Source organism: Miniopterus schreibersii (genome assembly GCF_964146895.1).
Source record: "Miniopterus schreibersii genome assembly, chromosome: 3".
NCBI classification, from domain to species: domain Eukaryota; kingdom Metazoa; phylum Chordata; class Mammalia; order Chiroptera; family Miniopteridae; genus Miniopterus; species Miniopterus schreibersii.
The window spans coordinates 69,419,515-69,707,872 of record NC_138103.1 but is presented as its reverse complement, the minus strand read 5'-3'; the positions used below and the strand labels follow the sequence as shown (position 1 = coordinate 69,707,872).

General features: G+C 42.9%; 3 protein-coding genes across 6 annotated transcripts; 2 read left to right on the top strand and 1 right to left on the bottom strand.

Moving 5' to 3' along the window:
* Positions 1-71,742: 71,742 nt before the first annotated feature.
* MAP1B (microtubule associated protein 1B) lies at positions 71,743-162,562 on the top strand. 2 transcript variants are annotated; one of them, XR_013998364.1, is made up of 8 exons: positions 71,743-72,048; positions 79,847-79,948; positions 138,138-138,220; positions 139,780-139,920; positions 147,026-153,479; positions 156,775-157,013; positions 158,164-160,274; positions 161,935-162,562. XR_013998364.1 is itself a non-coding variant. In XM_081131120.1 (7 exons), the coding sequence occupies exons 1-7, from the start codon at positions 71,865-71,867 to the stop codon at positions 158,317-158,319; spliced, it is 7,359 nt and encodes a 2,452-aa protein (XP_080987246.1). In that variant the 5' UTR covers positions 71,743-71,864; the 3' UTR covers positions 158,320-162,562. The 2 variants fall into 2 exon arrangements, 1 of the variants encoding a protein (XP_080987246.1); XM_081131120.1 differs by having other exon boundaries at positions 158,164-162,562.
* Positions 162,563-168,514: 5,952 nt separating this feature from the next.
* Positions 168,515-245,894, bottom strand: MRPS27 (mitochondrial ribosomal protein S27). Of its 2 annotated transcripts, XM_081131123.1 has the most exons (12): positions 245,733-245,818; positions 244,906-244,998; positions 240,924-241,001; positions 227,756-227,826; positions 225,417-225,475; positions 187,809-187,923; positions 184,064-184,142; positions 180,682-180,797; positions 176,785-176,887; positions 174,188-174,330; positions 172,129-172,296; positions 168,515-169,732 (listed from the first exon to the last, which is right to left on the bottom strand). In XM_081131123.1, exons 4-12 carry the CDS (start codon positions 227,807-227,809, stop codon positions 169,493-169,495), a joined length of 1,077 nt encoding a protein of 358 aa, XP_080987249.1. In that variant the 5' UTR covers positions 227,810-227,826; positions 240,924-241,001; positions 244,906-244,998; positions 245,733-245,818; the 3' UTR covers positions 168,515-169,492. The 2 variants fall into 2 exon arrangements, with proteins under 2 accessions (XP_080987249.1, XP_080987250.1); XM_081131124.1 differs by lacking the exon at positions 244,906-244,998 and having other exon boundaries at positions 245,733-245,894.
* On the top strand, positions 245,895-271,462 carry PTCD2 (pentatricopeptide repeat domain 2). 2 transcript variants are annotated; one of them, XM_081131121.1, is made up of 10 exons: positions 245,895-246,030; positions 247,338-247,430; positions 250,286-250,415; positions 254,599-254,716; positions 257,492-257,570; positions 257,985-258,076; positions 259,872-259,985; positions 261,384-261,458; positions 267,079-267,192; positions 270,642-271,462. In XM_081131121.1, the coding sequence occupies exons 1-10, from the start codon at positions 245,919-245,921 to the stop codon at positions 270,861-270,863; spliced, it is 1,149 nt and encodes a 382-aa protein (XP_080987247.1). In that variant the 5' UTR covers positions 245,895-245,918; the 3' UTR covers positions 270,864-271,462. The 2 variants fall into 2 exon arrangements, with proteins under 2 accessions (XP_080987247.1, XP_080987248.1); XM_081131122.1 differs by lacking the exon at positions 259,872-259,985.
* The last annotated feature ends 16,896 nt before the right edge of the window (positions 271,463-288,358 follow it).

Here is a 288,358-nt window from a genome sequence, read left to right as displayed (position 1 = left end):
AGTTCTAACCCTAGGCTACAGTTTATAATAATCAGGTCTTGCTCATGCAGCCTCATGTGGCCTTAGGGCCAGAAATGATTGGAGTTCAGATCTGGTCCATGTTAGACAAACTCATACCAGCCTGATGTGCCCACCATAATGGCAGGTTAGTCACCAACATTGCTGGCTCTCAAGCCCCGTGGGTAAGCATGTGACTACCAGTGCATTTTCTCCTTGGAAGCAAATATGCAAGGGAAGCTGGAGAGAGATCAGAAAGCTAACGGTAGACCTCAGTTAGATCAGGGCACCAACTGTCACAGGATGTCTTCAAGCCCCACTATTCTCTCCTCTGGCTGCAGCATCATAATCAGGACTTACCACTGGCTTCTCTCTCTCCTCTTCTTAGACTTCCTGGCCCTTTGCCAGACACATTCTTGTTCTAACTGTGGTGATTTCTTCAATCAGATTAAAGCCAGAATTGGTAGGCCTGGGAGCCATTCTGATTCTTTAAAATTGATGTAATGCCATTCTCTCTGTTCTTGTCCAACGTGTGTGGATTTTGTAGTTTAACTAGCAGGAAACAATTTAATTTCTTTGTTCTCAGGGATCGCTACAATTATTTTTATTTTTAAAATATATCTTTATTGACTTCAGAGAGAGGAAGGGAGAGGGAGAAAGAGAGAAACATCAATGATGAGAGAGTCAATGATCGGCTGCCTCCTGCACACCCCCTGCTGAGGATCAAGCCTGGAACCCAGGCATATGCCCTGACTGGGAATTGAACTTTGATCTCCTGGATCATAGGTCAATGCTCAACCACCGAGCCGCACCAGCCAGGCAAGATCACTACAATTTGAGTTTCCAATTCCCACCCCCAACCATGTTCCAACTATACCTTCAGCTATAGACAGCATCTCTATTTTATGTGCATGTATGCAAGGGAGAATAGAATCAGTCTATCTTATTCCATAAAATCCTCAAAATTCAACAATATTTGCTGTCTCAAATCTTTTTTCAGAAGTAGCAAGAATATAAATTTTTTTTAAAAATACAGGAGAAAATATAAAGAGTCACTTATTAACTTTCATCCTTAATGAAAACTCTCTTTCCCTTAGAGCAAATGATCTCAGCTAGATGTTAAAAAGAAAAGTGGACAGACTAATTTATACTAATGTGTGAATGAGTAGCTAACACCTTTAATAATATTCTGGGAGTTTTTGTTTCTGTTTTATTACTTTAAAAAATTTTTAAGTCACAGTTGACATACAATATTATATTAGTTTCAGTCAACAACATAGTGATTAGACATTTACATAACTTACAAAGTGATCACCCTGATAAGTTTAGTGCCAGTTTGACACCATACATGGTTATGACAATATTATTAACCATATTCCCTATGCTATAGCTTATACTTTACATCCCTGTGCGTTTTTTTGTCTTTTAAAAAGAGGGTATGCAGTGACATCCTTCTTTAACCAATAGAATTTCCAGCAGTATGAGTGGCTATTTTGCAGAGTGGAAAAGTTCAGGGAGTGTTGTGGGCAAGATTTCAGGTTCAGTCTGGTCTTTTGCTCTGGAGTTCAGCTTCCCTTAGCTGCTTATAACATCTTCTTTTCTTTCTGAGCACTAATCTCAGAGATTCACAAGGCTCCAAGGTTTATCACAAAAATTCCCATGGCAGTAGTGTCAGGACCTCTAGTCATGGGGTAAGAAGGGACCAGGCCGCTCAGGGGAGCACGAGGGCAGCTGTTGGCACGTTTGTACAATGGGAGACCCCCTCTCCTAGCTTAACCTGACTTTTCATCCATTTCTGTTGTTCAAGTTTTTCATCTCTTTCCGAATGCCCTATTTCGTGTCAGTTTTTTGGTATTGCTTTTAAAAATGAGCTTGGCACCTTGACAATTCAAGCATTTCCTTTGCAATTTCCTGAAATCATTCATGTTTTAGTTCCTGCCCCCTTTTCCCTGTTTCACCCAGCCTTGACTCCCAGGATCCCGCTGGATCAAGGTCTTGTTTCCTAGCAACTCAGTCTGATGCTGACTTTGCTGGGTTAATCTCCTCCTTCAGTAGCTTCTGACTCTCTCCCCAGGCGTGGGAAGAACTCCTCTACAGCTATGTGTCCCTCAGACATGCCTTACCCCCAGGCACCAGTCCCCATACTCTGACCCTCATTGCTGGATACTCAGAGAGGCCCCTGGTGGCTGCTCCTGGCCAAAAGAGAGAACTTGAACAGTGTCTCTTGGAGGATGGGTGATATCATCGCTGCAGTTGCATCTAGACTAATCCCCCGCTCTGCATGTGGACTAGGAAGAATGGCCCTTAGCCAGGGTAGGACACGTTTTTGTTGTTTTAAATCTTCAGGTTGACTACCTCACAATGCAAGCATACTGCTGTGAGAGCTGGCTAGAATGACCTCTGAGGGCTTCTGCTGTCCTTTTGCTCTGCAGAGCTTGGCCACAAACAAAGCAAACAGATGGGGACACCAATGCTAGGGACCATGGGTATAACCAGGGATGTGTCTCATAAGGAGCTTGCCATCTTCTTTCAGGCGGCCTCAGCTATTTCCTCATAACCACTCTACTGCTTTCAAGAGATTCTGTCATCAGCTTTCAAGAATCCCAATGACCTAGTTAAACATTTAATGAATTGCCCCCATGAATGTGTAAAATATCATTTTATTTGTATCTGAAAGCTTAAGAAACTGGTATGTTCAGTACCAAAAAGTTAATAATGTTTCCACATGTGTGGTTACTCTCATCACATCAGTTTGTAGAACCATTTAACAAATACAGGGCGGGGCAAAGTAGGTTTACAGCTGTTCATATCGAAAATAATACAATAATAAATAATAATACAAGAATATACTCCATGTTTCACATACTCACAACTGTAAACCTACTTTGCCCCACCCTGTATTGATTGAATACCTACTATGTGCTGGGCACTGTGCTTGACCTCAGGCAATAAGAAAGGTCCATGCCTGCTCTCGTGGATCTTACGATGATCTTCAAGGGGGGAAAAATCACGGTACTCATTTCTGAGGTGCAGAAGACTGAGCTCTCGCATTGTCCTGTGCATGCTCCATTTTTCCTATCATAGGCATGCATTTGGATTCTCATTTTATTTCCATACTAGATTTCCCTTCCTCAGAGCCCTCTGCTGCCCCTTTTTACTCGGCCCCGAGCTTCCTTACTGTCCTCCCGAGGCTGCAGTGGCTGATGCCCACTGAGTCCTCACTGAACGTCACATCCCCACCATTGATGATCTCGTTTACCCAACAGCAACCCTAAAAGGAAGCTGCTATCATCCACTCCGTTTAACACTGTTCTTGCCTCGGTCTGCGTGGCGAAGCCTGACCTGACCCCAGACTCGGCTCCTCCTGTCCCCCCCTTCGCTCGCGGCCCTGGCCGCCTGGCCCCTGCTGCTGGTTGGCCTCACCCGGGGAGCTCCCAGCGCGGGCCCTGCCGTCCCTCTGCCTGAACGCTCCTCTCCCAGCTGGTACAGGAGCCCTCTGCCCACCCCCGGCTCTCGGCCCGGTGCTTCCTCTTCAGAGAGGAAAGGATTCCCTGACCTATCTACCATAGTGGTCTCTTCCACTCACTATCGCCTCACCCTGCTCTACTTTTCTTCGTAGCACTTACTATTGTCTGACATATTCCATATCTGTTGTTTCATTCTAAATGTTTGTTAATATCTGAATGCCAGCTTCACTTGGGAGGGATTTTGTCTGCCTGGTTTACAGTTACATCCCTAGGAAATGCAACTGGAAATGCCAGAGATGTGATTTGAACCCGTGTCCTCTGACGCCAAAGCTTAACCACTTTGGTGTGTGTGTGTCTTTCTTCCCCACCAAGCTCTCAGAATCTCTGTGATAAAGACTGTTTGTTTTATATATTATAGCCTAAATGCTTAAAGAGCCCAACACATGGAGGGGATTTTTATATATGTCAGATGAAAATTTTATGGTTGGCTACAGGATGACGGTTTGAACAGGCAGAGAGAGGCACAGTTCCGATGAGGACACCGTTTAGACTGAGGCTCGAAGGCCTACGGAGCGTACTGGGAATAGCAAAGTACTATTCAGCAGAGTTAAAACGCCTGGCTAGCTGACCACCAGGGGCAGCTTAGGCAACGCGAAAAGCAGAGTCTGTTAGGTATGTATAATCGCTGCCCATTGCCTTTCAGCAGCTGGGTCGCTGGCCCATACCTTGCCTCACAGCGCGCATGCAAGTTTAAATGCCTGAAATGCTTTGCTCACCTTCCAAAGACGTCATTATGATGAGATGGAGCCAGGGTAAAAATGTGCTTGTCTTGAAAACAAGGACAGATGGCAAATTGATAGCACTAGACAATGGCACAGGACTGAGCACTGCTCCTGAATGTCTACAGGACGCCAGATGCAGCGCCATAGTTGACCGACAGGGTTTGACGTAAAAGATCCCTGTGAACTTGGAGGTGCCTGAGCAACCAAAAGGATTTTGCTTTGTTACTGAAATGCAGAACTCTGGGCTTGAGGGTAAACGCTGGTTTGACAGAAAGCCACGGTGGGACTGGAGAAGGGAGATAGTGACCAAGTGCAGAGACGGGACCATGTCTTGCACAACTAACCTCTTGTCAGCTTCTCCTCCAGAAGAAATGCCCACAGGAACTGGGGGGGGGGAGGGGGGCGCTTGCTGAACACATGTAGGGAAATGGCTCCGTGTGGCAGCCAGGCAGGTGCCCCCCCCGTCTCCCTGCAGGAGAAGCTGCGGTGAGAATAGGTCATGGGCAGCCTCCCACTGTGCACCTTGGGATCTTACACATTCATGCTGACGTCTTGCTCTCCATGGGCTGCTCCTACCCTGTGGCCAAGCACAGTAAAGAGACTCAAGTCCCATGCCTGCCCAGGGTGGCACTCCTCTAATGGGCCCTCTTTGTACTGGCTCCCTACTGGCCTGGCTGAGACTTCGCCAGAATTTTCCCGCAGTGTGTTCCTTCCCCTCTGCTGACACGGCTATCAGCCCCGCACAGGGATCTGCAGGTTCTCCCTGTCCGCTCCCGCCCCCCTCCCCTGGACCCCTCACAAACCTTTCCCTTCCGCATGGTTCATTGTGGTTGCCCCAAAATAGCACAGAAGGAGTCAGAAAATAGTAGATAAAATTCTTCCACTAAAAAAAAAAGGTAAAAATATAAACCTATCCACTGCTGAGTGAAGAAGTGATTGATCAGGGCTTTCAAATATCCACTTTCTGGACATTTTCAGAAATGCAAGGAAACAAAAATAACTGTCATGGAGAAAATCCTTAGTCCAAAGCTGTTTTTAAGTGTCTCCATAATTCCAAGTTCTGTTCACCTGTGCGAAAGTGCTGAGACCTGTCAGATCAAATTCTTGTCTTCTGTCACGATGGGAAGTTTCCCTGCTGAGTGGCCAAGGACAGTAATTGAACTCGTGGTCCTGAATCTTGATTGAATGAGGATTGACCCAAATCTCTCTCTCTCCAGTTTCTCTGGGATCACAAGGACTCGTCGATGTGAGAAAGCATCATCATAACGCACTCTGCAGCTTGTCTTGGACGACAGAGCACTCCTCACCCATCTTCTCATTTCCAGTCTCGCACCTACCAGGTGAAGGGGAGTCTCTGCCGGCACAATTTTTTTTTTTTTAGCAGGTCCATCTCATTGTGTGCTTAAAAGTAAATATAATTGTAAACTGAATTGTTGCAACTAGAGAGGCCAAACCAAAAAAGTGGCACCCCCTTGTCTTCGATGGAAGAAATATAAACTAGGCCATAGGGAAAATGATGAGAGACAAAGCTGAGGCTCAAAATAGATCAGAAAGAGAGCTCTAGCTCTGCAACTGTAAAAGGAGCAGCAAGTGCTCTGTCTACGAGGCCATCTTCTTGTGTCCATCTCTTTTGAATAACTGTCTTAAAGGCTACTGAAAAAAAATTTAACCATGGTCATTTTTCTTCTTTCAAATCAATAAATGAAAAAAGAAAATATCTTTGACTCAGTTGAATCAACTCCTCTGTCAAAATCTGAGCCATTCGATGAATGGAGGGAACCAGAAGAGTGGATTAAAATAGCCTTTGTTACACATGACTGGCAAGCCAGCGGCCCCCACTCAGGCAGGGCCTTGTGTTCTACATACCCATGGGGGTTATCAGCCGTGTTCCCAGGGTGGGAGTGAGGAGATAGAGGCCTGGGTTTGCTGGGATGCTGTCCCTTGGCTCCCAGGACAAGGACAGGCTGGTTCGTGTCTAAGCTCAGCATGCTGAAGCCTGTGACATCTCACCAGGATCTGCTTCTCTGGAATTCTTTGGCATAAGCATCTCTTCTACCCTAATCACTGTAAATAAAAACACTTGACTTTTAATTAATGGAAGCTGATGCATCTCTTTAATACACACAGAAGTAAAAAACTGATTTATGTCTTTTGTACACACCTAGGGACACCTTAATTTAATAGCACTGAAGGGGGTCTGGGAAGGGTCTTAGCAGGACCCATCTGGCCCAGCTCCCATTTAGCATGGATCACTTCCCACTCGTGACAGAGATGCTAATTGTGAGCGCTACTTCCCAACACCATAGGATGTGGTGTAATTACTGTTCCTAAAAGAATTCCAAATAGGGCTCTGTTTTGAATTTGATGCAACATAATGAGAAATCTCTGTGGCAGATGACAACATTCTTCGTTCAGCTAATGGGATGCTTGCTCAGAGTTATCCCAAAAACCATTAGGCACCGATTAGAGAGATTTATGGCCTCTGAAAGGACCAAACGCAAAAACTTTTCAATTAGAAAGTGAGGTAAAACTATCTCTTTGGAGGACATCTAGGAGGACATTTATTTAGATGAAATATGAGAAGACATTGCAAACAACAGCTCTGACAAGGGGTTAATATCCAAAATATATAAAGAACTCATACAACTCAACCAACAAAAAAACACAACACAATTCAATTAAAAAATGAGCAGAGGACCTAAACAGACACCTCTCCCAGGAAGGCATACGAATGGCCAACAGATATATGAAAAGATGCTCAACTTCACTGGCTATTAGACAAATGCAAATCACAACTACAATGAGATACCACTTCATACCTGTTAGAGTGGCTGTTATCAACAAGACGAGCAGTAACAAGTGTTGGAGAGGCTGTGGAGAAAGGGGAGCCCTCACTGCTGGTGGGGATGTAGACTGATACAGCCACTAGTATGGAGGTTCCTCAAAAAATTAAGAATAGAGCTACCATATGGCCCAGCAATCCCTCTTCCCGGTACCTACCCAAAAAACTCTAAAGCATTTATTCACAAAGATGTATGCACCCCTATATGAACACTGCAGCATTATTCACAGTGGCCAAGACATGGAGACAACCAAAGTGTCCTTCGATAGAGGACTGGATACAGAAGACATGGTACATATATTCTATGGAATACTACTCAGCCCTAAGAAAAGATGAAATACTGCCATTTGTGACAACATGGATGGACCTTGAGAACACTATGCTAAGTGAAATAAGTCAGAAAAAGCTAAGAACCATCTGATTTCACTCATATGTGGGATATAACACTTAAGCTCATAGACACACCCAAGAGTATGGTGGTTACCAGAGGGAAGGGGGTTGGAGGGTAGTGAAGGCTAAAGGGGACCAAATATATGGGGACAGATGATTCAACTTTGGGTGGTGGGCACACAATGCAATATGTAGATCATATGTCATAGAAATGTACACTTTAAACCTACATCATCCTATTAACCGATGTCACCCCAATAACGGCAGGATAGAAGAGGTATTGAAAGAGATAGAAAGCATGAAGAATAGTTTTAAAGACCCTTTTCAAATGAGATATAGATAGTCCTGAATCCTATGAGGGGAGGTCAGAAAGGACATTGAAAAGAATAGCTCTTCATCTTTAAAAGGAGGCTGCTCATGGGTGAGGCTAATTCATGAAACGGCCCATTATCTCTCCCTTTAACTTCCAGGGCATTTCATAAATTAGCCTATTGGTCATGAAGTTTTACTACCAGTGCTTTTTGTACTTCAGTCCTCATACACTTCCCATTTATTTTTTTGATCATTTGGATGTCCCCGTGGTGAGGTGGGTACATACTTTTTCCATCAGAAGAGTGTGAAATGAGCTTCACAGACCCAGCAATTGGCAGAAGGTAGAACTTTGGATCACTAAATGCTGGGGTTCATTTATTGAGCCATTTAATAAATGGGAGAACGGGGGTGTTAATTTTGGAAGAGCCTTTAGTTTCCCACAACTGAATTTCATTTAAATAACCAAGCACCCCACATATGTATTGCTGTTTCAATACGGAGCTGACAGTCTCTTGCTCTGAGATTCCCAGGTTGTGTCAAACTAAACCTAGTCAACCGCGTGACCAGGTCGTCTTCTTCTGTTGGCGGGTCCTTAAAGACAACCTGGCCACGGTCGGGTTTCTGTCCTGCAGCATGTGGGAAACACATTCTTGCAGTCTGTAAGGACTCGAAGCTCAAGGGCATGTTGGATTTAAAAAGCTACATTCAGACGTTTGTAGTATAAAATATAATTTCCCATTAGGAAAGCTATCATAATGACATCTCACTTCTTAATCATTTTATAGCTTTTAGATATTATGCAGTTGTTCATTATAAATGGATATGTGATTTCATTTGATTCTCACAACTTTGGGTAAAAAGTATTATTAGTCCAAATTACAGATTGGGGGGGGGAGAAAGACCCAGAGAAACTAAGTCAAGTTTTCCAAGTTCATGGAGCTGAGAGAAGCAGAGCCAGACCTCTAACCCACCTCCTCAGACTCTAAGCCCAGTCTCTTTCCACATCAACACTCTTGGCCAGGTGCCTGGTTCAACACACAAAAGGCTGTTTTACCCACAATTATTACTACTGCAATTTAGGAAAAATATTTGCCTCCCAATTTCAGGATCTGAGGTCGAGTCAAATGGGGTGTGAAATGATCTGTAATCTAACATTGTGGAATGAACTATGCTAAGCTTGTCTTCTGAGCACCTCTGATCCCCTTTGCACTGGCCCAGCTCCAAATATACTAAATCAGATTTCCAGTTGTGGTCCAAGAATTTGTATTGAAAAAAACCAAACAAACAAAAACTAACACCAAAGAAAACAAAGTGAAAAGGTAAAACAAGATTTAGCAACATAAAGATGTCATTTCCCCCTAAGTTAACCTTTATGTTAACTTTAAAGTACACGGCCCACTTGTACTTTAGTGTTTAAACCTTTATGTTAATGCCCCAAAACAATACTTCAAGAAAAAATATTTGGAAGCAATTAGCTGATACTAAAGTTTGCTTTGAAAAACTAACAAGCATGAACAGACCAGAATTTCTGAATAAGGAGAGCAGCAGGGGGTTTGCCTGCTGGGGTTTCATATGCCCAGCGCTGCGCTTCCCCACACAGGCCTAAGGTGACCCACGGTCACCTTGCTTGTTGTCACTGTCAGCACCGAATTTTTGAGGAGACAGAAGTCTGACTGTGAACAGAGGAGGAGAGGCCAGACCCGAGAACAATTTAGTTCTCAAGAACGCTGCAGAGGCGATGCTTGAAAGATTTGAGGAGATGCAAGCAGGCGAGGGTGTGTGGAAACAGGCACTATCGCATATTGCTGGAAGGTACTTATCCTCTCATATATGTGTATGAACTATTGTGCGGTGGGGAGGAGTAGGCTTAATACAGTAATTAATAAATAATAACACGAGAATAAACTGTGTTTCCCGTACTCACAACTATAAGCCTACTAGTGCCCCACCCTGTATGCACAAGGGTCTTCTTGAAAATCTGTCTTCTCACCCTTTAAACTGTCATCCCTTTCCTCCCTTCTGAACGTACGTGGTCTTCAAAAGCTTCTAAAATTCCAAATGTCTCCATTTTTAGGAGCAGTGGGGCCTTTGGGGGAACAGGGTGCAGGAAGCCACTTTGTTGCTTGTATAGTTTGTAAAACACACATTTTCAAGTACTAAGTGGAGTGGCCCAAGTCCTAGCTTTCCCAGACACTCCTGGTGTATGGCTATTGCCCCAGCATAATTATTAAGAGCTCCCCTCGTAGATGTCCTGATTTGGGTGAAAAACTGTACGATCCCCTATTTATAAGGCAAGGCCCACTTGTACTTTAGCGCAGGAGGATAGTAACTGCCTAGATGACCTTGTGCTCCTCTCTAAGACAAGGAAGAGAGTCCCCCACAACCCGGACTCTCTCAACGTGAACTTACCTTAGGTCGGCCCAAGGGCTTTTTGGGAAGTGGACCTGACTTAGCCTTGAGTCCTCCAACAAGATGGGATCCCTGAGTGTCCCATCAAATGCACCCCTTGCCACTTATCTAACTTGAACAGTGTGTGCGTGTGTGTGTGCATGTGTGAAATACAGAGAGAAATGTTCTTTATTACTGGAATTGCCTACTCCATCTGTTTGCAATAAAAAAATGAGGAAAAGGGAGAGAGAGGAGAGAGAAAGAGAGACTGGGAGGGAGGGAGGGAGGGAGGGAGGGAGGGAGGGAGGGAGGGAGGGAGGGAGGGAGGGAGAGAGAGATTAATCTAAAGCCACCAATGACTCCAGGGCCCTCTCCCCCAGTCCCCAGAGTGCACTTAGTGAGAAAGGTTCTGATAGGAAGCCTGTTCTGGAAGACGAGCCTGTCTCGGAGCTGCTGTAGGAGCCCTCGTGACGTGGCAGTTTCTATAGAGACGAGTCTCTTTCCCAGGAAAGCTAGGTAAGCAGGCTACACAAAACCCCAGCAACCGGTTGAAGGCTTTTTAAAATGAGGAGTTTCTGTGCTTGAATTTAAAAGGCCTCTCCCTGGGAGAGCAGCTCTGTGGCCGGCAGGGAAAGGTGGGCCTGTGGGCCTGGGGCTGGGAATTTGGAAATAAGATTTGAAAGCTGTTGGTGGCCTAGCATAGGAAGAGAGAGGAAGAGAGGTTGCTGCTGGCTGTGCCGGAGGGCTGGTTACAGCCAGAACTCACCCTCCAGCCCCTCGTATGGGGGCCTGTCGCCACCGCCAATTAACTCATGAAATGACACTGCTAGGGACAAGAGAAAACTGTGATCGCCATGGTCTTCTTTCTCACCTGACAAATTCCAGGCACTTTGGGCAAGGAGGGGTCAAGAGCTCAGGGGTGCGAATCTGAGAGCCTGCTTACTTGGCGCAAAGTAAAAGCTCCATTTAACTGACGTTTAGTTCCTGCTTCTTTTGGTCAGATCAGCACAAACATTACTTCTTCAGGAAAGTCTTCTTTCTTAGTAAGACATTGAATTTGGCTGCCTGTAAAGAGACCTAACTGAGGAGTTTAAATAAATAGGGATGATTTTTCCCCTAAGAGGAAACTCAGAAGTGGGTAGTTCAGGGAGCTGCCAGTTCCATGGTGTCACCCAGGTCCTAGCTTCCTCGGTCTATCTGCCTGGCCATTCCTGGGCTGTTTCATCCTAACAGTCCCTCCATGGTATTATTGTAAGACGGCTGTTCCACCTCCAGTGTCATTCCAGGCAGAGCAAAGAAGCAGCAGAAATTAAGGAGGAAGGGATGGTGCTCACATCAAGAACCAAGACCTTTCGCAGCAGATTTCTGGTTCTGTCTCATTGGCCAGAACTAGGTCATGCGACTCTAACCCCTTAGGAGGCTGGGATATGGGGGTTTTAATCTGAGCAAACTGCCACTGTGAGCAAAACAGTGACTGTGTTTTAAGGGCAAAGCTAAAAATAAGCATGAACAAACAGCTAGTGGCATCTGCTACCCCTTCCCTGGCGATCTCTCCACATCTACCACTTCCAGGTGAGCCTCCTCCTCATGTAGTGCTGTGCTGGAAAAATATTTCACAACCAGCTCTCTGGGGCAGAAAATGGGACTCATTGGTAGCCTTTACTGACCTGTGTGGTATAAATACGTCCATCATGGCCAGTTTCAAGCTGCCAACATGATGTCGTTGAATAGATAACTGGGAAGAAATACACAGCAATACGTCGTTCTGGCTTTGTGAAACCAAGAGCAAGACAGAACCCGTAGCCTCATTTTCAGGCTGCGAGGGAATGTCGTTTCTTAAAATGACATCAGGCAGAGTCCATGACTTGATTTATTAAAAACACTTACTCGTGGGCTCCTTTACCGCTTTCAGGGACTAGAAGTCTCTAAAAAGAAGCACAGACTTAGTTCCAGGTCCTGGTGTAGAGCAGATAAAGTTCACATCTGTTGTGAAGGGGCCGTTATCCAAGCAGGGGTCCCAGCGCGCATGGCCTCCTCTAGGTGAATGCTTTTGCACTTGAGCTAAAAGTGCCGGAGGGAAGCGCACAGTGCTTGGTTTCCGCGGGTTAGAGGACAACACTGTCCCTCTAGTGGCAGGAACCTGAATTGCAGGCCCAGTGCCTGAGGGGACCGATCTAAGGAAGGAGTTACGTCTCGCAAATTCAAGCATTACGGTAACTTACATTTTTACAGGACTTGCAATTTTAAAAGTCCTTTCACATATGCTCTTTAGTTTGAGTCTCACAGCCATCCTCGGAAAAACAGCTGGCATTTCATTTTGCAGATGAGGGTATAAAAGACAAGCTAGTCAAGGTCATACAGCTATTAGTAGACTTAGGTCTGATGACTTCTTTTTTTTTTTTTTAATATATCTTTATTGATTTCAGAGAAAGGAAAGGAGAGGGAGAGAGATAGAAACATCAATGATGAGAGAGTCATTGATCACGCCCGCAACCTGGGCATGTGCCCTGACCAGGAATCGAACCCCGATCGCCTGGATCCCAGGTCGACACTCAACCGCCAAGCCACGCCTGGCCGGGCCTGATGACTTCTTTAGATTTAAGTCTCTTTCTACCACCTTATGCTTCTTTCCTCTTCTTGACCTAAAAGTGAACTTGTTCTGTGTCCCACCCAGGTCTGAGAGGTACCTACCATGTGAAAATAAATATGATTGTTTCTTGTCCAGTCACTGTAATTCCCCTCTCCTATGTAACAGTTCAGGAAATAAGTGGCTTTGCAGGGAAATACTTTAAGAGATAAATAGTGACATTTTCAGGTAGTATGGAAGGAAAGCAGAGGAAAGGCTTCCAGCTTGAGAGATCAGACCTTGGAAGCTGCCTTCTATTTGTCTCCTGAGCAGGACTGGAGTTGGAAGGGAACTGAAGTTCAAGTCCAGAAAATACTCCTGCCCCTGAAATTTCTCTCCTCTCTGTGAGCTGATGTGCATTAGTCCTCTAAAGGGGCAATGGCTTTTATTTTGCATTTGGGGCTAAAGCTTACAATGCAAATGATCCTGGGAGAGAGAATTTGTACTCGGTTGGAAAGTATTGATTTCCTGACAGCCCTTTGCTAGACTCTGGCAGGGTGGGGAGGGGAGATTCAGAATGTCCTGTAGAAGCTGAGAGTGGACAAAGCCCTGCCTGCAGGACTTCCTTCTAAGAAGCAGGCCAGCCACCACTGTCCCTATCCCAGGCACCCTCTCACCTTGACCCTCTCACCTCAGCCCTCGGCTGTTGACTCAGCCTCTCCTTCCAGGCAGACTTGCAGCCATTCAGCTTGCCTGGCCCTTCCCCAGGACGAGCTCTGCATCCAGCTCTCAGCCCCCCTGACAGCCAGTCTCATCTTTTTTCTCTTTTATGGCTCCTTGGAGGCCACTGGAGAGGGCGGGCACGGGAGAGGAGGCAGCTGCTGCAAGTTCTCTGCATCCTCTTAGGCTCCCGGGGGTGTATCTGAGCCTTTTCTCTGGGATCTTAAGGAAAATAAGATACTGAATTAGAGGTACCGGAAGGCCCTGCTGGATTGACACAGAGCCGAAAGAACCATCTCCTTTGCAAGGAATGAATAAATAGGAAAGTGAGCGTTCATGGGGCTGTGAGTGTAAGAACAGGAGCGGAGATAATTTTTTGCTACCTTCCATTGCCCTAAAATAACCGGCCAAAATGGAGTTGGACGGTCATTCTGAAGGAAAAGAAAGATGTTGAAGTGCGATGACCAGAAAGAGACCAAGGGAAATAAGTTCCTCTTCCAGTGACGGGGTACAGCATGGACGGGCTGTCCGGGTAGAGGCACCCAAGCCAGGCTGCAGCCGGACTGGAGGGCTGGGCTTGGCCCTTTTGCTGGATAAGCAGGAGGGAGACCTTGAGAACGTGCTGGATTCCATCAAGGGCTCTGGCTGATTAAAGGCTTAGAAGCTGCCAGAGTTGTTTAACTCCGGCCTCTACCCGAACACTTATCTGAATTAGAGGGAGCGTGGGAGATTCCGCCCAACCCCAGCCGGCAGGCGTCGGCGAGGGGCTTGGGGCTCTCCTGGAGACTGGGGCCCTGGATCTGACAGAGGACGGGCTGCAAACGTGAGTCCCCGGGCAGAAGGTGAGAGACTGGGGAACCTCTGGCTGCTGTTAAAAATAACATTCAGCTCGGGGCAGAGGATGGAATCTCTGTCCGCTGGGAGCTGCAAAAGAAGATAAACACATCTCAGGCTCCTGCTGACCCTGGGATGGCTCCTGGGGAGGCCCAGGGGGACGGGGAAAGAGGAGCTACCACAGGCAGAAGGCCTTCAGGCCCGAGTGTCCACACCCCTCCCCAGCTCAGGCCACGGCTAAAGCTCCTTCCAGGAAGACAGTGGCCCTTCTGCGTGAGAGGCCAGCTTGTGGGAGGTGCAGAAGAGCCTGTCCCCCAATCAGCAGCCCCAACACCTACTCTGAGTGGGGCCCGTAAGGACAAGCCTTGGATGGATCACGGCAATACGTCTGGACCCGGCCAACCAAACCGGAGGGAGCCCTGGGAGTCCCCCCTGAGAAAACAGGGTCCTTTTTTTGCTCCCAGTTTTTCCTTTATGCCAGGCACAGTGCTTCTTTCAAGAAGGCAACCTGGGAAAAGGTGTTTAATAAGGATGGTAAATTCCGAATGTGGCTGGGGGCCCCCAAGCCCGTCCTCCCCCTTTTACAGTGGAGGAAACAGAGGCCCGGGCCCCACAGGTAGTGGCAGAGCTAGGGACAGAGCCCAGGTTTTCTGAATCTGGTCTAAGCCTCATGCGCCTTACCTGCTACGTCTGCTTGGTGCCCCTGCAGGAAGTCCAGCCGATCCCCCAGGCACAGTGAACGGAGAATTAACTTTTAATAGACTTTATTTTTTAGAGAAGTTTAGGTTCACAGAAAAATTGGACAGAAGGTACAGAGATTTCCCATGTGCTCCCTGCCCCCACTCGTGCATGCTCCCCATTATCAGCACCCCCACCAGAGCGGCACATCCCTGATAACTGATGAGCCTGCACTGGCACATCATAATCACCCAGAGTCCACAGTTTACACTGAGGTTCACTCCCAGCCGTGTACATTCAGTGGGTTTGGACAAATGTTTAAAGACGTGCACCCACCATTATAGCATCACCCAGAGTAGTTTCACCCCCCTAAAAATCCTCACACGGAGAATCTTCCCAACGATTCCTATAACAAAGAACCAATTGCAAGGCTCGCTTGCCCTTCGTTTGGGCTTCATCTGCTGCACAGGTGGCTGGGTGCTCACTGGCTTGAAGACACATTCCTCACTGCTGGCCCCTGGGAAGGACGTGTTCAGACACGCTGGCCCAGGATTAGGATGCAGGCACCTCAGACTGACAGGGCCAGGGCAGGACCAAGCTGTGACCGAGAGTTGTCATTGTAGACAAAGTCTGTCCTTGGAAGCTCTTATTCCCACCCCCACAACGTCTGTGCGTGCGAGGGAGCCTCCCCCCCCCATGCACACACACCTTTTACTCTTTTCTTCTAGTGCAGTGAGCTTCTCTCTGTCCTGAGGAGTCTAGTGTGCACCATCTTCCATTCTATCCAAAAATGCTTCCAGGAGGGGTCCAAGGTCAATTATTTTCTATTCAGGGTCAACGGAAGCCATCACATTTTCCCTCCCAAGGGCACTTGTATCATAAAAAGTTTTCATCTTTTAGAAACTTTAGGTACCTAAAAACAGGTGGGGAAAAGGCCTTTCCCTGGATCCTTAAACCACCCCAACTTCTACCTCCTCTTCTGCTCTGCAGAGTATAGATTCTGGCTCCCTTCAGGCAGAGACAATGATGAAGGGCCAACACAGGATGCAAATGGACAAGTGGGTTTGAACTAGAAATAATCATTTTGAGCAAAAACTAAAGTTCTATTTTTCAGGACATAGAGCAGGTAAGAACAGACCGCTGGCTCTCGATGCTGAGGTGCAGATGTGCTGGCGTTAAAGGAAAGCACTGGAGAGACCTGGGTTCTGGGCCTGGGTCCCTGTAGAAGGAGCTGAGTGACTGACAAAGTCACTCTTGGTCTCTGAGCCTTCTCTGAAATGTGTGGGTTGGATCAAATGTTTTCTGCGGTTCCTTCCTGCCCCACTGCTCCACAGTTCTGTAGCTCAGAGGAGGAACCAAAAGCAAACCAGATGAATCCAGACCCTCAGGTTCCCCACATCCTTTGCTTTTGACAAAGGTGACTGAAGTGGTTCAAAGAATCTTTTCACCAAACCTTGGCCTGTCCCAGCCCAGGAAGATGTGCTAAGTAATGCCCAGCAGATTGCAAGTGCCACTGTGTGATGAAGAATCCAGCTTCATTTTAAAAGGAAAGCATATTGATTTGGGGAATAGTCATCTTCTAGTGTATGTAACTTTGAGCCAAACCAAGGAAATGTATAAGAGTTCAGCTTAATCTTATAAAAATTTTAAATCAATAAGTGCTGCCTGGAAGAATCCGGCCATTATGGTGGCTCAAAAAGGCAGATACAAGGACAGTTATGGTATCAGATGCAACAGACAAAGCAGGTCTTTTAACAGAGAGGAAGTCTGAGCTGCTGTATCTGGTGGGAAGATCACCAGCCTTGGTACTGGAGTTAAGACTCAGAAAAAACTGTGGATCTGATACCAGTCACAGGTAAACTTCATCACTAAGGCAGGGACTATATCTGTCTTGTTGACTATAGCAAACAGTGCCTGGTGTATAATAGATGCTCAATAAATATTTCTGGAATCAATGTTTTGCAGAGTCATATAGTCACCAACCCTCAGCTTTTCTTTACATGGTCTTTCTTTTTTTCTTTTTTTAAATTTATCTTTATTGTTGAAAGTATTACAGATGTCCCGTTCCCCCCCCCAATTGACCCCCTCTAATGTGCTCCCACTCCCTCCCCAGGCCTTCACCCCATTATTGACTGTGTCCTTGGGTTATGCATATATGCATATAACTTCTTTGGTTAATCTCTTCCCACCCTCCACCCCTCTTCCCTCTTTCCTCTGAAATATGATCGTCTGTTACATGTGTCAATGTCTCTGGATAGATTTAGTTCGTCAGATTCTTTTGTTCATTAGCTTCTTCTTAAAGAAGACCCTTTAACATTTCCTGTAGTGCTGCTCTGGTGGTGATGAACTCCTTTCGCTTTTTCTTATCTGTGAAGCTCTTTATTTGACCTTCAGTTCTAAATGATAGCTTTGCTGGATAGAGCAATCTTGGTTGAAGTTCCATGTTTTTCATCACTTTGAATATTTCTTGCCACTCCCTTCTGGCCTGCAAGGTTTCTGTTGAGAAATCAGCTGACAGTCGTATGGGTGCTCCATTGTAGGTAACTAACTGCTTTTCTCTTGCTGCTTTTAAGATTCTCTCTTTGTCTTTAACCTTTGGCATTTTAATGATGATGTGTCTTGCTGTGGGCCTCTTTGGGTTCCTCTTGTTTGGGACCCTCTGTGCTTCCTGGACTTGTAAGTCTATTTGTTTCCCCAGGTAGGGAAGTTTTCTGTAATTATTTTTTCAAATAGGTTTTCAATTTCTTGCTCTCTTTTCTCTCCTCTGGCACCCCAATAATATGAACGTTGGGCCTCTTGAAGTTGTCCCAGAGGCTCCTTATACTATCTTCATATTTCTGGATTCTTTTTGCTCTTCTGGTTGGGTGTTTTTTGTTTCCTCGTTTTCCAAATTGCTGATTTGATTCTCAGCATCCTCTACTCTACTGTTGATTCCCTGTAAATTATTCTTCATTTCAGTTCGTGTAGCATCGATTTTCTCAATTATTTTTGTCATACTCTTACTAATATCCTTGAGCATCCTTATAACTATTATTCTGAACTCTATATCTGTTAGCTTGCTTGGATCTATTTCATTTAGTGCCTTTTCTAGAGATTTCTTCTGTTCTTTCCTTTGAGACATGTTTCTTTGCCTCCACATTTTGGCTGCTTCCAGGTGTTTATTTCTATGTATTAAGTAGAGCTGCTATGTCTCCTGGAACTTGTAGAGTGACTTTGTGTAGTAGGTGTCCTGTAGGGTCCAGTGGCTCAGCCTCCCCAGTCACCTGAGCTGGGCCTTCTAGGTGCTCCCCTGTGTGGGCTGTATGCACTGTCCTGTGGTAGTTGAACCTTGGTTGCTGTTGGCATCACTGGGAGGAACTGACCCCCAGGCCATTCAGCTGTGAGGACCAGCTGCAACTACAGCCAAAGAGCTGCTGTGCTGGAGACACCCCTATGGAGCAGGATTTACTTCAGTGGGGCTTTGGTGTTCACTAAGTGCGCCCCTTGAGTGTGTCACTCATGGCTGTGGTAGGGTTGTAATCCAGCGTGGTCAAGTGCGACCACCAGGTGCACTGTCTATGGGGCCTCCCAGGAGGTGCAAAGTCAGCCTGTGCCAGTGCCTTGCCCAGGGCCACCCAGCATGAGCTACACAGCAAACCGTAGTTGGCTGCTACTTGTGCTGGGCTTGGAGGTGTCAGGAGAGGCCAAGCTATGAGCCAATGCAGCTGCCGCTAGTGCCAGGCCTGGGGCCACTTATCAAGCCGTATGGGGCCCGCTGCTGCCTGTTTGAGAGATTTTAGGAAAGTCCTAAGCATGAGGCTCCAGAGGCCACTTGCACAGAAAAGCCCCTGGAAATGGCCTGGATGAGCTGCAGGTGGGGAGGGGCGGGGTCTCCGGGAATCACGGGGCGGGGCCAAAGGCGTGAGTCAGGTGCTGGGGATTCAAACATGGCGCCTGCCTGCCGGCTGTGCGGGGAGGACTCGCCACAGGAGCCATGGCCTCTGCCAGCCCTTCTGCCTGGGAGGAAGCCGCCCTCCGCCTCTCGCCCGGATCTCAGGCAGGTTAGTTCCTCCCCGAGTGTCCCGGGTCCTTTCAGGCCGCTGCCCGGCGCTGGGCTCAGAGGGAGCGTCCGAGTGAGTCCGTGCCGGGCCCTTTAGAGGAGCTGCTGGGGCTCCCGCAGCCTCCGCCACCCTCAGCCACAGTCCCCGCTGGTTTCACAGCCCGGAGTTGTGGGGGCGTCTCTTCCCGGCCTGGAGCCCTGGGCTGGGGGCCTGCTGTGGGGCTGGGAGCCCTCGCTCCTCCGGGAAACCCCCACCGCCGAGATTCCCTCCCAGGTTTCTATCGCGGCACCGGGTGTGGGCCCGGGGCCGCGTCTCCGTGATTCAGCCCCGATCCGCCCGCGTCTCCACCCCTCCTACCAGTCTCTATGCCCCTGGCTGTGGGGCTTCTGTGCAGCCAGATCTCAGGAGGCTCTGAGTGACGGTGGTTCTGTGTTTTAGTTGTGATTTCGATGTGGTTGCGGGAGGCGGCGGGCGCAGCTGTTCCCTACGCCGCCGTCTTGTTTCCTCTCCTTCCTTGCTCTTTCATGTGATCCCTTCTTCAGTCTCCCTTCCAGCACTTCCTAATCTAGGTCACCATTACCTTTGCCTAGGTTGTCGCAGTAGGTTCCTAACATCCTCGATGCCTCTGGTCTTGCCCACATCTAATCCTCACACTTCAGCCAGAGTAATCTAACACGAAAGCCCGACCATGTTACTCCATTTTTAAAAACCAGTCTTCTAAATTGTCAAATTTATTGGCATAAAATTGTTAATAATATACTCTTATTTTCTTTTAATGTCAGTAGAATCTATAATGTCTTTACTTTTTAGCCCAACATGTGGTAATTAGTAAATGTTGCATATGTACTTAAAGAAAATATGTTCTGAAGTTGTTTGTTGCAGTGAATGTTCAATTAGGTCAAGTTGTCTAATCATATTGTTCAAGGTTCTGTTTTCTTAATGAGTTTCTTGGTCTACTTGTTCTATCAGTTACTGAGTTATATTAAGATCTTCATGCCCAGCTGGGCATGGCTCAGCAGTCGAGCATCTACCTAGGATCCAGGAGATCAAGGTTTGATTCCCAGTCAGGGCCCATGTCGGGGTTGGGGGCTCGATCCCCAGTAGGGGGCATGCAGGAGGCAGCCAATCAATGGCTCTCTCATCATTGATGTTTCTCTCTCTCTCTTTCTCTCCCTGAAATCAGTACAGATATATTTTTTTTTAATCTTCGTTTATTATTATGCATTTGTCTATTTCTCCTTTTAGCCTGTCAACTTTTCTTTTATGTGTTTTGAAGCTGTTATTTAAGTTCTTATAGTTAAGAACCTTCCTGATGAATTCACCCTTTTGTCATGATGAAAATTTGTTTTTTCTCTCTTTTTACTGTATTAGTCTAGCTAGAGGGGTATTAATTTTATTAATCTTTTCAGCAGGCTATATCTAGTAATACCTCTTTACTAAAGTCTTTTTTGTGTGAAATTGGTGTACACACACCAGTATTTCGTTTGCATAGTGTACCTTTGCATCATTTCAAGAAAGAAAAATTATAGAGCAATCTTGCATATGAGCATAGATCTTAAACAAAACTTTAATAAATTAAATCCATCAATATATCAGAAAGATAATACATAACGGCTATATTCCAGGAATGTAAGATTGAGTTAACATTCAAAAATCAATCAACGTAATTCACCATAATGATAGAATAGAGGGGGAAAAATCAGATAATCATCTCAATAGATATAGGAAAAACCATTTGATATAATTCAGCATCTATTCTTGATAAAAATTAAAATTCTCAGCAAACTAGGAATAAAAGGAAATGTTCTACAGCATACGTTATATGTGATGGCAAAATACTACATGCTTCCCCCTAGGTTTAGCAACAAGACAGAGATGTCCGCTTTCACCATCATTATTCAACATTATACTTGAGGTCCAAGCCAGTACAATAAGTTTAGCAAAAAGGAGGCATACAGATTGGAAAGGAAGAAATAAAATTAGCATTATTTATGGACTACATGATTATATACATAAGTAATTCAAAAGAATCAATTGAAAGAACTATTAAAATTAATAAATAATTTAACACTATCATTCTACACAAAGTCAATATATAGAAATCACTGGTATACGTTAGCAACAAACAAGTAGAATTTTTTTTAAAAAAATTAAGGCTATTTTACATTTAAAAAACATCTGGGAATAAGTCTAACATAAGATGTGCAAGATTTCTATGCAAAAATCTATAAAACATTATTGAGAGAAAAGTCTTCAATAAATGGATGACCATACTACCACGTTCGTGGGTTGAAAAACTCAATATTGTTAAGGTGTCAATTTTCCTCAAATTGATGTACAAATGAAACACAATTTCAATCAAAACCCCAGAAGCCTTTTTAAAAATAGAAATTATCAAAATTCTAAAATTTATGTAGCCATGCACAAAATAGAAAATAGTCCAAACAACTTTTAAAAAGAAAGGAACAAATCTGGGGCGCTTATGTCACCTGATTCTGAGACTTACTGCAAAATCACAGCAATCAATTCGGTGTGGTATTGGCATAAGGAGCGACAACTAGCTCAGTGGAACATATTAGACTCCATAAGCAGACCCACACGTATATGCTCAACTGATTTCTGACAACAGCTTCAAGAAAATGCAGTGGGGAATTCCAGCACATTGTATGGAAACAACATGACATGCAGAAGGGGAAAAGCATGCCATAACAAAACTTGTTTCAGATAGGTCATCGATCTAAATGCAAAAGAAAAAGCATCAAACTTCTAGAAGAAAAACCGAGTATCTTCGTATTGATGGGTTAAGCAATAATTTCTTAAGGCACAAAAAAGACACCACAGGGAAAAAAAATTGAAAAACTGTATCTCAAAATTGAAACTCTGCCCTTTGCTCTTCAAAAGCCTGTATAAAGAAAGTGAAATAGCAAGTCACAGACTGGTAAAAAATGTTTGCAATACATATATCTCACAAAGGACTTGTGTCCAGAATATATAAGTAACTCCACAATAACAATAAAAAGTAAGCAATTTAATTTTTTAAATGGGCAAAAGTACAGACACTTAGCAAAAGACACATGAATGGCCAACAAAAGGATTCTCAACACCATTAATCACTAGGGAAATGCAAATTAAAACCACACGATATGACTTTACACCCCCTGGAATGGCTAAAATTAAAAAGACAATACCAGGTGTTGATGAAAATGTGGAGAAGCAGGAATTTTGCGAGTGTTGCTGGAAGTGTAAAATGGCACAACTACTTTGGGAAACAGCTTGGCAGTTGCCACTAAAGTCAAACTTATATATGCCCTATAACCTGAAAGAATTCTACTCCTGGGCATTTGCCCAACAGAAATGAATGCACGTGCCCGCAGAGGAATATTCATAACAGCTTCATTCATAATTGTGTCAAAGTCGGGACCGGGTTTAACTGCCCATTGACAGGCGAATGGATAAACAACTTGACATATGGTCTTTCAATGGAATATTGGATAGCAATAAAAAGGAACAAACTATAGCCATAACAAGGATGAATCTCATAGAGTTAATTAAAAAAACTAGACTCAAAAGAGGGCATACCATATAAACCCATTTATATAAAGTTCAAGATCAGGCAAAACTAATCTATGGTGAGAGATTTTGGAATAGTGCTTACTCTAGGAGAGGAGTATTGACTGATACGAGGCCTAAGGGAGCCTTCTGGGGCTTGATTTTTGAGGTGGCACGTGGCCTATGCATACCTAAAACTGAGCAGGACACTCTAGATAGGATGGCCGACTTGTCCCGATTACCTGGATCTCTGTGGTTTCAAAATTAAAGTCTTGTCTGGGGAAAACCGGGATGGTTGGTCACCCTAACTTTAGATTTTGTGCACATTACCATATGTCTGCTATTCCTCATTTTTATAAATCAGGAAAAGAAAAAAAATCAATAGGAAAAAAAAAATGTTGTCAGTGGCTCTCTATGACCCTCAGGACAAAGTCCCAGCTGCTTCTCATGGAACATAAAGCTTTCCCAGTCGGCTCCTGTGTGCCTCTTCATTTTCCGGGCTGCCTCATTCCTGACCCTCTCTGCCAGCCACGCTGATGGTTGGGTATGCCATGCTCTCCCTTGCAGGTTAGTCCCTCTGCCCAGAAACCCTGTCCTCTGTCTCTTTCAGCGATCTCCAATTCATCCTTCAAAGCTCAACTTGGATACCATCAACTCTAGGAAGCTTTTCTTGACACATATCCAGAGTTTGGGATATCCCATAGCACATGTATAAGTGGTCAGTTACTTATTTATTTTAAAAAAATCATTATGTTAAGGCTCCTAAAAAGGTGCCAGGAAGTACTCAGTCCTACAGGGCCTCACAGTTTGATAGAGATCTTGGCAGGAAAATGTAGGTGTATGGGATACACTCTAAAGTACTATCTCACCCACCCCGGGTCTGCAGGGAGCAAAAGCGCTTTTAATAGATATTTCAAGAAGGAAAAATAATATCTACAAAATGACTTCTTGTAACCTCTTTCAACTACTTTTTAGCCATACTGCTCAGAAGAAGGGGTCATTTTCTTTGGGTAATTTTAAAAATAATTGTGTTTTCTTGCTTTCTTACTTTTTAATATGATCCAGAAAAGACAGTGATATTCAGTAACAGTGAATTGTCCAACAGTTATAACAGGGCTGTGTGCAATTTACAAGGCTGTCTGAGTACTGAGGAAGGGCAGTGCAGTTAGGAACAGATTCTTAGGTCAAACTACCTGGGTTTGTACCCTGATCGGTCTACAGCTCTGAGATCTGGCCAAGTACTTAAGACTCTCAGAGCCTCAGTTTCTTCATTTGTAAAACTGGCATAACGATAGCTGCTACCTCCTAGGGTTGCTGTAAGGATTAAAGGAATCAGTATATATAAAGGACTTAGCATGGTGGCAGACGGACATATAGTCAGCACTCAATAAGTGTAGCCATTCTTAGGTGGGATATGTGAGAAGAGTGGACAACATTACAGACATTTCTCCAGTCATTGTTACCCTACATCTCCTCATCTCTCTTCTGAGTTCTGGGCTCACATTTCTTACAGCCTAATGGATATTACCACATGATTGGCATGCACGTAGCTCAAATTCAACAGTCATCAATTCCAGACCCCCTTCTTAATTTGGGGGGAGGCCTAATTATCTGTTATCTAGACTAAAAACATCCCCATCCTATTTCTTTTCACCCTCTTCTATATCCAGTTAGTCTACAAATTGAAAATTCTCACAGCTATTCCTTTTTTTTTTTTCCTGGTTCCACTGGCACTTCCTGAAATGAAATGCCAGGTCATTACACATTTGGAATTCTCCCTTAGCCTCTTACCTCACTCCCCTCTAATTCCCCTCTGTTCTTCCTAGGACATTCTGTATTCCCACGTTCTCTTGCTCAAAACTCTTCCATGGCACCTCGTTGTCCTTGGGAATCCGTCAAAACTCCACAGTCTGGCCTTCCATGCCCATCACAATCGGACCCCAAACCCACCTTTCCCCGTCCATTTCTTTTATTTTCTACACAAAATTTCTATGTCTACCCAGTGTATATAGCCCTGGCTGGTAAACTGGCCTGGAACTGGAGCTCAGGTCTAAGGCCTACACCAGGACTCTTTCTCCTCGAAGCTCAAGCTTAAAGCTTAGCGCCATTACTGACCTAAAGAGAATGAGGCAGGGCGCTCAGCAAGCCAGATGGCTCCTCTCCAGCCAAAGCAACCCCTGGCCTTCCCTTCCGGCCACGTGGAGTACCAAGGTAGAAGGGAGGGTCACATCTAGCTTTTTGCATCAACTTTAAAAAAATCCCAATGTTCCTGCCCACCATGAAAGCATGGTCCTGTCATTGCCCTGATCCTGACCAACTGGATTTGCAATCCTCCTGGGGCGAACAGAGGATACTGGAGTCCTAGTGTCTCCCTTTACCTGGAGCCTAGACTTTGTAGTGCCTCCCACCTCTCTACTTTAGGACACATCCAAATTGGCTCAGGCCTGCTCGCTCCTAACAAATCTCTGTGGAGGAGACGGGGCCCTATGAACTATTTTGAACCTTCAGCAGCAGGGGGCTGGATGGATGCTGGGAAGAGGTAGAAGAGAGTGCCACACCTAACCATGCCCACCACAGATACGATCGAATTAATTCTCACAATGCTCTCATGAGGTAAATGCTGTTATATAATCTATGTTGCACAGATGGGAAAATGAGGCAAGGAGAGGTTAAATGGTTTACAAAGGTTATGTGGCTGGTAAGCAGCATGCCTTCCACAACTATACTGCACTGCCTCCTAATACCTACAGTGTATGTTTAATCATAGCTCATTAGTCAACCACGTGGCCCGCCTGCCACTAAAGCCCTGAGCTGATGGTCAGTAGGTGGCCACCTCCAGGCTTCTGTGGTTCCCTTCCTGCAGGTCCTGACTCCCTTTTCCCTTTCACTGCACTGATGCCATCTTTTCTGCAAGCTCAGCTGTGAGTGATGGATGGACTTATCACCTCCTCGATCCCCTGTCGTCTTTGCGAAGTCCGTTCTTGTGGTGTTTTTACTGCTCTTAATCTTTTAAAAAACAAATGATGGGAGTAAATAGAGACTAAGAACAGTAACAACAAGCGGGAAATTTACAGAGGCTCCAGAACCTAAGGATTCTCTTAGTCACTGAGCTGGATCTCTTCCCAGCAAGTAGGCCTGAGGACCTGCGCCAGAGGGAAGGCAGCAGCTTCCTGAGCGTGTGTCTCCCAGTCTCGGGGGTACATCTCGGGGCTCCTCCCCAGGTCATCTCCTCAAGAGGATGTTCTCAAAGCATTCACCTGATGGCTTTGTCATCTTTCAAGGTGTCCTCTTTGCAAGCATTGTGGAAGTCCAGTTTTCCTGGACAGGGTCACTGGTTCCCAGAGATGCGGGCATCAACATTCTGGGGTCCCAAGTCAGGCACACAGGTCAGAGTTGGCCAGTGGTCCTCATAAGCCCCACAGGAAGCGAGATGTGCAGACTAATGTGCAGACAAACAGCTGCTCAATGGATCTCGTTAAAATGCAGACACTGATTTAGCAGGTCTGGGCGGGGATTCCAGATTCTTCATTTCTAATCAGCTCTGGGGGATGCTGATGTTTGTGGTGCATGGTCCACACTGGAAAGGCGGGGGCGTAGATGACGCTAACATTGGCTGTAGGCCATTGTAAACAATGTGTTGGGGGCTTTGGGCTAAGGAATCAGTATGTCCTCCTGGGAGCTCGATAGGTAAAAAGGTCACCCATGCTGGCCTGATTTGATGTTTATCCATCACAGGCTGCTAGAAATGTTATGATCCAGACCTCCACAAAGCACTGAGAGACCAACCCCAAAAGGAGGGAGCTGCAGGACAATAGATTTCCTCTCAATGTGAAGGCTAAATTTAGAGCTTCTGAGGCCTGGGCATGGCCAAGCAGGGCTGGGAAGATGCTGCTGTGGTGGAAGGGAGGGTGAAGACTGGGGCAGAGGAAAGGCACTGGGAGTTCTTCAGCTTCCCCTTCAGCTGTGAATTCTATAAACCACAGTTCAAGCACAGACAGAAAGCAGTGGTGATGAGTCACAGGTTTCTTGCCTTCTCACCGACCTCCCATTCAGCCAGATTTCTCAGTGATTTATCTGTGTGAGACCCAGCCTGTCACTCTAGCCCTGTGTGTTTTGCATCTGTATTACTCTCTGCAAATAAAGCCCAGCCTCCACCTCTCAAGGGTCTCATGGGTTAATGTCATCCATATAGTCTCAGAAGAGAGAGTGCGGTTTTAATGTGAGAAGGAAAATATTGACAGGCTTGTACAAGAGACATAATTATCTCCATGCTCTGGTGATCTGCCAACACATCTCTCTTTCCTTCCAACCTTCTAGCTCTTAAAGTCTTAAAAATCCTGCTTTAGCCTTTAAAGGCAAAATATGGTTTGGCTCTAAGGAGTATTCTAATCTTATGCAATTTAAATTTATTATCGTCTTTGAAACGTAACCCAATGCAGATGCTGCAAGTGAGAGAGCGCTCTGCTGACACCCACCCTGTGACATCCGTCCTTGCCTCTGACAGTCCAGCTTCTCCAGTGCTTTCCGTCTCAGCAAAGGTCAGATATTACAGTCAGGGAGCTCAAAATACAGATAAACAGCACCGAAGCTACAACAACCAAGGCCGGAAGGGGACTCTGTAGAAAAAGCAATGTGAACACCCAACAGTGCAAGGAAAAGTGTAAAAGAAATGACACGGTCTGTAGTCAGAAGCAAGCTCTGAAGCCTGTCTGCCCCTTTCGGATGCTTCGCAGTATTTTTAATCCACCAGTGACAGGAGAGCTTGTTGAGGAGGGACATCTTTCATCTCTGATCCTCTCCCTGACAACGAAAATTGGGTGAGCACATTTGCATAACAGAAGAAAGGGACAGATTGCCACTCCAGAAGGACCCACAGGACACCTGTCAGAAATATTAAGAAGCAGGGCAATCTCACAACATGTGAAATGTTTCATGTACTGATCTTGAGATATTGGTGGAAAGCCTATGATGGAAATAAAATGTGAGCCATGTCTCATCTACAAGCCCTCATCTGTGAATGACTTCAGGATCCCAGAAAAATCCCTTTCCCTTGTCCTTCGTCTCCCATTGAGAATACCTCCAGGGAGGGAGCTCCTCTTAGGCAGGACAGGGAATTATGGAGTTGCTGGAGCTCTGGAACAGTTTTCTTGGCTCTCCTCCCCCCAGAACCATTGGCCCCACACACCCCCTTCCCACCCACTCCTGACCCTCACCAACCTGCCCACTCCCACCACGTGGGAACATCCTTCCCTCTCCTGGGCTCAGGGAGATGTGCTCCTGTTCTCAAGCCACTGAGACATGTGAAACCATCAGCATGTTCAGTAAAGAGAACTGAAGCCATGCAGTTAGGACAGTACTGCAATTGGGGCCTCCTGGGAGTTAAAAAAACCTGCACGGCTTCCTGCTTATTACATCATTTCTTGAAAAATGCAACCCAGGTAAACAAACCAATTTTGGAAAGGAGGCTCCATGGGTCTACTTCACCACAGAAAGGTAAAGTCATGTCTCCCTAGAGACTATGATCTGGAGGAGATGGAGCAGAGAGCCTTGGGGCCACCGGAGAGCTGTTTGGACGTGGCCCAGAGGAAACGCGTGCCACAAGGCTTTGTGTGTTGCACTGGCCGTGGCCCGTGTCCCTGGCTGCTGAGCAGCACGATGGGTTTGGGATTAAATTTCCTGTCCCCACACTCAGAGAAGGCGCACACAGTTTGTTATCTCCCAAAGATGTTTCAGCTGCAGAGACGAAGAATTGGAAAGAAATTGGCAGGACTGGGGGGAGGGTAGGAATGTAGAAGGAGACAAGGGCTTCAATCAGGAGGCCTGAAGTGAGGGGCCAATCAGAGCTCCCCACCCCACCCCACCCCCACCCCCACCCTGTAGCTCTAGGAGGAGAAGCCTGAGGAGCCTGAGCTTGGGAGGTGGGAGCCACTTGTAACTGCCCCCCTGTGACTCAAGGAGGAATTTTCCTCCCAGACAAAAATAGGTTGAGGTTTTTGTTGTTATGCTCACTCATATTGATCTTCTATTGTTAGATTCTCTTTCTCTCTCTCTACACACACACACACAGACACACACACACATTCATTTAAGACATGCTAGACCAAGCCCAAAAGAAATAAAGCTGCCAAGCACAGACTAGACTCCTGATCGGAAGAAGGGAACACTAACCACAACCCTGTCCCCATGTCTGTGGCGTGGGGGAGCACAGACATCACCTGTGAAGCTTGATAAAAACGTGAAGCCCCAGTCCCCCTCCTCAGGGGTTCTCACTCAATGGGTTTAAGACCTTTTTACTAATCACAGTATTCAGCCACAATATTCAGCAGTTTTCTCTCTCTAAATAGAGAAGAATATATGCAAGGTCTCTTGAAGCAATAAGACCAGTGGGAAAAAGAATTTGGAACTGCAGAGCTCCAGCATGCACCCATGTTCAACAGAGATGCTGCGATGCCATCCAGCCACCAGGGGGTTGGACAGTCGCCTGAAGCCATTAAGTCAATGTGAAGTGGTATTTCAAGTTGGAGGCCACGATGTTGGACCTAAGACATCACCACCAAAGGGCTCAATGGTATTGCTGCAGGTGATGGAGGGGATCTGTCTCTGGCTGGCTGGAGCTGGGACTTCTCGAGGACACCTACAAGCCAGGCCCCGTCATTGGTTGCTGAGGTTTGGGTGGGCCAACCTCAGGGTTTCTGCACATGAGCAAAAAGTTCATTTTAAAAATAAAGCAGCATATGAAGTTTTACAGAACAAATATTTTGGACATTTATGGCCCTTTATCACTCTTAGGCAGGAGTTTCAAATCAGCTTCTCCATCCTCAAAACGATGAGCCCAGAGGGACTCTCTATTCAAATGTAACCATTTGACTCTGGGATGTCTTCTAGACAAGTTTGTCAGCTCCAACTGAAATATAAAATATAATGTGAGCTACGTATGTAATTAAAATTTTTCTATTAGCTGTATTAAGAAAGTAAAACAAGATATGAAATTGATTTTAATAATATGTTTTATTTAACCCAACATATCCAAAATATCATTTCAACATTTAATCAATATTTTTAAAATTACAAATGAAATACTTTACTTTGTCTGTACTAAATCTTCAAAACCCAGCTTGTATTTCACATCTCAGTTCAGACTAGCCACACTGAAGTGCTCAGTAGCCGTATGTGTCTGGTGGCTACTGTACTGGACCAAACAGATGTAGACCATGGTTGCACCAACCTGGGACAGAGAGTGGGCTGAGGTGGCATCTACTGAGCCCGAGTGATGAGAAGGCATGGAAGAGGAGAACCTGGGAAGTGTTCATACATGCCCACACCCAACATCTGTATACAATCCTGTCTCTTCTCACCACTTCACTGCTGCATCCTGGTCCAAGCCACCCTTGTCTCACCTGCATCACTTCTTCCTGATCTCCCTGATTCTACCCTTGCTCCCCATAGTCTATTGTTAACACAGCAGCCAGATCGATCCTATTAAAGTGTAAATCAGATGATGATACCTTCTCTCCTCTAAACCCTTCAATGAATGTCCATTTCACTCAGAGTAAAGGCCAAAGTTCTTTTAATGGAGCACCAGGCCCTACATGTTCTGCCTCCTCCTCCCCCCCGTTACCTCTTCTACTTCCTCTCCCACTTTTTTCCTCTGCTCCAGCCCCACTGGCCTCTTTGCTGTTCATTAAACATCCCCTCACCCTCCCATCTTAGAAATACACTGCTCGTTCCCTCTGATGAAATGTTTTACCCTTAGACACAAGACATCCTTCATCTCCTTCAAGTTTTTGATTGAATAGCACCTTCTCTTTGACATCTGCCCTGTGTAATAGTACAAATTGCCCGCCTTCCATCATCCTGCTGCTCCCCTCCACACGGCGATTCCCCCTTACCTGGCTCCGCTCTTTAATATACTTGTGTTTATTATTTATTATCTGCCACCTCCCCAAACGTATATTTCATAAAGACAGGAATATCTATTTTGCTCATTGTTACATCTGCAATGCCTGGAATAGTGCCTGGCACATAGTAGGTCCTCAACAACTATTCGTTGAACAAATGAATGAATGAATAAGGGTGGAGGCACCCGGCACCTCAGCCCTCCATCAGTGAAGAGAGCTCTGTCCCACCCTCCTGAGCCATCACCATTCTCGTCTTCCTACCACAGTGCGAAAGTTCTTGAAGGAACAGCCAGGATCAGAGTTAAATAACCTTCCTCAATGAACAAACATTTCTTTTGGAGTGAAGATTATTTACTGCTTTTCTTTTTGTTTTTTAATCCTGGACTCTCTCTCTCTTTTTTTTTTAATGTTTATAGCAGCTTTATTTATACTTGCCAAAAGTTTGAAGCAACCAAAGATATCCTTTAATAGGTGAATGGATAAATTGTGGTTCATCCATAAAATGAAATGCTATTTAGGGATAAAAGGAAATGAGCTCTGAAGCCATGAAGGAACAGGGAGGAAATTTAAACTCATATTGATAAGTGAAAGAAGCCAGTCTGTTAGCTTATTTTATTAATTAGAATATAGTTTATCTTGAATATTTCAATATATCAATATTATCTAAAATATATCATGTGTAATTGCAAGGAATATAAATTCTGCTGTTGGGTATAGTATTTTACAAATGTCAGTTATGACAAGTTGATTCTAGTGTTGTTTAGATCTATTATTAACTTTCTACCTAATTGTTCTATTAAATCTTTTTATTTTTATTATTATTTTTTTTGTTTAAAATATTACAGATGTCCCTTTTTCTCCCCATTGACCCATTCCACCCCATCCCACGCCCTTCCCCAGCCCCTCTCCACACCATTGTCTGTGAATTCTGGACTCTCTTGAGAAGTTGATGGCAACTATGAATGTTCTCCCCTCAAAATCCACAGAGACACAATTTCACATATTGACAGTTTCAGGGAGCTCATAGGCTTCTGACGCCCATTGTTAGAGACCAGGTACCTCGCTTCAAGGATTCTGGCCCCAGAGGCTCACCTGCACGCAATTTTCCTACCTGTATTTGAAATCAAATCTTTCTGCTGCTCCAAAAATAGAAACCACATCAAGAAATAAATCGTAGAGCTCGATAGCCAGAAGCAAACTTGAATGGTGATATAGTTCATCTTCCCACCTCCAGACAGCATTGAACTGTCTACTCTCCTAGGAAATCTCCACTTAGTCGGGGAGGAAGTTCAATACCTTGCATCTGAAAGTTCTTCCTAACGCTTCATCTAAATCATTGCTGTTTTAAGATTAACCTGCCCTCTCTAGTCATATCTCCTGGGAAAACAGAGACCCAAATGCTTATTTTAAAAATGGATTAGGATGCTCCTGTTCCCTCCTCAATCCCATCACACAAGGTATATAGGCTTTTGGCCTATTATCCAAGCCAATATTCACTAAAAATGACTTTGCTCAGGAGGGCAGGAACCCTGGCTCGAGCCAGCCTAGGGTCTCATCCAAAAGACCCAGAGGAGGAGGGCTGACAGAAAAAGGGAGGCCTGTCAGGGAGAAGGTCATATTTTCCAGGCAACTCTTTTCCTTTGCCTAAAATGAGGCAGAAGATGACTGAGAAAGACACAAAGCAGGGGTTCTTCACACTCTTCCCAGAAGCTGCAGCCCTGTCCCCAATGCACCCCCCCTTCAATCTCAGTTTGTGGACAATTAATGTGTTTTTATCTCAATCAATCAGATGGTAATCTTCAAAAAGGCCTTTGGTCAATGGCATGAGATAAAAGTTAAGTTTGCATTTTTTTAATCACAGCTATTCACTGACTATAACCTGAAAGCTTTAAAAATCCTTTACAAAATAGACCCTCAAAGCTCTTTTTTGAAGCATGATTAAATCAGAGAACAGTAGAACTCCCGGGCCCAGAACTGAAACTGCCCCAGAATCTTGCAGTCAAATAGAAGCTTGACCATCTGCTTCTTTCCAACTCAAATTCTGTTCAATGGGCAACAAAAAAGCAGGCTGGATAAAGCACGGAGCTTAAGCCAGAGCCTGGTCAGAGGGCTGGACAGGAATTGTTCCATCAGTATTTTTCATTACGATTACAGTGTATTTACAAGAAATTGCCAACAAGGTCTGAGAAATTGTGAGATTTCCTAAAGGAACCAGAATTGCACAATCGATGAAACTGGGGAAAAGACAGTAAATTCCCGAAGAACTCAGAGAGTGAATGGAAAGTGGAATCAGCACAATGATTGTTCAAACCTGTCTTCCCTTTGCCGCCTGAGGCTAACTGGAAGTTATGGAAGCATGAAGTTTCAGAAAACCTTGGACATCAGCAAGCCCTGCAATTCCCTGTGCTGTGCCCACAGAGTCTGCTTGAGGTTCATTCATTCCCTCAACTAACAACACACCACTGATGGGAAATTCACTAGCTCCCAAAGACCCAGTTTTACTAAAAGGGCACCACTGATTGGTATATGATTCGACTTTGTTCCCTCCCTTGGCAGTACTCACAAAAACATCTACTCCCAGGAATGTTGGGAAGGAGACACTGACTGTTAAGAACCAACCTCATCCCTCAAATGAGCTAATTAAAGAAATAAGGGCTTTGGGGACACCACACTTTTTTTATGGGCGGGACTGGGCCCTGGAGAGCTGCTGGAAAGCTCACCTTCTGGAACATACCTGCTGACTACTGGAAATGGAAATCGGAAGTGGACAAGAATGGCCTGGGAGAAAACGTCCTGGCTTGGAGCTTATGCACAGGCTTTTCCTCAGCATCTGAAGATATGTCTATGCATGTGTCCAGCTCTTCCTCTCACACACAGGGGGACCCTGGACAATTATTCTTGAGACTATAGGCTGAACTGGTTGTTTGGTTTAGGGAATGTTAAAGGATCCTTCCTTGAGAAAAAAAAGGTCAATAATTTAATACTTCTTGAATATGTATATGTATATATGCCAAGGGATGAAATAAAAAAATCAGTCTTTCCTTTAACTATTAAAGTCCAGTTTCCTGACGTGTCAAGGCCATGAAGTTTACCAGTATATGAATTGGATCTTCATTAGAATAAATGGAAATATTACTTTCTTTGTAGGAAATACAAGGTATGAATATGTACTATATTTTGAGATCTGAATAAAGGGAAATTTTTTACACCATTTTTAATAGTAGTATTGTTCAATTTTAAACTTACTTTATGTTTAAATGAGTAAATTTTTCCCCTAAAGTAGAGTTGAATCTTTAGCTTTCAACCATGAGTGCTGGGATAATCCAAGTTACTGAGTTAGCTAAAAAGCAAACTGTTAGAGGTGTGCCTGGTTTTACCTAATGGCTGTCCCCATCTGGAATCTGATGTTTGCACCTGAAAGTCATTAGGAACCAGGCCCTTATTTTGTGTGATTGTGTCCTGGAAATAGACCTTTATTATATGCTTCACAAGGCCAGGGCCTCGGGGTTGGATGAAGATCTTAGGACAGCATGAAAAGAAGTTGATTAGAATATTCGGATGGTTGGAACGCAGTCTGAAATAGGACATTTTAAGTAGGTGTGTTGGAGGAGTCTGTTCCATATAACCTCTGGAGCAAGAGCAAGCTGTTCGGTTCTGGATGCTGAATGGGCGAGGGCAGACGTGAAGGACGGCATGGAGAAGGAAAGGGCTCAAGCAGCGGAACTCGGGTGGAAGAATCTGCACCTTTATAACAATTTTTTTAGTCCATTGGAAAGAAGAGATAGGATGCTATTTTAGGTAAACCCTTACATTTTAAACTTTTTATATATGAATGTTCATAGCACCATTATCCACAGCAGGCAAAAAGTGGAAACAGTCCAGATGTTCATCAGCTGATGGATGGGTAAGCAAATGTGGTGTATCCATACAATGAAATATTATTTGGCAATAAAAAGGAAAGAAGTACTGATACATGCTACATCATGGATGAACCTCAAAAATTTTGCTCAGGGAAAGAAGTCATACACATATTTATATAAAATATCCAGAACAGACAAAACCATAGAAACAGAAAGTATATTTGAGGGTAGAAATGAGGAGGGATTGTAAGTGGACATGAGATTTCTTTGGAGGGCAATGGAAATGATATAAAATTAGATTGTAGTGATGGTTGTGTAACTATAACCTTACTGAAAATAATTATAAATTATAGATTTAAAGTGGGTGATTTTATGGTTTGAAGATTATACCTCAATAAAGCTGCTAATGAAAAAATTCTATCTGACTGTAGTCTCCGTTGTTATTATTATTATTATTACTACCTTTTCAAGGATTCTATGCATGAGTTTATGTTCATTATGACTTTAGATAAATTCCTCGACTCTTCCTTAGAAGAGAAGTTTTGCCTTGTTCTTCTTTGTAGGCAGCCAGGGTTGCGCTCAGATATTGCTCACAGAAGTGAACAAATGGCCACCTGGTTCTCTCAAGACAACCGAGATCAGGAAGAGGGGTCACCCCCCACCACCACCCCATCCTCATGAGAGTGTTCCCTCTTCCTCTCTCCCTGTGAGCCCTTTACTCTTCCTCTAAGCCCAGAGGGACATGGGTGGCATGATGGGTGTTGGAGATTTGGGGGTGTCAAGGATGAAGAACACCTAGCAGTGAAGCAGCGGAAAGAGTGCCTTCTCCTGGGAGAGAAAGCAGGCGGGAGTGTTGGGAAATGGCCTCAATAATCATACAGGCTCGATATTAAAGGCAAGAAGTGGCAATAACTCAGGCTGGAGGAAGGCGTTCACTTCCCCTCTCCTGATGTTACTCCTTCAAGGCAGGTGGTTTTGAATTGCTATGAACAGCCTCACATTTACATAATGGCTTGCGGAGTTTATTTATTTTTTCTATTACTCCCAACATATTGCTTTAGAATAACATTTTTATTTCCAGCAGGCCCCTCTCCCTAGGAACCGGTCCAAGCATAAGTACTATTTGGGTTTCTACTTCTTCAAAGTATAATACTGAGCCTTGTGCTAGTGTTACAATTCTTCCACTGTCAAGGGCTGTGAGAGGGTCCCAGACAAGCCAGGATTAGAGACATCCCCCGTCCCTGCTTTTACAGGTCACAGTTAGGAAGGGGTATAAATTGCAGTCAGGGCTCAATTTAGTAGCTTATGAGATCTTGGTGAAATCTTCATGAGCTGATTTGGGCTAGAACAAAAGCATGTCTCCTAAATTTGTCTCAAGTTAGCCCAGGATTCCTGAGAACCACACTACTAAAGCAAGTAGACATAAAACATAATTTCTGTCGTGCTTTACACTCATTGATCCTATGTCTGTCCTCTGCGGCCTGGACAGAATCAAAGCCTTTTTTTTTTTAACATGACAGACCTTTATACAGCTGAAGACATCAATCAAACAAGTTTCTCCTAAAACTTCTTTAGTCCAGGCTAAGCATGCCCAGCACATCAGATGTTCCTCAGAAGGTGTGACTTTTTGGTCTTGGCTGGAAGAATTTTGTTAGTGTCTCTCTCACAGTGTGCTGCCCACTTTAAGGTCTGACCTGCCTAGAGATGAGCGGGGTGTGACTATCACCCTCCTCATTCATGGCAGTTCACAGGAAATAGAAGCAGTGCTGAGGAAGACGTCTGTCTGGGCAGAGAGAGTTGTTATCTGAGGTGTTTACTATGAGCAGGCTCTGTGAGGTGCTTTGTAAACACGAGTTTATGTGGCAGCATGGGGAAAGAAAGGGGTGTTTCTGCTCACTATTGGGGCTCACTCTAGGGATGAGAATTTTTACTAAAACCACCAATTAGGGCCACCCATCCCAGATGTCACCCTCAAGCCTCTTTCACTTGAAAGCTTACAAAGGCGAAAAGATGATTAATTGAAAATTACTTACCTCATACCACGAAAAAGGAAGTGAATGCAGTTTTGCTCAAAAGTTTGCTAAGCATAATTACGTCTAATAGCAAGTAACAAGCCATTCAGCTCAGATGTTAACTTCCAACCCTTCTTCACTGGGGAGTCACTGCAGGCCTTCCCCAGGGTGAGCCCGAGGCCGCCTGTGCCCCCGCCTTTCATCATCCCGGCCTGCCCCACCCACGCTCCGGGCCACGCAGCTCCAGGTCTGCAGCACCAGCCCGGCCTCCAGGGCAGCTTTAATTAAACAAGTGCGAGGAACGCACAAGCATTGTGTCTGTGATTGCTTCGCGTTTAGTCTTTAAGTACGACCTTCAGGAGTTGTGTTTCTGACCATGGTTGGGCCCCGTTAATGAGCACTCCAGCACAGCTAGCTCACCCTGAGCAGCAGGCCCTCCCAGCCGCGGAGCTGTAGCCATGGGGATGGCTTCCAGTGGGAAGAGAGGAGGAGCTTGCTGGGCCAGCCTCTCCCCACTCAGGAGCCTTCAGGTGTTCACGGGGGCATACATATATTTCATATTGGATACATATGAAAAATACGAGGTGTATTTAGATAGCTGCCCCTATTATAATGTGATAACCAGCCTTTTGGAAGCTGAAGAAATGTGAAGAATGTAAAAAAATTGCCAGGGCAGGAGCCTGTGACTCTAAATCTCAATAGCACTGAGCAAGTAAACATTGTTCTGACATGAGTCATTGGTGTACTTTGTCTTATAAATTTAACATACATCTTCGATGTGTAATAGATAGGAAGGCTTTTTTTTTTTTTTTTTTTTTTTTTAAATATATCTTAATTGACCTCAGAGAGAGGAAGGGAGAAGGAGAGAGAGAGAAAAACATCAATGATGAGAGAGTCATCATTGATCAGCTGCCTCCAGCACGCCCCCCACTGGGGATCAAACTCGCAACCCCGGGCATGTGCCCTGACTGGGAATCAAACCTCGATCTCCTGGATCCTAGGTCGATGCTCAACCGCTGAGCCACGCCCAGCCAGGTGATAGGAAGGCTTTTAATACCATGAAGTAGAAAACTTGATTAAAACACACTTTTTTTTAAAAAAAAGTTGATGTTCGTGTCATTATTTATATGAAAATTTTTACCTGTAAAAGGCAGTATTGTTTAGTGACGTGACAGCAAGCTCTGGAGCCAGGCAGCCCTGGGTTCACATTCTGACTTAGCACTTGCTAGCCTTAGGCAACACACAGTGTCTTCCTTGCAAGGTGTGGATGACGACACTGGCCTTACAGACTCCTGGGAGTCTTAAAGGAGCCCGTGCTTATTAAACAATTGGTACGTAGTAAGCCCTCAGTATTACCCAGCTCAATATTTTTCTTGTTTTTGTTGGATCTAGTTTTAAGTGCTAATTATAACAAATAATTTAGTTGTAAGATCTTGACCATTGTTGTTTACTTTAATCCAGGCATGCATGATATCCTATGATCTCTCCCTCTTGACGTTCGGCCAAGAAAGTGCAATTTAAAAAATAGTCAGTGGTGTGTTTTGATAACAAGTCTATGGTAGTGGATCAGACCACACCTAATGGAGTTGCTGGTATTTCCTAGGTGGCACTCGGATCTCCCTGGGCCACAGTGTCCCCGGCTGCAGCGACTTGGGTTTGCCGTTAACCCTTCATACTTTGTATTGTAGGCTCTGGATGCAGTAACTTTGGGCCGTTACAGAGAAGTGCTGAGTTATGCTGGCTTTTCTTTCCAGGCTCTCCAAGTTTCTTCCAAGAAATCTTGTCTTGGCCCACATGTCCTCACCTCTGTTCTTGAACTATTCATTTTTTTTTTTGGACCCATTTATAAAATAGGACTATACTATTATCCGGCCCACATTATGCCATTTTGTCTTCAAGAACATCGTAAGACAAATCCGTGCGTGGCACATCTGCCTAAACTGGAGGTCTGGAAAAGGCACTGAGGTTAGCTCCGAATGTTTGCTTGTGCTAGTGCCTCTCCCCCCTGTTAGACAGCAAGAGTCAATAGGATGGAAATCTTGTCTGTTTCTATCACAATACTAGAGACTAAATAAATTTTTAGTAATTTACAGACTGATAAACTGACCCCATTTGACTCTGAGTGATGACTAATTGTTTTTTCTATGTGCTCCCATGTTTGTCCTTCAATAAATATTTTCTAGAAAAATGTCCATGATCAATGCAAAAGTCACCACCATGGTCTGGAGCACATCTCTGACTTCTGCAACCTGATTCTTCCTTGTTAACATCACACTTGGAAGAAGATCCAGACATTTGTAGCATGTCTGACCACAACCAGGGCTAATGCAGGACAGCATTCTTGCTGTAAGGTAATCTAAGCAAAGCTAAAACCGGAGACAAATAAAGTTACCTTGGAACTAAGAGGCTGAGCAATCCATTCATATAAGCTCTTCTAAAAACAATGAGTTGTTCTAGCTTTTTAAATTCTAGGCGCCAGCATCTCTGATACAGTTGAGGTGGTATCAAATAAAAGCTGTATTTGTTCCTCTGGGGAGAGTGTTTTTAAAATAAGTTCTTTACTAAACATGAGGCAAGGGGAGGGCAGATGCTGGGAACCCATGCCACTTGGCTGCACATTTTTCTTTGGTTTGTGAGGTCATCCAGATATCTTCCTCACCCAAAGGACTTTGTCACAGCACTGACTTTAAGTTAGTGATTGGAAAACACCAGGGTAGCCATTCATTGCAGTTGGCATTTCCACCCACTCAGAATATCAGAAAATGTGGTTAGAACAAAGAATAAAAATGTTCTGGCTGGGAAGAGCGATGTAGAGCTGAATGCTCCCTGTTACAGGAGCAAAATTCCTTCCCCATGAGTGTCTCCTTCCTTTGGGGCTGTGCTGAATCAACGCCACGGCCACCATTGCACTCAGCCCCAGGAGAATGCTGCGTGCCCCTCCCTCCTCGGCCTGCAGCAGTGTGCTGAGCTGCCACGTTCGAGGTGATGAGAGCTGTTCGCCTTTCCCAACTTTGCCTTCGGTCACTTCACATTGCTAGCTTGCAGTTGGCTATGGTGGGAGTGTTTACATCATAGAAATCAGCAAGTGCTACACGTCAGGACCCTGCCCACAAATGGGTTGTAAAATATTTACCAGCGTTTACCAATCACTGCCTAAGAGTGCAATAAGGACAGGGAGTCTGTGGGGCCTTACCTAGAATGGTCGGGGAAGACCTGGACGTTAAGGTGGCATTTGGGCAAAGGCTAGAAAGAGATGAGAAAATGAGCCAGGAAAGTGTCCAAGGGAAGAGCATTCTTGTCACTGGAAACAGCAAATGCAAAGCACCTGATGCAGGACTGTGGTTGGTGTTCAAGAGACAGCAGAAAAGGTCAGTGTGGCTGGAGCAGAGTGAGTGCAGGACAGTGGTAGGCGATGAGGTCAGACATGGTGATGATGAAAGACCTTCAAGGTGATTATAAGGAATTTGAGAAAAATGGTGAGCCATTAGCGGGTATAAAACATTAAAGTGACATGAACATGACTTGGATTTTTAAATGATTACCTCTTTTAAAAGGGATCCTTTATGAAAAATAGTCTGCAAGGGGCCAATGCAGCTGCAGAAACACCAATCAAAAGGCTATTGCAGCCCTGGCCAGTGTGCTCAGTGGTTAGAGCGTCGGCCCTCGAGCTGAAGGGTCATGGGTTCGATTCCGGTCAAGGGCAGGTACTTCGGTCGCAGGCTTGATCCCAGGCCCGGGGCCACATGCAGGAGGCAACCAATTAATGTCTCTCTCTCTGTTTCTCCCCCTCCCTTCCACTCTCTCTAAAAAAATCAATGGAAAAAAAATATCCTCGGGGGAGGATTAACAACAACAAAAAGAGGCTAAGGCAACAACCAAGGTGAAACAGGGTAGTGACTAGGACCAGAGGGCTAGTGATGGAGGCGTAAGCAGTGGTCACATTCTGGATAGAAATGAAATAGGATTGTTATTAGCAAGCAACTTTCAGCTCAGTAACAGAAATACCTTTTTAATAGAGTTTTTATAATCCCCAATAAAGTACCACACTTTCTGTGCCTGGAAACAATTAGGAGGAAGCCTGATAGCCACCCATCAGAGATACTATAGAAAAGTTTCCTCTGTTGGGAGGAGCTTGGCTACACAAGAAAATGTTTATGTGATAACTGAGTTAAGGCTCAAGGGAGCAAATAGTTGGATATAATTATTAAAATGGCTTCATTTCTGTTAATGGTTTTTCTTGGATACATAACATAATGCAATATAATATATTTCCAAGGAAAATTGTTAACTATTATACAGGGTGGGGCAAAAGTAGGTTTACAGTTGTTTGTATGGAAAATAATACAATAATTAATAAGTAATAACACAAGAATAAACTCCATGTTTTGCATACTCACACAACTATAAACCTACTTTTGCCCAACCCTATATTATATTATATATACATTATATATATAGTACTTATAGACATAATGCATATAATATGCAATACTATATATAACGCATAATTATATATAACAAAGTACATATTAATACTTGAGGGGGCTTAATATAATTGCGCATATATAACATATATGAATGTTATTTTTGACGTAGGCATATCTCAGAAGATTTGACAGCAAAGTGGGGCGCGGGCAGTTTAGCGCTGTGTCGCTCTCCGTGGTGCTGAAGCGCCTTTTGTTCAGGGGTCATGTTCTCTCAACTGGGTGACCCACCCATCATGAAGGTGAGGCTAATGGCCTTGTGAATCACACGAGATACAGATGGGGTGATTTGGGGAGTTCAGATAAAAAAATTAAGACAGGGTATCTTCGAATTCAGGGTATTACAGCTGGAAAGGATTTCAGGGAGTATCTAATTCAACCCCTCAATTTTGCAACGGAGGAAACAGAAATAGGGAGCAAACCCACTTGTCTTAAGTAGCAAAGATCCAAGACCCGCTGTAATCTGGGGTGGGATAAAATGAGAGAGGGCTAGTCCTGTGGGATTGTTCTTAACATTTTGGATAAAGCCTTCCATCAGTTGAATTCTCTCTCATCATGTGACCTCACTTACCATCCTGGTGAAAAAGCTTCCTCAGAAACATGCTTCGGCTTGTGCATGAATTCTCCTGTACAGGGAGTTTATACCTGGCACCCCAATCTGGACTTTATATCTGTAAATGTCATGGAGCCGTTGGTGTTACCCCAACTTCCCAGGTCTCTGCGAATGACCACTACTTTTTATTAATTTTGCCAAGCTTCTAATTGGCTTGTCATAATTTCTGAAAGATTAGGACTTGAAAGAACTTGGTATGCTTTTACACGTAATTTTTGTCCATGTGTGGACATTATGCTCAATGAGGCTGTAGATCTGCCATTTGGTAGAAAACAGACAATGAGGCTGCAGGATAGAGGAAGGGACAGAGGGGTAAAGCACCCAGTGATCAGTCAGCAAAGTAAGAGTTGGAGCTGTATTCTGGTTAATTTTTACAAAAGAAAAGACAGAACAATAGTGCTGAGATAGATAATCTGGCACTGATTAAGCTGGCTGGTGTTTTCCTTGCCTGGATTATCTAGGTAAATATAGACATGCCTAAGAGATAAGAATTATATATGTGAGGAAACTACATTAAATATTCAATTTAAAACTTTGTTAAATTCTAATTAAGTGTGTGTTTCTTAGCTGGGCTGACAGACATTAATGACTACTGAACTAGTGAATTGCAAAATGCCACTGACTCCTGATCTGTAAATAGAACAAAGCCATCTGTGCGGTAGAGAGCATGAGAGTTCCTGCCTCGCTCTCCCAGAGCCTTACTGTAACACTGGGTCTCAGATGAAGGCGGCTCAGCTGCCCTGATCACCAACGTCTGACCTCAGGGCCCCAGAGCCAAGAGCAGGTGTGGGCCACACGCCAAGTCTCCCCAGGGGCTAGGAAGAGCAGCCTTGAGGCCCGTGCTGCAAACAAAAGCAGGGAAAGAGGACTTTCCTAGGTTTTTCTGCATGAGTCAGATACAGAGATTTAAGGGGAGGGGAAAACTGGCTTCCTTTACTCAAATGCCCATACCTGCTGGTGTCTGAGAGCACTTCAGATCCAGAAGGTTCTTTTATCAAAGTCGGCCTCCTAGCCCGAGCCTTGAGGTTCTCATCAATAAGCTAGGGAGGGTGTGTCTGGAGAACTGTCTGATGACTCACCTTCCCCTACATTTCCCACCCCCAAAACTGCCTCAGATTCTGTGGAGAGGGTCTTCCTCTGAAGAAATACACTTGCCATTGCTACTCTGCCTTGCTCTCATACTAGATCTTCAGTTTTTCTTTTCTCAATTTTCTTTCCCACTTGAGTGAATGCATTAGTTTGTTCCTGATTGTAAGAAAATTCCCTTTTACAGACGTATTTTAGCAAATGAAGAAAATACACTGGCAAAGACAGGGGCCTCCATCTGTACAATCCAAAGAGAATCTTGAGAGCTGCGGTTTGCCCTTGAGAGCTGCTATCTGGAGGCGGAGGCTTAGAATGAAGCTGAGGGAGGACCCCTGCCCAGGCCTTCAGATTTCCCTGGCTCGGGGTGTTTTTGATGGCAGGGAGGTTTGGGTGGGGGAGGGGGAGGACAGGGGCTAAATAAATGGTTAGGGGTGGAAGAGGCTCCAGAAGGGCTGTGCCTTGTTCCTGTAAGGGCCCCAGGAGACCACTGTGCAGGGCCTGATCCTCTATTGCAGGCTGCAGCCGGCTTAATTGCTGGTAATTAAGGCAGGATCTATAGTTTCTGGGCATGCCTGGTGGGGGAGGGGCTGGGTTTCTAGCCTTGGATGAGCTGCAGGAAAGCCAGTGGCTGCTCCACTGAGCTTGCAGCTTCCCCACTCCCAGCAGGGCCTGTTGCTGGGCAGTTTTCAGCACTAGGAGTCTTTGCAAACCTGCTCTTCAAGGATGGAAAATTGTCTTTTCAAAGGAAATCAAGGTAGAATAGAAATGGTCTTTATTGAGAGTTTACTCAATAGGTTAGGCATTGTGCTAAGCACATTTAATTCTCAAAACATCTCAATGGGTGAATTTTTAATTGATGACAGTGAAAAAGGACTAGATAATTAGTCAAGGTCTCCTGTTAATACACAATGCAAATTTAGTTCATTGGATCCTGAGTATGTGCTTTCAAGGCCCATGCTCTTCTACAGAGGCTTCAAGCTGGTAGCCTATGAAGCTGGTATGCCCTTCAATGTGCCTAGTCCAACGTTGCTTTTAGAATACAGAAATGTCCAATGAAACTCAGGATTTCTGCCCGGCCGGGTGTGGCTCAGCAGTTGAGTGTCGACCTGGGATCCAGGCGATCAGGGTTCGATTCCCGGTCAGGGCACATGCCCGGGTTGCGGGCTCAATCCCCAATGACTCTTTCATCATTGATGTTTCTGACTGTCTGTCTCTCTCCTTTCCTCTCTCTGAAATCAATAAAGATATATTTTAAAAAAAAACAAACTCAGGATTTCTGATTCTCCTAAAAACAAACAAACAAACAAAAAAGACCTGCCAACATTGGCCCAGTTTTTGCATGGAGACAATGAATTGGGGCTGAGTAGCTGCTGCCCCTTCTAGAGAGGGAATTAGTTGCCAGTTTTCCTGGAGGTTTTTGTTTGTTTGTTTTTGTTTTTTGCCAGTTTATACAGCTCCCTCTTGCCTAACTCTTAGCCCATCCAGTCACTTACGGGACTTGCCTGGTCCTTGTTGGAGTTTTGAGATTGTTCCAATGAAAGATAGAATATAGCATAAAATAAGAGTGAGAGCTAGAATAAAGGAACGAGGTAGTGAGGCCCAGTTACAGGAGCAGCAAGTGTCCTTGCACTTAGCCACAGACGCAGAGAGCAAAAGCTCATCCCTGAGGCCAGTTTATCCCTAGTATCATTTTGAAGCTCACAGATAAGCGGAGGAAGGCCGGGAGAGGTGCACAGAAACCTCAAGAAGCATTGTAGTCCGAGACAAGCAACCTTCCTGTCTGCTTTTAACAGATTGCTTTTCATAAAGCTTTGCTGGAGCTCTGCTTTATCATCCCCGCCTGAGCTTCCAGCTGGACAGAATCCGAAAGCTAAAAGCCTGCAACTTGCAGAGAAGGCAGGTATTTGGCTGTCCTGAGGGCTGGCTGTACTGCCACACCAGCCTGCTTGCTTCTGGGTAATCAGGTGGGAAATTTCATCTGAGTATAGAGTTTCCTGCTGTATCTGTCTTCTCCCGGCTCCTGCAGAGTTCAGACTCATTGTATCTGCATGGGGAATCCTGCCCTTTAAAAGGCTGAGGTGCCTTTTGGGGAGGGGAGTACAATGAAACAATGTTTTTTTTTGTTTTTTTTTTAACCAGAAGAATCAGCCACTCTGGTTAAGGCAAGAACCACCTTGAGGTGTTTCAGTGTTGCAGTTCAAATTTTGAATTCCTTGCAGGAAGCAGAGAATGATCTCACATCACCACCTCCAGAGAAACATTGTGACAGCCAAGCTAAAACCATGGGACTGGGAGTTTTGCCTTAGAATGTGTCTTGTATGCACAAGAGTGACAGTTAAGCTTGGGGTACTGACAATTAGGCTTTTCCCTAATGACCTGTAGGGCAGCTGCCACTTTCACACTTCATGGCCAAGTGACTCTGGCCCTATTTGTTTGTACTCTGGTCTCTCTCTCGGACTAGTTGATCAGGATTCTTTACTAAAATATCTCAATGAAGGTAGCTCTTCCTAAACCTAAACCTCGGCGGTTTCAGACTCCAGTTCTGAGCAGAGGCAATATAGCAGACCCATAAGAGCAGGGTATAGACTTACATAGCCCTGGGTTTGTGTTCAGACTCTGCCACTTGCTAGCTGGGTAGGCCTACTAGTCACCTAAACTCTCTGAGCTATTGTTTCCTCAATCAAGAAATGCACAATGACCTTATCTCTCATGGTTGGAATGAAAATTCTTTGGAAAAAAAAATGCAGCATTTTCTAAATACAGCACTTGGCTGACAGGCTGTATTTAATAAACAGTCTTGCTTGTTCTGTCCCCTGCCTACATCTCTAATTTTGTCTTTTCCCACCCCCCTCTCTCACTCTCAGTGCTGTTTCTTTTGATAACAGTCTTTCCAACCTTCACCCTACACTTGCCTATCTCCCTTTCCTTCCTCTTCAGATCACTGCCTTCCTCCCTTCCAGACTGTACCAGGTCCCCAGGCTGAATGAACCCTTTTAACCACCTTGTGCTTTCTTTTCTGAGTACTTATTGCTGCTTGTGAGATAATGCTGCTGTCTCCCCCACCACATTCAGAACAGAGGAAGAGCAAGATTCAACTGCCTCAGTTACCTGGCACATAGTAGGCCTTGATTGAATAATTAATAGATGACAAAATTCAGCTTGAACTTTCTTTTGATTGTATAATAAATGGACAGTTAACAGTGGTGTGTTAAGAGATCATTATAACCATACACAAAAATTAACTAAAAATGGATCAAAGATCTAAATGTAAGAGCTAAAACTATAAAACTCTTAGGAGAAAATACAAAGGTGAATTTCATGACCTTGAATTTGGCAGTGGAGTTTTATAATATGACATCAAAAGCACATGCAACAAAAAGGAAAAAATAGACAAATTGAATGTCATCAAAATTTAAAACTTTTGTGCTTCAAAGGACACTATCAAGAAAGTAAAAAGACAACTCACACAATAGGAGAAAATATTTACAAATCATATCTCTGATAAGGAACTTATATAGAGAACATAAAGAACTCTTACAACTTAATAATGAAAAGATAAATAAGGCAACAGATTTGAACAGACATTTCTCCAAGGAAGATATACAAATAGCCTTTAAACACATAAAAAGATGCCCAACTTCACTGGCCATCAGGGAACTGTAAATCAAAACCACCATGAGACACTACTTCACACTCACTAGGATGGCTAGAATCAAAAAGTCAGACAATGACAATTGTTGGCAAGGATGTGGAGAAATCAGAACTCTCATACATAGTTGATGGGAGCACAAAATGTTGCAGCCACTTTGAAAAATAGGCTAACAGTGCCTCAGAACTTTACACAGAGAGCTCCTATTTGCCCAGCAATTCTGCTCCTAGCTAAGTGACATAGGAGGAGGGGCTCAAGATCAAGACCATTCTTACCAAAGGCTATTCTTGCTAAATGTTAAAATGTAGCACAGTATTTTGCAAACCAGCTGTAAACAGGATGAGCATGACAGGAACTCAACCCAATAAATGTATCCAACTGAAATCAACTAATGGACCAAATAGTGTATATAAGCAAAGCTAAGCCTTCCTTTGGGGAGACAGAGCTTTGGATATGAATCCTAGCTCCTTAACTTTCTGAAGATAAATAAAACTACCTTGCAATAACCTTATTTCACTTTTGGCTAGAGCTCCTCAAGCGGTGAATCCCTTGAGTTGGATAACAGCTATATACCCAAGAGAAATGACAATATGTATCTACACAAAGACTTGAATGCAAATGTTTATAGCAGCATTATCCATAATAGCCAAGAAGTAAAACAATCCAAATGTTTATCACCTGATGACTGGAAAAAAAAAATGTTATATATCCATGCAATGAAATATTATTCAGCCATAAAAAGGAATAAAGTTCAATATATGCTACAACATGAATGAACCTTGAAAACATTATGCTAATGAAAGAAGCCAGACACAAAGAACCACATATTGTGTGGTTCCATATATATGAAATGCCCAGAATAGGCAAATCCATAGAGACAGAAAGTAGATTAGTGGTTGCCAAGGGCTGGGAAGATTGGGGGTTAAACGCTTCTGGGAGTGATGAAAATGTTTCTAAAATTGATTGTGGTGATGGTTTCATAACTCTGTGAATATACTAAAAATCATTGAACTGTATCCTTTAAATGGATGAATTGATGGCATATACATTATATTTCAAAGCAGAGAGAAAGAGAAAGATCATTAGTGTCCATGAATTGTTAGATATTAGGGTGCATGTGACTCTCCCACTAGTTGGGAAGACAAGCACATATGAGACAATAGCAGTACAAGTGGACTGGAATCAAATGCTACCTTGGGAAACAAGCTTTGTGGTCCTGAGAAGGCACAGGGCCTGGCGAGGTGGGAAATCTTGCATAGGAGATATTTTAATGCTGAGTGCAGAAGTTACATTCTGTGAGACTTGATGGTGACACTAGTTATTCCCTTGTACTGCTGTCTGATTTTTCACATAGTTTAGTCAGGTCTGCCCAACTAGATAGACTGTTTCAGCTTCATTTTTCCCCCAACTGCAAGCACAGAGCCTGAAACCCAGCTTGGGGTGATTGGGTTCTGTGACTGGGGATAGAGCCAAAGTCAAGATTTAGAGCTTCCTGTCTGAGCTGACCTGTGTCTTTCAATCATGCCTGCATCACCAAGAACTTCGTTTTTGCAAAGGGCTTTCCCATGTTTTCATTTGTTAGCCTGTCCCACAGCAGCAGCCCTGGAGGGCAGAGGAGCAGCTAACGTCACTGTCTCAAAGTAACCGGAGAATAGGAAGAGCAGGGAGGCTGGCCTTACTGGAAGGTCACCCGGGGGGCAAGCACCTGGCTGATCAGGGATTAGCATAGACGTTACTGTCTTGCTAAACCCACAGAGCCAGGCTGTTCATCTAAATCTGAGATGGGGCTATAGCCATTTAAGGACAAAAGAACCTCAGTCTGAACCAATCTTTATTTTAGGACTAAAATAAGTGTGTGTGTTGGGGGAAGAGGGCAGATCACGTCCTTAAGAGGGGAAAAAATCATGCAAATAATAAAGTTACCTAAAAGTGTTCATGATCCCCAATATCTCTGAGCCCCTTTAACTCTACATCCTGAGATGTGGAAGATTACCTTAAGCCAGCCTCGATGTTCCTTTGGCGAGTTTGTTCTATTTAATATATCGTTTAATGTATTTGTTCATTTAGGCCATGACTCATTGCTTCCCTGAATTCTATTTTTAGCCATTGCTCTCAGTTGGATTTTTCCACACATCAGATGCTCAACTATGTGTCTAAGGGGACAATGTCTGCCTTGGGGATGAAAATCTGACCATATAGTTTTATTTGTAAATTGTAAAAGGTTGTGGTAAAAAAAAGTCTTTCATCTCCCCTGAAACTGGTTAAGATTGAGGTACCACACTACAGGGAGTATATGATGAAACACAAATGCTGAGACACGCAGAGGGGGCTACCTGCCTGTATGTCATTGTCTAATGCTAGAACCTCTGACTCCTGATCCCATCCTTAGAGAGGAGTCTGGGAGTGACACGAGCAGGAGAAGACCAATCGAATGTGCTAGTATAGAGAGGCAGTGGCTGGGATGGAGGGTGGCCGGGAGAACAGATCCAGAGAAGGACAATCAGACCCTAAGAAGACAGAACAGGAACTTGAACAGAGAAAGAACCTCAGGATAGACAGATGATAATGGAGACTAAGCAAAATAGTGAACCACGGGATTGTCAAGAAATGACCGTTTCTTACTTTCATTTCTTTTCCTGAGTTTATAACTGACGTATGCATATATTTATAGGTAAATGCACAGAAAAGTTATGGAATGATACACAGCAACTGATAAATTTTGGAGAGGACACATTGAATGCAGGTTAGGGGGAAGTGGGATGATTGTCTTTTACTCTAACTACATCTGTGCTGTTTTTTTAAATAACAAAAATGTGTTCATATATACCTTGTATAATTAAAGAAAAATAAATAAGAGACAAAGGGGAGAGGGCACAACACTATGTATGCCCATTGTTAAAATAAAATTAGAATTGTGTAACTAGGAGGGAACAAGAACCATCTGTAACCCTTCCACTCAGAGATAACTGTACTAGAGGAGCTTTTACCATCCAAACTCAGAATGGTTGATTTGGAGTCTAGGCAGAAAAAGTCTCCGCTGGTAGAGAAAAGGGTACCACACCAAGGATTGGGGACTAGAGGCCAGAAGTGAGAGACATGCTAAGGTCTGGGCAGATGTAACCATCAGCTAAGTCAGAAAGAAGCAAGCAGCTGCTCAGGAAGTAGGCTGGGGCCAGAGGTCAGAGGTCAGAAATCAGGGGTTAGCAGGAACAGCACCAGCAAGAGAGGCTTAGGGACTCAGATACTAGAGGCAGATGTCCATCCTCAGTCTTGTTTTCATTCTGTGCCCATAAGTGAAAATGCCCTCAGCAAGAGGTCCAGAGTTATAGTTGGATCTTGCCCAAATTGGATGCTGAAATTACACACAGAGTTAACACAGCTACACAGGGAGCTCACCTTAGGCCTCTGATGGAAATGGGGCTGGAAAGAGGTTCTAAAAAGAGGGTTTTCCTGGCCTGCGTGACACTAGGGGTGAGCATCAACCTGTGATCCAGGAGATCGTAGTTTGATTCCGGGTCAAGGCAGGTGCTTGGGTTTCAGGCTCCATCCCCAGCAGGGGGCGTGCAGGAGGCAGCCGGTCAATGACTCTCTCATCATTGATGTTTCTCTCTCTCTCTCCCTCTTCCTTCCTCTCTCTGAAATCAATATATATATATATATATATATATATATAGAGAGAGAGAGAGAGAGAGAGAGAGAGAGAGAGAGGGAGGGAGGGAGGGAGGGGGGGAGGGAGGGAGGGGCCTATGACGGAAAGAAGAGTCACTTAGAGTCTAGAAGAGTTTAGAAGCAATGGGGATGCTATTGGCATTGGGACAGCCCTTCATTGTGTGGACTGCCCATGCATTGCAGGAGGCTGGCCATCCCCTGGCCTCTTTCACTAAAGGCCCCCTAGCCAGAAGATGACCCAGAACAACTCCCACATCCAAACATCTCTATGGGCTCAGTATGCATCCTTGTTGGGAAAGCCCTGCCGACTAAAGGCGCGTCAGGAGGGTATAACACCCCTCCACCAATTCTCTCCTGCTGCAGGGAAGCTGAGCTGTGGCTTCAAGGTGTGTGGGCTTCAGAGATGGGGTAGAAGAAAGGAGTAAGTAAGAAAGAAGTGGGGGGAAGGAAGCACAGTTGGTGGGAGAAACAGCCCCACTCTAACCTCTGAGGGAGGAGCTAAAGTCCCCTACCCTAAGCAGAGGCAGGAACCGCCAGTTACGAAACGAGGTATCCTGTGAACTTTCGCTTTGGAGTTCACACATTTTTAAGGAAGAGGAAGACAGCCAGTTGTTGGATCTGCTGTGAACACTTAAAGAAATATGCTCTTAATCTATCACAGAATTAAACACCTCTAGAGATAGAGCCTGTCACATCAATAAGACACGAAACTCCTCAGTCTCAGCATCTCTCCAGATTCAACCACTTGGAGGGAAAGAAAGCGTTCATATTTACAAGGCTATAGACAGTAATCATCCAGTAAACCCTGGTTCTAGTTTTAGATGCACATCTCTAGGCTTCCCAGTAACTGGACAATAACGCAGGGTTTGCCATGTTAAATCAAGAACCAGTCTCATTTTAAGTAGAAAATGCATTGAATTTCTGGGTTTACTCATATCCATTTTCACAAGCCAGTTAATTGCTTGGAAATATGTATGTATTCACTTCTCCCCTTAATGCTGTCCTATATAAAACGAAGAACGAACACCCAGCTTGAAGCATTAAAAAAATATTTTTGAGGTACAAAACAGTAAAGCCTAACACAGTAGATTGCAAGTGCAGGGCCTTGAAAAAAACCCCACCAACAGATACCCAGCCCTTGGAGGCTTCAAGTCTAATTGGAAAGGAACCCCCACATTCTCTCACCCCTTTACAGAGAAACTGAGGCAAATCAGCAAGGCTGTCTGAGAAGCTCTTATTTCCTCCATTCCTTTGGCTCCCGCGGGCTCTGGACGTAGCCCTGCCTCAGCCGCTCAGAGACTAGGGTCAAAGCCCAGCAGCAGAGAGCATTTGTGAATGACAACCCTATGCCCGGCATTAGACCAGACACCTACAGGCGCTATTTCATTTAACCACCCCAACAACTGGGCGAGCTGAGTACTGTCCCTTTACAGGTGGGGACGCTGAGACACCAGGGTGGTGGAACAGCAACACAGAGGTGTCCAGAATGCCCACCTTCCAAACGTTTCTGACTGAGGGAGCAAAGGTAAAAAAAAAACTTCCCCTGGAAAGTTCTGCAGTAAGAGGGGCCAGAGGTAAATGCAGGGCCTGGGTTCAGGTGCTGATACTGTGGCCCAGGTGTGCCCCCCAAGGTGCTAACCAGCATTCATTTTTCCACTACTCTCCGCAGGCAGGTTGGCTGGGCAATTTTTGTTGTTGAGGGTCACCTAAGCCATCCCGAGTGAGCAGGAAAAGACCGGTCCCTTCCCCTGTTTCTTCTCTGCTTAATCAGCATCTTCTCCTGGATGCTGGGAGCAGCTGGGGTTAGTGGGCTGGAACCCAAGTAGATCAATGCCATGTGCGCTTGAGGACATCGTTAGCTGAGTGCTAATGCTCATTGCTGATCTATCCGGTACATCAATCGTGGTGTCGAGGTTAAGTAGACTTTGTCTAATGTCAGGAGGTTCATCCTACTGGAACATGGGCAGTTTTCTGCATCGCTCACAATACAACCTTAGGGATGGTAAACTACGTTATTTAAAATTTGGAATAATGCTTCGTATGCAGTGTTTGCATAAATAATAAAAATGCCACCTATCAATAGATACATAAAACAAATATATAACATACATATATAGTTAGTACTTTAGACAGAATGTCATCCAATCACATTGTGTGTGAAACATATTCTAAGAATTGAATGCTGTTTTCATTGTACTAGGAAAATATACCGTAAGATACCCAGATGCCAAATTATTTTGTAAAAGGAAAAATACAGTGGTAATGTAATATGCGCTTACGTTTTTTTGTAACAACAGTTTGTGTGAATAGGTTTTTTAGTTTTGGTTATCTTTTTCTTAAATGAGGACACAGCACTATTGCAAATAATAACTTAGGCAATAAAAGAAAATAAAAAATAACCCCCACCCCCAAAAAAGGAAAAAATAACTTAGGCAAACTTGAAGTCCCCTCCCTGATGCTGCTCCCACCTCCCCACGCAGGAGGGCCCTCCCGTGGGGGTGAGCAGAGGAGGGGGTCTATGCCAGGGGTGCCATCGTCCCTCGAGACAGTGCCTCCCTGTTCTAAATTGTGTTGGGAGGCATGGTTCTTTGCTTCAGGTTAAAATTTTTTTGTGGTCCTTTAAGAGCCATGAATAAAACAGGGACACATGCTCACTAAAAATGGAAAACTAATTCATTTTCTCCTGCTAGAATATTTCCAGGGATACCTCTCCTCAAAATTAGAGATATTTTGCAAAATTTTGCTAGCTGAGGTTATTTATGCAAAAATAATAGCTACATTAAATGCCATGGATTCTGTCCCCCCTTAAGGACATTGCAGTTTTAAGAAAACTCCTGCATAAATGCAAATGCACAAAGAGAGGCATTTTGTCAGATGTCTAGTCACATAGATAAAACTGTCCTGCTTGTCATTTTTCTCACCTACATCCCTAATAGGGAAACAGGAATCTTACGTTGCTGTTGCCAAAGGCAACCCTGGGTCCTGGAGCACAATGCCACAAAGGATCAAAACCTTTTCAAAGCCAACAAGTAATGATGAATCCCCAACTATTTGGAAAGATAGCACTATCTGGCTACCCCAGGACTGGAGACCTTATCCAAAGTCCCCCCTTAGCCAGAAGGCTGGAGTCAGGTGATTGTAGAAGATACTGGTCCTTAAAAAGAGCCACAGTGTGAGCTCGTTGCTGAGCTATTCAGCAGGGAGTGCTGTGGAAGCCGAAATGCTGAAGCGGCCCTGTGCAGGGCCCAAGTCGGTGGATAGAACTAACGCCAGAGCGAGAGAGTTATTTATGCAGCTGTTATCTCTCTGGGGCATGGCTGATCAGAGGGACAGCGGTCTGTTTATCTGGTTATATTGGCCTACTGCGGTGTTAATGTAAAACAGCTTTCGAATAAACTACAAGACCCTTTAGACACCCTTAAACTGTGGCTGTGCACATAAATATTAGGGGCAATAACAACACAGACAATGCTATGCTTCTAAAGTCTTTCACAAATGCATATGAAAGTGCTTAGTATGCAATGAAAGACAAATAAGATATAATTATACTGTTATATATAATATATAATAGAGATATGTTTAAATATCTCTAGAGACATATAATGCATATTACACCTTATAATAAGATCTAAGATGTAATAAGAAAGAATAGTAAGATATTAGTCTCTGTGTTGCTGCTATGTACAAATGAAAGAGGCTGTTCCATATAGATCATTAGGATTGTTAGAGATTGGGTGGGAAGGAATTCTGGAACAGGGAGACTTTTCCTAGGCCGCAGAAGGGCGAAGACATATTGTACGTGGATGATCCCAACCTAATTGGGATTGTTCTAGGTGATTCAGACCATCTAGGTTCCTCCCACACCAGTTTACCCCGTCTGAGCTGGGTGGCCTGTCTTCACAGTCCGGACAGGCCGGGGCTCCGCGTCTGTGGACCCCCCTTGGCGCTGTCTGCAGGGCGGCGGTCCCATCGGCTCCGGGAGAGCTGGAGTGCTCAAAATACACAGTAGCTGTGGAAGAGTTGTTGATCCTAAAACTACTGCCAGTTGTCTTAGGGGGCCTTTACGAAGTCCAAACAGAACCTCTCCCTTTCTGGCCGATGCCTGGTAGCCCGAGGATGGGACAAGAGACCCACCCTCTAGTCGGTCACTGTGTTCAGTCTTCACTTTTCTCAGGAAAAGAAGCTTGCAGCCGCAAACCTCATAGCAGCGGTCTCCTGCCTCGACATGCCTTTAAGAACTGCTTTCACTGTAACCCATCGAGTTCTCATTACCCGTATGGTATGGTTCCAACCGTTTTCCAGGGAGAGCGCTCTCCACCGCGGTTATGAAGCCAAAAGAGGACTCTGGCCTCAGGCAAGCGAAGGCCAGCAGCCTCCGGGAGGGAAGGAAGTCGGCAAATCCGGGGAAAAGGGGAGGCGTGGCTTGTGTTTATGTGTTTTCCTATAACCTGTTTTATCAAGATGATTTATTCATATTATTTTCATTGAACGTAATAGATTCTTTAGCCCATCTTCACCTTCACGTGACCTTGGGTTTTACGGTGTGATAACTGTGTCGATTACAGTCGTGCTGGATACAAATCAACTCTGGAATAACCTAGATGACAGCCTGTCGGGGAGCCGCAGACAAACAGCGGAGGCTCCGTTATTAAACGGGGAGGAGGGGCTCGCACAGGAGTTAGGGCCTGCACGGCGGGGACAAGCCCTCAGAGAGCCAATGGGATGATCAGAGCAGCACAGTCACCCTCTTGCAGGCTTTGCCATTGGGTTTCCAGGTGTGCACTTGGAAAAATAAAATGTGCTCCCATCCCTGACCAACTTCCCGTATTAATCACTGCTCCCAATTTTTGAGCATTTTCTCTGTGCCATAAATGACTATGCATTTTATAGGCATTGGGTATCTCATTTAATCTTCGCAAGTGCCCTGGGAAGTGAATTATTCTTACCTCCCTTTAACCAGTGAGGAGTCTGAAGTGTGGAAATGGAATGATTTGCTCAAGAAGTGGCTGGGATACAAGTACAGTGGTACCTGGGTTTTCTAATGTAATCCGTTCCAGAAGACCGATCCACAGCCAACAGCTAGGCCTCAGGGTCTTGCCCTCAGTGGAAGCCGTGGGGCATGTTCGATTTCCGAGGCGTGTTCAAAAACCAAAGCATTTCCGTCCAGGTGTACGGCTTTGGTAAACCGAAATGTTCCTCAACGGAGACGTTCGAAAACCGAGGCGCCACTGTAGAAGCTGGATGCTCATGTTATGCAGAATATTGGAGCTTTTCTTTTTACTTCTTTCTTCTTCAACGTTCATTTCTTTCCCCAAGGTCTTGCCTTAATCGTCAACCCTCTTAACATCACCTTTGTAGGGCTGGTGCTTAAATTCTCACTGAAAGAAATGACAAGCAACTAATCACCACGAACATCAGTTTCTGTGTTTGTGTCAACATCTGGTGATCAGACGTCTCAGTCAGCAGCTGATGCTGGGGTGTTGGGAAGAGGGAGCAGGAATTTTTTATTTTTTATTTTTGGTATATTGCCCAACAAAGGCCTCATGTTTGAGCTCCTGAGCAATCCTGAGGTGCATTGAAATAAGGGGACATTTAGAAGAGCCTCAGGTCTGAGGGCGGCTCTTAAGAGAATCACTGCTTCCAAGGAGTTTGCAGATATCAGCCAAGGAATCCATTTCCTCCCACAAACACAGAACTTTGAGCACATATTTTAGCTGTGGTTTCTTAGAGCCTATTTTTATCACGGTCCACTTATTGATGAACTGAAATGTCTTTTATTTTCCATTGACACTGTCATCTTTTGCTATTTATTTTAGGCAGTTAAGATGTCATGAGAACAAAACTGCACCACATCCAAAAAACAGAATAGGAGCAATTACAAAGCTCTTCGATTTATCTTCAAGGAGACCCTCCTCTTAACTAACACAGATGGCTGCAGTCCTGTTTTAATATTTTTGGTGGGGCTTTTCAATATCAAAGATCTCAGATTTAAAAACAAGAGTTTGTTGTTCGCATCTGCTGGGTGGAGATTACATTTTGAAACTATTTTGCTCAACATCGGGGCTGTGTGAGCTGCTGCAACTAAGTGTCCTCCTGCCCTGTCTGCTCCAGAGGACAATGATTTCTGCCCAGGAGGGCTGACGAGCGCATTCACAGCTGCAGAGGGCATCACTCCTCAGGCCCCGCTGGAGGAGGTCACAGAGCAGCGCCCTGAGCAATGCCCTGCCCTGCCACCCCCCAGCAGTGTGTGTGTGTGTGTGTGTGTGTGTGTGTGTGTGTGTGTGTGTGTGTTTGGGGGTGGTGTGTGTCTGCCAATCATTATAGCTGTTCAGAAGGATGATTGGGGATCTGGCTGGACTTCTCTTGCTGGTACCTTATAGTAACCTCCTGAGAAACCTGCAGTCATCATCTTCCCTTCTCCAGAGAAAATGGAATAAATGATGCAGAAAACAGGTTCCCTTTTCAAGGATCAAGACACTATGCACCCTAAATTCCCTTCCTGTGTGCTACCAGAGTGAAAATCCTCAAAGACCATTTTTGTAAAGGGAAGTCAAGAGGGAATGCTGTACCGCTGGTCGGTTCTTTGAAGGGAAGGCACAGAGAGCATGTGGAAGCACCAGACTTGGAAGTCCAGAAACCAGATTTGAATTATAGCATAAGAAATGTAGGTTTTCCTTAGGTAATGATTAGTTACACTTTTATTTTTTATTTAACTTTTGACCAAGTAATAAAGTCACATGGGCCAAAATTCAAAAATGTCTATAGTGAAAAGTCTCCCACCCTCCCCTGTGCCTTGGCCACTGGGATTTCTCTTCCGTGTATCCTTCCAAAGATACTTTATGCATATACAAATACATATCTATTCCCACTTTCCTCCACAAGTAGTAACACATTATGTTCAGTACCTTGCTTTTTTCATTTTACAATATATTTTAGAGATCTTTTGATATCAGTATATAATACACCTTCTCTTTTTTATGGCTGCACAGTATTCCACCTCGTGAATGCACGATTATTTCTTTTAAGATTGCTCTTAATGTTGGCCAATAACTTCCTATGGTTTGGCTATTGAAATCTGGACTAGTCACTGAGAGCATCTAGAATCTATCTATTTGGAGGTATTGAAAAATGAGATAAGTTCTCATCATGTGGCAGTTCGAATAGTATCTGTGAGACAGGTTCCCTGAGAGTCCTTTTGAATAGTGGCAGCTGAAGATGGCTGAGAACTTCGACCCCAGAACCCTCCATAGCAGGCCACAAGGCACTGGGTGGTTGCTTAGGAGGTTTCATCTATGTTTACAGCATTCTAAAAAGTTAAATACTAATAAATGCTATTTGATAATAACTTAGATATACATCCATGTGTGCTTAATTGAGGGTTATTCTAACATTTGCCTTTAAAGTACTACAGTTAGTGTATTAAAACAGAAACACATCTGACATCTGCTCGGTTTGCCACTGCACTTGACTGGGTACTGCTCCGTTTGCCTCGTGGTGGGCATTTCAGACACAATAGAAAAGGGCTAATTACCTTCCAATGCAGAGCTTAAAAGATTCAAATGGAAACCACAGTGATTCACTTTAAACAATATTTGAGCTGTATTTAATTATAGTCTTCAAATCCATTTGCCCCCTTTGGGGGGCTATGTTATTTATGTCACTGACATAACAACATCTATTTTTGATAGACCTCAGGACCATGGTCCATCAGCCATATTGTGAGAACAAAGGCTCCTGGAACTTGTGCTACAGGGAAAAAGTCAACATGAGTTTGGGAAGTGGCAGCAGGCGGGACAATGTCTCTCCCTGAAGTGCAGTGTGGAGTTCAACTTGAAACACACGACCAGGACGAGCCATTAGGTTGGGTTCTAAGTGAGAACATGCTGCGGGGTGCTCCTCACGGGACTCACTTTTAGGAGCTTGAGAAGTCACTGGATTGTGCACAGGCCACTGAGAGACAGCAACTGAGAGGCCACGATGCCCGCCTGCCACGATTCCTGTATGGATAAGAGCTGAGGCCGGGCCCCAGCTCCCCTGCGTGGTTGTCTCGGTGCCAGGCACACACGAGGTGTTCAGTGTGTCTCCTGAGCTGAGCTGTTCTTGGTGGCCTCGTGCGGACGTGAGAAAGTAGTTATGGATGTTTACCATGTATTGTCAAGTGAAGGGAAGAAAACCAAGCCAGGGTGTATAGAAGGGAATTTATCGAAATGATGATGATAAACTTTGGGACCCCTCACTTGTACGGCCCCTTCCAAGGCCCTGTACATATGTTTGTGTGCATAACCTGTGAAACATTTTATTAAAGAAGACCTCCAAATGTTATAAGCTTCGGATCCACAGAATCTATATCCACTATGGCACAAAGTAGTATATACACATGATTCTATTTTCAAAATGGAAGATTCTGTCCGAAAGTAGAATAACAAATATATTTTCAACCCTCTCTAACATGCACACACAAGTTAGGGAGAATATATCCCCAAAATATTAAAACCGTTTTTTTCTGAAAGTGACTCTTTTCTATTTTGCTAACATGGTCAAGTGAACTAGTGCTGTGTTAAAACTTAGATTTTTCCCATGTAGGACGTATCCCTTTGAACTCACTCGCCTTTTCCCACTTCTACTTCCAATCAATCATTACCCTGTCTCTCCCCATCCAGCACGGTGAACACAACTGCCGCTTCGGGTTCCTTGTAATCATAACTCTTACTTGGGTAAGTAAAATAAAAATATATGAGCAACGCTGGCTCCTCCTGAGTTAAAATTCTCATACTCGCGGAAGGATGCGTGCCTGCCGAGTGGAGGTGTCTGCAGGGAGTTGGAAAAGGAGCTGAGAACTCCTCTTTCCCACACGCCTTGGCCCCTGCTCTAAGCCCCCCTGATCCCCTCACCCACGAGGTCACACTCTGTCTTCAACCCCAAGTGTCTTTAGCCATGCTGACTCACATCTCTCACTGTCACCTGGTAAAACACTTGAAATCTGAAACTCTGGGCTTATAAAGAAGACAGCTGGCCTATGGGCCTCTGTACACAAAACCCAGGACCGCAGGGGCTGTGCGCCCTGAGTTCAAATCTCCATTAGGGTGTGTTAGAATTAGAATTTTAGAATTGCCTTCACCAGCTGGAGCTGGCCACACGTCACATCACACACTGCTCTTTCTCTTTCTCCCACAGCCTTCCTCGCAGGGCCTGTCCCTTGAAGCATTTCACCTGTCCCACCACATCCTGGGCGAAGGAGGGCCAGGCACGCAAAGGAGGCAGAGACACTGATGTCCTGAGGTCGTTACTCTCATCCTGCCGTATTCTCTGTGGGCCTTGGAGAAGACCACAGGAGAGAAGACCACACTGTGAGTGGGGAGCTGTGATCTTGATGGGTTTAACTAGGGAACAAAAACAGGCCGAGCTAAGGGCTAGGAGCTGACTTGGGAACCACGACATATCTCTATGGAAATGTCATTAATTTATTAATTCGCTCACTCATTCAGCTTTTCAAGCATTCAACAGATATATCAGGCTCTCACTGTGTGCCAGGAAGTGGTTTATATGCTGTGGATACAGACAAAGGTGAAGAAAACAGATGATAACATGGCATTGAGGTGTCACGATGAGCTGAGATCATTTCCTGGTCGTTTCTAGTATTGTTGTAATTTTTCTAAAAATAGGCAGACACGGAAACATACACCCAAAAACACAGAATAGCAGTCTTTTAACTTTCTAATAAGATTCAATTACAATTAGGTTTTACCTCAAAAACATTAGGACAGCTGGAAACCCCATACGTGCAATCTCAATGTTGGCACCAGCCCCCAGTGGAAGGTAAGAAACAGCATAGCACCATCCAAAACATGAGAGTTTCTCTGGAAAAGAAACCGCTGAGAACAGCCACAGGCACGTAGTAAGCACAGTAGAAGTGCCAGCTCTCATTATCACCGTCATCTTCATCATTATTTTCGGGAAACAGGACAGAAAATTCCAATTTGGAGGTGAGAGTGAGCATGACATGTTCAAAGAGCTTAAAGAAACTTCTGAGAGGCACAAGGATGGTGTGATATTGGGCTGGAGAGACAGGGAGCGGACAAACCACGGTGAGCCTGGGCCCTGGGGAGCCACTGATGGGTTATGAGTGCCCTCTACTTAGGGTCTCATTACCATTCCCCTCGACTTCTATTCAAATAGAATATTACTTGGCATATTACATCTTCCCCTTTATCTATTCTGACGTATCCCCATCATAGCCGTCTTAGCTTCCCATCTTTCCTACAACAGGCTCCCGTTAAATCACTCTCCTCAAACGCCTGCAGTGGCTACCCATTACCCACGGACTTCAGCCAACGGTCTCCATCTGGCACGTGCGCCTTGCTGCGCCAGGGCTGCGGCTCACCTGTCCGCGGTCCTCTCTCACTGTCCCCTGCATGACCTCTGCATCCAGCCACAAGTGCCTACTTGCTTCCAAATGTCCCTGTGCCTTCAACACCCTCCGTAAATGCCCATCTCAATCTTTTGAAAATGTGCACCTTTCAAAGCTCTTCTCCACATGGCCTCTTCTGTGAAGCCTCTTCTTAGACCCAATAGTTTACAACTTCTCCCATCTCTGAACCCCCACTTTGTATTTCCTCCCAGGTTCTTTTATTACCCTGTGCACTGGGCTGTTTCTCAGCACAGGATCCTAAGCTCTCTGACGTATTCCGTTCATGGAGAACCTTTTGGGATGTGCGCTCTGTAGAATACACTTTAGGAAACGCAAGGGGAAGGAATGGAACCAGGCCCCAGGGTGGGTTCTCCCACCTCCCCACCACTCTGGTCTGTTTTGCTTCCTGGGGTCCTCTGTAGAGAGTGAAACAGAAGATGAGCGGCCAGAGCAAGCCAGCGGCCACAGCCACACTGCAGCCTACCTGGTCCACCCTGAGCCCAAGGAAATGGCCAGTCCAGGATGTCTTTCAATGTAATTAAAACTAAGCCAGTCATTAAGGCTGCAGGTTGGAGACAAGATGGGTGAAAAGAGATAGCTCCATGGCTGGAAAAAAATCAAATTATTCCTCTTCATTCCATTTCATTTCCTTCCTTCCCTCCCTCCACTGAAAAACTTCTCTTCGGGGTGGTCAAAATCACTTAGCCCGATGCCTCCCAGCTTACCCAGACACTCTGGTTCATCACGTTTCCCTGCTTAATTACTGTTACCAGCTTTCCAGCTTTTTGTAAACTCAACATGCTGAATAATGAGGTTAATAAAACTGATGAACTCCTTTGCTATGTACACAGACTATTTCTATAAAAATGTCAAATGTATTATTAGCTCAGACTTAATCATCTTTTCTTGTATCTTATAAATTTTTCCTAATGAACGTATTAGCTTTCCGGTGGAGGCTTCCCTGACTTGGTGTTAGATTTTCAATTCCTCTGGACTTGATTAGAGTTTGTATATTTATAGCTTCACATTTCTGCACCGAATAATTTCCCCAGCTAATATACATGTGAAATTCAACTAATCGGACAAGCACAAAGCTCCAGGCAGAAGTATTAACTATGTCTGGACGCCCCTGGACCTTGGGACAGCCACTTCATTGAGAAAAGCTTCCCGTTCACTCTTAGTTCACAGGGTTGTCAGAGGACCAAGCAACGCAAAATATTCAAGTATAGGATTTTATAAAAATAGAAGGACCCACTCAACAAGCATGTATGGAGAGCCTCCTCTGAGCCCGACTAGACACCGTACCCGGGATACACACTGAATTAGCTAGACATGGTTCTCAGACCCTCTTCTCCTTCTGCCCCAGCCTCCTGAAGCTTATACACTAACAGGGGCAGACAGGCTTTTCAATAGCTTTTCATGTTGTTTTCAGGAGCCCAGAAAAATCAGCAATAGGTAAGGTTATTTTAGACGGAATGCATAGGTTCAGTCAGAAGCACTTCCTAAAAATGGAGTTCTATTTAGAGTGTAAATAAACCCTACAGGCAAAAGATACTTTTTGCTTTCCTCTGGGCTGCACACTGTCCCTGAAAACTAGCCAATCCTTGGGACTGGATTCCTGCACCATTTAACAGCACGGCAGGAAAGTAGAAACAAGCAACGCTGAAGATCAAAAACGGGGCTGCAGAAACATGGAACACGGATACGTCATGGTTGTTTCAGGGAGAAAACCAGCGATGACCACAGTGTGCTGAGTTTAATGAAAGATCCAAATACAGAACCCAGGAAAAAATCTAAGGTGGCTTGAAATGCATTAAGTAGGTCAGGCTCTACTGAACCGTGACCAACACAGAAGCTTGGAAAAGTGTACTTTGCTTACTCTTCCTGCAGCGGGCTGGGATATGCAACCTGGAAATAACTTCCAAGTATGGGCTGGCGACAGGGAAACTCTAAGCTACACTCACACTTCCATGAACCCCATCATCAAGGCATAGTCACAGGGGGTACTGGATCCAGTCCAGTGAAAAATGAGGTTAAGAGAAATCAGCCCTCCGCCCAAGGCTTGCAGAAGGTGCCAAGTTAACCGAAGAGATCACCATCTCCTGTAACTATAGTTGACGTCTATTGAGCACCTAGTATGTGTCCGGCACTGTGCTAAGTACTTTAGTTGTTTTTCAGTGTCATTCAATGCACATTTGAAATAAGTACTATTATCACCCCACTTTACAGGTAAGAAAAATAAGGCACAGAAAGGTTCAGCAACCTGCCCCAGGGCCATTTCAGCTGCTGAGTCCAAGAACCAGAATGCACTCAGAGCCCCTGTTTGTAACCAGTCGGCTGCAGGGGGTGGTTACTTCCTTCCGAAGACTACATTTTCCACCCTGGGATGAGAGAGACACTTCTTGCAACATTTACCTTGCTGCTCACTCTGCTAATGTGAACTTTTCTGTGATTAGATTGTAAGTGTGAAATAAAATTAATCAATTCTCCCTCCCACAGTGGAGGGAGAGCTGGGTAAGGGCGAGGTCAGGGGAAGTTTCACCAGGAGCCAAGTAAAATAAAGATGAGAACACAGACAGAGGCACAGGCCCTCGGAAAGGCGGTGACAGTCCGAGCATCAGCATGGCCAGTTGGCTTAACTCCCAGTGCACTGGGGCCACAGGGGAGTTCGGAGGGCAGGGGCCACAGGCTAAATTCAGACTCATGGGGGAATGTGGAGAAAAGAGATCGTTTCAGAAAATGTGCTCAGGGCTCAAGGTTGGGAAGAAAGAGATTGCAAAGGACATCAGGGAGTCCCCTGGATACAAGAGGCTGCAGACGTTCTCTGCAGAGTCCTGGGACGGACCCCTGGCTCCAACCCGGAGCACCTCCACGGTGGAGCAACGGCTTCCCTTCCCGTGAGCTGCTTGGACTCCACAGTGGCTTCTTGTTCGGAGAACTTTGTCCCCGGGGCCTGTCGGTGGCCCGGAAAGGCAGCCTGCAGCGTCCCGCCGTGCACAGGCAGGGCTTGCTGTGGCTTGGCCATCGGCTGGGCAGGGGCTGCCTGTCGGCAGTGCCAGCTGAGAAGCTCCGTCTCCAAGAGGGCTTGGCCATTCCTGCTGTCATTCTCTTCCCCTCAGGATGCCATCCTCTACACTGTCAGTATGACTCACCTGGCACTTGGACTTAGTAAGAGCCTGAGCTAATAAAAAGGCTCGGCTGAAAACGTCCCGGGCTCATTTTCAGCAGCTTCCTGGGCAGGCCTCTCCTCAGCCCAGGCGGGCTCTTACCTCCCCAGCTGTCAAGAAGTGCAGAAGGAGGACCTGTCTCATTGCCTGACACTAGATGCAGCTTAGGGCTGGAGTTGAGGTGGATTTGAGGGCACAGTGGGTGAGGGAATGAAAGCATGAAACCTAAGTTTCTGCTCTGACACATTTCAACATCTACTGGGGAGAAAGGTAAGTTAGCAAGTCATTAAAAAACTCTGCAAAATATTCTATCAGCAAAGCGCCGTAGAACTGGAAAAAATAAGTGGATCCATATCTCACAGTCTTCATTTGGATAAATCTGGAATATTAAACATGAAGTCTTAAAAGTGCTAGATAAACTGGGAGAATTTTTCTTACATAATCTCAGAATGACAAAGACCTTTCTAAATATAACACAGGATCCACAAACCACAAATGCAACAATAGCTAAATTTAACTACACGAAAAACATCTCCCAAAGCAAAATCTACAATCCATAAAGTAAAAAACAAATGCCAAACTGAGAAAAAAATATTTGTAGGTCATATTATAGGAGAAGGCTAAGTTCCCTAATGTATAAAGAATACATTCAAATCAATGAAAGAAAAACACTAGCCATCCAATGGGAAAATGGGCAAAAAATATAAAAAGTGCCCAGAAAAGGAAATGCAGATAAAGTTGGACAGCCTCACTTATAAAAAGAGAAATGTAACTAAAATTAAATTTGTAAAAATCAAAATGTTTGAAAACATTTATATTGTTAGGAATCAGAAGCCTCATCATATATTACAGGTACAAGTCCCTACTGGCACAGCACCTACACGGGTAAAATTTCAACATCTACCAAAATTACAAACATGCCTATCCTTTGACTTAGTAATTTTGCTAGAAATTTACCCTACGGTTAGTTTCTAACCTATGGGAAATGACACATATAGAACCTTATTTACTGTAGCATTGTTTATATTATCAAAAGATTGGAAGTAATCACCCATAGAGGAGTGATAAAAATAGAAGACTGACAAATTACGATACTTGCATACAATGAGATTCGGTGCATAGGTCAAAAGGAATGGGGATGCTCTTTATGACAATTATGGAAATATTTCAAAGATAAATGACAAAAGCAAAGTGCAGAACACTGTGTTCAGTGAGCTGCATTTGTGCATTAAAGAAGGGAACAGCAAGGTACTGGCTGTTTTCAAGAATAAGCTCAATATAGTTCTTTCGGTTGTTTTGCTTATGCTGTTCTCTTCATGTCGATCGCCCTTTCTCCATCTCTGCTTATTGAAAAAAAATTCTTCCAGGAAAATTTCAAATATTTCTTCCTCTTTGAATGAATCTTTATTGATCTTCTGAATTAAATACTCTATCACTTGAACAAAACTGTAAAATTATTAGAGTAGTTTTAAGGTTTTGGGTAAGAGATCCTTCCTAAGCAAGACAACCCCCAACAATTTATAAATGAAGAAGGTTGGCTTAGCCTTATAAGATACTTATTTAATATTTTATATGGTCAAAGACATCATAAATGGACACAAACTTAACAGACAGAGCACCATACATTGATAATAAAGGCTATATAAATAGATCCTAAAGCATTTTTTTCAAAAATGTAAAACATATTTACTATATGATCCATCAATTCCACTCCTAGGTATGTAACCCAAAGAGATGGAAACATATGTTCACCATAAACTTGTACACCCATTTTCTAAGAGAGAGAAAAAGAGGGGGAGGGAGAGGGAGAGAGAGAAAGGGAGAGAGAGGGAAGCTCCTACAAACCAACAGACAAAAAAATCAACAGACCAATTAAAAAAGGGCATAGTTTAAGAAAAATGCAGCCAGTTAAATAAATAAATAAAAGCAAATAGAAATTCCAAATTTTAAATACATTTTTTTCCCCATTTGATGATAAAAATTTGCAAAGAATTATACTATGGTGTGGGGAAATAGGCAATGATTTGGTGGGAGTACAAACTGTTAAATTTTCTTTGTAGGATCATTTGGCAGGAGTCAATACATGTTAAAATTTTGTGTTACCTTCAATCTATCTACTCAACTTCTAGGCATCTGTGCTCAGAGATACATACATGAACATAGAAGCACTTAGCACTTACAAGCATGCTCATTGCAGCATTATTTATAATAGGAAAAAAATAAGACCTCTTAAAGGGCCATCAATGGGAAAAAGGTACATGAACTATGGTAAATTCATTCTATGGTATACTGTGCAGTAGTTTAAAAAATAAGGTAGATTTCTACATATTTGCATAAAAGATAAAGAGAAAATGTCACTGAAGTACAGTATGTAAAATATTTTGTGTATGGGAGAAAGTTATATTTATGACTGCAGGGTATGGGTGTGTATATACACACACTATATATATCACCTAATAACAGTAATTACCTCTATAAAGGGGAGAGAACTAGGGATGGGGAAGGAGAAACTTTGATTTTCTGCTCTACACATTTACAAAGTTTTGTTTGGTTTTGTTTGTTTCCTTGTTGAAAGGTGGGATGGGAAGGACCCAGTTCACACTAGGAGAAGGAATCTGATCTCAGTCTGTTGGCCTCCTAGTGTGATATTTCCCCACCGTTCCACCAAAAGAAAAGAAGAGGCACTTTCTGAGTCAAGAATGATTAAACAGAAATAAGAATGAGACATTTGCCTCTGGCTATGAAGGATCCCACTGAATTCTCAGAAAACTCCTCTGTAACTAACCTAAATAGACACTACTGAGAGTGAGACCCTCTTATTTATGGGCATACAGAATAGCTGCACCCACCATGACACAGAGCATCGATTATACTCTGAAAATCTCCTCTACTCTATACCTGGTAAGCCTTTCCCCTAATTTTTCCTTTTTTCTTTCCTCAGTCTCTGTTAATTTTTCTATAGCTAACTTAAAATTTGGAAAGAAAGGACTAATCAGTGCTGAGTTAAAAAAAGAAAAAAGAAAAAAGAGAGACTATTTTTAACCCTTAAATGACATATTGCCCTAAATTATATTGTAGAACCACTTTAATTTAATTTTTAAAAAATCCTCACCTGAGGATATGCTTTCACCAATTTCAAAGAGAGGAAGGGAGAGGGGGAGGGAGAAACATCCATGTGTGAGAGAAACACCCATCAGTTGCCTACATGCCCCAACTGGTGATGGAATCCGAGGCCCTTTGGTGCACAAGACGACGCTCCAACCAACTGAGCCACTCCGGCCAGAGCTAGGATCACTTTGATTTTAAACAATAGCACAGCAGTAGAGGCTCATTAGATGTGAAATTTACTTTGACTTTTAGATCTTTCTCTTGATCCCTCTTCCCAACCAACACGTTTGCTGTGCTTGTTTCCTTCGATCTGCGTTAGTGCCTGTGGCATGGGGGGAGAGTGTAATAGAGGGCACGTCATGGACTTTGAAGTCTGACTTACCTGACTTTTCACAGGTTTTCTGTGATTTGGAACAAACCGTCTAACTTTTCTGCACATTGGTTTTCATCTGTCAAGTAGTGATATAAACAACTTACGAAAGAAGAAGAAATCACAATGAAGTGAATGATAATGAAAATAGGACATGTCAAAAAGTGCAGGGTGCAGCTAAGACAGTACTTAGAGGGAAATGTATAGCCCTAAAATGCATATATTAGAAAGGAAGGGAAACTAAAAATCAATGACCTGACCTCTCGAGGAGCTAAAATAGGAAATAAAATAAAACCCAAAGAAATCAGAGGAAATAGTGTAGATTAGAAGGGAACCAGTGAAAAAATACATACACATATGTACAATTGAAAACTTTCAGTAATGCCAGATACAGTTTTTGGTAAAGATTATTAAAATTGATAAAACCCTAGCAAGACTGAGAAGCAACAACAACAAAAAAGACAGAAAATGCAAATTACCAAGATCAAAAAAATGTAAAATAGACCTTAAAGCCATCAAAATGACAACAAAATCCACTTCTTAGGAAGTTTTTGGGAATTCACTGAAGCAATATACATAAAGTACTTGGCATAGTAACATGGCTTATAGAAACCATTCATGTAGTCACTGGTAGCTTCTATTGAGCACATACCGAGTCTGCCAGTGAGCTGGAGGGGATGCGTGAGTGTGGGTGGACAGACACGGTTCTGGCCTCTCTCGAGCAGAGAGTCCAGCAGTGAAGGCAGACAAATTTTAATAATTACATATAAAAATATAAAATTGTAATGATGCCAGGTGCTACAAATAATTAGTGGGGTATGGGGCTAAAATTGCATATAAAAAGCTTAACTGGCCTCGTGAGGAAGGACAGAGAGAGAGGGCTTCCCTAAGGAAGGAGGGCTGAGATGCTATCTGCAGGACAAGCAGACACTAATAGGTGAAATTAACCAGTAAGTACTCTTGGCAGGGGAAAGAGTATGGGAAAAGGTCTTGCATTGGAAGGAAGCATGGCCTGATATAAGTTCAGTGTGGCTGTAGCTGAAAAGCAAAAATGAATGGAGGGCTAGATAAAGCTGAGGAGATAAAAAGGGGCCAGACTTTGAGGGACCTTGCAGGTTACACTAAGAGTTTAATCTTTATCCTAAAAACAATGGGAAGCCTCTGAAGGGGTCAATTAGGGGTGGGGTGACATAACCAGGTCAGAAAAGATTACCCTCCACGTGGTGTGAAGCATGGATGGGATGTGGACATGCTGATTCCCGTCAGGTGACCATTGCTGCTGCAACGAGAAAACAATAGTTATAACTACTTCTAATCTATAATAGAAACTGAACTGGAAATAACTCACTAATGCCAATCAATAATAGACTGATTAAGTAAATTATAGTAAATAAAGACAATGGGTTAATATACAGCTATAAAAAGGGGTGGAGAATATTAATATCAACTTCATGTAATTATGAAGTTATCTCCAGGATATTTGTTAAGTCAAAAAAACAAAGTGGAAACACTGTGTACATATGTTGCTGTTTATCTAAAAGATAAACATTTTAAAAATGGAAGGTAAGTAAGGCAAGGAAAAATGAGTTATTTATAGGAACAGGGTAGAAGAGATAGGGACAGAGACTGAAGGTGCCTAACCTACAATTGTTTTGTAGGTTTGACTTGGAAGCCATATACTTTACATAGTTATGAAGCAAAATTAAGTACAAAAATATCAATTCATAAAAAATAAAAATGAAACAAAACAAATAAACCTCATTATACACTGAGTTAGTGGCATAATCATATAAAAAAGAATTAATTCAAGTGACCTTAAAACTGCATTCCTTGGGATACCTCAAATAACAAAAGAAAATTGCAAAAAGAAAATTCCTAGACTGCTTTCAGTGACCCTATTGAGATCAGCAGCATTTGTGTTGTTATTCTGAGAGTTTTTGGTATGAATTGTGGGATAAAACAAAAAAATAATCATTTTGGTATCTTTGGTTCTCTAGTGTGATACATTCTAAGAACAAAAGTATAAGCTACTTTTAGTAATTATATGGTTGGCAAAAGTGTTCTATTTTTACCTGAGACTACTGTGAGTATAATTTGTATATATAGTTGGATAAAGAAAATGAGAAATTATTTGCTCTTCTAATTCTGTCACCCTTGGTGTCTTTGAGAATTGGAATTCTTGGAGTAAGACAAAGGAAATACTGATGTAAGATTGAAGGTTAAGTAAAATCCCTGTAGTCCTCACCCTGAATTGGCAGTATTGAACTCATAATGTATTTCATCTTGAGAAAAATTTATCTTCTATTCCTGTCCACTGAAAATATCTAGAAATGACCATGGTAGTAGCATCAAGTGACTTCTAGTATTCAGATTATGGTCTCTAAACACCATTTCCCACTTAAGAAACCAGGGTTAGAGAAATGGCTAATTCCAGGTTCTGAGGCTAGATATATATGTACAATGTGAGCCAGGAACATCCTATCATACCACTGGACAAAGACAGGAAAATTAAATTATCAACATAAATAATGACTTCAAGTGTGTATATATATATGTGTGTGTGTGTGTGTGTGTGTATACATATATATTTTTAACTTTTTTGTTGTTGTTAATACTTACCCAAGGATATTTTTTCCATTAAGTTTTAGAGAGGGGTTGGGGGGGGAGGGGGGAGAGGGAGAGAGAGAGAGAGAGAGAAAGAGAGTGGGAGGAACATCAATGTGAGAGAGACACATCGATTGGTTGCCTCCCTGACCAGGGCTGGAGATGGAACCTACAACCCCGGTACATAACCTTGATGGGGAATTGAACCTGATACCCTTTGGTGCTTGGGCTGATGCTCTAACCACTGATCCACACTGGCTGGGGCAAGTTATATATTTAATAATACAAAAATTATTAATCACCTTTGGAGAACAACTCAGTTAGGTGCTAGTATGTCATGAACACCTCTCAGTTGTTAATCTGTTTCTAATCTAGAGAATACACCTCAGAGTCTTGAGCAAATAGCAGCAGTATATAGCAGGAATTTAATCACATTATTTTCATTATGCTTATTCTTAGGGATACTTTATATTTACAAGTGATATTAGTGTTTCTATTTATACAGCAACAAAGAATTTCATTTAAAAATAAAATTAAGTAAAAGAAATAGAGCGAAAGGACACTATTACATGAATAAAAGTGATGGTGGTTCAGAGAAATGGGAGAAAATCACTAGGTGACATTGGGCTCCAATGGCTGACTTTGGGAAAACAGTGTTCTCCACCATGACTCCTCCCCCAGTTACCGGCTCTGGCGCTGGCTTCGCCTCTCTAACAGCAACCGAATGCCTTCTCTGGACCAAGACAGAATCTGTTACCATCTCACTCGGAAACTCTTCATCACTCTTCACTGGTGAATGCACCTAACCAGTGAGCCTGTCACAGGCCCAAGTGCGGCGGGCCAGGCGGTTATCTTTATTCCCCGCTGATCAGGCTGGCCTGTGCGCAGCCTGGGGACACAGCCTTTGGCTGCCCGTATCTCCTATGCCAGGGTTTCAGCAAAGGGCTAAGAGCAAAAAGTTTATCACCAATAAGTCATGATTGTTAATACTTAAGACAACAAACAATTTTGGAATCTTAGCATATCCAGGTGATTTTTTTTTTTTTTTTTTACTAATATGCATTCTAGTATTAAAACGATATTGACTGCTCTAATTTCCACCCACCCTTCTTTCCTAAGCCTCTAACCCCCCAGCGTGTTATTTATGATGGTTCATGTTTGCACATTGCGTTCCTTCCTTACCACCACCGTCCCCTCCCTGGACCAAAGCTATATTCAGTATGTTTGTGAGAAATGGTTGTAGATGGGCTGCCTTTAAACATTTTTATGAGTTCTTCTAAGCATAGACAAAGGCAATAAAAACTCCCAATGCTTCATATATTTTAAAAGACATCGTTGTCACATGAAATAATTTTGCTTGCGTGGTCCCTAAGGACCTGAAAAATACATTATAGTTACTGTAATCCTGCCGGATAGAGACAGTGTCTTCCCTTTACTCTTTGTTACGCCTCATGCTATCTGCTCAGGACATTATTCAGGCAAAGGAATCTGTATGTAGGCCGATGGACGTGTTCCTCTCATTCCCTATGAGTGCACCAAGCTAGCGTTTTTTCATCACCGGACCTTGCAGAGTAGGGTCCAAAGCCTGAACAGTAGGTTTAGTTCTTGCATTTTCTGGTCTGTTCTTTAAGGGAAGCTGAATTCCGATAAGGACTGTGCGCCTTCCTAACTTCACAAGGCCAGAGAAAAGACAGGTCGTGCCTCCCCGGGCGGGGCGCCCTGACCACCACGCCGTCCACGATACCGTAGGCGGCTCCTGAGAACCTGGTGTCATCCCCGGGCACCAGGCAGAGGCCCGACTTGTGCCCCTCGGACGAGGCCAATGTTCCCATTCTGCAAATGGAAACCCATCCCGTTCTCCGGCACCACGGGCGCGCGGGGCTTGGCGCAGTCCGTGGGCGCGTGGGGGATGCAGGCTGGGGTGTTTTCACCACGGCAGCCAGGGCCCTTAGGGCTCCCCAAGCCTCTGACAGCCGGCCCTGCCCTGACCATTGTCCGCACACCTCGTCCCTCCAGCTTCCGGGCCGCGAGTGAGATGATTTGCTGCAGATGACATCAGCCCGGGGCCAACGGCTGGAAGAGAGGAGGCAGCCGCCGCGCGGGGACGTGCCGGGTGGTCCTTCCCTCCTCCTCTTCCTCCCCCGCGCCTCGCCGCGGCTCCGTATAAAAGCGGCGCCGCCCCGCCCGCCCTCACTCCCGGCTCCTCTGCACCGCGCGCGGAGAGGGCGGAGGCGAGGCGGCGCGCGGCGCGGGAGGCAGGGCGCAGGGGGCGGGGCGGCGCCGGCACCTTCCCAGAGAGTCCTTTCTCCTGCGGCAGACGGGAGGAGCGGCCGGAGCGCGACACCTCTCCGAGGCGCGGCGGGCCGGCGGGATGGCGACCGTGGTGGTGGAAGCCGCGGAGCCGGAGCTGTCCGGCAGCATCGCCAACCCGGCGGCGTCCACTTCGCCCAGCCTGTCGCACCGCTTCCTCGACAGCAAGTTCTACCTGCTGGTGGTCGTCGGCGAGATAGTGACCGAGGAACACCTGCGACGCGCCATAGGCAACATCGAGCTCGGTAAGAGGCCCTGCGCCCCCACGGGATGCGCTCGGGGAGACGCGCAAATGCGACCCCACCCAAGGCGCGACAGCCGCCCTCGGGCGCGCCCCGCACCCACCTACCCCCGTCACCTCCCGCACACGGTCCGGACTGTTTCCCGAGCTCATTTCAGAGAATAATGCGAATTTAACTTGAGACCCAGGGGGAGAGTCTCTCCTAACCTTGAGGTATCTGTCACCAAGGCTGGGTCTGCAAATCTGAGCTAGCCACCGCCTCTCCCACTAAATGAAATGCAGGTGTCAGGAGCAGAGGCCACAATAAAGCCGCAGCCGCAGGAAGCAAAAAAGGGGGGGCTTATGCAGCCACTCCTTTCAGCTCCTCTCTCCCCCCCACAAAATAATGGACACCCCCCTCCCTGCCAGGCCCGAAGCTGAAGCACCATGTGGCAGGGCCCGCGTGGGAATCTTCACCACAGCCACCCCGGCCCTGAGAAATGCTTATTCTGGTTTAAATCCCTCCGATCTTTTCTTTCCTCGGAATGACTAGGCTAGTCCTGGAGCCACGCCCGTACCCCCCCCGCCCCTGCCGCCTCCCCCGGGACGCAGAAAGGGAGCCGCTTGCACTTCGTTCCCGGACTGCGGCCGCCTCGCTACCGCCCCTGGGACCTTGGTTACAGCTTTGAGAAAGGACAATGGGACCCCAAGTTGCGGGGTGGGGCTTCTTCTTTTAAAAGTCTCCACCTCGGGAGTGATGGCTTGGGTGGGGCGGGGGTTGTCGGCGGGCAGGGCCAGCGCCTCCCCCGTGCGCGCACCGGGAGCGCGCTCTGCAGAGGCCGAATAGCGGTTCGCCGGGGACCCCAGGCGGGGCCGTGAGGGTCCCAGGGGCGCAGCCTCGGGCACGCGGACCGACCCGCCCCTCAGCCCCGCCAGGGCTGCTGCAGTGCTTCCACCTGCCTCCGCACTGCGGCGCCCCCATCGGGGCCTCGGGCTCGGGGGTGCTACCTGCCCCCACCTCTCCCTCAGCCCAGCTTTGTTGCGCTCCCAGTCCCCGGTCGCTAGCCCAGGTCTCCGCTTTTCCCTTTGCCCCCGGCGTCCCAGACCTCCCCCCGCCCCTGACAGGGGTCGCCGGGTCCCCCCGCAGCCCCAGCCCGCGCGCGTTCCCCGGGTGGTGCGGGAGCGTTGCCGCCGGGAGACACCGCGGGGTGGGCGTGGTGCAGTCCGCAGTGCGGTCTCTACGGCAGCCCGAGGCGGACAAAGGGCGTTCACGCACCCCCCCCCCCCCCCGAAAAACCTTATTTTAGCTGAGAAAATAAACGCTTGTCAGTCATTTGCTTCTGCGTTTGGAAACGGCCGCTTGTCCCCAGAACAAAAGGCTGCAGGGTGGGGACTGGAGTTGCAGACCTGGTTCTTTTGTTTAACTTTAAAGCACAGATTTTCCCTTTCGGCTAAAAAAAAAAAGGCAGAATGAAGACTATTTTATTTTATTCGGGGGGAGAAAATCACGAATAAAAGATTTCAATAGTGATATGCCTTATTAGAGCATCTCAATAACCCTTATTTTCAAACTACAGTCTTTTAATCTGATCTGTTCTAATTTAGCGTATTCGCACGTTTTCTCCTTGGAAAATTTCACAGGTACTGCCTTTGGGTGTGGCCTTTCATGAATCAGTGACTTTGGCTTTTAAAAAAATGTTTTGTTTTTTTGTGTGTATGTGCCAGCACCATTGCCAGGGAATCATGATACATTAGGAGGTGCTTTTCTGTCTATAAAATTTTCATCACCACCCGATGTGGTGCCAGGAGAGGGTCCATCAGCCCCATTTTAGAGATGGGGGCCCAGAGAGTCAGGAAAGATAAGGGGACCCGCTCAAGGTCACACTACTGCTGAGGGACAGAGGTGGTACCCTTGCAGCAGCACTGGTTTTCTGGCCCTGTCCTGATGTCCGGGCAGGGCAGGCTAATATCAGAGGGGATCAAACAGGGCAGTTTTCAGAGCTGGCCTTTGTATAGCCATCGGCTTGTGGGCTGTGCCCAGCCGGGAGGTGGCTCGGAAATCACCTTCCCAGGGTAATGATCTTCCTGCTTTGTTACTCCGCGGACACCCTGTCAGTACCCTTCCTCAGGGGGCTCATCCAAGCGGCTTCTGTTTGAAGATAAAATAGACACATTCAGGGACTCCTGCGAGGTGCTCTCTGTCTGCTTTTTTACACGATTAGCACTTAGTGATAAAGTTCAGATTCGTCTTCCTGACATTTTCTTTTTTAATTTTTTAAAAAATTTTAATGAAGTGGTATGTATATACAGAGCAAAAGGCGAGGAACTCAGTGAATTTTCACAAAAATTTTCACAGGAAACACCTGTGTTTCCCAGATCAAGAACCCAACGTTACTGGAATCCCAGAAGACCCCTCATGTTCCTTTTCCAATCACCGTGCCTTTCTGAGTCTTCATTCCCTAATTTGGTCAGGGTTTTGCATGAAACTCTGAAATGGCTGTATTGATCCCATTAAGAATCCACCAAGTGAGTGAGCAGAGCCATTTCCTTGCACACGGTAACAGATGCCGCTGTCCTCTGGAGATTGCTCTCCTGAGCCCTGGGGTCTGGGATGCAGCCCAAGCTGCAGGGCCTTCCCGTGCTAAGTGGTCCAGAGCTTTTCAGTGTGGGATGACTTAGCAACAGGGCAGACCAGCTCTGTTTCCCGTGCCTGACCCGCGGCTGCCTCAGCCTTCGGGTCCCAGCGGGGCCTCCTCAAGAGGTCACTCTGGTACCACCGCCGAGTGTGGCTGCCGGTGCCTGTGGGCCCTGCTGTGTGAAGCAAGAGGGAGATGCTCCGGGGCCTCGGCTCTGACTGTGTGCTGCAGGCTGGGAGGGCGGTTCAGCATCTCTTACTCTTGCTTCCTGTTGGCCCTCCTACCTTAACTGATGCTCTGGGTTTGGGAACCCTGGTGACTTGGATTTTTGCCATCTGATTATTGAGGAAGCCTAGAAAACCAATCTGTAGGAAGATGGTGGTAATGCAGTTAATCAGCAGGCCTGAAGTATCCCAATGTGAGTGCTTAGTAAATGCTTCTTGAAACCAAGGAAGAGAGATGGTCACTCATTTTCTCAACTGCATTTAAGAACCAAAATGTAGGGTTTGGTCATTCTTCTCAAGGTTGAAACAATAGTCTTTCCTCAGACTGGTCTAGATTTATTTAGTTATGCAGGACTTTATGCCAAACCATTGTCATTACCACCAACTACTGCTTCTTGGAACCTCTTTTGTCCCATTCCCAAATAGTCCCCAGTGTGGACCTAAGAGCCATCCCATTTTTAGCAGAGCCCCCCCCCGCCCCCCAGTTTATTTTAGGATGTAAACTATATGCATCCATGCCTTGCAAACTCAGTTCTAGAGCCTTGTGAAAGGAGTTCTCATTGCTTCATTTTATTGTTTTAAAGAATATTAGGTGTCAGTTTAATGCTTTCAATTGCTATTAAAGAGTGTAACCTTTCTCTGGGTAACACTGGGAATCAGCAAGATTTGTTCATAAAAAGATAGATGTGTGTGACATCAGCTACCCTGGATTTTTAGATGTAAATTTAGCTGAATACATTGTAACTTGATATCACTTTATTGAATATTTTCAGTCTAAGATGGCTATGAGAATTAAGAACCCAGGAAAGTTTGGGGTTTAATTTTCATTTTGTTTCAACAGGGGAAAAAATCAACACATGGTGGTGGTTAAAAGAAATGTTAGAGAGTGTTAACTTTATTATATTTGTCTTTATACTTTTCAAAGTCAAAAGGCAGGTGGATTTCTGCTTGCACTGTTTAATTGGTATTATCTAAGGGTTCTATGATCCACAGGGAAATGTAAGCCCATCTCCAAATTTAAGGTCATTAAATTGATGATTCATTGTTAATCTTTTCTAAAAGCTTATTTTTTAAATAAGTTCTTTTAGACCAACGAATAAATTATTATAAATCACTTCCTTTGTTTGTTTCTAATGTGAGATGCTATCCAAGACCTAACTTGTTTATCATCAATGTTTTGAAATGATGAGCTCTGTATGTAAGATATTGCCAGCATTATACATAAAATATATATTAGGAACATCAAGTTGTTGGCTTAAAAAGAGGAAGAAAGTAAACCAAAGGTTAAGTCAAGGGAAAAAATAAGAAAACTTTTCTCTGAGAAATAAAACCTTGAATTTAGCATTTCCTTTGTTTTAATTCTTTCTTTAGTTTATGATACTAATCTGACTTGATCACTTTTTGGCATAATTTTACAAACAGAATCTTAGGGTTATAGATTAATCATTTAGACTTGGAAAAAATATTGAAAAGCCAGTTTCTCAGAGGGAGCAACCGAAGCTCATAGAGGAATATAAGCTTGTCAAAGGCCCAAATAACTGTCACATAGAGCCCACGGGCCATTTCAACGTGGAATGCATGGTCCTGATGGGCTGCTTTCTCCAACCTACTGTCTCCTCTAGAATTATAGATTTTAGCCTTTAAATGGAAGGTGCTTTTTAAAAATTGTTGGTTTTGTGAAATAATTCTGCAAAATGCTTGCATGATTGGTCAAACTTGGCCAGATCTAACCTGTGTAAAGTTAGGGAATCTGGCTCCTCATTTTCACCTCGACTTCTCCTGTGGTGGCCCCCCCCCCCCCCACACATACTCATACATACAACCCTTTCTCCTTTTTCCATCTATAACTTCTTGTGCACTTTAGCCTGCTCTTTGTGCACTACTACCCCTTGGGGTCAGAGAACTGAGATGGAGAATCCTTTGTTACCCCGTGATCTCTGTGACAGAGGAATGGCACTCCTTGCATATGAGGTGGGAGAGTTCTCAGGATGCCTGGCCTTAGGCCAATTTCTCAGGTGGGAGTGATTCCCTCTGGGCCTTGCTTTAAAGAGTGGAGGCTTATCTCCTGCAGCTGGTGCCCCCATCCGGGTAAGCCAAGGGGCACAGTGTTCATAGAGTGCTGGAGAAGCACAGCCTCAGGGACGAGCTCCACCTGTTTCCTGGGGGGGGGGGACCTGGGGGGGTGTTCCTCAGAAAAAGCAGGAATTTATCCTGGCTTCTCTACAGCCCATCAGAGACCAGGATGACCTGCTTCTGGAAGCCAGCACCCTACTACCCCCTCCCCGCCATGAATTCAGAGAGGGGAGAACGTGGAAAGGGCCAAAGAAGATATATATATTTTTTGCCCTATGAGCTTTAGAGGGCCCACTAATGGCTTTCTCTTGGACACAAAGGGGAGATACATAACCTACAAAATGCAGTATGAACCTTCATTGAGAAATACTATTTCTCTTTACTAATATTATCCAGTAGAAGGTACAAAATAATTACAAAGTATTTTATTTCTAAAATTGTTAGAGAAAGTGGCCTGGTTCCAAAAATTTCCTTTCCAACTAAAATAACCAGTGAATCCATTATAACTGCTATTTTATAAGTGGGAGTAGTGATTATGCATTGTTAAGAAACAATTTGGCTCGAAATTGCTCCCTTGAAAAGAGAACCTTAATTTTTTAGTTTCATTGGGTGCATAAAAACGGGAAATATTTTTTATCAGCTATTTACTGGTGTAATTTAAAAATTCCTAAATGGTTTTTCTATTATTTCATACTTTTTCCATCGCTAAATTACAAATCATACAACCAGGAGTTTATGAAATAGAACGCAAGCATTTAATTGCACGTGTCATGACAAGTTAATTGAGGCCAAGGGAAAATGGCAAACAACAGTGTAAGAGCAAGTCTACGTCTAACCCTAGATGAAGTCATTCAAATGCTATAGCACTTTGGACACTACTCAGAACAAAGGCAGAAAAACTGTATGAATTTAATTTAAATACATATGTCTCATTATTAACTTATTGACCCAACTTGACAAGCCAGAAGATGAAGTGGAGCTCAGACCCGGAGCACAGAGAATCCAATCAACATTTACTAATTAAGCAGCTCAGACAGGAGCTCCGAGATTTTTTCCGCTAGATGAGTATATAGTGTATGTATAGGTTGAAGTAAAATATTCTAATGAATTCAGACCTCTCAACCTGTCAAGCCTTCTGTGAAACAAAAAGAATGCATTTATCATTTCTGCACTAAAAAGATCCACAAAATCTCAACATGCCTTTCTTGCTAAAATTTAAATACTCCATTAGCACAAATGCAAACTGAGACTGTTAATGTTTCCAGGGAGACCCATAAAATTCTCCCTTATAATTTAGCCTCTCTTTAGGAATGTTAACTCTTTCATACCTGCATTCTTCCTATGGATTACTATAGAGAAATTTCTACCTCCATATGGTGGGCATACATCTATTGGAAAATATTTGTCATAGTTGAAAAGGTGTTTGGTATATAATGTGAAGATATTTTTGATGTGTAGTCAACTGAGTTTCCAGAATATTTTGTAATGTGTGTGTTTTCTTTTTTTCTATCTATCATCTATCTGTCTATCTATATCTATCTATCTATCTATCTATCTATCTATCTATCTATCTATCTATCCATCCATCCATCCATCCATCCATCCATCATCTATCTATCATCTAATCTACCTTGATTCTTTGCAAGATAGGAAGAATGAACGAGAGATAAATGGGAATAAATGCATATATGCATTTAGGATTTAGAGGTGTTTTTAACACACTATCATATGTACTCCCAAGTCTGTGTGCCTAAAAATGACAGTTCATCAGCTGTGTTATACCTAGTTTCAAGTCCCCACCCTTAGTAGGTATGCAATAAATGGTTGTTCCAGAGATTTGTTCCTGGCAGTTAAGTATACTCCATGCAAAGGTACAATTATGGATACTATATACTGGCTCTACCATGAGCTGTCTAGTTATTTGGGAAAATAAAAAAATACATAAAAAACACACACACACTCCAGAGTTTTGTGGTTCCCCAGTTGTCCCTGGCTTGCTCCCCAGATCTCCCTTCTCTTATGTCCTCTGGGCACCTCTCTAGCCATCTTTGGGTGGGTGGGAGGGAGGAGGAGACTAGGGAGGTGAGGCATCAGCAGACCTAGCCCTGGTGTCCTCTCACCCCAGCTTCCAGCCTAGTGAATGGAAGCGTGGACTTCTGTGGGAATGGACAGTTCATGGCCCCCACTCTGTAGAAAGTTTATAAAATATAAAAAGTGGCCACATTTCTTTGCCTCTGGATAAGAAAATTTAACACAACTAACAATTGTGAATGAAAGAACTGCTTGCCAAGCTAGTCAGGTAAAATAAATGCCTGGGAGACAGACAGGCCTAGTCTTGAAGATTTAGATCCAGCCTTTTTATCAAAGATCACTCAAACTTTGGATTGATATCCAGGGGTTGAGAAACCAAGGTCAAAAATAGGATGGGTAAAGAAAAGAAACTACGTGCCCCCATGTTGCTGGCTTTCCCACCCACATCCTATGTTTTCTTGCCACTAATTTTAAGTGGACCCTGGGAAAGCCAGGCTGTCTGGTGGCCTCCTAACTACTTCAGAACTCACCATCTTTCTGCCCTTTCTGTTCCGCCCCTGGAGTAGAGCCTGTCATTTTCCTAATAACTATTTTCTTTTACTCTCCCAGGAAAGCTGCGTTTACCCTTTACAAGGGGCAGAAGTTCAGGCTACGTTGCTATTATCCCTCCCTTGTGGCCTGGTGGGGAGACCTCCCCGGCCCTCCCATCTTGTGGGCATCACTGCTCATCACCAAGCTCTTCAGAAAAGGAGTTTCCATATCCTCCCCCAAAGCCTGAGAAATGTCACAGTGGTACTTTCCAGACCATTCTGAAATGACTCACTGGAAGTCTGTCAACTGTCTTCCTTTCCCTCCTTAGGAATCCGATCATGGGACACCAACCTGATTGAATGCAACCTAGACCAAGAACTGAAACTTTTTGTATCTCGACACTCTGCAAGATTCTCTCCTGAGGTCCCAGGTGAGGCTTGGGTTTGGTGTTAGTTAACTCAGAATTTGAAAGGATGGGGAATTAGGCCATTGACTGGAAGACAATGCCTGGGATATCAAAAAAGACTTTCTCTTATTGCTGAAAGATTCTTTGTATTATTATCTACAAGGTTAGCCAGAAGCCATATTTTAAGAAAGTCAACCTAATGTCACTGTGTTGGTTATATATTTTGTGGGTTCTTAGAGGTTTTTAAAGTTCTGGGGTAATTTTTTTTTTTTTTCTTTCTATCTCACTGTACTCTGACCTTAAGGGATTGCAAATTATTTAAATGTTAATTTTACTCGAGTGAAGTTTGAATATAAATTAGATGCCTTCAGAATCCCACATAAGAAAATTTAACACAACTAACAATTGTGAATGAAAGATCTTTCACCTGACACCTTTCCAAGAAAAAGGAAACGTCTGCATTTCAAAATGAAATATACATCATCATTTCATCCTTGCAGTGTAACCCACTTTCCTTAGTGTGGGTAAAAGTTCCAACTGTGTTAATACAGTCTTTTTTTCAGAGATGAAAAAATACTACAGAAAAATTAAAGGTAAGGACACAAAAATTTGTCATGTGAAGATGCCCTCACCAGCCATCTCACTGGGGATGTACCCTTGTCACCAGAAAGGGACCAGGACCGAAGCGGGTCTGCCCTGGCACAGTCTGGAATGTGTGGGTTCTTGGCTTAATGTGGGAAAGATTTCACAACACAAATCCAGGTGATTTTGAGAGTACAGTTTATTAAAGCTGGGGACAGTGAAACAAAGGAAGAGTTTAAGATAGAAGAGGCAAGATCATAGCGACAGGAGTGAACCTCGGTGAGGCTGCCTTGGCCCTTGAGAAAGTCACAGAGGCAGAAGAAGTGAGCCAGCTGGGCTGCATGGACTCAGGAAACAAGTTACAGAGGCAAAAGGAGGGCCCTTGTAGACAGGTCCAGGAGGTTAGCTTAGGATGAGCTGCCGATGCCTGCTGCTCCCCTGGTTGGAAGTCTCCTGGGAACTTTTAGAGCTTAGAAATAAAGCAAAGATCCACCCTTGAGGAAAGAAGAGGGAAAGGTGTGTGCATGCCCAAGGGAGAGCTCCCATTGGGTCCTTTGCCTTAAGGGTTTTTCTCTGTTTTCTAAAGGTGGGAATTTTAGGGGAGGATCTCAATAGAATATTCATCAGCTTTCCAGGTGTGTCCTTTGATATACTGTGGCATCAAAGTAAGCATACAGAAGGATTAGGGTCATTCTCTGGTCAGTTTCACCTTCAAAGAATGTCACTGGAAAGGGAATGGGACTGAGACCAGTTTGCCCCAGCATGGCCTCGAATGTGTAAACTGTTTGATCCTAAGTGTCCTTGGTTAGAGAAGATAAGATCTTGCGATTTATTAGCTGCCTGTAAATTGCTCAGCGGTCTGTTTAGCTGTCTGTCTCAGTTTCCTCATTCCTCTTGCCAAAGAATTTTCCTAGCTTCTGACTATCCTGCCTCACCCCGACCTCTAGGCCTGGGAATGCAGGCAGATTCACTCACCTTGTCTTCCTCTTGAGAACAGTGACCTGTATTTCTCCCAATTGGTCACATTTAGGATAATGAGTAGGGTTGCCGGCCTGTAAAGACTCCAAAGCTGGGACATTTTTTCCAAAGCTCTGCCATTGATCCATCATAGGTACCATTGATCCATCATAGGTACTATATTGCATTTTATTTCTTGAATATCACTTAAATTTTATTTAAAATAGAATAGAACATACTCTTTTCTGTCTAAATGATTTTGTTGTGTGATTGCTGATTTTATTGGCATTGATATAAACTCAGGATGGGATTCAGCCTCTTTTGACCGACCACATCATGTTCAATTAGCCTTGTCCATACTGGGATTTAAGACCACTTATAGGATGTCAGTACCTTCATGAATCACACTTGGCTGCTGCAATATGCCCACAAGACAGTCCAGTTCTTCTCTTGAAGCTTGATATTAGAATAAAATCCCATATATTCTAGTTAGCAAATGAACTGTGGCCCTCAAGCATGGAATCAAGTAAGTGCACTAAGAAAAACATAGCAAGAACTGGCTCACTAAAAGTTAAATGTGCTGCAAAGCCATGTGCAAAATCAGCTCTTGGTACTGAGAAAAAAGAGGATGATCCTGGGACTATCAGATGGCACATGATTTGCTGGAGTAAAGGTACAGTATGTGGTTGTTTCTCTCGTTGTTACTGTGTTGTATTTTTGTGTCTTGCACATCTCCATAACTTTAAAAATCATCTCACAATAAGGAAAATACGGGAAGTGCCCTTTTCCAACAAGTATGTTTCAGAATGTAAATTCAAGCTTTTGTCTTTTCTTTGTAGGTTGTTCTGGCTTTTTACTATGACTGTTTGTTTATAAGACTACTTTTTTTTGTTTTGTTTTTGGGGGGTTGGTAAACAAAGCCTGTGATTCCCATTGTGTTCATTCATACTTGGATTGACTTTATAGAATGACAGCTGTGTATTGCAAAATGCAAGGCTGTGAGAATTGCTAAAGAACTAACTGTTTTTGGACCAAAGACCTAGCGTTACTCTAGCGGACTAGGAAGGTCAAGTTCCTTGCCAATCACCACTTTAGCCTAATGTACCATTCTCTCTGCTTTTCCTGCTGTCACCTACAATAAGGGCTGGTTACCTACCTAGTTGTATCAGTGCTGTGCTAGGTGCTGTGTCTAGAGATGGCTTATAAAAGACTGGCGATTGCCTCAAATGCACCTAACAGCATGTGTGGGCAGCACAACCAGATCGGTGCCCTTGTACTAGTTTTTAAACATGGTTTTGAGGTTCACTTTTCCTATTTCTTCAGGATTGCAGGTTTCATTCAAGACATTCCTGAACGGTTTAGTCATGTTGAATAGATATCCTTTAAGTAGGAACCTGGACTATGATGCTTTGTCTGCATAAGGTGGGGTTGTGTAGTATGAATGGTGAAGTTATAGGCCCTCCCCTCCACCCCCGTTCTCCCAAGTGTGAGCCCTGGGGTCACCAAGCTCCCACCAGCTCTGGTGTACTTTGGTTCTTGGGATGGTCAGTCCTAGGGCCATCTTACTCTCTGAGACCTGTTCTAGCATTGCCTTTCCTAAAGATCCTTCATCAAACACCTGCTGTGTGCCCAAAGTAGGCCTCTGCTGGTTTGCCCTGATGCAAAACCATTCCTGGCCACCTCCAAGCTGGGCTCAAGTGAGACTAGTCATTCTGAGAAAAAACGTTAGGTATTCTCTCAGGAACACGCCTCAGGCTTTCACCCAAATGAATGTTGAACAGTTGAGTTTTTTCAAAACAGAGCAACAGTCTTATGCTTCCTTATATTTATAAATTCAAATACCATCCTAAAATTTTTATTTGCATATTATAGTATGTTTTTTGTATCTTAATCATGATGGATGAAAATCATTTTTGTAAGTCTTACCACAAGAGTAGAGCAAGGCTTACCACGCTCATCTTGTTTCTTTCCCTGATTTAACTTCTATTGTTATCCCCATGTAACAATAGAGGAGGGTGTCTCCTAGGGGTTATAGGAAGTGCTCCGTGATTATTGGTGTTAGACAGACATCATTTCAAAACAGCAAACAAATACAAGCCATTTCCAGGACAAGGGGCACCAGGAGAAAAATTCATTTTAATTTTCTTTTTTTCCATCATTGTGTCACTTCTGCCTATTAAAATAATTTAAAAATTTTGGGAACCCAAATCCTCACCAGCAACGTAGCATAATGATAAGAGTGCAGATTCTGGATCGTAGCTCTGACAGTTATTTGTATAGGATCGGACAAGTCTCTTAACCATTTTATTTTATGCCTCAGTTTAGAAAACAGGGATAGTCACTTCTACCTCAGAATTTTCATGAGGATCAGATGGATTAATGCATGTAAAGATCTGAAAACAGTGTTCATCACATCACACAGTAAAACAATAAATGTATGCTAGTGTTTAAAATTGTCTCCCTTATTGAAAAATCTATTTGACTTGAATATTTGGTGTTTGTTATTATCTATGTGAAATACTGGCTTTAGATATTGGCTGACTTCCTTTTTGTAATGATATTAAAATTTCTATTAAAGATGTTTCTCAGAGAAACAACTGCCTTCGGCATTATAAGAAGGAACCCAGCTGCTGGTTATGCGTAGGGGGCAGTGACATTCCATGACTGAGTTTTGGAGGGTCCTTTGGGTGTGAGGGCAGAAAGGAGGCGATGCGTTAAGGTGCTGGCATGGCCGAACCGGAGGGCAGGGTTGGGGAACATTTGCAAAATGGCCCTGTTGGTACCCAGGGGAGGATGCTGATGTGCGTGAGGGTGCATCCACTTGCTCGCTGTGATAATCTATTCATGAGTAGGGGAGGAGAATAGTTTTATATACCTTTCTAGGTTCTGTTAGCTGGTCTATTAAGTTGACATAAGACAGATTAACAGGAGAAAAACAAACCTAACCTCACAAAGACAATGAGACCCCAGGAAGGGCAGGTTGGGCGGTTGAAGGTTTTATGCCAACCTGAGCTAAGCAATGCAATAAAGGCCTGGAGCTTCAAAGGGGAGGAGAGTAATTTCCAGGACAATAAGAAGAGCAGATGTTTGGTAATTAGATGTTTGCCCTGCCATACAGGTAGGTCATTCATGTGAAAGTTCTTTGTTAGTAGCTCTATGAGCCAGGCCCCCTAATTAAATTCTTCTAGGTAATTAAGGGAGAAGTAAAAGTTTTTCTTGAGTCTGTGGGGTCTTGCCCTCAGCTCAAGAAAATCCACATGCCAAAGCGGTATATTTTGGGGTCACATACTCTGTTCCCCTTCAAGGGGCAACTTCTTCCACTCCATTTTGTTACACGATTCTTTCTTCGCTTTCCCCAACCAGCAAGTGACTATAGACGTTGCTAGTTTCAAGAGACCAAGGTTTCTGGTGGTTTATTTTCTTAGGCAACTGAATAAATAGCGAGACCTTGGCATGTGTACATTTTGTGACTGGATTTATAACTCCTAGATCACATTCACGCAAAGCTTCCTGCAATGTGATTGCTTTTGTAATGTGTACATGGGCGGTTCTGTTTAAAAACCCAGGCCTTTTCTCTAGAAGATAAACATGGTCAGGTTTGTGCTGAGTTGATTGCTAAAAATAGCTGGCTTGGAGACTGGTTTTCGATAGAGAATTAGAATCAGGAACCTTGAATTCAAGTCACTGGAATCCTCTACTCCCTTTGACATTAACAAGGCAAGGTTTTATAAAACTTGCCAGTAGAATGATAAGAAGTTGCTAAAACGCCTGTAACGAAGGTCTAGGAATATTTTCAGTGTCTCCTTTCTGTCTAGACTTGTATGTTTAGTCTGCCGTTGTGCAGAATTATAGCCCGATTGTATGTGCCTAGAATGCATCACCTGCTCTGTGACGGGGGTAATGAATGTGTTTCAGCCTGCTCCCAACCTTTAAACAAGAAAGCACACAAATACATGTTCAGCTGCACCCACGAAGCTGACTTAACCCTCAAGGAACCTGCGATTTTCAGAGGGAACTTTATCCTTGTGTTTTCTCTCTCGGGTGCACACACAGGGACAGGCACTTGCCCACATGCCAACACCGCTAGGCTCACCTTTTCTCATAGCATCATCATCTAAGGTTATGGAAGGAATCCCAATATTAGGAGAAAATGACAAATAGCTTTATTTGTGTTGAAGTAACCAGACCTCTGTTTAACATCCATTGAGGTCAATGCCGCCCTCCTAGGAGGGAGGCTCCCGTTTTAATGCAAATCACTGGCCTTTCTTCCACTTGCCCTCTGCCCTCAGCCTTCCCAGCCCGTGGGTTGCAGTCGGTGGAGCCTTCAGCAGCCGCTCCCGCCCCAGTGCTCCCATTCACTCCAGCTGGCTGCTGCCCGGTCACCCCCGCCCGATGCCTTTGAAAGGATGGAGGGGCCAAAGTTTGCAAAGAGAAGAACCGGAATTGCATAGTGTGTGCAGCGGAAGGCCTGGTTCCTGCGAGGTTTACATTTCGTACAACAGTGAAACGCGGGATTCTTTATATCCACAGATACTCACACACTAACATACTATTTTCTGATGCGGGTGTGGCCAACAAAAAGGAGAAACGTGGTGTTGCGTGGCCGCTCAGGTGCCTTCATTCCCTGGGGTTGATGGTTCATTCAGGCCACCCTAGAAACACCTATTCATCTCAGTTTTTTTTGGAGTAAAAAGGATGTTTTACTCTACCGACTGTAATGGCTCTCAAGCGGTTCCTAATGGGCACTGTGGAGCCACTCAACATAGACACGCATAGGCAGGAAGGTGGCAGAAAACTGGCTGCCTGGGCCCAGTAACCATTTGGGGGGATGTCAGTAACCTGCCGTTAAATCCAGCTAAGTGCGTTCCAGAGCAGCGCCGAACGCTGCCCACCAAGGACAGCTTTTGTCTTCATTGCAGAAACCAGAGCGCCCATGGTTTTTGCTAGTACAGTTTTTGTTTTTTTGTTCTTTTTTTTTTTTTTTTTTTAAGCACTCAGTATCAGCAAACCACCAAGCAACCGCAGCCCCCTTTCTCTTTACTGCCCGCTTTTGCATTTCTCTCTCTGGGGCATTTTGTTCAGCACGTATGAAAGCAAGCTGGAAATAACGGTGGGAGAGGAGGGATAAAGCATAAGCTAACGTTTCTTTTTTTAAAATGTCAGGTACTGTTTTTGAGTGCCCATTAATAAGCAAGTAATTGTAAAGGGGTAGATAAAAGAATCAGATGTCCCTAGTGTTCATCATTTAGTTGGAAAAATGTCATCCACAGCTTTAAAAAACACTAACAAAGAGTGTTTTCTTAATTTACAAACTGGTGTGTGTGTGTGAGAGAGAGATTGAGATTTAAAGAAAAGGGTCTGAGAACAGAGGTCATAACCAGCGTTGCATTTTGACTGTTCAACCACAGATTTCATGGCAGTGACAAAGGTTACCCAGGTACCAGCACCCCCACCCCCAGCCGGAACCCAGGACTAATGAAACGCTACCAAGGCAACCGTCAAGTATCCCCAAACATCATACTCCAGGGCTTACGCCTTTGTTTTCTTTGCTTCGGCCTAAGGGTAATTTCTATTGCCTGGGGACGTCAGGTTTCCTTCGTCCTAGAGAAATGTGAGAAGGAAAGAAGTGCCTGGGGAAGTGAAAATGGCCACAGGGACTGAAGAAGTGAACATAAACACAAGACAAAATAATGTTATTTTAATAAACTGTGTTCAAGAGTTGCCTCTGTTCAGGGCTGGTGAGATAACTGCCTACAGAAAATGCAGCAAGAGAGTCCACACATGATTTAAAAATAAAATTTCTAATTAAAAACAAACAAAAAAAGCCTAGGGAAGATGGTCTTTTATTGGATGTGCCCCAAGGACAGCTGGGTCACACCTCATTTTAGAGACTCAAACTGAGTTTGCCCCTAAAAAGTGCCTTGTGGGTTTAATTGTCTGAGGGGTTAGATAAAAATGAACATCCTGAGGACTGCCTTAGCTTGGAAAGTCCGCTAAAACCTGCCCTTTGCTAGTCCTTTCTTAATCAAACAGGTTTTACTGGAGCCTGTGAGTGAAGGAGCCCCAGTTGAGCATTTTGGACCAAGTTTACAGATTTCCTTGTTTGCATCACACAGGAATCTGGGGAAGGAGCAGCTGGTGCCCTGAGGGAACACAAGCAGTCCTGGCGCACCTGCCCCAAGGACACTGATTCATAAGCAGGTTGCTTTTGATGTTAATGGAAATGTCAGTCAATGGCAATGTCATGTTTGGGGAAGTTCACTTGATAGCACTAAAACTAAAGATTGAATAAATTCTGCCACCCAGTCCAAAGGCACTCTCGGTGCCTGTGGGGCTCCTGAGTCATTTTCAGCGGCTGTTCTTTGCCTTCTAAGCTCTCACCTAGAGGCTTTGATGTCTGAAAGATCTGCAAAACAGGTGTGTGTGTGTGGGGGGGGGGAAGCAGGAAGGGATAACTGGTCTTCTATCCATTTGGTAGGAGATAGTTGTTTCACAGTGTATGGTATTTCCTTTTTAAAAGGTGCCCTATTATCAGCCCCAATCTGTCATTAAACATTTATGTAGTAGTTCCTGTAGCAAGACCCAGGTCTAGTTCCTAGCTCTGCAGGCCATTAGAAGACGTATAAGTACGTAATCCTGGCCTGGGCGTTGTTTACAAGTGAGCATGGAAGATAACTAACAGAACAAGTTAGTATATAATAGTGTCATATGAGAATTTTGTAGGAGGATATTTCTGTAAATTCTGTTTGCTCAGGCTATTTTTAAAAATGCACATGCATAAAAAATATTCACTAAAATCATATTATCTACACAAATTAAGATCTAATGCACTGGATTTTCTTTGTGACCAGGGAATTTTGGATCCAAATTGAATTAATTATTCCCTAGTTTGGAGCTACATTTTGAGTTAAGCCCTTTAATTTAATTATGAAAAGGCTGACTTGCTATTTTAAGGCTTCATGCCCTCTGAAAGCATGTGAGAGCAAAACTGCTGAAATGAACATATAGGCTTTGACTTCAAGATTGTCTTCATCTTTGAGTGCTGGGACACTGTTGGCAGAGTTGGAAGACACTTGGGAGAGATTGTGAAAGTGAAAGGCTTTATGGAAATAAATCTGAAGTAATTGGTTCCCTGCCCCGAGGCCAGGTTGGACTCTTTGCAGAGCTCTGATTCAGCTGTTCCCGTAGCCAGGGAAGCAGGGAGGGGACTGGGGCTGTGAGCTGCTTCCCAGGCCCCTCCCCTCTGCAGAGCCCTGGAGCCTGACCTAATGCGGCAGCCCTGGCCCACCTGAGATTCTCGTTGCCCAGGTAGCCCCCTGAAAAGTTGCTGTGAGGCCTTTTCTCTTCTGCAAAATAAAGGGCTTAGACTAGATCAGGGTACCTGAAACTTTGTTCTGCTAGCCGTTAGTCCTGTAAAACATTAATCGATAGTCAGTGGGAAAGAATTCCATTGTGAAATGAGTCCGGGAACTATGGCACGCTAGGCCTTATTCTCGGAGGAGTCATAACGTAGGTAACTGCATATAAATAAACTTGTTTAATTGTGTATAACCATAAATTTCCTTAACCTATTTGACTAGTCACTTCCACCGACACTTTCTCCTGGGGAGCTGGATTTCTCCAGAGCTCGGTTTGGGAAAGGATAGACTAACTGATCGCTGAGTCTCTGCCAGGTTTTAGACAGGCGGGGGCAAAAGTAGGTTTACAGTTGTTCGTATGGAAAATAACACAATAATTAATAAATAACAATACAAGAATAAACTCTGTGTTTTTTGTACCTACAGCTGTAAACCTACTTTTTCCCCACCCTGTATTCGATGATTCCATGAATTTTTATGAAATTACCTCATCACTAATACGGAGAAGGGAACTTGTCCTCCCTCTTCTCTGTTTAGCTTAAAATGGTTTATCACCCAGGTTTTACAATACCTGTGAGAGAGTTTAGTTCAGAACATCTGCCTCTCCCATCTGATAGGGTTATAAATTTTAGGGGAACACGCACAACTTGATGACACTCGGGCTGATTTCCTCGTTTGGAAGTTCTTACTGGCCCTTTGCCTTTTCCTTCCAAACCAGACGAAACTTAGTGGTGTCTGCACAGTGCCAAACACCTGCATGGAAAGCATTTCAGAAGTCAAGTTCATGAATGTTTTATCCACACACTGCCAAACAGGAAATGGCTGCATTTCCCCATGATTAGAATTTCCACATTGGTGTTTGGTGCTGCGCGGAGCCTCCGATTAGCCGCTTAGTCACAGAGCTTTAGGAAGAGCCTGAAGATTACATGTCATGAGTCCTGGGGGTCACCTATAGGTTGACTGTGTTAAAAGTACCAGGTACAGCATTTGTTATGGCTTATTGAGAATGGCCTGCATTTTAATAAGCGTGATCAGCAATGCATATCTCGTCGTGTGAACACTCAATTAGTGCAGTGCAGTTTAACAAGTCAGAACATGCAGATATGAATGCCCTGGGGGAGCAGTGCTCACATCACATTAGTACTGACAGCGTGCAGCTTGCATGAAGGTGATCAGTATCGGGAGGCCACGATTATCCGGAAGGAAAAGTGATTTTTATGGTAATACATCATAGGATTGTTGGGATCTGATACCTTTAAGGTAACAATTTCAATCTGTCCTATTCCTAATTTGATCATGTTTGCAAAAAAATGTTTTAAGTCACTAAAACCTACACGTAATATTATTTTTTACAGCAAACTTGACAGAGTGCTCTAAAAACCCAGATGAAATAATCTATGTACAGTAACATTAATGATAGTATCTCTATGGATGAGAAACTTAGTGGCCTTGTTAATCAAATATTCTAGTTAATAAGGAGTTGCCAATAATTTCTTGTGGGATTATTATTTTTTAAAGTTTTGGAATTCAATAATATGGTCCTTTCTATTTTTTATTTTTTTTTAATTCTCACCCAAGGATATTTTTTCCATTGCTTTTCAGAGAGAGTGGAAGGGAGAGAGAGAAAGAAACATCAATGTGAGAGAGACACATCACTTGGTTGCCTCCCGGGGGATTGAGCCTGCAACCGAGGTATGTGCCCTTAGCTGGAATCGAACCCGGGACCCTTCAGTCCTCAGGCCAATGCTCTAACCACTGAGCAAAACTAGCTAGGGCTATAGTCCCTTCTTTTATTTGAACACCTCAATTTTATCTAGAATTGACTTAGAATTGCTAAACCAAATTCATATGTTAGCCCAGGTTACATTTTAAACTATTTATAGAATATATGCACTTAGGAATCTGTTATTCCTTCTTCCTCCCAAATAGAGCGATTTAAAAAAAGAGGTATTGCACTCCTTGAGCAAATATTGGCATTTTAATGAAGCACAGGCTAAGACAGATCCATTCACACAAGAGAACAACACACTTTGCCACCTACTTGGAACCCAAACTCGGAACAATCTAATTTAGTCTTCTTTGGATGATGCAGAAGAGTCCCCTGGGCCTCAGGCCCTCTGTATGAAGGCTAGTGGTAGCCATTAAAAGCGGGCTCTTACTACTGGAACAGTAGTAATCCTTTATATTGGGTTGGCCAAATGGCCATCTCAGTTTTATTAATATGATTGTATTTCTAACGAGAACAATGGATATCTCTCACTATTACACTGCTTCTGAAAATGAGTCATTCATTCTAGATACTGCAAAAGAACTCAGGACTGCTGTAGAGAAAGAAGGGAAGTGTGGAGAAAGTAATGATGGCAATCTTCTGGATAGCTTTAAAAAACATCTCAAGAGTTTGCAAAATATGCATTGGCCCACTTAACGGTCCTGTTGTATATATTACCAGTGCACCCCACTCCTAAGTCCCAACCATTTTCCTTTCTACTTTCTATATCTCTTGCATGTGAAAACATATTTTAAAAAATAGATCATTGTTTTCTCCATGCATTGTCTAGCCTGCTAATGAGCTAATAAACGTAAAACCCCAATCAAGTGATAAAAGAAATGAGAATTGAAATTATCTTTAACGGCCTGCACTTTAAGATTGTTCAGAACAGCTTTAGATTCTAGGACTAGACAGACTGTATGCCTAAAATTGTGTAGACACTTACATGCACATATGTAATTATATGTGTGTGAATGACTTAGCCTTTATATTATTTTCAAGACATCTTCCCTTTTAAAGAAGCATTAGAACATCTAAGTAAATGTCTGTTGATGAAAAGGTCATTTTATGTGGGTTTACTTCCCTTCCATTGTTTTCTTCTCTGTACAGCTCATACCCTTTCCCCATCGAATGTCGTCCGCTTCCCTTCTCTTTCATTTTTCTCCTTTCCATTTTTTCTAATATGCCTTTCTACTGTCCAATCACAGCTTTCTCTTCTGCAAATAATGCTGGCTTGGGTTATTTTAAAACATCTAATGGTACCGGTGTCTGCTTTTTAAGGAAGCATTACATTATGTGTTACTTATACTTATTATACTACATTTTATTTTTGATTGTTTTGTTTCGTACATAGAACAGAGACTATTTGGAGTCTTTGGAATAACATTCCAGCATATAAATATAAATGAAATAATCTGTCAAACTGACTCACTCTAGGGTCGTCCAGAAATATGATTCCATCATCAGATAGAAATTTCTGTTGCTGGAATCCTTTAGCCAGCAAATGGATGTTCTATGCTTGGTGAGCAGACTCATCAAAAATATGAAACTGGTTGCCCCCCTCCCCCCAAAAAAGATTCCAACTTACGTTTTAGAAAGAAGCAAAAGAAAAAAACAACCAACCAAACAAAAACCTGCTTTAAATGAGAAAAATGGAGACCAAAGGAAGAGCTTGAATCATAGGGCTTGGTTTTTTAACCTTTCAGGATTCTAACTTCAGAAGTGGCTTTTTACCAATTGCAACTGAATGGTAAGAGCACAAGAATGCAGTTATCTCTAAATCAGAGAACTAAGGAGGCTTTAGGCTGATAATGTCCCTTGGGAAAGAGTCTTAGAACAGTGCCTGGCACATAGCACCGGTACACATATGACAGTGAAAGATGACGTGTTACAGGTTTGAGGAAGTGCAATTAGCTCTTAGGTTTAAAAATTAGATGCTTAAGAAATCTGAAAATTTGCAGTGATTGTATTGCAAACAATTTTTTTTGTTACAAATTTCCTTTAAACTTTGAGGTGTGGCAAAATGTTTCTTTACAAACTATCAGTCACTTCGAGAGACTTGGCAACCTACACGTTCTGGTTAAGAGCCTGTGTGTTGAGAAGCAGTGGACAGAACCCTTGGAGGGTGAGGGTGGGGATAGAAAATCTACCCTCTAATCCCCATTCTACTGCTAAGTAGCTTTGTGCTATTGTAGACAAATTACTTACCATTTATAAACTTCAGTTTTATTACCCCTAAGGTTCCTTTTCTATTTAATACTCCGTGATATAATATCAACTTACGGTGAAAAAGTCATTCTAGTATTTTTTAAAAAATGGCTTTCATGAAAAGTTGGTAAGCATCACTAATGTGTAAAGCCAAGATGTGTTATTTGTATAAAGATTTTTAGAATTCTTAGCATAAAATGACTTGCTTGGATGAACAATGAATTAAAACACATACACTCAATCTATTCATTAAACAAATATGTATTACTCATCCTATGGGATCTGGTACTGTGTCAAATACTGAGGTTAACAATATTAAGCAAAATAAATAATCTACATGGTCGCCCTTGCAGCGCTCAGTCAAGGTAAGGGGGCAGACATTAATCAACTTGTCATACAAATATGTTTCGCAATCTGTTCTAAGTGCCAGGGAAGAGCAGGTAGAGCTATATAAGGATATAAAATAGGAAACTGACCTAGAAAGGGGAAAAGTGAGAGAACTGTAGAGATTTGTGATAAAAACTTTTTATTTTATATTTAAGACATTGGACACTGTATTTATGTCTCCCTTTTAATGCAACAGCAACTTAGCTTAGTGTCCCAGGTTCTAGAGTATACAAATATTTCTTGAATTTCACAGCGATCAATGTGAGGATACAGTAGCACATTTCTTAGGAAATAGGAACAATGAAATAGACATGATTTAAAAATATTTCTATGGCCCGGCTGGGCGTGGCTCAGCAGTTGAGCGTCGACCTGGGATCCAGGCGATCAGGATTCGATTCCCGGTCGGGGCACATGCCCAGTTGTGGGCTTGATCAGTGACTCTCTCATCATTGATGTTTCTGTCTCTCTCTCTCTCCATCTCCTTTCCTCTCTCTGAAATCAATAAAAATATATTTAAAAAATATATATATTTCTATGGAGATATTATTATTCTTGTAAGGATTCCAGTCCTTTGCTCTGAGTTAAGAATGAAAGTAAAAGAGGACTCTCTGAATTTTCATTGGTCTCTTAAAAGCATGGGATTGATTACAGATCTGCTGGGCTACAGAAATCCCAACAATAGAGAAGTGAAGCAACCGAAGCTTCTGGGTCCGAATTCGAAGGTTTGTGTTGTAACCTAACTGGCCCATGAGTCCCTCTGGCACATACCCTGTGTGCCTGGTGCTTGGAGATTCAGAGCCTTCTTCCCAGCGTCGTCCCTGTGTCTACTTCACAGATACTCACCTGCTGCTCGATTGTCACGTCTGACTGATGTTACCTTTTTTTAAGACAATTTATAAGCAGCTTTTTTTGCATCACATCTCCAGTCACCTGTCATTTACCTTCTGGTTTAAATGTCCACTTCTCCTCTTCCATGGCATTTGGTATCTCTTGGCCCGATTTGGTGATATATTTAAAATCTCAACTTCTGCACAGAAAAGTACTTTATTTTGGAGGACGTGACTGGAGCAGATAGCCCATGTACTATTTGAAACCTGTGCCTTTTACTGGGAAAAAAACACCACCACCTTGATTCACCTTTAAGTCTAACACAGAATTGACTTCCTTGTTCTGTTTAGGATTTCATGTGAAGGTGTTAAAAATTTAGTTGTACGCAGATGACCTTTCTGTCATTTGCTTGCTCCCAAATCTTAGCTACTCCCTGACTCTTATCTGAAATTAAAATAGGTTGTAAAGAAATGTTGGAGAGATGAACATTTCTCATTAATATTTTTCCTGAAATGCTCTGAACCCTTTCAGTCTGCAGATCTTGGTCTTTTCTCAGGTAGCAGAGTTTTTTTCCATATGTGTCCTTGTCATTGTTTTTGCTCCTATGATTCCGATTTCAGCCTTAAAATCATGATTAACTGAAGAACTTATATACATACGTGTGTAGCCCATGGACACTGACAGTAGGCTGATGAAGGCCTGGGGTGGGGCGGGGACCGGGTGGAGGGCGCAGTGTGGGGAAAAAGGGGGCCATCTGTAATACTCAACAATAAGGAAAAAAGGGGAAAGTGTGTAATTCTTAGACTTGTTTTTCTACTCATCCTGTGTCTCTCATTTTCCCTCTGATATTTTCCCGTGCTCTGGGGGAGCCCTCACATCTTTCTGTGTTCTGCAGTGTGAATTCTGCTCTTTATTGCCTCCGACGCATATTTTATTTATTTATTTATTTATTTATTTATTTATTTATTTATTTATTTATTTATTTATTTTTAATATATCTTTATTGATTTCAGAGAGAGGAAAGGAGAGGGAGAGAGAGAGATAGAAACATCAATGATGAGAGAGTCATTGATCTAGCCCACAACCCGGGCATGTGCCCTGACCGGGAATCGAACCCCGATCGCCTGGATCCCAGGTCGATGCTCAACCACTGAGCCACGCCCGGCCGGGCCCGACGCATATTTAAATACTGCTGTTGCGTGTTGTCCTTCCTGCAATTAAAAAAAAAATTTATTGAATTTAATGGGGTGACATTGGTTAATAAAATTATATAGGTTCCAGGTGTACAGTTCTGTATACATGGTGTGTATATTGCATTGTGTACTCATCACCCCAAGGCAGGTCCCCTCCCGTCTCCATTTACCCCCTTCACCCTCCTGTGCCACCCTCCGTGCCCTTTCCCTCCCCCATCACTATCCTGTGGTCAGTCTCTGAGTCTTTTGTTTCTGTTTCTTTTGCTTAATGCCTTCGCCTAGAGCGAGAGTGCCGGAGGTCAACATGGGCTCCACCCCCTCAGGCCTAAGTTCCTTGGGCCTCAGTTTCCTCATCTACAAGCCTGCCTACGGAGGATTTAGCACAATTCGGTGGCTGTGGGACACGCAGGCATTGAAAGCGTGCCCGATGAATGTTAGCTATTGTTAACACACGTCCTGTTTTTCTGAGGTGGAGCATATTTTTGAAGAGTGTTCAGAAATGTGTATTTCAGTTCTCTTTGGTGCCGTTCTTTCTCCCCCTGCCGAACTTTCCTACCCTCCGCTTTTCAGCATATGGCCATCTCTTTAAATCACCATAGTCAGTTTTTCTGGTTTTGTGTATTTTTATGAATATTTCAGAAATTTATAAATTTGGGTAGGGATCTATTAGGCTTTCTGTTCTGCTACCATATCAACCTTCCTAATTCCAACTCAAAGTAATAATTAAATGATGTCATCTTCATTTGTGAAAATCTGTGATACTTACAGAATGTGATACCATGTTGGCAGAAAATCATGCCTTTAGGGGAGAATCTCACATGTCATTTAAATAACACAAATTCTCCAGTAAACTTTATTGGTTCCATGGTAAAAGCATACCATTCTTATTGTAAATGTGCAGATATTTTGTACTATAAACCAATAGTTTACTTTAGCAAATATGTTATTTTTTTGAAAAAAGATTTTTAGGTAAAAGTGCTTTTTTTTTAAAAAAAAAAAAAAAGAAGAAAATCTTTGTTAATGATTAATGCTTTTAACCTCCTGTTCAAGGAAATGAACATAAGAAACATTAGCCAGGCAGGAAAAACTGATTCATCTTGTTGGAAACTTCAAATTACTGGCAACAGTTGCTATTCTATAAAATCTACAGTGTTATTCAAACATAATTTGTTTGGACTCATGGTGTCTTTACAGCATTATCAGTTTTTTGTACATGAAGTTCCCTAGAGCCAAATATTTCTATTTATCTAATCAGGACTTTACATATTTCAGAAGTTTACATAAATCACTCTTCTTCAGGGTATTGTAGATAATCCCTTCCCCCCACTTCTAGCTTCTGCTAAAGGAAGTGCCACATTCATTCTTCTTGTCACTGGATGGAAACCTTATGAGTTATAGCTTTTCTTGCTAACCTTTAGTTTCCGCATGTTTGTGAGTGAGAGTTTTATGTGTGTACGTGTCTTTTGTGACACTGCAGTTTGACTTGGCTGAATAAGAAAAGCGCAATTTTATTTAAATGGTCACTTGGGGATATAGAGTTTGCCTCAGAAAATCAAGCCTGAGTCAAGCATGGCTAAGGTAGCGCTTTGATTTCTGCTTCTTTCAGGATTGTCACAGCAAGACTCCCCACTGCTTTATGGGTCCCATTGTCTTCCCAGGGAGGGCCCAGTGGGAAGGGCTGGCCTGTACCTCTCCGCCACCTCCCTCATCCTGCATAGTAAGCCTGTAATTACGGTGGATGTTCCATTCGTCCCCAGCTTCTGCGGAATGATGTCATTGCATGTCAAACGGGATTAGCATGAAGGGAGAAATCCTACTGACATTTTCATTAAGAGGAATTTGGTTTTACTTCATTTTGTTAGCAGGACTGTTGTCTTACTTCGTAGGAGAAATTTTTAAAAAGGGGGAAAAAAGAAAAAGAAAAACTTGAGAAGGTAGAAGCAGACATGTGCTGACCGCTTGAATGGACATGTGCCTGTAGCGCCACTCTATCAATTAGTGAAAGAGCCTGGACACAAAGCATGCCTGGGAAATCTGCTCCTTTTCTTACAAAAGCAGGATATCATTCTTCTCAGAGCCCACAATGCCCGGGCCCTGCTGCAGAAAATGTCCCTGAAAAGGGAAAGCAAAGGCTGTGGCCACTGCTGGGTAAAAAGGGGTGCAGACGCTGGTCCCATCAGTCTCTGGAACGTCCCCCTTTTTCATGGTGGCATTGACGGAGCATGTCTTAAAGTCTCATTCCTTACATCTCAGGGTAAAACTCTTGGTTCCTGTCCCATATGAAAATAACAATAATAGCAATAATACATCGGGAGGAGAGGCCTGATCTTGAAGAGGCTTCAGCCTCAGAGCTGAGTTCTTGGGAGAACATAGTTTTTATCAACCATTTCCAACTCCTAAACAAAAACAAATGTAGGAGGAATGTCTCGACCAGACTTTGGGGAAGGGAGTCCTGTCCTCCTGTGGAACAATCTACCAGTCGTGGCCTCCGAAAAGCTGGGTTTAAACAGCTTTAGCTTTTAGTTAGCTCTGTGACCGTGGGCAACTGCATTGCTCGGAGCCTCCGTTTGTTCATCTGTACAATGGAGTTAATAACAATAGTGCCCACATACCATAGGTTTGTGCCTGCTACCTATTGGTGGTTGTTTCTCATTTCTAAAAATGCTAGCAGAAAACAGGTTAGTGTTCAGAGGTGACTATTATTATTACTCCAGTGAGAATAGATGGCGACTTCTTCTTTTCCTCCTTTCCCTCCCATTTCTGTCATTGTCTTGCAGACACAGATGAAGGGACTGACTCTTGCTGATCTAGATTCCCTCCTTGGGGATTTGACTTAGAATCTACAAGATTAAAGGTCCCTGGATTACGCAGGCTCTGGAATTTCAGTCTTTTACAGTTTTGCCAGAGCATTGGAAGAATTAAAAAAAAAAAAGGTCCCCACAGATTTTTCTTGGGAGATTTTCAAACCCTCGTAACGTTTCTCAGTTCTCTATATTTGGACACCAGAATTTTCTTAGCATCCAGTTTCTTTGGGACAGAGTAGTCCTGTAAAGGATGGATCCAGTCCAAATCAGGTCCTCTTGCTGGGTGGTGATTTTTCATCCAGGTTGCCTGAGGGCCTCTCCATTTTCATTTTTGTTTTGCCTTGAAAGGTAGCTGGTGAGCTAGCTCTCTTTTCTCATCTGAATTGTCAGGTCCAATGACCTAGCGGATTGTTGCTTATTCGAATGATGTTTGGAAGCAGCACACAGCGTCACACTTGTTTTTTTTTTTTTTTAAATGTATCTTTATTGTTGAGAGTATTACAGGTATACCATTTTCCCCCGCAACTGACCCCCTCCACTTCCCTCCCACCCCCTCCCCAGGCCTTCACCCCGTTATTGACTGTGTCCATGGGTTATGCATATATGCATATAACTTCTTTGGTTAATCTCTTCCCACCCTCCACCCCCCTTCCCTCTTTCCTCTGAAATATGATCGTCTGTTGCATGTGTCAATGTCTCTGGATCTTTTCAGTTCATCAGATTCTTTTGTTCATTAGCTTCTTCTTGAAGACCCTTCAACTTTTCCTGTAGTGCTGGTCTGGTGGTGATGAACTCCTTTAGCTTTTTCTTATCTGTGAAGCTCTTTATCTGACTTTCTATTCTAAATGATAGCTTTGCTGGGTAGAGCAATCTTGGTTGTAGTTCCATGTTTTTCATCACTTTGAATATTTCTTGCCACTCCCTTCTGGCCTGCAAGGTTTCTGTTGAGAAATCAGCTGACAGTTGTATGGGTGCTCCCTTGTAGGTAACTAATTGCTTTTCTCTTGCTGCTTTTAAGATTCTCTCTTTGTCTTTAACCTTTGGCATTTTAATGATGATGTGTCTTGCTGTGGGCCTCTTTGGGTTCCTCTTGTTTGGGACCCTCTGTGCTTCCTGGACTTGAAAGTCGATTTCTTTCCCCAGGTAGGGGAAGTTTTCTGTAATTATTTTTTCAAATAGGTTTTCAATTCCTTGGTCTCTTTCTGCCTCTTCTGGCACCCCAGTAATACAAATGTTGGGCCTCTTGAAGTTGTCCCAGAGGCTCCTTATACTATTTTCATATTTCTGGATTCTTTTTTCTTTTTGCTCTTCTGGTTGGGCGTGTTTTGTTTCCTCATTTTCCAAATTGCTCATTTGATTCTCAGCGTCCTCTACTCTACTGTTGATTCCCTGTAAATTATTCTTCATTTCAGTTCCTTTAGCCTTCATTTCAAATTGGTACTTTATTATGTTATCGATTTTCTCAGTTATTTCCCTAACCATCTGCTTAAACATCCTTATAACCATTATTCTGAACTCTGTATCTGTTAGCTTGCTTGGATCTATTTCATTTAGTTCCTCTTCTAGAGATTTCTTCTGTTCTTTCCTTTGTCACATGTTTCTTTGCCTCCACATTTTGGCTGCTTCCAGGTGTTTGTTTCTATGTATTAGTAGAGCTGCTATGTCTCCTGGAATTTGTAGAGTGACTTTGTGTAGTAGGTGTCCTGTAGGGCCCAGTGGCTCAGCCTCCCCAGTCACCTGAGCTGGGCCTTCTAGGTGCTCCCCTGTGTGGGCTGTGTGCACTATCCTGTTGTAGTTGAGCCTTGGTTGCTGTTGGCCTCCCTGGGAGGAACTGACCCCCAGGCCAATCGGCTGTGAGGACCAGCTGCAACTACAGCCAAGGAGCTGCTGTGCTGGAGACACCCCTATGGAGCTTCAGTGGAGCTTTGGTTCCCCAAGTGTGCCTCAAGGGTAGGGTTGTAATCCAGGGTAGTTGAGTCTGACCACCAGGTGCACTGTCTCTGGGGCCTCCCAGGAGGTGCAGAGTCAGCCTGTGCCAGTGCCTTGCCCAGGGCCACCCAGCCTGAGCTACACAGGAAACCGTAGTTGGCTGCTACTTGTGCTGGGCTTGGAGGTGCCCAGGAGAGGCCAAGCTATGAGCCAATGCAGCTGCTGCTAGTGCCAGGCCTGGGGCTGCTTATCAAGAGGTATGGGACAACTGCTCCTTGTTTGAGAGATTTTAGGAAAGTCCTAAGCATGAGGCTTGAGAGGCCACTTGCACAGAAAAGCCCCTGGAAATGGCCTGGATGAGCTGCAGGTGGGGGGGGCGGGGCCTCCGGGAATCACGGGGCGGGGCCAAGGGTGTGAGTCAGGTGCTGGCGATTCAAACATGGCTCCTGCCTGCCGGCTGTGTGCGGGAGGACTCGCCACAGGAGCCATGGCCTCCGCCAGCCCTTCTGCCTGGGAGGAAGCCGCCCTCCGCCTCTCGCCCCGACTTCAGGCAGGTTAGTTCCTCCCCGAGTGTCCCGGGTCCTTTCAGGCTGCTCCCGGCGCTGGGCTCAGAGGGAGCGTCCGAGTGAGTCCGTGCCGGGCCCTTTAGAGGAGCTGCTGGGGCTCCCGCAGCCTCCGCGACCCTCAGCCACAGTCCCCGCTGGTTTCACAGCCCGGAGTTGTGGGGACGTCTCTTCCTGGCCCGGAGCCCTGGGCTGGGGGCTGCTGTGGGGCTGGGATCTCTCGCTCCTCCGGGAAACCTCCACCGCCAAGATTCCCTCCCGGATTTCAACCGCGGCACCGAGTGTGGGCCCGCGGCCGCGTCTCTGCGATTCAGCCCCGATCCGCCCGCGTCTCCGCCCCTCCTCCCGGTCTCGGTGCTGCTTCAGCTCCCTGGTTGTGGGGCTTCTGTGCAGCCAGATCTCAGGAGGCTCTGAGTGCTGGTGGTTCTGTGTTTTAGTTGTGATTCTGATGTGGTTGCGGGAGGCGGCGGGCGCAGCTGTTCCCTACGCCGCCGTCTTGTTTCCAGACCCACACTCGGTTTTGAGGTAGAGCACAACTGAAGTGGCCAGGCGCCTCCCGCTGCAGTTCTTCAGGGCCCGTGTACTCTGTTGTCTGGCTGGAAGGAAGCCGGGATTGCCAGGCTCTGTGCGAATTTCCCAGGCCCTCCTGAATTTATAAAACATGGCTATTGTTTCCTCCGCACCCACCTCCAGCACTTCTTGGATTAGCTGAAATACAGGACAGTTCTCTTACCACAGTTTACCTGAATGTGAGTGGAGTTCATAGGAAACATTACAAATAGGAAATCAGCAGCTGCTCTTGGAAGCTGGCCGGACGCGCTCTTCCCAGGCGGCTGACGGGGCAGTTGGGTCATCATCTCAGTGGCTCCGAGCTCTCCGCATGGTGCTGAGGTCCAAGGCCTGCCCTCCTCTGTGGGTTTGTTTCTCTGGGATAACTTAGTATCTGTCCTTCACCAACCCCGCCAAGACTTCATAGGCTAGATGATAGGAAAAGGGAGACGTTCTCATTTGATTTTCGCCGGGGAACATAATTGTGTTACTCCTGCCCTCTGCCCAACCCTGTCTCAGTTCAGACCTGGCCTCGTCTTGTTCTCTGTACCTGATTGTTGGCCAACTCTTCCCTTCCCGTCCAGTTAGAGTATGTTCTTTAGTTATTTTGCATTCTCGCCGATTATAAACTACAAGCTTATAAATTTTTGTCTGTTGGGTTCAAGTCAGCCTACAAGGAAAATCTTGTCCAGGGGTTGTTGAGATGAGTGAACAATCTGTGAATCTTCTTTTTGGGGGGCAAGGACAATATAAACATTTATTTCATTAAAATTTTGTGCACTCAGTTTTAAGTGTGTTGTATTTGGTCGTTACAAGTTGTAGAGAGATTCAGATTTCTGCATCTTTACCCGGTGGATGGCGTGCCTTCACTGTTCCTGAAGGCTGTGTTTATAGCACACAGATCGGCAGGGTTATTGGAGTGATTGACATTTTTGTTTACATCAGAACTCTCAAGAGCTGAGTAATAGTTCATGGTATCATAAGTCAGTTCAGTTCATTCATTAGGATGGCTTTTTACAAAGCAGCTATTCCATTTATCTTCCTGGGGATGTCGGACCAATCAGTGATAGATGCTGTAGCTCGGCTGTTGACCTCCATGAATGTGAGCGAAATCAATGACCTATTGGCCCCGTCGCTATACCTAGTTGATCATCGTGACAGCCTGTTTGTGTAGAACCTTTGAGTGGATTGTATTTCCTATATCAGTTTACTAGGGGCATGTAGGCAACAAACATGTTCCACTACTGTCGCTTTATGTAAGCTGCACATTAAGCCACATTTTCCAGCTGAATTACATGAACACTTTCTGATCTTTAACTGGTAGCAGCTTCCCTTAATTTACCTGGACAAGTCGAGCCTGTGTGGATTTTAAATGATCTACAATTTAGAGCAGATTAGCGTGTAGGAGAAACTCTGGTTTGAAGATGACTCTTTCTTTAAAAAAATGACTTTTGTAAAAGTAAATTCACTTATGTGATTGTTAAGTTTGGGTTTTTAATTCTTATAATTCTTTATAACAAGGCACACATACCTGTGTACAAAATTGGCACCAGAAATGGCTTTGAGATGATTTAGAACTAAATTTTGCTTTATCTTAATAATGTCTAAACTTTTTTGTCCATTTAAGTAAAGATATTTAAATGTGAACACAAATCCTTAGTCATAGGATCTATGTGTATGAAATATCATCAATAATTCCAATCAATCATTCTTCTTCATTTCTAAACCCTTAATATAATCAGCATGGAAAAAGTATTAACGCTGCATCCTATCTTGGAAATACAAAGATTTACCGTTTGTTTTGTTTTGTTTTTTGCCAGCAGGTGGCATGAGTTATTGCTATGCTGGTGACAATGTAAAAACCAATGCATCTTGTCACTTTACATTGCTATGTAATTAAAAGTGATTCCCAAAGTATTTGCCCAGTCAAAAGTCTAATATCCTTATTATATAAAGAACTTTTACAAATAAATAAGTAAGCTTTATCATTTCAGTAGAGAGATGAGTACAGACGTGAACATTGAGTTTACACACACACACACACACACACACACACACACATCGGGAAGAGGGTCTGGGAGAGAGGGAGAGGTTAAAAAAATGGCCAACACGGACAATAGTGCAGTGAAGGCCTAGGGAGGGGGTGGGAGCAGGGTGGAGGGGGTTAGTGGGGGAAAAACGGGAGACATCTGTAATACTTTCAACAATAAATTTAAAAAATAAAGTTGACATACTTCTGAGGTCAAAACAAAAAAATAGCCAATAAACTAAAACATATAAAAATGTTGAATTTATCAATTAAGAAATGTAAATGAACACAACAAGATACAAATTTTTACATATAAATAAGGCATTAAAAGTGATACTACTCATCATCATGTCTATTTGGATATAGACAACCTTTCTAGAATGGAATTTTTCAGTATATATCAAGAGTCTTAACAATGCTTACACACTTTGACCTGGGAATTTATTCTATGGAAATAAGCAGAGATATGCACAAACAACTATGTAAAAAGATGCTTACTGCCACATTAGTTATGTGTGAAAATGGAAAAACTAAGCTCTCAATACCAGTGAATGGTGTAATAAGTAATGATTCATCAATAGGGTGCAATGTCTGACCCATATTAGAAAGCACATACTTTAAAGATTCTCTACTGTGTGTGATGTTCAGTGAAAAGGGCAGGACGCATGAATGTATTTTTTCAATTTGATCACAATTTTATACCAAAAGACTTTTTGTATATTAATAGACAAAATACACCCACATTTTAATCTCGGTTACTACTGAGTAATGTCAACAGTTATTTAAATTTTCTCTCTAATCTTTTTCCATATATATATATTTATATTTTACACAGTGAGTACACATTCTATTACAGTCAGATAAAAGTATAAGAATTTTCAAAAATGGTAAGCCTAGCATCGGAGACATGGATCACTATTGCTTTTGTATTTCTCATGGAAATGAGGTTCAAAAGTAAGTTATATGTCTGGGGAAAATAGAGCTCATTTGAGTCAGAGGTTGGAAAACTCTCATAAATACTAACCTCAGAAACCTCAAACTAGTATGTAGTGGAATAATGACATGGCATGAAAAGCCACAGATGTCAGTTTGAGTTAAGGAGGTTAGAGGAGATACATAAAACAGCCAATCGGGATGAAAATTCACTAATCTCTCAGCTCCAGCTCCGGGAACCTCTAGGGTCAGTCTGTGCTTCCATATTTATTCTGTACCAAAGTGCATGGCACTGGAGCTGGACTTGGAAGCCTGGTTGTCACTCTGGCTGCTCTGCTAATACATTTTATACTTAACCATGGGCAAATCCCAGACTTTCTGAAGTCTGAGCTTTCTCCCAGTGCTGGAAGTTTATTTGTTGGTGCAGCTTGGCATTCTAGTGTAGTTTCAAGCTCACAAGGTGAGTGTCTTGTGGTGTACGGCCAATACTCAGTCGGATCAAGGCTCCTTCTGGGTGACACCGTTGGATCAGATGCATCTGATGTCATCCTGGTCCTGTCACTTTTTGAGTGATAAATTACCATGACGTAGTCTTTGAAAAGGACTGTATTTGAGGGTAAGAAAGGCAGTTTGATTCTCTTGGAGATCACAAAATGAAAGCAGAGATATGTCGCGGAATAGGAAAAAGCTGGTGTATGCTTTAACCATATATATTTTTTCCTACATAAAAATGCAAGTTTGTAATTATCATCAAGTTAATTTTCATCCCATCAGTGGTTGTGACTTTTGGGGCAGCGGATCCGCATCCTGTACACTAGGACATAAGAAGGACCCAGTTCAGGGGATCTTACTATTTAACCTAAAGGCAAACTTATATTCAGAGATATATTGTAACTTACCTTAACCACAGTATAAAAAATATACAATAACCCATGCATACATAAGAAATTGATATAAAAGTCTCACAAAACAATACCTGTCCTTACTGTCTGCAGTGTGTTATGACATTCCCTCTTCTGTTTCATTCTATTCTATTACAAAATACTGGTTGTGACTCAGTGATCTGATTTCATGCCACACTGAAGTATTGCATGCCTCATTTTGAAGAACACTGGTATAGAACTTTTGGAAGAGGAGCCCAGAAAGAAGAGAAAAGCTGTTAAATATCCTTGAGAACTTTTAAATATCACTGACAGATTTCTTTGCAGAGAAACAAGAAAGAAAAATAGATCTTTTTCCATATTAAGATAATGGAGGAGCATGCTAATAAAAAGACTTACATTTATGATTGGAAATTATATCCAATAATATTTATATATTATATAATAACTAATATATAAATAATATCCAATAATTAGTATATCCAATAATTTTCAAGTAAGAAGAATGCATCTGAAAAGAGGTGAAATCATGTTTACAGAAGCAATCATGCTACACTACGCTGATGAACGAAATTGCCACCAACTTTAGACAACCTGGCGAAATAGAAGGGCCGAGACCTAAGTGGGCCTGGGTTTGGCACTAATGACCATCATGTTCTTTCCATTTTTGTCTCAGTCCCAATCTCAGTGTATGGGTCTTTGTGCTTGAAAGGATGACCACACAATAAACCAGCTTCATCTAGGCAGCAGCCCGTGGGGGTGGGGAGAGGGTGCTGTCGGATTCCCGGCGCCTCTGGACTGCTCCATACTGGAGAAGCCCGCTGCCTGTCACATTCAGCATGACTGCATGTACTTCTGGAGTTTGTCTGTGTCTTCTGGAGCATCGCCCGGGCCAGGGCAGGGTGGAGCTCCCTGCGTCCCAGGGCTTCACTCCCACCTGTACCTCCCCACACTCTTCTCCCAGGTCACTTTTCTCCTGCCTGCACCTTCTTTCCTTGTTTCTAATCACCTTTCCTTCTTTTCTGCCTTTGATCTGCCTGTGGCACCAGTGACCATGACATACTTCAGAATGCAACCTGCAGGGCTGGACACTTGTCATGCAGTGCTCCAGGAGGGTGGGTGGAGATCCTTGCACAGGACTTGGTAGCCAAAGCCTTTAATTTCTAAAGCAGGATTTAATGGCCTCTGTTGCTCAGTTAGAAATAGATGAAAAGCCCTAGCTGGTTTGTCTCAGTGGTTAGAGCGTCAGCCCTCAGACTAAAGGGTCTCGGGTTCGATTCTGGTCAGGGGCATGTGCCTTGGTTGCAGGCTCCATCCCCCGTCAGGGTGCATGTGGGAGGCAACCAATCAGTGTGTTTCTGTAACATTGATCTCTCTCTCTCCTTCTTTCTCCCTTCCACACTCTCTGAAAAGCAATGGAAAAAATATCCCTGGGTGAAGATTTAAAAAAAAAAAAAAGAAATAGGTGAAAAGACCTGAAGTCAGAGCCTTGTGTGGGGCATTTTGCCTGCAGACCAGTCCTGCCTTCGGGCCGAATAGGTCCCTTGAAATCATTAACACATGAGCAGGGACCAGTAGCCAGAGTGACCTTTCTCACTCCTGGCCAGCCGGGGCTCGGAAAGGGTAGGCCCTTTCTGTGTGAGCGTCCTCTCAGTCCCCCTCACTGCGTGACTCAGAAAGCCTTAAAGTGCCCTAGAATGACTTTCTCCATTGAGCCCAAGGAGCAAGGGGTAGAATCAGCCTGTCTGGAAACTCCTTATATGGAGAGGTTCTGAGACTGGATTTTATGTTTGGTTTTGTAAGAGGATTATGGTTTAAAAAAAGAAAGAAAGAGGGAAGAGAAAGAAAAGCCTAAGGCAATCATGTCATATTACTAAGAGGCTTGGTTAACAGAGAGAAAGAAAGTACTCCTTCTAGTGGTTTCCACCTTCATTCTGGGTTACCGTGGGGGTGGCAGCAAATCCATCATCTGCACTGGTTCTGGCAGGCCTGCCCCCTGAGTCTTGAAGGCTTTGGACACAGAAGCCCTCAGTGATGAGACACCGTCAGCCTGTCTCCCAGCACCGGCTGCAGAGAGGCTGGGGGGCCATAAAGCCTGCCACGTGTTTTTGCAAATGGGTAGTTTTTACTACTTCTGGAACATAGCCCCCAGCCCTAAATCCTAAAATGCTGACAATGCAAAAGCAAAAGGGACATGTGGAGCCCACCAGCGACAGTTTGCTTACCCTCTCCACCTTGGCTCCATGCCCGGAAGAGTGAGTGACAGCAGTGGAGACTGGCGTAGATGCTGGGCCACCCTCCCTATGCTCACGTGTGACCCCCCAGCCCTCTCATCTCCCCTAGGTTGGCAGCGGCGGAGGGCAAATTGGACGTCTTTTAAAGCCAAGGTGACTTTAAGTCCCTCTTAAATCAGGATGGGGGTGGTGGGGGTGGTTGGGTGCTGCGAAGGCCTGCCCACCTGTGGGTGGGCCTGCCTGTGCACCTTCACCGCCTGCCTTAGGCAGGGAGGAGGGGCAGCCTCTCTGCAGAACCTCCAAGTTGTTTAACATGAAACCCGGTGACCAGGCAAGAGGCAGGGAAGCTGCCTAGATGTTTCTAAATGAGGATGTTGGAGCTGATTGAGAAATAATAACATGGAAACAAATATAATGGTGAACCTTAAAAAGAGCATCCTAAAAGTAGTAGCATAAAGTGCACTTCTTTCCAAAAATGATTTGAGAAGACATAGGGCTTTTTAAGCTAAAGGGACTTGAAATAAAGAAAAAAGAGATTTCTCAGGGGAAAAAACAATGCTCCCCAAGAGGAACAAGAGAAATTTCCCAGCATAAGTTTCAGTAAAAAACAAAACAAAACCCCAGTAAACTGACTTCAGCACATGGTGTTCAGGCAGAGAACCAAACACTAAATTAGAGCTGCTGCGGGCCATTTTTATGGGGGCTGTAGTCTATATTTCAACATTTTGAAGCTGTGATTTTTGTTTTCTATTTCTTACTTAATAGATGGGTGGGGTGTATGGAGTGACGCATAGTGTTTTTAAGTGATTTGAAGACATGATATAATAATTCTTAGCCCAGCTTCACAGTTTATCCTTCAGAAATAAGATTTTTTGGTTCCTGTGTGAAATCCATAGTGAAAGTTGTATTGCTTAGGTGTCAATGTGTTAGAGTTATAGAGGATTCTTGTGTTCTTAAAGTATATGTGTCTGTGCAGTTGCTATAGAAAGAAATACTAAGTGTAGAAAAAGCATTATAAAAACCAGAGATAAACTGTATAGTTTGACCAGGATTCCTAGAAAATAAAATGTGAAATATTAGACCCAAGAATTTAGAAACAAAAGAACACACTGCCATGTTGAGATGCTAAATATAAAAGAGAATGTTTAGTGCAAACCAAGGGGCAAACAAATACATTTCCTTTTTAGGGCTGTGGGATGAGGCAGTGCAGTGAGGCCTCATTTGAACACCCCAGAGTCCAGCCTTTTAAAAACCAATTCAAGGTGATCATTATGAACGTTCACAATTGGATTATGTTATTATGCCTTCAGGGTCCTGTTGGTCCCAGCTATGGTTTTTTAATTCATATATCTCTTAGAAAACATATCCATTTGGTTTCCTCTCTTGGTATCATCCTGTAGGTTTCTTTCTAAATTACCCTACATTGTTTCTAAATACATTTTCATATTAGTTTCCTAGAGTTGCTGTGGCAAAGAATTACAAACTGGGTGGCTTATAACTACAGAAAATATTCTTTCACGCCTCTAGAGGCTAGAACTCTGAAATCAAGATGTCAGTGGGCTGGTTGTTTCTGGAGGCTCTGAGGGAGGCTCTGTTCCATGCTTCTCTCCCAGCTCTCCTGGGGTTGCTGGCAATCCGTGGCATTCCTTGGCTGGTAGACTCCAATATCTGGCTTATCTTGGTTTATCACTCCAAAATCTGTCTCTGCCATCACATGGTCTGCTCTCCCTCCGTCTCTGTTTCCTGTTCTTATAAGGACATCAGTCATTGGATTAGGGCCCACCCTAATCTGATATGACTTCATTATAACTAACTATGTCTGCAAAGACCCTATTTCCAAATAAGGTTACATTCTGAGGTTTTGGGCAAACATGAATTTGAGGGGAACACTGTTTAAACTGGTACCTTCTATTTTGTTCTTTTGAATCTGCAATAGATTCAAAACTTGGCAGCTAAGCCTATTAGACCTGCTGTCTATAGGAGAAAAAAAGAGAAAGAGGAGAGACTTGATCCTGTGTGATAAACTTGGAGGTATCTTCCTGAAATAAAGTCCTTGAGCTTTAGCATTTGACTTAGTGGTATCTATTTTGGGGCCTCCCCCCCCCCCCCTTTTTTTACACCAGACTCTGGGCTGAATGTCTTACAGTTGAGCCTGCTGGATAAAGAACTCTGAACACATGATGTGTTATGCTTGGATCTTCCAGACAGTGCTTTTTAGGATGCTGGGGGGAAAAATGAGCCAAGTAATGTTTCTGAGCAGTAGCCTAGGCCATAACTAGATGTGTGTGAGAAGAGGCTGTGTGGGAGAGGCCCTAGAATACATTCCTTCTTACAACTGAAACACAAGTCCCTCTTTTCTCTTGGCTGTCTGAGCTGCTGGAGACTGTTGCTGCTTGTGGGTGATTTTAGAGCAGGGCCCATCCCTGCCTGTCTCTAAGCTGCCTGTGAATTACTTTCTGTGTCAGTGCGGATCACATTCTGTACAGCTGTGGGGGGTACTGCCTGGGACAAACTCCCTCTTCAGCTCAGTTTATTAATATTTTTTGGGAACTACCCTTGTGCAGATTCACCCGCTGGACTGTTGAAGGGGGAGGGCAATGGCCTAGAAAGAAAAAGATGGAAACCCCAGTGAGAAATGTTCACCAACACAGTATGAAATTATAGAAAGATCCTCCTGGGAATTTGGGATCACTTGCATCAACCTTTTTATTTCTCTGCCGAAAGAAAATACTAAACCTCAGAGGAACACAAAGAAAGGCAATGATGTTAAACACAGGATGATTTTAATCTTTGGCAGCAACCCACATACTTAAAAAAATATCCTATTTCCATTGTCGTGCACCTGTCATTACTGTGAATGAGTGCTTTTTGTCTCCTGATGGATGGTTGGTCCTACCCGCTTGCTGCTTTTCATTAGCAGAGTGAAACGGGGTGCCAGTGCGAATGCTTTGTCATTCTGATGGAATATAGTGCACGAATCGGTGTAATTATTCAGTGTTTGTATAATCAGCAAGATTTTGAAGGGGAATGTTGCACAACTCAGAAGTGGCCTAATTTCACCTGACAGTATTCCATTCAGACTCCAGGCGTCTCCTCCGAGAGCAGTGCAGTGTCGGTGGATTTCCTTAAAGCACACGGCAGTGACGGTGGGAGATGGAGTTGTTCTAAATCACTGGCTAATTATGATGCTGCCCAGTGGAGCACTTAGAAGGTCTTGTTCTAGATGGAAGATATATTCATCCCTATTGTTTTAGAAATGTCATTTATTTATTATGCATGAAGCATGATACTATATTGTTCCACACGGATCCAGTAATGAACCAGCCAAATCCATTAAATTTCATTCAGGAGTAAAGTCAGACCCAGAAATGTGGGCAGTTTGCCAGGAATCCTCACAGAAAGGCCGAGCTGGATAAAGAGGTGAAATCAGGGACTCACTGGGAAAAGCTATGTAAACTAAACATACACTCTTCTTTTGGAAGGAGACAGTCTCTCTTACAAGAAAGGAGGCTGTTCAGTTGTGCTGTTTTAGAAACCCTTGCAATACCAGTTGCATAGAGGAAGACTGACTTTTGCATTAATTCATTTAAATCAATTTATGTCAGCTCAGCATTGACACCACAATAAAAAAATCTGAACAGTGCCCCAAGGCTGGATCTCACAGTCATCCAGCTCATCTACATTGGGCTACATTGCTTTTTTCATGAAATAAAAAAATAATTTCAGGCCACCTTTCTAGGGATTTCTGTGATGAGTCATATTCTAGGGGAGAATCCTTGCTTTTCTCAGATAGAGCTGGTGACTTTTGAGTCTGGGCTTGTTCCACTTAGTTAAGCCACTTCTGAAGCTTTATTCCATGGAATGTTCTATTTCACCCTGAGGCTGCGCAGGGCTCCTTAAAGTCCTCTCTCCTTTCCGTCCCCTGGGGATTCAGAGGACACCCCAAACCCTCCACTCACAGAGACCAGTGGAGACCTGCAGAAGAAGGGCGCACACAAAGGGAGGCTTTTGCTAGCATCTTCCAGGAAAGACAAGACCAGCCTCCTGTCCTCAATGCTATCCTGCTAGAATTCTGCTCTTTCTGGACTTCAGAAGGCTACCTGGTCTAGAAGTAGTAGATGACCCCACAGGTTATTAGCATCACTGTTCCTTCAAACTGACTCGGAAGAAATGGCCTGTTTCTCACCAACCGAGTTATCCCCTATTGCAAAAATGTACTACTGAAGCGTGTTGAGATAGAGGTGGTAAGTAAAATCTAATTCCCCTTATTTCAAAATTCACATTTGTTTCACTGTATACTGGACATATATCTGATGAACACTACACTGGACAAGTGGTCTGTTCCCTTTGTTAAAGAGATTGTTAGCTCATTAGTAAGACTCTGGTCCAGCCTCCTAAGATTGGAGGCCCTGATTTTCCCAACAGATTGTTGAAAGTATCCCAGGACGCCCTCGGACAGTCTGTGTGCTCCATGGGGGTGCCTCTGTCCTCTACAGGTACTCCTCTGTACTTTTATTCAGAACCATGGAGACTAGAGGGTTGGAACTGAAAATGGTTGGGGGTGGGGACAGGAAAGTCTCTCTTTTTTCTTTTATTGTGGTGACATTGGTTAATTATGTAGGTTTCGAGTGTAGATTTTTTTTTTTTAATATCTTTATTGATTTCAGAGAGAGGAAGGGAGAGGGAGAGAGAGAAACTTCAATGATGAGAAAGTCATTGATCGGCTGCCTCCTGCATGCCCCCAACTGGGGATCGAGCCCACAACCCGGGCATGTGCCCTGACCGGGAATGGAACCCCGATCGCCTGGATCCTTGGTCGATGCTCAACCTCTGAGCCACGCCCGGCCGGGCTCGAGTGTAGATTTGTGTGATACATGACCTGTCTTACAGTTCTAGATACACCCAATAGCCAGAAGGGAGGGAATGAGAAAAATGAAATTCAAATAAGAATTAAAATGTATTCTTCAAAGCTGACTTTTCTGTGTATGTTTGGTTTTTCTTCCTAATGTTGTAGACACTTGAGTGCACCATGGGTAGGAAAATCTTAGCAGGATTAAGTTTATTTTAGGATTTGGCTCGTGTGTGTGTGTGTGTGTGTGTGTGTGTGTGTGTGTATCTTAGTAAGTGTGTCATGTGGGATCCCATCTTTCTGAACAGGAGCTGGGCATAGGCCATTCCTGCATTTTTCACATCCTAGGTTTTCACTTAGTCTTTATATTGGGCTGATATTTATTCCCACTTAGTTTTTACAAAAATGAATGTGTTGACAGGTTTTAAAAAGTGCAGTTTTTGTTGAAAACTACCATTTTGAGTGAGAGCACTGTCCAGCGAGGCTTTTGGAAGCAGTGTGGCTGCAGTGTGGACCTGGGCCGCCTGCTGGCCCCACTGTGACAGGAAGTGGCCACATGGTTCCACCAGAGGAACCACAAGGAAACCAAGGCCGCCTGAAGCCTGGGAAGAAAGCTGTCCAGGGTCCCCAGGGTAAGTATAAGAAAACAACATTTAGTCAGGAAATTGCACTCGGCTGCGTCTGGCGTCTGGCTTTGTGAATTCTGACCAGACGATAGACGAGCATTTGCTGAGTTACCTTGTGTTCGCCTCCGATACGTGTTTGCTGAGTCTTTTTGCACAGATGCGCCATCCTCTCCTTGCCGTGGACACGCGGGGGCCACGTTAGCTTTGCTCTCGCAGGGGGAGCCGGGCAGCGGTGCACACGAGCCAAACCCTGTCACCTTCCCTGGTGGAAACTGTTTCTCAGATTTGCGGGATCACATTTGACTTGACAAGAATCACTCCCTGAAGCTTAGCCATGTGAAGGCCTTTTAATTGGCTCAAGTCTGGAAATATTTGTTAGAAGCAGTAGCATTTTGCCATTTCTGTGGGTACCAATCTTCCATTATAGCCTTACTCAAAAGCAAAGTGAAGACAGGCAGAATTGAGGCCTGGAGTCAGCGCGGTGGTCATTGGTAATGACAGTTGGAATTGGGCCCTGGCAGACCACGTGCGGTTGGGGGGGTGGGGGTGGCTTTGGGGGGTGGCGGCGGGGCGGGTGAGTAAGATGGGCACTTGGGAATATAAACCCTTGAAGATGTCAGAATCCGGCTGCTTTCCCTTTTTTATTCTCTGGGTTCCCTGCTGTTGGTCGTCAAACAGGAGACAGGATCGCTTTCCCTTTGTTGGAGATCACAGGCTGACCTTGCTCAGTGGTGGGACCTTAGGGACAGCATAGGGCACAGGCTCCTCCCCAAACCTTGTGCTATTGCACTTAAAATCAACAACAAAAAACCCTCTTTCTTTAGGTTGACAAGATGATCTAAAAAAAAACAACTTCTGACCAAAACTTGCAGGTCGGAACTATATTTAGGAAGCAGTTCTGGATTAGAATGCCACGCAGTCTCATGTATTGAACAACAGCAAAAACAAAACAAGTGTACTGGTGCGGATTTATTGTTTCATCTACTCTTCTGCTTGTTCCCACTGCGGATTCATTTTCTTTATTACCTGCCGCCCATTCCTAGCTCACGCCTGTGTGTCTGTCACTGTGGACATGACGCTGTCAGGTTCCCTGGAAATCGTGTGGATATGAGGTGTTCTCATGAGCAGAGGGGACAGGACAGGATTTAGGACCAAGGAATCGATGGCCCCACCCGGTGCCCAGGCTTTGCCACACAGACTCAGTGACTTTCCTCCAAGTCTATGTTATGCTGATGGATTTTTGGACCAATTGAATGTTTCTGGTCCCATTCCAGTTTGCTGTTAACAACTTGATCTATTTGTAAACAGACACAGAGGTAGTGTCTGTACAACCGGAAGGGAGGTTTGACAACTTGTAGCTAATTTGGCCAATACAGATGGCCACAGGCAGGCAAGAGTCAGGGGGAGATGTTGGAGCAGAGAGGCTCATCCATTCAGCTGTGCCCAGCATTCTGCCCAGTTGAGCTCATGAACCAGGGTTTTCATGAATAAATAAACACAGGGCCCCTACCAGATGGAGAGGTGCTCATAGAACAAGGCTCCCAGGCCTGGCGAGTGTGCCATTCCATGTGAGCAGACCTGGGGGTTTGGAAGCTGCTTTTGCTCATGGGACCTCTGTTCCCCAGGTGCACTGGCCCTGGGGGTCCCAGTGGTCCTGAGCTTTCTCGCTTTTCCCCGTGGTGCACTCCTCCTTGCGCTGTGAGCAGGTGCCCTAACCACTCCTGTCAGTCTCTGCCTGTGTTCAGAGTGGCTTCTAAACTGGGAATCTTCTATCTGGGGAACTTTTGTCCTGACAAATCCAGGTGCACTGCAAATTTTTGAATGTTATCAGGGTGCTCCAAAGCCTAGATTATTCTAGACTCCGGGCTGGATAACGGATGGAGTATTTTTCTAAAGAGAGGAGAAATGGAAGGCTGAATATTCTGTTGAACTGGAAGGGAATCCATGTCCTTACACACTTGTCCCTTCACTGTCTTAACATTTGATTACACACTAGCATATATTATTTTCTAAATATTTTATATACAAAAGCCTGTCCTCACAGATAGAATGTTAAATTGCTCGAGAGTGGTAATCCCATGTTATGTACATCTTGCTTCCCCCAGAGTATGGTAAAGAGCCAATTTATGAAAGGGCTTAAATTATAGGCTGAGGTGCTTGGATTTAATCCCGAGGGCACGGGGGAGCCATTGGTGGTTCTTGATTGGTTCTTGAGCTGTGGACCAACTTAACAAAAGCAGTGACTGAAAATATGATTTAGTGAGAATGTGCTGGTTCAAAAACAAAGAGGTGGTGGTTTTGTGTATTCCTGTCCTTGGAAGTTTCTGGTAGTTATACTAACAACAAAAATATGTGCTTGCCCCACCGGGCGTGGCTCAGCAGTTGAGCATTGACCTAGGATCCAGGTGATCGGGGTTCGATTCCTGGTCAGGGCACATGCCCGGGTTGTGGGCTCGATCCCCAGTCGAGGGTGTGCAGGAGGCAGCTGATCAATGACTCTCTCATCATTGATGTTTCTCTCTCTCCCTTTCCTTTCCTCTCTCTGAAATCAATAAAGATATATTTAAGAAAAAAATATGCTGGATTAAATGAAAATCTCACCGTAAATAGGCAGTGTTTAAATCTTTACAAGGGCAATGTCCTTCATCAAGGGGTTGCACAGCCATCATCATGTCCACTTTTGGGGTCTCCACACCCGAATGTTCCCAACATCAGCATTGGCAGGGCAGTGGTGCTCTGATCTTTGGTGGCTGTTTTGTAACATTTCCCAAATCACTTCATTTCTTGACAGTTTTCAAACTACACTGTTGAGTAGCCTTTTGGTAGAACATCCTATGGAAAGAGTACTAGAGATGGTTGTAAGATTTTTATTCTGAACACACCTCTGCCCTGCCTTCCCTGCTTTTATTTCCTCTGCTTCCAACACTGATTTTTCTTTACAGCATTGCCATCACACTTGCGACCACAGGCAGGGAAGAAGTGCTGGCCTGGCAGGTGTGGACCTTGCCCGAGACACCCACCACTCCTTTTGGGCAGCCTACCCTTCTGTGCAGAATTTCTTAAGCCCCCTCTGGGGATACACGTGCATTTTAAGAGAGGAAACAGAAATATGTCTGGCTAAATGAAGCATTTACTTATAGACCAAGAAGACAATGTAGATGAAGGCAGGGAATTGTCAATTCTCATCTTCTTAAAAAGAAACCCAAAATAGTCCACCTGGTAATGGGATAACATGGCCACACAATAAAAGCCACTGTGTGCTGAGTAGTTAAAGCTGAAAATATGACAGATGCTTAAGCACAGGAGAGAGGTGAGCTATCAATTTCTGATCCTGAAGATTGTCACGTTTCAGGGATGTTAGCAGTAACTCACATTTCTGCAGGGCTCTTTGAGGCGGTTCTCCTACGGTCCCTCTTTTAAGCCTTGGATCTGCTCTGTGGGTGGGTCGTCAGTGTTCCTGTATTGTATACCAGGAAACCAGGACCTGCTAAGAGTTAGGGGCTCAAATGTGGCTCTTTTGGTTCCATGCACAGTAGGAGGAACAATGTTTTCTGCGACATACACAGGGAAGCAAAGCAAGACCCAAGGACCTGAGTTACTTTGAAAGGGACTCTCAAGAGCAGCCAGTCCAAGCTCCCTCCCCATTTGCCCCCACTTTACAGAGGAGGAGACTGAGACTCAGGGAGAGCTTGTTAGTCAGAGCTGAGAAGCAACGTATCGTGGGCCAGACCTGTGGCCTTCCTTCCCAGCTCCTACCCGCTGTAGGGTTACTTAAGTAGAGCAGTGTGCTGCCGGCTCCCCATGTCCACCCTAACTGCTGGAGCCCCGTGACTAGCGCATAGTAAAACAGATGTATGAATGATTCACTGACTTTAATTGTAACCGAATGCAAATCAGGACATTTTTTTATATCTGTCATGACCTAGTTTTCCTGACCGAAGATGTTATTTTTCACTCTGCATTGAGAGGGTAATGTTTATAAAAATTCTGAGACAACCAGCTGAGAGGCCCCGTATGTATATAAAGTATTATCAGTGGTATAACTGAGTTGCTTTTCTTTGGTACTGTGGGTTCATCAACGGCCTTTGTTATCGTTCTTTTAAACACAAATCTCCAATTTATTATTTAGTCCATTGCTTTTATTAACTTATTTGAAATGCAAATAGCAGCAAAACACAGGTCAACAGCTGCAGCTGTGGGCCTCAGACAGTGGGAGTCAAGGGACAATATGGAGATGGGATTCCCGGGGACAGCCAGCTTTGGGCTCCCATGTGCCCCCTGGGAATGACTGGGGAGGACGTCTTTGATTACAGGGAACAGGGAGCGTTTGGGGGCAAGTGGGCAGGCGGGTCTAAAAGGAATTATTTATCTTAGTCCCTGAGAGTGGAAAAAATGACTAGACTGCACGTACCTGCCTGATAAGATTCACGGCCATCCCCTGATGGGTTGTTGCTGGAGAGCAAAATCCCGACCTTCCAGTAATTGCTTCTGGACTATGGGGAGTGACGGTGGAAAAGGAGAGAATGTATGCGAAGCACTTCAGCAGTGCCTGGCACGTGGAAGGCAGTTACTAACTGCTAGTATTACTGCTCTTTTCCTCTGATTACAGCATAGATGTCTGAGTAAGGGATAGTGGAGAATTCTGAAATGATGCAAAACTAAATGAGCCTTAAGTGTCCCAGTTTCACACAACTATTTACGTGACTGAAGCCATTGAAGAGGAGGTGTTTAGACAGTGTGACCAACACCTTAAAGACACAAGGGGAATGTCGGGGCCAAATGGGGAGGTTTTCAGTGGCGTTTTAAAGTGATTTTAGGATGACTAACTTGGAGGGGATCACCAGTGTGTTGATTGGTAAAGCAATGACAACTTAGAATTTTGGTGACTTCCTAATGAGACCCAAAACTGGTGCCCATGGAGATGAAAAGGAAGCCGGCAGGTGAGACGGAGGCCGTACAAGCACCTGTGCTGTGTTGCTCTGGGACACTCGGGGCCATGCAGTTTAGGAGTGAATGAGGATGGGTAGAGGATATTGAACGGAGACAATCGGGACATCTTCGAGAGGAGCAGAGGGATTTGGGTCAGGGAGATTTTATATAAGTGTCTATACTTTAATTTTGAAGGGTTCATTTATGCAGGAAGTTAGGGATTTGGGCACTATATCCAAGTCTAATTATTATAGTAATGATAGCTACACCCATTTATTGAGCACCCACATGCCAGTCTCCTTATGAACAAGACCTCACTTAATTCTCACTGCAGCCCTACAAGGTGTGGGTGCTGTCAGTCCCATTTACTGATGAGGAACCTGAGGGTCAGAGAGATTAAATAATCTGCCCGAGGTCATGACTAGCAAGTTGCAGGGTTGGGATTTGAACTGAAGTCTGTCTGCCTCCATAGCTCCTTTCACTGCCTCTAGGAGAGAAGGAGCCTTATGCAATGAAGACTGGAAAAAATGTATTCCGTATCTGGACGCTCCCGAAAAGGCAGATAGGCTGTGTTAACGCAATGAAGAGTATTACTAAGTGCCTACTTCCTAAGGGCTGGCAAGTGATTAACAATAGGCCATCTCCTAGCTTGGCTGTGTATATGAAATTATTTGTTTAAGTTGACATATTGTGTTATATTGTTGATAAACATCATACCAGTGATTTAGCTTATGGCCTGGAGGAAGAAGTGCCTCTCAAACTCTTAATGTTCATTAAAGGCTGACATTGATGGATCTAGTCATTGATGATGGAAATAAAGAAAGTAACATTTGTGAAGCTTCAGCAGAGATTTCAGGGGCCCTACAGTCTCAGACCAAATTCATAAACAATTTTCCACAAATAGGGGGAGATCCAGGTCTTACTTGTGGGTGTTTAAACTTGAGAAGTGGGCACATGCTGCCTCTGTCCACATGAAATAATACTTTTCACCCGGGAGAGGATGGGGCTCCATCAGAATTATACCGGAATTTATTACCTTATGTTTCTGTGGTGTCTTCTAGAGCCAACATGTGATGACTGTTGTAGATTTGGTGGAGGAGGGCAAACGTGTTTTTGAATTGAGCAAGGGAAGATTTCATCCATTCATTTATTTTCTTTGTATTTCCATTTTCACTTGGAGCATAAATGAGAATCAGGAAGCAGGAGGGAAGAAGGTATTATTGTGGATTAGGGACATGGGAAAAGGGGGTGGTCAGTTGTATTTTCAGAACTGCTCCCCCCAAAAGAAAACTTCCTGCAGCCACTTCTCAGCTATTTTTGAAAAGACTCTGAGAAGAACATAACATCTTTAATCACGAGCAATAGTATTAGTCTTTTACTACAAGTTATACTTTTCTTGGAGCCTGTATTTATTTTGCTAGGCTAGAAATAGCTGGAGTTATTTTAGCAATCATGACTATCGTCTAGGAATTGAGTGTAGGCTGGGGATAGCCTGGCTGATTACATTGTTTAGAAATAGGCCCTTTTTCTTGCAATCTCTTTACCCAACAGGGTTCATAAATGTTCCTGTGGCTGATTGTTTTGTGGTACCTTCTTATATATCAGTTCAGTAGCCTCACAATGCAATTGTTTTATTCTAGACTGTGTTCTTCTAAGTCTGTTGTGGAGTGGACAGGGCTAGTTCTGTTCCTTGAGACAAGTAGGCAACCTCAGAAAGGCTTGTAAGAAATCTCTTGATTCTCAGAAAATGGAGAATAGGCAAAAAGTAGGACTCCTGCCCTCTCCACTCAGGGACCAGAATCCTCTGGTGACTTGCTAGAGGCTGTTGTTGAATCTTTGACCCTGGAGATCTTCAAGAGCAAGCTAGACTGACCACAGAATTAAGTAAGTGTTCATTGACCCTGGGCCTTGAGGTGGTCACTGGATGGATGAGTGAGTCAGGCTTTAGGCCCAGAAGGAGTTGGGGATTTCATAGGCCAGGAAGACTGCAGAGCACATACCTGGGTGTCTTCACTCCAGAGCACACCATTTACATCCTGTAAATAGCGAATGGTGCTCCTGGGCCTTGGCAACATGGTGGCCCTGGGGAGAATATATTGCTTCTCTCTCAGATTTTGGTATCTCCACTTTCAAGAATTTCAGTCTGGGTCTGAGGACAGAGAAGAACACAGGCCTGATCTGGCCAGGGTGTTTGACTTGGTGGTACCAAGGGGGCCAAGAAGAGAAGGTGAACTTCAGTGTCAGGTACAGCTGGGTTTGAATCCCATCTTTGTCACTCACCAGCCATGGCTTTGGATCAGTCACTTAATTTCTGTGTACCCAGTTTTTCCATGTAGTTCTGAGCATACAATGAAGTCGATCATAGAACTCTTGCTGAGGATTAGATTTAATGTTATCCACAAAGAACACATAACAAATAGTAAATGGTGGCTATGTGGTTACTGCGGATACTAGTACTAGTACTGGTGTTACAGTGAAGGGGTGAATGAACTGAAGATGCTTCTCTCTGAGACTCTTCTTAACTCATAGGGCCTCTTGTCTGCCATAGCCAGGAGTCTGGTGGACAGACAGACGGATGGTCAGGGTAAGCTGCTGTTAGTGAAGAGTAATGGTGATGTTTCTGGCTTCCTCTGCCCTTCTTTTCTACCTTTAGTGACCTCTGTGCCCTCTGCTCACACTTAGGCTTTGCTGATGGTGTGGTGAAGAAATAGGTGTTGGAAAAACCAGAATTGACAGCCAGGCCAGAGGCCATATGATGAACTAGGACTAAGTTATCATCACCAGGAGTGAAAGGGCCTTGAGTCTGGGACAGCACAGTAGGCAACATCACACCATACCAGGTGCCAAGACATCAGGCTGATTCTATGGCCCTAAGACCTAACATTCCATGATCAAGGATGTGGTGTGTGTCCTGGAAAAACTAGTATGATTGACAGACGTGACGAGAGCCTGAGGGGGGGGAGAAAGAAGAAGTAGAGACAGGAGTACTTTTTTCCCTATGAAAGTCATTGTCAACATGACAATTTAAAGAACTTTTTCTGTCCTGTGAGATCTTTTTGTGGTGACTAATTTGGAAAATCTTTGATGTGAGGCCATGACATGATGGGGAGGGCATCCCCCCCTCCCCCAGCTTCTCTTGTTTCTTGGAGGAGGGATAAAAATAAGATGGTGTTGAGGAAAAGGAAAATGTCTTTAAAAAAAGAAAGTTAACCAAAAAACCCCCAAAACCCCAAAAGGAAATAGCTCTTTATAAACACTGTGCAACTTGACTTCCTGAAGTTGCATGTATTATTTATGGCTATACTTATCTACTGTTTCTAAAGAAATATAAGGCTGTTCACATCGTTTTTGTTTCCTTCCTTAGATTCCATCACCTCAGCAAAGCCACAGACTTTGCTATTTACATATATTGTGAGGGACCCAACACAGGAGGGACTTACGAAATATTAAATCATTGTCTTTAAAACACACTTCTGCTGCACTCAGAGACCTTTTATGAATGCACAGGGTGGAACGTTAGAGGGGGTGTGTGCCTAAAAGTCAGGGGCCATCATATTTTTACTGACCATCACCCCACAGTTCTGAGGGCCGTGCCCATGGCTAGCATTTGTCAGTGTTTGCTGGGTTGAACTGTACCCAATCATGAAATAAATCCAGGCCTCTCTGCCTAGTCATTTGTTCCTGTTTCCACCTTGGCTTCTAGCTCCTTTCCATAATTTATTTCCTTTTCCCTCTCCTGGCTTCCTCCTGGCTGGAGATCTTTTTCTTTCATTCTAGGAAGCTACCTCTTTCCTTTCCTATTTTCTAACTTTTGAAAGTTTCTTATGATTATCTCACATTTCAAAGTCTAGAGATTACTATGTTGACATGTTAATAAAAGGGGTCTTGTTGGAGGAGTTACTTAATACAACGTCAAATATAGTTGTAAATCACTGAAATTTAGGATTGAAAGGGGTCCCTCGAGATGCTTTTAGGGAGGTCACCCAGCACTAGAACAGATTTTCCCAAATCTGCCTGGTAATCAGAATCTCTGCCAGAGAATTTATTTTTTATTTTTTTAAATATGTCTTTATTGATTTCACAGAGAGGAAAGGAGAGAGAGACAGAAACGTCAATGATGAGTCATTGATTGGCTGCCTCCTGCACACCCCCAGCTGGGGACTGAGCCTGCAACCCAGGCATGTGCCTGACCGGGAATTGATCCTTGATCCCCTGGATCCTGGGTTGATGCCCAACTGCTGAGCTATGCTGACCAGGCCATCGCCAGAGATTTTAAATCACAGGCTTCAAGCCTTACTCTAGAGATTTGGATTTAGTAGGTCCAGATTGGGCTCGGCCGTATGTAGTTTTAACGAGCACTCCATGTGCCTCTAATGCTCAGACAGGACCAGGAACCACCATTCTAGAGCTGCTGGCAGATGCCACCAGCTCCTGGTTTCATATCCATCTCCTCGCTACCTCATGAGATAACCAACCCTGGATAGCAGTCTTTGGAAATGTGCCTTGGCTCTAAAGTACTTTAAATTATGAGTTGATTGGATTTAAAACCCATATTTGTACGTAAAACATAGTCATTTATTTAATGACTAGACTGAATCAGGTACCTATTTTTAACAACTTGTTCTTGCTATTTATGAATAGGTAGAATCATAGCTTGTGTGGGATCCATTTATGCAGCTATTTGAAAATGTCTGACGATAGCTTTTAGTCTAAATCCGTTTCTATTGCTGTCTGCTGCATTTGCAAAGCCTCCTTTCAACTATTCTGCATCCATTATTCAGCCAATATTACTCTGCTCTTCTCAAAACCTTGAGCTACAATTTTAGCCAGGGAGACTGCCAGCCATCTCCACTGATGAATAATAAATAAATGCCAGACATCCATCTGTGAGGAAGCAAGAGCTTCCATCTCGAAACCTGATTTCTGACAGCAGAGTGGCCTCAGCGCCGGCTCGTGCAGCAGCTCAGTATGGTGGCTGCATCGTAGCCGGGAGCGCCAGCTGCTCTGGGGACAGGGCACTCGGAGAAAACTCTGCGGAGGTGATGTGTCACACCAAGACCTGAAGGGCCAATAGGAAGCAGCCAAGTAAATAGGAGGGGACAGGTTCCAGACGGAGGGAACAGCATGTGCAAAGACCCAGAAGGACTGGTAGAACAGATCGAAACATCCTAGCTGTGGTTTGGCTGATGTAGGGAAAAGTGCACAGTTTTTGAGCTATGTCCCAGCGTTTAAGTCTGAGAGTTTTCCTAACATCTTTATCCTGGAGAAATAGCTTCTGTGGCTTCCAGAGCCTCCCTACCAGGAGCACTGCCATTGCATAATCCACACAAGAGTACAGGGAGACGGGGCAGCATGCGGACCCCTTTCCAGCGCCCAAGAGGAGAGAATCGCCATTGGGATCGAGGGGGAAGAGTATTCCAGGCTCCTGTTATACGATGGGACCTGGGTGTGAGAGCATGAACCAGAGAGCATTCAGTGTGGTCTGGTTCTGGACTGAGGACCAGCTATTACAGAGCAGCATTCACTCCCTAGAAACTGCTTCCCAGCACCCAGAGGTGCCTCCCCATTCTCCCTGCGGCTCCCTGAGGTGACTGCCTTCAGCTCCAGCCTTGTTTGCAGTCAGCAAGACCTTGTGATAACCTGAGGCCGAGCGAATCCTCCCAGGAAAAGCCCAACAGTGACAGCACTTGTCTTTATGGCTGTTCTCTGATAAGGTGTAAAGGGAAATGCGAGCCCCAGGCAGCAGTAGCTGGCCCAGCTCCAGAGCCAAAACTGAATTAAAACTCATTAAATGCTTCGAGCCAGTAAAGCTGGCGGGCTGTGCGGGGGCTGGGAGAGCAGAAAGCAGAGGAAGGGAAGGGGCGGCATCTCTAGCTGGCAGCTGGCAGGCTGTGAGCAGGGCAAGGCGACCAGGAAACAGGACAAAACGGGGCGGACTTGCCTGTCACAGACTTGTTTGGGAGTAGACGAGTTTGGTGCAGCTACATAATGTATGCTAATTGCTATATTTCCTTTTTTTTTTCCACGGGAAATGCTCCGTTGTAAAGCTCAGAAACCAGAGGCCATGCAGAAATGCCAAAATGTAGAAATGACAAAAAAGACAGGAGGAACAAAGAGAAACACGGATCTGAATTTACAAAATGGCTTAGCCTTCTGCTAATTCAGCACCTCTCTCTCCATGCAGGCCTTTGGGAAAGAAATGAGCAGAGCTGTGATTTCCTATGTGCAATGCTCTCTGCACCGTCTGTCCCATAGTCTGAAATTGGTTAGTTGGATTTTTTTTTAAACTAGAAGCAAAATTTCACCTCTGGAGAGAATAGAATGTTAGCAAGACAAAAATCACAGAATAGCTATCAGAGCTTCCAGTAAATATTAATAAGAAAGCGTGAGCTGGTTCTGTCTCTACAGCTTTTCTGGACAAGACACTATAAGACTCAGATGCAGCCGTGGCCGGGTGGCTCACTTGGTTGGAGCGTCATCTGTGCATCAAAAGGTTTTGGGTTCAATTCCTGATGAGGGCATGTACAGGAGGCAACTGATTGATGTTTCTCTCTCTCTCTCCCCCTTCCTCTCTCTAAACATATCCTCAGGTGAGGATTTAAAAATAAAAGACTCAGATGCAAATTGAGGAAGGCACACAATTGAGCCCACTTGACATAATCCATTAATAGGAAAGACTCACTCTGGATATTTTTTACCTGTCAAATCATGTACCTCTAATGTTCCATTTGCTCCCCTTGTGTGACTGTTATTCTTTAAATCAAATAAAAACAGACTAATGTATTAAAATAATGGTTTTTCTAATAAAGCTTATCTAAGTGCACATTTTATATTTAAAAAAAAATAGGGCCAGGGAAGAGAAATATATTTTTTCTTCAAATTTGACATAAAAATCCCAAGGGTTGAAGTATTGTTAAGTGGACTTCGTATCTTTACCCTGATAACCCCTAATTTTTTTTTTTTATAATTAAAAAAAGATGTAATTTATTCTTTAAAGCAATTTTATAGGCATGAAACATTTAGGAAATTTCGTAATGGATTTGCTTGGATCTGCTAGAAAGGCAATGCAAATATTTTCCAGAACAGTATAAAAAACACATTAAAGCATCAGCTCATATCATTTAAGAATTGTGAGGAAAAAAATAACATAAGTTTAAACTTCTTTTCCAGATGTTTAAAAATTCCTATACAACTTTTTGCCCCAAGATTAAACATTTGGTCATTGTACGAAAGATACTGAATACTTAACCAAGTGCCAACAGAGGCAGATCTCAATTTTATATTATAATAAATCCTCTTCTGGCCTATTTTCCCCCACACCCTGGCTGTCTGGAGGCAGATTCCTTTTGTGGAACCTAAAGCTAAAAGAGAAAAAGCATCCTTATGGAGCTTGTATTTGGCCAGATTTCATTTAGGAAGCTGCTTCCAGAGCCTGATAAAGAATAGTCCTGTGGCCCGGCCGGGCGTGGCTCAGCGGTTGAGCGTTGACCTAGGATCCAGGCTATCGGGGTTCGATTCCCTGTCAGGGCACATGCCCAGGTCATGGGCTCGATCAGTGACTCTCATCGTTGATGTTTCTGTCTCTCTCTCTCTTCCTCTCCTTTCCTTTCTCTGAAATCAATAAAGATATATTAAAAAAAGAAAAAAGAAAAAAAAGAAAGAAAAAAAAAGAATAGTCCTGTGAAAGAAGGAAGCATCCTACTCTTTCTGAAGCCTCCGCATTAAAAAAGGGTCAGGCCTTAAAGGTCAGGATTGTGATAGATTTGCCTGTGGACAGGATGAAATGTGGTCCCTTTTCTTCAGTGTGATTTGCATAATAACTACAGTAAACCCACTGGTACCTGGCCCTCCAGCTAGGATAACCCAGTACTGAAGATTCCAAAACACAAATCAGGGAGAGAGCCAGGAACCTCCTAGTACACTGTGCAGCCCCGATCTGACCAGCATGCTCCAAGTGCACTCCAGCCTCACAATTAGGAATGCAACGGAGTGTTCTAGTCTCTTTCAGAAAAGATGCCCAAACCTCAAACCTGACCCAGAGCCCACATCACAGTTTCCTTGGTTTTGGGGGTCCTTTTGTCCTTGAAGGAGCTGGCAGTCAGGAACAAGGTTAGATTCTTCTCTTGCTGGACCCTCCAGACCCCAGAAAACAGGTCAAGCACTGTTCACTCTCATTGACTCCCAACCCTGTCCAACTTTTGCTACTCCTCCAAGGCCCTGAGCCAAAGAGGGCTCAGGAGAGCTTTGCTCCTTCCTCTCCAACCTTTAATTTTGAATCCTTGCATTTTCCTGATATCTGAGTTTAAATCAAGTCCGGAGTGCCCTCTACAGCCTTAGCGTGCTCCCTCAACCTTTCTAGCTTCTCCAGTGACAGCCTCTACTCCGGAATAAATGGGAAAGCGGCCAGCGTTGCTTTCTGGAGTGGGATCAGATGTTCTTTCTTTAATTTATACTCCGGAACGCCAGGCATGGAGCCTCATTCCGTACGTTCTCCAGAGCTGCCTTCCTTACTGTCAGCATTTTTACTGGGACAAAACATAGTCCCAGTGTACGCTATTTATTTGTGAGAGAGCAAAGAATAATGCATCATAAGAACTTTGCTTAACATACGTATGGATAATTGCATGTATCCCGAGTGTATAAATACATAAAAAATAACCAGTAACCAGTAAAGAATAATGCAAGATAGGAATGTAGAAAGTGATTTTATGCATGCTGGCTTTCTTACAAGAATCTATGACTTCTCATGGAAATGATAATCTGGAGATATTTGCAGGTTTTCCTGGAGTTTCCAGGTAGAACCTTCCTCTCTAAACCCATTCTAAACTGAAATTTCAGTCTTTCTTAGAAGATAGAGGAGGGTAGAGTTTACTTGACTGCTTGTCTGAATGCCTTCTGCATCATAGGTTTGGGACCTTTTTTCTCAGGACATTCATCAATACCTTGAAAATGACCCTTAGTCAGAGTTGATTAAATCTGTCAGAAACAAATCTCTGCTTGTTAAGTAAACATTAACTAATTATACAGCTCTATATTTATCCTATATTGTTTCCTACATCCAATTTCCCTAAATCTGCAGATGTAGTTATTTAGCTACAAGCTCCCGGAAAAGGTCAAGTGTGCCATGGGGACATGCTGTGGCACGCCATTGATAGTGACCTTGTGAAGACCTTGTAGTTGAATATAAAATGAAACTTTCCTAATAAATGCCCTATTTTAATTCTTTTAGGAATCATAAGAGGTGCCAAATGACCACAGGCAAAATTCAAAGTATTTGTGAAAAAAAAACAAACACAACTCCTAACCCTTTTGGATATTTTTTGTCCTAATCACATAAAAAGAGCTAAACATGTTTCCTTTTTACTTATGTATAGCAGAGGACTTTCTGCTAATGATGACTCAGGCATAGATTTTTCAGATCCTGAAAGTAGATACCTGATTTGCTCACTTCTATAGGCTGAATTTCTATCTATACTATTACACTAAATCCTGCATAGAAATTGAGTGAGTGTTTGTGTGTAACTATGGATATCTGTATTTTCAGTCGTCCTATTTTGCAAAACCATTGACACCTGCATGCCTGTAGGTGGAAGGGTCTGGTCTAGGTTCTGTGAGATTTACAATAGAAATTGCCAGTTTCACAGGAAGTTCAAATGAGATACTGTATGTGAAAGTAAGTGAAAGCACTTTGTTAACTAACACATTCTAATTTGGTTGGATGCAAAAGCTCATATAAATTTTATATACTTCCTCTAATTGAGTTGTATGGTATAGGGACCATGAATCATTATCAGAATTTTTTGGGAAAAGACATCCCTGAGGATTGAAGTGGACAGGGCAATATCCCCAGAGGAAATAAAATGTGAGTTGAACCTGTAAGGAATGGATTAGATTTAAGTAGGTATGATGCCTTATTTTATGGTACAGTAAATGGTGTCATCAAACAACACCCTTTAGTTTAAAAACCTTTAGGCAAACTTTATCTGTTATGCTGAAAATTTAGATTACTTAGTGCGAATTAAACGAAGACATCAGTATTGTAAATTACAAGCGTATTTTACTAAACTTGTGCTAGTATGACTCATCGAAAGGGAATGCCATTCGTGAACTGAAAAGAACACCAGGGCCTGCTTCCGTCCTCGGCATTAGGTCTGAGTCAGCAGTGAGCTGGGTTCCATACCTCTTTTTTCTCTGAAAACAAGAAATGCTACAAAAAACAGACAGAGGGGCAGTGTGTATGATGTTCCTAAGATAATGCTGAATTAGTTCATGTAATTTTTTCCTTTTTCCCCTCTAATAAATATTTTACTATTAAAATGTAGGGTTTGGATTTGATTAAAGGAGAAGAGGTAAAAGGTTTAGTTGGAGAAAATGCTGATAAATTTTCCTGCCTCTGTGCCCACCCAGAGGGGCCAAAACTACCCATACACAGGCTCAGTGTGGCCTGCAACAGTCTCTGAAGACTGGCTCAGAGCAGTTAACCAGCCAAGACCTTGTTGCATGGTGGTCTTCAATTTTTAGTCAGTAGGGCTAAAATATCTACCCAAAGGTTTGTGTGCATGTGTCTAATCCAAGCCTTTAAAACCGGCCCCCCTCTGTTAGAACAGCACACACAGAGTGGGAAAGGCTTGGTGCAGAAGGGGCCTGAGAGACTCACTTCTCTGCTTACAATAAGGAAAGGAGCGTACTAAGCAGGAAACCTTGTGAGCCAGGATGTTGGTTCTTCTGGGACATTTGTCAGAGCACAGCGGGGGATCGAGATGTGGTAGAGATCATGAAGGACTGGCTAGGAGCCATGAGTTTTACGAAAGAACTTTACCTGTGGAAAGCATGTACGCCGCGCGCAGTCAAATGTGAGCAGAGTGCCTGACTCAGAAGCCGACGACCAGGCTGTAAGGGGAACGTCCCCTCGGGTCAGCAGACAGTGCAGGTAACAGAGCAAAGAACAGGAAAGTAGAGAGGAATCGGGCCCGGCCCGGGGAGGGTTGAATCGCCCTTCAGCACTAGCAGAGGGCAGTCCCCGGTCCGTGAGAACTGGGTGTCCTTTTCTGGACACCCAAGTGCCGAGCCAGGACTGGACAACATGCCCAGAGGAAAGTGGAAATGTACCCGTGCCCATCCTGCGAGCATGTGTGAGGGAGCCCTCGCCACCTCCCCCTGCTGAATGAGGCAGCATATAAATAAACAAAACTAAAGCAAACAACGAAAATCACAGCTCCTCCGGGCTGGGCAGAGACTTCATGCCAGGTACTTTAAAAGATATGACCAGATTTATTCATACAGGGTCTGAGTGCCCATCGGCCTTCCCGGGACTTGTTCGAGGGTGGCAGCTGAGCACCCCTTCAGCTAAGACCAGGTCTCAGGTCCCTTGAGCCTTACCTTCCTGGGTCAGGATCTCGACCTTAGGAAGTCCTTTCCCGTCAGGTCACCAAGCTGGTTGCTGTGCCCAGCCTGACACTGCCACTGTTGGGTAGCTTTGCCCCCTCCGGACTTGACTGGGAAAAAACCAATTTGTGACCCTTTTCTCTAGCCAAGGGCTAAGGGCTTCCAAGGGGCTGGTGACTGTTAGGTACTAGGTATAATATTTGTTATGCCAGCTGTTTGTAGTTTTCTTTTTCTGTTTCCTTTTCCAGAGCCAGTACCAAAGGGATTAATCTGATTTTTGTGTTTAAGGTTAAGGCCGCTGGCTTTGAGGGTGAATGGTGTGATGATTTGGTTCTGAACAGTAACAGATGAGGGAGAAAGGTCAGCTGTTTCTCTGGATTTGATCAATGGCAGGACTTTGATGGCAAATTAAATGTCAGATAAAACTGTCAAATGATTCGAGAATCGATACTTACGGGGAAAAGTTGTGAGCCCTTAATGATCACATTGTCCCCAAGGGAAATAATTCCAGCAGTACGTTCAGACATTAGGATAGTAATACATAAAAACGTGAGGATGATTTTAAATAAGGTGACTTTCTATGTTGTGATTGATCAATAGCGTATTCATCACCTACCCTGTCCTGTTTCTCAAAGAAGATTTGCAGAACCATCAGTATCACCGAGGGACTGCAGAAATTCAGTCTCAGACCCCACCCCCGTCTCCTGAATCAGACAGACCTTCTGAGGGTGACCTTTCCTTTATCTGCATTTTTAGTGAGCAACTCCAGTGGGGCATATCACGTCTGAGTAAATGTGCGGAGTAAATGCGATAACTGCACATTAAGAATGTGGGCCAGGGCCTGACCTGGGCAGATATTCAGTACATCTTAGCCACTTTTATTATTCATTCCTTTATCAAATATTGGCTGAGCTCCTGCTGTGTATGAGATACTGCTTTGTTTGTTTGTTTTATCTTTGTTGTTGAAAGTATTACAAATGTCCCCTTTTTCCCTCATTGATCCCCTTCACCCTGCACTATCCCCCCCACCCCAGGCTTTCCCCCACACTATTGTGTGTATCAGACACTATTTCTGACTTGCATTTCCCAAGTTAGACACTGTCAAAACCCTAAGTCCCCCCATTAAACTGTCTTTTCTTCAAGATATGGAGAACATCACATTCATGTTCTAATGCTAGGTTATGAAGGTAGCACTAATTTGCCTTCATTAAACTCCAGAAAACTGTGGCCTTTGTAAATAATTCACATTGTCTTAACAAAAGGGAAATACGGCATCTCTTAGAAAGTCAGGAGAAGACCAGTGAGATTAAAAAACATTCTCTGAAACTCCTTTTTTCCCTCTTCCTCAGCTAACCCTTGATGGCCTGGGTTCTCATTCCTCTGCCTGGAGGACTTTAAAAGGAGAGGGAAGGGGGGGAGAACCTGAGAAAATGAGGCTAGGTGGGAGAAAAGCCCTGAAGAGAGTATTTAGAAAGAGGGTGCAATGAGAACCCTGAGAAAGGAATGGACCTGTCGTCGCCTGGCATCCCGTCCCCCACAAGTTCTCCTAGGGCGAGCAGTTGGACTGGGAGGGGACTTGAAATGCAAAATGAGCCTCCTTTTGCATTTTGCTGGAGCAAGGCCTGCCTGCCTGTCACCTGAAGGCTCAGTTTGTCTCAGCCTGCCAGGGACACATTTAGGACAAGGAGAGAAGCTTGGAAGGCTGGGGTGTTTAGTTGTTTGCTTTCCTGGGCATCTATCTACAAGACAGGGAAATATAAATGAGAAGATGGCAGAGAAACCAAGGGAAGGATAGGGTAGAACGACTAGCAGACACGTGAAAAACCTAACCAATGACAACAGAAAGGAAAAATCATGAACTCCAGGAAATACAGAGAAAAATAGGTATAGGCACAAATTCTATAGCAGCTAAGTTCTTTGTAACAAAAAGATACCTGAGATAAAAAACAAATAAAAGAGAGAGTCTCACTCCCAAGCAGTGATGAACTTACTACATTAAAAAATTATTTGCAGAGTCTCCTGAACGTGTTTATAATGAAATTTACAGACTTATTCCCTTGAAAAAACAAGCTCTGAAAATTTGGAGAGCGATGTGACAGGCAGGAACATGTATCAGAGATGAAACAAATACAGAAACAAAAAAAATGATTTCCAACAGAAAAGAAACGGCCATTTCCAGGAATATCAGGGGAAAGTGGGAGAGAACTGGGCTCTGATTGTTGGGCAGAAACAAAGAGGGAATTGGCCTCAGGGTGCGTGTGGGAGGCCAGCTGCCCTTGCGGGGCAGTGATTCAGCGGCATTGGCTGACCAGTGGCTGACCCCGGCTGCGTGTGTACCTCTTTCAAAGGGGAATCTTGGCATTACACCTTGAAAACCTTTATTTTGGATGAGGGTGGGTAGGGAAAAGATGGAGAAAAAAATAGTGTCACAGCCTTGGCCATGAGGGGCCGCATTCTGCTTTCTCACCCTGTCTGTGAGGCCTTGAGCAAGTCTCTAGACCACAGATCTTTGGTCCATGAAGAGGGGGTAATAGTACTTGTCCCCACCACTTCACAGGATTGTTAGGAAGATTAATCAGGGTGCCATCCAAAGGACAAAATGCTTTGAAAACTAAAGCGCTCTACACGCTAAGGGTTCCCTGCTCTGTTCTTGTGATGGACCTGCTGGTGTTCAGAGAATGAAGTGCTAATACTAACCACTTCCATGCATTCGCCTGGCATTTATGTATTATTTGATCCAGGTAGGAGAGCACAAAGCACATGGAAGGTGCTTCAGCATGTGTGTGATCCGAAAACCAACACGTTTCTGCCATCTTTCTCCCCATGTCCCCTGCTGCCTCTGGGACAGCCTAGAAAGGGCCCCTTCCCAGCCTCAGGCTGAGCGCTGCAAGAATAGACAGATGTGACAGGAAACCAGTTGATTTTGATGTGTGAGGGCCGATGGGAAATCAAGTCCCTCCCGCCAGGAGCTTTACATCCCTGGAGGGGGAATCTGTACATCTCCCTGAACGGCTGGCTCTCCGCGTGCTCTGCCGACACTTGGTCTTTGGGGAACTGTGTTATCAGGAGATACCAAGTCTCCCAGCACCCGTGTTTTCTCAAGAGCGCCTCAGTGGCAGGGCCAGGGCAAAGTTGGCTAGCCCTGCCTCGTGGTCATGTCCTCCCCCAGGTCTGAGGTGACTTCTTGTTCCAGGGAACAAAGGGAGGCTTCCGTGAGGCCCGGCTCCTCAGCCCTCTGCCTGGATCCCTCCTCTGAGCCCTCACTCTGGGCATCTGGGGAAGACCTGCTGCTGTGGCCTTGTGGAAGCCACCTTCACCCCCATTTCTCTCGCTCTTTCTGTTTCTCTTGGGTAGAAATGATGAGGTATGACAGGAGGCAGGGAGGTCATCAAAGCTCTTGGGAACAGGCCTTGGTGCTGCTTGTGAGGCTTCCTGACCTGCTTCTGCTCCCCTCCCTCTGAGAAGGGAGCCTAGGAGACATCTTCCCGAGTCTGGGCCTGGGCCTGGGCCTGCTCTGTGCCCAGTGTTGGTTGTAAGGGACAGAGAGGACATCTTCGAGGGTTCTGGAGGAAGAGAAGATTCATTAGAAAACTGCTGATGCAGGTATCTCCCCTCCCTCCACACCAGCATCCTTTCTCTTCAAACGTCTCCCATCTCTTAGCACACTTGCTTGATGTTATTATGTGGATTCCTGCAGAAAGGAGGCCTGGATGTTATTCTAGACAATATACTGTTATGGCCTGGCCGGCGTTGCTCAGTGGCTGAGTGTCTACCTTTGAACCAAGAGATTATGGTTTGATTCCCAGTCAGGGCACATGCCTGAGCTGAGGCTCAATGCCCAGCAGGGGGCATGCAGGAGGCAACTGATCGATGATGTTTCTCTCTCATTGATGTTTCTCTTTCTCCCTCTCCCTTCCTCTCTCTAAAAAAAAAAAAAAAATCAATGAAAACATTTAAAAAACAAACACAAGAACAAAAAAACGCTATTATGAAAAGCTGCTGGGAGAGTTGCTGGTCATTGATTTTAGTTCCAGCACTGAATACTTTTCATTTCTTGCCTTCACCCATTTATCTGAATGGATGAAAGCAAGAAATGCCTGGGGAGTGTTTTTTGCATGTGGTGTTGCAGGTGAGATGTTTCCTCTTTGCAAATCCACTTTGGTGAAGAGGCAGAGTTGCAGAACTCTCACTGCGCTTGTTTTCCCCTCCCTCCCTCCCTCCGTCCCAGCGAAGAGAGACTTTAATGTCAAGACATCCTGTGCTTCTGGCCTTTGATTTACCAACCCTTACTTTTAGCTAAATAATCCCAGTCCTTCACCCCACACATTTCCCTAACTCTAGAAACTTCTTTAACCCTAAGATTTCTGCTTCTTCACATTGTAAGTTTTTCTAATGCTGAGTCACAATGTCAAATGCCTTTTCCAAAAAGAATCCACTGTGGTTTCACCTGGGCCAGGGACCAGAGGAGTTGGTGGGTGAAGACGGGCAACGGTGGGTGCTGGTGGAGTCAGGGGCAGAGATAGGTGGGCCCGAGGGCCCTTCTTCTGAAGCCCCGGCCCTGACCCTGTTCTGGTCACCACTCCATCCATATCAGTGACTCAGGAACCCCCTTATCTCCTCCCTTCCATACTGAAGATGTATCGAAGGCTTTCTTTCCTCTTCAATTTCTATTTCTGGATTATGTTGCAATGTGTTTCTTTTTTAGGAAAAGGGTGTTATAATTAAATATTTATCTTTAAAACATACAGAGTTATCATTCACTTGAAGACAACTGACAAGGCTTTAGCATTGCTAATTATTATTTTCATCATCAAGGGTTTCCCCCTTTTTTAGTGCTGCTGCAGCTGTAGCAGCTGCCTAACAGGGCTGACAGTTTTGGGTGTTGCTCTGGCCCCAGCAGACACATTACAGCCCCCGCAGTCACTGTGTGCTGGGCCGATGCGTGTGGGAGAGAAGGGTCAGCTGTGTGTAAGAGAAGCTTCCAAGTTTATGGAGGTCTGGCTGTGGCTGTGCCTCAGCACTCGGTGTCTGAATTCAGCTGTGGTCAGTGTCTTCAAAAACCAGGAGGGGGAGGGAGAGGGAAGGAGAGGGAGGGGGGGGAGGGAGCTTAGAAGAGTATTAAACTCTGTGGAGAGACCCCATAACCATCCTACAAATTATATACCTAGGAAACAACATTTTGTTTCAAGAGATTTCAAAGTCACTTGAATATAGTAAAACATAAACCACGAGAATGGCCCAACCTTAAAAGACATGGATTCAACGTTCAAAAAGGAAAAGAGTCCCAACAATAACTGAAAAATACCGGCTTGTTTGCTTTTCAAGCTTGGCCTTTGCAAGTATACAGACAAAAGTCTCATTGTCTGCAAGGACCCTGCTGCCTCAGGGGGTCCCAGACCATCCTCTGTTGTTTCTAAGGTAGAGCAGACCCCTTTTTCTGTGTCACATAACAGCCCTCCCCCCACTGCCTCCCTGGGATGGAGCCTTCACAATGTCACTGGGTTTGTGGGGAGCCCTCAAAGAGTGTCTTATCAAAGCAGTGCTGACAATCATTCCATCCCAACCCCCTGCTTTTGCCTCCCTCAGCCAGGCCGAGCAGCGTTACCTATTCATCGGCTGCCTAATGGTAACGGTCCCCTGTGAGCTGCCTCTGGAGAATGCAATCTATCGTGGAGAGAGCGGCTGCAACCCGCTTGTCTTTCTTTCCTGGGAACTTATTCTCTGAAGAGACTGAATGGGACCTTTGCAGGCGAGGGTGGCGGCCTCTCCTTCAGAATGCCTGGCCCGTTTCCCAGTGTGAAACATTCCCCAAATATGCAACTTTGTAAGCGTCCAGGCAGCCAGAGCCCAGAGCAGCCTGCTGCCAGAAGAGCTGGCATCCCACGGGACGCGGGGATGGGGGCACGGCGCTCCAGCCCCTCAGGCAGGCCCAGGGTTGCCGGATGCCAGGAAGGCCCGGCCCCCGATTACATCGTCCGGAGAAGCATCTGGCCAGCAGTCTGGCTGTGACAAGAGCTTGAAGCTTGTCTCTCTCTCTCTCTTTAAATCCCCTCCTTCATTCAAATCCAATCCTATAAAAAGGCTTTTGTTGAAGGCGCAGCCATGGCATCTTGGTGCACGTCTGTGTCAGTGTTTCCAAAGATGGGCAGGAAGAACATCCTCAGTTGAATTCCTGAGCGAACAGGTCTGAAAACCGACGTGGAGGAGGAGAGGTCACCGGCCGCTGTCACATGGCATTTGTTTTGTTTGTAAGTGGTGAAGCCACCGAGGAAGGGAACTTCTTGTGGATGGTAAGAAGCCTCAGCCAGGGAGTGTCGGGGAAGGGCCCCCTGGGTGGGCCGAGGCGAGGCGAGGCTCCGGCCGGCTGCGCTGTCGCTTGGTGCGCATCTGGGAGGATGCAGTTAGCAGGGCTGGGGCAGCTTGGCCATCACTTAGGAAAGAAGGGGGCTCTGATTCCTTTGCCATGTCTTGGGGAAGGAGCCAGTCTGCTTTTGTGGGTTCCTACGGAGTGTAGTAGTTACTACAGTCATACTGTGCTTTTTGCTGCCTGAAAACAGGCCAAACTTTCGGTCAAGGAGATGACCTTTCACTTCTCCTTTCGTTTAATTTTGTCTCAACGTAGAGCCTTTGAAGCCCCTGAAGTCTTTGTCTCCCGGGGACCACTGATGGTAGGGTTTAGAAAGGGGACGGCTCTGTGTTTTGCTGGCTGTCGTTTTATCATTTGCTTGTTCAATTGGATGTTCTTTTGCTTGAGCTTTAGACGCATATGCTTGTCAAAAGCAGACACAGCCGATCCAAAAAGCCACGTCCAGCAAATGACAGACTCTGGCGTTCGCAGACGAACGTTCTTGCCTGTGTCTGGGTTGAATTATTTTTCTCGAGCCTCAGTCCCGTTCCAATTGTGCGACGTTGTTTTGGGGTTGTTTTCAGGCATTGGGAATAAAGGATCACACCCCTTCTCTTAAACTTACCCTCGTTTATGGGGGTCTTCTGCCACCTTTGCTTTCCCTTTTCCTTTTTGCTAATATTTTCCTGAAGCTTTCTGGTTTCTTGCTTCTTTGAGCACATTTCTGATTTCAGTCCTCTGGATTTCCCCCTAGCTCTCCCTCGGCATTAAATGCCCGTGCCTTGTTCAAGTCCTGGCTTGACCACGTACTAGTTGTGTGATCGTCTGGTTCACTGTCTTCGGTAGACCTCATTGTCCTCATAGTAAAAGGGGACACGGTACCTGTCGTTGAGCTCTGCTGGGGATTAAATGAATTATTACATGTGCGGTGCTTAGAACAGTGCCCTGCACCAGTATTGTTTAGTTTGGGCACCTCCCAAGTCTAATGTGGGGTCTACTGGTAAGAATTACTGTTAGGAAAGGTAAGCCAGTGAAGGAACGGGCTTGGTGATGCAGTGGTGGAATCTCAACATGCTGCTGTTTCCATAGGAGTTCTGGTCCCTGATGATACGAAGGAGAAAAGTCCTAAGCTGTGTATCCTGGGCTGCTTTTCTTAAACCTCTTTATTGAGATTACAATTTGCATACCATACAATTCACCCATCTAAAGTGTACTATTCAATAGGTTTTGGTATACTACATTATTAATTTTTTAAGTTCTGGTAAAATATAAAGAGAACATAAATTTTGCCATTTTAACTATTTTTAAATGTACAGTTTAGTGGCATTAATTACATTCACAATGTTGTGTAACCAACACCTCTGTTGCCATAATTTTCTCAATACCCCAAACAGAAACTCTGTACCCATTAAGCAGTAACTGTCCATTCCCTCTCTCCCAGTCTCTGGTAACTTCTAATTTGCTCTCTTGACTCTATGAATTTGCCTATTCTAGATATTACATGTAAGTGGAATTACGCAGTATTTGTCCCTCTGTGTCTGGCTTATTTCACTTAGCATAATATTTTAAGGGTTCACCCATGGTGTTGTATGTATCAGAACTTCATTCCTTTTCATGGCTGAATAATATTCTATTGCATGGGTCCACGATATTTTGTTTCATCCATAGATGGACTTTTGGGTTCTTCCACCTTTTGGCTATTGTGAATCATGCTGCAGTGAACATTGGCATACAAATGTGTATTCAAATCCCCACTTTTAGTCCACCTAGGAGTGGAATAGTTAGGTCATATAGTAATTCTGTTTTTAGCTTTTGGAAGAACAGTTGCTTTTTGGTCATTCTCTCTTGTGTTTCTCTCCTTTGGTGTCTGCCTCAGATTCTTTTGCATTTCCTCCCATTATCTCACCTTCATTGTACTTCCAGTCCGCACACATGTTCTTGTCTCCCCTCCCAACTCTGTGTCTCCCTCTCACCTGTCTTCTTTGTCCCTCCTTGATTGGCAGAGCATCTATCCCCACGCTGATCACTTTCCTCTCATTGCCCAAGGATAGGGAGCCTTTGCAGGTCACTCATCGACCTCAGTCCACATGGACCGGAGGTTCGGTCAGCCACAGGATGTTCCTAAAACCTTTGTGATAGGGGAAGTTAGGGATGTGGAGCCAAAAACACAGCAGAATTTCATCCCTCCTTTGACAGGCTTCTTCCTTCCCACAACACCTGGCTTTGTTGTTCCCCCTCAACTTTGCGTGTATTTAGGGGACAGTTTGGCCTCCTTGTCCAGCAGGAGAGCTGTTCTCCACTTTTCATTTGCTCACAGCTTCTCCACTTTTCTATGAGCAAGTGAATTAATTAATGACTACCCCAGCAGACTGTAAGCCTGCCTCAGACAGCCATTCTGGCTGTTGGGCTAATTGTGAGCTGGGGTTTCTGGATGTCATTCATTTCACAATAAAGCTCCTAATTAATCTCAGCACCGTTCTCACCAGAAGAAAGGCTGATACGGAGAAACATCCCCAATTACCATGAGAAAGGAAATGTCAAGAGCCCCGTTGAGTTTTCCTGGCATCCCCCCCTGTCTCAGATGAAAACCGACAGTAACCCACAGGCAGCCTGGAGATCAACCATGCAAGTTAGGGGGTGATGAGAGCGCGAGGAGCCCCAGACCACAGGGACCCAGGTCCTGGAGGAGCCTGCTGGGACCTGTACACTTGTGTTTAGTAACACCGACTGTTGTGTTTCCCAAGCTGACGTGGAGAAGCCTGTGCCTGTGCCTCCTCAGTAGCAGAAACCGTCCAGCCGCCCCAGAAGCAGGCGGGCGGTTTTAATCCGGAAAAGCTAAAGGTCTCCTCTTTTGTCTGTGTTTTTGTGCCTGCAGGACAAAAGATCCTTCATCACCGAAGTGACGTGTTAGAAACGGTGGTCCTGATCAACCCTTCAGACGAAGCAGTCAGCACTGAGGTGGGCATCCGGCTCCGTGGCATCTCAGGGGGGCCTCACACAGAGGAGGGGACCCAGCTGATCAGAGTGACTGGGGCAGCAGGCAGCAGAGGGACAGGGGAGAGAAAAGCTCTTGGCTCAGGGTGTGGGTCCAGTCAGTGCTGGTTCTCCGTATCCGCACCGCCCCAGACTGCCCTTCCCAATGAGGACGAAGTGGAAGAATATTCTGGAACTGGAATATTTCCTCGAGGCTAGTGGGTAGAAATCTTGGGTGTACATAGAGGACGTGCTGCTGGGATGGATTCTGCTAGGATGTAGCAGGGGGAGTAGATGGCAAGCCCTCAGGCTGGGACACCCAAGACCCAGACAAGGCATCTCAGAGGCAAGCCCCTTCAGGTCCATCCTGCCCATGCCCTCCCTTAGCGCTGTGGAAAGGCAGGAGGGCATAGCGGTCGGGAGCATGGCCTCTGGTGCCACACTGCCTGGGCTCTCCCACTCTTCACTGGTGACCTTGGGCAGGTATTAACGGTCTCTGTCTCCATTGCTACCTCTGTGAAATGACGATTATACAGTGCTTACATTTAATTTTCATATTTAATGTGGTGCTTTGAAATATGAAGGACTTAGAACACAGCATGGCACATAACAACTGAAGTATAAATGTTGGCTATTCTGATTAATAGTATTACTCTTTCCATCCTATGAAATTTTTGCCAGGGAGAGTAAAGTATTTGAGAGCCCACTGTACAACAACTTGACTGAAGCCGAGAGTCTCTGGTGACCCAGGCCAGAGGGGCTGATGTATCTTCATTTACCGTTTTCTTTGTTGAGTTGCTGGAATAATTACTCCAGTATATGTGTTTTCTTGATTAGACTGTGGGTTTGTTGGGGGCGGTGGGGCCTGCTTACTTTTGTGTCCCTCCCTGAGCGGACTGGGGATAGAATGATTACCTTGGTGCTTAGAGCAGTGTTTCTGCTGAAGGACAGGCTGCCGTTCAGCCACTTTAAGTTCAATTCCATTGAAAAGGTTCCCATTCAGGGGCAGCCTTTTGTTTCTGTTCAAGGTTAGGTATCTGGCTGGTCCCATTGCAGGCTGCATTTGAGCTGTGTGTTTGGTGTGTGGCTTGGAAGGAAGGGGAAGGAAAGGGATGGGAGGGGCTGACTTGGGACCCTACTTGGAAACCTCTTTCCTGAGGCGGCAGTTGGGAGACCTGGGCTGTTCTTGTGACTCAGCCTGTGAGATATTCACAAGTCTCAGACCACATGCTGCTAGCAGACACAGCTGTGGAACAAATGATCACCAGCTACGGAGGCTGCTTTGAAAAAGAAAACGAAACTAGGGGGAGAAAGTCAACCACCGCTTCTGTCTTGGTGGTAGCCAAACTTGGAAAATCATGTTCATGGACGATCTGATGACCACAGTCATTGGCTCTGTCCACTCCCCCGGGGGAAGTGAATGACCAGGGAATGAATTACTTTTATTGGTAATAAACTTGAAACATCCCCAGGGCTGGCCCTGTCCTGAAGGGGGATGACAGAGCTGCTGTGACTCCTGTCCTATTCCCTGTGCTTTGTTTCAGGTGCGCTTAATGATCACCGATGCTGCCCGACACAAGCTGCTTGTGCTGACCGGGCAGTGTTTCGAAAATACCGGAGAGCTCATTCTCCAGTCCGGCTCTTTCTCCTTCCAGAACTTCATAGAGATTTTCACTGATCAAGAGGTGGGCTTCTGTCTGGGAGTATGTAAGCTTTACAGTCGCTTTGTTGCTGTTGTAGCCTCAGGCTGCTCTTTGAAAGCACTCCAGGGAAATACAATAAGAAGGGGAGGGGATGTCACACCTCCTTTGAAATAAGCAAAACCGTGATCCAACATACTATAACTCTATGGCTCATCACCAAAAGAATTTAGAGCACTCATCTATAATTAATTGGAAGCATTCTTAATGGCCCAAGATACAGATGGAGGGGGGTTGGAACAGTCAACATTTTACAGATGGTAAAGAATGATGGAAACACTTGAAATGAGCCCAAAAGAAAACCCAGGCTTCCTGTTTTCTGAAGAATATTCCAAAAATCTCTGGGACTCTTGGTAGGATTTAACTGCCCTGATCTCTTTCAGTACTTGAACTTACTTTTCCTCATCTAATTATGTTTGATTTCTCTTACTTTTAATGCCTGGTCCCGATGTTTGAACTTGGGCTGTTTGAACGGCCCCAAAATGAGAGGGCTCGAGAAGGGGATACGAGTAGGAAAATGGGCATGTTCATGGTTCACATTCATGCCCCAAGAAAAAGAGGGTTGAAGAAGCTGGACTGAAGCTGGATCATTAATATTTCTGATGAATGTCGCGTATTCAAGGATGACATATGTGAAGTACTGAAAACTATATGACAGTAGTGGCATTTGGGAAAATCAGAGTGAAGATTTTAATTTGGTTATTTCTGCTTGAGAATTTATCCTGGCTGGGCAACTTCTCTAAAAGAATGTGCCTCTTCCCTTTTGTTTATTTGCTTATAGTAGTTACGGAAACAGTTCAGGGCTGTCACCATAGCAGGTTGGGGCCTGCCTGTAGCTGATAGCAGATTTCCACATGGAGGGTTGAGGGGTGTGTTGACAGGAGGAGTTACCACCTCTATTTAAAACCATCTTCCTGAGAACTTCCTGTGGTGGCGGCCTCTTGGTCTCTTGGGTGTTGTGAGGGGCCATCTGTCTTTCTGCATTTAATTTTCCTGAGGCTGCGCCTCACAGAGAGGTCTCTGTGTTCTTCTCATCACTGGCAAGAGCTGTAAATAAACTGCCCAGCTTTATTTGGCTCACCTGGAGGCTCCTATAAAAAGACTGGTCCGATGACATAACCATGTTTTACTCCCCACCCACTGGGAGAGAGTAGATAAAAAACTGAAAAGGAACAGTTTACTTAGTGTTGTCATCTGGGTCCAGAGGCAGATAGTCCTGGCTCCTCACAGAGAGAATGGGCCACAGGGCCCTGTCTTTCTCCAGAGCCTGTGATCTGTCTTCCTCTAAGGTATGTCTTCCTCCATCTCATATCCATTGCACCCACATACTGTAAAGGTCAAGTAAACCTTTGTCCACTGGCATTGAAATTCTCAATCTAGAACTATAATTCGCCCTCTACCTGCCACCCCGAAATTGGTGCGTGACCACTTTAAAGTCAGAATCTTTTGCAAGATTTTATCCCCAGGTGCATGTTGTGCCTGGGGGAAGTTGGACATTTGTCTGGTAGCTCAGAGGTCCCACACACTATCAGCACCTTGCCCCAGGGAAGGGAGAGAGCTGTAGAGGCCTGGAAATTGCCCGATGGCCTAATATCATGGGTGGGTGGTTAACTGGCCTGCTGGTAGGCTCTACCCTCAGCTCATTTATATGCACGGGCGCCTCCCTGCATTCCTGTGCTGTTCTGCAGTTAGTTTCTGGTGGCTGGTTTCTATCCCACGTCTCTCCTTTTTTTGGGCAATAAAACTGAACAAAGGACGAATGCAAGAAAAAGGGTTTGTCGTTGCCCAAATTTTAAATAAGGAGGTATCACAATTCATCCACCTAGACCCCAGATAATACCCCTCTCTTTAAATGAGGCATAGTCTTATGAAATTGCTGCTTAAGTTGTTTTTTATTAGCCCCCAGAAGTAGAATTTTAGCACAACAGACTGTGCACATACCAGAATTTACCCCTAACTACTGAACAAAAAGAACCAGCCTTAGCTGAAGGATGTGAGTTCTGTGGAAGGGCAAATTCCCCAGGGTCTATAATCACTGGGGCGAGTTCTGAAGAGCATACACCTTCATTATGCTCAGCCAGGTGTCATTTAGGCCAGAGACTCTGTCATAGTCTCCTCTGCCTGCCCCATAACCCCACCCAAATGTTTTGGAGAAAGGAACGTTCAACAGTCGTGGGAAAGGATCTCTGGAGTTCTCCCAAATAGACCAGAACAGTGGTGGCAGGGGTGCTGGGGGAAGGCAAGAGAAAGGGAGAACACTGGGTAGAATTCACTCTTCTTGCCACAGCCAGAGCAACTCAGCCTTTATCCCTTTGGCATTGTGGACTTTGAAGTAAGGCTGCCATAGCTAAAGTGGGTTCAGAATCACTGGGGAAGACCAATGGTTACCAGCCTTTTAGAGCTGTGATTGCCTGTAGTTGCACTGGAAAAAGGGTTTAAGTACAGAATGACTCCATAACAAAGGGACCTTAAAGGTCCAGTTTTGTTCCTTTTATCCAGTCCTTGATACATACTTATCACTCCAGAGAAATCAGAAACATAGTTTTGGAAAACCAAAAAAATGATATATTTTTGGATGAAAATAGCTTTAAAAAAGAGGGATTTAAAATAGAATTATCTGTGCACATTGACCTTCAGGTTTTGGGAGTCTTAGTCACTGGAGGTCAACTGCCAAATAGAATTTAGAGTTAAAACAGTTATCTGGCTAACCCATCCCTCCCTGAAATCCAAAGATGGTGAAATCACCATCTCCTGGGAACATTTTTTAGTCTCTCTTTTAGGAAGTTTTTCCTTATTTGTCTCATTGTATCTTCAAGGAAGAACTGTGACCCCTATCCCACCTGACAATGTCTTAGACACCCTTCACTAACACTGCCAAGGTTTTCTTCCAGATTAATAATTTTCAGTTCCACCCACTGTTCTTCATAAACCAAGACATTAAAGGTTTCTTACATTCCCTATTCCCTGGTCACAGTTCTTCAAACTTATTTCATTGGTAGGAAGGGGAGATGGAATGGGTATGGGGAAAATTCAAGAGTTCACTCTTGGTCTTGCTTTGGTGCTATCAGACGTTAGTTGGATATATGAGTCCAGAGCTCAGGGAACTAAGAATTGGGCTGGATATGTTAATTTGGAAGCCATCAGCATATGAGAAAATAGATGAAGTGGTCTCGAAAGAGTAATGTATTAGAAAAGGGCCCAGGTCTAGCATTTCGAGGTTAAGGCCAAGGAGAAGGAGCCAGCAAGGAGACTTGTTTCAATTTGTTTGCTTGTTTATGGTCTAGTTTCTCTAAAATGCCATGACTCACACTGGACACCATACTCCAGGGGTCATTGACCAGGTGAGGACGGTGAGAGATGATGACTTCTCTAGTTTTCAGTACAGTCTTCTATTAAATAGGTCTTAATGTAACTTTTGACTATTACCATCACAATTAAATATCACTGGGGAGAGGATGCAGGCTTTGAGGAGCTCTATAATTTACATAACTTGGGGGCTCCCTTTAAGAAAAAGAAAACAAAATTATTAATACAAAATTAAGTACAGGGCTTTGGGAGGCGCACCCGCCAGTGAGGGGGGCCTTGAAGTTTAAGCTTCTTTAGCTTTATAATCCATTTGAGTGTCAAATAAAATCCCTGAGTCTTCTATGGATGTTATTGTTAAGCCACATCTCCAAATATTGCACTTTACCCAGCTGGCTTGTTGGACCTCACATTTATCTGTTTAGAATACCAAATTGTTAGAGTTGACTTAGCCATTGTCATCCCACTGTCCAGAGCTTTGGTAGATGCCTTAATTCTTGCCATTGCACATTTTGCTATGCCTCTCATTTTTATGCCATCACAGATTTGATAATCATGTCTTCATTTTTATCCAGGTCAATATTCAACAGGACATAAATGAGCCCTGAGGCAGCCCACCATAGACCTCTTCCCAGGTTGACACGAAACAGCTCTGTATATATGACTTGGTACAAACCCACCTCATTTTGCTATCACACTGTTCAGAGACCCTGTTAAATGTCTTGCTAAAACCCAGAGATACGCAGTCCACTGTATTTCCTCATTAGCCAAGCAAGTAACCTAATCAAAAAAGGAAATGTAGTTAGTAGGCCATGGCTTAGAAATTCAAATCATATTTCATTAATATTATCTGCACTAAAGTCATTTATTTCCTCTATCTTCCTTCCTCTTCCAGTATGCCTGCATTTAATTAGAAATAGAAATCGACAAAAGAGACTATCTTTGCCCCGAGCTGTATTTCTTCCAGTCACCTCTCTCATCCATCATTGTAAGAACAAGGGGAGGGGAGCAATCTGTGTGCTTAGAAGTATGAGCAGGCTCATGTTACTTCTCAGGTGTCCACTCCAGGGACAGCACATAACTGAATTAATCAAGGTCAGTGCAGTTCAACAAACATCTATTGAGCCTGATGATTTGTTGGGGAAACAAAGGTAACTATGACACAGATTATAGGAGATGTGCTTCCTCCTACTCAGGAACTTTTAGTATACTGGGCTATAATAGCTACCATGCACTACGATGATGATTTCTAACCTCTTAGAAGAAGCCTCAGTTTCCCCAGTCTAAGATCTAGTCCCAAGTTTCCTTGCCAGCGCTCGCTTGCTGGATCCTCCTTATTGCTCCCACTCATCCATTGAATGGATGTTGATTGAGTGCCACTGTGGGCTGGACACCTGTAAGACCCAGCCTTTGCCCTTGAGGTGCTTAGTCTCTGGGGGGGTGTTGGAGCAGAGGCCTGGAGCCAGGCTCGTGGGGAAGCAGGGAGTTCATTTCCTCTGCATAGCTCCAAGGCCGTAGTAGTTGTTCCTCCTTCTGTTCCATTCATCCCTCCTTGAAGGGCTCTCTCTAGCCTCAGCCTCTGCATTCTTATCTCATCCTGCACGGGAAGCACTGCTTCTCCGGGGGGACCAGGCTTTCCCTCCTTGAAAAGAAACCTGTTCAGCAATGCTGACTTTTTTTCCTGTTTTCCCCATAAATCATAGTTTTCCATTCACCAGCCTCTTTGCCGTTTTACGTTACCCTTGACTTCCTCAGAATTCTCTGCAGCCTTGTTTTCTTTTGGGATCATTTCCTGCATTTCAAGGGAACTCTCTGGATAGAGGTGAAAAGATAGAAAGAGGGGAGGTATTCCTCCAGTCCTTTTACCTTTCCTTGAACTTGGTGACTTCATATGTCACATAAAAAGAGCTATTGATTGGATACCTCTTTCACACAGCAGCATCAAACCCTTCGCTGCCATGCCCTCAGGGTGAAATTTCAAAAATTAAAATAGACTAAAATTTAAAATTTTACTATTAAAGAGCCAGCAGTTGAGTTAGCCTAGATTTCTCCTCCAAAATGTATTATAAAACATGAATAGTTTGCATGTGCTCTGTGTGAAAATTAGGATAGAGACACTAATAATTGTGCTGTAGTGGTGGTGATGAAGGTCTGTGCTAATTATTGGACAAGAAGCCATATTTAGTGTTCGTGTTTGCTTTGGTCAGAAAATAATTTGAATAATGCCCAGGGATGGTTACCATTCACTTTTTCAGTTTTCTTAGCTTCCAGAATAGTTGATTCTAATCTCTTTTGTAGGAGATTGTCGAGTCAGAGGAAATAGCAAAATCAAAGACTTGTTATTTTGCTATTCAATCTTAGGTAGGAAAATTCAATAAATTACCCTCATGCACATGCACTAGTAGCCTCAAATGATGTTGGTATCCAGAAGGTTGTATGAGACAGAGGAGCTCACCCTAAAACTAGAAGGTAAGAGTTCAGACCTGCTGGCTCGGGGGTGCCTGGACCACATGAAATCTCTGCTTTGCCCTTTCATCATTTACCATGAAGGACAAAGAGCTCTTTTTACTTGAATCTCTGGGCTGATTTATGAGCTTTGCTGCAACCAAAAGAAGACAGGAGTTTATGGCGTGATTCTCCCATACTATTTACTAAGCTAAGACCATGAAACATAATGGCCATAATATGGAGTGAGACAAGAATAGCATTTGCATTGAACCACAATCTCTGTTTTGGTCACGATTTGCTCTCCTGCACTCCTGTCCTTTGGGAAGTACTAAACAATGTATTGAAAAATGTTTAAGCCAAATTTTTTTCTGGTTTATGCTCAACTATTATTTTAATTACAGTTTACAGTCAATATTATTTTATATTAGTTGCAGGTGTACAGCATAGTGGTTAGACAATCATATACTTTACAAAGTGTTCCACTCCGGTATTTCCAGTACCCACCTGGCACCATACATAGTTATTATAATATTATTGACTATAGTCCCTATGCTGTACTTTATTTACATCCCTGTGACTATTTTGTAACTACCAATTTATACTTCTTAATCCCTTTGCCTTATTTGAGCCACATTTGATCTTAGCCACTCACACCCAGCCTGCCCTGAAAAAGGAGTTGCTAGAGAGTACAGTGTCTCACCTTGAATTCAAACCTGAGTAAATGGGCGATAAAGTGAGGCGCTTGCTTGTACAATTACCCAGTTTCTTTAATCATCATGGCTTCAATAAAAGTATATATAATTGTAGAGAATTTGCTGGATGAACCACTCATGTTTTAAATAGTGAACTGATGCCAGAAGCAATAATTTTTAGCGATAACCAGCAATCCATAGCATCCTTGTCTCCCGGGGGGGGGGGGGGGAACCACATCAATCTTTTTTCTTTTGCACCTACCAAATTCTAAAAGTAGACAACAATAAGTGAACCAAAACCAAATTCCTTCAATGTTTCAATCAGGCCTTTTTGCCAAGCCCAGTGCAATAAAAGAAAACAGTTTATATCAGTGGTGAAGTGACTCACATAGCCTTTCCCTTTGATAGTTTAATATTTTTTAAAGGGTGTTTTTGCATGGCAAGTACCTAGGGCAGTTAGGACAGAGGCTATTCATCTGCCATTGAGGAAATATTTCAGAATTTTTAAACAACCAGCAATTCTAAAGTCAGCCCTTTGTGCATCCAGTGCCCCTCTAATACCTAGTGATAGATGGAGATGATGGATCAGTGATGACATTCACTTAAACCTTTTCTTTCTCTGTTTGTTATTATTTTTTAAATCCCAGATTGGTGAATTACTGAGTACCACCCATCCTGCCAACAAAGCTAGTTTAACCCTCTTCTGTCCCGAAGAAGGGGACTGGAAGAACTCCAATCTTGACAGACACAATCTCCAAGACTTCATCAATATTAAACTCAACTCAGCTTCTATATTGCCAGAAATGGAAGGACTGTCCGAGTTTACCGAGTACCTCTCAGAATCAGTGGAAGTCCCATCTCCCTTTGATATCCTGGAACCTCCCACATCGGGCGGATTTCTAAAGCTCTCCAAGCCCTGTTGCTACATTTTTCCAGGAGGCAGGGGCGATTCTGCCTTGTTTGCAGTGAACGGATTCAATATGCTCATCAATGGAGGGTCAGAAAGAAAATCCTGCTTCTGGAAGCTCATCCGACACCTGGACCGAGTGGACTCCATCCTGCTCACCCACATTGGGGACGACAACTTGCCCGGCATAAACAGCATGCTGCAGCGGAAAATCGCAGAGCTCGAGGAAGAACAGTCCCAGGGCTCCACCACCAATAGTGACTGGATGAAAAACCTCATCTCCCCTGATTTAGGAGTTGTATTTCTCAATGTTCCAGAAAATCTGAAAAACCCAGAGCCAAACATCAAGATGAAGAGGAGCATAGAGGAAGCTTGCTTCACTCTCCAGTACCTAAACAAATTGTCCATGAAACCAGAACCTCTGTTCAGAAGCGTAGGCAATACCATCGACCCTGTCATTCTTTTCCAAAAAATGGGAGTAGGTAAACTTGAGATGTATGTGCTTAACCCAGTCAAGAGCAGCAAGGAAATGCAGTATTTTATGCAGCAGTGGACTGGCACCAACAAAGACAAGGCTGAATTTATCCTGCCTAATGGTCAGGAAATAGATATCCCAATTTCCTACTTAACCTCAGTCTCATCTCTGATCGTATGGCATCCGGCAAACCCTGCAGAGAAAATCATCCGAGTCCTGTTTCCCGGAAACAGCACCCAATACAATATTCTGGAAGGACTGGAAAAGCTCAGACATTTAGACTTCCTGAAACAGCCGCTGGCCACCCAGAAGGACCTCACTGGCCAGGTGGCCGCTCCTGCTGTGAAACAAGTAAAACTGAAACAGAGGGCCGAGAGCCGGGAAAGTCTGAAGCCGGCCGCAAAACCACTGGTCAGCAAGTCTGTGCGAAAGGAGTCTAAGGAAGAAACCCCCGAGGTCACAAAAGCAAATCATGTGGAAAAGCCGCCAAAAGTCGAAAGCAAAGAAAAGGTAACAGTGAAAAAAGACAAGGCAGTAAAAACAGAGACCAAACCTCCAGTGGCCGAAAAGGACGTGCCCAGCAGAGAAGAGCAGCCTCCGGTGAGGGCCGAGGTGGCTGAGAAACCAGCCACGGATGTCAAGCCCAAAGTCACCAAGGAGAAGACGGTGAAAAAGGAAATGAAGGCCAAGCCTGAGGAAAAGAAAGAGGAGAAGGAGAAGCCAAAGAAAGAAGTGGCTAAAAAGGAAGACAAGACACCCGTGAGGAAGGAGGAGAAGCCGAAAAAGGAAGAGGCAAGGAAGGAGGTCAAGAGAGAAATCAAGAAAGAAGAGAAGAAGGAGCCCAAGAGAGAGGTTAAGAAAGAGACCCCCCTGAAGGAGGCCAGGAAGGAAGCTAAGAAGGAAGAGAAGGAACCCAAGAAAGAAATTAAGAAGCTTCCTAAAGACGCAAAGAAACCACCTACTCCTCTATCTGAAGCCAAAAAACCAGCCACGTTGAAACCAAAAGTCCCCAAGAAGGAAGAGCCCGTCAAGAGGGACCTTGCTGCTGCCGGGAAGCCGAAGGAGAAGGTGAAGGGGAAGGTCCTCAGGAAGGAAGGCCAGGCCCCGGAGGCTGCGGCGGTGGCCGGCGCCGGGGCCACGGTGGCCGCTGTGGCGGCAGCGGCTGCAGTAGCCAGCCCTGGCCCCGCCAAAGAACTAGAAGCTGAGAGGTCCCTCATGTCATCCCCTGAGGACCTAACCAAGGACTTTGAAGAGCTGAAGGCTGAAGAGGTCGATGTAGCAAAAGACATTAAGCCTCAGCTGGAGCTGATTGACGATGAGGAGAAACTGAAGGCCACCGAGCCGGTCGAAGCCTATGTCATCCAGAAAGAGACAGAGGTCATCAAAGGCCCTGCCGAGTCCCCTGACGAGGGCATCACCACCACCGAGGGGGAGGGCGAGTGCGAGCAAACCCCCGAGGAGCTGGAGCCCGTTGAGAAGCAGGGGGTGGACGACATAGAAAAGTTTGAAGACGAAGGAGCAGGGTTTGAAGAGTCCTCTGAGACCGGAGACTATGAGGAGAAGGCAGAGACCGAGGAGGCCGAGGAGCCAGAGGAGGATGGTGAAGACGGCGTGTGTGCGGGCGCCTCCAAGCACGGCCTCGGGGACGAGGGGGACGCGCACGGCAGGCGTGACAGGGGGTCTGTGGCCAGCGGGGACGACCGAGCCGAAGAAGACATGGATGAGGCGGTGGGGAGAGGAGCCGAGCCCTCAGAGGATGAGGAGGAGGAGGGGGACAGAGCTGAGGAGGCCAGGGAGGCGTATGAGCCCGAAAAGGCGGAAGCTGAAGATTACGTGATGGCCGTGGTTGACAAGGCTGCGGAGGCCAGCGGTGCCGAGGATCAGTACGGATTCCTCTCCACTTCAGCCAAGCAGCTGGGGCCCCAGTCTCCTGCCCGGGAGCCTGCATCCACAATTCATGATGAGACTCTACCCGGAGGCTCGGAAAGTGAGGCCACCGCTTCTGATGAGGAGAATCGGGAAGACCCGCCTGAGGAATTCACTGCCACCTCTGGCTACACTCAGTCCACCATTGAGATATCCAGTGAGCCCACCCCCATGGATGAGATGTCTACCCCTCGAGATGTAATGAGCGACGAGACCAACAATGAAGAGACGGAATCCCCTTCTCAAGAATTTGTAAACATCACCAAATATGAGTCTTCACTGTATTCTCAGGAATACGCCAAACCTGCTATCACATCACTCAATGGGTTATCTGAAGGGTCAAAAACAGATGCCACTGACGGGAAAGATTACAATGCTTCAGCCTCCACCATCTCACCACCCTCATCCATGGAGGAAGACAAATTTAGCAGATCTGTTCTACGTGATGCTTACTGTGCTGAAGAGAAAGACAGGAAAGCCAGTGCCATGCTGGAGATCAAAGACACTGTCTCAGCAGTTTCAGATGGAAAACTTAGCCCATCCAAGAGCCCATCTCTGAGTCCCTCTCCACCATCACCCATAGAAAAGACCCCCCTGGGTGAACGTAGTGTGAACTTTTCTCTGACACCCAATGAGATTAAAGTGTCAGCTAAGACAGAAGCAGTCCCAGTGTCTCCTGAGGTGACTCAAGAAGTAGTTGAAGAGCACTGTGCTAGTCCTGAAGATAAGACCCTGGAAGTGGTGTCTCCATCTCAGTCTGTGACTGGCAGTGCTGGCCACACACCTTACTACCAATCTCCCACTGAGGAGAAATCCAGTCATCTCCCCTCAGAAGTCATAGAAAAATCATCAGCAGTTCCAGTGAGCTTTGAATTCAACGAAGCCAAAGATGATAATGAAAGAGCTTCCATAAGCCCCATGGATGAACCTGTTCCTGACTCAGAGTCTCCTATTGAAAAAGTTTTGTCTCCTTTACGGAGCCCTCCCCTAATTGGATCTGAGTCTGCGTATGAAAGTTTTCTGAGTGCTGATCACAAGGGTCCTGGTAGATATACTGAAAGCCCCTTTGAAGGAAAGAATGGAAAACAAGGCTTTCCAGACCAAGTAAGTCCAGTTTCTGACATGACCTCCACTGGTCTTTTCCAAGACAAACAGGAAGGGAAAAGCACAGGCTTTATACCAATAAAGGAAGACTTTGGTCAACAAAAGAAAACTGATGACCATGAAGCCATGAGTTCTCAGTCTGGACTGGCTTTAGATGAAAGAAAGTTAGGAGGAGATGTTTCTCCTACACAAATAGATGTCAGTCAGTTTGGATCTTTTAAAGAAGACACTAAGATGTCCATTTCTGAAGGTACTGTTTCAGACAAGTCAGCCACTCCTGTTGATGAAGGTGTAGCAGAAGACACATACTCTCATATGGAGGGTGTGGCCTCAGTCTCCACAGCTTCCGTGGCTACAAGCTCATTTCCAGAGCCAACAACAGATGATGTGTCTCCTTCTTTGCATGCTGAGGTTGGTTCCCCCCATTCCACAGAAGTAGATGACTCCCTTTCCGTGTCTGTTGTGCAAACACCTACCACTTTTCAGGAAACAGAAATGTCTCCATCTAAAGAAGAATGCCCAAGACCAATGTCAATTTCTCCACCAGACTTCTCCCCTAAAACAGCCAAATCCAGGACACCAGTTCAAGATCATAGGTCTGAACAATCCTCAATGTCTATTGAATTTGGTCAAGAATCCCCTGAGCACTCCCTTGCTATGGACTTTAGTCGACAGTCTCCAGATCACCCTACAATGGGTGCGAGTGTGCTTCACATAACTGAAAATGGGCCAACTGAGGTGGACTACAGTCCTTCTGAGATGCAGGATTCTAGTTTATCACATAAGATACCACCAATGGAGGAGCCATCCTACACCCAAGATAATGATCTTTCTGAGCTCATCTCAGTATCTCAGGTTGAGGCCTCCCCATCCACCTCTTCTGCACATACCCCTTCTCAGATAGCCTCTCCTCTCCAAGAAGATACTCTATCCGATGTTGTTCCTCCCAGAGATATATCCTTATATGCTTCACTCACCTCTGAAAAAGTGCGAAATCTGGAAGGAGAGACACTGTCACCAAAATCTGATATCTCTCCACTGACCCCAAGAGAGTCTTCTCCTTTATATTCACCTAGTTTTTCAGATTCTACCTCCGCAGTCAAAGAGAACATAGAAACTTGCCACACTTCTGCTCCTCCACCAATGGAAGCAACATCTGCAGAGCCCTATGGCTTCCGTGCCTCGATGCTGTTTGATACGATGCAACGCCATCTAGCCTTGAATAGAGACTTGACCAGATCTGGTGTGGAGAAGGACAGTGGAGGGAAGACACCTGGTGACTTCAGCTATGCCTATCAGAAGCCGGAGAAAACAACTAGGTCCTCAGAAGAAGGTTACCACTATGAGTCTTACGAGAAACCTACCCAAAGCCCGGATATGGGGGGCTATTACTATGAGAAGACAGAGAGAACCACTAAATCCCCATGTGACAGTGGCTACTCCTATGAGACCATTGAGAAAACCACCAAGACTCCTGCAGATGGTGGCTATGCCTATGAAATTACTGAAAAGACCACACGGGCCCCCGAAGAGGGTGGGTACTCATATGAGATAAGTGAGAAGACGACAAGAACCCCTGAATTGAGTGGTTATAGCTACGAAAAGACTGAGAGGTCTAGAAGACTGCTGGATGACATCAGCAATGGCTATGATGACTCTGAAGATGGTGGCCACACACTTGGAGATTCCAGCTACTCTTATGAGACCACTGAGAAAATTTCCAGTTATCCTGAGTCTGAAAGTTATACTTACGAGACATCTACAAAAACTACACGAACCCCCGATACTTCCACATACTGTTGTGAGACTGCAGAGAAAATCACTAGAACCCCCCAGGGGTCTACATATTCCTATGAGACTTCAGACCAGTGCTACCCCGAAGAAAAGAAGTCCCCCTCTGAGGCTCGTCAAGATGTTGACTTATGCCTTGTGTCCTCCTGTGAGTACAAGCATCCCAAGACAGAGCTGTCACCCTCCTTCATTAATCCCAATCCTCTCGAATGGTTTGCCAGTGAAGAGCCAACTGAAGAATCTGAGAAGCCCCTCACCCAATCAGGGGGAGCCCCACCACCTCCAGGAGGAAAGCCACAGGGGCGACAATGTGATGAAACCCCTCCCACCTCAGTCAGTGAGTCAGCCCCATCCCAGACCGACTCTGATGTCCCCCCAGAGACTGAAGAGTGTCCCTCCATCACAGCTGATGCAAATATCGACTCTGAAGATGAATCAGAAACCATCCCCACAGACAAAACTGTCACATACAAACACATGGACCCACCTCCAGCCCCCATGCAGGACCGCAGCCCTTCTCCACGCCACCCAGATGTGTCCATGATGGACCCAGAGGCCTTGGCCATTGAGCAGAACCTGGGCAAAGCTCTGAAGAAAGACCTGAAAGAGAAGACCAAAACCAAAAAGCCAGGTACAAAGACCAAGTCATCTTCACCTGTCAAAAAGAGTGATGGGAAGTCCAAGCCCTCTGCTGCTTCACCAAAACCAGGGGGCTTGAAAGAATCCTCAGATAAGGTGTCCAGAGTGGCTTCTCCTAAGAAGAAGGAATCTGTGGAGAAAGCAACAAAACCCACCACTACACCCGAGGTCAAAGCTGCACGTGGGGAAGAGAAAGACAAGGAGACCAAGAATGCCGCCAATGCCTCCGCATCCAAATCGGTAAAGACTGCGACTGCAGGTAGGTGCTGGCATCTGCAACTATTCCACTTTTAACTGGAGCCTTTGACTTTCCATTTGACTTTGTATTGGGAAGATGAGAGAGCACAGCTGGGTGCTCTCCCTTCCCTTTACTGTTCTCTTCTGCCAAAAGGTATCAATCTCAGCCCAATGTTGTCTGCAAGCTTGGGGATAGCTCAGCATATGGCCCAGAGCAGCTCGGATTCACCAAATGAGATTCCTGGCTTTACTCGTTCTATAACACAGCAATTGCAGCCTTGTTCTAAGTCTTCAGAACCAAGGAGGTGTGTTTTAAGCTCCTTTGGAAGACTGGGCAATGGCTTCAGCCACGCTGGCCCCAGAATGAAGCTCAGGTGACACAGTCCAGGAGCCCCCAAAGGCTTAGGGAGAACCAGAGTTCCAAGCCAACCCTGGAATGTCCACTGTTGGCCCAAGATTTAGATTTCATTTAAAACATATTTTTAAAGTATAACATTTTATAATTAAAAATTACAAAATTTTTAATTTAAAGAATTCACTAGGCTGGAGCTACATCCCCATTAAAGGCAATGCTGTATTTTCTTATTGGCCAACAAATACCATAATTTCAGTTGACCAGTGGGTATTCTGAAAAATTGAGAGAAGAGCATTGAGGCTCTTCTTATAGCCCTCTTACCCCCCAGTCTCACTAACAGAGACTCAGAATTCTGCTTCAAATTGAAATTGCACATGGCAGGAGCAATATCCCTGACTTCTGGTCATTCCTGTTTTGGTCCCAGTTCCCAGATTCATCAGGTTCTCAGCAATACCTGGGTTGTGTTTTTTCTAAATAAAGTTTGAAACGATTTTTTTTCAAAATACGTTTTTCTTGATTTTTAGAGAGAGAGGAAGGGAGAGGGATAGAGGGATAGAAACATTGATGAGAGAGAAACATCACCAATCGGATTCCTCCTGCATGCCCCCCACTGGGGATCAAGCCCTCAACCCTGGCATGTGCCCTGACCTGGAATCAAACCAGTGACCTCCTGGTTTATAGGTTGACACTCAACCACTGAGCAGCACTGGCCGGGCAGTACCTGGGTTTTTGATGAAACAGGTCTCAGGGTGCCCAACTTCATTTTGTTGCTTCAAACCAATCACAGGGATTTGCGTTAATACCTTTTACTTGCTTTATGTAGTTATTCCAGGATTTTAGATCACAGTTTACAAAGTAATATAAATTGACCCAAACATGTAAAGCAAAAAATACGTTAAATAAGGGAAAATCTGGTAGATGAACCTTATAACCTCAAATTCAATTTTACTTTAAGCAACATGGAAGATTAATTTCAAGATTCATTTCTCTACATGCATGTGGAAGAAATTTGTTCGTGCTGAGAATTAATGGAAAACCACCAGATAATTAACCCCTTGGTTAGAAAGAGGTGACAACTGACCTGTACTTGGGAGAAAACATGAAATCCATTCAAACAGATACAAACTAACTGGAATTTGCTACCCAACTTGCCAAACATGTAACTCTAGCCCACACAATTGATTTTTAAAACATTTTTGTCATTTAAAGAAATAATTTAAAGGCAAAGTAAAAAATAAGGATGAGTTCATTTGAATGTACCTTGAAGTTGCTTTAACACAAACCTGGGTAAACTTCTGGCAGTTCCCTCAGTTTGTGCTTCTGTATGAGTTACATATGCTTGGCGTTGATGGTAGTGATTTATTGTGCAAGGGAAAATTCCAGGCATTTGTAATTATTAAAAGAATTGTAACCCACAAACTTCTACTGTAAGTCAGCGTTCTCTGGGAAACCTACACATGGATATTTGAGGGCTTTCAGCTCAGATTAATTAAAATGGCTGGTTAATCTATTTATAAAATGAGTCAGTTTATGTAAATATCAGTTTGGCTGATTCTCATCACTTCCCCAAACCCTTAAAAATAAAACAGGATAGTTGATGTAGTTCACTTGTGTTTTTGACTCTGGGATGACAGTCTTTAACCATCCTATGGAGAAAGGAAATAGGATTAAGTATATAGAATCCAGCTAGTATTTTAAATGACTTAGCAGTCAGTGGTCTCAAATCAGTTGCACATTAGAATTATCTGGGGTTCTTTTATTTCTTTCTTTAAAATATTTTTATTAATTTTTAGAGAGAGAGGAAGGGAAACCGGGAGAGAGAAACATCAATGTGAAACATTGATCAGCTGCATCCTGTATGGCCCCCACTGGGGATCAAGCCCCAACTGGGAATCAGACTGGCAACCGCTGAGTGTATCGGATGGTGGCCAACAACTGAGCCACCCCAGCCAGGGCTGGGGTCCTTTTAAAAGATGGTGCCCAGGCCTCCACCCCAGCCCCATTAAGTCCGACTCTGGGGCGTGGAGCATGGGCATCAGTATTAAGCATTAAGTACTGATAAGTATTAGGTGATTCTGATTATGCAGCCGGGGTGAGGAACCACTGCCTTAGAATGCTAATTCGATTAATCTTGTAAAAAATTTAAACCTTCTAACTAGAACAAATCAGAAAGCCAGCTGTCCAAACAAGATGCCAGGGAACTTTGGGGTTAATCTGAATCTTGTAATTTGCCCAGGATTTGTCTAATTCAGTCTGGGAATTTTGGCGACCAGATACCCCTTTCTCCAGCCTGGTATGTCCTAATCGGTAGAGAAAGCTTAGTCTTTCTGAACCCTCCTCTCACTAAGTTTCGTATCCAGCCTTTTTCGGGAGGGGTGTCTCCCTTTTCAGAGCACTTTGTTAAAGAGAGAAAATGACCTTTCACCAGTTTATGAATGAGGTTGAGGTGCTGAGGGCCTTGGAAATCATGCGAAGTTAAGATCTGAACCAGTTATTAGGTCAGATGTTAGGGAATGATATTCAGCTGTGGGCAAAATTGCTCTCAAATGAGATCCTAACATGGATTACTAACATTGCCTAACTATGGTTTACCAAATGCAGATGTTCCCTTCTGACTTTTAAAATCTGTTTTAGATCACTTTTCAAATTAAGATGCACATTAGTAGCTCTTAGGGGTATTATTATTATCTAGTTCCATCTTTTGGGAAGGCCTTGAAACTCTCCTTACTTCCTAATGGGTTGTCCACAAAGGGAAACCATTCCATTCTCACTTCTGGTGAGATGGCAAATGCTGTATCTTTTCAAGCTGCCAGTGTTAAATGCCTTCTACCAGACAGGGGGAAACGCCTAGAGCCCCCTTTGTATGTTCTACGGACCTTCTTGTGGATGAGCAGGGGAGGCGCACTGGGCCTGGGGTCTCTTCGCATTCCCATGACTGGCTCTCTCTGTTTATTCACCAAAGGACCAGGAGCCACCAAGACCGCCAAACCCTCAGCTGTGCCTCCAGGGCCCCCTGTGTACTTGGACCTGTGCTATATTCCCAACCACAGCAATAGTAAGAACGTCGATGTCGAGTTTTTCAAGAGAGTGAGGTCGTCCTACTACGTGGTGAGTGGGAATGACCCCGCTGCCGAGGAGCCCAGCCGGGCTGTCCTGGATGCCCTGTTGGAAGGGAAGGCCCAGTGGGGCAGCAACATGCAGGTAAGAGCTCCAGGATAGCATCTGCACTGCACGTGGAGCTGTGCCCAGAGGCAGAGGGAAGGAGTCATGTGTAAAAAGGCATCATTGTGATTGTGGATCCACATTAGGTGCCCATGGGTCTGTCACACATGAAATATCCTGAAGACAAAGTGATTTCACACACAGAAGATAGTCTAAAATATTATTCTTGGTACCAATACCAACCATGGCCTGGGAGGAAAGCCACTTTATCACCCTAAGGCAGGCATAATTCACTTGCCCTTCCTCCTATCCCAAGAGTAAGTGTGTATGAATCAAAGTGGCCATATTTCTACGTGAGAGCTGCTAAGGAATTGTCTTTACTCCTTTGTTTCATGAATAGACCAAAGCTAGCAGTATGTCCAAGTAGAAAATTAACTGTCCACGTGAAATTCTACAGGAGGAGCATTGCTGAAGATGGTGCCCAACAGGATATTCCTAACTCACAGACATGACTGGCCATAAACCATTCTCTATTATTTTGGCTGTGACCTTTGCTCGTCTAAATTTTACTTGTCTGCAAAGCCACCTAGTAAATTGTTTTTACATAATAGTAAACAGAATGACTTGTTAGTCAATTGTGTGAAATTTCATGAGAAGCACCAGTGGCCTCTTTATGAGTACTGGATGGAATTCTTACTATTCAAGCCCACCCACCACTCTATTCTATCCCTAACCACACGCACAAATTAAAGATACAGGACACAATGTCATTTACACACAATAGAGAGCTTTGAGCTGCAATAATAACCAAGACTCCTTGGATTTAAATATGCACTGTCCTTGCAAAATTTACCAGATGTGTTAAAGGAAATTCCACCTTAAGTGAAGCGCTTCTCTTAATACTAAAGAGCTGAGTATCTGATGGTCACTACAGATGAACCAATTGACGGTCATTAGTTGCTTTTGGTTCCAGTCTTCAACTTCCCCCCCAAAACTTGATTTTTGTTTCAGCTTTATTCTGGTTCCTGGAAAATGTAAGCTGAAGAAAAGTCCTTTTCATTTCTTGAGGAAAACAGGAAGTTTTCTTCTTTACCCTTCTTCTGATTGTCGAATTAGTACCTTATTGTTCTATCTTTTCATCTGATTTCTGGCTCTGCCCTTAAACAGCTATTTTCTCCTCTCCCTGCAGGTGACCCTGATCCCAACTCATGACTCAGAGGTGATGAGGGAATGGTACCAGGAGACCCACGAGAAACAGCAGGACCTCAACATTATGGTTTTAGCAAGCAGCAGCACCGTGGTTATGCAGGATGAATCCTTCCCCGCATGCAAGATCGAACTGTAAAGACCGAGGCCAGCCACACCACAGGATTCGAACTTTGTTTCCAGAAATTCTTCAGTTTGAAACCACCTTTTCTAAAAAGTCAATTCATCTAAATAAGTCACTGAACCGTTACCTGCCAAACGCTATACTGTGTCATGGTGGTACAAGTCACTAATATTTCTCAGTTTTTGCTGATAGCTAAGGGAAGTAACAGGATTCCCACAATAGGGTTCAAGTTATTGCAAAACGACCTACCCCAGTTAATCTCTGCTGAACATTTGGAAACCATGCACTAGCAAACCCAACTGACTTCTGCTAGGTAGAGGCATTTGTCTTAGAGAGAGAGAGAAAGCGAGCGAGAGAGAGAGAAAGAGAGCGAGCGAGCGCACGAGGAGAGAGCGCAGAAGAGAGAATGAGAAAGAAACAGAAAGCAAGAGGAGGAGATGTCAGGGTAGAGGGCGCTGGTGAGATCCCAGAGAGGAAAGGAGAACAGTGTGGGGTAAGGAGGGGAAAATAGCAACGCCATCTCCATTTTCTTAGGCAGTTTGTATTCTGTAGTCTACATACGCAAAGTTTTCATGTGTGTCAGTCTAAGTCATCAAAAAGGGTCTTAATTTTCTAAAACAAGTTGGCTGGAAGAACACAAAGAGAATAGAACTTGCTATGAGGGCCTGTGAGATTTTCACGCCTTAATTAAGCTCCTTCAGTTCGAAGGCTGCACACTGCATAGCGTAGTGAGTGTAGACTGGACACGCAAGTGGTTTGAACCCCATTTGGAACTCTCAGACTCTTCCAGCACTCAAGCAGGTTGATCTAAGGCATGCTCCCAGCATCTGTGCACCCAGTTAGTCCACTCTGAGTCAATTAACCTGCATGCAGAAACGCCCAAGTCCACCCCAGTTAACAAGCAAATACCAAAGCAGTTGGGAGTACAGATGGTAGACAATTTGCCTTAGAAAGTGACTTGAATGTACAAAGATACTTGATGCACTTATTATTTTTTAATGTGAGACAGCAAGTTTATAAAACATCCGTGTAAGATTATAGCTACTCCGGTTACGGGAGCATGTGTGTGCGTGGGGGGTACTGGAAGCCCATCTGACTGGTGCAACAGTTTGATGCCGAGTCATGCGTGTGGAGTCCCACCTCAGTGCCCCCGTGGCTCCTCAGCCAAACACATTGAGCCTTTAATAGCTTCCTTACTACTGCAAGTTCAAGACTGAAATGGCTTCTATGATCAGAACTGGGCAAACAGCGAATCTTATGGTGGAAGAGATTCTCAGCAAGTGTACAGTTAATTACCTTCCTTTGTCTTACATTGGCTTTTTTTAATGTTTCATTAATTTCAGTATAATTAATGGGAACAAGTGTACAGAATTTTTTTTTTTAGCTATGTCAGAACTTTTCAGATGAACTTTTTAACAAATATTTTCATTTGCTGGAAAATGCAAAGAAAAATTTCAAGTGACTTTTTTTTTTTTAAAGTGTTTTATAAGACAAGAAAATGAATGTTTTTTTTTTTGTTTTTGTTTTTGAAGTTCTGGTGAGACTGAAGTCTGATATTGCAGCAGTAATGTTTATTAAAGCCCATAGCTACCAGGAATAGTGATACCTCCCACCCTTGATTCCCATAACATAAAAATCTGAATATGTGCTATTTGCGAGTGGGGGAGAGTGGCGTGGCAGGCTACTTTCCCAGGCCTCGGAATCACCCAGTGATATCCTACATTCTTTCAAGATCTTCAACCATGAGGTAAAAGAGCCAGGACAAGTTCAAAGAACCCTAGCGAAAGTTTGCTCTGGGATTTCTTTTCTGGAAAAAAATAAAAGAAATAATACATTAAACGCAAATGAATTCCCCACTCCTGCTGCTCATCACGTAGAGTTCAGAGATCCTTCCCATCATTGTCATCACTGAACTATGACTCTGGGGAGCCAGACCATGATTCAAACTGACGCCAGGTTCCGAGTGACAGGTTAGTCACCCGGTGTTCAGATGTGGCAACTTCTCAGTGATGACTGAGCTGTGCTCTGTCACGTGGCGTTTCCTGCAGACTGAGATCTCCGGAGCAGTGAACAATGACCTCGTTTTATTTTCTGTGTTATTTATTTCACAAATAACATTTTAGTTTATTTTTCTCTGATAAGTGTATGTTTTGCACTGCTAACTACTATGAGGGTTTTAAACAATGCTTCTTCAGGGTCCCTTCACTGAGGACCTGTGCATCTACTTAATGCTGTGAATTACATTTTCAAATGTTTAATTTTTTTTAAAAAAACTAATATTCTATTTTTTTTTAGGTTTCTCTAGAAATGCAGCTTTTATTTATTACTCCATTTTTTCCCAAGTCCTTAAGAAACACATTGATTAAAGGTACAGGAAATTACCGCACGGTGGAAAACTCATTGTGACAAAAATGAATTCCATTGAGTATAGACTCATCCACTTCAGACGTATTTAACGAGACAACCTCAGATCCTCAAGACAATTCTTTAGTGATTGGGGTTGCGTTAGCCCACAGAATGCATGGGAAAAGGAACATCCCGGCCTTCTTGCCAAATCCAGGCCTCTGGCTGATTTTTCTTTGATAGAAGATGGACTTATTCTCTAATTTCTCAAACTGAATTTATTTAACACGTACATTATTTTGCTTTTAAAATATACAAACATTTTAGGAGAATTATAACCAGTCTTCAATTATAACGATTCTATCCCACTCCTTTTTTCCCTATGGGATAATGGGGAAAATATACAAAAGCTGTTATTGGTCAACTGGTGTTTCTCCTGTGAAATATATCAGTACTTTTCTCCATCCGTTGTTCCCAGTGCTGACCACAGAGCCGAGTATACCAAGAAAACCAATAGTTACACTACAGGTTGCTCCTGTCCTTCCCGAAACCTTTTCTACCTGGGTGACCAGCCTAATTTTGCCAGCTCCATAGATACACAACTAGCTTAGTAACAGCCATCACAGTGTACCATGTCCATCACGGAGAGCTAAAGACTGCCACAGACCTCTAGGAGCTGTGTTCATCCCGGTTACTCGGTCCACTGGTGCAGGTGGAGGATCGGAGTGGAAGGAATTTACACTAAGCGATGGGGTTCCATCGAGAAAGCACTCACGATCCGGACCTTTTTGGTAGTATTCTTCTTAAGCAAAATTCTGTGGAGACTAAATGTTAGAGATGATCCTCCATTTTCAATTTTAACCAATTCTATCCCCTTTCTCAAAACCCAGCCCTCGTGCATGCTTTCTCAGTCTTGTGGGACTGGATACAATGACTGACTCCCTTCTCCCAAATGCCATTTTCCATGGAGTTAAAAAGTTTTTTTCCTTAACCTTACATATCATAGTGAATGGTTTCCCCAGTGTATATGAATGTTTTAAGTGTCTCCAATAGCTTATGCAGTTTAGGAGCTTTTCAGTACTCATTTAATAAGGTTAAATCATTTGCTAATTGGAAATTTTACCCCCTTCCATCGTCCTGTATTACCAAACTTCAGCTCTTGGGAGCTGTTGTACGATTCTGAAATTGCTTTTCTTGCCTCTCTTAGTCACCTGTCTGTCACAGGAGGTTCTTGCTCAGTGATGATATTGTGAGTTAGATTAATAACTTTTTTTTTTTGCGCTTCAGACTTAGAAGAAAAGATCCTGCTTCCATTTGAAAGGAACTGTAAGCTTTTATCTTCTAACCAACTGAACAGCACACCAAAAGCAGCCTGAGGATGAGCATTTCTTTGAAAGCAATTAGGTTATTCACCTGGTATTAAAATGATTTACTATTAAAAAAATCTGTGACTTTCTTGATTTAAAAGGCAACATCAAAAACTGAAAAGGAAGGGAAAAAATAGCTTCTCTGCACTCGTTCGGAGCTCCCCAAAGCAGCAGCCGTCGAGACACAGTGTCCAGACCCGCTGCCACCGAGAACACCCTGCCCCAGGGCCAGGGTGCTTACAGCGCTGAAGGCAGCCCTGGAACGAAGTGGTCCTGAGCCCGGCGGAGAGGCACCTCCCACTCCTCTCTCTTGTTCTGAATGGTGTTTGTGTCAGTCTGCAGCTGTGTATGGTATTATGTCTTATAATCCTGCATCACTTCTATCCTATCCAGTCATATCTAATGTAGAAAATTAGTTTCCAGTGGAAGTAATATGTAGTGCTTTTATGATATTTGTGTGCAATATCCCCTCTTCCATTGAGGATATTTGATGTAAAAGGAAAAAAAAAAACTCAGTTCCACAATAAAATACAAAAGTGGCAAAAGTTGATGTGTGTGCTGTCACGTTCTGTGTTCCTGAGTTGGGCTCATCAGGATTTGGGATTTGCCACCATGGTGGGGGGTGTGTGTGTGGGGGGTGGAGCAAACCTCAGAGAGGGTCCTGACACTATTTCTGTAACTGCTACCGCGTTATCTTGTATAACCGAGCCCTATAGGACGCTGGGTCTTAGGGCAGAAACGGGATGTGAGGGAAAGACATCGCACGAAAGGAAAGGTAAACACACCACTGTAGGTGGAAGCGGGTATCGGAGGGCCTCCTACATGAACCACAACACAAACCCCAAACCAGATGTTTCATCTGAGCTCTGCCACACCTGGCTGCGTGACCTCTGTCACTTTATCCCCATCTGTAGTTTCTTTTCTCACCTGTGAAATGAGAGGATTTTCTAAGATGGTCAAACTGGATGGTCCCTCCCAAGGCTGATGGAATTTCTGGGGCTCTACAAGGCCACCCTATTCAGTACTTACATCCAGTGTGTTACCCCTCTTGGTTTCTTGCTCAGTTGCAGAGTAAGCTCTATGTAAGTAATGTAATACGCTGTGGATTTCACTAACACCCAGAAACTAAAAGCTGTTTCAGAAAAGTGATTATAAAAAACAAGTACCTGAAAAAAGGCGAAATTCCTTGTAGTCATTCAAATCGTTATTTTATTCTATACCCAGCAGTAGGCAATACTGTGAGGACTTAACGGTGAACAGACAAGTGCAGCCCTAACTGGGGTGACAGGCCCCTAGAATTCAAGGGTAAGCACTGGTGGCCATAGGAAAACCACCAGAGGTGATGTCTTAGCTGGGACCTGGCATTATGTGAGTCGGGTGGAAAGCAAACTAGGTGGAGGTAACTGCACACGAAAGCTCAGTAGAGAGAAGGATCAGTGTATCTGGGGGCCCAGACTGCTCAGAACGGCAGAGCATAGAGTGGGAGGCTGGCGTCTCAGTTCCCTCCACGTGGCCACAGAAGATGTGGCCTCAAAAGGCCATTGCAGCCTGTCCTGAGTCAATGATGTTCCTTTGTTGCACACACTCCTATTGATCTAAGACTGTACCTCCAAGCCATGGGCTTCACTGACATCCAGAAGGGATTCTGAAATTCCTCCAGAAATTGAAGGGTTAGGCAAACATGTGAAAACTCAGGGTGGGAAATCATCACCAAAAGATTTGAATTACATCAGATTAATCTAAAATAAATAAATAGTTTTCTACTCCACTATTTAGTTTCTGGAGGGAAAGGCCTCAACCCAGGGTGACCGACCATCGGGGTTTGCCTGGGACTACCCTGAATATCCTGTGTCCCAGGAGATCCTTCGGTCCCAGGGAAGCCCTTACAGTTGGTCACCCTACCTGTTCTATTTCACGTACTATCTCAGGCACATTAACCTCAGAGGGTGTCTCACGGATTAAAACGTTGAACTCTGCAGAGAGGAAGCATCATAGTCAGCAAAATGCTCCTACCACTGGGCGTAGGACATAATGTCCCCTTTATAAAACCTTCATAAATTTTCCTCGTGTCTTTGATCTAGCTTTTAAAACCCATAATAGAACTCATTTGCAGATGCTTTTCTGTAAGAATAAACTGTTTTGTGAACATGCCCAGCTCAGATCGGGAACCCCTAACATTCCCACATAGTAAATGCACAGCCCAAGTAACTGCTTTGTTTTAGACAAAGACCCCAGTGGTGACTACCAGTCTCATGGCACAGCTACCATCTTTTGTTACCATAAAGGCAATGACACCCTCAGGGCAGCACACAATGTCAGCAAAGAGGCCAAACCAACTGGGACAGAAAGGTTATTTTCAAGCAAAGAAGCTGTTATTTAGAATAAAAGGATATTTTCCTGATATAGCTGTATTGGAAAACATTCCTCTCTCCCCATCTTCTAAGGAAAGATTTTTAAAATTTACCATTTTCAGAGTCTGAAAAGTTGAGCTCTAACCATTTAATGGAAGTATAATCACACCACAGTTTGCTTTTATGACTCACTAAAGCCAAAGCTCCCTGAGCTCATTTTAAACTCCGTCCCTTCCTCACCCACTGGGCAGGCCCACTGAGGTTCCTGGGGGACATGGGGTCAGATTCTGCTGGCTTGTTGGAGGTTACATCACAGCAGCTTCATTTGGGCTCAAGACTCCTGGTCCCAGTTCTATCTCCCCAGACAGCAAAACCACACAAACCACCGCTTACCCTTGTCTATAATGGATTCTCTTTAGGAAGAATGGCCCACCTGTGTTGCTGCTTATTTTACACTCACGTTCAGTTAGAAAAGAAGCTAATGTCAATTGTTTCCAGCTGCAGGAGTATCATTTGTAAATGAGCCACTTGCACAAATGTTTTTCTTGGGTCTCATCTGCACCGCCGCAAAAATCCCCACGGATGCCCTGGTTGCATACCCCAGGCCAGGGTTTCTATCCTTGGCACCACTGACACTGGGACCAGAGAGCTCTGTTAGGGGCTGTCCTGTGTACTGCACGATGCTTAGCAGCACCTCTGGCCTCTACTCACTAGAAGCTATTTTGTTCAAAGCGAAAACGTGACTCTCATAAACTAATTTTCAAAGCCTTTGACTAGTGAAATCTCTAGCGTGTTTCCACACACATCTTATATCCACGCCAGCCGGAAGGTATGAAAACAAAATGCAAAGTTTGGTGCCAAGGCCCCAGTGCCTGGAGAGCAAGGGGAGGTATGTGCACCTCACCACGATCTTCCACCACTCTGTCTTCTTTCCTTTTTCCTTTAGGCCAAGGTGGGTGTGGGTTTAGCCAAAACAGGTTTGGTTTGAATGGTAAATTTCAATTCAATTTAAAAAATTCTCGGTAGGAGAAACAAGATGGCGGCGTAGAGAACAGCTGCACCCGCCGCCTCCCGCAACCACATCAAAATTACAACTAAAATACAGAACAAACATCACCCAGAGCCTCCTGAAACCTGGCTGAACAGAAGCCCCACAACCAGGGGACTGAAGAAGCACCGAGACCAGTAGGAGGGACGAAGACGCGGGCAGATCAGGGCTGAATTGCAGAGACACGGCCTCGGGCCCACACCCCATGCCACGGTTTACACCCGCGACGGAATCTCGGCGGCCGAGGTTTCTCAGAGGAGGGAGGGGTCCCAGCCCCACAGCAGGCCCCCAGCCCAGGGCTCCAGGGCTGGAGATGTCCCCACACCTTCGGGCTGTGAAACCAGCGGGGACTGTCCCTGAGGGTCGCGGAGGCCGCGGGAGCCCCAGCAGCTCCTCTAAAGGGCCCGGCACGGACTCACTCGGACGCTCCCTCTGAGCCCAGCGCCGGGCAGCAGCTTGAAGGGACCCGGGACACTCGGGGAGGAACTAACCTGCCTGAGATCCGGGCGAGAGGCGGAGGGGCGGCTTCCTCCCAGGCAGAAGGGCTGGCGGAGGCCACGGCTCCTTTGGCGAGTCCTCCTGGCACACGGGCAGGCAGGCGCCATGTTTGAATCGCCAGCACCTGACTCCCACCTTTGGCCCCGCCCCGTGATTCCCGGAGGCCCCGCCCCTCCCCACCTGCAGCTCATCCAGGCCATTTCCAGGGGCTTTTCTGTGCAAGTGGCCTCTTGAGCCTCATGCTTAGGACTTTCCTAAAATCTCTCAAACAAGCAGCAGCTGCCCCATACGGCCTGATAAGTGGCCCCAGGCCTGGCACTAGCAGCAGCTGCATTAGCTCATAGCTTGGCCTCTCCTGAGCACCTCCAAGCCCAGCACAAGTAGCAGCCAACTACGGTTTGCTGAGTAGCTCGTGCTGGGTGGCCCTGGGCAAGGCACTGGCACAGGCTGACTCTGCACCTCCTGGGAGGCCCCAGAGACAGTGCACCTGGTGGTCAGACTCGACCACGCTGGATTACAACCCTACCACATCCACGAGTGACACACTCAAGGGGAGCACTTGGTGAACACCAAAGCCCCACTGAAGTAAATCCTGCTCCATAGGGGTGTCTCCAGCACAGCAGCTCTCTGGCTGTAGTTGCAGCTGGTCCTCACAGCCGATTGGCCTGGGGGTCAATTCCTCCCAGTGATGCCAACAGCAACCAAGGCTTAACTACAACAGGACAGTGCACACAGCCCACACAGGGGAGCACCCGGAAGGCCCAGCTCCGGTGACTGGGGAGGCTGAGCCACTGGACCCTACAGGACACCTACTACACAAAGTCACTCTACAAATTCCAGGAGACATAGCAGCTCTACCTAATACACAGAAACAAACACCTGGAAGCAGCCAAAATGTGGAGGCAAAGAAACATGTCACAAAGGAAAGAACACAAGAAATCTCTAGAAGAGGAACTAAATGAAATAGATCCAAGCAAGCTAACAGATACAGAGTTCAGAATTTTGTTTATAAGGATGTTTAAGCAGACTATTAACAGTAGAGTAGAGGACGCTGAGAATCAAATCAACAATTTGGAACATGAGGAAACAAAAAACACCCAACCAGAAGAGCAAAAAGAAAAAAGAATCCAGAAATATGAAGATAGTATAAGGAGCCTCTGGGACAACTTCAAGAGGTCCAACATTCATATTATTGGGGTACTAGAAGGGGAAGAAACAGACCAAGAAATTGAAAACTTATTTGAAAAAATCAAGACAGAAAACTTCTCCTACCTGAGGTAAGAAACAGACTTACAAGTCCAGAGGGTCCCAAACAAGAGGAACCCAAAGAGGCCCACAGCAAGACACATCATAATTAAAATGCCAAAAGTTGAAGACAAAGAGAGAATCTTAAAAGCAACAAGAGAGCCCGGCTGGGCGTGGCTCAGCGGTTAAGTGTCGACCTAGGATCCAGGCGATCAGGGTTCGATTCCCGGTCAGGGCACATGCCCGGGTTGCGGCTGCAGCCGATCAATGACTCTCTCGTAATTGATGTTTCTAGCTCTCTCTCTCTTGCCTTTCCTCTCTCTGAAATCAATAAAGATATATTAAAAAAAAAAAAAGCAACAAAAGCAGTTAGTTACCTACAAGGGAGCACCCATACGACTGTCAGCTGATTTCTCAACAGAAACTTTGCAGGCCAGAAGGGAGTGGCAAGAAATATTCAAAGTGATGAAAAACATGGAACTACAACCAAGATTACTGTACCCAGCAAAGCTATCATTGAGAATTGAAGGTCAGATAAAGAGCTTCTCAGACAAGGAAAAGCTAAAGGAGTTCATCACCACCAGACCAGCACTACAGGAAATGTTGAAGGGTCTTCTTTAAGAAGAAGCTAATGAACAAAAGAATCTGATGAACAAAATAGATCCAGAGACATTGATGCATGCAACAGATGATCATATTTCAGAGGAAAGAGGGAAGGGGGGGTGGAGGGTGGGAAGAGATGAACTAAAGAAGTTATACGCATATATGCACAACCCATGGACACAGTTAATAACGGGGTGAAGGCCTGGGGAGGGGGTGGGAGTGAAGCGGAGGGAGTCAATTTGGGGGGAAAATGGGACACCTGTAACACTCTCAACAATAAAGACAAATTAAAAAAAAAAAATTCTCTCCTGAACACCTACTTTACGATTCCCAGGGAAGGTCGCTTGTACCCCAGCACAGCTGGAGACAAGCCTCCGAGGCTTCCATGAATCAGATGATTTCCTTCATCAGAGCTTCTGGCATCTCCAGACTGGAAGTGCTCTTCCTGCAAATGTGCACTTCACTTCGCCTTGTCTACTGCTGTGCTGGGTACTAACTGCAGCGGCATGCGGAGGGAATGGAGTATGACGGCGAGGACCAGCGCCCCTTGGGCACAGGCGGGTTATGCATTTTCAGGTTCCTCATTCGAAACCGGGGTTCCGGGCACCTCCCTCATGGAGTTGCTGACACACAGTGAGACCTTGATAAATGTCACAGTTGAATGGAGAAGGGTTGAAACGATGTTGCTGAAAATCACAGTAACTATGATGAGATTCCCTATGTCCTTCTCCATTCCCCAAAAGATAAAGAATACATTAAAAGAATCCCAGAACATTTATTTCCACAGGTTCGTGAGAAAAGAATACAATTCTGAATAAAAGCACACTCCTATATTTAAAGGCAAAACTACATAGCAAGCAAGAGCTGCCCCCAACCCCTCACTGAGAAACATCAGAAATGTTGCGCCTCCTGAGTTTTATAATTACTCATGTCTCCCAGCCCATCTCTCATTTTCTGCGACTTCTGACTGAAATGTGTTCACAAGCTGCATGTATGCATGTGTGTGCACAAAAGGCCCACCTGATCTACGTAATGAAGGAGCTGAGACAATGTGCTGGGAAAAAGTAACCCCAATGTGATGGAGAAGCTCCAGCCAAGGAGGCTAGCTTTCTCCTTGAGTCCTCACATCCCAAAAACGCCACTAAGTGTTCCTGAAATTTGAAAGCCAGTGGGTCCTGTGCTGGCTCCTGTATTGAGCTTCTACCAGTTCAGGTCTGGAAGGGGGGACATGGGAAAGGAGACTGTGGAGGTGTGCGGGCACCTATACCCCGCTGAGGCCCAGTACTTGCCCCAGAGAGAAGGGGGCAGAGGTCCCAGGATGTGCAGTTTGCCTTGGCTGGGGGAGAGAGGCCATTCGAAGCCCTATGCTGAGACCCAGTGCTTAAGCCATGGCACCCCTGCTGTCATCATAGGTATGAGGGACCTGTTGTGTTCAGAAGTGATCCTGTCCTCAGGAATGCCACCACAGGCCTCCGGAGCTCCTTGTAAGGTGTTTAGCTGGTGGCTTCAGTCTGACTACCAGCCACTGTCACGGTTCCATAGCCCGGGGAACTAAGAATGGGCAGTGTGGATGGGTAGTCACAGGGCCTCTGTATGTTGAACATCGCGGCTTTCCAGCACATGTGGGCAGCTTTAGAGAAGGAGAAAGCAGATGGAGGAAGCTGAGCTGCCATCGTGGTCCCCCCGTGATGGGGGCCAGTGAAGTCCTGTGGCGGGGCTGGGCTGCAGGGCCTTCAGGCAGCCACCTTAGCTGCTCTCCGTGCCTGGAGTTCCCGCTTTGCCTCCTCCCTGTGCTGCTGCTCCCTCTGGATCAAGTACAGCCGCTCCTGGTGCCACTGCTGCAGCTTCTGCTCGTAGGTGGCAATGTCCTCTGCCTCACAGGCAGGGAGCTGGTCTTTGATGAGCTGGGTGGTCAGAGTCAAAAGGTTTCCTGACTCAATTTTGCCCAGAGCCTGAAGTTGGGAATGCAAGGCCTGTTGGAAAGACAGGAAGGAAGAGAAGGTGCATGTGGGAGGGCAGGGCAATGGGGGGAGAACAGAGGAGGAAAAGAGGTAAGTCACTTGCAACAGCTCCACATTCTCTCACTGGAAAAGGCACTTTGTTGGAACCTGGCAGCTTCCTTTCATGCAGACACTAGTAGCTTTTGCTCTTTTTATCCAGCCCAGCCATTTTGCTAAGATGCACTAAATGTGATTTTTCCCCCTTCACTTACAAACAGTAAATGGAACTCCATATGCTGTGATTCCCACTAGTTTCTTTTTTAAACCACAAAGATGGCACAAGTATAACAAATCAACATATCCACCCTGACCTGCACCAAACTGAGCAGCCAACTCCAAGGGCAAAGAGCGCTAAGATGCAAACAAAATGGCAGAGGCAGCTGATAAACTGGATGAAGCCCATCCATATCTTTTCCTTCAGAACAATTGAGATAAATGTTTGCCTGACTCGTGTTCCTTCCAACAGATGGGAACCATCCCGAGGACTTCTCACTAACGGCATGCTAACAGCTCCCACGAGGGCTGCGCTACTGCAGTCCTCCACCTGCTGTGCTCCCAGGTCAGCCTTTACTTACTGACTGCTTTGTTCCGTCTGAAGTGGCAGCTGGGCCTGTCTGTGTATTCCCGGAGAGGTAAAGTACAAAAAACACAAATCTACTTGAGCACTTCAAGGTGCAGATGGCCGGAGAGAGCTGCCTACAGCCCCGGCCAGCCTGAGCCACATCCCCATGTTCTACACAAATACAATTCACTGGCACAGGCGATGAAGTCCCCAGTGGGGACAGGAAGGTGGGCAGGTCCATGGGCCCCAAACAGATTACCTGAGACTAATAAACATCAGGCAACACAAAGAAAGGAAGTGCAAAGTGAAAATCATTATACATGGTTCGAGGCCAAGGAGACAGGCTGGGACATCAGAACAAGGACTCAGCTCTGACTCAGAAAACTTGTGTTCAAATCCAGAGTCTGTGTGGGCTGGTCTCTCTCAGCCTTGGTGCCATGTAACTTGGCACGAGCAGCATCTGACACCCAGAGCCATGTGAGGACGGATGAAATGCATGGGGTCTCATGCACAGCTAGCAGCCAATAAATATTTGTCTCTTGTCCTTTTTGATTTTTTTTTAAAAAAAGTGTTTTTGGAAGAGTGAGGACGGAGAATTTAACGTAGGCACAGATTTCTATTCTTCGAGGCTAAATTATAAGAAACAAGAGAAAGAGGTGGTAATTCTTAGGAATAGGGTGATAGCCTTGGTCAATATGAATGCGGCCAATACAATCTATGGGGCTAAGTAGACTTTTTTAGCCTTTCTATATCCACAAAATTAGGCAAGGTTAAGAGGAAAGAATAGGTATGTAGGTTCTTAACCTAGCTCTACTGTTAATACTCTGTATACCCTGGGAACACTGATTAACCTTTCTCAGTTTTCAAATTATAAAAGAGGGAAGTTGAGCAATGATCTTATAGAAATACTGGAGAAACAGCTGCTAAAGGACAAAATCCCCTATAACATGGGGGATGAGATTTCCCATAGCTGGTCCAATCTAATTACTGAAAAGACGTAAAGGTAATGATCTGGCAAAATGTACATCTCTCTGTCTCAAAGTGATATAAGAGGTCAGCTGGCATGGATGGGAATGTTTTCTGCTTCATACAAAAAACTCTCCTCCAGGCAGCACTTTTTCTCTTCACACAAAATAGATGAGAAAAAGCAACGAAGAGGCCAAGGGTTTAAACTTTGAACATGGCTCTTCTTTCCTAATGACCACCGAGCCTTCTGGGATGTTCAGCTGAAAGCTACCAAAGGTAGCTTGAGTGCTCAGGGCCGTTTTGGAAAGAAGCAGTGGAAATTTGTTTCCACCTTCTATGTGGTACAAGAGAGCATTGCTAATGGTCCTCCTGCAGAACACAAAGCCGTCAAGGTGAGCAAAGGAGGACGCCTGCATCTTACCTCCATCCTACTCAAGTGCGGCTTTGTAATTTCCACCTGCATCTCTGGTTATCCAGCACACTTAGTGCAATGGGAGAAACGACCAGATCCTTTCCGCTCAGGGCTGGAGTCAGGTGACTGCTATGAGAGGCACGTATTACCCACCCACCAGGCACATGTCGGGGTGATGGGTTAATGACATGCTGCCTCAGGGAACAAAATGGTGACCCATTAGCTCAAGTACAAAAAGAAGTGTAGAGATTCCATTTGTTTCTTTTAAGACCACTTCCTGTGTGAAGCAATAAAAATGCAATTTTTGATGTCAGTTTTTAATGCCTTTCTGAGTGACATTAATGCATAAAAGGACTGCCTATCTGTCACTAGGGCAGAGAAGCATTTTTAATGCACAGCTGAGAGGGCCTCAGTTCTGCTATGACTCACCTTAAATCGCTCCAGGTATCGTGGAAGCTTGGACTGTTCAGTTTCCTCCACGTCCAACTGCTCCACCAGTTCTGGCACCTGGCTGTCTTCCCCTCCTTGGGGTTGTTCCTCTGAGGACTCCTGGGCTGGAGCAGTAAGGGCCTGCAGTGCTCTGTCCAGCACGTCAAGCTGTGGGGCAGAGATGGGCAGGGACTCATCAGCCTGTGGCCCTGAGGTCACACAGTGAAGGAAGGCTGGAGAAGGGAAAGGAAATCTGGGATCTAAAAAGTCATGAGAAGAGTTCTCTTATGAAATTATAGGAAACAGAAATGGTTATATGATTTCCATTAGAAACACCTTGTCGGATGGCTTGGAAAACTTTGTACAAAACAAATGGTACAGATAATCAAGCTCAGAATTATTTATATATGAATTAGCATAATGGCATTTGATTTCCCTTTTAATCAACCAGGTAGGAATCCAAGAATTATGCTCAATGGGCACAAAAGAATGCCCCATCCCTGCCTCCACTGTCTGTCTTCCTTAATCAATTTGGAATTGGGAGAAAGACAAAGAAAAATCAGCATAGACCACTGTGAATGCATGGTGAAAGCCAACAAAGGGCCACTGTGAATGCATGGTGAAGCCTCTGAACCTAGACGAGGGTCTCCTTCAGAGGAAGATGTTAGCTCTCAGAGTCAGCAAATTAGGGACCAGCACAATCCACATAAGCTGCCAGCAAAGACCAGAGAAGCACACATGAAATTCACCTTAGAGGTGATTCCTGTGACTTAGAAAGGAAGTAAATTATAAAGCAGGGGTTTCTTTTGTTTTGACCCCTCCCCTCACCACTTTCACCTTGGGCACACCTCCTGAACCCAGAGGGACTAATTAGAGATGGCAGAGCAACAACCTCATGGCCAGCATCAGCACCTGCTTCAACATCGATTAATTCTGTCCATGTCATGTTAGAACAAAAATCGAGAAATACTCCGAGGCCCTTCAATTACACTAATACATTACACCCAAACCCAATACACGTCCCATTCCTGCTGACTTCTGAATCACATTTTTATTAAGTCAGAACACAAAGAATGCACAACCTGGCAACGAGTGGAAGGAATATTTCTCCGGCAAGGAACTGACGTACAATTTTGTTTTCAATCACTAACATGACTACGGCAGGGCTGAGTAGGAATATATATTTAGAAATGTGTATGCTTTGCTATACATGCCTCGACAAAACGATAACGGTTCACTAGACATTAGCATAAAGAGCCACTACAGGAACCAGATTCGCATATCTCTCGACTGCAATGAAAGCCAAGTGGCGAGTCCTAGTTACCAGGGTTAAGGCAAAACAAATGAGCAGCTCAAAGTTAACATTCACACCCTAGTAACGGAACAACCAATGTGCTTCTAGGCTTCACTGTGACTACAGAAGCTGCTTGGACTGCCTTCCTATGGGGTGTGTCACATGGCTCTAAGATGCTACCTCTCCTGTAGCCTGAGCTAAATCTAGTAACTTCAGAGTGTCAAGAGCCCTAAGTGACTAAGAGAGATGAGCTTGGGGCTGAAGGACAGGCTCTTAGTCTAGGCAACATGAAGTCCTTAGAACTCTGAAGGGAATACTTGATCCAGGTTTCAGCACCGTGCATTCACCATGGAGCTCTTTAATGGAAGGGAAGGAAGGCTGTGCCATGCCGTGCCATCTCTAGTCCCAGACTCATTTTTTGTGGGTAGTTTCCCAGGACTCTAGGGCTAAAGAAAGGGTAAACATTTTAAATGAAATCTTAACCTCTCCTGAGCTGCCACAGAGACTTTACTGGGGAGTGGGCTGCATTTTATTGAACTCGGAAGGGGAAGAGTTTTCCTTCTAGACAATGAGCTATAAAATAAACAATAATCTTATTTTCTAGTAATGTTGAGAATATTTGTGGTTTTTCATTCCTTTTCAACTGGATAAGTATGATTCTACAGAAATAAATAAAAAAGTAGGGGGCAGGGGAAGACAATGAAAACAAATCCAAAACATAACTTAGGAGATGGCTAAATCCCCTGATAGGACCGAGGAACATACCGCTTCTCGACATAGCTTTCCATCTTCTGCGGAGGAGGCCACCTTCTCCATCACCTGCAGGGCTCTGTCCAGGTAGCCTGGCCGCCACAGCAGAGGCATGTCGTGGTACACGGCCCGGAGCCCTCGCTGCAGTTCCACTTTCCCTGTGGCCAAAAGGAACAATGAAGAAAGCTCAGCCACGCCTTCCCACTAGGTCTGAGACTGATGACTTGAAGGCACACGTGGATATTCACCTGGTAGCTCTAGAAATGGAGACAGGTCATTTCAAACCTGTACCAAGGGCCCCACCCCACTCAGAGGCCTGGTGACATTTCAGATGGATGACGCAGAACATGGAAAATTCACTGTACACGTGTTTTAAGACACAATTTATGAACTTGTTTTTCCTCTTCCCTTTAGGCTGGCAGGATTACCATGAGGATGTCTGAAGCACAGGGCTGAGGGAAATTTAGAGAGGTGGATATATCTGCCTCCAAGTATAGCCACCCTTATAAGAGGAGTCAAACAACTGAAACACTATTTTTGTGTTAAGAACAAAATCTCCTTCAGAAAAGAAATTCTACAACTTTTCTACACTGAAAATCTTGTCAACATTGGACAACCTGCCCTGCCAGGAAACGTGTGACAGTTTTTGAAATGCTCCAAAACATCCCACTGACTGTCCTCATGAAAAGAAAAAAAATCTCATTTTGCTCTTCTTTCCCTCATTTGAGCTTTATCAGTACTTAAAGCATAAAGTCCTCATCATCCTCTGGCTCTCGGGACATGAGTGTTTCTCTTGGTTCCTCATTCCATCGCCCTGGAAGTCAGGGTGTGGGCCTGACAGCAGGGCCCTCTGGTGGGTAGGGCTGGTGACTCCTAAGGCACAGAAGTCCTCTCTGCACCAATGGACAAAGTCACCTTGAGCTGTCAGGTCTCAAATCCACCTTCACTTATCTTTCCAAGGAAGGAGGATTTGGAAAAGCTACAGCAGGACATAAATAGACAAAGCTTATCAGGTGACAGCTAATTTTAGAGCTTTAAGATGCTTGGGGCTAGACTGCAGCCACATTCTGGGAAGCTGCTGCCATTGGGGTGACTGAGGCTGCCCAGCACAGGACACGAGAGCAAAGAGATTCTGATGTGCCAGCTGCCAGTCCCAAAGCACTGGGGCCTCTGCTGAGAAACAACCACAAAGTACATTTTTTTAGCCCTGTCAACTTCCTGAATAATTTCTGCAGTACAAGAGACCTGAATGCTAATCTGAAGGCAAAAACATGTAAATCACTATCAAAAGTAGATAGCAAATAAGGAGAAAAAGACTTTTTTTTTTTTTTTTTTTTAATGTCTTTACTGATTTCAGAGAGAGGAAGGGAGATGGGGACAGAGAGAGAAACATCAATGATGAGAGAGTCACTGTTCGGCTTGCCTCCTGCATGTCCCCTGCTGGGGATGGAGCCCTCAGCCTGGGCATGTGCCCTGACTGGAAATTGAACCTCAATCTCCTGGATCCTAGGTCAATGCTCAACCTCTGAACCACGCCGGCCAGCTGAGAACATGGTTTTTAACAAGTAGTCTACTCTGACAGCCAGTCCGGTAAACTCTGAAATTCCTCTCTGAGTCAGTTTATATCAGGATCAGCCTCCAGGAATGCCACACTACATTCTGTTGGTGAAGATCAACTTCAAAAGCAGTCAAACTGCCCTAGCTTTGATGATTTTAAAAACTGAATGTAAGCAGAAGCAGCATATCATCAAGGGGAGGTGCTTCCTCAAATGCCTATCACTCAAGACAGAGACAGAAAGCGTACTGACATAACATGCATTTAATAACCTCTATAAAACAGGGCACTTTTAATGTTGGACGTTATCTGCCCAGATTCCACACAGCCCAGGTTCTGAGGCCACGCCACAGGCCTCGACCTCCTGACCTGTCTGACTGCAATGCAGTCAGGACACCCTCGTCCTGCCCCCCGCATGGCATGCCACCCCGCACCAATGAGCATACTGGATTCTGCTTTCCCAAAGTGCTACCAGTTGTGCTGAGTTTCTCCTCCTTCACCTGAAAATAATATCAAGGAGAGGACTTCAACCCTAACTCTTAATTTCTTCCTAGACTTTAGATCTAAAGAGAGAGAAAGATGTTTGTTAATACCAGGAAAGATTCTACTGGTTGGTTCTCCCAAAAGAGGGACACAACTTTCCTTTCTCTAACCCTTCCTTACACTGATTAGCATTAAACAGAAATTATAATCTGCAGCCACCAGCACTAGTTCTCAGTTTGCAAGTGGGTGACAGGCTTTAGAACCTCCTTATTCTCTCGTGTCATAACTGTAAGGCCATCAAAGTCTCCCTCCCTCCCTCCCTCCCTCCCTCCCTCCCTCCCTCCCTCCCTCCCTCTCTCTCTCTTCCTTTTTAAAACAGAATCTCCAACCGCAATCTCCTGGATCATAGGTCGATGCTCAACTGCTGAGCCACACTGGCTGGGAAAAGTATTTCTTTGTGTGTGAGTAAAAATGAAAGCTGTATAAGAATTTCACTAGCTATAATGTTATTATGAAGTAGAAGAGTGCATGGTTCTACCCATGACAAACACATTTGTAAGGTCACTTAGCTTACCTAGAAGTGCATAGCCATACAGCTGGGAGCTCAGCCCCACGGAGTTCTTTTGCTTTAGGCCTGGGAGTAACAGGGACGCACCGAAGTTCCTCTCCTCTTCCCACTGCAACAGAATACACAAGGTCATGGTGCAGCCGAGCAATGAGCACTTTATGCAAAAATGTGGTTTTTAATAACATGGAGGAAAAAGAACATGTTATAGCATTAAATTAAAAGAGTAAAATAATAAAGCTATAGATACATTATAATCCCAATTTTGTAAGTAAGCGGTATTTATGTTTAATGAAACATACAGAAAGGAAATACCCTACATGTTAACAGATTTCTGTGTGGTGAAATTGTGAGTAATTTGGTTTTCTTTCTTGTGCTTTTCTTTTTTTTCTTTTTTAAATATATCTTTATTGATTTCAGAGAGAGGAAAGGACAGGGAGAGAGATAGAAACATCAATGATGAGAGAGTCATTGATCGGCTGCAGCCCGCAACCCGGGCATGTGCCCTGACCGGGAATCGAACCCTGATCGCCTGGATCCTAGGTCGAAGCTTTAACCACTGAGCCACGCCCGGCAGGGCATCTTGTGCTTTTCTTTATTTTCCAAAAATTTGGCAATGAATAAGAAGTCCTTTTACAATCAGAAAAGCAAAACAAAACGAAAATAAAGAGCACACTCTGGACCAACATTGCCTGGGACAATCAATAAAAATGTGACATGCTGTCAGCCCCATTCTCACTCCCATGGCTCTGACATGATGGAGTGAGCTTCTGAATTTGAAACAATTCAGCAATGATAGGGCTCCCACTTGAGAATGTTAAAATAAATACAACTACTAGCTTTTAGATAGATTTGTGCCTATCAAAAATAAATTAGGTAATAAGAAACACTTAGTGATCGTTTCAACTCAGGGTGCAAAATTACATTTCAATAAAATTGGAGCCTTTTGAGACATGAGAAAAATGGGGCAAAAAACACAGCATTGCTAAGCTTGCTGCAGAACACTAACAAGAGTGACGGGACTTGCTGGAAAATGGGGCTGGAGCAGAGCCTTGGCAATGCCCCAGACACGAGAGCTGGGGTCATCTCAGTGCCACCTGAGTACACACTGGCTTGAGCCTGGCTCTGGCTTAGAAATACAGAACACAAAGCTCAAGCTGCCCTGCACAGGCGTCTGCACTCAGAGATCAGGGAGGAAGCAGAGAATGAAATGTGGTCCGCCTGTGACAATTGCAGCCTGTATAAGTGAGGCACTCCAGGTGTTAATGGGCACCACACCTTTTTACTGGGGATGGCCTCTGTGCAATGAAAGTGTAATTTCTTAAGGTCTGAAAAAAGCAAAGTCCTTGGGAGAAAAAGAAAACCCTCCCTGGGGAACTTCTGCAGCATAGATAAGTAAAATTGCTGGTAATTAAGGACCAGGCCATTTCACTTTTAAAAGCAAATCACTCTGGTTTGATTTTCTCTCACATAAAGTGCACAAAAAGGGTCCTAGTGAATATACAGGGAGCCTGAAAAACATTATTTTCCTTTTCTTTAAGGAAAAAAAGATCTATAGTATCAGAATGCAATAGGGCGAAAAGCCAAGTGAGTGGTGTCCTTGCTGTGCTGGGGACAGAGCAGGGTGGTGCTGGCGACTGGGATAGCGATACCCCCAAAGGACTTCTAGAAAGATGAAAACAAACACAAATAAAATGAGTGTCTTAGAGGTGTTTGAAAAATGGCCTGGGAACAATGCAACCACTGCTAAAACCTTAGGTCTCTTCCAAGCTGTTAGGTTCTGGGGCATGTACTGCCAGACTGTCAGGTGCTATTTCACCAATGTCCTCTAGGTTTTTCCATTTTATGCTTCTGCCTCTCCCATTAATACAAAGCAAACCTTCATTTCCCCTCTTCCTCCTGCTCCACTTCACAGCTAGACATCCTGAAACACCTGCCTGCACTCGCTGTCTCCTTTCTGTGTCTCTAAGTCACCCCACAATCCACTCCAATTTGGTCTCCTGCTCCATTACTCTATGGAATCAAAGGTTATAATTCTGTGCCTTCATGCTCTAATTTAATTCAAAGGTGCTTGTCTTACTCAGAAGCATGTTATGTTGTAGACCACTCTCTTCCCATGGGTTTTGTGGTCCACGCATTCCTAATTTTCCTTTTGCTCTGTGGCTCATTTGCAGGCATTTACACATGGATGTATATACATTTTATATCCAGTCCAGATTTTTCCATTAAGTCCCTTAATTTCCCTTGTGCCATCTCTTGACTGTCTCAAAATGCAAAATCTTCGGAGCCAAATTAATGATTTTCCTCATGAATGCCATTCTTTTTCCAGAGTTCCCTGCAAACACATGTGACCCTTCTGTCAAGACACAGAAGTGAGAAAATGAGGAGGTAAGATTTGAACTGCTCCCCTGCCTCCATGTCTAGTTCATCATCACGTCGTTTGCCTCCAAGACACGTCCACCAGCTCAGACAACCAGTCATCTCCTGGGTGCCCTGACCACAGCCACCACAGCCCCACTCTGATCTTTCATGTACATTACAGCCAGAGGCATCTTTTCAAAACACAGGCCTCGTGAGGCCTCTGCTAAGACTTTTCTACGGTCTCTCATTATTTTTAGGATGAAGACAAAGTAGCTTAGCATGATCTACATGTTTCTACCTTCTCTTCCCCACAGCCCTCCCTCTCCTCTGCTGCAGCTGCACTGATCACCTTCCCACCTCCTTCCAGCCCCTCTGCTCACCGCGCTCTGCCTGCAACAGGGCTTTTGCACAGGTAGTCTCCTCTCTGTGGATTTCTTCCCCTCTTCAGCCAGCTAACTCCTACTTATCCTTCAAATGTTAACCCGAGAACTACTTCCTTAAGAAAGTCTTTCATGACCTATCTAAATTTAAAATACAAACAAAAATTCCCTACAATACAGGATTTTCATGGACAACATCTTTGTAGTGCTCACTGCAGTCATAATTCTGTATTTGTGTGTCTGTTTCATTGTTTTTAAATGTCTGTGTTCTTTCCAGGCTGTAGGGAGGAAATGTTTGCTCATAGTGCTTAACACATATTTAATGAGATGATGAATGTGTTTGCCATAGGCTACGACACTCATCTTCAGAAAGCAAAACACACCACAAGTCCTTTAGAATGTGGGCTGGACTACATGACATTTTCAGTTCTTACCCAAACTAGAATATTGTAATGTTATATTTGAGGTTAAGGGCAGAGAACAGGACCAGACGTCCTGGCTTCATGAGGCGGCTTCATGCTATTAACTGATACTTCTGTGCCCCAGTCTTCTCATCTGAATAGAGTTGTGAGGATTAAATACATTAATAAATTTAAAATACCAAGAACACAACCTGGTATGAAGTAATTGCTATGTAAATATTGGTTATTGTTGTTATCACTGTTGTTATTCTTAGGACAGCAATAAATAATAACTAAATACCTAACCTAAGGGGTAAAATCAAAACTTGGCATTCTGGATTGACCTACAGTAACCTTAGGGAAATACTGATATAAATTAAATAATTGGTATTTAATACCTAAGGTTGTGGTTGAGGTCAGCAGCCTCATTGCTTCTTTGATATGCCATGCCCACCTCTCACTGACTATCAGTTACCCATTTCTGAATGTCTGAGGGGCACTCTAAAGTTTCAAAATGTGCCTAAGCACATTCACTTGAGATCCTGGAGGAACATCCAGTCCCACTTTGTTAGAAACCAGAAGCTACAATGTTGAGTGAACACTCATTCCTGATTGTACAGGGCGACAGAGCTGCATTATCAGGTAGCTCCTTCTAGTAGATTCTGAAAGCCTGGGTTTCCTCTGGCCACCTCACCCATGCTGAATAGCCACTCACTGCCTGCTCTTTCTAAGGCTCTCGGGACGGCTCGAAAGAGATCACTTACCGTGAAGTCTGTCTTCTTTGCCAGGCAGTGGTATAAAACATAGAGGGAGAGAAGTTGGGTGGAAGGTGCTTCAAAGGCTTCTTGCATCATGACCTCAAAAACCACAGATAAAGCATCTGGCAGGAAGATCAAAGTAAAATCGAGAGCAAATTAGCTGCAGGTAACATCACCAAATCTGTACTTAACTATAAACACTCTTATAAAAAGTGAAGTGTGATAGAAAAATAAGCAGAATTAAGAAATGAAAAATGTGGGCTCTGTTCCGAGTTATTCCCAAACCTTTAGCTTCTATTGTACATACTTGTATGCACTAGACCGGGTGCTACTGCACCATTGTCCTCACGGACACTGAATAAACCACTGAATTCTCCCAGTATCATCTTCATAATGATAAAATACCACTTGTCCCATCTACTTCAAAAGATTGTTGGACAGTCCAACAAGATAATACTTATGAAAATGCCTCATAAACTGAGAAGCAAATTTAAGGCAGCATGTCTATCAGCTGGAAGAGCTAACGCATACAGAAAGGAGGCAAATATATTCTCCAGGGCACCCTGACAAGCAGAGCAGGGCTGGGCTGATTGCTTCATTCTGTTCTGCTACCTTCTCCTGGTTAGGGCAAAAGAGGACAAATGCTAGAGGCAATCCTAAATCCCAGGTATTACTTCAAAGACAAAAACCTGATTAATACAAAAAGGACAACCGAGCTCAGTTTAAAAGAGTTGAACGAAGGGAAAGGAAAATGCTCATTCATGAAGTATAAGCACCTGCGTGTAACATACAACATAGTTGTTTCCACATTCCCTCAATAGTCCACAACATAGAAGGCAAGAAAATCAAGCTCAAACAACTTCCTTTCCTTAATATTTGTTGTTAAATTAGAGAATGTTAATGTTGGTTTGAAAGGTGGAGCCTGTATATAACGGGCACAAATATTTTGACTAACTGACTGGGCTGCTGTGTTAACCAATTTCTGCATACGCTCATAATTACAGGAGCTGGCACTGATTTGCAGCTGTTCCTAGCCAGCTGGTTTTGTACATGTCATGGTTCAGAATGAGGCCATAGGCAAGAATTTCCATATTCTTTTTACAAATAGGGAAACTGAGCTAGACAGGTAGACCAGGAAGCCATCTAGTCAGTAGCAAAATAATGACCTGGAAGAGGTTATAATAAAAGAAAAAACCCACCAAATAAACCAGTATTTTAAAAGAACAAAATTAAAGCTAATAATCTAGTTTTTAAAAAACGTAGTTTTGCCACCTGCTCACTACTGAATCTAAATTTACATACGGAAAAGAAATCAAATTTGCTTTATCCTTCATATTTAAATTCTGCATTTCCATCAGCTTGGGGAGTAAAGTTAGACTGGCCTGTATAATTAAGTTACTTTTCCTCCACAGTCATTTACGCATTTTGATATTTCCTATCCCAACAATAAAAATATATTATTTTCTAAGTTTTGCCATAAATGATAATAATCTTTATCAAAACTTTAAAAAATTCTCAATATTATTTACTCTGTATTTAGAAAAGAAACTCCTTCAATCCTTCCAACATACCTTTTATTTTATTTTATTTCTTTTTAATTGAGTTTATTGGGGTGAAACTGGTTAACAAAACCATACAGGTTTCAAGTGTACGACTCAACAAAACATTTACCCACTGCATTGTGCACCCATTGCTTCCAACATACCTTTTAAAGAGAGAGTGAGGGGAGAAAACTGCTACCACATAATTTTCCAATTATACACTATTATGGATTCTTAAATCTGATGTTCAGAGAATAGATTATAAAAATTAGATTTTGTGAAAGCAAATTATCTTTCAGTTGAATTCAGGAAATGCACATTTAAAACTGAGTAAGAAATGGACAGTAAGGGATAATTAACATTTCAAAAAATAATATGCAGCGAATATCCTTTGGCAGTCAGTAACTGTATGCCTATGAGAGAGAAGACAAAGCAGAGATCCAGAGAAGAGAAAGGAGCGGGATGCTCACACTAAGGGCAGAGACAGCCAATCCCCAGCCTAGTCACTGAGCACTGACGCAATGGAAAAGGCCGAGGGTGCTGGCATGCAAGGATGAGGGGATGGAACCCAAAGACAGGGTCACAGATATCATAAACGCATACGTGACAGCCAGTGCTTGCTTCGGCAGCACGTCTACAACTGGGACGATACAGAAGATTAGTATGGCCCCTGCGCAAGGATGACACCCAAATTCGTGAAGCATTTCATGTTTTTAACTAAATGAAATGGAGGCAAGCAATATACCAGATGCACAGTTCAAAACAACGGTTATTAGAATGCTCCAAGAACTCAGGGAAAGGATGGATGAACTTAGCGAGGACTTTGACAAAGGGATAGTAAGCATAATAAAGGACATAGAAATCATAAAAAGGAACCAGTCAGAAATAAAGAACACAGTATCTGTTAGGTGGAATCAACACCAGGCTAGATGAAGCAGAGAACCGAATCAGCAATGTGGAAGATAAGGTAGCAGAAAACACCCACCAGAGCTGCCTAAGCGGCCACCAGTCCACACTCATGCTCCTGGGGTAGTAACTGCCCTAACACAGGTGTGGCTCCCTCATGGCTCCTCAGCACCAACCAGGCCTGGACGGGATGGTTGAAGAGGACAGCTAGTGTGTGTCCTTATACAGTGGCAACGCCTCCTCTTTCCTGCTTCACCGTCTGACAGCTGCACGCACAGGTGGGACTACAATTCCCTGCCCACTGGAGACTGGCAAGGTCCCGCCTGACCGCTCTGTAGAGTCTGCCGCTATCACCATCCTTCCTTGGCACCCCTTACTGTGACTGAGGTTAAGAGCCACTTTAAGTTAATTTCATGGGATCAGAGAATTTGGGGGTAAAGAGATCTCAGAGATCCACTTGTTTACAGATGAAGTGATAAAATCCCAGGGAAGGGAAATGACTCTCCTTCATAGTGACTGTACTGCTCTTTCCAGGATGAGTCAGCTGAATTTACAGTTTTATATTTTACATAATACAACAACTGTGATTTAAATAAAACAAAGTTAGCAAATGGTGCCAAAAAGGGGGCAAGCAATAACAGCATTAGTATAATCTTAACCAGCCATGGAAGCTCAGGCAGGGATTTTTGCTTAATTAAATAAATTCTGTCCTTTGCCTAAAGAGACATGAACAAATAAATTTGAGAAACTCAGAGGAAAAAAAATTTGGACATGATTTTCTTCTCTGGCCAAGTGGCATGGTAAATCAACTACAAATCTATCTCTGACTAAAAGAGTGATGTAAAGACAAGTCATTAAGGAAAAAAAGGGAAAGTGACTACACTTACTTCTCTTTGGGAATGAAAGCCCCACTGTAAATAGACCTGGGTGTGGTTTCTTACCTTTGTAATTTCCCTTCTTTATGAAATAATCCATCAGTAAGTTGAAAGTAAAGTTATCTGGAAAAATTCCATATTGAACCTGAGATGAAAATGAAAAGAAGAGTAAGAGAAAAATATCCACTTTAATCTGATTTATAATATATGCCTATGTATTATTCAGGACGAAACTTGCCACCATCAGCTTTAAAATATTCGCCTATCATTTTACAGCATCTGCGACCGTGAAAGAGAAGCTGTGACTCATGAGGTTTGGTAACTGGAACAGCTGGTCAGGGCAAGAAAGTTGTAGTGGGTGTTTGATAAAAGACAATTGATATGTGAAAAATAAAACTCAATTCTAACGCCTCGTCATAGTTAAAAAAAACCACCCCAAAACAAAAAGACCTAAACCAACTTCCCTACCCACCACATGCTCCACTGGTTCAGAGCCTGTTTTCATAGGGTATGAATGTCAATGCAAAACTGGACACCCATTAGAAAGCACACACCAGCACCTGTGCAGCATTTTCTGGTCCTTACACTGTTTTCCCCCCAACTTTATTAAGATATAATTGGCATATAACATTGTATAAGTTTAGGTGTACAATATAAATTTAATACACATTATATTGAGAAATGATTAGCACAATAAGGTTACTTAACACATCCATCACCACACATTATACAATATTGTTAACTATAGTTAGCATGTTGTACATCAGATCCTCAGAACTGGAAGTTTGTACCGTTCGACCAACATCTCCCTATTTCCACAACCCCAGCCCCTGGCATCTACCATTCTATACTTCCTTTCTATGAGTTCGTGTTTTTTACATTCCACATATAAGTGAAATCAAGCGTATGTCTTTTTCTGATTGACTTATTTCATGTAGCATTATGCCTTAACTTTTGTCCATGTTCTCATAAATGGCAGATCTCCTTTTTTATAGCTTAATAATATACAGACATTTTTTTAAACCCATTCATTTATCAATAAACATTTAGGCTGTTTCCACATCTTGGCTATTGTGAACAATGCCGCCATGAACATGGGGGTGCATATTACTCTTTGAGACAGTGATTTCATTTCTTTCAGATATACACCCAGAAGTGGGGTTGCTGGATCATATCTTAGTTTTATTTTTAAATTTCTTGAGGAATTTCCATACTATTCCCCATAGTGACTGCACTAATTTACATTCCCACCAACAGTGCACAAGGTTCCCTCTTCTCCACATCCTTGCCAGTACCCGGTATGTCTTTGATTGGTTTTTAAAGACCCAAGAAATATGTCAATGAAATATTACTAATCAAGCTACTCAGATGTTCTGTTCACAAGCAGTTGAATATTTGAGAATCCAGATTTCTCCAAATGTGGACTATAGCCTTTGCATCAGAATTTTCTAGGAATGCTTTTAACATTGCAGATTCCTAAGCCTTAGACTTACAGAATCAGAATCTCTGGGAACGGGACACAGAACCCTGAAGTTTTAGTGAGCTTCCCGTGTAATTTTCATGCACAGTCAAGTCTGACTACTTAAGATCTAAATTGTGGTTATATTTTTGTTTTAAATTCTTACTTCAGTAGGATTAACCACCATCCCCCACACTGCCCCATTCTTCCCCCACCAACCAGCAGAAATGCCCAAAGAATTGTTTTCAGTTTATACTCATCCTCTTGGGACATTCTGATGGTCTAACCCCCCAGTTTTGAATCACTGCTAAAGTGAGTCACTGTTACTTGTAGGCTGCATGGGATGCCTCAGGTGTGCTAAAATGGAAAACCTGTTTAGAAGCCATTGTTTGAAAGGGTGGAGCTCATGGGCAGCATCTATATTTCTCAAAACAGTTATCCAGATCAGCATTAATCAGTAGAGGCGTGGTAAAAACAGTATTTTAGAATGATACCTCATTAAAGCTAGAAGGAGCCTTAATCAGTTAACTGGTCAGTGATTCTCAGCTCTGGCTGCAAATCACAATGAACATGGGAGCTTTAAAAAGATACCAATGAGGGGCAAATAGGCAGAACACAGAGGATTTTAAATGCAGTAAAACTACTCTGTATGATGCTGTAATAGTGGATATATGTCATTATACATTTGTCCAAACCCATACAGTGTACAGCACCAAGAATGAACCCTAATGTAAACTATGGACTCTGGGTGATTACAATGTTTTCAATGCAGGTTCACTGATTGTAACAGATATACCACTCTGGTGGAGGATGTTGATAATGGGGGAGGCTGTGCATGTGTGGGGACAGGGCACATATGGGAAATCTCTGTACCTCTTGCTCAATTTTGCTGTGAACCAAAAACTACTCTAAAAAATAAAGTCTATTTAAAAAACATTTAGAAAACCCATTAAAAAATGCCAATGCCTAGGTTCCAGAAAGATCCATTAAATTAAAATCTTGGGGGTGCAGAAAAGCATGTATAAATTTTAAAAGCTTCTTGTGTAAATCTAATGGGCAAATCAGGGTTGGAAATCACTGATTTAGTAAAACTCACTTAAGAGCTGACAAAACTGAGACCTAGAAAGATAAATTATTTGCGTGAAGTTACAGGTAACTAGTGGACTTTATAGGATTATAGCCAGAGTGTTCTTTCCACAAAAGAAAAAGGGAGACTTTTCTACCTTTCCAGGTCCTTACTGTTTTGTTTTCATAGGAATCTTTCAGTGTAATTTGTGTCATTAAACTCTGAACTGAAGAGAGCAGGATTTAATTTATTCCTTCCCCTGGGGCCTAATATTAGATTGATCAGTGAACCGCTTATCTGCTTTATTAAGTTATAAGTTTCCTAGGGCAGGGATATTGCTCATTTTTGTAGACAATGCCATACCCAATGCAATGTCTCACATACAAACTGTCTGCAACAGTTTAGTATATTAAGTTGAATTAGGCCCAAGGCACGGGAGAAAAACTCCCCAAAACAAAATTGGTACAGTGGTACCTCAGTTTTCGAATGTAATCTGTTCTGGAAGACCAAGTTCTGAAACGTTCGGAAACCGAGGGATCAACAGCCCACAGCTAGGCCTCAGGATCTTGCCCTCAGCAGAAGCCGTGTGGCATGTTTGACTTCTAAGGTGTGTTCGAAAACTGAAGCATTTCCTTCCCAGTTTATGGCATTCGTAAACTGAAATGTTCGTCAACGGAAATGTTCGAAAACCGAGGTACCACTGTAATTCCTTTATAGAGTTTTAACATACAAGGTCCAATGATACTACAGAAATAATACATTTTCATAGAAATATTGTTAAAATCTTTTTATAGTGTTGTAGCCTGAGACTCAGAAAAGTAATATTCTAAACTTTTTCTTATTTTGTACTTTATTCTCAAGGGGAGTCATCAGGGAATTTAGAAGACATGCTCTGAGTGACCTAGAATACGTCTTTTTAAAACATATAAGATAGTCTGAATACTAGGGCTTGACTTTTCCACTAAACTTCACCAAAGGGAACCAGGCAAGAAATCCAAGGCTTAGGGATCAAGAATGAAATGAGTACCAGTGCAAACTTCTTGTGACTGGACTACCTTTGCTTCTACCTGCCCACTCCTGAGCTCTTATACTGGGAAAGCAGCAGTCACAGGAATTTTTATTTTTAATGTGTTGATTAATTTCTATCCAGCTCCATTCTAAAAAGGATATCTGAGGATAAATCATTTTAAAGTTATTTCTTGTACTATTTGGCTGTGTTGTAATAGGTTCAGACAGCATATCACCTAAACTCGGAAGAATAGACTGCACGAGCCAGGAGCACTCACCTTATTCACAAGGGTATATAAGGCCTTGTCCTGTGCCCCGTGCTTTAGACACTGCCTAACCCAGGTGTGGACAGACCAGTCTCTCAGGTAACAGCAGTTGGGGCTGTGTCGGAATCTAGACAAAGCATAAGAACAGAGAAAACCAGTGTTAACTCTTAAACGTCAATACCAAAATACATCTTCCACCAGCAGGTGCTTCTCTTAGGTATTTACAGATGTGCAGTCAGTGTGACCAAAGTCATAAAAGAGTCTACAAAAACTTGAGGACAAAACTCATTAACTATAAAGTCTGAAAAGGAAAAGAGAAGGCAAAATAGTAACAACAAAGAAAAAATATTGTAAAAGTTGTACTCCTTATTTAATACTCCCTAAATCAACATCTTGTTTTAATATGAGATTTAAAAAATGATTTGGGAAAAATCCAACTATGGTATTATGTGAATACATAGTTCATTAGAAGAAAGATGGGAAGCTGTAGCTGACACCTTAGAAGTTTACAATAAAACCAATGAAGCGAGAAAGAAAAATAGAATAGCAGAGCAGCTCTAGAGAGAAGTTAGCTTTGTGTCATATTGATCTTTCTTGTGGCGCTTAGGAGAGACTGGGACACTCATCAATGAACCAAAAGAAAACAAGAAAGATGAAAACATAATAAAAATTGAGCAAATTTAACACTCGGGTCCCCCAGGTCTTCAGGATCCACAATCCCGCTGCCCCCTTCATAGCTTATTCTAGCTCTTCAGTCCTTACCCTCTTGCTTCCTACTGCTACCACATGGTTTTAAAACACAGTTCAAGCTGAGGTTTATACAGGAACAGTGCTGCCACAAAGGAAGGAATTCCAAATACTACTCTTGCCTTAAGTTTGCACACATGGGTAATCCTTTGGGTCAGAGTGCTTCTTCTTGCTCCTGGGGTTCCAGGCCTGAGTGAGAGCAGAGACAGTGTAAGGGGCTCTGCAGTCCTCTTTTTGTTTAAGTTGTGACTGGGATGGATCCTCAAAAATCACATCAAGTCAGCTCAAGTCCCCACTTTTTCTTTAACCTGATGGAAACAGGTTAATCTCTGGGTCCTACAAAGTTTTCTTAAAAACAAAAAGGCAAGACAAAAACTTGGAGTACAAGGATTTTGTGCCGGATTTGAGAGTCAGGGCTACAGGCTTATACCAGTGTTTTTCAGAGGCTGCTAATTCAATCTGCCACCTGCTACTTCCTGCCATCTGCTATTGGGATAGTTTCCTGCTGAACAGGTTCTCTGCCAAAGTAAAAGCTGAGAAAAAGAGAGAAAGTGAGAAGTAGTATTTAATTTAGGCTATTAGTGCTCTGGTTAGATATTTGGCAGAAATACGATCTGAAGATGTTTTACAGATTTAGAATCATCTAGCCCTCTCCAGTCCTTTGAATATCTTAGATTTGCCTAGAAAATGTCTCTCTCACTCTCTCTTTCTCTATAGAATTAATCCCTTGAAAAGCATAAAGATAGAAATTGGTCAAATTATGTTCAGGTTGAGAGTGATCTGGCCAAAGAAAGGCATTGTATAGGCGCCCAAGACACTAGAACTAATGAGTTCTTCACAGAAAAGTAAAACAAAATACGTCTTTTATTATTTCATGCTTTCCCTCACATCTTTAAATCAATCACCGACCCACTCTCTTGTAACTCTGAAAAAATCTGAGACCTAAAGTACAATGGCCAATTAAAAGTTAATTTTACCTTTAAAAAAACCCCGTGACATACCAGATGTATTGCCTAAATGACAGAGATGCTTCCTCGTTAGCCTGCGATCTCCCTTGGGCAAGCAGGGGCAATGACTGACTTGCTCAACACTGACTCCTCAGTGCCTGACACATTCAAGGCCCATGGCAGGTTTTCAGCAACAAAAAAGGAGCTTTAATCTACACCTGTATCAAAGGCTGTAATGTGCCGATCATTTTGTTAACATCTGTGGTACATATGAAGAACTGTAATTCCCTGTCTGGGGCATATATAATCTTGTTCCAAAGCAAAGTACACAAAGGTGAACAAGTATGCCAGGTGGGACAGTAAGTGCTAAAGGACACTGCTCATTGCCAAGAGGTGTTTTGTTAGTAATGGGAGTTAGGTTCAGTACATTTTTCCTTTTAAAAACAAACAAAACAAAATAAAAAAGGTCAATTACTTCCTTTACCCAAGATTAATTTACACGTAATCCTCATTTACAATCTAATCTTCTGCTCTAGGATATTTTCAACGACCACTGAAGTTAGGACTTTCCTTTTTGATGGACTTTAAAATAAGAGCACCACAACCATATTCAAACACCCTCTTCTCTGATTAGTGATCAGCAGACCATTTTTAGGCTTTGAGCAAGAATAACAAAGACTGATAAGACCTGGCTATAAAAGCTTCAAAGCTTAATTAAAATCTGTTTAAAGCCATTTGCTAACCTTCTGAGGCTAACTTCAACACAGAGAACAGAAAAGTCTTTTCTCTCATAATTCCTTTCTTAGAAGCCTGAAGGGAAAGTTTCCCAAGACTTCCCACCTCCAGAACAATCATCTCTGTACTGCAGCCCTTTGGGGGGTGATTTGTCAACAGATTCAAGGGGTCTTTAACAAGTCTACTCTCTCCCATCCTTGGCAAGGCTGCTCTGGTACGATCTCTGCTCTCTAAACCTAAAAATCCAGGTACACAACCATGACTGGAACATTCGCAATTAAGTGACATTAAATCAGTTCAGGAATAAGAATACTTCACATATATGATGAAATACGCTGCCCGAAGTGCAATTCCTGCACTTCCCAGCTGAGCAGAAATAAATTCCTTTCCAAGCCTGCATCAGTGTTAAAAAAGAAATTAGCACACACTTGTGGGATAGCCATCTAGGAAATAAACAATTCAAAATATTGAGACAGTAAGGGTCCAGCTTTGGATGCTGAGTTTGGAAAGAGTTCCTCTGCCAATGGGTTTTGAAGCAACTCAGAGATAAACGTGGGCCCTCTTCAGAACTGCCAGGGGTAATATGATAGGCAAGTCAGTCTCCGGAATGGGTACTTGCCTGGAATAAGTCTGCAGACTGCTGGACCAGAACTCTCCCTTTTAGCCAGGAGAAAGGCAGAGAGACAAGAACACAACTAACACATTGATTTTCCAATTTGCTTGCAAACAGACTGGCTTTTGTTCTCGCCTGCTCTGACCACTGGCCTGGAGGATTACAGGCAGCCACTGTGGGAGTCCCCTCTGTGCCCCACACCATCAGCTGTTTGCTCACCTCGACAGAAGCCTTATTATTGTCCAGGCCAGCAGGCTGCCAAGCTAGGCAAACCGTGTGAGTGTGGAAAAGATAAACAAATGCAACCCAAATAACCCCAACAATGTGCTCATGACGGCAAGAGACATTCTGAGCTTCCAGCTTATCAAATATAAGTAAATTTACAAGAATTTTAAAGACAAGAGTATTTCTTGGAGGAAGGACTGTCACAAAAAGGAGAGAATGAAGAAGTCCACTCTCCAGTTCTAGCTCTAGCTCTAGTTCTAAAAGCTGGTGACCCAGGACTGAAGGGATCTCTGTCCACGGTGCTAAGTGGGGTTGCCAGGTGAAGACAGAACTTGCCTACAAAGCCAAATCATGGCCAGTGAGATGCAGGAATTGAGAAGCTGCTTCTCCTTAAACATCAGGCTATATTCAGGACTCCTCAGGGCATCTGCCTGCACTGCTGCTCATTCAAGACTGATGTCACCAGGAAGGAAGGAGAGCAGAATCACAGGCTGCAAAACTGACAGGGGGCAAAAGTCTTTGATGCCTTAGAGAAGCCTCAGATGGGGAGAGCGGGTTACATAAAAGTCAAGAGGGAAAAGAAAAGCACTTACTCTGATTACACAGAAGGAAGTTTACTGTGTGTAAAAGTCACATGGGACTTCCTATATGTGACCAATGGCATCACTTCATTCAAACAAATAAAGTGGGATACAGTCTTTCTTCCATGGGTTTCAAATGGTTACGGCTGAAGGCAGAAGTGGCAATGCTCACAGGCTCTGTGTCACAGATGAAAGTGCTCCTGGCTGAGCAAGGCGGAGGCACAGGTGCCAGAGCCTGGAGCTCATCTGCTCCACCGTTTAGCGGCAGCACTGGCTCTTCCATATGAATGAGCAAGCTTTCCACGTTTATCTGATCATGAGAGCCACCATCCCGGAACCTGCACACACAGCTTTCCTCCTCCCTAGTGAATCTGAATTCTGTATCCTGTGGCAATAGGCTTTCCAGATGGAGACCTCAGTCCCTGAGCTGGGCAGACATGACGATGGGTGAACAGGTAAAGGGAGGAAAGAAAGAATGCCAAGAAGAAAATACAGCTGGCTCCAAAGACTGTAGTGTAAACTGGGAATCTTATCAATGAAACACAGTGTGCACAGTAATTAGTGAAAGGTTTGGGTGCACTCACGAACTAGAACCAAGGAGGACATCATGAGATTATTTAACCAGAATTAGGTTCAATCACTGTCACCCACTCTCTTGTTCTAAAAGGATAATTAACTTTCTTATGCATCCTGCTGGAAATTCTGCTTTCATCAATTATGAGTTGCCCCTACCTACCACAAATAAAATCATATTTTGATGAGCTAAATGGTTTCCTGCTTGAGAGCCTAGATTCTTACTCTTATAGGGAAACAGTTCATTTTAAGTTTCAGTAAATATGTCCTGAGTGAGCACTAAGTGAAGGGACAGAAGCAAGAGTCCCTCCAACATTCTCCCCTTGATGGTCATCCAGTTTGGGCTCAAACATTTCCAACGAATTCATTATCTATCTTATGAATCAGATTAAAAAGTCTTTTTTTAAATTTTTATTTAAAGTTCTAATACTTTTTTCTTCTTTTTAAAGACAGGTTTACAGAGATATAATGTACAAACAGTAAAATTTATATTTTCAATATGTAGGTCTATGAGTTTTGACAAATTCAAACAGTTGTGTAACCACCACAATCAAGAAATAAGGAGCTCTGCCATCCCTAAAAATCCCTTACTGCCCCCTTTGTAGTCCACCCTTCCAGGGCTTGCTGGGCAATTTAAGTAAATTTTATACAGATAACCCTACAGTTATTAATTTTGCAAGAGGAAAAGCAAATAAAGTAATAAAAGTATAATTTCTATGTTAATTTAGAATTTATGTTCTGGTAATTTCCATAAAGAATTTGAAAAAATTAAAACCCAGTTTGCAAGCACTTTTCTGAGTCTAACGTAAAGGCAGTAGACGTTCTGGCATCCCTGTTTGCCATTCTAAAAAGGGGTGATAACTAAGTGGATTTGGGTAGAAAGTAACACAGCACAGAATTTTGCGAATGTGAGTGCTAAATAAATGCGGTACAATAACACGGTATAATAACATGTTTTTTGAGGTGAAGATGACAAAGGGGGGCTTGTTAGGTATCAAAGTCAAACTCTAAATTGTCAGACCCAGGGCTTAAAAATGAGGTCATTAGTGTTTCACCTGGAAATACTGATATGAAATATGAGAAACTATTCTAGGAGAAATACTTTATTTTCTTTCTTTTTTTAAAAAAAAATGTTTTTATTGATTTTAGAGAGAGGGAGAGAGAGACAGAAACATCCATGTGAGAAAGAAACATCAATCCGCTGTCCCCCACAAGGGATTGGGCCTACAACCTGGGCATGTGCCCTGACCAGGAATCGAACTGGCGACCTTTCGGTGCACGAGACGATGCTCAACCAACTGAGCCACACTGGCCAGGGTATGCTCTATTTTCCATGTCTTCTCATGGAACAGAAAGCAAGCAATGACAAGGAGGACAGTATGTCCCCAAATTATCTCTTTCTCTTCTCTCTGATCTGGCTGTTGTTTTGCCAGACCTTTCTCAATCTAGGAGACATATTTCCTATTCATGAAATAAGTCTGTGTCAGGCACAATGATCTCTATTCTATCCCTGTTGGTCTATCCAATTTCCTCTAACTCTAAACAACCTTAAAGATGACATCTCCCCCTTCCTGATACAGAAAGAAAAAAGACACCTGTAGACTGACTACCCTGTTACTCTTCTTCCACAGGATAGAAAAGTAAGGAGCCAGTCAGAATGAAGCCAATGTTCTTTGAAGCCTGGGGCTTGGTTTTTATCAGCTTCTAAGTGATGTACATGGATAACAGGGGAGAATTATTTGTGGTGAGAGTGGGGGAAAAAGTATTCATAGTGACCGCGGAGGCGCCCTCTTTGTGATGGTGTAAAAGGAGAAATGGGTCTTTGTGGCCAACTGACCCCTCACTGAAACTAAACCCAGAAGCACGTTGGGGGTGCCTCCAGCCACTTTAAAGCTGGACACACAGATTAGCTTCATGTCTGAGGGACACTCTCTCAAGGAAAACGTAAGGCTAAAGGGAGAGGGGCCTTTCACTAGGAACAGCAGGAAGTTACGAAAAACTGGATCTTGGAACCAGTCCTATTTATAAAAGAACATAACATTGTGGGAACTGCTTGGTTTGGGCAGAGATAAGGGAAATATTTCTGGTTTTGAGTAAGAAATCTATGCTCAGTGAACAAACCAGTTTTAACAAGACACAAACATTTCCTGATGTCTTCTAAAGTTTTGGCTAGGAAGTTCAGAGAACATGTCTGCAAAATCATGAGTAACACAGTGACTAAGACAGGAAAATCACATATATTAATTAATCACTGGTAGGCTGTGCATCTGAATAGTTCCGAGGAAAAGAAAGTTCAGAAAGAAAAAAGGGGGAAAACAAAGGAATAGAAACCAGAATTTCTGGAGTATCCTAGGCTTGGTGAAGTTGCCAGGATTGAGTCTGCCAAAAAAGGAACGAGCAGGCCCAGGTGCCTGGCTGGGCGAGGTGCTGTGGTACAGAAGCGGGGGAGAATTACGCAGTGTTGAGCAGATTTGTGCGTTTGTGTGTGAGATTATGGATTTCTTCAGGGGCATTTTTGAGGGAAGAGAAGCTCAGCACTAACCTGGATTTCTTAAGAATCAGGTATTTTTTTCTTTAACCAAGAAGAAAAGCATCTTAGTGGTTTGAGTATTCTGATTCATGGAAAAGTTGAATCCCTAAGGATTCTGTTTATAGCAAAAGGTAAGACTGGACTTACTTCTAGTTACACAACCCAAGTTCATAGCTACTTCCTATTTCTATAACTCTAACTCTTCTATTAAGCCTTTAAACTCTTACAAGGTAGGGGACACGTTTTCTATCTTTTTGTGCCCTACAACAGTGGGTGCCTGATGAATGGTGACGTGACTAGGCCCGGCTGAGATTGTCTGAATACCAGGAATGCTCAGGGGTGGGCAAAAGTAGGTTTACAGCATGAGTAGTCGAAACACAGAACTTATTATTAATTATTGTATTATTTATTTGTATTATTTGTATTCTTATTGTTACTACTTCATAGCCTTACTTATGATTTATCTTTTAGGTAATGATGGCTGGTAATTTAACCTACTTTTGCCTACCTGCGCATGTTGAAATTCACAAGTATTATTTATATTTGAAACAGTAATCCACCTGGTTTTGAAGTACCATAGTGTCTAAATGGATGAAGCCAGGAGGAAAGGCTGCCTCTGTACCAGGCAGGAGGAGGTTAGAGATGACCGAGGATGTGGCACAGTACGTGGTTACCCTGGAAAGCCACCTACTCGCTTCTCCCCTGCTTTCTCCTCCCCATCACACAGAAAAGGAGGCGTGGTTCTGCAGGACAATAATAAGTTCAGGAAACAGACAAGCTGATAGGAGAACAAAGCCAAAAAGATGCGGACAGAGTACGTGGGTTCAAAGGACTCCCCTAACAAGTTCTAAGTAAAAATATGCAGACTTCTCTCAACACTAGAAGACACCTTGAAAGCCATCTACATTAAGTAAACTGGGGACAAGGGGAGGAAGAAAAGTTCATAAAGAATTAGAGAATCTGTAATTTAGTGCTGGTAGGGGACCTTCAACATCCACTGTTTATTGAAAATACTTATTGAAAAGTTAGTTTACCAAGCCCTGCAGTGGCTGATATGACATTGTCTAGTCTAATTCCTTTACTTTATAGATGAGGAACCTTGGTGTCCAGTGAGCTAAGTGATTTACCCAACATAAGCACAGTCAGCAGCGGGGCCTAAATTAAGACTCTTTACTCTCACTATTCCACCATTGCCTCTCGACTGTTTATTATATTTGTAAGGTACCTTTAAAAAGTGTCTCTGAAGCTTGACAAAGGCCTCTAACACACTGAAAAATAAATAACCATCTCTTCTAAATTAAGAGGCAGAATTCAGAGAAAATTGGGCTGTGAAATAGTTATGAACTGTCCTGAACTGGCTGTCTGACTTTGGAAAGCCACTCAGTCCTCAAGTGGTTCAGTTCCTGTAACTGTAAGACGAAAAGGTGGGATTATCTGGATCACGAACTTACACGTCTACAAGGGCCAGTCAGTTAACATAAATGCGTGAAGACAACAGGTGCGAAGCTGCTTGTGTCATGACCAAGCAAACTGGCTGCCTAGTTATACAGTTTTCGAAAACATCCTATATGGACCAGAGAAAATACACTGGAACTCTAGACTAGACCAGACCCCCGAAACCTCTTTCAGCTCGCAAGTTTAATGGCCCCAAAGAATGACAAGCCTCATCTACTCATTAAAACACCAGCTATTTACACGTTTCTATCGAACCAGAAAAAAGGCAGCGATACAAGTCAGCGAAGAGAGGCGCAAAGACAAACGGGCCACCCGTCAGCCAGCAGCTTCATCTCCTCCATCCGCGAGCCTCCACTCCCCCACCAGGTGAGCGCCACTTTACCCCGACCGGGCAGTGAGCAGAGGTTACGATGGGGGAGCAGGCTCTGCCAGCTGGCATCTAAGATTTCAAAATGAAGTGATACAATCACTAAGGTTAAACTCAGGTCCCTAAAGTAGATTTAAGTTGGAGATCAGGTTTTATAGGAAATTAAATGTTCAGTAATTGATCCCTCCATTAATATTTTCTACTAAGATGAATACTTCATTGTATTCAATTTATTTCTAGAAGTCACCCATCCAAATTAACTTTCTTATACAACACAAATTGTTTTATATGTTGCTACTTCTTTTTACTCTTTAAATAAATTATTGCAAGCTGTCATAATCACCCAAACAGTTCACCACCATACATTACTTTTTTTTTAATCCTCACCTGAGAATATTTTTTCCTATTGCTTTTCAGAGAGAGTGGAAGGGGGAGAGGGAGAGAGAGAGAGAGAGGGAGGGAGAGAAACATGGATGTGAGAGAGACACATCGATTGATTGCCTCCTGCACGCACCCTGACCAGGGCCGGGGATTGAGCCAGCAACCGAGGTACGTGCCCTTGGCTGGAATCGAACCCGGGGACCCATCAGTCAACAGGCCAATGCTCTAACCACTGAGCCAAACTGGCTAGGGCCACATACATTACTTATTTTTTGGTATAAAACCCATGTTATCTGGCAACTCCTAGAGCAGAAATGGTTGAACTACTAAAAAAAGGGGGAGGCAGATGGGGGTGGTCATAGGAATATTAGGAAATTACTTGCCAGTTTCTGGAACCATAAAAGGATACAATCACTTTTTGTAGCTAAAAAGGAAAGAAATTTAAAAATTGAGATTTATATTCATCAGTCCAATTGGTTTTCAGGAACTTACTCAAAACCCCTTATTTATATATGAAGGTAGAAAATTAAGGTGACCTTCCTTTCTTGTGCTGTCAAGTGGCAAAAGTCAGGGTAAGGACATTTAATAAGCAGCTCCTCTCTTTAGCTCAAGCCAGCACCCTACATCTCAAAACCAAACTTATAAAAAACTGAATATAAGAAATTGTACAAACATAATACATTAAAACATTTCTTAAGAATAACCAAATGCAAATTTCATGCCATTGGAAGGCTAAGGGTCAGAGATAATCCTTTTAATATGTTAACAATCATAAGAAAGAATGATTACAAATTTTAAACAGGGAAGAGCTAGTTCTTTAGTAAAATGCCAAACAAGGGTCCGGGTCCGTCTGTTGTGGCTGGCAAACCTTTCAGAGAACCGCCATGCTACAGCTAAACAAAAGCTCTTAAGCTGCCCCAGAAGGAGGGCACAGACAATTTGAAAGACATCTTTTATTGTATGAGAATTTTTTTTTAAAACATCAGAACGTGCCAGGAGAGCTGCCTGCCTCAATGTGACTGCAGGCAGCTTTCCAAAGACCCTCTGCTTTTCTATGCATGAATCACAGGGGGAGGAGAGCGAGCTCCTTGGCAAAGATATAGTCTTTCCTCTCTGGTTCCACCCTCCCTGCCTCCCTCTTTTATTTCATTATATACATAAAGCTTTGGTGGGTATTAGTTAAACAGATTCCAGACAGGCTTAACTGAAGAAGTTTGACCACCAGGGAAAAAGAATATCATTGCATAAGTCTCTATTGTTGCCACTGTGAGCCACAGACGCAGGGAAGCATCTTCTGCATCCTAAAAAGGGCTGGGCACATTGATCATGTGTCATGATGGCTGCACTTTGTGGGAGAGGAGAAAAAAGCTATGAAAATACCTCCACCTCCCTAGCTTCCTAAACATCATTAGCTCATGTGCTGGACAATTACAGTGAGCTGGAAGGGGCAGGTCATCTTTTGTTGAGGGCACATTAAGTGGAATTTCAACTGCAGTAGCTATAGGCTTTTCAGGGGTATACGGCTGCTATGATGCACACAGCCTTCAGTGAGCAGGCATACGTTTTCTCCCACTAACTTTAGGCAAAAAAGCAAGGGAGCTAGTAAAAAAAATTGTTTTTAAACATAGAATAACATTATGGAGAAGCTGAGTGTTAAAAGAGAGAGAGAGTAATTCCACTTCTGTGCCTACATGGAATCACTTGTTAAACAGAATGGAGCATTTGGTGAGGGCAAAGCTGCTCTATTCTGCATGTGCTCATTCATCAGCCCAATATGAATCAAGGTAATATGCTGGGCACTAAGTGTCACAGAGAAACAAACACACTCCTTGCCTTCAATGGGGTTTGATTGGGACGTTAAAAAAACAAGTGTTTTTGTGAGCATCTAAAAGAACTTTAGAAGGTTAATTTGGAAACATTATACACAATTCCTCATTTACATAACATTGATTGTTTCATAATACCCTGGTACTATGTTTTTAAAAATTGGCTCTCAATAGAAAAGTGAATTCAACTTTTCTCTCCTCTCCCAAATAATCTTTTTGTTTGTTCTCTTTGGATATATTTAAGAAATAAAATGTTACAGATATAAAGCTGTACCTGCTTCTTTCCTTTCCAGAGGAGAAAAGTTGGGTGTCCATCACTCTCATACATGTTTTTAATGCCTGTATTACCTAGGGATGTGTCCTGTGTTGAGTAGCTTAAGGTGCACATGCCTTTTAACTGTGCATCCAAGGGCCTGTCTGATAGGGACCTGAGCCAAACCACAGCAATGTATGCCTCTCCAGAAGCAGAAACAAAATTAACTTTGATCTCAGACATGAGGGAGGCTCGGAGGCCACCTGTACTGAGGAAATTAACAAGCACTGCCACCAGAGAAATCCCTGGGAAGGTGTTTGCTTCTCTGCCTTTGATTGAAACTCAGCCCAGACTCAGACTTGGTTAAATCAACCTGAGAATCAGTTTTGTCATCTATGAAAGAGAGGTGATAATGTCTTTAGCACTGGGTTACTCATGAAAATCAAAGGAGAATTAGGTAAATATTTTGAAAACTTTTAATCCTTTTTGGAACCAAGCAGAGTAGAAATATGCACACAAACAAGTAACATTATCGTTACGGTCTATCTACTTGACACAGCACTTATGACTTTCTGTCTAGTGCTGCTTACTAATTGCTTTAGGGGTGTATTTTTCCTGAGGCTAAACCTGTGGCATAATTGCCTTTGGTAGTAGAGAAGTAGTTAAGGTATAAGATTTGGCATCAGACAGACATCATTCCTACTTTATAACCCCATGAAACTGACTACAAAACCTCAGGGTCCCAGGATCCTAATCAGTAAAATGGGAATAAAAGTTATGCCCATTTCATGTGGTACGACTCTAGGTTGATATGGGGATATGGATGTGAACTGCTTATACAATGGCTTGCACACAGCTCTTTCAGACAACCTGGACAGAGCAGCCGACAGCAGCCACATTCAAAGGGTCACGGAGTTCATTGTGAGCCGTTGTGACTATTTTCCTCCACGTGGGATGTGACTTGCATAGTGCTGGGCACATATGTGGAGCAAATACCTGACTGCCACTGGCCAACTGGGATGTGACAGAGTAGGAAGGACAGGGTCAGTAAGAGGGTGAAGAGTCCCATGCCCCTCATCCCTCTAGAGGTGATCTCAAATGAGCAGCTGGAAAGTGGAGCAGAGGGGAGAACACAGAGGCCTTTCACAATCATGAAGGCTCAAAGCCAAACAGTACAGGGTGTGCCAGTCGGTCTGATGACCGTAGCAGGGTTTCTGATCTTATTTACGATAGAAAAAGGTCCAGACAGGAAGAAGGCAGTTGGGAGGTGACCTAATGAAGAGTTAATTTACCCAACAGTGCTCTTCTGCCCTTGGACTGCTTTTCATAAGCTTGGCAAGGCAGAGCTACAACACAATGGAGTTTATGCCCAAGTCCTTGGTCCGTTCAGTCCTCACCAGCCCCTGGCTGGAGTAAGCAATGAAGGAGAATGGATATTGATTGATGATGAACTGAACCACTCAAAAGAGACGCTGCCAAGACCCTGGCTGTGTCTACGCTTGGGGAAGAAGCTCAGAGGAAGGAGACAGTACCTACGTAGGGCATGCCACCTCACCAAGCCCCGATCCTTCTTGCAGACTACCTGAAGAAAGCATCTCACAGCAACCACATGATGCAACAGGCCACTGGGTTAATGAAGTATCTATGAAAAATACATACCCGTTTTTCTCATGTTGGAAAAAAACCGTGGACACAAGTAACCACTACTAACTGTGTTTTAGGATCCTGTGTTAAGACAAAGAAAGAGAACGAGAGAGACAGAGATGGGGGGGAGACAGGATGAGCTGTTGCTATAGTAACCACAGAATTGGATCATTTCTAGAATTTTCCATAATCCCATGCAATCACAGGAAGGTCTAACTTATTAGCAATACTTGTACTAACTATATTTCTATGAATAAATGAATGAATACTTATAAAAGGGCAAAATACTAAAGAGTTTACTGTTTTGAGTATTTAGAAACATTGCCAATTGTGACAAGACAGATGGATCTCAAGAGTATCATGCTAAGTGAAATAAGTCAGACAGAAATTTCACTCGTGTGGAACAAGAACCGTATAATTTCACTCGTGTGGAATATAAAACAGACAGCAACAACAAACGAACTCACAGACACAGACAACAGGATGGGGGCTGTCAGAGGGGAAGGGGGTAGGGGAGGGGGGGTCAAATACAGGATGGGGCACAAGTAGGTTTACAGTTATTTGTATGGAAAATAATATAATAATTAATAAATAATAAGAATAAACTGTTTTGCATACTCACAACTGTAAACCTACTTTGCCACACCCTATATGGTGATAGAAAGAGATTAGACTTTGGGTGCTGCATACACAATGCAATATACGGGTGATGTATATAAAGTTGTACACCTGAAACTTCTATGTTATCCAATGCTACCCCAATAAATTTAATTAAAAAAATAAAATGTAATACATTTCTTAATATATATTCAACATACACATATACATCTGAAATAAGGTCAGCAGATGTGAAAAAGGGCTGAGTCTACATATAAGTCAGTGCCCACCCATCCCTGATGTAAACACTGAGTAATGACCTCCACAATTCTTTTTTTTTTTTAGGCACACAAGGTGACGACACACAGATGATGTATTCAATAATAAAATCAGTGCCCAACTTTTAAAACTCTTACATGACCCCAGTCACTGTGCTAAACCACTTTCTAAAGATTATTTTATTTACATATGAGAACAACTCTACATAAGGTAAGCATATTATTACCTTCATTTTATAGATGAGGAAACTGAACATCAAAGGATTAAATAACTTCTCCAAGGTCACAGTTAAGATAAAACGAAGCCAGGATTTAAACCCAGACAATATGACACCAGAACTCTTGACCACTGAACCATACTGCCTGATAGTATAATTAGGTGATTTTTAGAGGCAAAGTCTCTATTAACTTTCTACCAAAAACTGGGGCTTCTTAATGCTCCAATCAGGGTATCAACAGTGGAACAGAAGGTGCTATTCTAATTAAGACCACCCTCTTAGGAGAGGGCACTTGGCTAGAAAACCTTGCATTTCAGAAGTTAGAGACAGAATCATTTGGTTTGCATCATACTGTATGAAAGCGACTGTCATTTCTCTCCTGATCCTGGAATACAAAATTACAAGAAATATTTAGCAAGCTACATCAGCCCAGAGTTTCCACTATTACTCACTAATGACAACCAACTGTCACCATTTGCTATGACATCTCCTCAGTGATTATATGCATCTAATGATATCACAGATGTGCATCTGTGTCTATCTGATATATTTCCAGGTATCACAGAATTACGTGCTTTATTCCCTTACTGGCTTATACACACACACTCATAGGAAAACACTATCAAATGGTAATATGCACCTCATATTTAACAAGCAGAGCTACAGCCATTCCAAAATTTAAATACCTAAAGGTATTTATGAAAAATGAGTAAAATAAAATTTAAGGGAAGCAGTAGGCAGGAGAAAGGGCCAGGGCTGACTCAGTGGCAAGGCATCCTATTATAAGAATATTGTAGAGCTGGAAAGAGGCTCTTCAAATTATCCACTCAACCCCTTCACTTTCCTCATTATAAAAAAGTGAGCTTGAAATGATTGTGCAAACTTGGCCAAGAGCTCTTTGGCAATCTCATTATGTAAACTATATCATCTGAGACTTGATGTATTGCCCTCATTCCTTCCAGCTATCAAAGTCATTTAGCACTGTAGCGGGTGTGACTGCAGGAATACATGGGTGAGGCAGCATGGAGACAGTTCAGAAAGCAGCCTCACTGAGGAGTGGGAATTATTCCATGGGCTCTGATTTTAGGCTTTTGCCTCAGTGATCCTGAAAATAGCAAGTCTGTCATCACACTCATACTTTCAGGAAACGTCCACCAGTTCTGCACTCAGAGCCTCTATGCTGACTCAGGCTGCGCTGCTGGATCGTAGAAATAAGGTGAACTCCTTAAAGCCTGATGCAGTCCTCCATCGATCATCAGAGGATATTACTATTCTTGCCGGATGCTGTGTGTGTTCCTGTACAGAACAGTTAGACATGCCATTCTTGGTAAGCTCAGGATGGAGGGCAGTCTCCAAGATGATTTCCTAAATACAGATGTAAGAGTAAGAACAGTGGATATGTAGTATGTCATTTACATAGCACTGTATGCGGGAAGAAAAACCACCCATAAGGTATCCCAGGTACCTGCAGGTTCAGCTAGATTCCCCACCCCACGGTCAATTCTATTTAAAACTGTCATGGTCTGGGTGGGAATTTTTGTATAACGGCATCCTATTTTGGACAGCTCAAACAGTCTGTGAATCTACATACCTGGCCTTTGGAAGTCCACAAATGCTTACACCACTTTTTTCTCCCTACACTGAAATGACTGCAGACTTCTTTTCCTGCCTGGCTGACAAGTCTTCTTTCTCTCCTCTTGCTGTGGGCTGTTGAGAGAAACCAACCAGTATGCCTGCTACACTCACCCACAACCCTGAATCAGTGGAATCTGGCCTGCTAGTAGCTCCACTGTTCCTATGGAGCAGTGCATGGGTTTTCAGGGTGGCCTGTTTCAGAAGACCAACATTTCATACTTCAGGCCACGCTGGGCAGAGAGAATAAGAATTGAATTTTAATGACTCTCCAAATGAAGTAATATGTCACTATTGCTATCATTTATCAGGTATGACCTGGGTGGTAGTAATGAGATTTTAGAAAAGGCCGTCTCAGCTGAGATAGGATTTTGTGATTCTATAGAGTAATAGAATGCATTGCTTATTCGCCCAAGGACTTGATCAAGACTTGGAGAGTCCCTGCCACCAGAAAACTTCAAAGATAAAGAGTACACGACAAAGAGATGACCTCGAAGAACTCTAACCAGAGAAGCTGCTGGGAAAGCCCACGCACCTAAGTTCCACAAGGCACTGGTGTCTAATGTGTGATAGAAGCCTGCTATGTTCCCTGAGATTTTAGAGGATTATCAAGCAAAAGGAGTAAAAAAATTGTTTGCTTTCTATGATCCAGGTTAAATAGGAACCATTTTGTCTCCATGATTTCAATGATTAAAGACCTTGGGTGGAAATGTAGGTTGTAAAGAAGCTTAGCTGTGGGTGACTATTGAATCTATCTCTCCAGCCCAAGTATCTCCCAAAGCTGCAGTCCCATATATTCAATTGCCTCCTAGACTCCTCCATTTGGACCTCACCTAAGGCTCTTCAACACAACAGATTCAGAACTGAGCATATCATATCTTCTACTTCCTTCCCTTAACCATGGTTCTTAAACTTCCTGTATTACTGATCCCCAATGGTCCAAGACCACTTAAGCTCATTAAGATCACCCAATCCAGAAAGTCTATGCTCTGAATTCTACTATCAGATCTCCTGAACTTCTGTTAGTCTCTATTCTACCCAGTTAAAAAATCTAATTCCCCCAGTAGCTTCCTTTGAAAACCTTTTTTAAATGGCAAAAAGCTATCTCTTCTGATATAAATGTAAATTTCCTGTAAATTTAACCATTATAGAAAAGTACGAAAAAGGAAAAATCACTTGAATTCTCACCACCCAGAGCTAGTTTTCCATTGTTTATTTAACTGATCTGCTAGTGATTTAACTAATCCCCTAATGGTGGGTACATTTCATTAGTATAAATAGACTACAGTTAGTTTTCTTAAGACATATATACTTAATATCACTAAGATCACCTAATCTACAAAACTTTGTTCTGAATTCTACTACCAGACATCCTGAGCATCCTTATTTTTCCTCAGAATAAATCCTTTAAAAAAAAGTATCAATTTAAATTCCTACCAGTTTGCTGACAATGTCTGCTGCCCTGAGAACGGGTATTGATAAACTTTTAATCTTCCTTAATATGACAGGCAAAAAGCATTTCATTTACTTGGTTATTTATTTGCATATTCTATTCAGTGGTAGGCTGAGCATCTTCTCACATGTTTACTGTCTCTCTGCCTTCCTTGTTTCTAAAACTTCCCTTTTAATTTTTTTCTACTGAATGTTTATCTTCCTATTATTGATAGTTTAGAACTCATTTTTAAGGCCCTTTGCTAATTATCAAGTTTTATGAGACAAGGTTTACTCAAAATGCAGATAATCTCACCAATCTAGGCCACATGTGACCAATGTAACCTGAGTGACGCAAACTTGTGTGCAAGTCGGGGGGGTTACTGCTGGCTGGAGTGATCTGAGATGCCATCAAGGAGTCTGGGCACTTCGGATTTGGCAGACTTTTTATAGGAAAGGAACCCTTAGGGCAAGACCAGGGCCCACTTTACAGAGGAAATACAATTAATATTTGTTGAGCAAAACTGAATGAGTCAGGAAAGATAATTGCATAAATGCAGGGTTTATGTTAGGGATTAGTGCTATCTGGCTGGAAAATTAGGTCAGAACCAAATTATATAAACAGTCTGGGCTATCCTTGAAATATGCAGTATGAAGAATAGGACTGAAGGCTTTAGGAGATGGGGAGGCTGGGTAAACATTTTATTGTTCTTCTAACTCAAGTCTAGTGAATGACAGAGGACCTGCTGATAACTGTCAGAACACAGGAGTCACACAGCTTTATCATCTCAATAAAGAAAGTTTACTTGGACAGATGTCTCACAGAGTCATAAAACAGGTGAATGATGATGTTCGCATCTCTGTTTTACAACCAGCAATTGTAAATCCAAGGAACCACGCATACAACTTGCAAAACGCAAGGTATATCTAATGTCTTGACTGAAAAAGGAGCCTGGTTCTGCTATGAGAATCAAGAATACGACTTCACGTAGACCTATGACATTAAGACCAAGTGCCTTATTTAACTAGTGGTTGGACTTCTGAAATAGAAGAGGATTCTGATTTGAAATCTGTTAATGGTATTTTCTCTTTGTTGACGGTTTGCTATAAACAAAATTTTAATATGGACACAAGAAACAAAAACAGAAAACCGGTTAGAACTTGACCTAGGAGGGTCTTCCACAGGACAGACGGGGAAGACACAAAAATGTGGAGAAGGAAATAACAGGCCCCGATGGAGGAGAAAAAATGGGATATTAAAAGTAAATTGCGAAGGAAGGGGTGACAGTTTGGGAGAGTACATATACCTACCTACCTAAGCAGCAGTTCCTTTATTCTCACAGAATTGAAAGGACACTGGGCCTAAAAAGTCAGATATCCACACAGCCTCCTCCTACTTCTGAGACCTACGTCATCTTGTCTGACCCACTCCTAACGTGTCAGGTTAGTGGGTTTCTGTATCAGCTTCCCTCAAGGATCGCTCAATGCAGGGCACACATAACTGCCTCGACTCAGTAAAGGAGTTCAACAGTAGCCTTTCCAAGGCATGAGTCTGGATGTAAGTGAAGTCTTCTAAGTGGCACTGTGTGCTTTTCATGCTCTATGTACCTGCTGCTGACTCAGTTCCTAGCCACATACAGAAATGACAAGGAAAACATTCTTGAACTATAAGAGAAGCAGACATAAAGAAGGACCAGAAATGTGCTATGTGTTACCATTAGGTCCATGTACCTTTCCACACAGTAGAAAGCATGTTTATTTTTATGGCAAAAAGGCCTTCCAAGACTCCCCAAGTGGGGATCAGGGCTCTAGGGAAGCCATCCAGAAAGCAGTGCCCTTTTGTAGGTACAGGATGCTTTAACCTTTCCAGAGCATTTCTACATGTATGAGCTGAGTGAGTCCTACACAACTTCTATCTTTATTTTAAAGATGAGAAAACTGAGGCCAGCAAGGCTAAGTGAGGTGATCAGTATCAGACTATAATCACTTTGGTAGAAGCACATCGAATTTCCAATCCCAGTCCATGTCTTATTGCCAGCCACACTTCCCTAGACTGACATTCTATTTCACAATGAGATTTATTTGAAACTGCCTTAAAAAATGGGTTCAATCAATGTACGAGCAGAGGAAGACAATGTGCATGCACCAAGGGTTTTAATTGGCATTAATTTGCTTACAGATTTCTTTCTTACCATTCTTTCCACAAAGATTTACCGAGGCTCAGCTATGTTCCAGGCATGGCTGAGTGCTGGGAATACAAAATCAAATAAGATATAATCATTATCCTTCAGATCACCTTAGACTGGGTTCTCCAGAAACACATTTTGTCCAAAGTCAAAATGCCTACAGTTAAAATCATATTTGCTGCTGCCAAATATGTAGATATAAAACCAATGAAAAAGAATCTGGACTGTCATGCAGTAATAAGATCTTTGAAAAATAAAAATGTGTGCTCAGATATTACTTTCTAAATAAATATCCAGGTGAACTAGGTGAATCACTACAAGACACTTTGCCAAAAAGATCTGACAGTACAGTCCAAATGATTACTATCTGCAAAGAAAGGTAATACTTAGAAATGAAAATAGAGAAAAAATAAAAAATAATCTAAAGGCATTAAAAACTACTTGCACAGTGACTACCAACCTCAATAAACACAGGCACCAAAATAAGTCTCAGCAGTTTTCCTACTTGGTTTCAAATCTATATTGTATCTAAAGTTGAAACTAACCTTGTTTCTATGGTAGGGAAAGATCACCCAAAAAAAAAATTTCTAAAAGTCAACTCCTTAAAAAATATAATAAAATTTTGGAAGCACATACATGACAAACATAATTTACCATAGGACTATATCACAATATAACCTTACTCTCATAATCATTGACTTTCAAGCTTCTAAAAATCCAGAGGCTTAAGTACCTCTACTAACAAGTCCAAAAAAATACTAGGCAACTTGTGCCTGACAAATGGGGATGGGAAGAGATTAACCAAAGAATTTATATGCATATATGCATAACCCATGGACAGACAATAGGCCTAGAGGGTGGGAGCAGGGTGGAGGGTGAAGGGGTTCAATGGGGAAAAAAAGGGGACATCTGTAATACTTTCAACAATAAAGATAAATTTTTTAAAAAGATATGATTCTCTTTGCATCATGAGTATTTCTGAACAAGAAGTAGTGTTCTGGCTCCACTAAAGGAAGGTGATATGAACATGCCAGAAATATGAATGTACACTTTGAAGAAGATGAAACCTATCACCACAATTTCATGATGATTTAAATTTAACCTACCTGGATGTTTGTGGAGCTGACAATGTTTTAATGAGATTGGGTGATATAGGAAACGTATTCTTTCAGGCTTAGAGAAAGAACTCCGAGCCTCAAAAGACCTAGGATTCAAGGCCCTCTGCTGCACTAGCTGTTTGGCCTTGGAAAAGATTCCTCTCTGGCTTACTTTCTTTATCTACAAAAGAGGGCAAAACAATACCTGTTCTTTCAACTTTGCAGGATGGTTAACAAAAATGAGATGACAATGTATTTTGTATAGATACAAGCAATTATTAGTGTTTGACCTTTACCTCGATGATCCACAATGTCATTCCAATTGATGGGTGGCTAACTGGATTTCTGAGAGCTTCACTCACTCTCACCCCCATCTGACTAAGCATTTCCAAAGGCAGGAAGTTAGTGTGACAGCCATTTGTACTTCCACTTAAGGAAGCACATTAATGAGGGATGTAATTAGCCAGCTCTGGCGCTAGCAGCTCTGGTGGGAAGGAGGGGGCAAAGGGAGGAAGATGCATCTGGCTTTCCTGGTAGTTCTTTCACTGACTATATTATTTGTACGATGCACTACAATTCAAAATCGTTACATACAGGGATGTGACTAGGGATTAAAATCAGCCCTCGCAACTGTATAATCAGGTACAAGACTGCATCTTTCAGAAAATGCTACCTTTCCCCTAATTTACCCGTCTAGAAAAGGCTGTTTTTTTCTTATTTGCACAAAGATGCCTAAAAGGCGATTTGAGTCACATATCTGAGACTTTCAACACTTACTTAAGCTTCCCCACTAGGGAGAGAGAGAAGGTTATGTATATTTAAATAAGGTATTTGGAAAATATTTCTAACGCTTAATGAGGCAAACATAGAAGAAAGGGTGATAATGGAGGTTGAGCAAAAATGTAGATAGAACTGTGGTCTTTTTCCTCAGATAAAACATATTAGGCAGCTATAATAGTTAAAACAAATGTGATGCTACTGGATGAAAAAGCCAATCAGTGGAATAGCACAGGAAGTTCAGAGACAGATCCAAACACAAGCAAAAACTTAGCATATGATAAGGTAGCATGTCATATCAGTAAGGCAACAGATGGATTATTCACTAAATGGCACTAGGATAATTGAGTAGCCATTTGTTTTATGCATGTGTAGGAGTATGTGTACTTATGAATCTGCACCTCACATAATTAAAGCAAAATAAACTCCAGATGAGTTATATATTTACATGTTAAAAACAAAAGCATATATTCACTGGAGGAAAATATGGGAAAATTTCTTGGGGTGCAGAATGTCATTCTTAATCTGATACAAAAGGTATAAAAAAAGAGACTGATAAATCAGTTACATAAAAAATAAAAATGTCTATATAGCAAAAACTACCATAAGGCAAAGTAATCTTAAAAAAATAAAAGAAATAAAAATATTTATCAATTCAAGGCTAGTTCCTAAAGATTAAGAGATTGGTCCTTTAAACCAATAAGAGAAAGACCAACAGCCAGCAGAAAGGATTTAAGGTAAGTCATGGAAATATGACTCTTAAGCATTTAAGAACATGTTACTCTCATCAATAATAAAATACACTAAATAGCTCCGGCCAGTATAACTAGTTGGTTGGAGCATTGTCCTGTACACCAAAAGGTCTCCAGCTTGATTTTCAGTCAGGGCACATTCCCAGGTTGTGGGTTCGATCTCTGGTTGGGGTGTATATGGGAGGCAATAGATTGATGTATCTCTCTCACATCAGTGTTTTTCTCTCTCCCTCTCCCTTCCTCTCTCTAAATTCAATAAAAACATATCCTTAGGTGAGGATTAAAAAATGAATAAATAAATACACACGCACACAAAATAAAACTACACTGAGAAGCCATAGACCTGTTCTAAAATACAAATTTGTAATTTAAAAATCTTAAGAAAACTCTAGGCCTAGGTGACTTCACTGGTAAATGCTATCAAACACTGAAGGAATGATATAAATCTTAAACAAAATTTCAGAAATAGACGGAACAGTTCCCAATACATTTGGCATAACATAATCCTGATGCCAAAACCACATGAGGATGCTATAAGCAAAGCAATTTAGAGACCAGCAATATTGACAACACAGACACAAATCTTTCTAACAAATATTAACAAATTAACTTCAAGAATATAGGACAATATATTCTTGGAATTTAATCCCAAGAATCCAAGGCTGAATTAACATTTGAAAACCAATCAAAGTAACTCAATAAAATAACAGAATAAAGGAGAGAAAACCTGTATTATCATCTCCATATTTGTAGAAAAAGTATTTAACAAAATTTAGCACCCATCTGTGATAAAAACTCTCAGCAAACTAGAAGTAAAAGGGAACTCCTTCAACTTGATAAAAATCATCTATGAAAAACGTATTGAATACTTTCCCCTAAGACTGGAAATAAAAAACAAGGATGTCTTTTCCCACTACTTCTATTCAACACTGTATTGGAGGTCCTAGCTAGTGTAATAAGGCAAGAAAAAGAAATTAAAAAGGCCTAAAATTTGGAAAGGGAGATGTAAATGTATTTTTATTTACAAGACAACATAATTAGATATGTAGAAAACACTACGGAATCTATATAAACAACTTCTAGAACTAATAAATGAGTTAATCAAAATCTCAGGATACAGGGACAAGATGTAAAAATCAGTTGTATTTCTAGTAGCAAACAACTGGAAAATGAAATTTAGAAAAATAACTTCAGTTACATAAAAAACCATAAAATACTCAGAAATAAATTTAACAAAAGAATTGTAAGATGCCTACACTATAAAATAATAAAGTTTTATAAAACACTGCTGAGAGAAAGTAAAGACCAAAAAAAAAACCAAACCACAACAATAAAAAAACACCACCACAAAACCACACAAACAAAAAACCCAGTTAAACCATTTTCATGGGTTGTCAATATCTTATGATATCATATCAAGACCTAATTAAGATGTCAATTCTTCTTAAAATGATCTATATATTTAACAAAATCCCCATCAGAATTGGGGATAATTTCTATTTAATAGAAATTGATGATCTGATTCTAAAATGTATATGAAAAGGTAAAGGACCTAAGGTAGCCAGAACAATACTGAAAAAGAATGAAGTTGCAGGACTTACAGTATCTGGTTTCAAGACTTCCAGTAATTAAGAGTGCAGTGTTGGCATTAGGATAGAAAGATCAATGGAAAAGAACAAAGAAAACACAAATATCCATATAGAAAAAAATGAATGTCAACATCTACAGCTAACACAAGAATTGGTTTGAAATGTAAAATTAAACTGAGACATAAAATCTAAAATTAGAAAGTTTTTAAGAAAACAGAAGAGTATCTATGGCCAAGGGGTAGGCAATAACTACTTAGGACATAGAAAATAATAACCATAAAATAAAAGATAGGTAAATTAGATTTCATCAAAATCAAAAACTTCTGCTCATCAAAACATGCCATTAAGAAAGTAAATAGAATAGCCATATATTAGGAGAAAATATCTGCAAAACAGATACATGACAAAGAATAATGAAAGTCAGGTTTCTTACCATCTCAGAAAGGAATTACAAAATAAGGGAAAGGTAAAGACTAAAATGAAACCTGAAGTGTTAGACTATAGGAGGCACCAGCAAGATGGTACATATGCAGATGGATAGATGAATGGAAGGACAGATTGATGATTTTCTAGCTCTGTGCACTGAGAAAGCCTGGGAACAGTGACATCCCAATAGCAGTGAGCATAGTCACATCCAGATTTTGACTTCTGAATACCATTCTCTTCTAAAAAGAACCAGGGCTCTGTGGAAAAATGGCTGATTTCAGGGCTGGGACAGATAAAGTATACGAAGAGACTAAAACATATTTTTGTGCTAGAAAATAAGAAAATGCTTGAAGAATGATGGGGACATATCAAAACAATGAAAGCGATGGTCTCCTACTGACCAAATCTGGGACACTTGAGCATCAAAAAAGTATGAGATTATAATTTACTGAATAAAATCAAATCATGAGTCCTTATGGTAGAATAAATGTATAAATAAATGAGGAGAAAGAACAAGTTCTTTCTTACAGTAGAATGCTATCTAAAATATAGGAGTGATGCAGTGAGACAGTCATCAAAGGATGCCAATATTAGTGAGTGAAAGTTTGATAAAAAATAGAATATTTCATAATGTCAAAGTATCTCCCCACACATTACTTACTAATTACAAAGGGGAAAATAGTAAATTTATAGTGGATAAATCTGATAAATACCACCTTAATAAGGTGACCAAAGTTAACATCACCAATATAGGAACAAACATGCACCTTCTGATAATGATGGTCTGAGAAGAACACATTATTTATGTGGTCCTCCTGCCCACAAACTCCCTCCTTCCTAGGAAATACCTGAAAAACCTAAGTCAAGGGACATTCCCCAGAATAACTGGCCTGTATTCTTCAAAAGTGTCAAGATCAAGAAATACATGCGCGCGCGCACACACACACAGAGACTGATGAACTGTTTCCAAATTAAAGGAAACTAAAGAGATACAACAACTAAATATAATGCGTGATTCTGGTTTGGATCCTAGACCAGAAAAAAATATGCATAAAGAATATTAATGAGGGAACTGACAAAATTTGAATATGGGCTGTGTATTAGATTTAGTATTATATTACAGTTAAATTTTCTGACTTTAATCATTGTATAGTGGTTATGTAAGAGAAATGCCTAAATGAAAAGTCAAATTATCAGTATCAATAAAGAATTCTCATGTAAGTTCTGTGTCTATTAGTTAACAAGGTCATCTTTTGTATTCTGGAACCTGTGTGAAAAAGGAACACATGCCAGCCACCTGCTGTTACCCAGCATTTGTTACAGGGCTGATGATAATTATATTTATGTTCATCCTGGGATACAAAATAGCCATCCAACTTATCCTTCGTCCTCAAGCTAACTGTTGCAAATTCAGATAGCTCAGGAGTTGAAGCTTCAGTTTTTTTTCCCCCCCTTCAAAACAAAACAAAACAAAACAAAACAAAATAAAAAACAGTAAGAATGAATAAAAAGATATACTGGGATTTTTAGGTGAGGGTATAGATCAAAGGTTGGCAAACTAGGGGTGTTGGACCATATCCGGCCCACAGCCTGTTTTTGTGCAGCCTGTGAGCTAAGAATAGTTTTTTACTGTGTAAACAGTGTTATACAGAAAGCAGTCATATCAGGCCTGAGACTTAGAAAGAGGCAGTTATCTGGTCCAACCTTGCCCAAACACATTACCCTGTCTTTCCTGCCAAAGTGCCCTTTGACTGCAGCCAGGCCAGCCTCACACCTCAGGATTTTTCAAGGAGGAAGATGGAATTAGCTTTAAATCTGTTCAAATAAATATTTTAATAAATGTGAAAATGCATTTTTTTCTGTGTCGTAGGAGAAAAGAAATGAAAACATTATAAGGTACTTAAACATTTGGGAAAGCATAGAGAACAAAACACTCATGTACCCAACTACCTACCTTCATTGAATTATAAAACGTGTCACATTTCACACTTTTTCTTTTTTAACCAATCAAAACATTATGGATACAGTTGAAGCCCCCTATATACATCTCCTGATCCTATTCCTACCCCACTGCTTTTCACAGGTAAATAGTATCCTGAATTTTTTATTCTTGGGCATGTTTTTACACTTTTACACTTTATACATGTATCCATATAAACATAAACTTTACATATTTTCAAACTACATAAATGGCATCATATCGAACAATGATTCTTCACCATGCTTTTTTCACGTTACATTTTTGAGATAACCGTGCTGGTATGCACAAGTTTAGTCCATTTTTTCTCATTGCTGTATGGTATTCCATTGTATGAATCTATCACACTTTGTCTGTTTTCCTGTTGAACATTTTCAGGTGCTTCCAGTTTTTTACTATTATGAACAATGCTACGACGAATATGCTTATGACTTAATCCTTATAAGGATTACGTGCCAGGGATTCTGTAAGGTATCTATTTAGGAGTAGAAAACTGAGTAGAACACCAGGCCCATCCTCACTTAAACTTCATATTGCCAGTCTATCCTTACAGGTGTCTGTGCAACTTTCAACTCCCACTAGCAGTGAATCTAGGTTCCTGCAGCTCTCTTCTTTGCCATAATTATAACTGTCAAGACTTTTCATTTTTGCATCTGATAAATGTGAAAACATGCAGCATTTCAATCTGCAACTTATTGAATCACTAATGAGAGAGAACATCTTTTCATATATTTATGCCATTCTGGTTTGTTCTGTGAGCTGTTCTTTCATGTCCTCTACCCATTTTTTTACTGGACTATCTTCCTAACTTATTAATCTATAGATATATTCTAGATACTAATCTTTGTCAGTTAGATGCAAGGCAAATCTTTCCCTTGTCATTGGCTTGTCTTTTAATTTGTTAACGGTGTCTGGTGGTATCAAAATTTATCAATCTTTTATCAGTTGGTTATATTTGTATATTGTTCAAAAAAATCCTTCATGTGTCATACAAATATAAATATTCTCCTACATTTCTTTCTAAAAGTTTTATGCTTTGCTTTTCTATATAAGATTTTAGTCTACTTTTAAAAATGTGCATGTGCATTTTGAGGTAGGGATTAATTTTTTTCATATACAGTATATAACCAATTGTCCATATACAATTTATTAACTAATCCATTCTTTCCCCCTTTGTAACTGTGCAAACCATCAAAGTTTCCATAGTTGTACAGATCCATTTCTGGGCTCTCTCTGTTCTGTTCCACTAGTCTGTTTGTCTAAGCCAACATCTCATTGCACTTATTGTAGCTTTCTAAGTCTTGTTATCTATCTGGTAAACCAATCACTTTATCTTAGTCTTCTTAAAACTGACTTAGTTATTCTTGGCCATTTACTCTTTCATCTGAATTTTATAATTCTCTTTTCCGATCCCACAAAAAATTCTGCTGAGATTTTGGTTGAAATTACATTGAATTTGTAGATGAAATCTGAGAGTTAGTGTCAAATAGTTTAAAACAAACAAAATAGAAATATGTAGTAAAAAAGCTGGTAGGAAACACTAAAAAGTGAGTGATGTTTCCTTTGTAAGTTGAAAAAAAAAGCATGTAGTTACTTTTTTCATAAGCCAAAAAAATTTTTTTTAATATGGGAAAATTTGTATATTTTAACCTATCCTGCAGGGAGGGCTGTAACAGTGAGCCCAGTTTTCCATATAACAATAGGTTACACAAGTAGAAACTCTTACTCAATTTCTACAGCTGGGAATAAACCAATAAATTAAAATAAATGGTGGGGAATGCCGACAATATTAAACATCTTTAGCCATTCTGAACTGTTCTTGTGCACTTTAGATATCAGAGCTAAAATCACTGGAAGCAGTCCGTCAATTTCTATTTCAACTGTTTAAATATTTTCCTGTTAAGTGCCAGCCTTCAGAAAAGACCTCTCTTTTTGTGTCTAATCTATTTGATTACTGATTCAATAACATCTTATCAGAGATCAGTTTTGGTGCAGGTTTTCTTAACTGAGAAGCACCTTCTTTCAGTTTCTCTCTTTCTCCACAGATGGGAAGCAGATTGACTTTCTGCTGCCCCCTTCTGGTTTTTGGCTGCTGTAAGCTTAGTAATATGAGTATACATGAGACCTTCAATTAGTTGTCTTCTAGGGTCAGGCAGCTTCCTCCAAAATGTGACATCCTTTTCATCTGGTGGTTGACCTACTAGCATTCATAAACATCTATTTTTCCCTATCTCAGAGTCCTGACAATCTTTGTACCTTGATACCATTGGGGTGGGGGTGGTGGAGACAATTGGGGACTATTAGTCTTAGAAACCAAAATTGGAGCTAAAAGTACATTTTCCCTGAGAAATACGGGTAACGAATAGCCCTTGTTCTTCAAGATGTTACATCTATTACAGCCAACATTAAAGATAAAATTTATTGATCATTGACCTTCTTTGTCTCAAGACTGTTCTAAGGGCCTTATTAAGTATTAATTTCTTTAAGTTGCACAACTACCCTAAAGCACAGGCATGATTGTAACCCCCAATTTATGAATGAGGAAACTGAGGGACAGAGAATATGAGTAACTAAACCATACAGCTAATAGATGGCATATCTAAGATTCAATCTAGGCAGACTGGCTCCACTGGCCATGCTCTTATCTACTAAAATATACTGCTTATCAAGTATAAAGTAAAAAACAAGCAAACACATATTTTTGATTGGTCAAAAAAGAAAACAAAGTAAGTACCCCTGAACACATTAAAGAAAATTCTACAGAAGGGGGCCAGAGAGAGCACATTCAAATAGTGAAAATCAGGGCAAGTTTATGTATGTAGTAGAATTTGGGACAGGCCTTACAAGAAAGGTTGTGTTCTATTAGAAGATTGGGGGCGGGGAGGGAAGAGCATGGGCAAAGATAAGAACGTATAGGGCACATTCAGAAAACAGCAGTCCATTCTGGTTGGAGTTTGAAAGCACTGTGTAAGTGTGCCATACATGTTAACTGCTATTACCTGCTAGTAAGTCAGCAAATGAAGGACTATAATAATCTTTATGTATGAGACCCAAAAAGTTCTCATTTTAACAAATAATTTCGGTGTTCTTACTCTCAAAATTCTGCCCAGGCTTTTCTCAATGAAGACTAATGACCAATTTGAGTATCACCTCTTGGTAGCATCCATCACTGAGCTGTTTACCAGCCAGTGGGTAATAAACACATTGTTCATGTGCTGTAATGGCCTGGAGTTGGAAGACCAGGTTTTAAGTTTCAGCTTTGCTCATTATGAGTTATGTAACTGGTGATCCCATTTGTCTTAAAACCAGCATTGCTATGAAAAAGAACAGAACAGACCTCAAAAAAGTCAAATATGTCTGGTAAAAACAAACATAACTGAAAATCTATTTTGGAAATAATAGCAGCCAAGACCACTAAAGAGAATTCACATCAAATACTTCTTGCTCCTCAAATGTCCTCTTGACTAGACACACAGCATCTGGAAATAATCTGGAATTTATTTGCCATTGGCCTCAAAAGTGATGATGCAAACAATGGAAACTTCTGTTCCCACAAATCTCTTCTTGAAGCTTCTGTTTATCTACTTATCTCTCCCTTAAATATTGCACCAGCTCCTGAAAAGATCTCTTAATTATCTTCAAATTAAACGCCTTACATGCAAAACCCTACTGAAGTCCCTTTAATAAATATAAGACAATATATTCAGTTATGCCTTTCTCTCTGCCCTACAGCTATAATTCCTGGCACCTTATTATGATTTCACAGGTAAGAAATAGCCAGTAATGGGAATTTTATATCAAAGGACTTTTTTTTTTATAATCGTCACCTGAGGATATTTTCCCCATTGCTTTTCAGAAGGGAGCGGGGGAGAGAAATATCTATATGAGAAAGACACATCGACTGGTTGCCTCCCACACATGACCTGACCAGGGCCAGGGACTGAGGCTGCAACCGAGGTATGTGCACTTGGCCAGAATCAAACCCGGGATCCTTCAGTCCACAGGCTGATACTCTAACCATTGAGCAAAACCAGCTAGGGCTGGATCAAAGGACTTTATGCTGTGGAAAAACAATAACTTGGGATATATCTTTCTATATGAAACTGTAGGAGTCTTTTTAGGTTTAATCCACAAAGGGTTCTGCAGTTATTAAAATGGATCTACTTAAGCTCTCAAATCCTTTTAAGTCCCATGTCTGGTAACATCTATTAGTTTTTATTTTGATATTCACAGTTAATGTGGCTGAAACTTCAATTCCACTGTTTAAGTCCATAAAGTTCTGAGAAACTAAATAAAATCTAGAAACTTATGCTTTCAAAGTTGAGACTTCTGGTGATCAAGTCTAACTTCTACATTAGTGAGAATGAGAAACACAGAATGATCTTGGGAAGCATCCAAGATCATTGGCTCATCTAAAGAAGCCGATGTCCAGAGAGTCTATTAACTGGTGCCAAGTTACAGATCAAAGTGGGGACTCAAATGGTCCTAAAATCCAGATTACCTGACTCTTTCTGCCCATCCCTGTTCCTTTAGAGTCTTTTCAGCACTTTTTAAATTTAATGATTTTACTGTTGTAACTCTGTATATGCTAGTTTTTTTCTGGGTTTAATTAGCTTTATGTCACTTTGTTAGGAGGTGTTTCAGTCTTCACTGAGTCTATATCTTCTGGTTTATTACCTAGCCTGTCTGAGGAAAAAGGACTGACACAGACAGATACACTGCTTCTAAGTCAATACTTAAATACAAAATTAAAAAATTCTTCTCTTAAATCTTTATTGGATTCAGAACTTCCCTTATAAACAGAGCTGAGAATTATTTTCTATAATCTATCTTCATCTCAGATTCTGTTAGGGAAGTTTAAATTTGCCTTCAATGGACAAAGAATGCTTACTGACTTTCATAAAATCAATCTCCCTTTAGGTCCCTGATAATCTTACCTTTTACCCTTCATGTTTCTAAATATATACTAGGCATCCGATACATATTTCTACAATCGATCTTGTTCCTAATTTCTCTACATTAATTGCGTGTGTGTGTGTGTACACACATACAGGGTGATTCTAAAATTGATATGGGATGCAAAGGACCTAAACTAGCCAAAATGATCTGAAAAAGAACCAAAATGATTTGAAAAAGAACTAACACTACCTAATGTTAAGATTTATCATAAAACTACATCCATCAAGACAATGTGGTACTGGCATGAAGACAGACAATGGAACAGAGATCAGTGGAATAAAATAGTCCAAAAATAGACTCACACATATATGAACAACCGATTTTCCACAAAGATTCAAAGGTAATTCAGTGCAGAAAGAATATTCTTTTCAACAAATGGTACTGATACAACTAGGTATTCTTACGCCAACAAATTAACTTTGCTCTTCACCTCAGACTATAAAAATAAACACAAAACACAGGAGAAAAATCCTTGTGGTGTTGGGTTAGGCAAAATCGTGTTTGTTTACATTAAAAGCACAATCCACAAAAGAAAAAAAACCTGACAAACTACTTCCATCAAAAATAAAAACTGCTTTGAAAAACACTGTTAATTGAATAAAAAGACATGACTATAAGAAACGGAATTCTCAAAACTCAGTAAGAAAACAAGCACTCAACAATAAAAAGAAAAAAGGCAAAAGATTTGAACAGATACTTCACCAAAGGAGATATATGGATGGCAGACAAGCACATGAAAAGATGCTCAACATCAGTAGTCATTAGGTAAATGAAATTAAAATCACGATGAGATACCACTAAAACCTATTAGCATTGCTAAATGTGTTGGCAAAAATGTGGAGGAACTGTAACTGTAAAGTAGTATAACCAATTTGAAAATAGTTTTGAAAATATATACCTATCATATGTTCCAGCTATTCTACTCCTAGATATTTATACCCCCCCACCCAATAAAACATACATCCCTAGTTGTACAGAGATGTCTGTAGCAGCATGGACTACTACGGACTACTACGGACTCCTACGATAAGAACCTTCACGGGATCCATTCATCCCATCGGAGGAATAAGAGAGTAACTATCTCAGGCGTGAGGTCACTCTGGGACAGTTAGGTGGAATGTTAGAACTAAAGCCAGGAAAATACCCTTGAAGGTTATTACCCCTACATGCCTTCCACGGCGAGGCTTCAGGATGAAATAACAAGACCAGTGGGGAGAGAAGTACAAAGACTAAAGGCTCTGAGGCTGAAGATTCTCATCCTCTCTCATCACAAAGCTCCAATGAGTCTTTGACAAGGCTTGGACAATGCCCCTGACATTCGGCTATTGTCTAATGCACAATACCAATGAGAACCTCTCCCAGGCCCAAGGTAAGGGTCAGCAAATATGAACTAAATAAAGCACTTGGCAACATTAGAGTTTTAAAAAAAGTGCTCTAAGAGTCATGTGCCCCCCCCCCCCCAGGCTCTTACTCTTTTCTTAGTAATGTTCAGACATAATGAGACCTGGCAATATGCTAATAGAAAACATTTTAATTTCCTCTTATTGCTGTATCACACAAGCAATCTCTATGCCCTCAAAAGGAAAATTACTACTGCTTCAACTCATGAAAGTTGTTCCATCCTAATAAACCCCTTCCTCCCCTTTCTACAGGCGGATATGGATTCTTACAACATGGGCCTGGGGTGGAACGCTTGCCTTCTAAGGAAGCATCAGAATATTGCTGGTCGTTGAAAAATGAAGCTATTTTGGTCCTTCCTTTTTAGGCTGGCTGCCAACCAGGGGCTGGAGACATGCAGGCTGCCATCTGCCTCACCCCAGCTGTTCCTGACCTGCCATCCGTCCCCAACCAGGGATGCCTCGTATCTGCCAGGTCAGTTAAGCGACTGATGAAAGATGCTTGAGGCCAAGGTACAGGGTGGATGAATGCATTGGCAGCACACAGCCTGCAACACAACCTTGACTTCCTCTCATTAATGGGTGTCTTGCCACTCTCCATGACAACACAGAGCTGTATTGAGAAAAACAGACCTTCCTATGGAGCTCAGCAACAATCTTTTCTTATTGTATGACAATTAATTCAGCTAAAAACCAAAGGGCTATTTAAAGTTACATTCTTAAAATAGAGAGAATGTTATATATGTTAGAGATTTCTATCACGTATTCTTCAGGAATGAGCATTATGTTGCAGACTAAATTATGGGTTCTGATTACTGGTGCTCTGGTAGTAAGAGGAACATATTTAATTTCATGAATCTCTAAACTGCTACAGTCCCAAAATGATTTGAGTCTAAATATGCCTTTAAAAAGGTAATTTGCAAACATCCTTAATGAAGAGGAGGGTACCACAAGAAGGAATTTTTAAGGCTTGACTTTGCATCCTATTAATGTAATAATCAAATACTCTTACAGGATTTGTTAAAGCTTGTTATAGCCATGGATATAATGGCTTTTACTGATGCTACATTTTACTGATGATATGCAGTTTTATCTCCTGAAAAGGGAGATGCAGAGCCTGCCTTGTCTGCATATGGGCAGCACACATGGACATGGGAGGTGCTGAGCTCAGGACTACTGGCTAGGTGGCCCAGGAAATCGATGTTCACCACAAACGATAAAGGAAAACTCTAGATAAACTCACTATAAAATAACATTGACCTCAAGCTGACAGATTCCAAAAGGGGATATTTTGTAGAGAAAAAGCTAGTAAGATCATGGTTTTTAGAAAACAACACAAAAATATGGGATTCCTTCTTACCTCTTAATTTTCTCCTGCTCTACCATGCTCTATACTCTGGTCTCCATGGGATCCCTCCTGCCTCAGTTTCCTTACTGTTTTATTATTTACCTATGCAGAAACATGCCTTGTCTATTTTCACACCCTCTTAGCCATACTTATACATATTTTATGGAGCTCCTGGATCAGGTCCTTCTTATCTTGTTTTATTTATTATGTTTTTATTCTCTTATTTTAATCATGTTTTCTTTATTTTGTTATATATCCCAACAGTTCTTAGCATGCCTTGCTTTCTTATTTCTTAGCTTTCACATTTTATTTTACTTCAATTTAGCCTTTTTACTGTTTGTTTGTTTTTAATCCTTACCCACAGGGTATTTTTTCCACTGCTTTTCAGAGAGAGTGGAAGAGAGAGAAAGAGAAAGAGAAACATCGATGTGAGAGAGACACATTGATTGGTTGTCTCCTGCATGCACCCCAACCGGGGCGGGGGATCAAGCCTGCAACCGAGGTACATGCCCTTGGCTGGAATCAAAGCCGGGACCCTTCAGTCGGCAGGCCAACGTTCTAACACTGAGCAAAACCAGTCAGGGCAGCCTTTTTACTGTTTTAACAATTTTTGCTCTTGGTTTATTTTCCCTTTAAATTGTGTAGAGTATTATCAGGGTTTTTTATGGGTGTGTGTGTTTTTAATTGTCAACCTATATAGTTTCTGGTATTAACTGCCTTAATCATCTTTAGTTCACATTCTTCTTTGTTTTTGTTTTTAAATATGTCTTTATTGATTTCAGAGAGAGGAAGGGAGAAGAAGAGAGACGGAAACACCAGTGATGAGAGAGTCATTGATTGGCTGCCTCCTGCACATCCCCACTGGGGATTGAGACCACAACCAGGGCATGTGCCCTGACAGGGAATCGAACAGCGATCTCCTGGATTATAGGGCGAAGCTCAATTGCTGAGCCATGCAGGCCTGGCAGTGTCTGTCTCTACAGGCTGGGACAGGGAAAGAGTTGAGCTAATGATGGAGGTGGTAGCCAAAAGTCCTGCTGTGGGCCTTCCCTTCAAGATGGTACTCTCTAGGGAATGAGAAATCCTCAAGGCAGATCAGCAAAAAGCTGTTAGTTGTAGGATTAAGAAAGTGGTTCTATATTTCCTCACCTTAGACCTGTGACTGTCAGTTGACTCTTAAGATGTGTAAAGTCATCACATGTGGGGATATTGCACTCATTGCATGCTGAAGACCTAACAGGTAGAAATACCACGGGCCCTCGGTGTCTTCAGGATTAGCACTCCTCATTTCAATCAACAGAGATAAACCCCAAGAGTTCATAACTGTAACTTCCTTTTTGTGAGGCATCACTATGCTTTGTATTTTCTCTAAGGCCAGAAAGAAGGAGTGAGACACTTAGCTAATGAGTGAACCTAGTTAACCTCCATTATCTATATCTGGATGCAGCTTTATGGAGTTACATTTAGTCTCATATACATGGTAACAGTCATCTTAAGAAGTCATAAAAATGTTTCTTTAAAAAAATAAGCTGAGAAAAAGAGGTAATTTTCTTAGTAACAAGAGGAGAAAGAATAGAAATAAAAAAGTGATAGTGATAGTGACAGTCATAGTTAGAACATGGCTTTAATTAAGCAAAGGATAGGATGACAAATTAAATAGTGGCTCAGATTTAAGATGAACAAAAGTCTTCTGTATGATCTATATGAAAATAGGAAATAGAGATTCTGTGAAACTTTCAGTAAGACCCCAGGCCATATAAAACTGGACATCATGTGAAGGTTTAATCATGGAAGGTCTTAAAGGTAGTACTTAAATTTCTCAGTTAAACTTTAATGTATACTGACAGGAACAGGGTCACACTTATTCATCACTGTATGTCCAGCACTTTGGATCACTAGGTGCACAGTAAATACCTGTTGAATGCTGAATCACTGAAATCAATTATGTTACAGAGGTACTTTGGGACAGAAGAAAATTTGGGATATGTTTCTTCCAAGACTATGGCATTGTGTTTTATAGGATGGAATTCTAAGAAATAGTTTCTGTTTAGAAGTTGGAACTGTTTTCTGCCTTTTGCCATAAACAAAGCAGAAGGATGAGAACTGGGCAGACGCCAGCCCAAACACACCTTTCACCATAGGCAAAAATAGCTATCCAAGGAGCAACACAGGCCAGAGGACCACTAATGGAAGACAGGGCTTGATCTCAAGGATCCATGTAAGTTGATCTTAATGAAGGAGGGCACTTGCAATGTCAATTTCAGGACCTAGAGTTTAAACTTAGGTCATTGTTAAAGGCAACCTTAGATTTAAATAAAGTTTTTTTTTATAGCATAGAATCTAACCTACTTGAGACTTATATTTAAACTGAAAACACAAAAAAGGTGGGCAAGCCTGGCTGGGTGTGGCTCAGTGGTTGAGCATCGACCTAGGATCCAGGAGATCTCAGTTTGATTCCCGGTCAGGGCACATGCCCGGTTGAGGGCTGGATCCCCAGTCTGGGGCGTGCAGGAAGCGGCCAATCAATGACTCTCTCATCATTGATGTTTCTCTCTCTCTCTCTCCCTCTTCCTTCTTCTCTCCAAAATCAATAAAGATCTATTTAAAAAAAAAAAAAAAGGTGGGAGAATTCACCCAATTCAGAAAGAAGAAGCCTCTTTACTATTTTGAAAAGCAAATAAAAGAAAATTGAATAGATTTTCATTACTACAAAGAAAGCTTTCAAAAATGCACTCAGATGGAAATAACTGAAACTTTCTTGATCAAAACAAAGTAAGGTCAAGTGGGAAATTCTAATGCAATGCTTACTGGAAACACTTTAAATTTCAACCTGAGGCTATTTCTGAAAGCTAGGAATTAGAACAAATCATAAATCAGATTTTTAAAATTGTAATAAGGAAACACAATAAAAAGTCAACTATAAGGCACCATTTTGATAGGTATTGGATAGGTGGACCATCAACAATAAGGACAAGTCATAATTGATTTGGCCAGGCTCTTATTTAATGAGTTTTAGCTTATTCCAGTCTTTTTTGCTATAAATGGTACTGCAGTGAACATGCTTCTCTGTACACATTCCTGAGGATATCTGTATACAGTTTACAGTGGGGTTGCTCACAGTTGAGAGAAAGAAGGAAATAACTGTGGAGATGCAGAAAAAGTTTTAAAATATAGTATTAATGAATAGTTGGGGCCAAATAGTGCATATAGAGTATATTTCCCTGTGAATAAAAAAAGAAGAGTATTATGCTAAGTGAAATTAGCCAGTCAGAGAAAGGCAAGTATCACATGATCTCACTCATATGTGCAATCTAATGAAAATAAACTGAGAACCAAAATAGATCCAGAGGCATAGAAGCATGGAACAGACTGACGAATCTCAGAGGGAAGGCGGGGGCGGGTGGGTGGGAGGGGAGAGATTAACCAAAGAACTTAGACGCATATAGGCATAACCCATGGACACAGACAATAGTGTAGTGAAGGCCTGGGGGGGGGTGCAGGGGGAGGGGGTCAATTGGGGGGAAAAAGGGGAACATCTGTGATACTTTCAACAATAAAGATAAATTAAAACATAAAAAAAGGGAGAAGAGATAAATATATAATTTTTCATTTGTCAGATTAACAACAAAAGTCCCAAAGTGTGAAAATACCCCTACTGGCCAAGCTGTAAAAACAGACCTCTCTCACACACTGCTGGTGAGAATATAAACTGATAAAACCACTAAAAAAAGCAATTTGGGAAAAGCTATTGAAATTACAAATGTAAATACTTCTGAGAATTAAGTGCAAGATTACATTTTGTATAATGTTATTGTTGCATTATATATAATACAAAAAGAGAGAGAGCATATAACCTAAAGACCCATCAATAGGAACTGGTTTAAATAATACATTCATAGTATGGAATATCATGTAGATAGAAAAAATGATGATGCTCCCTATATACTGACAGGAAAAATCCAAAACAGAAACTTAAAAAGCAAGGTGTTGAACATTTTATATAATACATTATCACCTTTTGTGTTAAACAGAGGTGTTAAATAGGAGAGTATATAGCCCAATGAAATGGAAAACTTACTTGTAAAGGTAATATTCTGCATGATCTATCTCTTCTCGAGATGAAATGTTGTCCACAAACTAAAAGACAAAAATAGAAACCTTTGGTTGAATACAAATTATGCCACATATTGGGCCTAATTCACACACTGACCTCAAAAAAGACAAAATGTCCATCTTATTGGAACAATGCTCAAATGGCATGACTCCATCCTTGAAACCCCTTTGTGCCAATGCAAACAAAAATACACAATGGCTTCTCATTTTCTTTGTATAGGAAATTTGGTCAGAAAAACTGTTTAGAAGTCAAACATGAACCTTGTTCAGAACAAGAGAGCTTTTCTTAATACTATACTGTACTATACTATACTATAATTTATAACTAGTCATTGATATTTCCCCTTATCTTTAAACCCCGATGTTTTCTCTATTTTCTGAGCTCCAAATACATGAGAATACATATCTGAAAGGTTGAAAACTCTAATGGCTAAAAAAATATGTCTCAAGAGATGAAAGTCTAAATTTAGAGAACTCAATCTTGGAAGCATTTTTCTTACTCTGACTTACGTTCTGCTATAGACCAGTCAACCACCAAAGTCTCTTTTAGAACTATAAAATTTGTGAGTGTGCTCAATTCTAAATCAAATAAGCAAGTAGAAAGGCTACTCCAAGATAGATTCTACCCTGCCCGGCCGGACATGGCTCAGGGGTTGAGTGTTGACCTAGGATCCGGGTGATCGGGGCACATACCTGGGTTGCGGGGTTGATCCCCAGTCGGGGGCATGTAGGAGGCAGCCGATCAATGACTCTCTCATCATTGATGCTTCTCTCTCTCTCTCTCTCCCCCTCTCCTTTCCTCTCTGAAATCAATAAAGATATATTAAAAAAAAAAAATATATAGATTCTATCCTAAAGTAGAGACTCAAAGGCAAAAAAGATGGAGTAGAAGGTAAGGAATGTTGTGAATATAATTAAAACCTCATAATGAGGGAGAGGAGAGTAAAAAGAGACTTTCTAAAAATGCCTCAGACTTAGGAGTTTGATTTAGGAATCTCATTAAGGGGCAGATAAAATCTGGTGCAAACACAGGACCTGGAGTGGAGAACTAGCTCTCCTGATTGTTTGCTGTGTGGCATAAACAGATGGCATAGCCCCTCTGGAGCTTAGTTGCTCCATCTGCATAAATAGAATAAAGGCACCTGCTTTGGAGGATGTGTGGCTCCAATGAGAAAATGTATGTGAAATTTTTAAAATTCTGCAGTGCTGCCTAGACAAATGTCAGGTATTAAGACAACAGAGATTTTATCCATCATGAACCAATGTTCTTTCCGTTCCCCTTCAATCTGAACCTTATGAGTCTATAAAATTTAAGTTATGACCTAAATTCTTCCCCTAAAAGGACAGTATCAAGTGACAGAAAGAAAGAACTCAGACTAAAAATGATAGTTTCTTCCCTTTTCCTCTTCTAGATTTAACAATAACCTTGAATTTTATGGTGCTATTAATTTCTACCAGGAGCTTTCACCACTAAGATCTTATTTTAGCATTGCATCGGCCTTGCGAGAAGATACTGCTGTCCTCATATTGGAAGTGAGGAAAATGAGAGGGGCCCAATTGTTCAATGTTACAAAGTTAATTCATGATAAAGACAAGATCAGATATTATTTGAGGGAAAAGAACTTAGATGTCACAGAGAACTGAGTTTGAAGCCCAATTTTTCTATTTATGACCTGTGTGGACTTGAGAAATGTATCAACCATTCTGAGTCTTGCATGTAAAACAGAAATAATAATGTTTATCTCCTATGGCCACTGTAAGAATATGTTACAGTGTACGTAATGTATGTTAAGAAACTAGTACAACAGGCGGCATAGCAGGTACTCAGTAGTGGTTACTAACAATTACTATTCCTGATTCTAGCCTAATATTATTCTCTCCTCCATTGCTCTGCAGCAGTTTATCATCAATGTTAATATATATTCTTCTACAGACTTTCTCAACCACCAAAAATACTTCCAATACTAACAAGTAAATACTATTCCTCTGAAGGGTGTATCAACGAAAAAAAAATCATGATATTATATAACAGAACACCATATCCTGGAAAAATAAAATAAATCAGATACATAACAATGATCACTGATATCAGAATCTGATAAATTTATTAGCTTTTATTTCAGTCAAAGAAATTGCTTCTTCACCATAAAATATCTACCAGTAACTACAGAAACACACCATACTCTGGAAAACATTTCCTATGAAAGATGTTCTTCATTTACACAGCCTCATCTATATGAAGAGCTCTTCTTGTTTTCTTCCACCTTCTTCTTTGAAAATAGATATAAATTTAAGTTTTCTTACCCGTGATATTGTTAAAGAACTAACAGGCAACTTTTTTTCATATGTTTTATCCATTAATGATGCTAGATCAGCTGTAAAGACAAAGAAGAAAAAAGAACCTTGTTAAATATACATACTTCTTATGGAAAACCTAACAGATACAATCCCTGCCAGATGGCTGCCATCATTATGAAACCAGTATCGAAACAGATGCACTTTCTTGCTCTTTTTGGAAATTTGTTTTGTATAAATTATAGTGGATAAAAAATATTAATAACATTTAAAAATGAGTTATTTAATTGCAGTAAGGATTATTTAAAAAATGCTAGCATATATTTAGTTTTTTAAAAATGCATCAATAAAGTATCTCTGGAAGGAGGCAGAAGAAAGTGTTTTATTGACAGACTCTAGGGAAAGGAATTAGATGGTCAGGGGCCAAGGGAAGAAGACTCTTCACTGTTTACATTTATTCCTTTTGCATTTTGAACCAGGAAAATATATTAGCTATTCAAAAATTGTTTTAATTGGAATTTATCAAATGACTTTTATATACTCCCTGAACAAATCAGAGAAGCCATCCTGGCTATAAGTAATGATTTTCAGCCAGAACTATTCCTCCTCGGCTTCTTTTAGTAGAACATCCACATGGATACTTGGTATTCCTGAGATTACAGTTATCTCAGAGTCTAAAAAGATCTGAAATCCTAGGCAACATAAATCTCCAAGTTGATAAATCTCCCTCCTCATTGCTTCTCAAACTTATAACATGTTCTTTCCCCTACCCCCCTCACTCTCAGATCCTGATTTTGTCTTATTTCTCTGAGGATACAACAGAAGCAATCAAGAGAACTTCACCCTCCCACCATCAAGTCTACTAGGCTCCCAGCATCTGGGCCCATATACTCTGCCTTCTTCTTCTTCTTCTTCTTTTTTTTTTTTACGAAAGATAAACTTCATTAAACAAACAAAACAAAAACCTCCCTTGACCTCCTATCTCCTTCCCGCTACTTCTCCTTTGTTCTGCTCCCCTCAGCAGGAAGACAACTCTGAAGAGTCATACCTGATACAACTGTGACTACTTCCTTAGTTCCACTCTCACTTGAAGTCTCTCAAATCAGACTTTGGTTTCCATCATTCCACTAACACCAGTGACCACCTCACATTGTTAAATCCAGTGGTTAACTCTTCATCCTCACCTTCTTACCCAACTGCTCATGAGCATTTAATAGTTGACCTTCATGAAATACTCTTTTCTCTCTCTCGGGTTCCTTTGCAGGATCGCTGCCTCTTCTTGGTGCCTAAATGTTAGCATACCCTAAGTCTGAACAGCAGACTCTTCTCTTCACCACACACACTCTCTCTGACAGCCGTAATCATCATTTACAGATTACTGACTCCACACTTACATGCTTACCGTGACTCCTGCCTGTAACTACAGACTTGTATTTCCAACTGCAAAGGTGACAGCTCCACCTGAGTGTCTAATAGGTATCTAAACATGATATGTCATCTTCATTCTCCAGCCCTCTGCTCCAAACCTGCTTTCCCCCAAGCCTCTCCCAACTCAGTAACTGACCAATACATTTGCTCGCTTACCCAGGCCAAAAACCTAGGTGTCATTCTTGACCCCACTGTTTTTCATACTCTATAACCAACTGTCAACAAATCTTATAGGCTCTAGATTTGAAATATAAATATATACTTCTCACCGCTACCACTGCTAAGCCACCAATATCTCTCACCTCCTGACTAGCCACCTTAACTATGGCCCCCACACTTACAATTTAATCTCCAAACAGCCTCTTAAAAGATAAATCACACCGTGTCATTCTCTTTTTTCAACAAGCTAACAGCATCCTATCACACTCAGAATAAAATCCAAAATATTTCCTATGACTCACAAATGCCTACATAAACTGGTTTGTGTTACTTTTTTCTCTCTTTTACAAGTATAAGTAAAATCCATGAAGGCAAGGACTTAATTCATAGATAAATTAGACTGATAGACAAATTCTCAGTCTCTAGAACAGTTCCATAAAAGGCACTCAATAAGTAGCTACAGAAATGAATAAAAGAAAGAGAGAGAGAGGGAGGGAAGGGGAAAAGGATGGGAGGGAGGAAGGAAAAACACAGAACTGGATTTCCAAGTTTGGTTTTTTTTCCTCCCTACTGGAAGAAATCAGTATCAAGTAATAAGGATACAGAGGTAATCAACTGACAAGTATCTGTTGAAGACCTATTGCAGTGCATGTAACCATTTTTTCCTCTCTTCCTTCCTGGAGGTAATGGTCTCAATGATTCAGTAGCTATTGGGGAAAAGCAACTTTGCAAATCAGGTTTCAGGGTAAACCTAATATGTAAAAGTAATTAGCTTTTCTTATGACTATCTTAAAGGGATTGACACCAGGAGATTAAAGAATGGTAGACCCCCCCCCCCCAAAAAAAAGATGTCCCTAAAACCTCTTCACACTAAGGCAAATTAATATTGTTGAATTTATCTGCTCGCAGAATGATATTAAATAGCACTCCCATTATACCAAATCTTTATAATCCCTTCATAACAGAGGCCCTTATGTTGAGATGATAGGCATTATAAAGAATTACCTACCTTTACTCAAAATTTAAATGTTAACTTTAAAACAGTAGGATCAGGATCTACTGGCCTAACTAAATGGCCTCCATTTCCTTGTGGATTTCACTGAGTGCACAATGTGGAACTAAACAATGGATTAGGCTGCGTGGTAACTCAAGATTCCATTCTAATCCTTCACATCAAGACATCTTTAGCCAAGTGAAATCGGCTGGGGCCTCAAAAAGGGCAACAGCTGCAGGCCCAGCATCTGATGAATAACATTTGCATACTGCAAGTAGAGAAAGGTTTGCTGCTAAATATAATATGTGACCAATCACCTCATAAGATAGCATTGGCATGATGAATGAGGCAGAAAACTGCACGGAGCAGGGATGGCCAGGAAAGCTGGGCCAGCTGCGGCCTGCAGAGGGCCAGCACCACAGGCTTCTGGACTGTGGGCTCCAACAGTCAAAATCACACTTCATGTGTCACTGAAGGGCCAGCAGATGCTCAGATTTTGTTCAAAGGGATGTGTTAAAGATGCTTTCTTGCCTGTCACTCGGCTCCTCAGGAATATATATAACAAAGACTGTATGGAAAATGGTTCTGAAAAATTATTTAACAAAACTTAAAGCTGTACAGATAATGTGGAAGTAAATGACATGTAAACTAGTATAAAAATGTCCTTCTTGTTTGAAGAAAACAATAATCCTGTTGATTTAAGGACATACATATTGAGACCCTACACTACTCCAAATATAGGAGTGTAATGGTTCATAAACTTGGTTGAAGATTTGAATCATCTGAAGGGCTTTAAAACTTCAGATTCCTAACCTCACATCTAGAGAGCATTTCTAATTCTGTAGGTTTGAGGTGAGATCAGAGGAATACAAAATTTTAGACAAAGCCCCAGGAGATTGTGATGCAGCTTCTCAAGTCTAGAGTGGGTTATATTTGAAAACTACCATGGGGGGTGGGACACAAACTAAGTCTTGGGTGTTCCTCCTAAGCTTGAAGACTATATTAAACTGAATTTTGTTTCTGGAATAGGGCTAAATATTCATCAAAATATTCCTCCTACTATAAAAACACTTAAAATATTTCTAAAATTTTTTCAAATATGACTGAGCTTGGTTGCACAACTCTGTGAATGTACTAAAACCATTAAAGGGGTGTATTTTATGGTATGTGAGTAAATATCAATAAAGCTGTTATTAAAAACATATATGGCCCAGCCAGGCATGGCTCAGCAGTTGAGCAAGCACTGACCTAGGATCCAGGAGATCGCGGTTCAATTCCTGGTCAGGGCACATGCCCAGGTTGCGGGCTCGATCCCGTCGGGGGGGGGGGGGGTGCAGGAGGCAGCCGATCAATGACTCTCACATCACTGATGTTTCTATCTCTCTCTCCCTCTCCCTTCCTCTCTCTGAAATCAAGAAAGATATATTAAAAAACAAAACAAAAGAACATATATAACTGAGCTTTCAGGAAGGTAAATGTCATTGCCAACAGCAAGATGGGAGCACAAACCTTGCTTGTTTAAGGGAGCACCAATGGTAGCAGTCACCTGAGAGCACCTGCAGGTCCCCAGTGACACAGAGCTTTGGTGTATAATGGCTTATAGGGGAAGAGAGGATAAAAATCAAGGCCTTTATAAGATGACAAACTGGTTCAGAGATCCTCAGGTAAAGCCAGGACCACCTAAGGCTATACTTGTAGCGAAAAGGTGAATTAGAAAATAATGCACCCTGCAAAGATAAACAGCAGGGATGTGTACCCTGAGGATTCTAAACTACAAAGTCAGCCCTCACACCTTTGAGTCCCTAATTCACACTTCCTATGTTATATAAGATATGCCAACCTGATAATTTTGTTTAAAGTGGTTTAAAGAGCTGGTTTTACTTCATAAAATTCTAGAAAATGCAAACTAATTTATAATGACCGAAAGCATATCAGTGTTTGCCTAAGAACCTGGGAGGGTGGGAGGAAGAGGCAGGAGAGGAGGATTACAAGGGTCTAGGAGAAAGCTTGGTTGTGGTAGAGAAACACATATGCTCATTATTTAGATTGTGGTGGTGATTTCATGGACATATACAAATGTATATGTCAAACTTACCAAATTGTACATTTTAAATATGTACAGTTTATTTTATGTAAATAATACTCAACAAAGCTGTAAAAAATAAATTGAAACTTGACGAGAAAATTAAAGAGCAGGTTAGACACAGGTGAGGTGAGAATTAGTGAACTGAAAGATCTAAAAGAAATTACACAGAATGCAGCAAAGATAGGTAAAGATGAAACGTATGAAAGAGGAACAAAAAGTAGAATAAGACCCAAACTACATTTAATTGAATTTCTAAAAGAGGTTAAACAAAGAGAATGGGGAGAGGTGATACACGATGAGATAATAGCTAAATAAATTTTAGAACTGTTAAAAGATATAAGTTTTCAGATCCATGAAACATATAAAATCTCAAATCAAATTATGTAAAATTACACCCATATCATGCTACACTACAGTGAGGCTGAAGAATAAGGGGATTTAAAAGTAGCCAGAGGAAAAAGATAAGTTACTTATAAAGGAAAGCAACTACACTAATGGATGTTTTCTGAGTAGGAACAACAGAAGGCAGTAGAATAAAATGCTGGGAGCAAATACTCTCAATACAGAGTTACAAGTCTAGTAATCTTATCTTTTAAAATTAAGGGGAAAATAAGATGTTTTTAGACAAACAAAAACAGAGAAAATTTATTAGCAACACTTACTAAAGGAACTTTTTTAGAAGTATTTTTTAGAACATAGAAAATGATCCTTTAAAGAAGACTTGAGATGCTAGAAAGAATGTTAAGTAAATAAAATTGCTTAAATCTGAGGGAAAATTGACTGTTCAAAATAATGTCGTGTGTGTGTGTGTTTTAAAGGATAAAACTTTAACATTAGTCAATAACATGTTTGGGGGTGTGTGTGTGACTAGACTGAAGGACACAGAGTGTGATTAACATTAGATTTTAAGTAAAATATGCATGTTAGAAGTTATAGAGCAACTATCTAAAAGATGTATATTTAAAAATGGCAGAACCTACCATCCTAAAAGAGTAGAAACTGGGGATACCATTTCTAGATCAGTAGGCGAGAAATGTAAAAAACAAAAACACAGGTAATCAATCCAAAAGAATACAAGAAAGAAGAGAGAAATCACAAAATATGTCAGAAATAAATCCAAATATATCAGTAATTATGACAATGTAAATACACTGCACTTTCTAGTTTAAAAAGACAACAATTGTCAGGTTAGTTAAAAATACAAAATCTAGCTATATAAGTCACATGAACACAGAAGAGTTGAAAGTGAATGTATGAAAAAATACTAGGCAAACAGTAGCCAAAAAGAAAATTGGTGTAGCTGCATTAATATCAGACTGTATAGACTTACAGGTAAAAGCATTTTTTTACACATTATGTGGGTCATTATATAATGGTGAAAAAATTTCATTTTTCCAGGAAGATAATTTTAACCTGGAGTGCACCAAAATAACACAGCTTCAGAGTATATAAAATTCTCAGGAAAGAAATGGCAATCTCCTTAATGATCACAAATTCTGTAGTAGAGATGTGATGAAGGGAGCCTCTTATAAAAGAAGGTGTTCTTTAGGTCAAAGTTGTGATGAGGAAGGTCACCGAAGCAAAGATGGATCCTCTATTGAATCCTGGGAGCTTTAGGTAAGAAACTATTGGATGGTTTCAGTTTTTCATTTCTATGTAACTGTACATCATTGTTATCCATTCAATCAACATTAAGCTTCTTCTGGAATTAGGACCACTTGTGCAGTTTATTATTGTTGTACTTCCTAAAAGAAGTGATCTGGAAAACACAGGCTGAAACTGTGTTTTTGTTTCCCATATTTAAAAAGAAAAACAAGGACAGATAACATGTAATATGTACAGAAGTAATAGAAGGAAGTAGGAAAAACTAACCTAAGAGCCATTTTAAATATAGATATTTAGATTAACATCTATCTACTTGTCTCTATGTTACCAGAAACTTTAAAACAAATAGTTCCAAAAAAAAAAAAATGTGAAGGCAAGCTTTGTATACATACATACTTAGAAAATGAGACTGAAGGAGGAGATGTGCACAAGTCAGGCCATCTCTAGAACAGCCAGCAGATGGTAAATACGAGACCTGGTAAATGAATAGATGTCACAGAGGTGCAAATATGGAACTGAAAAGTTAAGAAAGCAGGCTTCATAAAATCTCCATCAGGCTTCAAGAGCAGGATTTGAAAAATTACTGCGCCAAGACAAAGGTCTCCATAGCTGAAATGACACAGCAAAACTAAACCTTAGCTAATGAAAGAATTGTCAGTAAGAGATGACCACAGTGTCCAGTTTTGAACTGAATGCAACTGTGTCAATGGTACAGTTGGATTTGGAAAGGGAATTCATAAATAAATAAATAAATTTTAAAAAACACAAAAAACCAGTAACCAAAACCAAAAGGTGTCCCTTACTTTATGATTACTTATAAACTGAAAAATCAGAAATAAAACATTTAAGTTAGTAGGGCTCAGGCATTCAACTCAGTTCAAGTCACCTGGGCCCTTGTCACTAGCAGGGTGACCCACGCAAACTTCCTCTCACAGAACCCAGAGAGCTTCCCCATCAGGCCTGCCCTCCTATCTGCACCATAACCAGGTCCCCAAAATGGTTTTCTCCTAAATCCCATTCACTGTGGGTCCTAGTCTGTAATTCAATAGCTGCTAACTGGCTAATGTTAATAACTTTTATCCTATACCTCCCCAGCAGATCTGCCCAGTTAGTAGAGGGACTCAGAGGCAATGCTTTGTTTATTTTAACCAAAAGGAAGCTCAGTACAGACATAGTCTAAAACGGAAATCAACTGACTTCAGTTGGAAAGCCCAAGAACTCCTAAGTTGGAGAACTAAGCCCTTTCGATAAAAATATCAACTGCAATGGATTAAAATGCTTGGAATGCTTAAATCCATGAATTCAGAAGGACATTAAAAAAAGCAAATCTCACAGATCATCTCTGGAGGACAGTAAGGGATCAACTCATTATTGAAAACTCTTTCTTCCACACAAACTATATCTGAGAATAACTAAACTGTTGATGAAAGGAAATTCTTTTACAAAAATTTTCTCGGTAATAAATGAGGAGGAAATGATAGAGCTGTAATAGCAACATTTTGCAGCTCCTAATGAAATAATGGACTTAAGCAATGATCATGAATGGCCCTTAACATCACAGAGGGACAACCAAATGCAGTGTCTCCTGACAAAAGTAAACAACACTTCTTATTAAGTATTCATGCCAAAAAAACCCAAATAATAAAAACAGAAAGATCCTGAATCTAATCAAGCTTCCATTTCTAACTGCCAGTTTTATAGGGCATAGGGAAGGTAGAGGGACATGTTAAAACCACCATAAGGGTAAAACAGCAAATTCAGAATGTGGGAAACTCTATAGTTATTTTTTTTTAAATCGTTATTTTTTAGAGGTACATATCAAAATACGTATGAAATGATCTGATAACAAGGATTCGTTAAAAAGTAATCTGGTGGTATGGTAGATGATCAATGAAACAAGACTGACAGGGAATTGATAACTGTTGAAGCTGGGTGACAGTACATGGCTCATTATACTATTGTCTACTTTTGTACATTTCTATAAAAAAAGATTTTAAAGAAGAGAAAGGGGGGCAACAAAGCCAACTGCATTGTACAGACCTATGTGCATTCTGTTTAAAACAAACGATTAAAGAAATTAATAAGAGTATCAGAAATGTGTAGATTGACTGGATATTTCATATTTAAACAATTATTATTTTAGGTGTGATAATGGTATTAAAAATAACCTTCTCTCTTAGAGGTATAAATGAAATATTTATGGCTGATATTAATATTTATAGCTAATCCCATACTACCTGGGATTTGCCTCAAAATAATCCAGAGGCTCAGGTAAAGGGAATCAGAAGTAGAGATGAAGTAAAGATTGGCCACGGCTGGTAACTGTTGAAGCCAGATGATGATTCCTTATATATGTTTTAGATTTGCCATTAAAAACATTTAAAAAAAATTAACGATGGTGTTAGAAGTCAGGATAATGGTTACCTGTGAAGAGGGTAACGGGAGCTGCAATAAGGGCTTCTGGAGTGGTAGGAATGTTCTGTCCTACACAGGTTTGTTCGCTGTGACAACTCACCAATCTATACATTACGACTTGTGTACTTCTCACGACTTGTGTACACGGTAATCAAAGGTATTTTTAAAAGCAAGAAATTCACTGTTTCAATGCAAGGGAAGCCTCTGCCGTAGAATTGCAGGTACTGCAGCGCTCCCTGAGAAAGCAGTTCCCGAGCGGAAAGGCGACGCAGTGACGCAGCGCCCTCGGCCAGCGTCAGCAGCGCCGCTTCCTCATCTCTGAGGGCGGGGCCAGCCGCCTCGGCGGGTGCTGAGCGGTAGGGGCCTGGTGCGTGCGAGGGCCTTGCGCAGACCCGGCACTCGGCCGGCAGTGAACCAAGGCGGTTTTCTGACTTATCTGGGGCCCGCGCGGCTGGCTGAGGCGCTGTACACTGCTAAATGGAACTGGTGCTCACGAACCCCACGGCAATAACCAACCCCGAACTGCGAGCCGGGCCCATGCCACCGCTCTCCCGCAGGGCTTCTAGCACTAGGGAGACAGGCGAGGAGGCCCCGGAGCCGCACCCGACCACGGAGAACCAGAGCGTCTCCCCCACGACGCTCAGCGGGAGACGAAACCACTGGAGAAAGGAGACGGGCCTTAGACCCGCCCCTCTTCCCTCTCCGCCAAGCCTCTCCCCCCATCACCCTCCAATGGGGACGCGCGGAGTGAAGGCTGCACAGCTTCCCTCCTCGCTCCCCCAATCAGCGAGCCCGCTCCGGATCACCGCGCCCAATCACAACACTCCACAGGCTTGAGGCGGACTCGTGGGTACCGGAGGCTCCCGGAAGGACCGCAGACTACTGGGCAGGTTCAGGCCAGACGGCCTCCCTGCCGTGCCGCTTCGGAGAGGCTGCGCTGCCCCTGCTACCCGACCGGCCGCGGGCCGCACCAGCGGCGCCGGACCGCGCTCCCTTCCTTCTCAGGGCCAGTATCCCGCCCACACACTCATAGGGAAAACATGGAGGAATAGCACGGAGAAGCGAATGTTTGTTTCAGCCACATTCTATTACACAGTAAGGAAAAAAGCCTCTTTCCCTTTCAAGCAGCTTGAGTTTCAAACCTGACTCACCTCCCACGTTTTACAGAGAGGTAAAATCAAGGGGCCTAGGGACTTGTTCGTTCCGCACATTTCTGGAGTCTGCCAGGGCACTGGCGGAGGCCGGCGTGCCCATCAGCCCTCGTTTACAGGTCCAGGGCGGAGCGAAGTCATTCAGCGCAGGAAGCTGGCGGAGCGGGCTCACGCCCAGAGGCCTGTCTCCCAAGTCAGTCCCCTCCGCACCGCTGCGCAACCCAGAGTAAGAACACAGGGCGAGGGAGAATCTATGACTGGGCATGATTCAGGATGCACAGAGGATGACCTCTGCCAGACAGCATTCAGTAAACGGTAGCTGGTACTGCTTTTCCAAGTACACTAATCTCAACAGACAAGGAGACAGTTACCCCCATATATTTATTTGTTGCAGATTATGTTCATTCTTTGGCAAACAGCCTTTGCTTACTAGGGACTCCATGGTTTGTCTCGGAATAACAGACAGCTGACTCTACCCCATACCAAATATAATGGTCCATAAACTAATCTTCCCTTCATACCTAAGAAGGTGCTAACAGTAGCTTTCCTGAAATGCTACGTTCTCTTCTCTGTACTTCCACAGCACTTTTCTTTTATTCATATACAGGACATCAGAACAAGCTTTGCAATATAATTGAGTCCATGTAAGTTTCATCATCACAACAGTGGTTTCCAAAAGGAATATTATTGGCCTTAGAGGGCATATTAGAACATATGGGGGTATTTTTTTTACTGTCAGAATGACAGCAGGGCATTACTGGCCCTTAGTGGGCAGAAGAAAGGAAAATTAGATAACCTGCAATGCCGAGACTATCCAACACATCAAAACATCGTCCCTATTGACAGCCAGAGATTTTTCAGCATGGAAAAGAGATACAAATATAGACTAGAGAAAGGCATGGAAGAAACCTGTGTGGATGCACTGGAATTGGAGGTTTCAGTATAAACTCATTATTTGTAAACTATGTACATGTATGCATATATGCATGGATGTGCACATCTGTATGTTTATGTGTATATGTATACATATTTTCCTAGCTCTGTCCACTGAATGGGCCAAGAAGCAAAAACTACAGTGACAAGAAGACATCTAGTACACAGATCTTGGCTTCTAATAGTCCCACTAAAAGGAACCAGGATTCCTTAAAGAAACAGTTGATTCCAGGGCTAAATCAGGAAAGGTACAAGATGAGCCTGGGAAACTGAGAGTCAGCTTGAAAGGGCCAAATCTGGGAATCTGGGACAATATGATCACCCAAATAATTAAGGATGATAATGAATCATTAAAAGAAAAACAAGAGAAATACACAATCCAGAAGACCATATTGATAATGAACAGAAAAATATAGTTCAAAGAAAGAAATGGGAGGGAAGGGAGGGCTCTTGCTTACAACAGAATACTGAGAACTAACTAGTAAATGTGGAAGTATTAATGGAGCTAGAAAAACCACCATTTTGCAATTGTCATAGTAAAGACCGATTCAGGCAAGATGCCTCAATGGATGCTAAATCCCGGGGGGAAACTTTTGATAAACAGGATATTTGCATATTAAAATATTGCTCCACAGACTGGCTATTAGTCATAAGGAAGAAAAACAGTAACTCTCCAGTGGGGAAATCAGACACACCCAACTAGGTGACCAAAGTTAACATTGCCAGTGAAGGCAGGTTGACAACAGGTATCTCTAGATGTGCCCCGAGAAAGACAAAAACACCGCTGACAATATTCTGAATGGGAAAGCATATCTTTAATCATGAGGAAATCTCAGACAAACCCAAAAAGAAGAATATCCTATTAAAAAAAGGGACTGGTTGCTTTAAAAATGTCAGGTAATATACACTAAAGCATTCAGGATAAAGAGATGTAATATATGAAAAAAACAAAAACAAAACACAACCTCTCAAAAGGTAAAAAAAATGTGTGCATACAGAGAATGAGAAAGCAAAAACAAATGGGTCAAAATGGTGATAATACATAAATCTGGGCTAAGGGTATCAGATGCTCTTTGTATTATTCTGGTAATTTTTTGTAAATTTCAAATTATTTCCATATATTTGGTCCATGTATCATGCCATGTATGACATGGCAGACATTCACACTATTTTAAAACTACCTGTTTACAATGAACAAAACTAACTCAATTTTACATATAAAAACAAAGTACTTTGGGGGGGGGCATAATTTGAAAATGAGCTGAATTTTCCATAAATGCAACTACTAGGCAAACTGAGGAAAGACAGCACTTTGATTTGTTCAGAACTTTACCAAGAGTTGTTCACCACTTTGTGAGTAAAACTGTGTCACCTATGACAATACCATGATAATACCAAATAGTGTTTGACTTTGTTAGCACACCACACCTGTATCCCTCTGCATTTCTATCAGTAATTCTACATTTCAGTGCAAACATGTAGTTACTAATCTTCAGATTCTCCACAGCTCTGTTTTGGCTGGCTCCTGCCCATATATTCAATTCCAGGTCTCACAAACCAGCTCTGCTCTCCAAGGTAGCTGGTATAGCTATAGAAGAATCCGACCCACTTCCCCACCAAGTTATGGGAAGAATCCATAAACATAGGGGACTTTCTTCTTATTTAACATAAGCCAAAAAAAAGCAGAGAAGGAAATCTGGGGGAAAATATTAGATCAGCACCAGAATTGATCCAAAAATTATGTTAGTCCCATAAAACTATCACCAATTGTCTGACTTGATCACAATGATGCTATATATAAAATATATTACATATATGTAGCATGTACATTTCTATAAAATGCTTATAGGGTGATTTCTTTAGGTCTTGTTATTTTATAAAAGAAAGGCTGCTATCTGTGTAATATAACATAGGGAACGGGAGCCTATGATTAGGAGGCTACTGCTTAAGATGTTAGCCAACTATTTTCCTTAAATTGTTTACATGAGATTATAACACTACTTTCAAATCTATCACCTGGCAATGAAATAGAGTCAAAAAGCTTTCTGAAGACCACCAGTTAAGAAATGACGATAAAAAAAGATGAAAGTATAAAATACATTTTTCTTTGCAGATAATGTAAAACAGAGATGGCAACAGGGCAACTAACTATACATTAAAAATGGACACAAATAAGAAAGAAAGAATTGGATACATAATTTAGAACTACTCATCAAGGCAAAAAAGAAATAGCAGGAGAGCAAAAATGATTTTGCCATGTGTGAAACAAAAGTCTAATTCTTTTTAAGACCTAAAATGTACTTACCTGAATTGGATTATCATAAAAGCATCAATTCATTTATACATCATATGAATATATGATCATAAACATAATGGAGTGACTGAAAATGACACGTAGGTACCTACCTAGGTGACAATCTTCTTTTTCTCTTTCTTCCCATTTTTGGCTATCCACATATGCTGCAGAAAGCAGATATCTTTTACCTGGGGAAAAAGACAACATTCGTGGTTTCACAACAGGTTCAGTTTATAGATCTGTTTTATTAAACATATCTTTGTAATATGTTCAACTTACTAGATTATTTAAAGCTTCTAACATTATATGGTAACCAACATTGCATAGTTAACAATTCAGTTACCAACAAAATGCATTCAACTTCTAACAAGTAGAAGATGCAGAAAACTGAAAATTTTTATAATGTTATGGGTAAAAATGCTGGTAATTCTGTTCCTATAACTTTAGGACTGGGAGCCATTTGTTTGCACTAAATTATAGCCTAGGCAAGCCTTAGAACCCCTTGGAACTGGAAACATTTGCTGAACTGTTGCTTAGCTCATTAATTGAATGCTTCATAGTTGGTCCTCAAAATATTTCCATCTGACTTAGATCAGCTTATTTTCCCTTATTTCACATAAAGCAAACAATAATATCTTACTCAGTAAACCAGCACCCTAGTGGTAAATAAGAGAAACCTAATAAGCCAAACTTGAGGTAACCACAAGATGGCATAACTGTGTTCCCAGAACCTGGCACAATGACTGGCATGTGGCAGTGCTCAGTAAATGAGCTCAAATTAAACCCTTTTGTGTTTCAAAGGGCACTATTCTGAAAGTGAAAGGAAAACTCACAGAATGAGAGAAAACATTTACAAATCATTTATCTGATAAGGGACTTGTATCCTGAATATATAAATAACTCTTATTATTCAAAAATTAAAAAGACAAATGATCCAACTGAAAATGGGCAAAGGATTTGAACAAATACAGGGTGTCCCCCCAAAATGTATACACACTCAATTTTGAAAATAAAATGTATTTTAATAAAGACTGCCTTTATAATTATTCAAAGTGTGTGTAAACATTTTTGGGGGGACACCCTATATTTGTAAAAAAGAAAAAGTATGCACATATACATACACAAACATATACATATACATGCAAATGGCAAGTACATGGAAAGATGTTTAGTATAATTTGCTATTAGGGAAATGTAAAATACACTGAATGCCACTTCACACCCACTAGAATGACTATAATAAAAAGGACAGATAATAACAGTGGTTGATATAAACGTAGAGAAACTGGAACTTTCATACATTTCAGGTGAAAATGTAAAATGGTGGAGCCACTTTGGAAAGTTTCTCATACAGCCCAGCAATTCCACTCTTAGGTATACACCCAAGAGAAATGAAATCATGTATCTACACAAAAATTTGTATAACAATGTTCATAGCAATATTATTCACAATAGCTCCAAAGTGGAAACAATGCAAATATCCATCATCTGATGAAGAGATAAATAAAATGTGGTATATTCTTACAATGGGAAAATATTTAGCAATAAAAAAGAAATGAAGTATTGATACATGCTACAACATTGATGGATATCTAAAATATAATGCTAAGTGAAAAGGAAGTCAGTCACAAAAGACCAAATATTATATAATTCCATTTATATGAAAAGTTCATAATAGGCAAATCTATAGAGACAGAAAGTAGATTAGTGGTTGCCTATATTTGGAAGGTAAGTGAAGAAAGCTTGGGGGAAACTGGGGAGTAACTGTTAATAAGTTTTTTATTTTTTGTTTTGAAGTGGTGGAAATGTCCTAAATTGATTGTGATGATGGCTGGAAGAGGGAGTCAGGTCCTTAGTGTGATGCGTGAAGGACATAAGGAGTGATATAAGGTCTTGACTTGCCATTGCTCACTTGGAAAATAGTTGAGAAAGGGGACCATCAGCCAAGGAATGCAGGTGGTCTTTAAAAGACAGAAAAGGCACGGAAGCACATTCTATAATAGAGATTCTCAGAGAGAACACATCCCTTTCAACACCTTGATTTTAGCATAGTAAGACCCTGTGTCAGGACCTTTGACCTATAGAATTGCAATATAATAAATCTGTATTGTTTTATGCCACCAAATTTGGGGTGATTTGGTAACCTGCTTACCCTTCAACCAGTCAGTTTTTGGCACATCCATAGTCTCTAACTTAACTATCCACTATAAGAAGAAATATTTTCTCCATTTAATTCTCATGATACCTCCAGGGTCCAGAATTTCAAAGTTTAGTGAAAACAGATTGGCTCTATCCTACACCTTAAGACAGACGGACATTCCATTTTCTGTAAGCCTTTAAAAGCAGGATGTTCCTCTTTCTGAGATACTTTATAAATGACACCATTTAAAGTTCTTTCCATCTCTGTAGTAGTTGGAAGGTCTGTGTATTAACACTGGAATAAAAAAATTTCTATAAAGTCAGACAGAACAATAAATTGGGTGGACAATGGCACAATGGAAAACCTAGACCAGCTTCTCAAATTTTAATTTACATATAAATCTTGATAAAATGCAGATTCTGATTCAGTAGGTCTGCAGCAGAAACAGAGATTCTGCTTTTCGAAGAAGTGATATTGATGATTACACTGACTCTAAGACCACATGGAAGTAGCAAGGGGATAGAATGATATCAGCCTCACAGGTTTAGGTCCCTAGCCTACATAATCCCACTCTGAATGTGCCACCCAAGAGTGTATATAAACTCCTCTTGACTGGCTTACCCTTCAGCCAGCCAGCTTTTGAGGCAACCATATTTCCTAACTTAACTATCCACTATAAAATGAAATATTTTCTCCATTTAATTCTGAAAAGATGCCTCCAAGGACTAGAATTTCAGTTTAGCGAAAACCAGTTGGCTCTATCCATATCCTTACTCATTTTATTTTATTATTATTATTCTTTTTTTAATGTAATCATATTTTATTTTATTTTATTTTTTAACTTTTTATAATTTTTATTTTTGTTTACAGTATTACAAATGCTTACTCATTTTATAGTTATTCTAGACTTTGGACAAATTTCTCCAAGCACATTTTCCATCCAAAGGAAAGCAGTGTGATTGTGGGCTCAGACAGGCTTTAGGGTCACAAAGTCTATGTTTGAATCCTTGCCTTGCTAATAAATGCTATGAAAATGTGGGCAAGTTATACCAGGCCTTTAAACCATGAATGCGTATCGGGTATCAAGTGCCTAGCCTGACATCCTCTGTGTATTAGGTACCCACTAAGTTTCCTTCCTCTAGCTTCTTTATATAGTGAAGTCACTTTTTGGTTCATCTCAATAAATTTTCCTTTCACTCTTGATCATTTTAGTTTCCCTTCTCCATTATGATGTAATTATGGAAAATCAATAGAAGCACCAAAGTGTTTCAAATATTAATTTGCCATGAGTTTGTACAAAGTAGACTATTTTTCTTCTCTTATCTTGTAATGGTTCAAGATGTTTTGATGACTTAAAAGTCAAGCTCCTTATCAGCATTTTCAAATCCCAAGTGGTCCATAATGCACTATCCTACTTATTTATATTACTTGCCTCACAGTCTCCATTTCCTAATTTCAAGACTCCTTTCATCTATGGTCTAACCCAGTGCTTGCTCAATATAACTTTCTATAACGATGGAAATGTTCAATTCTGAGCTGTCCAATATGGTAGCAACTAGCCACAGGTGTCCAGTGAGCACTTAAAATGTAGCTAGTGTGACTAAGGAAATGAATTTTAAATTTTATTTAATTTTCACTAATTCAAATAGCCATATGCAGGTAGTAGCTACCACAATGGAATAGCACAGGTGTGTAACTGACCACAAGTTCACCAGTTCAAACTAAGACCAAAATGCTAACTGGAAATTCTCTCAAGTCACCCTTATCTAATTTCCATTCCCTTGTTAGAATGATTGCCCCCAAACATCCTAAGCAACCACAACACCCTTCCTAATAGACAATCTAAGGTCTTGTTTAAATGGAAACCTTTACTATCAAGCATAACTAAATATGCTTGTAAACAGCTACAACAGCTAATTCTTCCCGAGACGCCAGTGTGCATACCACTGTACCTAATGTGTGGCATTAAATATCTTCACCAGCTGCCCAAACAGTGAATCCGCAGAAGACTTCTGGGGACTTCACGTTCATATTTCATGCTGTTCCTAAAGAGGTGCGAGCAAGAGTGTGTGTGTTGATTTTTTACAGGGGCCAACGGAGGTGGAAAGAGCAGATATAATAGGCATTGGCAACACTGACTGTGATTGTTGCATTTTAATCCAGGATTTCGCTTCTGAAAATGTTAGAAAACGTTTTTTAACAGATCCGTGAAACCGGTTTTGACCGAGCTGCCCTTCACCCAGGTACCAAAGCGCTTCAGAAGCACCACCAGCACGCAGTCTGCAGGCGGAAAGCTGTAAAAAGGAGGAGCAGCCAAAAGCTGTCCAAGGTCCCCGGGCAGAAACCAGTAACTGAAAACTCTCCCGCCGACGGAGGACCGGGGCTCCGGCCACACGGGAGGGCTGGGGACGCCGCTCCCGGGGAACCTCGGCGGGGAGGCCACCGTCGCACCCCGGGTGGGCGCGTGGGGGCTCCTCAGGACCAGCAAGGACAACCACGCTCACGCACAAGCCCAGCAGGGCACACGCAGAGGCGCTCGCGCCTGGGCTTTCTCTGCTCTCACGCCTTTGGAAGGACAGACGCTATTACCTTACGAAAGGAGATGGGTCGCAGCCCCTACCTCCCCGTCCCACGCCACCAAACACCCCAAGTGGCTGCTCCAGCAACTAGATCTCAGAAGCATTTCCTCTCCTCTTGAAAGCCCACCGCTCCCTTCACTCGAGGAACACCGTCCTCAGGGACCTAACGGAGCAGCCCCACGAAGGCAGCAGCCACCAACCTGCCAGGGAGAGAGGAGACAGAGGCCCTCTCCGCGCCAGGAGGACCGCGCGCCGCACCACGGGGGCCGCCATCTTGGAGCGCACCACGGAGGACGGCGCCCGGGGGCGCGGGAAGAGGAAGGGGTGGGGCCCGCGCCGGCCGACGCCCCGCCCCCGGCTCCGCAGTTGGCGCGGCCCGAGACGGCATGGCTGCGGCGCTCCGGCCCGGGGAGCGGACGGTGCCGCGGGTCCTGCGGTCCTTGGTGTATCCCGGGGTGGGCGGCTCGGGCTCCACCTGCTGCCGCTGCGCGCTCGGAGGTATCCGCGGCCTCGCGCCGGGAGGGGGGAGGGGGGACACAAGGGACCTTTACCCCTCAGCGGGCACCGCTTTGGAGAAATAACAGCCCCACTGTCACCTGCCTACTGGCCCGGAGCAGCCGAGCGCGGCTTCGCGTGTGGGTGCAGCCATGGCCCCTGGGTGTCGTGGACACCCCTGTACCTGGGATCCAAAGGCCAGCGGGCCGGGGGCTTGACCTTGGGGCTGTGGCCTCCCGCGGGTGGGGGACGTTGCTCTGTGGAAACACCCCCCCGCCCCCTTGGGTGCAGTGTCCTGCAGAGTTTGGGAGCAGAGTCCCAGCTCTGCAGCTGACAGTCTGAAAGACCTTGAACAGGTTCTTTCATTCGTAAAAGATCCCTTAATATCTTTCGGAAAATGAATTGGAGAAGCCCGAGGAGTGATAAAATATATAACACTTTGTATCAGGCATTATTCTAATGCATTTTACAGAACATTCCTTTTCTCCTACAACACCGGTGACAGAGTACCATTCTTTTCTCCATTTACAGTGGCGGAAACAGCAGGTATATCTGATTTGCCCAGGGTTAGAGGGAACTTGTAGGGGAGGGATTTGAACACCGGCAGCAGGACCGTAGAGTTCCGCTGTAACCACTTCTATGGACTGGCTCTGCATACAGCAATATTTATTGTTACCTTTTTATTGCAGTACCCAGAGCTCTTTTAGTGAGTGATGCTTTGGCCAAGCTCTGCTCCATGCACAGCCCAGCATCCTAAAGAAATGATAGTGTTTCCCAAACTCACCTTTTCTGCTAAGTTGTGGCCAATAATTTCTGATATATATCTTGAGGATACTGAGAGTCCAAATCTGAGAGGCCATACTCCTCATTTCACAAACGACAGAACTGGGAATTCCAGTGATCACACTATAGCTTTTTCCATTACACTATATGCTGCTACCTAGGTATACCAAAACAAGATATTCCCCTTTTGCATTTAAACAATAGCCTTTAGTTTGTTTTAAAATTTCCTTGTCCTTTAACCAGATGGTGAATGTCTATTTGTCTTTCAGATCCCAGATTCCTTTCATCCCATCCCCATACACAATCACTAGCTCCATTTACACACATAAACATAACTTGTCTTGCTGAGGATCTGCATTCTCTGGTATTTTGGAAATGTTTTTTACCACCAGGGTGACTGTTATATTTGTATCTGCCTAGATAGATTATTTATACTAAGTGAAGATAAGATTGGTTAGTAGAGGCAGTCATGTTACTAAGTATAAAACAGTCAAAATGATATTACTTTTTCTTTCTCTAATTTTTAGCTAAAAGATACCTACTTACAGATAATATTGTGAAATTAAAAGAATTTCAGCAAAAGAAGGTGGTTATTGCACACAGTCTTCCTGGTACCAAAGGTAATTGAATCTGTTTTGTTAATTCTTTCATTGTTCTGTCCTTCAAGTTTTCTCTGTCTCTACCCGTATTCAGTCTCTCCTTCAATGTCTCAGAAAAATTGAGATGATTTATTCTTAGTTTCCTAGTCTACCCTTACATGCACCTTTCATCTAATTCTCTACTGCTGCAGAGTTTACAGCTCTCCTCTTATCCCTGCACCCAGGATCCCAGAGAAATACTAAAGCTAGTGCTGTAACCAGTCCTCTCCTGATCCATGCCACTTAAAGGTTCACGGATCAGCAGCAACTCCGAGGCTGATTGAAATGCTAAACCTCAGGCCCTAGACAGTTTGTGTGCCCAACGACATCTGAGAAGAACTGCTCCAGGTGACTGGCGTTCAAACTTTTTGATGCCACCCTTAGTAAAAAATACATTTTATGTTATATCTCCAATACACACATACATATCTATATATAAATGAAATAAAATGAAACAAAACAGTGCTATGTGTGATGATGCATATTCATATTTTCTACCCTCTGCTGGAAAAGTCAGTAGGCTAAAACAAAGATTTCTTTGAAAAACTAGCAAAATATTGACAATTATTGAGGCTGGGCGATGGACACTTGGGAGGTCATTATACTGTTCTCTGTACTTTCTGGTAGTTTGAAAATTTTTATTATGAAAAGGTAAAAATGCAACAACATCACTCACCTAGGTCCTATTCCCTTTCAGCATCTGAGAGGTCTTGTTACATTCATTCCCTCTCTCCTGCACACTGAGTTTTTCCCAGTCCTTCAAAATCCTTTGTAAACACAGCAAGACTCTCCTCTTTTTTAGTCACTCTTTCTTTATTTGAAGTTTGCAAAATTAGGGCTCCATGACATTATCTGGTTGTTATTTCCAATTGTCATAGTCTTTCTAAGGCTGTGATGGCTGTGCATATGTTCTGAAAGGCAGCTAATGTAGTGGTGCCAATCTACTCCATTGTTAGAGTGATATTTATTAAATCCTGTCAACATTTCACCCTTGTAAGAACCCACAGTGGTACTGTGTTATATACAGCATCATGTGCAAACTTAACCCCTGGCTTCGTAGCTCATCCATAATGAACCTTACCCTTTCTGGAGTCCAGTGTTAATGTAGTCACAGTTCTTCCCCCCCCTCCCCCCAGTTCTGTGCTGTTATTCATGATTATACGTAGAATGCCCCCCTCTTCTCAGTTTCTTCAACCCTATCCATCCCCTTCCTTCCTCTCTGGTACTTCTCCCCTTCCACCAAACCTGGTCTGTTTCTGCTGCTCTGATTTTTCTCTTCTCTATTATTATGTTTATAGTCAGTCATTGTTACCTACTCCATCATTGTTTTCAGGTAGCTTTCTATAAATATATCTTGTTTTCTTGACTTTGCTCTTTCAGGGCAGGAACCATACCTCTTGTGTATGAGTATGTGATAAGCACTTACATCTTGATTGATTAGTTTTAAAATACAAATTACATCTGTCGAAATTTTGGATTCTTAAGGTTTATTAGGAAGGATAAAGAAGTACAAGATGTAAAGGCATCCCATTGAAAATCTTTTATATTGGAAATTGTTTAGAAATATTTAATAGAACAAGTCCTCTTAAATCTAAGAGGCGATAGAAGGAATGAAAAGAGGAACAATAATGTCTGTGCTTTATTTGCAGTTACTTGCTGCTAGGCTCTGTGCTAAATGCTTCATGTACATTGTCTCACGATAACCCCATGACGCAGGTGTCATGAATCAGGTCTCACAGACAAGGGTCTCTCCATAGTGTGCAAGTGGCAGAGCCTAGATTTCACCCCAGGTCCTGTCTCTAAAACCTTTAACCATTATGTGGTTCTGCAGGTAAAGATTGGAGGGTCCACTAGAGTATCTCAAACCTAGTGGGCTTTCTTTTCTTGTAAGTCGAGAGCAGTGTCTACCTCAGCTTCCAGGTCTTGCATTTTTAATGTATATTGTGCCACTTTTTAAAGCAGCATTCCTTCTAAGCTCTGGACCTTGGAGCAAATCTTGTAGACTTCTCATGGCAGTTTCTGTTACTGAGAACAGCCCTGCCTTCTGGTGCCTGCCTTGCATCTCACTTCACATTCTGGCGAGAATACAGACCCTTCCTAATGCCAAGAAGCTATGTTTCCTTTTGGTGTTTAATGGTCCCCACAGTTGATCAGACACAAGACAAGGGACAGAGACAGGGCATGAGCACCTTGCAAAGGTGATCTTACTATAATCCCTATGCGTTATATAGTTTTATTTTATTTTATTTACCCCCGTACATTATATAGTCCCATGGCATGCTTTCTAACACTTGAATAGAGAGAGACCAAGAGGAATGAAAGAGTTAAAGCTGGGCCAAATGAAAGAGACACAAACTATTTCTGAATCATGTGAGTCAAGTACTGTGGGTGAACCCATCTTCAGTTCACATTTTCCTTTCAGTTTTCTTGCTAGGTGCTCTGCCATTTGATGGTTTGGATATCTTGGTTACATTTCCTTTTTTTTTCTCCTCTCTGGTGAATCACCTATAGGTACAGTTCTTTGGGCTAAACCTCTGGGATATTCTCAAAGTAGTATGCATAAGGATTACCCAGGTAGTTAAAAATATATACTCTTGTGCTCCTGTTCCCAGAGATTCTGTGTTAAAAAGTCTTGAGTGGGGCCTGGGCTTTGCTCCTGTGACACAGATGCTTTGTGTCACACCTCTGACAGTGCACTTCAGCAGGCCAGCCCGTGATGGGAGCTGCAAGGCCATGAGCCCTTCTCAGTGCCCCTTCGCAGTGCAAGCCAGGTTTTGGCTTCCCCTTCTCCCTGAGTTCAGCCTTAGTAATGGCCACCCCACTGTGCTTTCTTCTAGAAACCTATTTGAGAGACTTAGAAGAGAAATTAACCCAGAACAAGCTCATCCTGAAGGAGGAGTTGAGAACCTTACTTCATTTGTGTGAGTCCCGGGATGATGTGGAACTGGCTAAAAATGTCATTTACAGGTGAGGCATTTCCTTAGAATTTTGCCAGCCTTTGTCTGTTCTTACTCTGTTCCATTTCCTGAACAGTCTCATCTGCTTCCAAGGTTTAGGCATCACCTATGCACTGATGACTGCTAAGTCTCTTATCCAAATGCCTGACCTAAGCTCCAAATATTTATATTCATCCTTTTAGCAAACATTTATTGGGTTCCTACTGCATGCCAGATGATGGGGATAGAAAGACAGATAATCCATGTCCCAAGAAATCACCAGCCAATTCACTAACTCTACTTACACGTCCCTTAGGTCTTCACATTCATCTATACACATTTCTTTCTTTTGCTGTATTTTCTAACTGACCAGCCACACAGGGCAGATATCTAGGAGCCTCTTTCCTCTAATCTCATTTGCTCCCCTGCCTGACAGGATAAGAAATCCAACAGCTTCCATGTTCTTGATCTCTCTCATCTCTAACCTTCCTCTCTGTGTCCCTGTTTCCAGTGCCTTAGTTCAGGCTCAGCGTCTCTCACTTGAATCACTTCAGTGGATGCCTAACTAGTCTCACTCCTCCAGGCTTATGCCTGTTATGTTCTGTTGTGTCTGATCCATTGTTAGACTTTAGCATATCCAAAGGAACTCTCATGAAATCTTAGTCTGCTGTTAGGAAACCCAGCAAAGGCTTCACTCCTTGGGAGAAAATCAACAGCTTTCATTTTAGAAATTAAGTTCATTGCTTCTTTTCACCATTCTTTAAAGATATATTTCTATACATGGACCTACATTTATATTGTACGTTTACAGAGAGAAATACAAGGTATTCATATATAGAATATTGGAAGAATATATACCAAAAGTTAACTGTGGTTCTCTCGGAATCACACATTCTATATTTTTTGTCTAAATGTGTACCTTTCTGATTTCTCCAACTTGTCTATAGTGGACATTAGCAATTTTGTAATGTGAAAAAAAAATAATGTTATTTTTAAAAAGGAAAATAAAAAACAATTACAGGAAAACACCCAAAAAGTAGAAAGAACAAATGTGTCGCAGATTTTGCTGCTTCATATGTCTCTTGCTGCATAACAAACCACATCAGAATGCAGTGGTTTAAACAGCCATTATCTATTATTTCTAACAAGTCTGCAGGTCAGGAATTGAGGCCCGTCTCAGCTGGGCGGTTCTTTGTTGGTGTTGACTAAAGTCACTTGCTCATCTACAGGCCACTGGGCTGAGCTGGAAGGTCCAAGAAGGCTCCACCTGCATTTCTGATGCCTCAGTGTCCCTCTACGAGACCCTCACTGTCCTTATAGTGTCTCACCATTCACAAGCCTAGCTTAAGCTGCACTAGCCCACAGCACACGTGGAAGCTGCAGGCCTTGAGCTGCCCAGAATTGGCACAGCTTCACTTCTGGTAAATTCTCTTGGTCAAGGCAAGGACCCTGCCAGCCCAGATTCACAGGAGGGGAAAGGACTCCACCTCTGGATGGATGGAGCAGTGTGAACATAACAGGGAAGGGAGGAATTAATGGTGGCCGTCTTTGGGCCTGTCTACCACTTGTATGAAAGCACTGTTAATATTTTGGTATACTGTTCACCCTTGAACAACGTGGGGGTGAGGGCTGCCAGAAATTCACATATAGTAAGTTATAAATTAACATCGTGGATTATAAATTAGCATAGCAGATTCCCAACTATAGGTTGAAAATACATCCTTACCAATTATTTTCATGTAAAGATTTTATGATTTTGATAGGGTTTATTTTACATAGTTGTAATTATTACTGTATATGTAATGATACTGTTTTCTAATTCATATTATAGCATAAATGTTTTTGCGTGTGAATCATATGCCTAGGAATCATATTTTAATGGATTATACCATATTCCATTGTAGTTAGGTGTTTTAATTATCTGTGCCCCTGTTGTTGAATGTCTAAATGATTCTTACTTTTCACCAGTATAAATTATGCCGTGATGAGCAACTCTGTGCATAAAACTTATTCTTTATTTCCTTTTTGGGTTCAGAGGGTATGAACCTTGTAAAGCTCATCACTCTAAACTGCTAGGTTATCTTCCAGAAGCTATACTGATTTATAGTCACACTGTATCAGCAAACCTAATTCTGTTACTTCAGTTTTATGAAGTTGAATCATTTAAGACCCTCTGCCTGCTTTACTGCCCAAAGCTTCAGATGTTTAAAAGAGCAGTAAAACAGGATGACATTTTGAACACTCTTTCCACTCTGTTTTTCTCATGGACAGTCAAAGTATGACTCATGGTTCCTTTATTGATGCTAGTACCTCTCCACCCAGTTGCTGCCCTTCTCTCTACTTGTGGACAGCTGGGCCCGTGGGGAGGTGGCTGGGCCAGGGCCTAACCAGCCTGCTGCCTCTCCTGAGACGGGCGGCCCACTGCTGCGGAAGAGTAGGGGGCCGAAATATAAGGTCTTCATTGAGCCGAAAATGAGGAGCAACTTAATCCCATCCTAATCTTGATCGCATTGGTTTACTGAGGGATTTTAGATCCGCTGACTGGAAAAAGGTGATACATTATCTCTGTGACTATCTAGGAATTATAATTAGTGTGAATTTCATGTAAATTAAGAAAACTTTTCTTTAGGCTTTGTTTTGTTTTTCATCTGGCATAAGTTTCTCATGAGACTATTTACTGAAATATATTGATTTTTAAAGATGTTTTCCTCAGCATATCTTACATTTTATAAGCACTAACATATATGGAAGACTAGCTGTGTTCCAGGCATATCACCTCATTTAATCCTCACAAAAACACTGAATTCTTTTCTTATTTCCATTTTACAGATAAGGAAACTGAAGCACATAGTGGTTAATTTGCTCATGGTTACACAGTGAATAAGTAGGAGAGCTGGGATTTGAATTGTCAGTTTGGAATGAGAGTCTAAAAATCCTTATTTACTACACTGTGTTGCCTTTTAATAACTTATTTTTTTCCTGCTTTATTGAAGTGTAATTGACAAAAATTATATATTTAAGATGTAACAACTTGATGTTATGATATAACTTAATTTATAACTGTTGTAATGAAGCAATGAATATTTTTCATAGCTTCTAAAATTGGAATTTGAAATGTGTCTTTAAAAGTACACATTACCATTCTATTTGGTAGTTGAGGGGAGTCCCCCAAAATGTATACATGTTTTAATAGCTGATAGCTCAATTTTGAAAATAAAATGTATTTTAATAAACACTGCCTTTATAATTATTCAAAGTGTCTATATACATTTTTTTGGGACATCCTGTATATGTTTAGGGTGGACTATTCATAATGCTACTGTGACTTTCCTCAGTGATTTCAGCAGAAGGTTAAAAATTATTCTGTTTTTTAAAGTCAGAGCTGTCCCTGTGGTATTTGGGATTTATTCACAAAATGAATGAATTTTTCTAAAATCTGATTTACAGTAATCATGATGTGCTTGTTTTGTTACCACATTGTCTTCGTAGTGTCTAAAGCATGAAGAGTTGTTATTGAAAGTGAAGTGGTGCTAGCCATTTGCATTCCTGTAGTTCTAAATGGCAGGCTGGCCTCTGGAAGAAATCTCAAGCCACAGATAAGACACCACTGCCTTTGAAATTTGCCTTTTCCTAAAACTAAATCTCAAACCAGCATTTAGCTTGTTTAGCTGGGTGATTATAGCTCACATATGCCTTTCCCAAGCTTAGGGAAACAGATTGATATAAATTGTAAAATGCATCTGTTGGTTATCTGCCATCCTAGATGCAGATGAAGCCAGTCTTGATGGCGACAGACATCACCCCACCCCTGTCCTTTGCCCCTCTGTAGGTGGGGCCTGTACAGAGACAGTGCATTCTGATGGACTACAGATGCAAGACCCCTGCTGTTCCCTGACATACGCTCACACTCAGTCAATCCCGATGGGTTGTTGATAAATGGAGAAGATGATTACAATGCACATTTTCTTCTCTGTTATTTCACAGGGTGCATGGGCCTCCAACAAACCTTGCTTGCTTACTTACTTATTTAGACACCTGAGGTATGTCTGCACCCCAGGATCCCTCTGATTATCTTCAGTTCTACAAGCTTCCCTCCAGACTGTGAGAGTACTCATTCTTTGTGTCTCCAACACCTAGCAGAGTGCATGCCAAGGTCTGTCTGTCCTCTATCCTGCATCACACCATTTGGCTCATTGAATCATTTTGATTACCAGGTACCATGCAGAGAACAGAAATGTCACTTTGGGGGAATATAAGTTCGGACCACTGTTCATGAGGTTGTGCTACGAGTTGGATCTCGAGGAGTCTGCATTGGAGCTCATCAAAGACCAGGTTATTGTCTCCTGATTGCCTTCCCTGCCAGTGTGATTTCCTGGTGCTGAGGATGAGGTGTTTTTAATGATGTCAGCAAAGGCATCTCCCATATATGCATTTTTATTAGAGAAAGGCTGCTGAATGAGCTCTTCCCCACATTTTAAGGTTCCTTTGGAGTCAGTTCAAATCCTATGAAGAGGGGTAGGTCTCTTTATACAGAGGTATAGAACAAGTGTGGAGGAGGTGTGGGTACAGACTAGAAGGTATCTGCGTACCTTGGATGTGTGTCCACCTGGGACTGGCATCCTGCTTTTGAGGAGCTTTTCCTGGGGGACAGTTTAAGACAGGCTACCATTTTAAGATGGCCTTTCCTGTCCTTCACCTGTCCTTTTTGTATTTTCTGGTTGAAGACCATGTTGTAAAGTGCTTTTCCATTTTCAAAATGCTGTCATGTATTCCAATTTTCTTTTCCTAAAACAATGAGAGCAATAATTATTTTAAAATTATTTATTGAATATTTACTATGTCCTCAGCTTAAGCACTTTATATATTTCATTTGCTTCCCACAATAGCCCTGGTGAGCAAGATGCAATTATTATTTCCATTTTACAAATGAGGAAACTGGGACTCTGAGACATTATAAATTTATCTATGGTCAGAAACACTGGTTAAATTTTGGGGCTAGGTCTGGCCACCTGGGACATTTTAGTGTTTTTAGGGACTGCCATAACTAAGTTGTCTTTCTGCCTCTTACTGTTTTTCATGTATAGGGTTCTGTCCATGGTGGAGCTGCTAACTCTCGGCTTGCCCCTCTTCTAAGGACACTCATGCATTAGAAAGATAAGCATACTATATTAGTAAGCAGAGAAAAGGTGGTTTCAGAACAGTGTGGATTAGCTAAGCCTACTTTTTCTAAAAGAAGAAATACACATACATATTTACATTTCAGTATATATATTAAAAATCTGGAAGGATAGACACTTAACTACTGCTTGTCTGGGGATAAAATTATAGGAAATTCTCACTTTTTACTTTATACAAGTTTGTATTGTTTGACTGTTTTTACAATAAGCATGTGTTAATGTTGTAATTAAAAGAAAATGAAAGTTTTACTATAATAAATCTAGGAGTATAGTGATAAAAACATAAAAAATGAATGTAAAGCTTTTGTTTTTGTTTTGAGTTACCTGTGTGTGAAACGTTCACGTATGTGTGAGTTTCCTGGCCTTGTGAAATACACTGAGTTCAAGTCAAGTGACGTAAAACCTAGTCCTTTTTCGAGAACCCTGGGGTGTGGCCAGTATGGTAGCCACTAATCACGTGTATCTCTGGAGCCCTTGGCCTGTGGCTATACGTGTGAAACACAGGGTGGGGCAAAAGTAGGTTTATAGTTGTTAGTATGGAAAATAACACAATAATGAATAAATAATACAAGAATAAACTCTGTGTTTTGCATACTCACAACTGTAAACCTACGTTTGCCTGCCCTGTGCATGATATATTTCAAATACTTGCTACGAGAAAGAGAGTGTATAGTCCTTTTTAGTGATTTTTTAAATATTGATTACATTCGATGTTGAAATTATATTTTGGACTTAGTGAGTTAAGTAACATTATCAAAACGGACTTTGTGTATTTTTTACTTTTTTAAATGAGGCTACTCGAAAATTTAGACTCACATACACGGCTTGCACTTGTGGCGTGCAGTAGTTTTCCATGGACAGGGCTGTTCCGAGGCTTCCCATCACACTTAGAGTCAGCTGAGACCCCTCAACGTTACCTAGAGGCCCTTGTGGTCCCTCATGCCTGCCACTGCACCTTGCTCACTGCAGCCGGGCCTCCTCTCTCAGACACGCCAAGCCTGCGGCCCGAGGCTGGAGCCCTCTGCCCGCCTTGCTGAGCCCTACTCCTTTCCTGCACCCAGGTCTCCTCTCGGAGAGCCTCGCCTGCCCGCCTCGCACCGCCTTCCCTATCCCTGGGTCCTGTTCCAGTGTCCTCATGGCTCCCACTGATGCGTGGAGTTGCATTTCTGTGGTCTCGCTTGCTTTACTCAGTTGCTCCTGGTCTTCCCTGCCGGAGTCTGAGCTCCCGAGGAGATGAGCCCCGCTCGCCGTCGGGGCCCGTGCCTCGTTCCTCACCTCTCCGCCCTCGGCACCTGGAACAGGGCCTGCGTGGTGGGCGCCAGAAAGGACAAACGAGCGAGGCACTCACAGCATATTTCAACAGCATGCCATTCAAAACGCAGAGAACGTTTTAAAAATGTTTTAGTGAATTATTATTTATTTAATAATTGTGATTATTAAAGTGAATTATTTCAAAGTCAACAATCAACTGTATTGTTCGTTTGCCAGGAGAAGATCTTAGCTACTTTAGACTTTTCTGCCTTAGTCCTCAATTACGCTTCTAGCTGCCATTTCATGTCAATACGCTGCCACCCAGGTCCCAGGACCGCCCGCCAGGGTTAATTGGCTTGTTTCTTTCTCCTAAGCGTGGCAGAAGCACCTTTCATGAAAATGTTGTTCACCTCATTCCTGAAACCCAGAGACCTCTTACTGGACCTCTTGTCTCTTGTTTAGTGTGCCCATTGCCAAAGGTGTACACCCAGGAGAGCGGGTAGTGTTTTAATTTTTTTGAAAAAGAAATCCTCGGTATATCAGAAACTTACTAGAGAATTCAGGAGCCCCATGAGTAAAGTGGACAAAAATAAGTCCTGGACAGATAAGATGCACTGTAAGGAAAATAATCCCTAATAGTTCTAACTTTTAACCAAACTGTATTGTTTTTCTTCGTTAGCAGTTACAAGGTTTCTTCTTAGACTCTACATCATTCAATATTCTGATGGACATGTTATTTATGAAAGGCAAATATAAAAGTAAGTATTACAATTTATGTTTGCTGAAAAATTCTGCTCTCTTTGCTGGTACAGCACTTAGGAAAAGCAATGGACCGTGCACAAATGACCTTTACATTCCTCCTCAGTGCCTGAACTAGGGAGACCTCATCCTTTACGTGTGAAGCATTATTGCATCGTATGTCATGCTTTAAATGAAACACCCCAGATTTTACTTACGCTGACATGATAACAGGTTTTAAATATCTTCCTGTATGACCTGATTGTGAATTTTGAAATTTAGTTAATTGCTAAATGACTTTGACAAATAACTTTTATTGTGCTAAATACATTTTTTAGTGGGTGGTGCTGATTAGACCTCTGGGGATCAGCAGTAGAGGACTGAATTCACTAGACTGCATCTAACAGTGCCAGCCCACTCCTGGCTTTTGGCAGGTGCTTTGGAAGTATTGATCGAGATGAAAAACCAAGATGTGAAGTTCAGCAAAGATACCTATGTTCTTGCTTTTGCCATTTGCTACAAACTGGTAAGACTCTCTCCTGTTAACCTTTAGAGCACTGTGGATAGTGTTTAAAAGAGGATTTTTTTTTTTCTCTACAATAAAATTTAGCTTCTCAGAAGTCTGTTTTCCATCTGGTGTGGATATTTCCATTTTAAATGTGTTCGTTTTTAGAAACCTTGAGTTAGCCACGTCAGACAGTTTTATTATGGGGAAAGCAATTTTGTCATCTCTCGCCCTTCCCTGGCAATTGCACAGAGTGAGAACAGGAAACAGTATGCTGGGTTTAAGCTCTGCTTTCGAATGGTCTAGGCTCATGCTGGACTCTACTGGTCTTTAATAAACATATGTGACATTAAAATGAACTTTTTGGGGAGAACATGCCATTTAAACTCTGGAAGCTTAATGAAACCTTTTATGCTAAAAACAAAGGAACACCAAGCAAGGCAGAAGAACATGGGCCATTGAAAAACTTCCCTGAAAAATGTAGCAGTACCAATTTTCCAAAAAAGAGGGATAGTTGGGTTATAGTGCAGAAAGAACTAACGTGGAAACGGTGAAACTTGGAGTCTGGTCTCTACTTTCGCATTAACTGGCTTTAAACTGGTCACTTTCCTTATTTGTAAAATGAGGGGCTTGGATTCAGGGGTCAACAAACTTACTTTGTAAAACGCCAGATAATAAGTATTTTAGGCCACATGTGGTCTCTGTCACATATTCTTTGTGTTCTTACAAACATTTAAAAGGGTAAAAACCACATTAGCCATAAGCTGGATTTGGCCTGAGTGTCATAGTTTGCTGACCCCTGGGTTATTAGATGCTCCTTTCCAATCACACCGTTCTGTGATTCTGTGAAACAGAAGGCCAGTAAAACTCACAACACTTCAGCATCAGCTATTCAGCACTGTGATACCCAGTTTTCTGACCTACTTAGAGAGGCCTCCCTGAGTGTATATTGAAGTGGAGAGAATTTAATTCTGCCACTGCCAGAGGGCCAGAGGACTTTTCTCCCCTGTGCTGTGTCCAGGAATAACTTGCTTCACTCTAGAATCTGGAGGTGAAAAATCGAATGGGGCAGCCATTCCAAGTGCCAAGTCAGTTCTGGGGACTGTCCTCTCTCGTCAAGTTCAGGTTTTACTTTAGGATTTGAGTTGTGAGTTGTGTCATGACAGATTACATAGATGCAAAGCTGATGCTGCTCTCATAACCTAACCTACCGACAGCACGAACCAAGAAGAGGATTCGGCTTTGCCATTGCTGCCTGCTGGTTTGTGCATCACTCACATTCTTGGAGGGTGTTTTTTTTGTGTGTGTGTTTCTTTTTAAAGTTTTCTATTTTCTGGGATTCTTTCATGATTAATGTTCCAATTAGTGTTTATATTTTCAGATATTTGACTGTGGATATTTTCAGATTGGAAGGCCCCTCAGGAGAAGTTTCCCTGTGCTGCCGAGCTATAATACTCTATTATGGAATACAGTAGCAGGCTAAATCTCTATACTTTTATGTTATGGGCCTCATGTCTAGAAACCCATCCACTCAGATACAATAAGACCTGTATGTTTGCTGGCGAAACTCCACCAAGTCAGAAAATTGACAAAGAGCTTTAAAAATAAAGTTTGTTTAGATTTGAGCCGCTAATATATTGATAACCTGGTCTATTTGTAAATCGTCTCTATATGGTTCTTAATCATTTAATGGGCTTAAGATAGGGTCTGGGAAATTCTTGCAAAAGGAAATCTAAAATACTGAGCACTAGTGATCATTTTATTCAACTTAAAGCTTCATGGCATTTGTTGATTGAGCAATCCCATCTCCTTCTAGAATAGCCCTGTGTCTTTTAACGTCTGTGCTACGTTAAGGGAAGAAGCCCTAATCAAAGGAGATGTCCTCCCCAGGAGGGCGTCTTGTTTTGCTGTGGCGCTGGCTCTGAATCAGGTAAGGCTTTGGGGTGCACATAGGTGAATTGGGAATGGGCAGGACGTTACCACTTTCGTTTCTTTTATTTATTTATTTTTCCCTTCGGACTGTATCATAAAGAAAATGTCCCTATAAAGAGACCAATGCCTTTGGTGCCATGGCAACCTGCATCTATACCTATGCATCCAAAGAATGTTCCTGTATACAGTTAAGGACATGACATGAATTGCTGTTCAGAAGGGGCTGGCTGAGATCTTGTGGAGAATCAGTGAGGGAAGCCACCCTCTGAGAGAAATTTCTCAAGTAATTAAAATGAAAATTTTAGGTGATCTGTTTACTATGTGACATTCTCAGAGAAAGTTTTTTTAAAATTTAATTTAAAGCATTTAATTTAATGCTCTCCAAAGCCGAATTCACCTCAAATGACTGAGGACTCCCACAGTGAGCCCACTGTAGAACTGGGGTCCCTTATACAGTTCATAGTTAGACCCAGATGCTGTTATTTGGAAGAGACGTCAGTGATCGTTTAGCCTCCCCCCCTCACTGAACTAATGGAAGCTGAGGCCCAGAGAGAAGACAGGACCTCTCTGTCTCCACCTCAGTGAAGGACAGTTACCGCTGGAACCCCGGAACACCCCCTCTCTTGAAGCGCCCTCTCCAGATGTCCTATTCCAAAGCCAAAGAAAATGTGAACTACTTTACTCTACAAATACGCACAGGCTTTAATCTCCCTGGCCATTGGGAGGAGGTATGGGATTGGTTTTCAATAAGAAGTCTCTTGGCTGCTGCCACAGTGACATACTGCGTCCCGCACGTTGGCTTATCTATGTCAATCCCTGATTAGCTTCACCTTTGCCACCAAAAGGATCCAGAGAATTTCTTATTACTAGTCCGAAACTCTGTTACCATCATTAAACAGGCATTTAGGCTTTGCACTTCAGGTTGTGCCCCTCACCTGTGACAACCGCCTTGCGGGCTCTTTCTGGGACAGGCAGTGGTGGTCTCCTCTCAGGGCTTTCCCTGGACTAACCTGCGCTCCAGCACCAGGGTTGCCACCTCTTCTGTGGCGTGAGGTTTCTGCTGTGTTCTGATTATGTCAAAGATTGTCAGAGATAGGTGTGTTTTTGTTTTTGTTTTTGCAAGCTCATTTCAGTGGGAAAAGGGGAAATGTAAACTTCATGCTTCCCTCTTAAAAACTGGAACTCAGGCAGGGTGTTAAAACATTTAGTAACGTGACACTATAGGACACATTTTATAGAATGTTCGTTCTTGATTACCAAAAAACTTTTTTTCTTTGTGGACCTCAAAACCCTGGTGCACCATGAACAGGAATATCCTGACATCTTTAAGTGATCTTCCTGATAGCAGAGTAATGTTCATATGACGTAGGGTATAACTTGTTTTTCTTCTTTCTAGAACCAGGTGGAAAAAGCTACATCCATTTTTTCTCAAATCATGAAGCCAGAAAGCATAATCTGCACTAATTTAAATGTAAGTGACTTCTTTATGGTTTAAAGAAAGGCTAGAAATGTACTAAAATGATGTCTGGAGTTTTTTGTCTGTGTATAATGACTTTTGATCTCTCAAGAGCTTCATTCAATTCATTCATTTGCTGAGCTCTGTGTGAAAGTGACATTGTAGCCCCTGTGAGAGGAGTCAACACAGCCTGTGCTTCCAGGAGTTTGTTGATAGGTGGGAAATGTAGATATGCTCAGATATAAGGCATGGCTAAATGCTGCAGGCATAACACGTGACTACCAAAGGCGGTAGATGTAGAGAGAAGGGAGATAGACCCTCCAGTCTCTACTAAGACTTGAGAGAAACATGTGTGCTGATTGCATCCCATCCTTGTACCTAACTCATGGAGTCAGTATATCTGCGCTGCATAAAACGGTGCCTGACGTGGCGAGTGTTCACTCAGTACATGTTAGCTATGTTCATGCTTATACTGCCAGCCTGCCATGGCCCATCTGCCGCAGTGAGCAGTCACCTACCTTTCCTCTCCCAGGGCTGGGTGCCTCAGCAGAAATGTCGGGTCAGAGTAGGTGGGTCAGCCTGTAAAGTTCATAGGCTCAAGCAGGGCTGGGAGGCCAAGGTGGCAAAGGTCCTAAGTCCATGGTTCAGGTCATTTGAGCCAGCAATACCGGTAAGCCAAACAGCCTAGGAGGCCCAGTCCTCCAGCAGATGCCGTATGTCTTGATCTTCTCTGCTTCCTACTGGATGTGGACAGCGTTGGGGATCCCAAGTATGTAACTGCTGAGAGAGAGAATGGCCTGTAGATGCCCTCATTTCATGATTGGACAGAAGTAGAATTACTAGGGTTCCAGGTGGTTCATAGCATCACAGGAAAGAAACAGGGTAGTGTGGTGAGAGGAGTTCTATGTGGACTATTTAGAGTTGATGTGAGGTTGTAGGGATCAATAAGGATTGGTGGTGAGACATCGAAGGGAGTGAGATTGGCAGCATTTTAATATAGTTTAACTAAGGTACCATGCTAGGTACTTCATGTTTGTTGGTTCACTTTATACAACACTGTCAGAACAATGTCTCCATACTATAGATGTGAAAACAAAGTTTCATGGGGTAAGTAAATCACCCAAGTTCTCACAGTTAATTAAAAAGCAGAGTCGAGTTTTAACACCAACAAATCTGTTTGACTGCAAAGCCCAGGGTTTCCCCACCACTCCAGACCTACAGGTTCTGCCTCTTCTCCAGGACTGGGACTAGCTGCTCCTCCTGAGTAATGAACATAAGACTGGATGTCAAAATTGAACCTGCTGTAGTGCACATATTCCGTGCCCTTGAATTTAGATTCCTCATCTAGTTCATTCCTTGGCTATCTCTCACAGTTGTCATGAGAATGTAGTAATGATTTTTTTCCCCAAATGAGAAAGTACTTTGGTGGAAATAAAACATGAGCCTGCTGAGAGTGAAGCTGTCCACTCATAGGAGGAGAAATCCAGAGCATGGTGGGACGTGCACTCACGAGCCAGGCAGCTGGAGATCTCCTTTTCTCTGATTGCTGGGAGGAAGGCAGCTGGTAAATGTGGTGGGACTGGCAGCATTCAGGCAAGAACTGGATGAGGGACCTTGAGCTGATCTTGACTATGAATCATCCCCTCCATGAATTGGGTCACAGAATTATCTGTTGTCAGGAAATTTAAAGATAGTTTTATTGTTTTAAAATTCTCACTTGGGAAATTCTCCCAAATGTCCAATCTAAATTTCTTGTATTTCAATATAAGCCTGTTTCATCTTCCTCAGGAATGATGAAAAAGAGAAAATTGCCATCCTCAGGTTTAACATAATCTTTCAGATTCTGGGTCTCAGTTACTAGAACAGGTTTTTTTAAAAAATGATTTAATGGGCCCTAGCTTCTCCAAGGTTGAGTCATCCACTTAGAACCCTTAAGGGCAACTTGTTAGTTTTTAAGAAATGGAAGCCTGACAAGTAAACTGAGTAGAGAGTCTGTTCAGTCAATATTAGCAGGAATAAATGAAGTTTTTTTCCTGATCTACTTTAAAAATTCATGCCTTATACTAAATTTTTTTTCTGCTGCCAATTTGAATTTGCATTTACCCAGTTATTCCCCCTCAATTTTCTTTTCACTGAAATTGCTCCTGCTGCCAATAAGACCTAGAGGGTCCAGCTTCCCATTTTCCCAGTTAATATGTGTTATATATGGCTCTAATTTAGCAGATGATCTCATCAAAGCACATACATGTCGACTCTGTCCTTTTAGTCTAAATTTAAACCCATCCATCTCAAAAGAACTATGGCCCCTCTTTACCAACGCTGTTCAATATCAAAGGATTAATTTCTGCTTTCAAATAAGTCTGAAAGTATCAGGGACCAGCACAGGTCAACTTTCCATGGATTCTATTTTATTTCTAATCGTTTCTCTAGAAATCTGGCAGTCTCTAAATGGAGGCTCATTTTGGAATTGAATTACCTTGCAAGTAATTTTGCAAGGTAATTACCTTGCAAGTTAGTTTTGCTGCTTTTTAAATTTATTGACACAGGTGAATGTTTTAATGCCCTTTTCTATTACTACTTACTAAAGCCTCTTAGGCTGCACAAGTAGGACATGAGACATGAGTCATTTCTCATAAATCCCTTTGTGGCAGCATCTCACCTGTATGTATAAGTTAAGAATTGCTTTTGGGCGGGAACGGTGTAGACTCCAGAATCACAAGAGTTTGCACAAATGAGAGGCTTTCTCTTTCTCTCATGCGGGAAACCAGAGGTGGTCAATCTAGGGCTGGTGTGACTTCCTGTGATGTCCTCAGGGACGCAGCCTCTTTCTGTATTTCCGCAGCACCATCCTAAGCAGGGACACCCAGCCATTGCGTCGCTGTTCCAGCAAGAAGGAAGACTGGGGAGGGCAAAGACGCTAGCACCTTTTAAGGAAGCTTCCCCGTTGTCAGCCAGCAGGTGATGGTTACATGTTGTTGGCCAGGGCTTAATCCCAGGGCCTCACCTAGCTGCAGAAAACCTGAGAAATAGGGCCTTTGAGTTCCATATATGATGGCATCAGTTAAAATTAGGGAGTTCTGTTATCAAAAAAAGAAGAGCGAATGAATATTGTTTAGAAAACTAGCAGTCTCTACCACGGTATGATATTCTATTTCAAGTATAGCAAACTTTAGAAGAAAATAAAAGAAAAAAGAAATGCAAATTTCTGGCATGCTTAGGGCTTCTTTTTTGGTCAAAGGTATCCAATGATTTGTCAGCATTTCCTGACGCCTCACAAAATAAGAGGGTAGGAAGTATATGTTCTTTTATTAGTTTTTCGTACCAAAATTCCCCCTGCTCCTTGCTAATTCAATTTTCCTAGCCTTTTGTTTGACATCTGTAAGATTAAAGCAATGTGCTGTTCCCTGATTTAGCTTTTCTTAATTGCACCCTGAAACTTCAGTTTGAGACAAGCTCCTAGCTTTAAGTTTTCTCTTTGCCTTTCATCAGTAACTGCCTTATCTATTTTGCCCTTCATCAGTATATTCATAAGGTATTGAACCTTATTCTTGAAATCCCTACAGAATCAGAGATAGTTGCTGGAGGCAAGGAGAGAAATTGGGAAAATTTATGAAGAAAAGTTGAAATCTCCCAGGAACACATCATTAGTCATTTCTATCATGGAGCCCCAGGAGGTTTATCCTTGAAAATTGCTGTGCTCCCCTTCTCATTCGTTATTATTGAGGGTCTACTAGGTGCCAGGCACTGGCTATGTTGCATTTAACAAAAGTAGACTTGTCAATAGGACAGCCCACTGCCAACCAAATGCAGTTTTTATTAACAAGGGTGTTAAGAACTATCAAGAGTGGATATCTTACCCTCCTTCCAAACTACGAGATAGCCTGCTACAGTTTCGTGGATCCTGGTAGAGTATATGAGACATCAGGAAGTGAAGGACAGTTTATGACTCACAGCAATAGCAGTAGCCATACTATTAGCATTTTACATCAGTTCCCTGAGCCTTGATTCCCATAGGATGACGTGAAGAGGTCTATATGCCTCTTACACACACAGGGGCTTACATTTTAAGAGAGGAACCCTGAATTTGGGGAGCCCAGATATCTTATAATGGGCAGTAATTATCCCTGCTCTTTGTTCTGGATGACACACTATATGTGTCTCTCTTCCCAGACTGTTGGTTATACAGACATCCTTGAGAAGATAGTTTGGAATAAAGGCTGTTAGTGTTTCTGCTCAAATGTGAGACCCATGGAGGATTGTCTCTCAACAAGGGGTGTGCTCATGATTTTGCCTGTGCTTTAGAACACTGAACTTAGATCGGGGCCTTGGGATTTAGTCTACTTGGGACCATTGCACTCTGTCTTAATCAATTGCTCAACAAACATAAAATGTTAGAGGTGGACTATCGAGAGAACTGCACTGGTTTGGTATAGAAAAGAACATCTCTTCCAAAAAAAAAAAAACCTTTCCTAAGGATCAAGAGCCTTAAAAATGTTTACACCCTTTGACTTTGTAATTTCACTTCTGGGAATTAAGACTAAGAAATTAAGTTCATTTTAAAAAATGTATGCACATTTATCAATATGATAAAGGATGATATTAATTTATTTGATGCATTATTTTAGTTATATGATGGATTGCTATGCATGCACATTCTTCATTATAAAAGAGATTTTCTTTTTTTCTAAAACTTTTTTTTAATGCTATAAGAAAATGTTCCTTGTATAATAATTTACAAAAAGCAGAATCAGATTTTGGGGAAAATTAATATATTTGGAAGATAATACTTGAAATTATAAACAATGGTTAACATTGGTTGGTAAATTCTGAGTTATTCTCATTTTATTTAAACTTTTCTGTATTTTTCCAATTGTCCTAATGAACATTGGTGATGAGTGAGGACAATGTGTTCCTTTTTCCTTGTGTGGTTTCTATCTGGTGGAAGGTAGTTAGTAACATCATTCTGAAAGCCAAGTACAGTACCCAGTTTTGACAGTTCCTTCATAGCAGCAGTACATGTCGAAGTGCCTCACTAGGACCTTAGCTAGCTCCCACTGTTACATGCAGCAACCTGTGCTCCTGGAATTTCTCAACCAAAAAATTATAAGTAAAAAAGGTAAAGGTATCATTTACCCTAACCCCCGCCAATCTTAAGAGATCGTCTGATTTCAGAGCCTCTGAATCTAGAGGCAATAGGGAGGAAGAGACTGAGAGTAATGCTAATTGAGTAACCTTCTGTGTGCTAGTATTTTATTTAGTGTTCACAGTAACTCAAAATGTGAGATGTAAAGTTTTTTTTCCTCATTTACAAATAAAGAAATTGAAAGAGAGATTAAGTACCTGCCAGAGTCACACAGCTAATAGTTGCCGGTGCTGGAAATTTAGCCCCTAATCCGCGTTCTCTCCATTTCTGTCCTTAGGCAAGTCTCGCAGTTGTGGTATTTTGATTTGCCACTGGAAAACAGGTTTGGGCTGGCGGACATGCATTTGAAGCATTCTTTTGAGCTTGTGCAAGCAAATGAATTAGGAGATAGCATGAGAACGGGGTGGATGCCTGTAAACGTAGGCTTCTGCAGCGGTGCATTTCTCAGTGTGGAATACTGGCTCAGTCTTGTTTTGCATGTTTCTTACTCAGCTTATGATCCATATCCAGTCAAATATGTTGAAACCCCTGATAGAGATACTAAAGGATGCCACAGAGGAAAATGTATCAAGATTTGTGAAGAAACTTAAGTTCTCAGAAGAAGTGGTGAGTATGTGGCTGCTGCAGAAATCATTTAAAGCTGAAGGGCACTCTTTAAAAAGGCTGCTCCTCAGAGAGCTGGTAGAGAGGGCAACCTCTCCCTTGCTCCTGTAGTAAGATTCCTCTGTGTGGGCACAAAGATTTTTTCCCTTCAAACAGAATATATCCTCCAAAATGCTAGGAAAGCTTTTTCCCTTTACATTAGTTATTCCTCCACACTGTTTCCGTGGGTCCCTGCCCCCTTTTTCTTTAGCCTTTCTCCTCAAGCCTCCGATACCTTCTCCCCTCTCTTCACTCTCCGTTGATGGCCTTGCTTCCTGTCTCGTGGAGGAAGCGGAGCCATCAGAAGAGAAATGCTGCCATCGACAGCCTTCCCGTGCTCTCCCTGTCTGCCCAGCCGTCCCTCCTGACCTTGTGTCCTAGAGCTCGTCCCCTCTGACCCACTCCAGCCAACAATAGGCTGTAGTCTCTCCCACCTTAAAAACAAATCTCCCTTATTTACAAATCTTATTTACAAATCTCCCTTAAAAACAAATCTTCCCTAAACAAAGGAAAAGACATACCATGTGTTTAGGTAGGAAGGCTCTACCTCCAGAGGTTAAACCATGTTAAAGCTTCTATCATTAGAATTGTTGTCTTAGCTGCTGAATAAATAAATGAACGGAACCGAATGCTTTGCACAATTCTAAAACACAATTAAATAAAAGTGAGGAAAAAGAAGCAATTTCTAAAAGTTGAAAGCAGAGTGAAACAGATGAACCCCTTAAGCACACACAGAGGAATTATAGGTCATTTGAAATTTAGCAGTTTGTACATTGTTCATAGTATAGAGCCTAAGGGGAAAAAAGAACTGCAAAGGAAGTGTAGATTATTGTCAACGATCATATTGTTAGTGATGACATTGGTACTGTCATTTTGACAACAAAGGGGCCTGTGGGTTGGTCCTCCCTCCCTGCTTTTCTCCCTCCTGCCCTCGCTTTTATAGTGCTGGTCCCGGCTGGTGTCCGAAGTGGCGGGACTGGCAATAGTGGCAGGTGGCTGCCTCCCCTCTGCTGCGCTGCTGCCTTTCAGTCCTGTCCCCCTTCCTCACTTCCACCCAAAGGCTTCTTCCTGCTGTTAAGGGGATATGATTGAGTTTAAAGCTTCTTTCTGTTTGAGGCCTTAGCTCTGTGTAGGTTGTTACCCACCCAAGTCCTTTTGGAATATGTTAGAAAAGTAGGGGCACTGGTTTTCAGGTGCATAGTTGTGTGCGTGGTACGCAGCACTGACACACGTCAACCAGTCATCCCTTAGATCTGGTCCATCAACATGCTGTCCAACTTTACAACTGAAGCATCCAAAGGAACTCCGCACTGAAAAATACTGATTGTTTTTATCTGAAAATTTCCCCGAAAGCCTGTAAGACAGATTTTCTTAGAAACACACCCGGTGGCTCAGTGCATCCCTTGGTTGCTGTGAGGCACTCGGGGAACTGCTTGTTGTGAAATGAACTGACCCCTGTAACCCCGGTAGCTTTTGAGCTAGTTCTAAATATGTTTGTGAGATTGTGTGGAGTCTCCTATGGTAGAACTCTGCATTTTACAAATGCTCTATTTAGTGTTTGTACCAACTGTTACTAACAGTGCCTTACGTGTGGAGATAAGGTGGTATGCCGCTAGAGGAATGTTGAGAGAATTGTTGATTTTCTGCAATGCTAGAACTGAAACCACTCAAACAGCTATTTAGTCATTGATTTCTTTTTAAAAACTAAATTAACAAACAATGCAGTATAATCTCTTTTCTGCTTAAACTGTAGAATGGTCCTGATGACACCATTTAATATTTTTGTAGGGATGTGAGGGAACTGATGTTGTTTATACAATCAGAGCAACGTTGCCTCCAGCCCGGCACATTTGCTTTGCTTTTTTGGAAGCCATATGCTGCACATTAGGTCACTTTACCTTGAACATGAGGACTGAACAAGCTATTGCTGTTAAGAACATTAAGAAGGGCTTAAACTTTTTATCTGATGGTTCAGTGGGGAGCCCTTATTTGAAAGGAAGGTGTGCAGGTAACAAATAGGATTATGATATATTTAGAAGATGACCAAAGGATATGTTAGGGACCTTGGTTACAATGAAACGTCATCAAGAAATGTTGTTAGGTTATATTGTTAATAAGGATTAAACTACATAAAACATTGATCTTGTTCAGAAAGTAGCTTCACATTCTAATTTAGAGCTCACCCATTTTTGTAGAATTAAATACCATCCATGTACTTGTGACTCTGAGTCACATGCTGTTCTCCATGCTGCACTCTTCCACACCAGCACCTCTTGACATTGCCCCTTACACATCTCACAGGCACCTCAGTCACATCCGAAGCAGGACTCCTGGCTTCCCCGTGCAGGTGGGTCCTCTGCCTTCCCCATCTCAGTGAATGACGTCACCCACCCCCAAGTCATAAAGCCCACGTTGGAAAGGTGTCTTTGAGCCCTGCCTTTCCTTCACCCCTTCAACAATTAATCTTAAGAGTTTAACCCTAAAATATATGTCCTGTGCATCTACTTCTGCGTCTTTGCTATATGTTCCCAGTCATAACTGTCATCCTCTCATCTGGGCTGTGGTGGGGCCTCGGATCAGTCTCCACATTCTTGCACCTCCCAATTCTCTACACAGCTTTATAAGCCGAAATCAGATCATGCCCCACATTGTACTCTGATGGCTTTAGAATAAATTCCAAAAAACTTACCATGCGTAACACCGACGCCAACATTCAGGCGATGGTTGCAGGAAGTGGGGAGAGGAAGCGAAGGAGAAGCAGGTGGCCGTAGAGCTGCGCATACTCGGGGGCTTAGAAGGCCCTCGTATTGTTTTCTGCCATCACCACAAGGCAATCTTGGCCGACAGGACACGGAGTGACGGGGCATAGCCTCACCGTTCTTGTGAGAATCTGCACGTTCGTCCTGTCTCTCGGGACTGATGGTGTCTTCATTCTCACCTCAAACACACTCTGAAAAGCTCCAGAATGGAAAGTGTTCCTAAGCTATCACAAAACATTAAAAAAAAAAAAAAAAAGATTTTCAATCTCAGGGGGAAAAAACAAATAACCTTACCATGCACCATAAAGCCCTACATAATTTGGCCCTGCCTCCTACTGTGGTGATTAAATTGGACAAACTTATTCCATTATTTTGTGAGAACTCCTTTTCCTGGTATGTTGTGTTGTATAGAATGTGCCATTTAAATCCCCCTTTTACGAGATATTGGGTATGGTTTTCAAGTACAGATTCTGAATTTTGTGTGTAGCTTGTGGAATCCCCTATAGCTAGTCATGTCTCTGTGCCCCAGTACCCTGGTTTTTACCACTATACACTTATATTTCTACACCTTTATGCCTGCTTCTTGGATAGAAAGAACAAAGAAAAAAGTCATGCATAGATATAATGATTTGCTTTTTTTTGGTATTTTTCCAGCTGGCTAAAGTGAGGGAAAAAGTGAAGGATGTTCCTGCCCTTCTGGCCACATATGACGAGCTCTATGGGAAACTGCACATAAATGGCCAGGTCACCACTCACACTCTGGATGCTCTGCTCTGCCACACCCCCAAACACCTGAAATCCCACATGGCAATTAACAAGAGGACAGTCAGCCGTCGGACCTTCCAGCCGCTCAGCCAGTCCCTGTTGGCTGAGTAACTCTAGGTCCAACCCCCCGAGTTGGAGGGGGCTTGCTTCTAGTGAGTTATTGGTGTCCTAAGAAATCAGCACTGGACTCCAGTGGACTCTGTACTAGCACTTGGTCTCCTGAATTTCCGTGTTCATTGAGTGCTGGCGTGCCGACCTGAGAAGTTAGTACATTGTGCCACTTTGAAGGTCTAGATACAAGTGAGCAGAAAGCTCAGCTCCCTCAGGAAGGAGACTTGCCCTGGCAAACTGCTGAGGATCCTTGAAGGAACGTGGTCATGGTCTCCAGTCCAGCTTCTGGTACCAGATACCCAGAGCAATAGTGGAAGGAATTGCACCGTAAGTGGTCAACTCGACTGAGTGGGGATGGTGGCTTGCTGGATTCAGATGTTCTGAATCCTTATACCACCATGCTGAGAAGTAGCCCAGGATTCTCTCACTGCTTCTGTCATCGTTTATCTGTGACCCCAGACAAGGTTCTTGAGCCTTCATGTTTCCATCTGTAAAATAATAGTGCCCATATGAACCCGTATTGATCTGAAATTTTCCTGCAAGTCTTAGTAGGGTCAGATTTCCTCAAAAATTAATAAAAATAAAAAAGGTTTCCCAGATTTCTTGGGATTATGTTTTTTCTCAGCAGCACAAACAAAACCAGAATTTAGCTCTCAGAAGTGGTAAGTAAGTTCAAATGATTACTGCTTTGGTCACAGGCAAGCCATGTGCTTTTCAAAAGAAGTGCCAGTGAAAACCACATAATGTCTCTGTATTGCTTAGTCCTCAGTGTGCGTCATAAACATCTGTTCCTATAGTTCATCTTGTTTGTTAATGTTTTTCTCTTTGGATGGTTTATATTTTGGTAAAAATAAATGCGTCACGGCAGCAGGTCGGTGCTTCCTCATACTGATGCATTACTTACGGTCTGAGACGCAGCCCCTGGCGGGTTGTGCCTTGTGTTTCCGAAGGCCCAGCTGATGTTTGAGCCTCAGCCGCCTTCCTCGAGTGCTGCAGACCCTTCAGTGCTAACTTGAACTTCATCGTTACTCTGAGGCAAGAATTGTTCAGAGTCAGACATTGTAGAGGAGGAGGGATCTTCCGAGTCTCCTAATTTAACTCCCTTATCTTTCAGGGTGAGGAAATGACTTGTCCAAATTGGAATGGCTAGTTTGAGGTGGAGCTGAAATTCAAATCCAGATTACAGTCTTGTACCCTTCCTGTGACACCACATTATATCTTTCAGAGAAGAAAAGGGAGAATCTCTTCAGAGACAGAATATTAAGGCCTCCCACAGCTCACTGTGTGGCCTGGGCTCACCTCAGCTTCCTCACTTGTTATGCTGGGGTAATAGTGCCTGCCTCCCAGGCTTGGTGTGAGGGTGGAATGAGATACATAAAGCTAGCAGGACAGCACCTGGTACAAAGTAAGTGCTCTGTGAACGGTAACTTGCTGTTACTGTCAGCAGCATTTGCAATGTTTGCATCTAGTTGAAGAATTATATAAACAAATGAGTTCTTCCTCCTGCTCAGAAATATCAAAATAATTTCTTTGCTTATGCTCCATGAAACATTAGTAGCCCTCTTTAAAGAAAATTCTCTGCCTTCACAGACTCTTAATTGCATCTTGTGTGTCTTGTGTTTTGTAAAAAACAAACAACAACAAAAAACAAAAAAACCCTCCATCTGGATTTCTCTGTCTTCAAAGTCTTAGGGAATAACAGGGCATGCTTCCTGTCCCCCAACTTATCATTTATCTTCAGCATGTGTGAAGAGCGTTCAGATGACTGTTATGCGCTGGGTGGATGTAGACCTGGTTGTTAGAACCAGCAACCATTCATTAGCAAAAACAACAAAAGAGAATTTCATGAGTGATGAATGGCAGCAGCCACCTACCTGAGCCCTGCTGCTCTGCTGGCTGTAAGAGCTGGGCTGTCTGACCTGTTGCCAGAAGCCCTACTGAGGGGCAGCTTGGTGCAGAGGTAACTAATGTGCAGAACGTTCACCCCCAAATAATAGGTGGCTCTGAAGGCTAAAAAAAAAAAAGTCAAAAAGTATGTTCAATATATAGTGAGCATTTTATTATTTCATTTCTTTGAAAACTGGAGTTTCTTTGCATTCGATATGCCTAAGGCATCTACTTGCTGTTCAGCAGTTTGCCTGAAGTAGGTACTTACTCTGTTAATGAGAATGTTTCCTTGGACGGGACTTCTTATTCCCCAACTCTGTCTGCGCCCCTGGAGATTGTTTTCACTTACTGTAAATGTCTACAGCTCCAGAATCCAAAACTCGTCCTGGTGAGTATGCACAGTAAGAGAGAGACAAAAGAATATGTCTTTAATTAGGTGATATGAGGACAGTACTTTGATTATCTGCTGCTGTGTCAAAAACACTCCAGAAGTTAGTGGCTTAAAGCAACACCAATCATTTTGTTATTTCTCATTCTTCTTAGAATTGGCTGGGCTCAGCCAGGCAGTCCTTACTCAGGGCCTCGTGTAGTTACAGTCAGGTGATGGCCAGGACTGGAGGCACCTCAAAGGCTTTCTCACTTAATATTTCTGGCAGTTGATGGTAGGACCTCAGCCTGCCCCATCATCTACATACATACACACATCCATGTAAACCAAGACAACATATGGCAACATAGCACAGGGCTCAACAAAGATAATCCAAGATTCAAATTTACAACATTTCTATCTATAGATTTGGGAAAATTAAACTTAGTACATTAAATATCCATTTTAAAAAATCACAACAACAGAAGCTATGATCAAATTTGATATCCATTATGAGTAAAAATACTGAATTGATTTCAATGGAAATAGTTCAGAAAAGTAAAGGAAATGGTTTGAATGTATTGCATAGAAAATGGATCAAGGAATTAAGTTGGCTTTAAGGCATTACTTTAAAAAATATCTAATACACAAAAATTAATTGATAATTGGTGTGATTCTGATTGAAATATTTCTTATTTGCTAACTTGGAATCAAAGCAAGGGGATTAAAAATGCTCTGTTGTTAAGGAGCTTGCATTCTGCAAGAGGAGCAGAGATTAAACAGGTAACTGGACCAACAGCTACAGGGTCACATTTGGGTTAAATAAGTCCTGGGCGATATCCATAGCACCCTGTGGCAAACATAAGTGGCATGCGCAAGCGCACACATGCACACACGCACACAAGAAGTGGAGGGCCTTTTCTTGTCTGTCAGCACCAATTGTCTATGTCACTGATTTTGACATCTTGTCACAGAAGTTTTCTCTCTAAGTACATAGAATGTCTCCTGAAGGCCAAAGTAGCCTACAGTTGTTTTATAAGGCCCCAAGGTGCATATACATATAATGGGGCCTTAATACTTATTGTAAGAGTGAATGAATCAATGGCTGATTTTAGTTAATATGTACAGTCTACCATGTTGTGCTTTTAAGTACTTCACAAATTTTTCATAAACTGGTCATTCTTTTTATCCCAGAGTCAAGACCCAGAGAAGTGGCAGCCTGAGAAGGGGGCATGGGTCCCCAGTGCATTAGCATACTGGCCCAGACTCCCTCTCTTCTAGTTCTGACTCCTGCGTTCTCCCCACCCCAGCTATTTCCAAGCACTCAGCTAATCTGAGTCAGAAGTGATTTGGGAAGGAAGCATCATAGGGGGAGAACACAAGGGATCCAGGTGAAACTTCCAAGCTGTTAATAAAGATGAAAACGCTGCTGCATTGCGCACCCCAGCCACTTGCCAGCTTTGCTCAGTGACCCTTCTTCTGGGAGCTCTGACCTCCAAGGGCCTTGGAGGCAGCATTGCCACAGTGATTAAAGATGGGGCTGGGAAAAGAAGGCCCAGAGGGAAATAAAGAACCTCACTTGGCTGCTAATCACTGCCGTGCAGCTGAAACACTCCCAAGCTGGCTACTTCGGGAGAAGAGGCCTCATTTAATCAGCCTCAAGAAGAAAATGCACCAAGAGCCCCTTGAGTTGGCCTGAAGGCTTCAGGGCAGCCTGGTCTGTTACCTGCAAGCCTGCCTGGGAAATGCACTGCGGGATTAGTGATGCTTACATCCCTCGTCTTCCCTGATTCCCTTCCTCAGAGGGCCTCTGAGCACAAAAGGTTAAAATATACATGTATACACACATACATATATGTATGCATGTTATGCACACACGTCCAATACACATACATAAATGTGTGTATATGTTTGTTTTCAATAATTCCTGGCCGGCTTCCTGCTTTGCTCTGTCGCTAGTACACAGCTGAAGAACTTCGAGTACCCAGCAGGGGGCACCCGGAGTCACTTTTTAAAAGGTGCTCCTTTCAAAAACATCTTCCATTTCTGGAATTCAGAGAGAACAGAGGTCCACAGGAAAGGTGGCTGTAGATGGACTTTAGGGAAGATACAGAATATTTCCTCCACTAACATGGAGGATTATCCAGTTTCAAAAGGATGTTTCTGGAAGAGAGAAGCCAGTGAGCATGGTCCTCTGCAGACAGTGTACCAGTGCAGGTGTGTGTGGGCACAGCTACGTGTCTCATGAGAAAACATCCAACACAGATCCTTATGAAAGAAAAGGGAGGTCCCTGGTCTCACTTGGGGACGTTTCCTCCTAAAGTAGGAAGAAAATCTCACAATGAACGGTTTGCCTTTATTTTCTAAAATCACATTGGCATGTGAGAGAAGTGAAAAGGAATTGGGCTTTTCATTATTTCTGTTGTCTTTCCATCCTACTCAAATCCGTCAGGGGACAGCCGCCTGGCTGTCTGTTCCATTCCTGCCACCCTCAGGAGAGCACTCAGTCTTGGGACTTCCTCCACTTAGGCGAGGGGGAGCCCAGCAATCTGGTGTGTTTATCGCTGCCCGTTTCTAGGCATAGGTCAACGGTCAAGTTTTCCTTATCATGAACCTTTAATATTCATGGGCTTCACAGGCTACTAATTACGGTAAAGGGATTTGGGCTGGGATTCTGGTAAAAGACATCTCCGGCAGAGACCCAAGCCCTGCAGGAGAACAGCGGCAGGTGCCCTGGCTCAAGACAACTTACTCATGAGAATTCAATAGGCAGCTCTTGGGAATCACCAAAGATGCCTGGAGGAGACTGTGTGGTGTGGCTGGGCATCCCACAACAGCGGATGGGGGGGAGAAACAAACGATTAATTACTCTAAATGTGTTCCAGTGAGTTGGTATGTCTTGGGCACAGCAGCTCATAGATAAGATACTTAAAAAAAAAAAAAAAAAAAGGTCTGGGAAAAAATCCTATAGAAGGTGCTATTCCCCTCATATTTTCTTCGATTTATTTCACTTATAAAATCAAAAAGTCCCCAAACACCTGGCTGGTGCCCATTTGGCCCAATTCCTCCAGGAGTGTGGAGCTGAGTGGCCAGAACTAAGTCTGTTTCCCCGCCGTGTTAGCGGGCTTTCATCCCACTGAGGTGGAGGGTCCTGTGAAGGTCATGTTCTGCCTCACTGCATGGGGGGGGGGGGTCTCACTATGACACGATGCCTACATTGCAAGTGAAAGGATCAGTAGCACGAAGCTCACGCAGGATCTGTCTTGACAAAGCGGGGAAGTGAGCAGTTCATCAGCAAACCAGTTGCACTGAATGGCAGCTCTGGAGTCCTACACCCCTGGCTTTCCACAGCCTTTTTTTCTCCCCTAGAGTCAAAGTATGGAACTCAGTGGACCATGGGTCTGGCCCAAAAGTGTAATAAAAATTTTTACGCATATGGACTATTTGTTTTTTGTTTTTTAAAAACAAATCTCTTTTTCTCCTTGCAATTCCACAGTTTGCTTTGCCAGTGTAGACACGACATAAATTATTATTTCACTTTGTTGAAATTCTTTTATATGCAAGACACCTGGATAGATACATAGGGGGAAACAGAGATAACCAGCACACCATTACTGCTGTTAACCAGCAAATCTCCTGACTCTGTTTTAAGATTCTCAGGCAAATAAGTGATATGAATCCCCATGTCACTGAGTTCAAATTTTGGCAAACATGCTGCGCTACAGTAGGGTGGATTTAATCACCTTTGGTTTACATTTCAATAAATTAATGTCTTATGTTTTTCCCCGTCTGCGAAGTCTACTTCCTCTTTTTTCTTTCTCTGTTCTTCTATTTTATGTCTTCCCCATCATTTTGTTAATGCTTCTCCCTTTGAAAAAAAAATCTTTTAGGTCCCTTTTTTGGGCTCTTTGGTGACGGAGTTTGGCTTCCTGTGTTCTCACTCTTTCACTCACTGACTAAGAGTGGAGGCTGCTTTACTGGAACTTAGGAGAAACGAGGTTTGCTTTCAGTCCTGTTTTCCCCTAACATAAAATCTTATTTCCAAGGAGGAGATCTGGATAAACCAAGTTGAGAGAAGCAAGCAACAAGCCTAAAAAAAACCACCTGCCCTGGGGCTGTATTCTGTGGAAGGTAACAAGGCCGTTTGGAGCTGCCCGTTTGCTCCCCAAATATATCTCCAGGCCCAGCACCATGACATGAGTTAAATCTTCCCAAGCAGGGCATGGTGTGATTAACCAACTAAAACTTTGTTACTGCAACCCAAGTAAAAGAAAGTAGAAAGTACATTTCTACTTTCTCAGTGTGTTCAACAGAGAATATTTAGCAAGCACTCATTTTGCCTAGAAAAGAGAGAAGACAAATTAAAAATAACACCTTTGCCAATTCAATATTTCTAGACCTGATATTCAGGTACCTCCTAACAACTATGAACTTCAGATCTGGGTTTAAAGCCCAACTATGGTATTACATCTCTGATCCTCCATGAGAGCTTGGAAGATGCTAATTACCACAAAATGAATAATATTATCCCATCACTTTCATCTTTATTGTTGAAAAACAATAAAGTTGAGACAACCAAATTGTGCTTGTCCACAACAACCAGGAGAGGAATATTTGTTTTTAAGTTGACCTCATTTTCTCATTCATAGAAACTGAGAAATGAATGAGTAGAAGATGCTCAACCAAACCTTGGGGTAAAAAGTCAAAGACTGTATACATGCGAGAATAGGGAAAACCGTGCACCTAATTAAGTCAACAATGGGAAAAGAATGAGCCATGGTGCTCATCATGACTCAGTTGACAACACTTTTAGGTGAAATCCACTCTGTTTGGAAAGCACTGCCTCATCCCTGGTGTCAAAATCTCCAAAAGTACATAGGAAAGTGAAAGATGTTGGTCCATGATGAGCTTGTCTAGAGCAGAGATTTTCAACGTTTCTCATCTCATGGCACACATAAACTAGTTACTAAAATTCTGCGGCACACCAAAATATGTATTTTTTGTTGACCTGACAAAAAAATTGGTATAATTTAGATTCATTCACACTGGACAGCTATTGTTGTGTTGGCTGTTGTCATTTTCTTACTTGACAATCTAAGGGAAGAGAGGTCAGTGCCCTTGACCGAATAGTGAGGCACTGCATGTTTGAAAACTTCTTGCAGCACATGGTTGAAAATCTCTGGTCTAGGGTTACTTTGGAAGCTCTGCAGTCACCTATCCTTGGTATTTAAAGATGATGATGAAAATCCCTTTCATGTCTTCACCTTGTGTATTAGATTTCCCATCCAAAATATAAGAAAAAAGGAAGGAAGACCAACTAACAAATCGTCCACGACTGGATTTGTTCCATTCAGTTCTAGTAGAACCACATCAAGTCGCGAAAGAAATTTTCCTGCTGGCAATGACAGCAGCTAGCAAAGCTTGTCCCACATTCCCCACGGCTGCTGTGGCTCAGGTTTGGAGAAATTTAACCTGCATGCAAATGTGTGACAGGGCTTTCCTGGTACCTGTAGTTCAGCAAAGACTAGGAAATGAAAACCATCATTATCACCACAAGGTTCCTTCTCCACAGTTTCCATAACTTAGGGAGGTACCTTTGCCCCTTACCCTGCCCTGTTTTCTTCGTCTACACTGCTCTGCATCACCGCAAAACGAAGTGCTTGTCTCGGTGGGGAATGGTCTCAGGAATCGGCTGCGACTCCCTTCAGAGGAAAGGAAGGAGCACCCTGAGGATTCGGCACCCTCTCATTTGCCCTGAACAACTGAGCTGGAGCCCCAGAAACCACGGCTTTAATCACAACCATTTGCATACCAACGTGTGAAAGTCCTAGAAAGTCTCAAGAATACCATCCAATTTGGAGATTCTTAAGTGACCTCAGCAGCACTGGAGACCCCTGGACCACAATGTACAGCTCTGTGGGCTGTGCCCCAACCAGGGACATTGGGAAGAAGCTGATATCAAGGCTGTTTCCTTCTAAAGGAAGCACCTCTTCCTAATTCACCCAAACCCACTATGTGGACGAGTGGGAGCTGAGCAGTTGCCTGACCCCTTCTGCTGGATGGTAAACACTCGGAACATGTCATTCCCTCAAAACCTCCAGGGGCTTCCTGTCACTCAGAGTAATGTCACCTGACCTCCACCCTCAGCTCTCATGCTCTTCCCTTACTTGCATATTTCTGCCACACGAGCCTTGTCACCACTCCCTGAAGGCCTCCAGCACCCTCCTGCTTCAGGGCCTTGCACTGGCCGTTCCTTGGGCTCGCTCCCTCGCTTTATGCAGATGCCTGATCAAGTGTCAACTCACAGAGGCCTTCCCTGACCACCTCGGCTAAATCGCACCTCCCCTCCTCTCTAGCCTGCCCCCCCCCCCTTTTTTAAACAAAAAAGAGCACTTACTACTTGAATTTTATATTTATGTATCGTTTGTCTTCTCTCTAGAACAAGGGCTGGCAAACTATTGCCCAAGGGCCAAATCACATTTGCTGCCTGTTTTGTAAATAAAATTTTATTGGGGTACATATGGTCTTTGGCTCCTTTCACACAGCAGCTATAGAGCTGAGTAGTTGCAGTGGAGACTGCGGGGTCAACAAAGCCAAAAATACTTATTATCTGGCCCTTTACAGAAAGAGCTTGTCAACCCCTGTTCTAGAATGTAAGCCCTCTGAGGGCAGGAACTTTGCCTCTTTGTTCATTCCTGTATCTCCAGAACTCAGAGTTTTGCCTGACACTTAGTAGAGACTTGGTAAGTATTTACTAAATGATTGAACACATAGATGAATGAATATCCAAATCTATCTAGAAAATGCTTTTTTTAATTCAACGATAATTGAGCACCAACCTGCGCCAGGCATTGGACTCTGTGCAGAGGACGTCATAACAATGACAGACGAATAGTCAAAGGCTCTGTGAAGAATGCCACATTACAGGTGAGTGCCAGGTGTTGTGGGAGCCACAAGGAAGGAGGCCTGGCCAGGGCATCCAAAGATGGTGGCCTCTAAGAATGAGTTCTCCAAGGAAAGAGATACGTGAACGGCCTCGCAGGTAGAGTGGACCGTGCCTTGGTCAGAGGTAGGTGACCCCAGCTCTCTGGGGAGCGGCAGCTTATTTGGTAGAGGAGAGCTGTTTGAAGGGAGCCTGAACAATTTCTTCATGGGTTTGAATAATTACTTTCCTCATCTTTCTGACTTTTACTTCCTTGGTTGTCATGTACAATTTGGAGGAAAATAATGATTTTTCACAAAAAGGTTGCCCTTTTTCTGCTGATGTTTTCGGTCCAATTCAAAACATACCAATTGCATTTTTTTAAGGGATGTCTGGGATATGTTAGATCAAAGTTTCTCAACCTCACACTATTGACATTTGGGATCAGATGATTTTTTGTGTGGGGCTGTCCTGTGCATTGTAGGATGTTTAGTAGCATCCCTGGCCTCCACACACTAGACGCCAGTATCACTCCCCCAGTGTGGCACCAAATATGTCTGTAGACATCACCAGATATCTCCAGAGGGACACTGTCATCCCCTTGATAACCACTGCGTTCATGCCAGTAAAACACACCTGACAACTTGACGATGAAATATGTCAACAACTGCAAATGCTGGGTACAGGTGACTTTTGGAAGCCCAGCTGCTCGGGCCTCTGGGAATAAAAACTGCCTGTTTCTTTTCATCTCTTGATCACCCAACATGATTAGACAAGTAACCAAAGAATTTGAAGAATAAACCTTAGCTACTTCTTTACTTGGTTACCCAACTACCATTTTTTTCTGGAACTCATGGGTCTGTGCTATACTGAAAAATGCGAAGTTAAATATACTGGGACCATAGTATCCCACTCAGCCATAAAGGAGAATAGGCTATTGATAAATGCAACAACATGAATGAATCTCAAAGGTATGAGGATGCTGAGGGACAGAAGACATTTTTAAAAAGTTACATGTCTGATTCCATTCACACGACTTTCTGCAAAAGGCAAAACTGTAGTGAGAACAGATTAGTGGTCACAAGGGGTTGGAATGGGGGAGAGTGTGACACAAAGGGACAGCAGGAGAGTTTTTTGAAATGATGAAACTGTTATGTATCCAGATTGTGGTGGTGGTTATGTGAATCTATACATGCATTAAAACTCACAAAACTGTGCACTAAAAGACACTTAATTTTACTGTATACTGATTGTTTTAAAAAGTCATTCTTAAAGACTACGATGGGATTTTATACTTACAAGTCTTCTTCTAACCACAATGAAGTATTTAAAACCATATTTTAAAAAGGTACCAGGAAATGAGGCTTTGACCACTCATGGTAATAAGAGAAAGTAGACATTCTGGAACTACACCAAGGGTCTTAGCTTCTTTGCTTCAATTCCTCTTTTACTTTCCACAGAACAAGGTGATCTTCACTTCCCAATCCAGGGTTACCAGATTTCACCCCAGAATTGATGGAGCCTCCCTGGGGAGAAGAGAGAAAATGTTTTCAGAACTGCTGTGTATGGGAGCAGCTTGCCCACATCCTTGGAGGGTATGCTGTCATGACACTGAATCGATGTGATGCTCTTCGTAGGTGGAAAAGGTCCAGCTACGTAATGAAGGAGAACCTAAGAGTGTGAGGCTGGCTTTGCAACGCTCCAGGCAAGAGAAGAAACAGGGAGCAAAATGCATGGAAGTGACCTGAATCTAAAAGAGGTCGATCTCATATGCATAATATCACCAGGTCCATGTCATATGGAATAACCAGCATTTCCGGGGGATTTTTTATTTACCTGGAATACCTGGCCTGTTCATCTGTGATGATGATGGGGCCCAGGATACATATGGGAAGGTTGTGGTGACCTCTACCTAGAACCCTACCGGGTAAGCATCCCATTCAGGGTATTCCACATCCCTCCTTTTTTTAAGGGGAACTGCAGGCTGTGGTTTACATACACATGAAAGAGCCCTTCACAGGAAAATATTGCTCACTCGCTTGTGCAATAATAATAATAAACCACGGGGTGATCAAATCACGAAAGAATGCTTGACTTCTTGAAGAATGGAATGTATGCCAACAGCAAGAATCATCCCGAAAGAGCTGCACACAGTGCAAAGGGTGTCCTAAGCACAAAAGTTATACTTCTTTCTCTCTTTTTTAAGAAAAGATTTTTTATTGATTTTTAGAGAGAGAGGAAGGGAGAGGGAGAGAGAGAGAAACATCGATGTGATAGCGAAACATCGATCAGCTGCCTCCCACACGCCCCCTCCCAGAGATCGAGCCCACACCCCGGGCATGCGCCTGACGGGGCGATGCCCAACCGACCAAGCCAGGCAGGCCTGTTTCTGTGTCTTTGTCCCCATAATCCACCCTTCTCAGCAACATGACTCCGGGTGGACAGCTGGAGCATCTCTGAGCTTTTTCAGGGGTAGGCAGTATGCGAAACGTAAACTGTGAAAATGATGCGACAGTGCAGCCCTCAGCTTCCGCAGGGCGGAGGGGATGGCGGGGGTAACACGCGTGCGGAGGAGTGAGCTCAGGTCGTTTCGAATGCAGCGCTTTGGACTTTTCAGTAGCATTTACCTTATGTAGTGTTTATAAACACTCTCCCTCCTCCATGAGGTATGGAAAGATTGCTTTACCCTGTTCAACGGAACCTAGACCCAAGGCACGTGCACATTAAAAATTTGCCCGAGGCCTCGTGGAGGGGTTAGTGAAAAAGCAAGGTGAAAAACCTGAGCCTCCAGGTTCCAGGTCCTACTCGGGAGACCGTATTGTAAAGTACCATGTGTCTTCCCCAAACAAAGCCCAAAGCTAGGAGGTGAGGATGACCACTCTCTGCAGGAGTCAGTTGAAATCCCCACTCCTATCCCCAGGCCTGAAGGTCGTGATGTATTAGCAATTGAGGAAGCTCCTGATCTCTGAACACTTCAGGCATCACGCCTACAAGAAGGCTTTGGTGAACCATCCCTACTCACAACAAATTGGTTGCTCCCTTGGTTGAGCCCCACCGTATCTTCAATACGGTGCTGTCTTTGTGCCTGTAACTCCTTCACATTCTCAGGTCCTGGGTCGTGCTGTTTTTGGATTCCCAGATCCTAACACAGTGCCTGTCTCATAGTCCTCTATGCCTGTGTGCTGAATGAAAATCACGGCTAAGCTGGGCAGGGGAAAATCTTGGGGAAGTCATTTACTCTCTCAAAGCCTGTTTCCTCATCTTTAAAATGGGGATAATAAGAAAACAATAACCCTGAAGGGTTATCCTATGTAAAGTGCTTGGAGGGGGCCCTTCTCCCAAGAAGCTCTCAATAGATGGTAGCTCTTCATGGTGGCCAGCCTCCAAGACGGCTCCCAATGGCTCTCTCCTCCTGGTATTTACACCCTTGTGTAGTCCCCTCTCACACTGGATAGAGATGACTATGTGACCAAAGGATATGAGAGAAATGACAGATTGTGACTTGTGAGACTAGGTCAAAAAATTATTGAGGCTTCTGGCTTGCCCTCTCTTGAATTGCTTGCCCTGGGGAGTTAGACACCATGTCACAAGGACACAAAAGCAGCCCTGTGGAGAAGTCCATGTGGTAAGACACAAGGCTTCCTACCAGCAGCCAGCATCAGGTGATCATCCATGTGAGAGTGCCATCTGGGAAATTATCCTCCAGCCCCGGTCAAGCCTTCTGGTGACTGCAACCTCATCAGAGATCTTGAGCTAGAAGCACCCAGTCAAGCCACTCTTAGATTCCTGATCTATAGAAATTATGTGGGATAAATGCTTATTGTGGTTTTAAGCTGCTAAGTTTGGGTGTAATTAATTACAGAGTGATAAGTCAAAAATATGCCATTATTATAAGTAGTTGTATAAATATCAATAAAGAGATACCTCCCGCTTGGTTAATTCTTATTGCCACCTGATCTCAGTTCACAGGAGCTATGAGGCAGGAAGCCTGGCTTTGAACAAATTTGGACTTCCCCTTTCTCAAAACTGAGGAGGTAACTAAGGTAGACATTCTCAGCAACTGACTTGAGGAAGGTGAGAAGGTCCTCTTGGTGCTATCTGTCACATCAGACAAACTTTCGGAGAATGGCACTGAACACTGAATCAGATAGTCTAATATTATTTAACTGTGTCAGGCATGTAAGTCATCTCTCCAAATAGCTGGACAGTTCTGACCTCAAGAGCTAATCTTGGACTCCCCTCTCTGTCTCTGACCCCTGGCGGCTAGCATACCACCCAGACCAATTCCTTACTTGTGTTCACCAAGCCTTTCACACCAGAAGACACTGATGAAAATGGTGACATTTTAAAAGCTGCCAATGTTTGACCAAGTATTGAGAGAAACCTTAGTTTTTTCAGGCTACACAGGCCTTGGCAATAGACAAACCTTGGATGATGGGCATGAAGGTCTTTGGCTCTGAGCTCCCACATGTTTATGTTACTGTAACTCTAACCTCCCCAAAGCCCCTCCTTTCCCCAGTGATCCCTGGTATCTCCCTAGAGAATTTGCCGCTGCTTCTGGAGTGTTCCATTTCTCAACAAATGCTTTTATTCTTTACTGCCATCCCCAATTCTCCTGCAGTCTCTGTTTTGTTTGCTTTCTCTCAAAACTAGAGGGTTGTCCCGCAGTCTCCACCCCAAGCAAATACAATTCTTTCTGATAACCTTGAATTGTCTGACCCCAAAATGACCATAGACTTTTAAGGCCCCTTGAGGCAGCCTCTATGTAGGCCTTTACTAGTGCCCTGGGTAGGAAGATACAACTCTTTGTTGTACTCAAAAGAATTCATTGACCATGAAAAATGCATGTCTCAAGATGGGGGATATGAGCTTTGTCCCTCCTTCAACTCAGAGAGTTATTTGCCCATGTGGAGCACTCCCTGTCACTTAATGAGAGGTTGACACAGACAGTCTCCTCTCTTTGTTCAAGAATCCCAAAGTTCTTGCTGTTTTCCAGGAAGCTTAAACACCTATGGTCATTTGTTCTACTGTGGCCAGTCTGCCCTGGATCCCAGAACTCTAAGAGATACAAATGTATATGGATGAGACCAAGACCCACCTCTAGATTAGAACTAGATGCCAACAGGACTGTGCACAAAGCTTTCATTGACCGACTCCATTTTATTGGATATATACGATTTCTCATAATTCCCACCTAAAACTCAGTTAACCTACCCAGTCCAGCTTTGATGGGATCAAGAGGAGGACCTGATGATTTTGGCTGCCAGATCACTCTAAGCCTTTGGTTTAAGGACCACCCAGCATCTGGCCTTCATCCATGCCTGACAGTAAAGCCCCATGACCTGATAGCCAAGGCCTGCTTTCACATCCACAGTCCCCCTGGACAAGTGACCTTCTTAGGAATCCATAGGCATTGTATTGTCTGAAACATCTAACTGCCTCTTCTTTAAGCCCTGGGGAATGCAGCGAGTTGATTATAGCACTCAGCAGAGAAACCACTGGGTAAAGAGTGTGCCTGAAGAATGCTCAACAAAATTTGATATTTTAACAGGCACTCAGTTCTGCTTCAGTGCTGACTGTGACTGCGACAGTACACAAATTCTCTGTCCCTAAATGTAAGGAAAAATTATTCAGTGTTCATCTCTAACATGGTGGGCTATACACTGAGGGCATCCAATTAATTAAGGCTTTTTTATTTCATCAGTATTCATTAGGTGGGTGGAAACACCAGTTTAATGTTTGTACAAAGAACTTCTTCCTCTGTTTTGTCAAGGTTGTTTGTTTTACGACTTCAGCTATGTCAAAAAAGAGAGGCTCCAAGTTTAGCCTGGGGCAAAGGGAAAGGGTAAGTCAACCTGTCACCATTTATATATATATCTTTATTGATTTCAGAGAGAGGGAGGGAGAGGGAGAGAGAGACAGAAACGTCAATGATGAGAGAGTCGTCATTGATCGGCTGCCTCCTGCATAGCTTGGGCCGGGGATCAAGCCCACAACCCGGGCATGTGCCCTGATGGGGAACTGAACCACGATCTCCTGGACCCTAGGTCGATGCTCAACGGCTGAGCCACACCTGGCCGGGCAACTTGTCACCATTTTTTATCCACTGGGTTTCTACCTATATCATTACTCTCCCCTGTTCAGTTTCTCACCAATAAATCTAACTAACTCACCTCCAAACTTGATATTCAATATCTAGTGACAAAAAGATATGTTTCAGTGCCAACGTTATTTATGTTATTGGCATGCCTGAGTTATATAAATGCTTCAATAGCTGAAAAACACAGGGAAGAAAATAAAATTTACTGTTTGTTTTACTCCTCCCAAGACAAATCCACCAGTACTAGCCAAATTGCCTGCAACTGCTTACAAATAATTTTATGGTAATTTTACTATGGAAAAGAAAAAGGAGAAATAGAAAGTCAAGTCCTAGGAACTTCTCCTTTATCTCAATTGTCTCTCTCTTCTCACACTTGGAGTGACAGGAACAGAGAGTGAGGATGGAAATGGTATGATTGATACATATACAAAATCTCACCAGTGGTTAAGACTTTCAGGGGAAATTTAGACCACAGTGTCAGCTTCCCAGTGCTCACTACCCCCTGGAGTAGTTCTGTTTTTAAAAATTAAAAAAGGCACCATCTGGAAGCTTCAAATAGGATATATTATAAGAGACAAATTTCTTTCCATCAAAGGAGATGCTATATAGCAGAGTTCAGTCCCAGAGGATTGAGAGTTTCAAGGTTACGGTTGCCACAGAGAAGACGAGGGGGAGAGGACCTGAAAAGGGGTCCCTGCCTGAGATGACACAGCCGGCTGTGAAACCTTCCCCACGATCACTACAGGGCCCATCGCAGTGCGGGCCCAAATCACCTCCTGTCCCTGTCTCCAGACTAATCCGTCTAATCTGAACAGCTGCCATGGTCACGCCATCCCTGTCTGAGTGACTCCCCAAGGCCGCCAAAAATGTCAGATACACCCCAGGCTGGCGTGTACATTGTCTGAGAATCCGGCTGCCTCTGACACGTAACCTCCCTGTCTCCAGCGGAGCCCGCCGCTCCGGGCGGCAGCCTGGGCGCTGCTTTCCTCCTGCCGCCTCTAGACCTTCACCCGGAGGCCTCCACTCTCTTCCCTGCAATATTCTCCTCCCATTTCCTTCTCGGCCACCAACTCCAACGTGCGTATGATACAAAGAGTGGAATTTGGAATCGCTAGGTCTGGGTTAAAGTCTAGCCCCACTACCTGCTTGCTTGTCATCAGGCAAATGTCTTATCGCCTCTGAACCTCAGCTTCCCCATCTATAAAACGAGAATGTTCACATCAGGTTTATGGAAGATGCTCGGTAAAGGTGAATTTCTTTTTTTTGTGCGCATCTGCCCAACTCCTATGCCCCTTCCCAAGCTTCTAAATCAACCAAGTTCTATCAAATTGGCCATAAAATAAAGTTTATATATAAGAATAAAGATTAGGGGCAGTAAAGCTGTCATCAAGAAATGGTCCAGGTTAGGAATGTAAAGATCATAAGACCCTCTCAGGACAAAGCTCAGAGGCCAAGGTGCATGGGTTCGTTCTCTGCCAGTGACACACTGAAATTTCAATTCCAAGGGAGTGGAACCCAACACAAGCACTTGGGAAGGGGCCAACCCAGTTCACAGATGGGAAATTATAGTATTGCTGTGACTCATTATTAGTTTAAAGAGTTCCAGAGGAATATAGTTTTATAATTCCCCTCAAATTTGCAGAAGATGCCAATGAACAGATTCAGTTCCATGATACTTGAATCTTATTATTATTATTATTTTTTAAAAAAGATGCCTTAGATGTGTTTATGATGCCTAAGCCCCTGTGAAAGAAATTGGCCCATCAACAGCCCCTTAATTTGGCAGGTAATTTGCCGTCATGGAACCTTTCTATGGGCACATCGATTGGTGCCGGGTGGGCATCTGAACAAAGGGCAGCCAATCAAACAGGCTGGAGCGTGACTATGTCTTTGGTCCTAGTGCAAAAAGAGGAGCTGAGCCAATCGAATTCCCTGTCTTTCAAGAACTGGAACTAAGAAACTCAGAAGGAATGAGACATAGCAACAAGAGCAGAAACTGTAAGGACTCCCTAGGGGAGAGTCAGGGATACCGCAAGCAAAATCCATGAGCAAGTCAGAGTTAAGAAAGTTCAGAAACCTCTAAGAAGCAGAATCAGCCAGTTAGCAGAGGGAGGAGAACAGAAGTGAGCAGCAGGACAAGGAGAAGCAAGAAGCATTGAGAAAGAGATGGAGAGAGCGGTGGGTCCCTGGGGTTGACCAGTTCCTCAGGCCACCTCAGT

What these genes read in the sequence shown, in the direction of transcription:
- MRPS27 (XM_081131124.1), bottom strand. Translation starts at nt 245,805, where the DNA reads ATGGCGGCCCCCGTGGTGCGGCGCGCGGTCCTCCTGGCGCGGAGAGGG. An exon ending in AAAAGAAGATTGTCACCTAG is followed by an intron (nt 227,827 to 240,923) that starts GTAGGTACCTAC and finishes TTGTCTTTACAG; the next exon opens with CTGATCTAGCATCATTAATG. An exon ending in TATATACCCTTGTGAATAAG is followed by an intron (nt 184,143 to 187,808) that starts GTGAGTGCTCCT and finishes TTTTCATCTCAG; the next exon opens with GTTCAATATGGAATTTTTCC.
- MAP1B (XM_081131120.1), top strand. Translation starts at nt 71,865, where the DNA reads ATGGCGACCGTGGTGGTGGAAGCCGCGGAGCCGGAGCTGTCCGGCAGC. An exon ending in CATAGGCAACATCGAGCTCG is followed by an intron (nt 72,049 to 79,846) that starts GTAAGAGGCCCT and finishes TTCCCTCCTTAG; the next exon opens with GAATCCGATCATGGGACACC. An exon ending in ATTCTCTCCTGAGGTCCCAG is followed by an intron (nt 79,949 to 138,137) that starts GTGAGGCTTGGG and finishes TTGTGCCTGCAG; the next exon opens with GACAAAAGATCCTTCATCAC.
- PTCD2 (XM_081131121.1), top strand. Translation starts at nt 245,919, where the DNA reads ATGGCTGCGGCGCTCCGGCCCGGGGAGCGGACGGTGCCGCGGGTCCTG. An exon ending in TATGAAAGGCAAATATAAAA is followed by an intron (nt 257,571 to 257,984) that starts GTAAGTATTACA and finishes GGCTTTTGGCAG; the next exon opens with GTGCTTTGGAAGTATTGATC. An exon ending in TTAAGTTCTCAGAAGAAGTG is followed by an intron (nt 267,193 to 270,641) that starts GTGAGTATGTGG and finishes GTATTTTTCCAG; the next exon opens with CTGGCTAAAGTGAGGGAAAA.